This window comes from Mixophyes fleayi, chromosome 3, assembly GCF_038048845.1.
Source record: "Mixophyes fleayi isolate aMixFle1 chromosome 3, aMixFle1.hap1, whole genome shotgun sequence".
NCBI classification, from domain to species: domain Eukaryota; kingdom Metazoa; phylum Chordata; class Amphibia; order Anura; family Limnodynastidae; genus Mixophyes; species Mixophyes fleayi.
Window position 1 is genome coordinate 238,237,796 of NC_134404.1, and position 288,358 is coordinate 238,526,153.

General features: G+C 40.0%; 3 protein-coding genes and 1 long non-coding RNA gene across 7 annotated transcripts; 2 read left to right on the plus strand and 2 right to left on the minus strand.

Annotated features, from left to right (window-relative positions):
- Positions 1–18,456: 18,456 nt before the first annotated feature.
- GGPS1 (geranylgeranyl diphosphate synthase 1) lies at positions 18,457–34,545 on the minus strand. Of its 3 annotated transcripts, none has more exons than XM_075203323.1 (4): positions 34,264–34,545; positions 25,336–25,451; positions 23,127–23,197; positions 18,457–19,821 (listed from the first exon to the last, which is right to left on the minus strand). In XM_075203323.1, the coding sequence occupies exons 2-4, from the start codon at positions 25,403–25,405 to the stop codon at positions 19,063–19,065; spliced, it is 900 nt and encodes a 299-aa protein (XP_075059424.1). In that variant the 5' UTR covers positions 25,406–25,451; positions 34,264–34,545; the 3' UTR covers positions 18,457–19,062. The 3 variants fall into 3 exon arrangements, with proteins under 3 accessions (XP_075059424.1, XP_075059426.1, XP_075059427.1); XM_075203325.1 differs by lacking the exon at positions 34,264–34,545 and adding an exon at positions 34,161–34,239; XM_075203326.1 differs by lacking the exon at positions 34,264–34,545 and adding an exon at positions 30,963–31,019.
- A 107-nt stretch (positions 34,546–34,652) lies between these two features.
- On the plus strand, positions 34,653–219,143 carry ARID4B (AT-rich interaction domain 4B). 2 transcript variants are annotated; one of them, XM_075203321.1, is made up of 25 exons: positions 34,653–35,025; positions 76,916–76,976; positions 111,233–111,343; positions 112,219–112,284; positions 114,034–114,124; positions 114,240–114,319; positions 116,477–116,568; positions 134,389–134,527; positions 139,589–139,668; positions 139,749–139,822; positions 143,282–143,430; positions 151,301–151,373; positions 153,532–153,626; positions 154,677–154,774; positions 160,449–160,674; positions 166,548–166,693; positions 169,280–169,399; positions 174,743–174,805; positions 183,651–183,735; positions 184,325–184,526; positions 205,851–206,987; positions 207,533–207,637; positions 214,375–214,587; positions 216,128–216,274; positions 217,135–219,143. In XM_075203321.1, exons 1-25 carry the CDS (start codon positions 34,925–34,927, stop codon positions 217,260–217,262), a joined length of 3,882 nt encoding a protein of 1,293 aa, XP_075059422.1. In that variant the 5' UTR covers positions 34,653–34,924; the 3' UTR covers positions 217,263–219,143. The 2 variants fall into 2 exon arrangements, with proteins under 2 accessions (XP_075059422.1, XP_075059423.1); XM_075203322.1 differs by lacking the exon at positions 174,743–174,805.
- LOC142144449 (uncharacterized) lies at positions 156,890–181,775 on the minus strand. The gene is made up of 2 exons (XR_012689714.1): positions 181,504–181,775; positions 156,890–158,589 (listed from the first exon to the last, which is right to left on the minus strand). It is a non-coding gene; the product is annotated as an uncharacterized LOC142144449 (long non-coding RNA).
- Positions 219,144–275,213: 56,070 nt separating the features above from the next.
- On the plus strand, positions 275,214–280,710 carry TOMM20 (translocase of outer mitochondrial membrane 20). Its single transcript, XM_075203327.1, has 5 exons — positions 275,214–275,817; positions 277,285–277,331; positions 277,942–278,023; positions 278,908–279,050; positions 280,471–280,710. The coding sequence occupies exons 1-5, from the start codon at positions 275,691–275,693 to the stop codon at positions 280,513–280,515; spliced, it is 444 nt and encodes a 147-aa protein (XP_075059428.1). The 5' UTR covers positions 275,214–275,690; the 3' UTR covers positions 280,516–280,710.
- The last annotated feature ends 7,648 nt before the right edge of the window (positions 280,711–288,358 follow it).

A 288,358-nucleotide genomic window follows, 5' to 3' on the forward strand; every position in this document is an offset into this window, starting at 1 on the left:
GATTAGGTAATATCTGTAAAAACTGTGATGGCCACTATAATTTCTCTATTCCAAAGTTAGCAGAGTCCTTTATCAAGTTATTACAAAGTCTTTTAACAAGTTCTGTATATGAATTTTCAAGCAGAATGATGTTTGAAGGATAGTAAAGACTTTGAATGTTCTATTAGAGTCAAGTCCAGATGGATAAGAATCCAGGAAGAGGGAGAGAGAGAGACCCCAATGATCACCAACTCTCACTTGTCCCCTTCCTACCGACTATGGAGGAGATAAAAAAACCTCTATGCAATTAACGACATCCCAGGAAAAACCCCCTAAGAGATCCATAGTGGAAAAAGTATCCCCGCTCCCAAGGTATATTTTATAAAAATAGCTAATCTTGCACTGTTAATAGTGAAGTCTATGAAAAAAAATGAGAATCTTGTCATATCTGGTAGTGCATAACAAACATCTTTTATGTAGTTTGTTTAGTAACTAGTCCATAAATGAAATAGTCCATAACAGTCCATAACCCCCCTCCCTTAATAGTTCATTTGTTGTCTTCTAGTCCTTATACGTTCTTCTTCTTTGTATAGCTTTACAGTGTCTTTAAGTTCTTTAGTCATTGTTTTTATCTTTCTGTACACAACCAGTAGTGCAATAAATAGGATTACTACCAGCAAAATGAGAACTATTATGGGATGTATGAGGAGATTGAAAAATGATGTTGCTTTTGGACTGTAACCAAATAGGCTTTTCCCACCACGATACTTTGGCGTCTTCCTCTAAGGCGTGCAGGACCTTTGTGATTTTGATGGCATCATGTTCCAGCTTGATGGTCGCTTGCTTCTCCTTCTCCTTGAGTTTTTCCAAGATGTCGTCCTCCTTCTCGAAGTCGAGCAGCCAGTTCTTGAGCTCTGTCCCGAAACCAAGTGGAATTTTCTGAAGCCTCACAGGAGTATCTGGGCGGATATCTTTCTCTCTCTTTCTCTTAATCTTTCTTTATCTACCACTGAAACAAATATCTGTTTATTTTACCTGCAAATTCTAATCCCATCCCCCATCTTTCAAGAGCACATGGCATACACAATGCATCCTTAACACACATACATTCTCTGTCTCTATACACACTCACAACAATAAATACTCACTCATTTCATACATTTCTCTTACAGCATATACACTAGTAAACACACACACACCAGAATAGGATATTCTAATCCAACCCCCCATCTTTCAAGAGCACATGGCATACACAATGCATCCTTAACACACATTCATTCTCTGTCTCTATACACACTCACAACACGAATGAGCAATACTGATGAAATACTCACTCCTATACATTTCTCTTACCGCATATACACTAGTAAATATACACACAACAGAATAGGATATTATGTACTTACTTCTGAAGTTGTAGCATTGTCTGTTTAATCTATAATGTATTATCTGTAATTGTATGTATGCATTTATGTTGTAAAGTAAAAGACTTGTATCCTTATGCCTGTTTTGTATGTTTAGATAACTGGAATGAATAGGATGAATGGATGTTTATATAGATAATGCATTATAGTGAGGTAAATGATAGATTGGTATTTATTTAGCGATTAACACATAATTGTGGAATATTTGTGTAATATTTAGGCGAGATGTATATATATATATATATTTATATATAGCCTTGTCAAACACAGGAATCGCGTAAGTCTACGGATTTCTAGTTGTCATGCGCAAGCATAACAACTGGGACACCTTGTTTTTGGGTTGCCATGGTATTAGGCGAAACCTCAAAAGGTTGAGTGAAATAATGCCTCTAAAGTAGATCTAAGATGTCACGGGTGCGTATTATTCGACGTGACTAAAATAGCGAAAAAGACGCAAATTGCATTATATCCCAATAATTAATGAGATTGGTTATTAATAAGATCAAAGGCATTTTATCATTATTATGACGGGTCCCAGGATCCTATAACACACTCCATTCCTTCCCCCTCCCCTTATTCTTAAAAATCGAATGAGCAACAGCCGAAGGAGACACATTGCCTATTTGTTTAGTATTTTATACTGTAGATGTGCACATTTGTTTCCTTTTCAAATAAAGAATTTTGTAAAAAAGATAAAGAAACCAAACGTACAAAGTTAACAGCAGGACGGGAGAAGGATACACGACATGAGAAACTAATTGCCATTGCTCTATATATATATATATATATATATATATATATATAATCTGTCTATATATTGTTATGAGCGTCTAGTTGTTATCCAATAACGATGTGGTTCCAAAGCACAATTCGATTTATTAGCCAAAAGTAGCAGAGTAACAATTGAGAATAAAATAAGTACAGCCGTTACTTATCGCAGGCGCTCTGGATCCAGTGTAGAGTCATTCAGGTCTGAAGGCTGTGGTCAAGTAGACTAGCTACTGATTCCAGAGCTCCTGCTTATATACAGTCAGTGAATACAGTAAAACAATACAGATGATGTGGCTTGCTTCCATAGATCCAGGCTTCAAGAAGGTCCAGTGTAATGCAGGTCATTGGCTAGTTCAAACGATGCCATCTAGGGGTGGGCTTGGCTTCTCCAGAGGATGCATACTTAGTTTTCCCACCAAGAACCAGTTTAAACTAGTCTATTTACATTACACAGACAATATCATTCTAATCATTTATTCCCTACAATTTATAACTACCATACGCAAGGTGCAATCCGTTTGGCGATTGAACCGGACATCTGCGAATAAATTGGAGATTAGAATGATACCAAACATGATATGTTTTATGTGACCTGAACCTTGGAAATCACTAACGTGTATATAACTTATAATATTAACCATAAACATTGCTACATTTTGACATAAATAACTATTTGTTGCAATTACATTTAATATGAGCTAATTACAAGTGTATGCATGCATGTAAATGTGTGTAAAAATGTTGCCACATGTTGCGATTAATTACGCTTCTCTCCTCCACGCCGTAGCATGCTATATACATAATTTCGGACAAAGACAATCAAGTTGTTAGATATTGGGGGCGTGGCTTGTCAGCCATACTGGCAAGTCGGGAAATCTCCATGCTCTCCCTGTGCTGCCCGATTATCTACGAAAAACAGTGTCTTACCGGTAGATATCTGACCCCCACTTACAGCTTCGAAAGGGGGAACCTTCCCACTACCTGACGGGATGTTTGAGTTTTCTGGCAGAGGCGGCTTAGATCTGCCACCGGGCACATAGAGCTGCGGGCTGGCTGCGGAAAACTCCGGGAACTACACACACAGCTCTGTGCCATCTGGGAAAAAACCCTGAAGAACCCTAGTGTTGGGTTACCGGCGGACAACTGTGAGCCTGTAACAGAGTTGCGAGATCCAGCTGCTTATCAGCTTCACGGCCTCCTCCCTGAGACCTGCAGCTACTGACAGGCGGACTCAGCCAAACTCTCACCAAACTTTCACCTGCAGGGTAGCGCCGCCGGCCAGCCCGGGGAAACTTTGGCCAGTGTTGCTGACTCTGGGAGCCGTGTGGTGACTCCTGAGGCTGTCATAGAGTTGGAGTTGCGATCCCGCCATTGCCGCCGCACTTCCGGTGGACGAATCGGTTCTGCGTTGCCCTGCACAGTGGAAAAGTGGGCCAGTGGAGCCCTAAGAGGGTGAGTGTCTGACCTTGAGACATCTGCAAGCATAGTGTATACAGGAGGTCTGTGCCACACTGTCTGCCGACCTGCCCCTCCGGGGAGGGGATCGAAGAAGTGACATCACATTTGGGCTGCTACAGCGTCCCCATTGCCCCGGTGGTTCTGTTGCCACTTTTATTACGTGCCTTATTTGCACCTTTGTATTAAACCACTTAACCACAGCCTCCAATAATTTGTAGTGCATGTTTACTGCCTATATCCAACCTGACTGGTGAGCTACTGCCATATCTAGTGAGTGTTTTGGTCACGACATTGCCTGTGATACGAAATCTCTAATTTCTCTGTGCAGCGTCACTGACATCTAGTGGTGGTTAAACAATATTACATCTATCATTCCAAGTGCACAAATATCCAAGTTACTACTGTGTGTTTTTATTGTGGTTATAATTAGTAAATCTTCTTAGAGGAAATTACTTTAACTAAAAAATGTTTGGTTCATGTCTAGAGATCCTTATTGGGCTTAAGAGATTGTAGATGTTTATTCATAAACATTTATATTTATGTAGGATGAATTATCGAGTCAGACTATGTTGACTATTGGGTATATAAAAAAAACTCTCATTAATTGATTTGGATCTACGTATTATGATGTTACAGATTTTACCAATATTATAAGTTAAGTATTTTTATTAGTGTTTTTATAATGTTTTTATTATATTTTTTAATCCACGTTTGTTTAATAAAAGAGTCACTGTGGACTTGCGTTTGAAATAGTTATTATTAAACCTTTAAATGTACCCTTCTTTCGGTGAGGGAATAGTTAACATGGTAGGCTTATTAATTACCTGCACATTTGCCGGATGAGGCTGAACGCTGAGTCCATAAGGCAGACTATATTAAGTGTATCACTTACCTGGAATGGAAATGCATTACCTCTGATGAAATCACTTCAGTGATGAAACGCGTCAGAAACCTGCAGCACATCTTATCCCACTCTTGATGGTCAACTAAAGTTGTGGACCTATCTTTATCTCTAACAGTACACTATTACGGAGTCAAGTGCGGATGAAGTTTTGCATGTTTGTACCAGTCCACACCGACACGGAGCCCAGCGATCCACTCAAGGGTCTTGATCGGTGAGTCTATTTGTAAAGACCGAGATTGAACTACTGGGACTACCCTTTGAGGCTGTCGAGGAATCAGCTATTCACCTCAGGAAAGAAACGGACTATTTATTTCTTTATTGCATATACTGCTAATTATCGGAACTTTCCCAGCTTAGCCTCAATAACATCCGTTCTATGGAACTCCGGTGTCTAGGTAGTTATTCAACATTTGATCAGCTAATCTAATTGCAATGATCACACGGTCAAGAATGGTACTATTTGTATGTATCTATCACTTCTATCTATGGTGAAGCTTTCAATATGAATGTGGTTTTTGGTCCTTACCAATTGATAAGATCATAGGAGGAACTTTGATCTAAACATCATCAACCTTTTTCTAAGGAAGTGTTTAGATTCCTCTGCATTATTGAAGCTGTAGACTCATTTACCATCTTCTATTCATTGTGCATGCAGTTTCTAGCGGAGTGGGATTTGTTATCAGTGGACTGATATTTGTAATATACTTGCATTGTATTTTATTTGTTAAGTGTTTTTATCCAATTAAATGGTTTATTTATACAAACGTGGATTCATTACTAGGTTTAGTCCAAAACCTCAGTGCTGTTATCTATCTTTCTGATTGCTTTAATTTATCCAAGATAGTCTCTCTGAATCTGATCTTCTTCGTGGACAGGGGCATACTGGACACACTGTAATAGCTTTCCATGTAGACCCTGGTCTACATTCGCTGGTATGACTGCCTAGACCAAATGTGAGGGGACAAGAGCAGCGACAACTCCTCCTCTGCATTATGTACCACTAATGGTGATGACTACCACTTTTTCAGCAATTTGCTGAACACAATTTTTAATCGCCCTGATGAGCAGGGACCGGAAGAGCTCTGCTAAGAAAGACTCTAAAAGATCTCTGGAAACTCCCCAATGCTCTGATCTCCGTACGTATCTAAAACCTCAACTGGCCCCAGAAGAACCTAACATGGCATCATCCCCTGCCGCTTCCAACTCATCGTCCCCTGATCCACATCATGGGGGCGCCAGGGAGGATCTGTGGCAGGCGAACAGCCCGACCTATCACAAGTCTTGCAAATGCTCAAATCACTGCCGACCAAACAAGAGCTACCCTCCCAAAAAGATTTTGAGGCGCTAGAAGCTAAACTACAAGAAATTGTTCAACAAGAAGTGGCTTCGTTGCAAACAGATACTGCCCATCTTGGTCATCGCCTGGTAGCTCTTGAAGAACACAAGGAAAAAGGTGATGATCGCTTTATGGCCCTAGAACATACGGTGGCTGAACAGGCTAAGGCCCTGCAATGGTTCCAGCATAAGGTGGATGACTTGGACAACCTGGGTCGTCAGAATAATTTACGAATTCGAGGCCTACCAGAGGCTGTCTCTGCGCAGGGCCTGATAGACACTCTGACAAAAGTGTTCAATGAAGTCCTGGAACTACCACCAGATAACGTAATTGTATTTGATAGGGCTCATATGGCTCTACGTCCCAAGGGATCTCCATCGGCACGGCCAAGAGACGTCATCTGTCACCTTCATTATTTTACTCAGAAAGAGGAGACAAACTGAGGGGATTTCAGGGTCTAGAGTTTAATGATTAAGAAAATTTACATCCTCCAGGACCTCTCCTGGCACACGTTACAATTTCGGAGGCTGTTAAGGCCACTTACGGAGGAACTTCAAAAGAGATCCATTAAGTATCGCTGGGGTTTCCCGCTGCAGGTCACACATGATGGGAAATCAGCAGTTCTTAAGAACCCGTTGGACTTGCCAGACTTCTGCACTACTTTGAGCATTCCGTTAATCTCTCTTACTGAGTAAAGATTGCTATTAACGTTTATATCCGGCTGTGGAGGATCATCATGAAGAAAGGTTCCAACTGTCAGGGAGACCAAAAAGATCACCACAAAAACGTCTGAACCAACAGGCACAAGGGAACACTTGAACGTACATGCGGAGTGCGGGCTTCTATTTCTTGTTGGAAGACTTTTCCCAGGACCTACAGTAAGCGGTCCCCGGCAACTGCGAATGACTGCTTACCTTTCTACAGAAGACCTTCGGTCTCCTAGGTGTATTTGTCGGTGGACATTCTAAGGTTTTCCATTTCTCTTATGTTCTCACCTTTATTTTTAAAGGTCCTCAAGCTGGACTTAATCACATGCACATCGCTATTGAGAAGATATAATTAAGTTTTTGGTGAAGTTCTGTTCTCAACAAAATGTATTAGTTTATCTACCTGCTGACCTGCTTGTTGCGGCCTCTCCTAAGAGGGTTGTCTGCCCTGCGGGGCCATCGTAGTCAGTTATGTTTGATGTTTTTATGTATTAGAAATTTTCTTATTGATTGTGTTCATACAATGTCACATCACAAGAGTGGTTATGTTATTGTGTATGAATTTCTGAGTAGCTGCCCTGCCCTTCCATGTTTTGGTCCGGGGTTTGTACCATCCTGGGCTCCCCTGGAGGTGCAGTGCACACCTTTTTCGCTTGTTTGATTGTTGCTGCTGTTGCTCTCCTCAGTGCTCCTAGACAGATTGTTTTATTCTGGGCCATGTTTGGACTAAGGTCTTACTGGGCTTGCCGGAACGGTCTTATACATTTGCTAAAGATTCTATGTTTTATAATTGTACTGTTATTTCAGTTTAAGCATCTATATTTCCCTAATCCTCTATCCCTCCCCTCTTTCTTCAGCCTCCCCTATTCTCCTATACTCATAATGGGGTGCTTTCACCTCACTTTTCCACGGATGTCCACATGTTGCCACCTAGAGTTGCTTGGTGATGGCGGGTAAGCTCAGATATGTTACCCTTAATGTTAAGGGTTTAAATATACCATAAAAACGATCCCGATTGCTCCGAGACGTCTTAGCTAAAAAAACTGATGTGGCTTTCCTCCAGGAAACGCACTTTAAACAAGGGTCAGTTCCTCGGTTGCATAGCCACTATTATCCGCATTTATTCACAAGTAATAATTCTGAGAATAAGTCTTTGGGAGTGGCAATTCTCCTGTCCAAACGTTTGCCTGTTCAAAATATAGTTACACACACACTGCAAGAAGGAAGACGCCTGGTAGTGACCTGTACAATTTCCACCCAAATGTATACTTTTGTGAACGTATATGGTCCGAATTCTAACCAACCTGTTTTTTTAGAAACCCTCCTGAATAAGGTGGACACGATCAAAAATGGCATCCTCATAATAGGTGGCGATTTTAACTGGGTCCTCCATCCCATTATAGACACTTCCTCAGGATCCGCCAGATTTGCCGGTAAGCTGTATCGAAGGATGAGACGCACTGTACACGAACAAGTTACGGCTCTGCCCCTGTCCCCGTTTTTATACTGTGCATGGAGGCTTTGGCCCGCTCCATTCGAGCTAACCCTGACATTTCATGGTCTACAGATGGAGGACAAAAGCTTCAAATGCTGACGATCTTCTGGCTATTCTCCCTAAACCCATGATTTCAATTCCTAATATATTAGCAGAATTCTACTCCTTTGGCGAACTCTCCAGTTTTAAAATTAACTACTCAAAATCTGTGGCACTTAACATTTCTACGCCCGAGGCAGTAGTTGAAGGCCTGAAGCCATCATTCCCATTCACCTGGTATCCCTCACGACTCAAATACTTGGGGGTGATTATTAATAAAGACAACTCGAAGATCTTTGAAGAAAATTTTATACCCATCACCAACACATTCTGTAAGGATCTGAAGAATTGCCTCCCAAAAGGCTTTACCCTGATAGGTAGAGTCAATGTGATAAAAATGAACCTACTGCCTCAGATCCTCTATTTGCTTCACATGCTCCCCATATACCTTCCTGCCTCATGGTTTAAGACATTACATAAAGCTGTTTGGGACTTTGTCTGGAAGGGTAGACGTTCCAGCTTTAGGCACAACATACTATATATGCGCAAACATGCGGGGGGCCTACAACTCCCTCACTTCGCTTTGTACTACAACGCTGTAATGTTAAATAGAGTTTTGGACTGGTCGAGACAGGGCCCTGAAAAGCAATGGGTATGGATAGAGAGCTATGTCTCGGGCAAGGCACTTCAATTCACGCCCTGGTTGTCATCACTTCCTAAAATTGACCACCCGACTGTTGACCCAACTCTAGCTTGATGGTCCAAACTACGCTTCGTCCCGCACATCTCCTCACGACACTCGCCTCTGACCCCGACATTTGATAACCCAATCTTCCCCCCAGGCCTTACTAGACAGACCTTTAAACATTGGATTGGGGCGGGACCTCATTAGGTCGGCCAGCTGGTGGGCGCCTCAGGGGCTTTACCTTTTGCCGAACTTCAGTCCAAATGGGAACTCCCGGAAGCGGAGATATGGAGACAGGCTCCTCAGAGATTAGGGAGTCTGCGGGACGGCTACTTACTCAGTTCGAAACATTATATACCACCTCGTTATATCCCAGACATACACTCGTATTTACGGTATTCTTATTGAACATTTCTTTAGTAAGCAATCCACCTTTATATGAGAATTGGAGCGGGAGCTAGACTGTTCAATAACAGAACAAGAGTGGAATGACATTTTTCTACACACTCAGTCTAGCTCGGTTAGCATACGAGTAATTGAAAGACAGTACAAGGTGATGACGAGATGGTACTGGTGCCCCAGTCTGCTTGCTAAGATGTTCCCAGGGGTGTCAAATCTGCGTTGGCGTTGCTAGACGGTGCTAGGTACCCCATTACATATATGGTGTGAGTGTGCAATGCTTAGGCCCAGTGCTCAGGCCCTTCTGGGATGCAGTGCTCCTTTTTGCTAAAGCTCATGGATTCACCAATTTTTACGTAGTGGAATATTTGAAATTCGCTACCTTTCCCTTCCCCCTCTTACCCATCTTTCATCTTTCCCCCATCCTCTCAATTCTCATTGTTAAATATTAGATTACATGCTTGTTGTCTGTTGACATTCGGTAACACCATTAATCTATTGTTTACTGCAAGTCATGTATGTTTGTGCAAGCTGTTTTATTACTAATAAAAAGATTTAAAAAAAGTTGTTAGATATTAATTGAAATGACTATATCCAATTATCCAACTTCGAAAATAACCACACACATCGATCAGCCACAACATTAAAACCACTGGCAAGTGACGTGAATAATATTGATTCAATAACATTGATTCTTCAGTTCTTCAAGTTGATGTGTTGGAAGCAGGAGAAATGGGCAAGTGTAATGATCTGATGGACTTTGGAAAGGGCCAAGTTGTGATGGCTAGACGACTGGGTCAGAGCATCTCCAAAATCATCATCAGTTTATTTATATAGCGCCACTAATTCTGCAGCGCTGTACAGAGAACTTACATCAGTCCCTGCCCCAATAGAGCTTACAATGTAAATTCCCTAACACATACACAGACAGACCAGGGTCAATTTTTTTTGGGATTGTGGGAGGAAACCAGAGCGCCTGGAGGAAACCCACGCAAACACGGAGAGAGCATACAAACTCCAAACAAAATGGCATGCAGTGCTTAAAATCTACCAAAAGTAGTCCAAATAAGGGAACCAGCGACAGGGTCACCCAAGACTCATTGATGCATGTGGGTAGTTAAGACTAGCATGTATGGTCCAATCCCACAGAGGAGGGCCACTGTAGCACAAATTGCTGAAACAGTTAATGCTGGCTATGATAGAAAGGTATAGCATAAAAAATAGAGTTTATCCTTTTCCCCTCTCCTCCACCCTGACCGCCCACCCCCCCTAAACTTATAACTGTTATATGTACATGTTGTATTTACTTTACGCACTGTTCTACAGCTAGATTTTGAATATTTTGTATTTAATATACTCTATTTCTGGGTCTCCCGGGGTTTCGGCGGCTCCTAATGCCGTGTGAATCCATGGACCACCCCCCACGCACCCTTTGACATTGTTAATCTTACTGTGATTTAGTTTTGGATAATGTCTTTGAAGCCACATAGGATTCCTTTCACTCAGGGTTTTCGCCCAATTGGGCTTCTTCTCTCTCTATCTCCTTTCTCTTTCGTTTTTGTGACTTAGATCCACTATCTTACTGTCTCTTTAAGCTTTTGTCCTCTTTAAGCTTTTGTTTCCCATATAACTGTATAGTGCTACTTTTGGAAATTGGCTCCCCGCTGTTACCATGGCTTTGAAGATTTTCTCCATCAACGTGAATGGTCTTAACTCTCCTCGTAAGCGTACGATATTCTTGGGTGCCTGTAGGAGAGAAAAAGCAGATATTGTATTTCTTCAGGAGACTCACCTTACGGGAGCCCATACACAGTTTCAGGGTAAGCAATTTTCCCAGACCTTCTTTGCCTCAGCGGATTGCAAGAAATGGGGCGTTGCTGTTTTAATCCATAGTAAGGTCCCCTTTCTTCACTCCAAGACCCATGCAGATCCAGAAGGCCGCTTTCTGTTGGTGACCGGCACTCTGCTCCCGTTACACTGGTCTCGGTCTACACCCCGAATCAGAGGCAAAAGCCCTTTTTCACCAAAATTTTCATGCAAATTGAGCGGTTGGCGCAGGGCCATGTTATCATGGGAGGTGACTTTAATGTCACTCTCGATCCGGTTCTTGATAGGTCTCCCTCTTCCTCCTCCGGCGGGGTAACTCCTCCTCTCCTGAATCCTCCAGCTTGTCCAATCTCCTTATACACCATCGTTTATATGACTCGTGGAGACTATGTCATGCGGAAGAAAGGATTACACTCACTTCTCGGCCCGGCATCAAAAAAAATTTTCAACGAGGTGCTTGGGGGGGCTTCCTTTGATTCCGCCACTACTAGGGCCAACATAATTGTTATTCCTAAGCCGGTAAAAGATCATTCCCTCTGTGCTAGTTACAGGCCCATCTCGTTACTAAATATTTGCTAAGATTCTGGCTTCTAGGCTGAACTCATTGCTCCCAGCCCTCGTCCATCCTGACCAGGTGGGCTTTATCCCAGGGCGTCAAGCTCCTGATAACACCAGAAGGATTATCGACTTAATTCTTGCAATAAATAACGATAGTCTTCCTTCTCTCATCATGGCGCTCGACGCTGAAAAGGCGTTTGACCGCATCTCCTGGTCATTCATGGAGGGTGTGCTTCGAGAGATGGGATTCACAGATAGATTTTTGACAGCTATTTTAGCCCTCTACCGGTCCCCGTCAGCTACTGTGTCTGCTAATGGCCTGACCTCGATGCCCTTTTTGATCACGAATGGCACTTGCCAGGGATGTCCCCTCTCCCTCTTATATTTGCTCTGTTATTGAGCCACTGGCCGCTAGAATCCAAAACAATCGCGAAATATCGGGCATTCAGGTGGGCCCCTCTATTCACAAGATTGCTCTGTACGCGGACGACGTCCTACTGTCTCTTACTAACCCCAAAACATTGATACTCCCCCTCTTAGATGAGTTAGACCTTTATGGCTATTTCTCGGGCTACAGGATCAACCCGGACAAGACAGAGGTTCTGGAGTTTAACGTACTGGCTACAGACAAGCTGTCACTGGAGCGCTCCTTTCCTTTCCAATGGGATTGGCATAAAATCAAATATCTGGGTGTTTTTATCACGACATCTTTTTCAAGCTAATTTCCCTCACCTACTCGACCAAGTAAAATCAGACCTTACATTGTGGTCTCAGCTTTACATCTCCTGGATTGGCCGCATTAATGCCGCCAAAATGAATGTCCTTCCAAGGCTGCTTTACTTCTTTCAGACTCTTCCCATCCGCAGCCCGCCATATGTTTTTAAATTCCTGCAATTCCACGTATCTAGATTTGTCTGGTCGGGTAGACGGCCCCGAGTCCGACTTAAGGTTCTTCAGAGATCCCTGCGGGGAGGAGGCTTGGGGATTCCTGATTTCCGAAGATATTACCTATCCGCCCAGCTCGCTCAGTGTGTCTTGTGGTCCGGTCCGACGTAAGCCAGAGTATGGTCTAAAATTGAGGCCGAAGGTCTGGGGTTGCTCTCTTTATCTTCTCTCCTGTGGCTCCCAAGATCTCATCGCTCTAAACGATTGTTGCTTCATCCAGTAGTTGCACATTCTCTATCCATTTGGGACTCATCATCCCAGAAATTTGCCCTGTCTCCCCATCCCTCCCCGGTTATTCCGCTATTCAATTCTCCGGAATTTCCTCCAGGACTTCATCATAGAGCATTACTCGCGGGGAGTCATTTACATTAATCATCTATCCACCTCTGCAACTTTTCCTCAGTTTTCTGAAATTCAATCACATATCCATATTTCCTCAAAGCACTTCTATCAGTTTTTGCAACTTTCATAGTGTGGTTAAAGATCACCTTTTATCCCAACCTCTCTCCACATTTGAAGCCCTCTGTTTACGCCAATCTTCAACCAAAGGTCTAATTTGAACGCTTTACTACAAACTTGCTCCCTTCTCTTCAACTTTAAGAGCCCCTCATGAACTGGCATGGGAACGGGACCTTGGTGAGGAGCTATTGGAGGAGGAATGGTCTGAGATATACGAGAATGCCGCCTCTAGTTCCATCTGCATTAGAATCAAAGAGAACGTCTGCAAACTGCTATACCGATTGTACTATGTGCTTTCGCGTCTTTGCAGAATTCTTCAAGACTCATCTGATCGGTGTTGGCGAGGGTGCTCCCAAGAAGGCACATTCCTCCACATATAGTGGTCGTGCCCAAAACTATCAGGCTTCTGGGCTGAGATTAGAGGCCTGATTAATTCAATTCTTCTGGTGGACCACCCCCTGGAGCCCAAATTCTGTCTACTCCATTTGGTGGCTCCCTCGTTATCCCGACATCAGAACAAATTGATTAGGCACATTGTTTCGGCAGCTACTTGCCAAATAGCGTCAGACTAGCGTATGCAATCCCCTCCCTCCATGCAGTCCATAATTAATAGAATCTGGCAGACTCAACGGATGGAGTATATGACAAGTATAATTCGGAATTCCTTGAGAGCTTTCACCAAGATTTGGGACCCATGGTTAGCCTCCTTTCAGGCGTGCCCACCCTTTACATAACCCAGTTCTAATACCTTATTTCTTTATTGGACTTCTTCCCCCTTAAATTGGATCTAGTCACTTCTCACCCTCCTTCATTTTCCCTCTCTTCTCTCGCTCCTTTCTTCTTCTATACCCTCTATGGGTCACTCGCTACCACTAAATTTAAAAGTTCGGTTGACTTAGCGTTTCATATGTTCTACGCTGGTCATTGATTTGGTTACTTCTTGTCTATTTTTGATAACTGTATTCATTTTGTCAATCGTTCTTTGTTGTTATCTTGATCTTGTAAAATAAAACTTAAAAAATAAATAATAGAGTTTATACAATTCATAATAGAATGTTGTTAAGGCCCGGGACCACCAAAATTATCTTTTAGAATGGATAGTGTTGAGGTACTTGGATGCCCCCAGTTCTTAATCTCAGTGTAGTAAAAGCTCATCAATGATGGCCGCGGTGCAGATGGGACCGGAGGTGCTAGCCCAGACTGGAGTGGGTGGTCAGAGACAGGCCGAGGTCAGGGATCCGTAGCAGACAGGCAAATCAGTATCCAAGCAGAGATCAGGGTTACAAGCGAAACAGCAGAGTCCAGTATTCAAGCCAAAAGGTCAGAGCAACGCCCATGGTACTGGCAAGGGTCACAACAGGAGATCAGGTAAACTAGAGTCAAACAGCAGGTCAGTTACAGAACGGGACTGCAAACGCTATAACCGGCAGGGAGGCCTAGTCCCAGAGCAGCCAATGGGAGCAGAGCAGCCCAGCCTAACCTAATCAGCCCCAGGAGGTTGATAAATTATTTAATGCGCACGCACCCGGCTAATTTCCCTGCCGGGACGTGGTGTGCTGATAGGGCTAACAACGATCAGGCCAGAAGCGACGTCCTGGTTGTCAAGGAGACGGCTGGGACACTGGGGGCAGAGGAGAGCGAGGTTATGGGCAGCGCCACGGCTCATAACAACTGTATGTGCACTACAAAAATAAACAATTTCTTTACGCTATATCTATTGCAGTTTAATAGTAGCACATCGATGTGCTAAATGAATATCATATAAATGATTATATGATAGAGAATGACAGTCCTAACATATTTATTAGTACAACAATTTTGTGTATTCCTGACAGAAAGGTGTCAGAACACATTGCATTGCAGTTTGCTGCGTATAAGGCTGCTTAGCAACAAACTGTTCAGTGTCCATGCTAACCTCTGTTTCCCACCAAAAGTGCCTACAATGGGCACATTAGCATCAGACCTGGACCATGGACCAAAGAAAAAAGGTGGACTTGACAGATAAATCATGTTTTCTTTTACATCATGTAAACGGCCAGGAGTCTGTGTGTGCATCGTTTACCTGGGGAAGAGATGGTACCAGGATGCACTATGGGAAGAAGGCTAGGTGGTGGAGGCAATGTGATACTCTGTGCAATGTCCTACAGGAGCCTTGGGTACTGGCATTCATGTTACTTTGACATGTACCACCTACCTAAACATTGTAGCAGACCAAGTACACCCGTTCATGACAACGGTATTCTCCTATGACAATGGCCTCTTTCAGCAGGATAATGCGACCACAGTGCAGAAATTGTTCAGGAATGGTTTGAGGAACAGAACAAAGAGTTCAAGGTATTGACTTGGCCTCTAAATTCCCCAGATCTCAATTCGATCGAACATCTACAGGATGTGTTAGAAAAAAAGTCTGACCCATGGAGGCCCCACCTCACAACGTACAGGAGAATCTGCTGCGAACATCTTGATGCCAGATATCATAAGACACCTTCAGAGGTCGTGTAGAGTCCATGCCGTGAGGGATCAGAGCTGTTTTGGCGGCATGAGGGGGCACTACACAATATTCAGCAGGTGGTTTTAAAGTAGTGGCTGGTCAATAGAATTTTTCTTATATATATATTTGTCTTTGCTTGTCTTGTCTGCTGTTCTATGTAAACCAGTCTTGGAAAAAAGTCTGGATGTGAGACTGAAACATCAACTATAACAGACCTGGCCAACCTGTGGCTCTCCAGGTGTTGTGAAACTACAAGTCCCAGCATGTCCTGCCAGCAATCAGCTGACCATCTACTGGCAAAGCATGCTGGGGGCTTGTAGTTTTCACAATACCTGGAGAGCCACTGGTTGGGCCCACCTGAATTACAATGTAAAGAAACTGGATTGAAAATAAAGAATAATCTATTTATTTATTTTTTAAACGGTGAGTGCACTCACGCCACTCTTTGTAATATATATTTTTTCAAAACTGTGATACGTAAAGAAATAATGAAGGTAAAAGCCTGTTCTTTAAAGCTGGCGACACGCACTGGCTGATCCATTTGCTCAGTAGAAGAGTCAGGGAGCAGGATCAACATCCAATTACAATACACGTAGATCCCAAACTGAATGAGTTCTGGCCATTTAACTGATCGAGTTTGGCAAGTGTGGGGCTTGGTAGTGCGATTACAAGATGATCAAATATACATAATATTCACCATAATATTACAGAGAACTGCAGCTTTCAGGATATATCTAACAAAACAAGTTGGTATCACCTTAACTGGCCTGCCCTTCGTTTTTTTATAAAATGTGGAGCATAACAACATGTACTCTTTATAGTCCTGTCAATGTTTCCCAGCTTATCGGAGTACAAACGCAGTGTCTAATTACATGTGGATATTTCATTCTATGTTACCCATTGTAAAAGTGTTTTTTGTTATTGCCGTGATGCTGTTATGCATTGTTCTCAAATTGAAGCCAGGTGGGTTATAGGTAAGGATCAGATGAGGTCCAGTTCCAGGATACAGGTGAGGGAGCAGTAACTGCATTCACCCCCCTCCCCCACCCTTCTATAGGAAGCCCGGGTTAGATGTAAGCCAGTTCTTCCTGAAAAAGCATGCAATGGGTTAATACTGGGAATGTCATTTTATCATCTTGGCATTGTCCTTTAATTAACCTGAGTATGTCACCATTGTCTCAGGTTTTTTTTATTCCATGAGATTCCTTTGAGTCATCCCAGCAGGGAACCAAGGGAGGTATTGGGATGACAAGGAACTGCGCTGTAAAAGCCCCTTTTAAACAGACAGCACTCTCAGGAGGATCCCCCTACCTATGGCCACCCCTGACCCAGCCCCTGGAGAAAAACAAATCTTGAGGGTAGAGAGGAAAGAGTGAGAGCCAGGGAAGCTGGGTTGTCTTCCCTTTTGATTTGATCCTGCATTGAGATCTATGCTTCTGCTGGACTGTGCTTCTGGTACATCTGCAGCTCAGAAGAACGTCATGGGTCTTGGATTCTGTAAGTCAGGACATCCAGATAACTGAAGCTCCTTAAACTAGTGGGGTATGGGACAGATAATGTGATAAACCTGCCTGGCATTTATTTATTGTTTGCATATAATTTTCTAGTGATTGTTTTTATTACAATAAATGTATTGTTGTATTTTCCAACTATATTTGCCTGAGTGACTATAAGAACCGTAGAAGGTACTGAGTAGGCTTCTCTGGCATAGTAAGGCACCCCTGGGTGGCCAGCCAGCGTTAAGTGGATAGAATTGAGACAGATAAACCCAGTATCTTCACAATGAACAATTGCCTCATATCAGATGTGATATTACAGTGTGTTGGGAACAGAATGGGCAGTTTGTTTACTTATCCAAGGTCAGTAAGGCTGGGTACATACTATAAGGTTTTCAGACCATTATCAGGGCAATCACATGATAAACGACCGTTCGGGCCGATAATACATTAGTATGTACGCTCAAACGATGAATGATTATTGTTCCAAAACACATCTTATTTTATTTTTAAACCAAACTAAAAATCTCGTTTAACGATGGAACAATGTCATTCCAATTCTGCAGTGTGTATGCACTCTTGACTAACAGTGTCCATAGATCTCTATGGAGTGTGCAGAGTCACAATCTTTTCAGCCAATTGTTATGAACGATAAAGAGCACAGATCTGAAGGTAAATCTTGTAAAATGTGTTTTGCGTGTACATATGAATAGACCTGCAGATCAGGACTTTGTTTTTTGTGTTGTTGATAAAATCGTTAACTATATCGCATCAAGATACATTTTCTGTAGCGTGTACCCAGCCTAACTTATAATTAGATTTTAATTCAGAATCCCAAATTATTTGTCATGTGAAAATAAAGCAGTGCAAAAATGAAATTAAAAACTATGTATTTTTATGCAACAAATGATTACAAAACTGTTACATTTTTTATTAAGAGAACCACAAAAAAAAAAAAAATAGGAAAATATTGTTTAATGGACTATAACAATTATAGTTAGAGGTCAGGTTTTATTTAACCTGGTCTGAAATTAGTTGCTGATGTTAAGTATAAAAACCAGGAGCTCAGCAATGTAATCCGGGTGAAATTACCCTTTTGGAGTTCTATTACAGATTTCTGGACTAATACCCCATTCATACTGCACCAAAAACCCGGGTTTTTGCAGAGGCACGCTGAAAGACCCGGGTCTTGGTGCAGTACGAATAGTCCAACCACAAAATCCCGGGACTTAGACCCGGGATTTTGCGAGGGGTAATTCCCCGGTTGGACCCCGCTCGCCTGCAGTATGAATGGTGCAACCCGTGTAATTCCCGGGTCTCACCATTCATACAGTAAAAAAAAAAAAAAATGGCAAAGTAAAAAAAAAATGATTTTAATTAATAAAAGATACATAAGAAATGTTTACTTAACTTATTTTCAGCCAGCGATGTCTCCGGTGCGTTGCCGGCTGTCAGGGGGACCTCTGGGTACTAAAATGACGTCATTTCTAATGGACTAGAAATGACGTCATTTTAGTACCCAGAGGTCCCCCTGACAGCCGGCAACGCACCGGAGACACCGCTGGCTGAAAATAAGTTAAGTAAACATTTCTTATGTATCTTTTATTAATTAAAATCATTTTTAACACTTTTTTTTTTTTCTAAAACCCGGGTCGGGCAGGTGCAGTATGAACCCGCCCGACCCGGGAATCTTCTTATCTATACTGCCCTGTGCCCCGGCAATATCCCGGGTTAACAACCCGGGATATTGCCGGGGCGGCAGTATGAAAGTGGTATTAATAGATATGCCTTTATAAAGCACAACTGATGTTAATATGGTATAAACTCCTGTAGATAATATATTAGAAACATGCTTTATCACTGCATTGTTCATTAAGAAACTTTTGCATTATAAGGAATAATGCACTCACCCCTCCAATAATTACAGATATTAGAAGCCACCTTGGTTTTCTGTGACCTACATAAAAGCACATGTCCTATAGTCTTATGCCTTTATAAAGTCATAAGATTCAGTTTTACTATCCATATAACTTACAGTAGGATGTGCATTAACCCATATATTAACATTGGCAACAGTTTAAAGATGACATTAGGATGGGTTTTTATACATTTTGCCGAGATGCTCAATTATTGAAATCAACTCAGGATTTCCTCCAAGAGATTCAATGTGTTCATATGCTTCATTTTCCAATTCTCTTAAAGTTTGCCGTGTATATTCAAAAGAGCCTACCTTCTCGAGATAATGAACACAGTATTTCTTGATGTCTACATTCTCTGTCCTCTGTCGCAAAATATTTTGCACTTGAGTACTTTCAGGTCTTGACCAAATTGCATGTATTGTAGGAAATGAAAACTTTCCTTCTGTCAAATCTTCACAGAAGCTTTTATTTTCACTATACTCTTTCGAGTTTAAATTTGCGTAATCATCTCTGATTTGAAAAAACAGTCCAAGAGTATTTAGTAATGGCTTTAAATCTTTATCATATGATGAAAACAACTGCATGAGGCCTACGGCTAATCCAAAAAGACCTCCTGTTTTCTGCAAAACCATTGATTTATATTCTGCTTCTGTAGGACATGTATATGTATCTCTCCAGTATATGTCTAGGCCTTGGCCACGGTGGAGTTCCAGTAACTGCTGGGTAAAAACATTGACAGCATTTGGATGATTAAGAGTTAAAACTTTCTCCAACCCCAAGAAATATACATAATTTGCAGAATTAATAACCGATGGAATGCCGTAGATGCTATGAGCAACTGGGAATCCACGACGAAGCTTGGAGTTGTCTTCAATGTCATCAATAAGTAAACTGGCATTGTGCAGCATCTCTGTCACTTCAATTATTACCTGTCATGAAAGAAAATAATAGGTACAATTTCACAGATAGAACAAAATGTATAATTAAGTTTAAAAAATAAATAAATACACTTCAGAGAAAGATAAAAAAAAATAAGATGGTAACATTAGATAAAGAACGAATGGTCTGTGTACTTGTTATTTTATTAAGAGGATTGATCGATTTTCCAACCCAACATGCTTAAAATCCTTCTCAAACATGTTGAACCCACTTCATTATATTTCTATTTTGATATCATCATGTCAAAAACAGTTGCTTTGCCCAATTGCTCAGGTCTGGACAATCATTCTAGAAATATGCTAGGCAAGTTTGGACAGAACCAGTTATTCTGCATTCTGATAAGTCAACTCACGTGTTGTACAACAACAACACAGACAAGCAGGTGCATTCCAATGATATGGGGTTGAATTTTGATCATTCAAGACAGTCAATCCTGGAGGCCACACATGTACCAAGTTGATTGACAAAATAAACAGGTTTAATAAAAATAAAAAAATAAAATAAAAATGGAGGACTGTGTCATTCTTTTTGATCCCAGTACTTTCCTGAAAAATTCTCAAAGGTCATTAATAATTTGTATGCCCTCCTGCCTAACAGGATTTAATGAAAATTGTCAGAGATATTGGGCTTTTCCTAGTCGTTTTGTCTAGTACATGTATTTTGTATGGGCCTGTAATCAGGAAGGTTTCTTACTTTCTATAACTTCCACAAGGCATTTCTGGGAGGTATAAGTCAAGGAGATCTGAAGTAACCCAGGAAAGATGAACACCGTACACTGACTGCAGAATGGTGGATGGGTATCGCAGAGCTTCGGGAACTCTCATAGAAAATACTCAATGTGGGGAATCAAATTGATTCTAAACATAGGGGCAGTTGGTTAGGTAGGGACATCAGGAGAAAATGTTTAAATATTCTTGTGTACAGGACTCTGGGATTTGATTTTATGCACACAATACACTTTTGCGTGATCAGTAAAAATGTCTGGTATAATACCAGAGCAGTTAATGGCTAGGACAGTACACTTTATTTTATATTTATGTACCTTTTGTTTATTTATGTAATTTATTACTATACTTTGCTACTGATTAAAACAAATGAGAATTGATTTAAAAATCAAAATCTTTTGATACCTATTCTATATCAATAAATATCTCTAGCATATAGCAATTTGTCTTGTATGGGATCATTTAGTCTAATGTGTGAATCTTGGGGTTATTAAAAAGCGCTCTCTCCTTTCGTTTAATCCTAACAAGATAGACAAACTATAATTTCCTTAACAGATGTGTGTCAACCATTAACATTTAGGGATTTGACTATGTGTATGCTGTAGCCAATGACTGGATATACACGGATATACAAACAGGAATCAACAAGTAGCGCATTGCAAAAACAGGCATAGGTAGATAACAATGCAAAGGCAAACATTCAAACAAAAACAACAAAAACACATTGTCATAGGAGAAACAAATGAGGAACAATTGTTACACCAATTGCTCAAACTCTATAATATTTTCAAAGAATATGAGGTGGGGGAGTTGGACACTGGTCGTCGCCGAGGAATGTAAATAGAGTGCAGAGGAAAGTACTTCACAAAATCTCGGGGAGGGGGACAACTCTGAGGATCAGACAATATAAGAGCCACTCGCCAATGGAGACCAAAGGGGGTTCACTTAAAGGGAGGGAGCTAGTGAAGGAGTTACAAGTAAAGCCAGGGAGCCCAAATCTGGTGGAATTCATCATCCTTATCGTGTAAATGGTGTGTGATCTGTTCCATCCGGGCAATAAGCCAGATATAGGAGCGTAGGGCCACCATTGTGGGGGGCTCAACTTGTTTCCATGACTTGGCCACCAAGCATCGTGCTGCAGCAAGGATGTGGGAAACTAATTTTGCGGATTGACTGTAATCATCAGTCAGGGGATAGCAGAGGAGAAAGGAAGGAGGGAGGAGAGGAGAGCCCTAACTCGGTCCCAAAAAGGGGATATTTTAGGGCAGGTCCACCATATATGTAGAAAAGATTTAATTTGGCCACAACTCCGCCAGCATAATGGAGAGCTAGAGGGAAACATTTTAGCAAGCTTGTCGGGGGTGAAGTACCATCAATAGTATACTTCATATGCAATCTCCTTGATCAATTAATCTTTTTGACATCAACAATGCAATAATTCCTAGCAGTGACAACTAGACATTTATGCAAAATTGTTAATGGATCGTGTTACTTATAGGCCATTTTAACTTTTCTAGTACTTAAGTCATTATATTTACTATTAAAACCGCACAATTTAAGTTATAAAGTATCCTAATAAGAAGTCTAAATATATCCTACAATATCACCATCTTCTACTTCTCTCCATTTTCAAGGTTCTGTATTCTTCCCCTTCATAGATCTCTTTTGCACATGTCAACTGACATCAAAGTCTGCTCCCTCCCCCTCCTTTATAATGCACTGTGCTACAGTCAACAGTGACTCACATTATGCCTCACCACACACTACAACAACTACTAGTAAGCAAACAAACATGTCATGCGCACTCTGATATTCTGAGCTGCTATCCTCAATGTCAAACCCCACAATTCCTGCCACTAGCGGATACATTATGAAAGGACTGTTGCATTGTATCACTAGTGGATACATTATGAAAGGACTGTTGCAGATGATTTAAGGTGCCTATTAGCCAATTGACTGCCAATTAGTCCATCTGTTTGGAAACGTTTAGATAAAGTCAGGACAGCCGGAAAATGCTGTCAAATCAGCAGGACTTCGTTGTCTGACCGCAATGGCTGTTGCCAAGAAATACAGCAAATTGGTCTGAGTGCTTGAACTACTGGATCTGTCCGATTTGGCTACAGACCTACATGCCAAATTGGACATAGATCCAGTTGCTCAGATGTGACCTTGTGTAGGCACCATAGATGAAAGGTTTAGAAGCACCTTTATAAAATCTAGATCAAGTTATTAGAATGCATACTTTAATACATTCATCAACTAAAATCTACATCAGAAAAAAAACAAAACAGGAAAGAAACTCCCTCGTAAGTAGAATGTGGTTGCTCCTGATTATATTCACAAAGAGAAACTTATATTAATGTGAAAACCAATTATGGCATAGTTAAGATTATATTGACTTTCCAACATGCTACTCTTTCTGCTCAGCAGCTCCAGAAAAAAAAAAAAAAAAAATCATTGCTGAAACTGCTGTAAAGATATTTCAAACCTTTAAAGTGTTACGTGATCATTATCAAAGAGAATCTGATCAAGCAAATAAACTTTCTGGTACAAAGAAATGAAAAACATACCTGCGTTTTGTCTTCTGGCACATTTAACCAGTGGTTGAATGCCTGAGACAACTTTGTCCTAATTTGCTTACCTGTAAATTCCATAGAAAACAGAAGTCAAATATTTTAATAATCGGGTTAAATAATGGTTCCCTTTTTTAATGGCTAACAGAAATTAAAGTTTTCACTAATTCTTCACGTCGCACACAGTTTCTGAGCTTTGTCTCTTGGAACATCGCTTTTAAGATTAAATTAGATTTTTTAAATTAAAGGCAAAGGAAAAAAAAGGGGCCTGATTAGGGAATAGGCCACTGTGGAGAACAGGGATAGCACCACCTCCTGCGGTGTCATTATGCTATTCAGTGGCAACAAGTACATCAATGATCCAGATATTGTTTTGGTGAATGGGGTGTTTATCATCTGTTTTGTAGCATGGGATACTCATTCCCTGAAAAGGACAGTAATCAATTTATTCTAATCAGGCAAATGGAGATTTAGGTCATACTTAATACTGAATCCAGTTAATTACCCATCCCTTTGTTTTAGATGGTTAAGATCAAATAAAAAAAAAAAGCTCCAAAACATAAACAGCCACAATGTGATCAAGGGAAAAGGTAGGGGAGCATCAGGATCCTTATGCAAGTATGTTTCAAAGCCCTAGTGGAAAAAAATGTTACTGTGACTTTCAACACTGAACGCCTGAAACAGTATGGCGACACTGCATGAAGAGGGAACATCAAAGTGCTCCGCAGAAGCCTGCTAGCACTTCAGACTCTTATTTGTGGAGGATTGATTTCTCCAAAAGCGCAGAGGGACCCCACAATTACAGAGAAAGGGGGCCCAAGGGAAGAGGGGCTCCCATAGCTCAGATAAATAAATGTTAAAAAAAAAAAAAAAGATGGGCTTGATTTATAAGTTGCCATAGAACTGTTAAACATGGCATAGTGGTGCTTCAATCACCACAATAAGGGAAATAACCAAGCATATGTAGGCCTATTTAGCATATTGGAGCAGTAGAAGGGCCTGTAGTTACCAATTTTGCTACGCCACAGAAGGTAAATGTTTTTATTTAACTAAATATGGAGCTTACAGACTTGTTCTGTGCAGATTTATACACAGCACCAGGCCAGTGATGTCACAGCAACTCAATTCACTGCAGTCTCAGCTTTTTGAAAAGTATGTGTTCCCATCAAGACACTATTTTAAAGATGTGGGAGAGGCCTTCTGTAATAGAGTGTAGAAGTAATACTTTACAATTTAACTAAGCTGAACAATGTATTATACCTGCAAATTTAAATTTTAGGATTTAGCAGGCTTTTTAAAGTCATTTCCCAATACGAGAGTCCGTAAAATATGTTTTTCTGTGCTAAGCTGGCTGTCCAGTACAACACTGTTTAAAAGTAAAGTATTAATTTTGCATTTCACTAAAGACACAATGAGGCAACATTTCTAGGATAGTCTCCATATGGGATCTCATACAGGTCAAAACCTAACTATGCAGCCAACTAATACCACTTTCATACTGCCGCCCCGGCAATATCCCGGGTAGTTAACCTGGGATATTGCCGGGGCACAGGGCAGTATAGATAACAAGATTCCCGGGTCGGGCGGGTTCATACTGCACCTGCCCGACCAGGGTTTTAGAAAAAAAAGTGTTAAAAAAGATTTTAATTAATAAAAAATACATAAGAAATGTTTACTTAACTTATTTTCAGCTAGCGGTGTCTCCGGTGCGTTGCCGGCTGTCAGGGGGACCTCTGGGTACTAAAATGACGTCATTTCTAGTCCATTAGAAATTACGTCATTTTAGTACCCAGAGGTCCCCCTGACAGCCGGCAACGCACCGGAGACACCGCTAGCTGAAAATAAGTTAAGTAAACATTTCTTATGTATTTTTTATTAATTAAAATCTTTTTTTTTACCTCACAATTTTTTTTTTTTTTACAGTATGAATGGTGAGACCCGGGAATTACACGGGTTGCACCATTCATACTGCAGGCTAGCGGGGTCCAACACGGGAATTACCCCTCGCAAAATCCCGGGTCTAAGTCCCAGGATTTTAGACCTAGGATTTTGTGGGTGGACTATTCATACTGCACCAAGACCCGGGTTTTTCAGTGTGCCTCTGCAAAAACCCGGGTTTTTGGTGCAGTATGAATGGGGTATAAATGACATGGAAAACTAAATGTTCATGGTGAATAATGAATAGTTAAAATAAATAGTAAAGTACCTGGAAGCTGAAGTAAATACTTATAAGGTTCAAGTAAGATTCTTTGTGAGGTCTCCATGGAGTTTGCCATTTTTTTCTTTCAATCTTTGAGATGTCGAGTTAGTTGGAAAATAACCCTAGAATGGGAAAGAGTAACAGCAATTTATAACAAAGTTTTTGCATTGTATGGAGACATAACCAATGAAAATGTAATATGAAATGAGCATAAAACTATTGGTTGGTATCACAAGGGACAATTTGTTTACAGAAATCTACAACAAATATTAAGTGAAAGTGCAGTATGTTTATATTTCAGTAACAGACTGAGCTGAGTAGAGCTATTTTACATTTGAGCAGATGGGAGGTCAGAACAATACATAAATAGTAATAGAGACAGTCACAGTAGATTATTTCAGAATTCTTCAAATAGAAAAGAGACCCAATGATAGTCTCTCAGAGTTAAGAGTGTGTATTTAATGCTTTTAGAACTATGTTTTACAAAAAGAGAGGCTTTGTGTATCAAAAGTTAGGGCGTTCTGAAACAACCAAAAGATCTAAGAAGCAGTTATTAGCCTTTATTTATAGGGCACCACAAAATTTCCGCAGCACCGTACAGAAACAGACATTGGACCGTACGGATAGAACAGAACTGAACATTAAACAAAAAATACCAGGACTTCGAACACTTCAAACGTAGCATGCATTGTGAAGTTGGAGCAGAAGAAGAGATAGAGAGATGTGACGAAACAAGCTTGATATCCCCTCAACCAGCCTGTCCCTCGTTTCTCACAAATTTTTTAGCTTTACAACAACATGTACTTTTTATAGTCCGGTTTATGTTCCCTAGCTCACCAGAGTACAAATGCAGTGTCTTATTATATGTGGATAAGGGGACATTGTAGCTCATTGTAAATATGTATATTGTTGACATTGCAGTGAAGCTGTTATTTAATGTTCATAAAGTGAAGCCAGGTGGGTTATGGGTAAGGATCAAGTTCCAGGACACTGGTCAGAGGCTGACTGCTATCCTATATCTGAAGGTGGGGAAGTCCAATTAGTATCCATTGTCCTCCACAGGACTAGTCCAGACATTTTGTTTGCAACCCAACAGGGGAGCTTCTGTGGAAAAACACCTCATCTCCACTCCCCCTCCAACCACCTTATCCAACACCCACCAATGCTTAAGAGGGAGAGATCAAAGGGTTTGCCCAACAAGGGGAAAACACTGGAAAATTGAACCTACATATAAGGAGCCACTCCAGGGGGGAGGTGGTATTCATGCTGTGGATTGATTCCTGGAAGGTGCTAGGTCTGGTGTTGAGTTGTTGTTCTCTACCAGTGGACTACATCTGCAGATCCATAGGGCTTTAGGTCAGGAGAGCCAGGTGACTAACTCCTTAAGCTAGTGGGGTAATGGACAGATGATGTGCTAAAACTGCCTGGCATTTATTTACGGTTTGTAGATAATATTCTAGTGATTGGTTTTATTACAATAAATGTACTGTTGTACTTTTCTAACTGCATTTGCCCGAGTGACTACAGGAACTTTAGAACGTACTGGGTAGGCTTTCCTGGCATAGTAAGGCACCCTTGGGTGGCCAGCCAGCGTGAAGTGGATAGAATTGGGACAGATAAACCCAGTATCTTCACAATGAACAATTGCCTCATATCATATGTGATATTACAGTGTGTTGGGAACAGAATGGGCAGTTTGTTTACTTATCCAAGGTCAGTAAGGCTGGGTACATACTATAAGGTTTTCAGACCATTATCGGGGCAATCACATGATAAACGACCGTTCGGGCCGATAATACATTAGTATGTACGCTCAAACGATGAATGATTATTGTTCCAAAACACATCTTATTTTATTTTATTTTTAAACCAAACTAAAAATCTCGTTTAACGATGGAACAATGTCATTCCAATACTGCAGTGTGTATGCACTCTTGACTAACAGTGTCCATAGATCTCTGTGGAGTGTGCACGGTCACAATCTTTTCAGCCAATTGTTATGAACGATAAAGAGCACAGATCTGAAGGTAAATCTTGTAACAGAAAACCTTGTATCTTCACAAGAGACAAGAGGAAAGAGGTCCCTGCTCGTAAAAGCTTACATCCTCAAGGGAGGGCAAACAGACAGGAGGCAAAAAGGGAGTCAAAGGAGGGGATCAAGAGCAAAAGTAACAAGTAGGGGGGATGAAAGAGGGTGAGGTAGTCAAGCATGGGGAGAAGGTTAGATGGATGGCTAGCAGGTAGGCTTTAAGGAGCAGATGAGTTTTGAGTGTCTGTTTGAAGGAGCACAACTTAGGGGACATACGGATGGAGTGTGGGAGGTCGTTCCAATGGAAAGGGGCAGCCCAGAAGAAACCTTTTATTCTGGAGTGGGATTAAGGGATTAGGGTGGAGGAGAGGCGACGTTCATTGGTCGATCGCAGGGAACGTGGAGTATGAATGGAGAGTTGTGATCTATAAGCAGTACTATGATTCCTTTTAGTGAGCACAAGAGGAATAGGACATTTGTATGGAAGAGTATTGTACAGCAAGCCAAAAGGCTGATACAGTAAAAAGAACCATCCCATATTGTTAGCATATCAGATTGGAAAGGTACAACAAATGAGTAGGTGGTAATTGAGAGGGGAAGACTGCTTTGGAAAAAGCTTGCTGTATAAATATGAAATTTACAAGACTCAGCTCTCCTTCATGGAACACACACAGTTGAAGCAGACGCAAAATGCATACCAAACAGCGCCTGAAATATAGACTCAGCACCTCATCCATGACATCCATCTGGTAAGTAGGAGCAACACAATGTAATTACTTGCCTGTGCTGTGAGGTATAGTTCCTGCCTAGATGTGTTAGGGACACCTTGTCTCCGTTATATATATCTCAAGAAGGAGCCTCAATATAGAGGCTCAGCAAGCAACATCACCCTTACATCTCAGATAGAACAAGAGGAATTCGCCAAAAAAAGCTCCTCTTCAAAAAATATAAGTGTTAGGAGACCACGTTCTAGAGGGCATGTTAACAGTGCGAGAGCCATCAGGGAGGTCCAGTTGTTTGAACAGTTAGGGGGAGTGAAGGGGCTGTGGTGAACACACCCAGGCACAGATGAGACCAAATTAGAGTATTTTGGTTAAAAAACAAAACAAAACAAAAAACCAAAACATAAACAAACCAAAACAAAACCCCATCACTATGTTTTCAGAAAGCAAAATGAAAAGAACACCTTCCCTACAGTCAAACATGGAGGATGTTCAGGGATGTTTTGGGGTTGCTGTGCTGTATCTGGCACTGGTGTGCATGGCATTATGAAATCTGAAGATACTAGGCATTTTGGATGTGAATGTTGAGGGTCATGGGTCTTCAAGCAGGCAATGACTCCAAACACGCTTCTAAAAGGCACCCAGGAATGGTTCAAGGCCAGATGCTGGACTGTTCTGAAGCGTTCTAATATAAAGATTATACATTGGTTCCACAGTGCCATGAGGGTGATGTGCTTGTAATTTTTGCAATTTCATTCCATCCTATGTCAGAATCAGTGACCATGAGAAACACAAAATGGACACCTTAGATTCCAGACTATCAACTTAAATACTACTGTTCAATTACATTCTACCAAATGTTACATGATATTGTTTTTAATTGTTTTAAACTTCACTGCCAATATACAGTTTTAAATATTGTCAAGTTATATCTGCCACTCTTTCTTTGTAGAGACACTCACTTGCCCACAGGGGAAAAACACTAAAGAAAATGTCCCCACCAAAAACTGACCATGTATTTTTCAGACGCCGACCATAAGGACCCTCTCAATTACTGATCTGTATTACCAGGTACTGAAGTCGGTAAGAGTAACAACTCAAAAGCATAGGTTTAAATGATGTTGAGCAGAAAACTTCCCAGCGACCAGGTTTATTTAATAACTAGTAGCTGAATTTTGTTTTGCAGTAGGTTTTAGCATTTTTTTTTAGGCAGACAGGCTGTCTATAACATACAAAAATGCCTTTGCAACAGGAAATATAACCAATGGGACCCACATCATCAGCATTTCTTGCAGTCTTGTCTTTCACATGCCAAATGTATTGCTTCCACTGAAAACAATAAATATTGGTGCAAACTGTTCTGCTGCTTATTGGCCTAAATATCTTAGACAAACTTTGACTTAACCATAAATCATTTGTCACTGTTTAGAATCCAAGAAATATACCGTTAACTGCTGTTGTTTTATAAAAATAAAATAATAAATATGTGCCCTTGACTGCCTCCCTGCTACCTGTAGAGTTGAGCCGCACCACACAGTTCTGGCGGACAAAACGCAGTAGAGATAAGCAGTTTTTACAAGTGAACAGCAGAGAGAAGAACGGCAGTCTCAGAATGGCAGAGCGGCACAGATGATATTTCACAAGCAGGGACAGCAATGAGAAGGGAAACTAAATAAAGAAAGGAGGGAGAAATTGAGAGAAGTGATGGGGGAATCTCAATAGACATAGGAAAAGGAGTACAGTTACAGTGTAGTCCGTGACTGGAGCACCCTGAAAGGCTTAAAGAAAGAGGGAAAATGAGTAAAAAGGACACAGAAGTGTTTGCAAGAGATATAAAAGGAGACTGAAAACAAACAAGGAAAAAACAAATAGAGGTAGAAAGAGGAGACAGGTACCCAACAAAAAAGAGGAGAGTCAGTGGTACAGGACTAGATCAGAGAGAGGGATAAAAGACAGAAGAGAGTGTTAAGGAAAGCTTCAAGGATAATAAGAGACAGATGTAAATAAGTCTCTAGATATAAGTGACAGTGACAAAAGGGGATAAAAAGATTAAAGTAATAGAAGCATACACGGACTTCGCGCTGCACACATTACCAGCAATTACGGTACAAATCTCTGCCCATTTTCCCCTCACTCCTCTTTGTAGTGCGAGAAAAAATGAGCCGAGATTTCTGTCAAATCTCCACCATGAGGTGTCTGACAGACCTGGAGACACCTTGCGTCTAACTGAATCACCCCTTTACAGAGAGTAAATTAGATTGTGATTAGCAATGTAGGGAAGGTAGGTAAAGGAAGTGTAGTAAAGAGCATAGTCATAGGAACTAGCGATAGTTGGAAGGAAAGTATAGAGTAGGAAAAGTGAAGAAGAGGCAACTGGACAGCCACTAACAACCCTATCCAACCAAGGATTCTCATTTGGGACAAAGTCAACATCCAAGGAGGACTGTCCAGGACTCCAGAGTAATCAATTCAAAAACTGATACAAGGATCAGATGATATAGACTATCAGGGGCTCTCAACCTATGACAAAAAGTTAGCATACAACACATTTACTACTACATACCAACAAAATAAGTCCTGGGGGTAAATGAATCAAGCTGCAAGTTTCTGGCAGGTTTGAAAAGTGGAGATGTTACCTATAGCAACCAATCAGATTCTAGCTATCATTTTGGAGAATGCACTAAATCAATTAATTATAATCTGATTGGTTGCTATATGCAACATGTCCACTTTTCAAACCCACCGGAAACTCGCAGCTTGATACATTTACCCCCTGGTTACACACTATCATGAAAGATTATTTATATTTTTTTTATGAAAACAATGGAGTATAAATTGTTAGGATTGTTTTAGAGTGATTGGAAAGAACTTTGAAAACATACCTGAAGATACTCTTTGGATATATTTTCTTGAATTAATAGATTAGCCTTTCCTGTAATATATTAACACCACCTTGAAATTGTTGTTGAGTAGTTTAAATTGTATTCAATAAGCATTACATACATTGTCACTAAAATGTATTTAGCAAATTTAGGATTTTACTGTAAAATCCCCTACTATTTCCCATATTGATTTCTTCCTTCTTTATAATACGCTAAAAAAAATGTCAAAGTTATTGGGGTCTTGTTTTGGGGTGAGTGCATCCGTTTTGTAAAAGTATCCAATACCAACAAACTATAGTACCATAAGAAACTACATCCCATTTCACTTTGAGCCCTTTTTTTGTAGATTTCAGGTTTTTGCCACTTGCTTAAGGCCTGTGTTGTAGCACATATATGTCAGCATGATCCATCCCTTAAGTGTTTTCAACAAATATGTAGCTATATACAAGATTTTACTTGATTCCACAGCCTTACACTAATGTACCGCTTATAAAGTGTGCCCATTATAGGGACATGTGGCAGTTCTAAATCCCTTTTCAGGGAAACAATCAAAAAATTGAATAGAAATGTTAGCTAAAGCCTCTACAGTGTTATGTATGGCAACTAGCTTGTAAAAGATTCTGCTACTCATGTTACAGAATCTCCTGACAACCTCATTTGTGAATTCAATGTAAACAAACGAAAGGAATAATAAACAGTGTGTGGATGCTAGCAGAATCTATTAATGATGCTAATTACCTGATGACAGTCAAGCTTAAAAGAAAAACAGTAGGGATCATAGATATAACCTGAAAATAATTAACATTACTGTTAGCAGTGAATAAACTCCCCACAACAAATGATAAGCTTGTGGACATTCAGGGACACCAAAAATGAGCAACTAAAAGCTCTGTAAACTTAAAGACAATACTGCATTATATAAAAGGAGAAATAGTCACAATTTGTTTTTACAATTTCAGTAATTCATCAAACTAATCGCAGATTGATTTTTTCCAGAGCACTTCCAAGAAAGATGAAGCGAATGTGCAACTTTGAATGCACTAGTTGGACAAGTGTATTTGCACACATCAAAGAAGCACTGCTATTTGTAAATGATCCTTTGTTTGATACTGAGGCGACTAAGTATACCATATTTTCCGCACTATAAGGCGCACCGGATTATAAGGCGCATGCTAAAACATACAAAATTCTACACTCTACAAAAAAAAAAGGGAACGGAGGCAATAGAGTGAGTGAGTTGAACTTTATTAACAATACACTCATATTATTTTTAAATCAATCTTCTCCCACAAATCCATCAAACTCCTCATCTTCTGTGTCTGAATTGAACAGCTGGGCAATTTCGCCATCAAACATGCCGAGTTCCCTCTCATCATTGTCGGAGTCAGTCTCGTTGTCAGGTGGCTGTTCAGCAATGATGCCAGCTTTCGCGAAAGCTCGGACAACAATTAAGGCAGATACCTTAGCCCAAGCATCCACAATCCATTCACATATGGTGGTGTAACTCGCCCGGCGCTGCCTCCCAGTCTTAGTAAAGGTGTGTTCACCGTCTGTCATCCATCGCTCCCACGCCGCTCGCAACTTCACTTTGAATGCCCTGTTTACACCAATGTCCAGAGGTTGGAGTTCTTTTGTTAAACCTCCCGGAATGATGGCAAGCTCCGAATTAATTTGCCTTACTTGGTTTTTCACAGTAGCGGTGAGATGGGCGCGCATGGAGTCGCAGATCAACAGGGACGGTGATGTGTGGAAAAAAACATCCGGTCTCTTTACATACACCTCTCTCAGCCACTCTCTCATTTTCTCCTCGTCCATCCAGCCCTTTTGATTGGCCTTAACGATGACTCCGGCTGGAAACTTTTCTTTTGGCAGCGTCTTCCTCTTAAAAATGACCATAGGTGGTAGTTTCTGTCCATTACCGTGGCAACCAAGAACAACAGTGAAAGCCGACTTCTCATGCCCCGTGGTGCGTATCAATACCGTGCTGGTCCCCTTTTTCTCCACAGTATGGTTCACGGGGATGTCAAAAGTGAGGGGGACCTCGTCCATGTTGGTGATGTGGTTGAGCTGGATCTTTCTGTCTGTAATCTTGTTACTGCAGTAGGTGCGGAAGATGGCCAGCTTTTCTTTGTAATCCGCTGGCAGTTGCTGCGCCACGGTAGTCCTTGCGCCGATGGAGAGATGACGCCTTTTCATAAAACGAAAGCACCAAGACGGACCTCCTTGAAAGTGTTCGATCTTCATGTCTTGTGCTATCGTTGTTGCCTTCAGTCGAATGGTGACTGTAGAGACGCTTCTCCCGGCTGTTCTTTGTTCAATAATCCATTGCTCAAGTTGGTCTTCTAACTGTGGCCACCTCGCTTTGTTCCCGCGGAAACTCTGTTTCGTCTTCTTAACTTGGCCCAGTTCATTTTCTTGCTTCCTCCACTTCCGAACCATAGATTCATTTATGTTGAATTCTTTCGCAGCTGCTCTATTCCCATTTACAACGGCGTAACTGATGGCCTGTAGTTTGAATTGTGCCTCGTAGGCATGTCTCTTCACTGGTGCCATTTTCGGGGGCCCTTAGACAAACCAGCGTACATAGTGTACGTATTACGTCCCTGTGTCAGCCGGAAATGGTCCGACAGTCAATCAAGCGGAGCGCTTAGCAAAGTCGCACAACAACATTTTAAGAGATTTTGGAACTCAGTGCACACATAGGGCGCACCGGATTATTAGGCGCACGGCCATTTTTTGAGAAAATTTAAGGCTCTTAGGTGCGCCTTATAGTGCGGAAAATACGGTATCTTATTTCCTGTTAGCCTACTGATGGACATTTGGAGAGGCCTTGGAATGTCTAAAGTAGCTGATAAGATGGAACCAAGCTAAGTTATAAAGCATTTGCCCATCCAAAATACATATTTCGCTTTATGCCACAATGTAATCCCAGTAAACGTATATATGTGTTATAGTTACTATGTGTAAATGCTGCATATAATACGAAGTTCTTGTTCTCAAAGCTTTATTTTACACCGCCCTTTAGTCATAAGATGCAGTCTCCCAAATCATAACAACCCCATCAACACACGATTAATGTATGGAAAACATAGACAATTGTCCATACTGTTCAAATTATTTGAGTGTTAAACTTCATAATCACCCAGTTTGGTAATAAATTACTGCAATGTAACTGCTGGATTGCATTGCACTGGTTACCTCGATGAACAAGAGACTTCCAGCGGAGACGAATAGTACTGTAACACAGAGATCTGTTATACTACTCCGTACAAGCACTGCTGGAGTTGTGGCTGTCACTCACCCCTGTCCGGTAGGTTCCCGCCTCACTGCTCAAATGCCTGTGGTCACCGAGGGATCGCTAGCTATCAAATAAAGCACGAAACCTCCCAGACTCCTTTCACATCCGTAAAGCCAAGACACTCCACTGCCCGTGCGTAGTGACAGGGAGGGGAACTGAAAAAAAAAAAGTTTTACCGCACCGGCTATTTGTGCTGTTTGTGGGTCTTGTAGTTCGTACAACAAGACAACAGCTCCGAGAAACAGTATTCTGTAGTTTGCGCAAACTACATTTCCCGTCACAACCTTCGTGTTCGGCCTGGGAACTAATGAGAAACCAGGGGAGGGCCCAAACAGCAGGCGAGGGGGTTTGGCCAGGCGCTGACAGTTAGAGCAGTCGGTGGGCGGGGCTAAGCGGCTCTTGGATGACGGCACGGCTCGGTGTGTGTGTGTTGGGAGGGGGAGTAAGATTCAAGCTTCGGGAAGACGCGGACGAGGTTGATGATCGCGCATCTTTATGTTTCTATAACCTTGCGCTTCAGGCCGTGATCAGCCAGATCTGATGGATAAAAAGTAGGGACTTGTGGTAAAGCAGGTGGGGACTTGTTTGGAACAAAGCTGTAGAGCCCAGCAGCAGCAGTAGCGTTGGATGGTGGATGAGACGGAGGTTAATCCAGTGAGATGTGATGGTCACTGGCACTCCGCTCTGCACGAAGCTACTTACGGTGGATGAACAAAAGGGAGGAGGCAGCGATCGCCAGTGTCCCCGCTCCTCGCACCGACACATGTAAGTGTTCCCCCAGCGCGGCACAACCCAGGCAGCAGTGGCCAAGCTGTGTGCCCGGTCCCTGACCCCATGCCGATCCGTTACACGGCGGCTTCCTGCCCGTGCTGGGCTGCTGCAGGGCTGTTTGTGGATCATAGCGCTGTTTTCCTATCTCTTATTTGCGTCATCTTAGCACTACAGGTGAAGTCGGTGTGCTGCTGTAACGTGGTGTGTGTACGGCTTGTTGATTGTCTCTCTTGGTGCACCCCAGTCGCACAATCCCTATCATTTGCTTTCGTTTCTCTCCATCCTAGGCCTGCTGCTTTAGGGCATTCATTTCTGCTAGAGTCCTCGTAAAGCTGGTGCACTAGCTCATCTGTGTCTTCAGGCAGCTTTCTTCAGTTACCCGGAGCTTCTGCAGAACCTCTTGACAACTAATGCTTATTGCTGTTCTAAAGCTGCGGTGTCTAAGGCTTCCTTTTCTTTACTAGTAATTAAAGTGATTTTTCAAAGAGTCCGCAGCCTATTCGTAGCTGTTACATTCTGCCCTATAGCAACCCCAATCCGATAAGGGTGTTCTATGCAGCCCCCAGTAATATTGTGGGGATCGTGGATGATTGTTGATGCATGGAGGTTAGCATATGACAAGTCTCTGCCTATTGTTCAACCATCAGACAGGGCATTTCTTTTTATCGAAGGATGTAAACATATAAGTAAGTTTCAATGTATCCTTTTGTTTACTGTAGAATCACAGGCTGTGTAATAATATTATTTGCTACGTTTGAGTGCTGTTTGGCCCATCTTGCTCTATATTTATGTTTTCTCCACAAGTAAACAGAAAATGTTAACTGATATTTATTAAATGTTCCCTGTTGGATGGCTGCAAATAAGTTGGCAACAGAAAAAGAAAGTGTTTCACCTGTATTGTTGGCAGCATTTGTATGTAATAAGTAACACTCCGCTAGATCACTCTCAGCAAATGTATTTATGAGCTGATTGCAGCGAGGGGAGGGGGATGCTGTTGGTACTGTAGGACTGCAGCGCAAAATATAACCGTTATGAATAGATGCTCTGCAAACATTGTCTGCTCATAGCCAAGGGTAGAGTCTGCATGGACCCAGAGTGACACAGGACTGTGCTGCTGTTGAACAAGTGTCTTAATACACGCGGGTTTACATCACATTATGTGCATTTAGCAGTCCTTTCTGCAACATTAGCTACATCACTTATTAGCGGATTTCTAATTTTTAGCTCACTCTCTCTCCCTTCCCTGTAGGTAACAATAGATTACAGAAGTGGTATGATTTTCAGATGGCTTTGCCAATCGTCCATGAAAATTAAGCTTTTTGTTTAATACCCGATATTTATTTTTGTATATCTTTGGAATACTATATAGGATATCTCCTTTAACGATACCATAATACATTTTTAATATGTTGAGTGAATTGTATTGAGTTTTGCTGTCGTTTTTTTCAATGGAAACATGATTATGTTGTGTTTTCTGTGATGTTTAATGACATTGTAATTTATGGCAAGCTTTAGGACACAGGCTAAACCTCTTTATGGGCAGTAATCTACACAGAAGTACCAGGAAGCAATACAGATATTATAACTGGAATACTAAATGACGTTAGGAACACAACAATAACATACATAAATATTTAAACTATGTATTTGTTGTAATTAATTGTAATGTTCCACATCATTTTATAAACTATGTAAATACATTGCCTTTGTTTAATATATGTTAAACGAAAACAAAGTTAGATCATTTTTGCTTGTTTTTCTAGGCCAAAGCATATCAAGCAATACAAGTAACTGGAGTTAACTGCTATTGTTATCTCATACTTTATGATGACAAAGGCTTTATTGTTCAGGTTTTCGATGGAATTTAAGCACATAATCAGGGCTATTAAATAAGGCCTCAATTGCAAATCTGGTGCAAAAATTATACTAGACAAGTGCAAAGTGTTGTTCTTCCTGTCATTGAATTAATGTTGTGGTGTTGTTCATGTGTATATAAGTCTTGGTAATGCACGCAAGATTGGTTTACACTATATTTTTCTGTAGACAAATAATTATCCAAGAAAAGGACTAAATTTCAAATGTGTTAAATTATTACACATCTTCAATTAAATCTAGGGAAAAATAATTTTGCTTGTTTGCAGGTGTATATTAATATCCCTAAATGTATGTTGTTTTTGTAGAGCTATGCTTTTTTGAATGAAACCATGATGCTCCCATGTCTGAAAGATGCTTTGTTTGAAAAAAAATGTTTGAATAAAACCAAATGAAATATTGTATAATTTTTCATGTTAAGCTGGTCACTTAGGACACAAGTATGTTGAAGTATATGGGTGATACTTGTTTTTGCCAAGATAGGACACGCTGTCTGACGGCTCCTGTTTAAGCTAAAAAAAATCAATAATACATACAAATATTGTGTACCTTATGAGAATACCTTTTTAATCTGTTTATGGCCAGTTATTTATATATCTTTGTACTGTTGAGCTGATGCTTATAAAAATATGTAGCTGAACATTATGTAAAGATGGTGGCTTTCCTTGCCCTCTCTTCTACTGATGATTGGACAGGCTGTCGGTGATCTCTGTTTACAGTGGTTGACCAAGAAATAATTTGATTTGGTTCTGGGCACACAATCCCTAAAAGATGATGTTCAATGTGAGTTTTGAGTTCCTCAGTGTGGATGCAGGACTTTGGTGTTGTCACTTGCACAGATTGGTACAGAACTGATCTATATCTGACTTGTAGCTCACTGCTCTGGCTTAAGTGCTGTAAAAACTGCTAAGATGCAATGATAGTCCTTCTTGAGTAGACCCATTACCCATTGTCATCAACAATCATTCTTTTATTAATGTTTTGTTTTGTTAATAGTGAAAGCATGTAAACTGTTATGGGAATGGAACCTATTTGATACAATGACCCCATACCCACTTGTGCTTACATCCATAAGTAATGGCAGTGTTTCTTGGATGCTGCCTTTTTTTTGTTTATTTGTTTTTCCTGACCACAAATGCAAGTGAAATTATATATCAAGAATACATCAACTTTATGTATTAAAATACTGCATAGGAAAAGTAAAACTTGTTGGAAAAACTTTTTCAGAACTATTAATTGTCATGTGACAGCCTATTTTGCATGGTCTAAAGGGGAGAATCCAGGCACTTGTATAATTTCCCCTCCCACTCAAAGTTTTACATATATATTCAGGCATGCATGCAAAAAATGTATGAATTTCCTGTGCAAAAAATATGACTTCACATTTATTTTTTAATGAATCTTTTTATTTAAGTTTTACACTTTTGCACATAACATAAATGCAACAATTCTAAATCTAAAGAGAAAAAAAAATTCCTACATTAAAATGTTTTATTTAGTAATCGCTAATATAGTTATCATAGTTGTTACTGGTAAATGGTCTCTGGTAGCATATGTCATACCCTCTAAAATAGAGGACATAGTAATCACAGCATAAGACATTAAACAAAATAATGACAATTTATACTTATTAAACATGCATCACAGCACTGGATATTACAATGGAGTATATCAACTAGTGTATGCTGACATCAAGCTGTTCAGCAATATCAAAATTTTAATGTTCTATATAAGAAGAGAGGACTTAGCACCCAGGGTGTGAGTAATCAATTTTCATAGCTTTCCAATATCCCTAAAGTGTTTTGAGACTCTAACCACTTTGATCATATACGCTCATATTTGATTACAGAATTTATTTTTGCATAAACAAAGCGCTCATGCTAATTGACTAGGGCCAACCATTTATGGAAACTGGGGCCTTTCAATATCTTGCTATAATAACTGTGGCCAAGGAGAGCCAGTTAACCATGTATTGGCACACCTGTCAGATATACACTTCAGATATCTATTCAGGGACAGTCTGAACACATGTGTTTTTGGAGGAAGAGAGGAGCACGTGGACACCAGGCTTCTTTATAAATTCTGTTATGGCATTCCAGAAGCTTTGTACCCTTGAACACTCCTACAGTAAGAGTCAAAAGGACAACAAACGCACCGTCAAAAGTGTCAACAAGTGACAACAAACACCGTCTTGTAAACACATTTTGGGTAGACCTGAAATTAATTAATCTGAGGGGGTGAGATACGTTCTATGGAAATTGTAAAGTAGTACTTGTTATTATTTAACACACATTGTGGCCCTCTGAGCCTAATTATGTAATCTCGTTTCTCATCTGATAGCATACTGAGGTTGAGCCGTTGTTGTACCGTAAACTAGCTAGTTTAGTAAATGTGCATATAAAATTAATTTCTGTGGTCCAGAGTTTGGGAGAGTTGTCTTGATAGGGGCATTGACTATTATAAGTGCTCTGTTTCCAAACTGCGTGCCATCGTTTTAGACAAATATAGAACATTGTTCTAGGGATTCCAAATTCAGCGTAAAATTGTTAAAGGATTTTAAATACTCAGATAAGGGTGAATAATTGTTGTTATGCCATCTCTAGACCAGACAGTACCATCCTTCCCCCATTTTTATCTATCCAGAAGTTTCTGTAACAGGTATCAAAGGACACTGCTCAAACAGGAAATGCTGCAAGACTCCATGGGTTATTCCGCCATCCACTCCCTCATATGCGCCAATTGTGAACCAAAGTAATATTATGGCTCCACATTTAGACAAAAAAAACCTCTAGGCTTTATCCTAGCTTTTTTACTACTATGCTAACAGCTTACACATGTGAGCAATCACAGTATACCAGTATGAGAAAATATAATTGTAATTCTAACATATACACATTTATTCCTGGACCATTTAACTGCATCAGATCTTTGTGACTCCTCCATGAACACAAAATTTCTTTAAGGGCCTTATCCTGAATTTATTTTAACATCAAAAGATTTTATTAAAAATGTTCACGGTATATAAAAGGGGGTGGTGAAGGTACACAGTGGGGATCAGACAAAACAGAGAATATTTAAGATCATATTCATTAATTTCAGGAAATGGCACGTGTACACAAGTAACGCTACCAGCTACATAAATACTCACATTTAAAAGTGTTGGGGTGGTTCGTTTAAGCTAGGCAAAGAAGTATCTACGGGAGCTGTCGGGAGAAGCAAAGAGCCTTCTTATCCTGAATTTGTTAATGCAGGCATTAAGACAACATTTTGAGGCAGATAAAAATCCACCCACCTTTGATGTAAACAAAGTGATTAACCCATGTGTTACTTGAAAACGGATAGATACAAATAAAAAACAAGTTATACAAAACTGTGAAAGTCAACGGGAGAAAGACTAAAAGCAAATACGGCTTTACTAATTACACCATGCAAAACCAACTGCCAAAATACATAAAGTAAGCATGAAAACAATTGACATTATTAATATGATGAATCTCACACTCGTGTAATGAAGACAATGTTATAAAATATGTAATCCAGAGCGGTTTGAAGGAGGTAAAAGATTAATTTAGAAAGTTAGGAACTGCTCTCAGGCTAGGTACACACTGGATGTTTTTCAGCCAATCAACAGGCCAATCACCTGATGAAAAACCGCTCGGCCACATATCGCATTAGTGTATATAGTTACGCGGTGGACGTCAGTTGTTCCAAAGTACTGATTGTTGTTTCATTTGGTTGGTCGTACTATTTAAAAATCTTGTTTCAATCACCTTCCAATCATGCAGTGTGTATGCACTCACGATCACGATCTCCATAGAATTTACGGAGTCATTGTCTTTTCAGCCGATGCCGGCAATGAACATGTTCCAGTGACTAATGTAGAGAGTGCTGTAGATGGAATCATTTGTTAATTCGTTCTGAATATTTAGTTTTAGAGTCACAGAAGCTAATCAAGTTCGTCATTACATGTGGATAGCTATAACAAGGCTGCAAATCAGTGTGACAGGAATGCATATTGTGCAGTCATTTTCTAAATGACTATAGGACTGGATGAAAAGCACAGATCTTAAGGTAAATCGTATGTCGTCTATATGCATGAATCGCCCAACCAGTCGGACCTTCAGTTCTAGGTACAATCGTTGTAGATAACAGATTGGTCGGAAACTTCTCCAGTGATTGCCACCTGCTTTAGGCTAGATAATCATTGTGAGGCTGAGTACACTCTACAGTCATGGGCAAAAGTTTTGAGAATAACAAATATTATTTTTCACAAAGTCTGTTGTTGCAGTTTTTATGATGGCAATTTGCATATAATCCAGAATGTCATGTAGAGTGATCAGATAAATTACAATTCATTTCAAAGTCCCTCTCTGCCATGACAATGAACTTTATCCCCAAAACAACATTTCCACTGCATTTCAGTCCTGCCATAAAAGGACCAGCTGACATCAGGTCAATGATTCTCTCGTTAACACAGGTGAGAGTGTTGACAGGGACAAGGCTGGAGATAAATCTGTCATGCTGATTGAGTTAGAATAACAGATTGGAAGCTTTAGAAGGAGGGTGGTGCTTGAAATCATTGTTCTTCCTCTGCTAACCACGGTTACTTGCAAGGAAACACGTGCAGTCATCATTGTTACACAAAAAGAGCTTCACAGGCAAAGGATATTGCTGCTAGTAAGATTGCACCTAAATCAACCATTTATCGTATCATCAAGAACTTCAAGGATTTAGTTTCAGTAGTTGTGAAGAAGGCTTCAGGGCACCCAAGAACATCCAGCAAGCACTAGCAACGTCTCCTAAAGTTGATTCAGCTGCGGGACACCACCAGAGCAGAGCTTGCTCAGGAATGGCAGCAGACAGCTGTGAGTGTATTTGTTCGCACAGTGTGGCGAAGACTTTTGGAGGATGTCCTAGTGTCAAGAAGGGCAGCAAAGATGCGACAGACTGATATTTTGCAAATGGTACAGGAATTGGACTGCTTTCAGATTGTTTGAGATATCTGAAAAAACGCTTGTCTGGGGAAGGAAAGAGTGCTACCATCAGTCCTGTGTCATGCCAACAGTAAATCATCCTGAGACCATTCATATGTGGGGTTGCTTCTCCGCCAAGGGAGTGGGCTCACTCACAATTTTGTCTAAGAACACAGCCATGAATAAAGAATGGTACCAAAACATCCTCCAAGAGCAACTTTTCCCAACCATCTAAGAACAGTTTGGTGACGAACAATGCTTTTTCCAGCATGATAGTTATCCAAGTGGCTCGGGATTCAAAACATCGAAATTTTGGGTCCATGGCCAAGAAACTCCCCAGACCTTAATCCCGTTGAGAACTTGTGGTCAATCCTTAAGATTCAACGCAAGCGGTTGGACAAACAAAAACCCACAAATTCTGACAAACTCCAAGCATTGATTAGACAAGAATGGGAGGCCATCATTCAGTATGTGGCCCAGAAGTTGATTGACAGCATGCCAGGGCGAATTGCAGGGGTCTTCAAAAAGAAGTGTAATCACTGCAAATGTTGACTCTTTGCATAAACTTAATGTAATAAACAATAAAAGCCTTTGACACTTATGAAATGCTCGTAATTTTACTTCAGGATACCATAGCAATATATGAAGGTCTAAAAACATTGAAGCAGTAAACATTGTGAAAACCAATATTTGTGTCATTTTCAAAACTTTTTGCCATGACTGTACATTGGTCTGATAATCAGCTGAAAACAATCAAACGATAAACGACCATTCAGCCCAATATCGCATTAGAGTGTATGCTGCAATGACTAACGATTATCGTTCCAAAAAACAATGTATTGTTTCATTTGATTTTTAAACCGGAATAAAATTGTCGTTCAATGATGAAACAATGTTGTTCCAATTCTGCAGTGTGTATGCACTCACGACCGGCAATGTCTATACATCTCTATGTATTGTGCAGAGTCACAATATTTTCTGCCTATGGTTATCATCATCATCATCACCATTTATTTTTATAGCGCCACTGATTCCGCAGCGCTGTACAGAGAACTCATTCACATCAGTCCCTGCCTCATTGGAGCTTACAGTCTAAATTCCCTAATATAGACACACTTACACAGAGAGGGAGCCAGACAGACAGAGAGAGACTAGGGTCAATTTTGATAGCAGCCAATTAACCTACCAGTATGTTTTTGGAGTGTGGGAGGAAACCAGAGCACCCGGAGGAAACCCACGCAAACACAGGGAGAACATACAAACTCCACACGACAGATGAAGAGCACAGATCTGAAAGTAAATCATGTAAAACGTGTTTCGTGTGTACGCATGAATTGGCATGCTGATTCTTTTTTTTTTTTTTTTTTTTTTAAATCAGTAAAATCGTTAAGGATATCGCATCTGGAGTGTGTACTAAGCCTAACTTTTTCAGCAGTGTTGCCAGAACACAAAGGGCAAGACAGAACTTATAGTATCAGAAACTTCAATGTGTGACTAAGGAAGTGTGTAATGAGGAGAAATGTGGATTAATAGACCATAGTCATTCCATCCGGTAAAATAGGGGCTTATACAAAAGTGACGGCCTGCACCCGTTTTCGAGGGAAACCAGAATACTAAGTGAGTACTGAGTGAGCAGTTTGGAAGCTGCATGAGGAACTAATTAAACTAGCAGAGGGGGCAGTGAACTAAATAGGAATAAGGCAATTTGCACCGATATAGTTTCTGCAGGCTAATAGAACAGGAAACTTATCCACAGCAAAAGAAGATAATACAGATCAAAACAAAATAAACCTAGGCAGAGAGATGAACATGGCTAGGAATGATAGATGCACAAACAAAACTCTTAGAGCTATGTGTGCAAGTGCTAGAAGTTTAGGAAACAAAATCCCAGAATAAAGTGCTATAATGATAAGGGATGACTCGCGGAGTCATAGTGCAATGAAAATCATGACTGGAACATAGCTATACCAGGATATAATTTATTTAAGAAGGACAAAGTGCGAAGAATCAGATGAGGATTAGCAATGTCTTTGTATTAAAGTAGTTTTTATGCTTTTATTCATAGTATTGAAGAAAAAAAGAGGCACCCCAGTATGACAATGCTATTGTTCATACTGGGGTGATCTATAGACCACCAGGTCAGTAGAGGATCTGGACAGGAACCTGTTGCAGGATATCACTAAAATGGCATTAACAGGAGAGGTAAACTGGGAGGGGTCTTTTGCAAGTTCCACTAGAAGTAGGGACATTCTGAATTCCTTGCAAGGAGGCTCCCTCAAGCAAATAGTGAGGGAGCCCACTTGCAAATACGCAATATTAGACTTAATTCTTACAAATAGTGACAGAATATCTGATGTAAATGTGGGTGAGAACCTAGGATCCAGTGATCATCAAGCAGTATGGTTTAGTATAAAGATAGAGGCCGCACAAAAACAATGGTGTCTAGATTTTAGGAAGGCTGACTTGGTAGGGCTTGGAAAATGTGCAAGTGACTCTTTGGCAGAGTGGAGGAATTTGAAAGGAGTGCAGGGGAGGTGGGAAAAATTAAATAGCGCAGTACTAAAAGCAACAGACCTTTGTATCAAATGGGTTAGGAAAAGCACAAAGATAAGGAAGCCAGTGTGGTTTCCAAAAGAATTAGCAACTATTGTGAAAGCCAAAAAGATGGTCTCTAGGAATTATAAGCAGACTCAAAATAAGGAAGACAGAGGTGTATTTGCAAAGTCACAAGCTGTAGAGAAAATGGCCCAGTCAGTAGGTAAAGAAGGCAAAACTTTCTTGGGTTTTTAAGTGAAAGGAGAAAAGTAATAGGAGGAATAATGACACTAAAGACAGAGAGTGAGTCTTGTTGAGGAAGACAAGATAATAGTTGCAAGCATATTCATAAAAAAGAGATAGGTACAAGTTCGTTTACAGAGGAGAAGGTCCTTGGAGAACCCTCAAAACTGAAAGTGAATAAATCAATGGGGCCAAATGGGATATACCCAAGGATACTTAAAAAGCTTAAAGGGGTGCTGGTAACACCAGTAACAGAATAATTCAATCAGTCACTAGCTACAGGACTAATTCCACAGGACTGGAAAAGAGCAAATGTAGCACCATGGCACAAAAGTGAAAGCAAAGAAGAGGCGAGCAACTACTGATCAGTGAGCCTTAAATCAGTAGTAGGGAAATTGATGGAAACACTCTTAAAATAAAGAGTTCTAGAATATCTAAAATCCAGTAACTTACAAGATCCCATGGATTTACCGGGGGGAGATCATGTTAAACAAATCTTGTTGACTTTTTTGACTGGGTAACTAAAGTAATGGATCAAGGTGGCGCCATAGATGTAGCTTATCTAGATTTTACTAAGGTTTTTGACACTGTCCCACATTGCAGACTGTTAAGTAAACTCGAAAGCTTGGGATTGGATTCTAAGATAGTTGAATGTATAAAATCTTGCTTGCAAGATAGAAAACTGAGTTATAGTACATGGAGCGTGTGACTGGATCACTCGTAAATAACTTATGGTATCAATTTATTTAAGGGAAATAGCACAGGGCGCTGATTTATATAAATTGCCTACGCTTATTTTTAATATTGTATATATTCTGAGATAGAAAATCGTTATTTCTGAGACCAGGGTAGAAACAGTTTTTTCCTGTTTTCACCTTACTAAAGGATATGCCTTATTTCTGATGCATATATCTGATACAATAGGCCTTTGTGGATGCAGGTCTTGTGTGTATTGGGATGTAGTTAGTATGGAAGTGCCATTGTTTAGGATTTGTAAGGTTGCTAGTGGAAACCTCCAATTGGGCATATGTGTAAGGGAGTCTGATAGTAGGAAGTGCTAATAAAGTTTTGTGATAAAATGTCATGCCTGCTCTGGCCAATGGCCCAGCAGGGGGTCGTTAATGTGTGGCCTGTTATCCAGAGTAAATTTCATAGACGAGCGCAAATTTTGTTAGCTTTGCAATTCATGTAAATCCATGTTTGTGTAAATAGAGTATATCCTGATGCTAAAAAAAGCATGTGTCTGAAATGTATAAATGCACTGACTTGTACACTGAAATGTGTTCTTCTGATTTGAACAATTGACCTGATCACTGGTACCACTAACCAGTGTGAGCATATAAACATCTTGCTTCAAAGACCTGCTTGGAAACATCTTCAATATTGCTGTATTCCTGTGATCTACAGATATAGACCCTAAATCTAATCCGTTCTCGGGCTGTCTCTGAGGTTTGGACCCAAGCGTTTCCAGTACCACCGCTCTGCCTGCTACCCAGCAGCCCCTGGTCAATGTGATAGGCCAGGGGGGGATCCATTCACAGTAACCCGGATCCATAGTAAGAGGTCCGAAGTACCAGCCCAGGTACACCAGCAAGGGGGTACCCAAGCAGTGACAGTTACCCAGAAGGAACGTGGTTCTGGGAGCCATAAAAGAGCCCAGTGATGGCAGAATTGTAAGCCCCTCCTACTGCGGCAAGAGGGCACACTTGGGATAACGTAAGAGAATGGTGGCAAAGTAAGCACAGTCAGTTCCCGGCAGCAACAGACAGGGTAGCATAGGCGGTCCATCCTGTCACTGTATGTTAACTTTATGTACCATGACATTTATAGTGTTTGTTAATGGCTAGAAAACTGTCCTCTTCCCAGTTCTGTCTGGAATCAGACAAGGCTGCCCACTTTCACCTATTTTTGTTTGTTGTATAGAGGTCTTTGTGATGTACATCAGGCAGAATCCAGTGATAAAAGGATCACGGATCACCGCACTGGGCCCCAACCAATAAGTGTTTGTTCTATATGGATGACGTTACTGTCTTCTACGCTGACCAGCATTCGGTGACAGCACTTGTTCAGGTCTGCAAGAACTTTGGCCGAACTTCAGGGGCACAAATCATCTGGGGGAAGTCAGAGGTGATGCTCTTCGGGCAGTGGCTTCTGTCACCCCTTGCTGCATTCCCCTTTACAATCAAGGTAGACAGTAGTGGCAGAGAGTAGGTGGCCCTGAAGTTTTCCGAGGAAAGATTGGCGACTGAGACAGAGATTGGTGGAGCTTCAGAGACCTCACCATTGAAGGGAAAGGACTGGTGCTGTGCAACAAGTTCCTTCCTGTGCTGCAGTACATGGCCCAAGCTTGGCTACCTCTTGTTGCGATCCTCTAGATCATCACAAGGACTGCTTTTCACTTCATTTGGGGCTCCAAAATGGACAGAGTGAAGCGGTTAATTATGCACAAGGAGCCCCTCAAAGGGTGGAAAGGAATGCCCAATATCCCCACCATGATGGGAGCCTTCTTCGTCATCTGCAGGACTCTGCTTGATAAACACCTCGGCTCTACTAGGAACTCCATGTCTTGCTTTATCCTCTTGCCCCTTTGGAGGGGCTTTGGCTGTTACAAGTGGGACAGCTCCCTACAGCAACTGCTAAACATGTTTGGGAGAATGTGGCCTCTAAGAGGTTGACTAATAGAAACAAAGAATTGACATGGATGGCTATCCAGGGCCGTTTGCTTCTCAGGACTTACATGCCCTCTGTAACCTGTACAGATATGTTTACTGCCCCTGGTGCATTGTCATCACGGAAACATCTCCGCACATGTTTTGGGACTGCCCCTATGCACAGGCACTGTCGGACGGCCTGGATGTGGAGACAGATTTACAGTTGAGATAGGGCATGTCCTAGATCAACTTTAAATTTCAGTGTAAAAATAAAGCTATGAAGTATTTGTGTGCTACATGAAAAAACAGCCAGTATTTAACTTATGTGCAAAATAATAAACTAATTTGCACCCCTTGCATTCTAACATGGTTTTGGCCAGGAAAAAACTTACTCCATTTTTTTGCCTTATTTTCCTTAATACATCAGGCCAAGCATGTCCAGGACATTCCTTTCATACCATTTGGTATTTTATAAATTCTTTTCTGGGACCTTCACTTATGGGACAATCCAGGAGGCGTGGCGCCTTATGAACTGTTTTAAAGATGTTTTATGGCTTGCCAGGAATCGCCTAGGGAAACATTGTCCATCCAGGACTTTCGCAGACTGATCCACAGACTGCTAAGAGACGATAACATCATGGACAGTCCTGAGGAAGAAGATGATTGAGTTATTCTCCTTCTTCTCCTTCTCATATATGTGTTTATTATTTTTTTTATTTTTTTTAATAAAGCTTTGGGCCTGTGACTGCCCCTCCATCCCATTCCCCCATCAAACTTTGAAGTTTTGTTGAAATGTCTTGCCTTTAATTTATGCTCCCTCCTCTTATGTGTGGCTGTCCTTCAATAAAGCTTTGGACCTGTGATCCCTTCTCCCTTACCCAACACCCCACCTTCCTCTCCCTCACATACATAGCTTGATAAAACTGTTGTATTGTTGGAGGTATGCATGGTTAGTGCAGTATTTGATGTACAGTGTATGATGTTATATCTTGTACCATATGTTTTGTACTAGAAAGTATGTCTGATTATGTTTTGTGGTGTATTGTGCTTTGATCTGCACTGCAACACAGTACACTTGAAGGTAATGTATTATGTCTGTTTTTTGTATTTTCATACAAATAAAGCTATAAAATCAATCGAAAAATTAACTTGTATATACACACTTCACTTTCCAACAAGTGCTTGCGTTAGCTGGGTACACACTGCAGTTTTTATCAGTCAATTATCGGGCCAATCGCCCGATAAACGACTGCTCGGCCAGATATCGCAATAGTGTGTATACTTACACGATGAACGACAATCGTTCCAAAGTACCGATTGTCGTTTCATTTGGTTGGTCGTACTGTTTATTAATTTCGTTCCGATCATCTTCTGATCCTGCACAGTGACAGCCCCTGTGTTACCCAGAATCGGTGACAGTAATCTGCAAAGTATTAATACAAAAGGTTATAGGACACTTTTCTGTGTCTTCGGCTGATTTATTCCTCTGCACATGGTTTGGCACAACAATACAGCAAATTTTGGGTCTCTTTCAGTGCGTAAAGATTATTTCATTCATGTGCCTGTTACTTGCCCTGATCCTGGATTTTCATGAGTTTCAGGGAGACTCGTTCCTGTATAATGCTTTCACGGAAGAGGATGAGTATTCTGCCACCAAGGAGACTGTCATCAGCATGGCACAGGAGTGTACACTTTTACACTATTACTTTACTTTCTCCCGTTGTGACAGCAGAGATTGCTGTATGCCGGACAAGGTTTAGGAGATACTTCAGAGCTGTAAGAAATTCTTCTTCAATGCAAACTGCTGAAGGAAATTAAAAAAGTATCCTCGAGGTGATAAAATATTGACAGCTCTATAGTGCAGATTATTCCTTTTAACCCATTGTGACAGCTGCCCGACTGAGCATGAAGATTTTGCGCAGGCTGTGTGTGACAGGTGTGCTATACATATGTGTATATATTATAAGTGGGCATAGCCAGGCTTCACCTGAGGGTTTTACAAAGCTGTAAGGAAGCACATTACTTTTATGAATAGCAGAAACAATGCCACTTTCATCTATAACCCTAAGTTTCATCAGCATTCAAACATATGTAATGTGTTCCGCTATTCACGTGTTTCTCTGGTAGTAATGAAGATTTATTTCACTTTTGAAATATAAAGAGCTAAAAGTCCGAGGGGCCTTTCCTATATACCAATGGTTTTTGCCAGGCAAGATTTATTGCACCACGCACCGTAGCTGTAAACGGGGCATTAAAACATAGACACACTTGCTCCTTACGGCATATTGCAATGACAGCACATGAAAGGAGAGAGTCAGGCAGCGTAGGAGGGTAAGGGAGGCAGAAATTCACTACTATGCATTATTACAAAATAAACGCAACATTTTTGTTACATCAGGAAAGGAAATATCATTGTAGCAAGATGCGATTTACAATGTGGCAGGTTGGATACACTTATAAAACAATCTGAAACACTAGCAGAACAATACTATAATATGCTGCTCTGGGAATATAATTTTAGAAATGTGGAGTTCAAACAAAGGTAAAGTTGGGTCTCGGCATCAGCTCCCTGCAGTTTATTAGAACCCTTGGAAAGCTTACAGTCTTATTGCGATAAAAAAAACTCGCTGCTGCGTTTGATGCTGAGGATGTGTTTAGCTGGGTACCAGGAGAGGACACTATGGAGAGACACTATGCTGCTACTTTTCAGCTGATAGTTAATGACAGATGAATAGCACAGATCTGGAGGTAATCGAGTGTAGTGTGTAAGCATGTATCGGCATGCTGATCGGCACTTTTTTTTTTTTTTGTCATTTAATTGGTAAAATATTGTATCGTTAGAATTTTGTAGTGTGTACCTAGCTATAGTATAAATTTCAACATTGCCTGCAGCGTTTACATACATTAACGCTCGGTAAAATACAATGTAGTTCTATGGGAGTGGTCAATAAGTACAATAGGTCAAGGTCAATAAGTGCATAGTACACTATGCTGCAGTGGAGCCTTGACAACATGCTTCAAAAAACTCCGTTAAATGAACAGACTCGTTTTTTTTCTTTCTTTTAGTAGGTGTTGTTTTTCAGTGCCTGTGTGTACGTACCATACCAGATAAGCACTGTACGTAGATGCTGTCTTTTGTAATGTAGATATTTCTTTATTGTGACAGATTCATCTACAGTTACCACACATGTGCATTCAATATTAGTGTTATGTAAAATTGATTCAGTCTTGTTACAAAGATATTTGGACTCATTTTTGTGGTTTATTGCAAACTATAAGCTCTGCTATTATTTACATAGTGATCATTATGGATTTTTTTAGTATACCAGCTAGGTTGTACATTAGTGGAGTGTGTTGCTGGTTTTTTTTTTTTTTTTATTGTGGGGATTTCCTTGATTGATATATTTATCAAAATGTATATGTGTTTGTATTTTATATATTAGATTTTCCAAATAATTATGCTGCAGATTCAGGAGCTGGAAGTACACATGCCCTATGCAATGCAATACCCTTTAAAACGTAAAACGACAGTAAAAAGAAACATTTTTCTTTCTTGTCCCTAGATTCAAGTTAGCGTTCCTTCAGATTATGCAACAGCAGACATTCGGTTTCGCAACACAAAGTGAACAGGTTTTGAACACATTGCATTCTTTCCCGCATGTGGCGCGTCAATCCACCCTTTGTTGAGGAACCGAAAACCGTAAGCGTTGCATACCTTCCGATAGCGTAACCACCAACTCAGAGCCCCCAAATTCTTAAAGTAATTCTATCGTTTTCAAATAAGCATTGCCCAAGCGATTGTATTGTGTTTCCGAAGCACAAAGTAATTTATTTTAGCAGATGCAAAGTTTAACAATTCAACACATGATTATAATACAGTACAGCCAATACCAAAAGATGAATACATACCGCTGCATTCGGTTGCGCTAGCTGCTGCGCTCCCACGGGTACCAGTGAACAGTATTTCACTCCAGAATACTGTGGTCAGAGAATGACAGAAGCCAGTAGAAGCACAGCTATATTATATACACTCAGTGTTACAGTGAGAACAATGGAGATGGTGTGACTTGCTTCTATTGGTCCAGGTATCGGGAAGGCCCAGAGTGCTGCAAGTCATAGGCCAGTTCAAACCAAAATATCCAAAGGTGGGGGTCATCTCTCCAGGAGTTGTGCTCTGACTTTTCCCGACAAGACTCCAGTTTCAACTAGTCTATTAGCATTTTATAGTCAGCATTACTTTAAGTATTTATTCCCTAACATCACTAACTAGAGTATGCAATGTGCGATCTCTTCGGCGAATGAACCGGACAACTGCTGATGAATAGGGGATTAATATGATACCAGACATGACACCTTTCCTATAACCTGAACCTTAAATAACACTAAAGTGTGTATATATAATCATAATATGTAAACTAATAATAAACTAGATACTATCTGCTCATAAATCACTGTATAACAGAACCAATATGAATTATATAAATAACTAAATGTTGTATTGCGAGTGTGTGCGTACGTATTTTACCGTGCGATCGCAGTATGCCACATTTTAGATACTCTCCCTTGACATCTATTATAAAAATGGGTTTTAACTCCATGTTTTTGTTTTATTTGTGAATAGCTCATGGACTGTGAATGACAAAGGGTGCGTTTTGTTTGTTAGTTTGGGAGGATTAGTTGATATGAAATATGTCTTCTGCATGCATATAATATCTTCATAATGTTGCCAAAATTGTAAGAGAATGGTTCTTTCAGTTGGTGAGATTAGCCCTCTCACATTAAGAAAGCAATTTCATGGCCTTGTGATAAGTAGATGCTTACAATAATAGTAATATTTTGTGTTTTAAAGCATTGATGATGCATAGCAAATTTATTTAATTTTTCTTTGAATAGCAAGTTAAGTACCTTTTTTAAGCATACCTTCTTGTGTATCCTCTTACAAATCATTATCTCCTTTTCAAAAGCACTCTGATTGGCAAAGAAAAATGGCTGACAGACTCAGTCCGTCTGCTAAATAGACACAGGCTCTGATAATATCGTGATGGCAGAGGGATGAGAAGTAGAACGTCATTGTGCAGACAGAGTTCAGATGGGCAATCCAAACTCATTAATAGCAGCCTGAAGACAATAAAAAACAAAAAAAGGGAAATGGTAAACACCAGCATTCTTCTTATAGCGTGCCACAGTGATTTATGTTAAATACACATAGCAAATTCTTTTTCATGGGATTGCTGCTTTAATTTGAAGACATCAGGGCTAGATTTACTAAGCTATGGGTTTGAAAAAGTGGGGATGTTGCCTATAGCAACCAATCAGATTCTATCTTTCATTTATTTAGTATCCTTCTAAAAAATGATAGCTAGAATCTGATTGGTTGCTATAGGCAACATCCCCACTTTTTCAAACCCGCAGCTAAGTAAATCTAGCCCATCGGTCTCTAATGGCAGGACAGGGTACAGTGGAAGAGCTCTGATGTTCAAAAAAGATTTTGTTTTGTATGCTAACACATGTGGAACTAGAATATAGAGATTCGCCCTAGTAGAAAAAAGGTTAGAAAAGAAAATATTAGAAAAGGATAAAAAGAAATTTAGCTAATTATGCAATGCCTTTTTAAAAGCGAATGTGTAATTGTATTTGCCAGATGGCTGGAGGTGGCAAACAAAAGGAGCAGTAATTAAGGAGTAATGCTAATTTAATCCCATTTTTGGGCTATAAGAGATTATTACTGAAAACTACTAAATATTTTATCATACTGTATAACAAGCTAATTTTGAGCATTAACAGACTATAACAAGTGTTTGTTGCTTGGTATTTTGTAAAATCTAAATGTATACTTTTACTCATAACATGATTACATAAATCGTACAAAATAATTGAATGTCTTGGTGGCTTAAGTTGAAATTGTTATATCTTCAAAGGAGATGTTGCACTTATCAATCTGCCTATCACCTTCCTCCTTTTAAACATTTATTATATATTTTGGCTGGATCATTGTCAATTAAATTAAAATAGATCCTGACAGCAAAAAGTTCAAAACTTGGGTCATAATAGAATAGGGTCCCGTGTCCATGTATCAGGATATAGAAGATGATGAGGGCCTGCAATAGGCTTCAGATAGTCTTGTCACCAAAATTTATTTGAGCCACAATAGAACATTCCAGTATTTGCAAATATCCACTGTTGTAGCAATCACATTCCATCTTCAGAGCTAAATGCTGCTATAATTGCTCCATTGTGTTTTATTAGGAGCTTTCCTGGAAGACCCCACAGTAATGGGATATTGTGGCTTCTCAGAATGCAAGACAGAGTAAAACTAGATCTTTATATGCCTCAGGAAAATCTAAATATTGTTATTAATTTGTCCTTAACAATAAAAAGTAGAACGGCAATAAAACATCCCAAGGCATTAGTCTTATTTATTTAGTCTTATGTCTTGGTTTAGGAAGTATATGAGGTCTACCAAATAGCAGTTTTTAAGGTGCAGCAGAGGGTATCAAACACATAATAAATCATTATATTATCTGCAAAATAGCATACATTCAAAATGACCACAAGTAATATCACTAATACATCCATTAAAACATAACCTGTGCCAGGACTGATCCTTCAGGTACTCCACTGGCCACCAGCCCTTCATCTGAGCTTACACCATTAACTACAACCCTCCTGTCTGTTTGCCATTTTGCATTCACTTGGAATTAACTGTCAGCTGTGATTTTTTTTTTTTTATGTTTGGTTAATGAAGCTGCAAGATCTACTTTATTTATTTAATACATTTGGACGTGTAATCTACTTTTAATTACATTTCGAGTTAAAGTTACACCTTTTCTATAGCTACTTTTCTATAGCTACTAGTGTAGCTGAACCCTTTTGAGTTGTTATAACTAAATATAAAGAAAAGAAAAATAGTTATCTAGGCATTCTGCAAGTTCTTTGTCTCCTTCAAAGTACCATCCCCCATCAGTTTTTTGTCTTTCTATTCCATCCTTTGTTGTTTTCCCTTTAACATATATAAAGAAAGTTTTGTCACCATTGTTTACTGATTATTCTTTTTTTTTCCTCTTTTGTTTTGCATTTTTTATTGTGTTTTTAGTATATTTAACTAGGGGGTGTTCATATTGTATGCTGTTAATGTTATTGATTTATTGCGAGTTATTGTGTTAACTTGGTGTTCATAGTAAGAAGTGGTGCTCTACTTTCATCCACACTGTCTTATTACTAGGGGTTTTGGGTTCTGATTAGCTTGAGGTTTTGGGTTCTGATTTGTTTTGCCAAAACACCCCACGAAAGGTTTTGGTTCTGATTTTGGGTTTTGATTTTTTTTTAAAAAAGCATAAAAAGTGCTAAAAATCCATTTTTTTTTCACTCCTACACTATTAACCTCAATAACATTCTTTTCCACTAATTTCCAGTCTATTCTGAACACCTCACACCTCACAATATTGTTTTTAGTCCAAAAGGTTGCACCGAGGTAGCTAAGCGACACAAGTGGGCGGCACAAACACGTGGCCCATCTAGGAGTGGCACTGCAGTGGCAGACAGGATGGCAGTTTGCAAGAGTTTGCTAGAGGTGCAAGATGGAATTGTCCTTGGGCCCTCCCACCCACCCTTATGTTGTTGAAATAGGACATGCACACTTTAACAAACCAATCATTTCAGCGACAGGGCCTACCAAACAACTGTGGCTGAAATGATTGGTTTGTTTGGGCCCCCACACCAAAAAACCAATTCATCTCTCCCTGTACTAAACTGGCTCTACTGAGGCAAGATGTCGTCCTCATCCTCATCCTCTGATTCCTGGCCCCCTTCAGTGTGTACTTCCTCATCCTCACACATTATCAATTCGTCCCCGCTGGACTCCACAACCACAGGTCCCTCTGTAGTCTCTGGAGGGCAGTGCTGTTCTTGATTGAAGAATTGATAATTCATTTTTATGAACATCATTTTTTCTACGTTTTGCTGAAGCAATCTCCTTCGCCGCTCACTGACCAGGTTCCCCGCTGCACTAAAAACTCTTTCCGAGTACACACTGGAGGGGGGACAACTCAGGTAAAATATAGCCAGTTTGTACAGGGGCTTCCAAACTGCCTTTTTTTCCTGCCAGTAAAAATAAGGACTGTCTGACATGTCTACTTGGATGGTGTCAGCAAAGTAATCCTCCATCATTTTTTCAATAGTGACAGCATCCAATGCAGCGACAGTAGACATATCTGCAATGGTTGGCAGGTCCTTCAGTCCGGACCAGATGTTCTCAGCATCCCCGCCAGCGAGTCGTTTAGGAAAACTGAGCTTTTTCCTCGTAGCCACAGGTGTTGAAGAAAATGAAGGAGGAGCTGTTGGCATGTCACGGTCCTCTTCAGAGGACAATCTCCTGACCAGCAGGTCTTTGCACCGCTGTAGACTTGTGTCCGTCGGAAACAGAGACACAACATACGCTTTAAACCGAGGATCCAGCACGGTGGCCAGAATGTATTCCTCTGACTTTAAAAGAGTGACCACCCTCGGATCCTGGCAAAGCGTACGAAGGGCTTCATCCACAAGAGCTACATGCTTTGTTGAATCGCAATGCTTTACCAGCTCCTCCCTCACTTTCTCCAGCTGCTTCTGCAACAGCCTGATGTCACGGGCACTAGAAGTTCTGCCCAGGATTCACCAGTTGACTATGCTTACCAGAGGGGCGGAGTTTGCACAGCGGTCCTGTGGCAGCAGGGTGAATAGTGGAACGTATATAACAGCAGATGGAGAGAGGATGCCAATGGAATTGATGATAGTCAGCGACTTGCAGCTATAGTGGTAGATGAGTCAGCGACTTGCAGCTATAGTGGAAGGCAGGTTTCAACCACGGAGAGCAGGGTGGACGTGAACAGGTGAAGGAAGGTAATGGGAGAGTCAGTGGTCTGCGTTCAGCAAGTTGTACCACCGCTGTGCAGGGAAGACTTGTCCAGGTGCAGGTAGGTAGCGGGAAGTCAGTGGTCTGCGTTCAGCAAGCTGTACCACTGCTGTGATGAGAAGACTTGTCCAGGTGCAGGTAGGTAGAGGAGGCGTCAGTGGTCTGCGTTCAGCAAGTTGTACCACTGCGAGGAGGTAAGGACTTGTCCAAGTGAGGATAAGTAGAGGAATAAATAGAGTCAATAATTTTATGAATACAATGAGAGCACAGAGGAACTAGCTCCAAACAGATATGCAGCGTTATAGCTAATAGTCTATGGCTGCTGAGTAGAGAAGCTTGTCCACGAGGATATGCAGGCACAGCAGGAGCACTGAACGGCTGATTCGGGTATGGGAACCACAGATGAGTAGAGCAGGTAATCAGCAGGAAACTGAAGACACGAGCAGGACACAGGAGACACCTTCAGAGACTCACAGGGAATGAGACTCAAGATCAGGCCACGATGTAATGAGCACAGGTGCCTAAAATAGGGAGAGGTGCCTGATCCTCCAATTAGATTAAAAGCAAAGGTCATAAGAGTTCTTGGGTGCTGCGCATGCGCAGTCCATCAAGATGGCGGACGGCCACGGCTCAGGACAGACGCCGGCAGGAAGGCTAGAAAACCACGCACCAGTGCAGAGCCACTCACGGTCCGGTGAGTGACACCTGATCAGGGGAATCACCTGACTCAAGCTGGCAGTGTCGGAACTGACTTCTCATGTGGCAAGTTCAAATGGCTGGAGAACCTTGCTCAACACGGAAATCAGTCTCCACTGCGCTTGACTCGGGTGCATCCCCAATCCTTTGCCTATGTCATAGGTGGCTGTGTAGGCTTGAATGGCCTTTTGCTGCTCCTCCATCCTCTGCAGCATATAGAGGGTGGAGTTCCAGTGCATCACAACCTCTTGTTTGAGGTGATGGCAGGGCAGGTTCAGGCTTTTTTGATGTTGCTCGAGTCTGCGGTAGGCACTGGCAGAATGCCGAAAGTGTCCAGCAATTTTGCGTGCAACCGCAAGCATCTCCTGCACACCCCTGTCACTCTTCAGGTAATGCTGCACCACCAAATTTATGGTGTGGGCAAAACATGGGACGTGCTGGAAATTACCCATATGTAATGCCCGCACAATGTTACTGGCATTGTCTGACACCACAAATCCCCAGGAGAGTCTAAGTGGGGTAAGCCACTGCGAGATTATTTCCCTCAGTTTCTCTAAGAGGTTGTCAGGTTGTGCCTCTTATTAAAACCGGTGATACACAACGTTGCCTGCCTTGGAACGAGCAGTCGTTGTGGAGATGCTGCCGCTGTTGCTGCGGAAGGCGATGCATCTACCCAGTGGGCTGTCACAGTCATATAGTCCTTAGTTTGCCCTGAACCACTTGTCCACATGTCCGTGGTTAAGTGGACAGTGGGCACAACCGCATTTTTCAGAGCACTGAGGACACTTGTTCGTACTTCTCTGTACATCCCAGGTATCGCCTGCCTAGTGAAGTGGAATCTTGACGAGTTTTGGTACCGGGGACACAATACCTCCATCAACCGTCTAAATCCCACTCCACTGATGGCGGACACCGGACGCACATCTAACACCAACATAGCTGTTACAGCTGCAGTTATCCGCTTTGAAATAGGGTGACTACTGTTGTACTTCGTGCTCATGGCAAACGACTGCTGGACGGTCAACTGTTTGGTGAAAGACGTAGCGTTCTTACGACTTCCCCTCTGGGAAGATGACCGACTACCAGCAGCAGCAGCAGCGGCAGTAGTAGGCGTACCACTGCAGGATTCCCTGGAAGAATCCCGGATTGAAGAGGACTCGGTCATGCCGGTGACATGGTCTGCAGGACTATCTCTGATGGAGATCGTGGAGGAAGTTGACGAGGAGGGTGTTGCTGGTGTGTATACAACAGAACCAAGGGATTTAGGTGTCCCTGTACTGATGACGGTCCTAGCCACAGGTCCTTAACTAAACACTGAATTATGAAGGTTCTTCAGGTGACGTATAAGGGAGGATGTCCCTAGGTGGCCAAGATCCTTACCACTGCTTATTTGAGCTTTACATAAGGTACATATGGCCATACATTTGTTGTCCGGATTGGGATAAAAATAACTCCAGACCGAAAGAGGTGGATTTTTTGGTCTTCTGACCAGGCATGTCGATGGGCTTTTTCATTTCATGGATAACAACTGTTTCCCCCCCTGGTGCCTCATTTAAGATAACCACATCAGCATCCTCCTCGTCAAGTTCCTCCTCAGCGCCAGCTACATCAATTTCCTTCTCCCGGTGTACAACATTGACGCCTTCATTAGCCAAATCTGTAACTGGACTGTGGGTGATCCTTCCAGCATATGCAGAGGGCGTACTGAAAATGGTGGAAGGAGCCACCTCTTCCCGTACAGTGATGGGAAGGTCAGGCTTCGCAACCACCAACACCCTTGGACTCGCCTTGGGGATTTGTGATGACATCTCTTTAGAAGGCAGAGTTGTTTGCTGTGTTGTTGATGACAGCTTAAGTCTCTTAAATTATTTAGAGGGGGGGGAGGAGGAGGGCTTAGATCCTTGGGTGAAGCTGAACCACTAGTCATGAACACGGACCAGGGCCTAAGCCGTTCCTTGCCACTCCGTGTTGTAAATGGCATATTGGCAAGTTTACGTTTTTCCTCAGATGATTTCAATTTTCTTTTTTTGCTAATTTTAGTGAACTTTGGCTTTTTGGATTTTACATGCCCTCTACTAGGAGATTGGGCATCGCCCTTGGCAGACGACGTTGATGGCATTTCATCGTCTATGTCATGACTAGTGGCAGCAGCTTCAGCATTAGGAGGAAGTGGGTCTTGATCTTTCCCTACTTTATCCTCCAAATTTTTTTACTCCATTATAGTTAAATCTCTGGTATTAATATTTCTGGACTGCAAGAACAGTGAACGTAGGTAAATATTGCAGTACTAATATTTCTGGACTGCAATAGCAGTGAACGTAGGTAAATATTGCAGTACTAATATTTCTGGACTGCAAGAACAGTGAACGTATTTTAATTTAGCAGTACTAATATTTCTGGACTGCAAGAACAGTGAACGTAGGTAAATATTGCAGTACTAATATTTCTGGACTGCAAGAATATATTGCACTAGAATTTTTTTTTATACTTTTTTGTATAATTTTTTTTTTTTTTTAAACCTTTATGATTTTTTAATAATTATAAAATTACTATGGACTTAGCAGAACAAAGCACAGGACAAAAGCACCACTGGACTCAGCAGGACAGAGCACTGGCCAAAGCACCACTGAACTCAGCAGCATAAAGCACCACTGGACTGATCACAGGAGCACAGTCGGTCGTTGGTGGCGGAGCAGGCTAGTTTTAAAAAAAAAAAAAAACATACTCACCTGATCGCGGCGCCGGCGTCCCTCCTCTCTGCTGCTCTGTGCTCCATTGCTCCAGACTGACTGAATGCCGGGTGTGAGGGTGTGACGACATCATGTCACGCCCAGCATTCAGTCAGTCTGGAGCAATGGAGCACAGAGCAGCAGAGAGGACCAAAAGGTAAGTGAAGGGAGGAAAACGGGGGGGGGGGGAGGAGACAGGGGGGTTAAAAAGCATGGGTCAGCATGGCATAGAGGGGTTAAAAAGCATGGGTCAGCATGGCATAGAGGGGTTAAAAAGCAGGAGTCAGCATGGCACAGTGGGGTTCAAAAGGGGGGGAGGCATGGCACAGTGGGATTGAAAAAGGGGGGGAGCAGCATAGTATAGTGTGGTGAAGGGGGCAAAAGCAGCATGGAGGGCGCAGTGTGATCATAAGGCATGGCGATGATGAAGGGGCACATTATTGTAATATTGGAGCTAGAGGAAGGCCTAATTATTAATCGTGGGTGGTATTGATTTAACGCCAGGGTTGTTTGGAATTATCTAAATGTAGCCTTTTTTTCCAAATAGGGCCCCCAGCATTCCAGGATCCAGAAAAGTCGCAACTAAAGAAACATGCAGCCACTGGTGGTGTAAGTGAGAAGAACAGGTAGGAGAGAGCAGGACAGTATGTGAAATGTTGTGATTCTAGTAGGGACAATGTAAAATTTGTGAGTGTTGTACCCAATGTAAGGTGCAGGCCAAGACTGAACTCTTTGTGTACACACTGCATTCTTTGTATACTACACTGTGGTGCTAGATGTCCTGAAAGTCAGGAGTGCTTGTACAAATGTCACGCTCTGCGGAATTCAGGACCTAGTGATTTTATTGTGCTAGCCACGCCCCAATAGCGCATTTGCCACACCCCCAAATGCATGACCACACCCATGAACAAATTTGCGCCGTAAGGCGGCGCATTTTTTATTTAGCATACCCGACTATAAGGGGGGGGGGGCCCCATGAATTTGTTGTACCGGGGCCCTGAATTCCTCTTGGCAGCCCTGGATATGCAATGGTAGTACGTGGTATTTAGTCCGGTAAGAGAAGCATGAGCGGATGAAGCAATTAGTCATATAGGAGATCGGTAGCTAATAACAGTCTGGGAGGTAGGTAAATAGACTTGCCTCTGTTATTGAATCCCGATTCCAAACCTCAAGTCCTTCCCTGCTCTGTAGGCTCCACAACAGTATTCTTCTAGCATCTGGACGATGGCTCTATCCTGGCATCAGACGACTGGAGTTCCCGACCGAATGATGTGACTGATGTGTCTGTTGCGCACGTGATATCCGGAAATGAACCGTCAACAATGATGCCGGCTGGTATAAAAAGTATGAAGTATAAATAAAATAGAAAGATGAGTGTGGATAAAGTGTATGGTAATATTTTCAACGCGTTTCACCCTAGTTGGGCTTCTTCAGAGATGTAGTTATAACGGATACAAGGGTCAGGTTGCTCCGTATCTAAATATAGAGATGTCCAGTCAACCTTTCCTTTTCCGTGATTGGTAGCTTCTCTTTGATGGACAGGACAACGGCCCGCCTCCCAATGTCTGGTTAGTCATATAAACTGAATGATCATGGCACTTTGAAACATTGATACTTGAATTTTCAGCCCTTGCAATATCGGTCATCTTAAACAGCTGATTAAAACTTGGACATTTATTTGTTTAATTATATCTGTTTAATCTTTTAGTAGGTTGTAGAGGTGGTATGAATAGAAAAAGATCAATGTAGTTTGTTTTCCAAATAAAAATGCTATTACTTTCACTGCCTCTTATAGAGATGCAAATTAAAATATGCTTTTGCTGTTAAACTAATTTACCATAAAATTGAGATTTGTGCTTGTTTTTGCTTAGGTCCTTGGGAAAAAACGTTGTCTTTTATATTTGGTAACTGGATATTTGTTCAACCTAGAAAGCCAGATAGACCTTTTAAAGAGTTAGGGTTGTTTCTATGCACCACGATCAAATCTTTGTGCCATGACTACCTGGCCTCTAGGACTTGTCCTGCATAACATATAATACTGAAAGTGTGTTAGTTTACACCATTTTCAGTTGCTGGTGAAAGTTGGGCAGGTTGCATATTATAATATACAGGCGCGCACTTGGGAGGGGAGGGTGGTCGGGGCTTGGAAACTCCCTACCTCCTCCACTCCCGGCCAGCACCTTGAATCACTGCTAAAATAGTAGTAGTAGCAATCACCTTAGCCCAGTGGCAGCAACTCCTCCTGCCTAGTCTCATGCCAACTATTGATCAGTTAGTGCAGTTTGATGGAGAACATTCAATTTATAATGACATTGTATTAAAGTCAAAGTTTATTTTGTGTGTTGTAATCATACTTTCCAACTCTTCCAGAATGTCCGTGAGACTCCCGAAATTAGGGTCGGTCTCACGGACTCCCGGGAGAGCTGGCAAATATCCCGCAATTGTGGGGCTAAAATGACGTGATTCGCAGTGAACTGAAGGACAGTTGGGAGGTATGTCCCACTTCACACTGTACTGCTTGTGAAGGCAGAGCTGTGTGCAACTAACAGTATTGCACACAGTATTGCCTGTGTATTTCTCTAACATTTGTCTAAAACGATAGCCATGTTACATAATAGGGGCTCCCTGTCTTAAACACCCCAGACTAAGAGCTTCCCTGCTCACTCTACAGGAAGTTCCCATCCTGATGGATGTCAGCAGCACCAGAAGCATAGATAAGTACAGTGGGGGCTGGGGTGGTCATAATGTGCCTCGGGGGATGGCGTGATAAATGTAATGTTTTATTTTAATGTATGTATCATTGCCCCATGTGGCCACACCCACAACACAATGTGGTCACGCCTTTTTCGGTGCTGCCGCGCAGGCCCACCTCGGTTTCTTTCCTGCTGGAACTAAGGTGGGCCTGTGGACTATAAATGCCAGGGCTGATTTTTAGTCCCAGTCCTGCCCTGCGGTGACACTGTATAAATAATTAATTATAATCTTGAATCTAGTGTCTGGATTTAATCAGGGTAGGGTCTAAATCTACTCACCTGGTCAGGTTTGTGATGCAGTGAAGGATGGTGGCTGTAGATAGAGGGTGTACTATGGCCAGTGTCCTTGCAGATGGCAGGGAGCTTCAGGAGAGGTAAGTGCTATATATACTCTAGTAGAGAGTGGATATAGCTAATGGTCATTGATAAGATGGAATACTTTTTTTAATATAGATCCTCAGGGTCCATTTTTTCACATGTAATGTAAAAATAAAATCTGTGTAAGCATTTTATAGCGGCTGCTCTCCCTTTGCTTACTGTAGTTATAAGCTTGGGTAAATATGAACAATTTATTTCCATTTGTTATATATAAAAACAATGTTGCTTCTTCTTAGTTACACAGTTGCTTCATAGAATCAGTGACAAACTGCTTTTCTATTCCATTATGTATAAACCTTTACCAAGTACCCTTTATAGCTGCAGTTTGTTAACAGATTCTCCCTAATGTCAGAAGGGATATTAATAAAAGCTTATACAAATAAGGATTTACTTGTTATACATTTACACATAATTACTTGATGTTTTATTTATTAATGCAGTTGTAGTTCTGTTAAGAAGCTACATTATGTAATACAGGTTGAGACCCAGGTGCATCTATAGGGTAAAGTACCAAATTAAATTATACTGGATGTTTATTGTGTGTTTTAGAAGTGTGTGTTTTCAGAGCTCATTGATATCCAAATTATTATTTTTTTTTACTTTTTTAAAAAAAATATTGCTGTACAATGCTCATGGTTGTATTTTAATGTTGGGACTGGATGTAGGCCTGGACTGGATGTGGTTCAAACTGTTGTATCAGATGGTTATTAGGTGACAGTTAAGCCACATCTCCAGATCATTAAAGCTTGTTAGCAATCTAAGTTAGTTTGTATCTTGGTTTTTATTAGCATTGATATCATTTGGATGTTTCATGAGTATCTGTCACGGGCACTAGGAGTCTTTACCCAGGTATCACCAGATGATGGACTTACCAGAGCAGTATAGTTGGTAATATGGTACTCTGGTAGTGGGGTGACCACGGAACAGGAGACAGCAGATGGCAACAGAATGCTCGAGAAAAGTCTATGACTAGCAGCACTGGTAATAGGTAGATAACTGTACACGAGGAACTAGATGGACAAGAAAACGTGAGGGTAGTCAGTGGTCTGCGGATAGCAAGTTGTACCACTGCTATAGTGAGGAGGAATGTCCAGGAGTAACGAGGAGGTGGTGAGAGTCAGCGGTCTGCGTATAGCAAGTTGTACCGCTGTCTAGGTGAAGGAATGGAATCCAGGTGAAGGTATCAGGGAAGTTAGTGGTCTGCGTTAGCAAGTTATACCACTGCTAAGTGAGGATACTTGAAACTGGTGTCACAGGGAACAGGAGACCGTGGTCTGCATCTAGCAAGTTGTACCACTGCAATATATATGTGAGGAGGAGCACGAGGAGATGAATGCAATGCAAAGTATACACGGGCACACAGAACTTGATCCCACGATGATATGCACAATATAATAATAACTGAGCAGCACTGCACAAATATACAGAGTCAAAATAACTATCCAGGCAAATAGGAAACACAGTCAAATGATAGCAATAGTCTCAGTGGATAGGAACTCCGGAGGAGAACAAACTCAGTCCAGCTAGATATGCAATACACAAGCACAGTCAATGAGAAGTATGCATACCGCGGTTCAGGAGAGCAGGCTGTCAGAGAGACGTGCAGGGATACCTGAGCGGCTGAAGGCCGGCAGGAGGAGAGACCACTGGAAGATGGAAGCGGTAACCAAGTTGGTGCAGCGCACGGTAGGTAGACCAGCAAGAACAAGGCAATACTCAGGAAGCAGTAGTATATGGAACTGGACATCTGGAGAACACGGGAGAGTTGAGGCGGTCTGATAACCAGTAGCTGAGATGAAAGCAGTGGAGCGCTGACCCGATGAAGACAGGCGAGTTGAAATGAGCAGGAACACTGTAGAAGCACGGAGACAGCGGATAGGAATCAGCTGGTGCAGTCACAATGAACACAGGAGAGTTAAAGTGAACAGGATACTGTAGAAGCACGGAGGCAGCGGATAGGAATCAGCTGGTACAGTCACGATGAACACAGGAGAGTTAAAGTGAACAGGATACTGTAGAAGCACGGAGGCAGCGGATAGGAATCAGCTGGTGCAGTCACGATGAACACAGGAGAGTTGAAGTGAGCAGGATACTGTAGAAGCACGGAGGCAGCGGATAGGAATCAGCTGGTGCAGTCACGATGAACACAGAAGAGTTGAAGTGAGCAAGATACTGTAGAAGCACGGAGGCAGCGGATAGGAATCAGCTGGTGCAGTCACGATGAACACAGGAAGGTTGAAGTGGTCTGGAAACCACAAACGAACAACAGGAATCGGCAGGAGCTGAATACACGAGGAAACACAGGAACACCTTCAGAGGCTCATGGGGAATGAGACTCCAAGATCAGGCAACGAGGTATTGACCACAGGTGCTTTAAATAGGGAGTGTTGCCTGATCAGCCAATTAACTAAAAGCAACAGGTACTGAAGGTTTGAAAGGGCTGCACATGCGCAGACCCTCAGGATGGTGGACGGCCACGGTTCCTAAACACACGAGAAGCGGCACTCACAGTCCGGTGAGTGACAGTATCATTGTAGCAATTTAATCTGTGATTAGAAAAACTTCCCTTTCAATTATCACATTTTATAATCACGTGGTTTAAATCCGCACTGGAGAAAAATTATCACATTTACACATTTTCAAATCTGCACAGCCTTCTTGCAGTTCAAATTAGGTGAAGTTTTGCTCTTGTGTATATATTACTGCATCTGCTACATATATGTGTGTTATGTGTAGCTTTGAAAAAATGTTTCCCCTGTTTGTAATATTAATGACTAGAAACCTGAATTGTATTTTGAGTGAAAAGGTAGGAAAAAGTACATTATCTCAGCAATTAGGGACACTTAATTCAAAATACATTGTCAGCTCCTTGTGAACTTTTACCAGTCACTATCTCTGTATCCCAGGCACCAAAAACTAGATTATATATACAGCTAAACTGACACATTCTATGTATACAGTTATACCAAATTGTACGCACTATGTAACTAAGAAATTGATCCAGGAGTTGTTAGACAAGTATTTATTAACCATATTAGATTTCCTGGATTGGGGTGAAATGGGAAAAATTACTGAACTTAATTTTGATTATTAGGAGCGGGCCTTAATGCTTTGAGTTGCTGCTTATGTGTAACTAGTGTTGCCATGGTGTTGGTTTCAAGACCAATTGATGTTATTTAATTTGTTTGAACATGGCAATGAAGTAGCCACCAATATAGTTAAGGCTTTACTGAGCCTTTTATAATCCACCCTATTTTTTTACTTCAAATAACCTTTGAATATCATAACGGTTGCATGAAAATTGTCTTGTTGAGATATTTTGGCAAGGTAGATTTTATTTTTTCTGTGGAAATTTTCAGTGGAATACATTCAGCCAAGTTTGAGATGGAACTTAAGATGGAGCTCAAAGACTTTTTAAAGACTGAAAGAAAAGTTATCCATGCAAATTGAAATAGACTGTGTATTTTTGTTTACATGATGTTCCAATGGTTTGTGAAGTTTGAGATACCTTAGTGTAAACATGTAATAGCTATGTCGGTGGGAAGCAGTGAGTGCAATGTAGACTGTCAGTGATGAAACAGCAGCATTAGAACGTTCCCAATTTGCCAATCCTCGAAAATATACTCTACTAACATAAAGGTAAATAGGAAATTATGGATTAAACTGGGACTTAGATGGATAAAAAGTAATAATTGGATAGGTAATTTGGAAGGAAATAGCATGTTTTGCAAAAGCATGAAATGGTAAGGGAGTTCTTCTATATGTAAAAACTGATACGAGGTAGGAGGATATTGTTAAGTGCGTATTGTCGCTAACCAATAACGATTGTCGAACCTCGATTTGTGTTTCCAAAGCACAAAGATTTATTCTCAAAAAGTAGCAGAATAATTCAAGCGAAATAATAAGTACAGCCGTTACTTATCGCAGGCGCTCTGGATCCAGTGTGCAGTCATTCAATCCTGAAGTCTGGGGACAAGATGTCCGAACACTAGATGTGAAGCTGCTGCTTATATGCACACAGAAATACAGTAATACAATGTAGATGGTATAGCTTGCTTCTATTGGTACAGGTTTCAGGAAGGTCCAAGGGGTTGTCAATCATTGGCTAGTTCATCCTAAAGAATCCAAAGGAGGGGGTCATCGCTCCAGGGGGTATGCTCTGCTCTTCCCGCCAAGATTCCTTAGTCTTAAGTAGTTAATAATTCCCTATCATTCATAACTGGTGTATGCACTCTGCGATTCCTTCGCAGAGTGAAGCAAACAGTAGCAAATGTTAAGAGGTTTATTATGATATCACACATGATATGATTCCTTCAACCTGTTCCATATATTTCACTAATGTGCATATAAATTATATTATAACACATAAATACTACTATATTTTGACATAACTGACTATGTGTTGCAACTACCATTAATGTGTACTATTTTACAAGTATGCGTGTTTGTGCGAATGTATGGTAAAAGACCAAATACTGTTGCTGCCACGTGTTGCAGCTGCGTACGCCCTTTTACGCTGTAGCGTGCCCTTTTATGCCGTAGCGTACCGTACGCATCTTTTCAGACAAAGACAACAAAGTTTGCTCGATTTTAATTGAAATGACTTTATCCAATTTGCTGACTTCGACAGCTCCACCCTTTGATAGTGAAATACACTATCACCCAATCACTGTTTCAAGTTCAGGATTATACAATACTTCTTCACAGACCATGATCTTGGTATCTGGTACCACCCTTTCAGTCTCTTTCTCAGTGTTACTCCTAGGAGACCATTTTCCACATTCCAACACAGTAGGAACACATTTGACACATAAACCAATTGCTAAGATGACACCCAGTATAGGGAGAAGGAGCTTACCTACACTAGCAACCATTTCCTGTACCCACTCCCCCAGACCGGAGAACCATTTCACAGGGTTCAACCACGAGAACCAACCTGCCACCTTTTCCCTGACCTCATATAACGAAGAATTATGGTTCTTTCAAAATTCCCATTTTAGTTGCAAAATTTCATCCATCTTCCGGTCTATAACCTCTTTAGGGTCATCTGTATTATTGGTGATGTACGTGCAACATTTGACACCGAACTGGGGGACTCACGATCAAATGAGGTTGTTGTCCGAACAGTATCTCAAAGGGGGACATATTAAGAGGAGGTATAGGAGTGGTCCGAATGCTATGGAGGACCAATGGCAAAGCCTCAGGCCATGCCAACCCAGTTTCAGCCATTACCTTACCAAGCTTGTTCTTTATAGTACCGTTTACTCTCTCCACCTTACCACTGGCTTGTGGTCGGTAAGGGGTGTGAAGTCTGCTACCGATTCCCATGAGTTTACACATATTTTGGAAGATATCACCAGTAAAGTGGGTACCCCTATCACTTTCAATTATTCGAGGGATACCGAACCTACATACAAAATCTTGTACAATTTTCTTTGCAGTGAACACAGCAGTATTAGTGGCTGCCGGATATGCTTCTACCCAACCGGAAAACACATCAATACACACTAACACATACTTTAGATTCCTGCACGGTGGTAATTGGATATAGTCAATTTGTATTACCTGAAAAGGTCCGTCTGTAGGAGGGATGTGGGATGGCTCAGTTGGAATAGTTTTTCCCGATATTTTTCCTCAAACAAGTAAGACATGACATTGCCTTCTTACCAGCCTAAGAGGAAAATCCAGGAGCACACCAGTATGCTCTCACCAGTTTGCACATACCTTCTTTACCCAGGTGAGTCAGGCCGTGTGCTGCTTCAGCTAGGCTTGGATAGTACGTTCGGGGAGCTACAGGCTTACCTTGTCCATCCCTCCAGAGTCCTGAGGACTCTTGACCACATCCCTTCGTCTTCCAGACCGCCTTTTCCTGCAGGGAACACAAATCTTCCATTTCAATTAATTTCTGCATGTCTAATGTCTGAAAAACCATCATAGTCTCGGTCGATACAGTCATAGGTTGCCCTGCTGCCCATTTAGCAGCTTCGTCCGCCCTGTTATTGCCCAGTGACACTGGGTCTTCTACAAAGGTATGAGCTTTGCACTTTATGACGGCTACTGTTCTGGGTAACTGTATCGCTGTCAGAAGTCCTTTTATGTGTTGTGAGTGTGCCACTGGCGTACCTGCTGCTGTCGTAAAGTTTCTAAGACACCAAAGGGCCCCAAAATCGTGCACTACCCCGAAGGCGTACCTAGAGTCAGTATATATATATTGGCTGATTTACCCTCTGCCAACTCACGCTCTCCTTAGTGCTACTAGTTCCGCCACCTGGGCTGAGTGAGGTGGGCCAAGGGGTTCAGCTTCTACCACATCCTGATCGCCTACCACAGCGTAACCAGTACATAGCTCTCCCGTCTCTGTCTGTCTATGACAACTCCCGTCTGTATAAAACATAAAATCTACATTTTCTAAGGGGGTGTCACGTATGTCGGGCCTTGCAGTAAAGGTCTGATTCAGGTGTTCCATACAGTCATGTGTGTCAGTATTCTTGCCTAACTCATCATCAACCAGGGTCTCCTCACCTCCCACCCTTTGTGTCTCTAGAGACACATATGGAAGGTATGTAGCTGGATTTAAGGTGCTACATCGTTTGATGGTGATGTTTGAGGGTGCCATCAGGGCTAGTTCCCACTTTGTGAATCTAGCTGAAGAAACATGTCTGGTTTGGGCTGAATTTAACTGAGCTGATACAGCATGGGGTGTATAGATAGTTGAATTATGTCCTAATACTACGTCCTCGCTCTTACTTACCAGAAGAGCAGTTGCTGCTACACTTCTGAGACATGTTGGGAGTGATCTTGCCACATTGTCCAATTGTGCACTGTAGTATGCTACCGGTCTGCTAGCGTCACCATGTTTCTGTGTGAGGACACCTGCTGCACAACCATCAGCTTCCGTACAGTATAGCTCAAAAGGCTTTTCATAATCAGGTATTCCCAATGCAGGTGCTCTAGTCAGACTATCTTTAAGATTAAAGAACGCTTGCTCTGAGTCTTCTGTGTGTACAACACGTTCTGGTTTTGAGGAAGAGACTAGCTCCTGCAATGGTAATGCCAGAATAGAAAAACCTGGGATCCAGGATCTACAGTATCCACACATCCCCAGGAAAGTACGAATCTGCTTCTGGCTCTGCAGCAGAGTCATGTGTTGTATGGCCTCAATCCTGTCGGTTGTCAGGTGTCTTAGCCCCTTAGTGAGGCAGTGTCCTAAGTATTTGACCTTAGTCTGACATGGCTGTAATTTATCCTTTGCCACCTTGTGCCCTGTTTGTGAAAGATGAAGCAACAACAATTTAGTATCATGTAAACATGACATAAAAGAATCAGAGCACAACAACAAATCGTCCACATATTGAATTAGAACAGACCCATTGTGGGGTTGAAAGGATCGCAAACATTCATGTAAGGCTTGGGAGAAAATACTGGTCTGTCAATGAACCCCTGGGGTAGTCTGGTCCATGTGTATTGCACTCCCCGGTAGGAGAATGCAAAAAGGTATTGGCAGTCAGGGTGAAGAGGGACTGAGAAGAAAGCAGAACATAGATCAATGACAGTAAAGTGACTAGCAGACGGTGGAATCTGCATGAGGATGACAGTTTGATTCGGCACTACGGGGAATTGGCTCTCAACAACTTTATTAATTCCCCTTAAGTCCTGGACTAATCTATAGTCCCTCCCTCCACTCTTCTTCACAGGGAAAATGGGACTATTTGCTGTACTAGCTGTACGGATTAAAATCCCTTGTTGTAACAGCCTCTCAATAACAGGATATACCCCTAGTTCCACCTCCGGTTTTAATGGATACTGTGGGATTTTTGGAGATATCCTACCACTTTTTAGATTGACCATGACAGGGGCTACGTTTGCCATCAGCCCAGTGTCCTGTCCATCTCTGGTCCATAGTGAACCTGGCATTTCCAGCAACATCCCCTTTACTTGAGATGGACTGTGTTCTATAACAGTAGAGTGTGACATTAACCTTTGAGGGGTTTCCAATATGTCCTGTACATCATGAGCGACCTTCTCGGGTATATCTAGGAACACACCATCTGGAGTACAGTATATGACACATCCCATTTTACATAACAAGTCTCTCCCTAGCAAGTTAGTAGGAGCTGCCGCAGCCAAGAGAAACGAATGCTTAGTATGCAGAGGCCCGATAATAACTTCAGCGGGTTTAGTTAGAGGATAATGTAACACTTTTCCCGTTACCCCCATAGCTGGAATAGTTTTACTTGTCACCTGTACATTAAAAGGATAAGGTTATCACAGATCTGGCCGCCCCTGTATCTACAAGAAAGTTTGTTTCCTACCAGCTATGTCAACTATCATTGTTGGTTCTTCACTCTGACTCTCAGTTAACCTCACTGGCTGTAGACTACAGGTATGACCTGACCCCTAGCGCTGACTATTGCTTTCCCGCGCAGCATTTGCTGCTGTAACATGCGCGGGCAGGTGTGAGTCTTCTAGTCTATGTGAATCCCTCCTTGGAGGATATCTATGTGACCCTTCATTAGGATTATACCTTCCCTTTGTACAATCTTTTCTCATATGTCCTTCTTCTTTGCAATTATAACATCTCAACATTCTGCGTTTCCTGTTATGTGGGTTATATGCTGATGGTCGTGTATGCAATCCCCACTAATGGCTGTATACTCACCGTTATCAACTTGTCACTCTTTTCTTCCCTTTTCCTAAAAATATTTTTGTCATGTTCCACAGCAATTTCTCTAAGAGAATCTACCGTGTTGCCCCTCCAACCAGGGGTTGAGGTTTGTACTCTTGTTTTTAGATTTTCCTTTAAACCATCCATCAGTACTGTTACCGCTACTTCCCTATGATGTGGGTTCTCCCTTATATCTGATACCCCAGTAAACTGTGTCATTGATGCAAGAGCTCTACCAAAATAGTCCGCTGCAGTTTCACTATCTTTTTGTTTTATGGTGAAAATCTTACTCCAATTTACTACTACTGGAAAATAGATGGCTAAGTGTTTGACAATTTGTTCTATATTTGCTTGGTTAATCTCATCAGTCAAGGTGTCATCTCCGTCCAACAAACAATCTCTAATAAATTTTTGTATGTCAGTATGGGGAGGAAGACACGCCCTCAACACTACACGCCAATCCTTATTGGTTGGTTCATGTGCATTTCCTAAGTCTTTAACAAATTTCTGACACTTTGCCAACTCCTTTCTAGGATCTGGGAATTCAGTCATAATGGAACGTAACTCTGATCTAGTCCAAGGACAATGCATTGTAACATTTCTTAAAGGAACTACACCATCCTTATTCGGTTTCCCATTGGGAACTGATATTGTGCAGACTGGGTACACACCCACTGATTCACTGGTTTCAGAAGTCACTACCGGATCTGCTGTTTCAAGATTTAGAACGCTATCACTCCTAGTGATCACACTACTCTCACCTATCTCAGCCATTGCTCCTTTCCCATACTTACGCTGAACCTCTAGCATATTAACAGCATGAGCAATGGCTGAAATCACAGTGGGTTCATCTTCATCTTCTGATACATTTGTTTTGAACTGACTGAAAACAGGATATAACTTAGCAATTTTTCTTTTTTCAGTTTTAATAACGGCTGTACTTACCCCTCCCGCCACATAAGGTGGTGGTGGGGGGGGCGCTTGCGCTGAGTTCGCCACGCTTCTCAACAGCTACTTCCGCCGTGCGCGCGCTTTTCGCCACACCTACTTCCGCGGTGCATTCGCTGCTCTGCCACGTGTTACCTTCCATTTGCCACAATTTTAAACAATCATTATGTCTATTTCTCACTTTCGTTGACTTAATCAACCATACTTTATCTTTTACAGTATTTAGTACCTCTGCATTAAAACTCCCTATTGTTGGGAAAGGCCTATCTCAATCTTTGGTCATCTTGACCCACGTGTCGCAATACGCAGTTGCGTATGCACCATATTTCTTACACATGAGAAATCTCGCTGAACCAATAGGCCCTTCCTTAGGCAGTACTTTGGCCTTCTCTAGCGTTTGCTTAGTACCCATATTGAACAATAGGGTCCCAGAAATATCACAATATCCTGCCACAAAATAGGGTTCCACAATATTCTGCCACTAATTTTCAACACTACCACTAGAGACATTTTACCGGCCTGTGGACGTATTTGCTACAAGCCGCGTCCACTCGCTTCCTCTCGTATAAACAAGGACCCCTAATACAGAAATATCAATGCGGACTAAAGGGTTATCAGCTCCCTGATCACCCCTGACTCTCCAACAAAATCTGTTGAGTTTATTACGCTTGGCAGCATCCGGTAAAGTCAATTACCAGCCTTACCAACGGAATTCCTCCCCATTACTCCCAAGTCACACTCGCGGCTTTCCTTGCCGTGCGGTGCAATCGCAACGCTTAAAGCTAATCTGTAAGCGATACGATTACCCTTGGGTGCACGTCGCGAAAACTTATTCAGTTTCCGCCCCCGGTATACCTGCCTTGTATACCGTACACCAGTTGGGCACCTGCCTCGTCAAACAGCAACTGACACTCTATTTTACAATAGATAAAAAATTAGTGTATTTAAAGTCAACAAATCACACGACATACACTTTTTCTGAGCAGAAAATAAAAGAATTCCCAACAATAGTAATAATGTCCCAGAGGTTTTCACAAGTGAATTATACTATGCATGTATAACAACTATCAAAACGATTGTTTAACCACGTGGAAAATCTACCGGAAGTTCGCGTACGCACAGCCGGAAATACACATACGCTAAGCAATGCAATAAAGTTAAAACGCACAATGACAGTCAAAAGAAAACGTTTTCTCTTTTGTCCCTAGGTTCTAGTTAGCGTGCCCTAGACAATGCAAAAACGGACATTCGGTTTCACAACACAGAGTAAAATTCAGGTTTTGAACACATTGCGTTCTTGCCCGTTTATGACGCGTCTCCACCCTTTGTTGAGGAACCGAAATCCGTTGGTCTTGCGTATCGTCGGCAACGAAACCTCCAAAGCTCACGAGCCCCCAAATTGTTACGTGCGTATTGTCGCTAACCAATAACGATTGTCGAAACTCGAGTTGTGTTTCCAAAGCACAAAGATTTATTCGCAAATAGTAGAATAAATATGCTCAAGCGAAGTAATGGTAAATACAGCCGTTACTTATCGCAGGCGCTCTGGATCCAGTGCAGTCATTCAATCCTGAAGTCTGGGGACAAGATGTCTGCATGCTGGATCACAAGCTGCTGCTTATATGCACACAGAAATACAGTAATACAATGGAGATGGTATAGCGTGCTTCTATTGGTACAGGTTTCAGGAAGGTCCAAGGGGTTGTCAATCATTGGCTAGTTCATCCTAAAGAATCCAAAGGAGGGGGTCATCGCTCCAGGGGGTATGCTCTGCTCTTCCCACCAAGATTCCTTAGTCTTAAGTAGTTAATAATTCCCCACCATTCATAACTTGTGTATGCACTCTGCGATTCCTTCGCAGAGTGAAGCAAACAGTAGCAAATGTTAAGAGGTTTATTATGATACCACACATGATATGATTCCTTCAACCTGTTCCATATATTTCACTAATGTGCATATAAATTATATTATAACACATAAATACTACTATATTTTGACATAACTGACTATGTGTTGCAACTACCATTAATGTGTACTATTTTACAAGTGTGCGTGTTTGTGCGAATGTATGGTAAAAGACCAAATACTGTTGCTGCCACGTGTTGCAGCTGCGTACGCCCTTTTACGCTGTAGCGTGCCCTTTTACGCCGTACCGTACGCATCTTTTCAGACAAAGACAACCAAGTTTGCTCGATTTTCATTGAAATGACTTTATCCAATTTGCTGACTTCGACAATATCTGTGAATATTTCGACGTATAGTCTTTATTGGGTATGTAGATACACAGAAAAATAAGATACTAGAAAGGTACTGATGGTGGTTGTTATATTATTTATGAGTTTGATAAATATTTGAAGGAACTTTGAAGGATGCTGTTGTGAATTATATGCAGAAAATAATTTGACAAATATCAGCTTGTTTTATGAAGTACCGGTGATGCCTAACACTTTAAAATAAAAGCATGGAATGTATAAAAATGCGGAATAAATGCACGAGATCCATATATAGGATTACTATTGCAGAATTCTCTAGTTAGAACACATCTTGGACATGGGGTAATGTTTTGGGAAGCTCATTGTAAGGAGGTAATAGGAGAACTTTAGTTTAGAAGCAGATAACTTTATTAATAAAGGCAATTGAGGTGTTAAGTTATAAAGAGAAGTTAGAAAAACATGGTTGCTTTTCTTTACAGACCTAATACTGCTGACCCTTCATGAAACTTGCTGGGTCAGTGTCAAGGTTCTTGTTGTGTAAAGCTTGTACAATTAAGGAAATATACCTTTTACATGTTTATGCATAGACTGTGGAGTCATGCAATTGAAAACCAAAGGGTTTTTTTTTTTTTTTGTTTCATTTCTTTGGTGAAAGGTAGTTGGCATCTATGACATAGTGTGAAGAACTCTATATGTACTATTGTTTCTGCATGCTAATTACCCTTCACTGCTTTTACCTGGAGGTGAACACAGCTTGAATGATTTTCAAATCTGTGTTTGATTTTTTTTGTTAGGACTCGTACTGTTACAATAAGTTCCTAAAAGCTTAGCAAATTGTGGACTTAAAAAAAACCACACTAATAACTGCATATTTCTGATCAATTTATCATGTGGTCAGATATTTCAAAAGAAATCAACATATCTTTTTAGCCATTAACATACAGAAATAATAAAGAAGTGTTTTTGCTTTGCTTGTACCTGAGATATATATATATATATATATAATACATACTTACCAACTTTCTGTTGGTGAAATCCGGGAGCCTGCAGAGGAGGTGGGCGTAACAGGGGGGCGGGGCTCCAAGTGGCGTCATTTTGGACCTGCCCCCATGGCGTGATGACGCAAAATGCGTCATTTGACAGCGGGGGGCGGGGCCAAACGCTGCGATTCACCGGGAATCGCGGCGTTTGGGACTTAATTCTGCCCACTTCACTAGGAAGTGGGCAGAATTATCCAGATGCGGGGGATTGCCACACAGACAAGCTTATAATATTCCTCAACCACCATCTTAACCTCACTACCTTTAGCCTGTTACACAATTTCACACAAGACAACTACCCCCGGACCAACATTGTTGTGTGACGGGATCATTTAGCTTATGAGTCACTTTTACCTTTGCAGTCTGGCTGGGCCAAGATGCAAAATGTATACTTAACCTCATGTGTCAATCTCCCATTGTCCCATAGATTGTAAGCTTGCGAGCAGGGCCTTCTCACCTCTTTGTCTGTTTTACCCAGTTTGTTTATTAGTTTATTACGTTTGTCCCCAATTGTAAAGCGCTACGGAATATGTTGGCGCTATATAAATAAATGATGATGATGATGATGATGAGCCCGGGAGACTCTCGCAAAATGCGGGAGTCTCCCGGATATTTCGGGAGAGTTGGCAAGTCTGATATAATATTATATGTGTGTGTGTGTCGGTGACATTTTTTTTTCTGTTTTAAATTTTGATGTAGGCCTATATTGATAAGCTTAATTATCATTTTAGCAGATCATTGCCTATCTTAATGTTTATTCGGTAGATTCTCAAGCAGAATGTACCTAATACCTGTGTGGTGAAGATCTTGTGTCTTCTCAAGATAGTCTTGAATGTGCTTCTCATACCTGTCCAAAGAACAGCGTCACCTGCCCACTGTCAGTGCTTTTATGTTCCCCACTGTAGAATTCAAACCTATTTATGTTGGAGAATATGTTTTGGCAGATATCTATTTGGTTTGCATGCATACTTTAGTTAGAAAATTTCTGCTAGAGAGTCTGTCTAACAAACAAATAAGATAAGCAGTTAGCTTGATTTGCAAAGCAACCAACTGAATCAATTATTTATATCTGATATAAAATAAAATCCACATAACTGCTATCCGTTAAAGGTTTGTGAAATTTTGCAAGACCGAGTCTTGACAATTGTTTACGTTATCAGGTACCACAGGGTAGTTGAAATTTTAAATTTAAACTCTTCTCTCCACAATTAATTTTTACATCTTTGTAGTGTCTCATCTATCTTTTAAAAAAACAAAAACAAACAACTTTCTTTTTCTTTTTGTTTTCTGTCTGATAGGTCTAAGGCTGGAAACCTGAACACCCCACAAACATTTTCTCAGTTTGCAGTAATTATGAAGGTATGTATTCTATGTTTTGTTTTGTTTTTTGATTATACTGTTGTTGGAAAGCTATTTTCAATTCATAATTGTACATACAAGCCTGTTTAGTAGCAGAAACAACATTTAAATGTTCTTTTGGCTTCTTTTGCTCTTGTCTAATAATATAAAGTCGGTGGTATAGAGTGATGGTGCTTTTTAACTCTAACAACGAAGTACGAAGAATAGGACTGTACTTTAAGAGGGGGTATTCAATTGACGGCGGAATCGCCGAAAATCCCGCGCTCGAAAAATATTACTTTTAATACGGTAATTCTGCGTGTAAATACTGTTAATACAGTAATTTACTCGCTGGATTTCAGCTCGTAGCTCAGGGAGCCGTGAGCTGCAATCCAGCGAGATATTACCGTATTAACTGTAATATTTTTCGAGCGCGGGATTTTCTGCGATTTCGCCGTCAATTGAATATGCCCCTAAGTCTACTGAAAGTGACTGGTTAGTTTTGAAAACATTAATGTTTGTTTGTGTTCTAAAATACAGGAGATGGCTAGACAAATCTCTCACTATCTGTATGCAGTTAACATTGTAAGCTATGAGCAAATTTTAAAGATTTGTCATTTGCAAGCCTCCTGTTTGACTGCACTGTCATTTTCAAAGCTCTTTAGATCTGTCCACAGCACCAGGTTTGGGTTGATCACATCTACAATATTTAGAGAAGCACACAGTGGTGTAATAATATAGATCAGAGAGGAAAATATTGTACTTAACTATCAGTACAGAGTATCATGTAAAACATCATGCTATAGTCCCTGCTATCTTGATCAGTAGAGGGTAGTTGTTATCAGTAAATGGATATATGATAGGAACAGTGAGTGATGAGATACAAACGAACCATGAAGCGTCAATGAGCACACCCTTATTATCCTAATGCTGTAATTATCCTTCCTTGAGAATTGTAGTGCATTGTGACATGGAGACAGTTATAGCATACTGCTCATTGCTACTGTATATTTATATAAAACATTAAATGCAATATTTTTCTTTTATACCTGACGTCATGAAATGTTGCACTGACCTGGTGCGGCTGTAAGGGAAACAACCCAGGCAGAATATATACCGTATATATAATATATAATTATATATTGAGAAAGGAGTCTGGATGAACCTCCAAAAAGTTGCTGCACATCATGCAACATAACTTCTAGTTGCTACTGAGACTAAGCATTTTCTTTAAGAAGACCCGCGAGTGCCAACCTCAGCGAGTTTGATTATATTTTTTGCTACAGTGGTCAGCATTAGTAATGTCACCAGGCTGTAGTTTGTGATGTCCCCTTATGTCTCCCCCTCTCCCTATATTTGTGTGTGTATGTGTATATATACAGCATCAGCATACACACTACAGCATAAATTCCTGTAGGAATGAAAGATATTTTAAGAACCCTAGTGCATGTGGCAGCAGTGCAGGAGGAAAATACCCGACTTCTCCGTGAGGAGATCGCTTAGTGGAGAGGGTATAGAGAGGCTCCAGCTACCGCCACGCTACTGAAATTAACTTCTGATGATGACGTGGAGGCATATCTAATAGCCATTGAGCGTACCGCCACCCGAGTCAAGTGGCCACTTGGGTCTTGGTCCGAAGACCTGGCTCCCTATCTTTCAGGAGAAGCACAGCGAACCTATATAGACCTAGATGAGGACCAGGCTGGTGATTTTCAGTGGCTAAAAACCGCCATCTTAGCGAGGGTAGGAGTCACCTGAGCAGGGGAGGCCCAACGAAATCATGACTGGAGGGTCTCCAAAGATTTACCGGTTCGGGCTCAGCTTGCTGAACTTGGTAGAACACTAAAGAAGTGGTTATAGCCAGAAAAGAACACTGCGGGCAGAATGATCGAAATTCTGGCCATTGACCATTGTATCCGGGGTATGGACCGAGGGCTCCAAAGGTGGGTTGACAGGCGGATCCTCAGTTATATGGGGAATTGGCTGCTGTAGTGGAGAGATACAGCGCCTCGCAGCATATGCCCAAACCTCCATTGCCCGCTCCAAAGTTTATGCCTCGATCGAAGACTGGCATATGGAACAGTGGACCGGATGTTAGTGAGGAGAGATTGCTTGATAAACCTGCATTAAGTCTAGTCTGCCTCAGTGCCCAACGTCAGTAGAGCTTATGGGTTGTTAACTAGCGCACACACAACCAAGCTATCCGAAGTGCTGTACAATGAGTACAGTCACCAGGAAGTCCTGTTTATTCCTCGTGACTGTGTTTGTGAATCACCATCTGGTGCTGGCTCTGGTAGATTCGGGTAGTGAATTGTCCTTGGTTTATAGCTCCATATTACCAGAGAAACGGACGCATAATCTGTCCAAAGTGAAGGTACTCTGTGTCCATGGGACTGCCGATGAATATGACAGGACTCTTTGGCCTGTTACTGTGAATGGCCAGACAGCAACAATGGTAGTGTCCGTTGCCCCAAAACTGCCATACCCTTTAATCCTGGGCAGAGACTTTCCGCTGTTCAAGCAGATCCTCCAGGAGCAAATCCAGCCGGACACGTCTGCAATTATATTAGAACGTTGGCAATTGAAGAACCGGCCGAAAGTCCAGCCTTGATGGATCAGCTTGAGGGAACAGAAAATGGAAAACGCCAGGATCTACTACGAAACCTGAACCAGACAATTCAGGAAAATACAGCTCCTAAGAGGTGGGAGCCTAGACAAAGGAGAGCTGCACAAGTACCAACACGGAACCAGACCCTGGCATCGTTCATTGGCGAGACCTTGGGTGAAGGGGCTACGCCTCCCAATGAGGACTCGGACTGGGCGGGACTGTCTAACTTGTTTCCACTAAGAAACTTTGGCCAAGACCAACTTAGAGATGTTGCCTTAGCTAATGTCTATAAGAATGTGGTTGAGAATAATGGGTAGAGAAGGCTAACAAGCCTACAGAGGGTATTGCCTATTGTATGGTAAAGAATTATCTGTTGTATAGAGTTGCTAATGTACAGGGTAGAACTGTGGAGCAATTGTTAGTACCACAAATTCATACATCACTTATTCTCAAAGCTGCACATACACATTTGTGTGGGGGACACTTGGGGGAAGATAAAACAAGGGAGCGGATATTGCTCAGGTTTTATTGGCCAGGAGTGTACAGGGCAATAAAAAGGTTTTGCTGGACATGTACAGTATGTCAGAGAACATGTCCGAAGCCAGACTATCGGGCCCCGCTAGGTCCCATCCCTGTGGTGCAGACCCCGTTCAAGCGTATTGGTAAGGATTTGGGTAGGCCCATTAGAGAAGTCTGCCCACGGCCATCAGTATGTATTGGTCATAGTGGACTATGCCACCAGGTTTCCTGAGGCTATACCTTGGCGCAATGTAAAGTCTAGCACAATAGAAAAATAAACTACTATAAGTCAGCTGTAGTTAGAACTTTCCAAGCAGGTGACAAAGTTCCCATGAGGGACGAGCTGTCCCCAGGGCGGGGATGTGCTCTCCGCAGTGTCAACATCACCAAGGTTGGTGACGCTAAGGGGAGGGATATGTGGCAAAGAGGGATATTTGCGAGCAGACAGGGAAGTAATGTCTAGCTAGATGTAGGTGGTGGGAATTTTCGTGTACGGTTACTGGATAGGACTGCTGTACCAGCATTGGAGATGTTTTACCATCCTGACAACTGCTAATAAACAGCTAAATGGTTCAGCATACCTGTGTCCGATTCCTGTGAATGGTGTACTTTGTCACAAAAATATAAATATACATATTCTGAAAAGCTGGTGTAAGGGTCCCTTTAATTATGAATGGAGAGAAAAGGATGGGCTCCATTCATCCATGCCCATTCCAGGTCTTCCAACATACCAGAAACTCTGCTGGTAATCAGGAGCTGCACCTGATGAGGTGCTGTTAAAAAGTTGCTGAGCAGTTCTCGCAGTCTTTACCTGGGGAGCAGGTCAGATGCCTATAGAAAACTGCAATTTGTTACCAGTAAGTGCTGCTATTTTGTGTGTGTGTGACACACCAGGTACTTCACTTTAGAGAGGGTATTCCTTGTGTATTAGGTAGAAGCTAGACAGACTAGTACTTTGTGTTTTGTTCATGTATATACAGGTAAGTTAGCAATTTTCCCTTTTAGAAGTATGTGATCCAATGTGACATGGGTATTAAAATAACTGGGTCCCTACATCAGGTAGTCCATTCTAATGGAAGACCCTGCCTCCTGCTTTCGTCCTCCCACTAGTTTATTCCATTGATGGAAATTGAGGTCTTCTTGCAGATAGCAAGGGGATGATTGGCAACTTTTCAAAATATCTACTATAAAGTTGGAAGTAGCCTTTGTCTGGGCAAAATAAAATGTATTAGGCTCCTCTTGGTTATGAATGCTGTGGAATTACCCTGTTAAGGAATACAGTCTCTAGAGTGTTTATCTGTTCCATTGAAGACTGTAAGCCCAATCACTCACCAATCACAGGTTTTGGCTTAATACAACACTGTACCACAAAATATTTGCCTCATTGTATACATTTCACCAGTGGGATTTGTGTTCCCTTTCCTATTCAACCACACACCGCAGATCAGAATGAATTGACCAACGTCATACCAGCACTATTAATAGACTATACATTTTATAAAGCACAGAGTTACATATTGTGTCTAATAGCATTCCACAGAATGATTAAGCCACAGTTGAATTTAAAGGTTGTATTACCAACACACTTCCCTACTAAAATTTAGAAAGAAGCAAGATAAATAGCATTTAAAATAAAAAAAAGTTTTTTTAAATGCTTACCCAATCTAAACTGTTTTAATAAAATATTAGTTTTTTTGCTAAGTAATGGAGCATATAGCATGATGTATATACTTAGCATACTAACATAGATGATGAGGTTTAAAAAAGACACCAGTCCATCAAGTTCAACCTATTTTGGATCTCCTCCGATCCTGCACTTATATTTGAAATTGATCCAGAGTACGCAACCGCCAATCTGTTTTCAATTGTGAAAATCCCCCCAGACTCAATATTGCAGTCCTATTTTTACCCTATATTCACTACTATCCTTCATTTTAATTAACGGTCATATCCCTGGATACACTAGGTGCGACTGGCAACCATGATACCAAGAAACAGTTGTGGATACCTTTTACAGGAGTGACTGTTCAAAAATAGCATAGCAAGACAACACTAAACATCCCAGAACCTCATATTTAGGCCCAAGGTAATGTGTTGGATGAAATTTGGAGAAGTGACCATGGAAAGCACATTATCAATTGTCTCTTTTCTTTTTAATTTCTATGTAAATCGAATAGCTGTCTATTTTCAACATTACCAGTCTCTATTAGATAATATTAGATTATTTATTTATCAAGAAAGCTTTGTAGCTCATGCAATGTGCTGTGACATTAAATGCTTGAGCTGAATGCAGTGTGAATTTGAATTACAACATTGCACCGTTTAATATGCAGAATCTGCTTTTTGGATCATAGCGACTTATTGCAAAACATTGTAATTATTTTATGTTAATACTATGCCAACATTCATATTCACACTCTTTATCCATTTATTGTGTAAAGGCATGTCAAGACAGATGTTTTTAAATATAAGTTTGTCCCCATCTTTACCCAGCTGTACCTGACATTCAGCCTTCCCCTGTTTAAGATGAATTTCAATGCTAATCGACCCATCAGATTAGCCTCCCCCTATTGGTGCCTGGATCTAAAGTATTTTCATTGCTGAAGTTGTGCCTGCTCTACTCTCATTTTAGATGTGTCACTGCCTCTTTTGTGACTGACAGCCCCGACAGCCAGTAGTGGTCCATTCTAAGGAAAGCCTTTCTTTGGTTGTTTTCGGTTAATGGTTATGGGTGGCACCAGAGGCGGAACTAGTGAGCTGTGAGCCCCGCTGCAGGGAAGCAGAGAGGAGGGAACCGGGGCCCATAGCTCACTAGTTCCCCCGCAGTGGGGATTATATCTATGGGCCCCAGTGCACCACACCTGCTGCACCAATGATAGTTGGATTCCGCGATCCAGCTGTGGCTTCTTTTTCCTGAACCAACATCTGTAATTGCTGCAACATTTCCACTTATCAGGGAGGCGGTTAAATATAATCGGATCAAATTACTGGAATAGCTGGAAATTAAGGCAGTGCAGCGCAGAAAATTATCTAAGCATCAAAGGGAGCATTGAGTTCACAACCATCACTTGGGCTAACACTGAACAGTTTCAGGGTTCAGCCGGAGAGAAGTGTACAGAGTGCAAGATTGGAATGCAAATCTGGAAGTGATAGAAGGCATTTAGACGCACCCTTAAAGAGAAGACTCAGGAGATATCGAAGAGAGGCATGGGGAATAAAAGGGAGAGAGAAGTTGAGGGAAGGAGAGGGAGGATGAATGGTGAAGAGACTGAAGGTGTGAGAGGAGTGAGGTAGAGCGCAGCATTGCAGAAGGTATGAGCTGGAGCTGGAAGGATATTACTAGGAGGCGACTTTAATGCCATTTTAAATACACGATTAGATCATTCACACTCAACACCATGAAGCAGTCAAACAGCCTGTGAAAGTTTCAAGCTACAATCTTTGCTCACTTAAGCTAACCTATATGATACATGGCGAGTATTATATTCTAATGATAGATCGTGTATACACTACTCAGCGCAACATGGCACTTACTCCAGACTAGATATGCTCTTTGTAGAAGCTCATACGACCCAGTCCTTGAAATCGGCCACCATTGTTCCTTGGTCTGACCACTCAACTATGATGTTGCTGCTTGACGTTTTGCCACCTACTACGCCATGCTACCGATGGAGACTGAATGTCTTTCTGAAAAAAGTTAATATCAATACGATATGACAGGCTATAATCGACTTTCAAACAGATAATGCTCAGGACGATACTACTCCCACTATTAGATGGGAAGCCCATAAAGATACCATTAGAGACAGCCTGATTATCTTAGCCTCTCATGAGAAAAAACTACACCAACAGACGGTAAATGAACTAAAAACCAAAATAGAAACCCTAACTAAACGACATCAAACGTAAAACTTATCTTAAACTTCTGGGTTTGCGAGGGCAACTTGGCAAGCTACTAGTCTCAAAGGCAGGCAAGACTCTTCAATGGTTGCAACAACGATATTATGAAAAAGGGGACAAAGCGGACACACTACTCGCTCGTAGGCTTCAAAGCAAATGGACTCGCAATCGCATTGTGCCTATTAAAGATCAAACACAACAATCATTATGACCCCAAGCTATAGCCGATAGATTCTGCGCCTACTACAATCTACTATACAATCTCCCTCCACCGACAGACACCCCGGATACTTTTCACACCTGAATACATGACTACCCTTCCCCACCTTACTGAAACACAGTTATCAATCTTGAATTCTGAAATCACAATGAAGGAGATCAAGATGACCATTAAGACCCTTAGAAACTCAGCAGCTCCAGGCCCAAACGGTCTTATGGCTTTGTACTACAAGAAATTTGCCTCTGACCTTGCACCTATGCTTCTCTCTTTATGTGATACAATTCTAAGTGGTAAAAAGTTTGAGTGAGACACCACCAGAGTGGACATTATTGTTATTGCCAAAGAGGAACGGGGACCTAGTCACCGTGAGAGTTACCGGCCAATTTTAAAATATTAATATTAAATATTAAACATGGACTTAAAGCTATTTGCCAAACTGCTCGCACACAGACTAGCCAAAGTACTCCCTGCCCTGGTCCACCCGGACCAAGTAGGTATCATTCCCGACCGGCAGGGAGCTGACAATAATAGACGAGCAATAGATTAAATTGTGAGAGCAGAACAAGCTCCAGCTCTGGTCTCGTGGTCTTTTATGAGGACTACTCTGGCGACAATGGGATTTGAAGGTCGTTTTTTATGTGGACTGGCGTTCCTCTATCACAACCCTTCAGTTACGGTCTTGGCCAATGGCGCCGCGTCGTCCTCATTTCATATTACAAATGGTACCCGAAAAGGTTGCCCACTCTCCCCTTTGTTGTTTGCTCTCATGATGGAACCATTGGCATCGCGAGTTTGCAACAATTCGACTATCTCTGGCGTTCAAGCGGGAGTAACTGACTACATATTCATGTATGCAGATAATATTCTTTACTCTTACCAACCCCCACACCTATCTTACATCTCTCCAAAGAGAACTCAGCGAATATGGTGCTATATCTAATTTCAAGATAAATGTTGATAAATCAGAAACTCTCCCTCTCAACCTACCTCCCCACCAATTGGATACCATGAAGCGACAATCAAACTTCTGATGGCAACTGGGCAAACTCAAATATTTGGGGATTTACCCCACACCTCAATATAACCAACTATATGCACCCAACTTTCCCCGACTCTTGGACTCACTTAAATGTGACATTGAGAAATAGGATAAACTATACATCCTTGGCTCGGTTGTATAACAGCAGTAAAAGTGAATCTCTTACCACAAATCCTCTACCTGTTTCAGACACTACCCATCTGAGTACTTTCCCAGGTGCTTCAAACCCTTCAGAAGCAAATTGCTAGATTTGTTTGGGCAGGCAAGGGATCCCGAGTGCGAGCTGATACACTGTTCCGGAGAAGCGCAGAAGGAGGACTGGGCCTTCCAAGCATCTCCAAATACTATGTTGCTACACATCTGACTCAATTAGTCCTATTTCATTCCCAAACTTCCACAAGACTTTAGGTAGACATTGAAGCCAACCATCTACACTTACTCCCACCTTACACACAACTGTGGATATCAATCAAACATAGACCGCCACTCGTTTCTCTCTGCAGATATGGGATTACAGTACCCATACATTTCAATTACTAGGAAATACAAAAGTTATGTTCCCATTATGGGACAATCCAGCTTTTCCACCAGGGGCAACAACACTCCTCTTTTCAGCACTGGTCCCAATGAGGTCTAAGGTTTATTACCGACATAGCACCAATGCGAGTATTCCCTGAATTTGCAGACTTACAACAACGATACAACATCCTCCACGACCATTTTTACTAATATCTTCAATTAAAACATATATACCAATCACTCTCATCACTCAAGTTAATATACCAGCTTACACCACTAGAAACTTTTTGTAGAAATAAATCAGTTCCCAATTGCTTAATTTACACTTTTTGCAGTATCCTGGTGGCGTTTCGTCAACCTGTTAAAGATCGCTATGAACTAAAATGGGAAGAAGACCTAAACTTGGAACTAGAGGTGGAAGAGTGGGCTAATATCAGGACACGGATCGCCAAGAGCTCTATCTGTGTATGAACCAAAGAGAACTCGTATAAGCTTCTATATAGATGGAATTTGGTTCCCACGCACCTGAAAGCCATATACCCTGACTCCTCTGGTCTATGTTGGAGATCATGTGGACAAGATTGCTCATTTCAACATATATGGTGGTCCTGCCCTAAGATCGTGGAATTCTAGCGAAGAGTTCACAATCTAATCTATAGAGTTACCACAATATAACTCCCCCTGCCCCTCTTACTCTTTACTACACAAACCCATACCAGATACAAATAAACATACAATGGCACTTGTGTGATACTAATACCACAATGCTTCCAAATGTGCAATAGCGGCAAACTGGAAACAACCTGAACCCCCCCGCGCTGCCTGAAGTGATTAATAGAGTATGGCAGGCTTACTGCTGTGAACACATCACAAGCATCATCTATGACCGCCCCAACAAATTTCAAACAATCTGGAATTCTTGGCGCGCCTTTTATGGAGTAGACCAACCAAGACTTGATTAGCGCTGAAATTGACGCTTCTAATATTAACAACGCACCATATGCAAAGCACCTATGGTTCACCTAGATGCCAGGCCAGACGCCCTTCTTCCTCCCCCCTCTTACCATACTAGCATATTCCCCTTCCTTTTTAATCTCTCCCTCTTCTTCTATTTACACCCCTCTCTCAGAAATTTTCTTCTTCTTCTTTCTCTTTCCTGTTCCTTGCTTTTCCGCTCCCTTTTCTATATTTCTTCTTTATTTTTATTTTATTTTTTTTCTTCTTTCCTTACTTTTATTGTTTTTATTCATTTTCTTAATAGCAATATATCTACTGTTTGATAAATGTAATTTATTCTTCATACTGTTTAAAATTGGAAAATTCCCTAATAAAATATGTTTAAAAAAATAAAATGAACATTTGTCAAGCGATTTATGCCCAGAGATTACTGGGGGCCCCCAATATTGGATTGGGTATAAATTGCTTGACAAATGGGGGGCCTCACAGTACCCCTAGCCCAGGGGCCTACAATGTCTTAATCCGGCCCTGAGTTTATGACATCCCTTCCATTACACATTTTCATATTCACAAGCGATTTTTACTAGGTGCCTTCAAAGAAGTTCTTCACTCTTTTACTATTTAACCAAACTGCTGTCATATCTGAAAATGTACATTTTGGGGTTTGGTGATCCTTTTAAAGGATTTTATAGTATGCTTATATTTTCATTTTGTATACTCCCCAAAGAAGACATAGTATGGAAGACAATTGTTGATCGAAGGTATATTTTTGTTCTTCTTATCGAATGTGCATATAAGATTAAAGTTTTTGTTTTATTATGACTTGCCATTCAAAATAAAAATTGCAGTCCTGTAGGGATTTACCATATATGTAATTTGTCTCTTACATGAAAATGCAGTAAAGAAAATCTTAGAATCTTCTTTTAGAATTTGCATTATTTGAACTACAAAATTTGTTATATTAAAATGATTATTTAATGACACCAACACCAAATTTTTTAGCTATAATGCTGAACTGAAAACAAAAAACTGAAAACAAAAAATGGCTTTTTCTCTCTATATATTGATACAGAATTGTCTATAACTATATGCTTTTTCATTTTATACATATAATAAAAAGTTCCTAGGTGTCGACTTAAAAAATAAAGTTCTATGCTGTCATATTTTATTTTACAGTGCTATGTAATTTGACATTTAGAAAGTATGCCACCATAAAAAGACCGGCCAGCTGCATGCGGTAAATTAGGTTAAATATATATATATATATATATATATATATATATATATATATATATTATATAATATATATATATAATATATATATGGGATTGATTTCCATAAGATGGAGCTATTGCACAAAAAGTGATTAGTCTGCATCGAGCATGGAGCATTACAGTTACGTTATTGCACTCCTTGCAGTGTAGACTTGTGATTATAATTGCATCTGACAGAGATAATTAACAAATATATAGATACATATATATAGTGGTTGAAGTGAAAAATTAGAAGTGACAGTATGGAAATTTGGAAGTGACTGGAAAATGTAAGGGAATGGAATTTGATAGTTTTACAATTAAGCCAGTAAGAGGAGTGATGCATACCTATAATATTTTGTTTTGAAGTGTATAAATAGATAAAAGAAAACCTATCTAAGAACAACACCTGGCCAAATTGTGAGTGGTCACTTAAATTTGTATCGCAAACAAATTTAGATTCAGCCCACAGGGCTTTAAATTTCTTATGATGTGGCCTAAATGATAAGACTCTGAAGATTGATTGCATTGCTATATAAAGAAGAGACAGGACACCTCTGCACAGATAACGCATACCTCTCAAATGTCCAGATTTAGTCAGGACAGTCCTAATTTTGAGGGATACGTCTCGTTGCGCCAACCGCAGACACATTTGTCCCATGGAATGGAAATTTGGGATTGGTATGAGCTATTCACTGTTGCTCTGCATACCAGAGCAGTGGTGAACGGGTACCATGCGCACCCACCACTGCAATTAATGTGTTTTAGGAGAGGGAAAGAGTGTAATAGCAGGGGCACTTATTGACGGGCATAGCACTTGAGAAGGTTGAGTGAGTACATCCATTTTGTGGGCTAAACCAGTATGCAGGCTAGCAATTTTCTATGAACCAGTGAGATCACAGTGCCTAACTAATATTCACAGGGCCTGATATTTTGGTATGAGATATTGATTCCTGACAAATTGTTAGGCTATTTTATCATGAATATTACTTTAGCACAGACCATTCCTGCCTCCATTGTGTCTAGGTGACCATTTTAACATTACTTCAACATTTACATCAATAAATAAGTGTGAAATATGAAAAATACATGGGGTATCTTTAACTGAAGCAATATATTCCCCAAACCGATTTCTCTTTAACCCTTTAAGGATCACATGCTTCTGCAATCATGATCAGACTAATTTTCTACATAAGTCACTTTCACCAGGAATAAAAAATGTTCATAGTCTATCCAAATTAGTTTAAGATTATTTTTTCTGGAGCAAACCTACATCCTTTTGATGGCATATTCAAATAAATATATTTATTTTTTTATTGTTTTTTTTCAATTTACAAAATGAGGAAACCATATATTTAACCATTACCTTGCCCTTTTTACTTTCTGCATATTGTGCTGACTAAAGGATCTCATAATAATAGTTATATTTCAATGGTGTCTGTTTCGGGATTCCTGTCTCTTTTATAGGGAACTGCAGCAGTTAGTAGTTACCACTACTACCATTGAACTGGACATGAAATAACTCTTGGGGTGCCAGAGGGCTATAGCATCCTTGGCTAAAAAAATAAATAAAAATCTAGATGTTGCGATGTTACTATAGTCCAATATAGTGATAGTGCATGAAAATATGAAAGACAATACATCTGAAATCATATATTGCCTTTAATTTTAAATATTTCTCATTAACATAAGGTATGGGATACAACACGACTGCTGCCCGGACATTTTTCAGACCTAATACTGGATTGAGAACAGGTTGCTACCACTGAATTGTTTCTATTGGATTAGTAAAGAGATACTGAATTGAAGATTAGCAATCAATGATACAATATGGTCTATGTGTCAAATTTATTGTTTACTGTATGAAATTACTTTATATTAACCCCTTCACTGCTGAACCTTTTTGGGTTGGTCACATTCCAACATCAATATCAGTAATTTATATGTGAGATACCCACACAAGCTATACCTTTTTATTCACAGAAGACTTTACATTTTCAGGAAATGCCATTAGTTTGGTTCTAATTCCTGTCGCTGCAAAAAAATCTATCCAAAGTGGCCAAACATTTGAATTTGCAAGCAAGTGAACTAAAAGCAAATGTGTGTACTTTTATAAACACCACCAAGAAATACTTTGGTTTTGCTTTGATATCAATTTACCTTTCCAAAACAGCAATAAACAGGATTCTACACTAAATTTTTCATAATAAAATCTGCACTTGAAAATGATAAAGCTTTTTTTTATGTTATTTTTTGCTAGTCTGCACCATCTTGGATGAAAAACATATATCTAGCCCAACAGGCATAGCATTTTGAAAACCTCACCAGATCAAATGAGGATACACCTGAGTTCACTGAAGTCAGGATAGGGGGGGATGTGGGTATCATAATACTCCCCTTCTTCCTGCCACCCTGGACTTCTTAACGCTTTCTGTAGTATATAGTATTATTGTCGGGTTGTTGCCATTACATATAGAGTGGGAACCTTGAGTTTCTAGATGCCATTATTCCCATTATTTTTCTATATGCAGTGGTTGAGGAGATGGGGTTTAATGGTATCATTGTGATGATGTCATTAAGCCACACCCCATCCCTATTGATCAATAACAGGAAATTGCTGTGGAGGACAGGTAAGTATAGTTTTAACTTCTTTGAAGCCTCTGTGTGCTAAGGCTGAACCCACTCATCCTTAACACTGAAGGGGTTAATAACATTGGGCTTGATTCAATAAGGATCTTAACTTGAGAAACTTCTTATTTCAGTCTCCTTGACAAAACCATGTTACAATGCAAGGGGTGCAAATTAGTATTCTGTTTTGCACATAAGTTAAATACTGCCTGTTTTTTCATGTAGCACACAAATATCAACTTTATGTGCAAAACAGAATACTAACCCTTGCATTGTAACATGGTTTTGTCCAGGAGACTGAAATAAGAAGTTTCTCAAGTTAAGATCCTTAATGAATCAGGTCCATTATCTTTAAAATAATATCCAGGTAGATTTTGGTTCACATGTATTTTGAAGGCATTCAACTATTTCTATGTACCATGCATGTGAACTGCTTTGAATACAACTTATTGTTTATGGTTTTCAGTCTGATCTGGCAGCCTTAACAGCAGGTATGGCACTTCACTAGCTTACATTTTGCCATGTATAATTTTTTTAACTACAAATGGCAAATATGCACATCTTTTTGATTCTCATTTCTTCCTTTTGTGGCCGATACAATCAAATAATCTGTTGTATGAAATTGCAGAGGTTTGATTGGTGCAAAGTTTGCCTTTACAAGCCAGCGCCACTTTCCATTTCCCTTACAAAGTCGCCAAATTCCAGCAACATGCAGAAATCAGAGATCCATACATTTACCCCCTGGAGTCCGACATGCATGCCACTTGTGAAATTCCTGCCGCACTGGGTCCCAAGCAATGGTCAATTTTACTACCAGAGGTGGCAGGAGACGGCTTAATTTCAAGTGTTGTCAACACTGAGCACTTTCTTTCATCAAAAGCACTGAATAGATGTCTGTACTCACAACACAATTGCTTAGGCAAGAGAAATGATCATTAATCAGGTGCTGGGTGCAGAGTATCTCATGAACGGTGCCAGAAACTGGGAACCTGCACATTTGCTAGAACAGATGTTACATTATAATGGGTGAAATATTTGCTTACACCAAAAATATGCTTAAGACCAATTTTTAAAAAAAATAAGAAAAATACTACCTTATGGTAGTTAAAGGACCCTTCCTCAAAACATGAACTGGTCCTCCCCAACCTCTTAAAAACAACCACTGTACACATCATGCATATTTGATACTTTGATCTACCTGTCTTTTGTAGAATTATTTCTTAAATCTGCCCCCCTTCTGCATACCATATAGGGGTTGCCACATGTTCTATAAGACCCTGGAGACGGGAAGCGGGTGCTACTTTACTGCTTTACCGGACATTTGTGTCTGAATTTTGCTCTCTTGTCAGAGAACATCATCATCATCAGATATTTTAGTGCCACTAATTCCACATCGCTGTACAGAGAACGCACTCACATCAGACCTTGCCCCATTGGAGCTTACAGTCTAAATACACCCCCCCTCCCCCAATTAACCCACTAATGAAAAAAAGGTCGGCGTAACACACTAGGGATCAAAAAGCCAGTGCGGCCTGCACAAATTAGGAGTAACCACACTCCTCACAAGCAATGATAACAGATACAATTTGGCGCTCATTCACTGGTCATGATTCATGGACAAATATATACAATAGATGCAAACTGCAACAAATTCTGTGTCTTCTATTGCAACCATTTATATGGCAGGGCTGATTGAAACATTAAAACTGCAGTCATCCAATGCAAATATAACGGCACATATGGCTGGTAGTCTAATAGCAGCCTGGTGTAGAATGGTGCTATAATAGCACATCTCGTGTCTTCAAAAATAAAAGTCAGCCATCCATTCTTTACATAACCATGGATATGTGTTCGCTCGTTGGCATGCGGGCTGTCTACCTAATTACCTGATTACCGCAGTTAATCAGGTAATTAGTTGTCCATGAATTAACCTACTAGTATGTTTCTGGAGTGTGGGAGGAAACCCACGCAAACATGGGGAGAACATACAAACTCCACACCTTGGTGCTGTGAGGCAGAAGTGCTAACCACGAAGCCACCGTGCTGCCCCAACATATAGTTTATCACAGGTGTTTTATACATAAAAGCTATTTTGTTGAATAATTGTTATACGGTATGCTTAACTTAATGTGGACACACTCTGCGATATTGGCAGCTCGTCTGAGATTGCTCTGTGGCCACAAAATGTCAGTGACTGATAATCCAGTTGAATTTGAAATGACTGCTGCTGACCTGGGTGTGCAGTCTTCTTACAGCTGTATTAACAGGCGCAGGCCCCCAAACTTTGCTGCATCGTCTCATCCTGGAATAGAAATGATGGTGCTTGATTGTGTCGTAGCCAAGCACCTCACTTCCAGTGTAACACTGACATGGATTAGCATCAGCCAGCAACTTCACGTGTAAGAAACTGCTAGCTGTTTCTCCTCCATAGAAAGAAAAGAAAAAAGAGTTTAATTGCCTGTAGTGCACATACGGTTCTTTTATCACTACTCGCTATGCACAATGACATTTCCTCCGATAGCATGTGGGAGAGGAGCAGCTCCTTATGTCTTGATCGGATGAGTCCCCATAAAGGATATGATAAGGATTCTGATAAGATCAGACAGAACTAAACACCCAAACATATTATACATCCCTCACAAAAGTGAATGTAATGCAACAAATAAATGACTATTAGAATTCTGTCAGAACATCATAACCTTAGAGCGAAATCTCTAACCAAATGGACATATGCATGTAAGACAATAAAACACAAGAATTTCATCATATAAAGATTTTATATTTTATTTAATTTTATTTTAAGTAAATAAAGCGTGAGATGACATAATTATTTTTATCATGATTGGGGCAGTATTAGGTCAGAGATATCTGCAGGACACACAGAAATTAACAGTTAGATAATAATTTAAAGAAAACACCAACTCCATTGTATCCTGTACATGAAGAGTTAATCAAAGGAGAGCTTGCTTCAATTAGCATGGGAATGTTGGAGTCAAATCTTGAAAATCTGTGGTTGGACAGATACAATTTAAATATCCCGCATCGGGTTTGCTTGAAAAAGCAGTTTTTGCAGCGAAATACGCATTGGCATTGGGTTGTTTGCACAAAGTTCAATTTATATTAAATAATAGAGGTATGGTTATGATACTTTATTGGGCATATGGTAGTGGGAAGCGATTGATATTAGTTTAACTAACAGTTGTGGATATAGATCGCCAAATGTGAGTTTACAGCTCCATACAGCCAGGGCTGCCAAGAGGAATTCAGGGCCCCGTTACAACAACTTCAGGGGGCCCCCTTTATAGTTGAGCATGTAAAAAAAAATTGCGCCGCCGCTTGATGTGGTCCTACTATTTGGGGCGTGGCTATGCATCATTGGGGCGTGGCTAGCAGGTGGAAAGTGCTAGGCCACCCTCCCACACAAAAAAACCCTGCATTGTTGTGTACACCATTGACACAAGGGTGCAGTGGCCGCTTGCCGGAGCGTGACATATGTCCCAGCACTCCTGACTTTCAGGACATCTAGCACCATAGTGTAGTATAAACCAATGCAGTGTGTACATAAAGAGTTCATAGTCTTGGCCTGCCCCTTAGATTGGGCAGAACACTCACCAAAAATCCGGATTGTCCCACTAGAACCACAACATTTCACAAACTGTTGTACCTGTTCTTCTCACTTTCAACACCTGTGGCTGCTTCTTTCTTTAGTTGTGGCTTGTCTGGATCCTGGAATGTTGGGGGCCCTATTTTGAAAAAAAAAATGGGTACATTTAGAAAATTGCAACCAGCCCCGTTGTTAAATCAATACCACCCACGAGTAATAATTAGGCCTTCCTCCAGCCCCATTAAAATAATAGTATTCCCATTTAATAAATAAACCTATTTCCCTCCCTGTAAACAGCCCCAGCAATAAATTAATAGTATTTACATTTCAGAAATATACCTATTTCCTGCAACCATCACTGCCATTAAATAATTCAGACTCACATTTAATAAAGAGACCTCATTCTCCCCAAACTCACCCCCACATTCAATAGCCCCCAAACTTCCCCATCTTAAATTAATAGTCCCCACTATTAAATTGCCCCACCATCACCCCACAAACAAAATAGCACCCATTAATTAGTCACCACCTACCTCACACACACTACATTGCCACAAGCACCCTGTGCCATCACATACACATTGCTGTGCCCCTTCATCACAACCATGCTGTGATGCCCTTATGATCACACTGCGCCCATGTTGCTTCTCCCCCCTTCTTCATCACACTGTGCCTTCCCCCCTTCTTTATCACTGTGTGCCTTTCTCCCACCCCTTCTTTATCCCTCTGTGCCTCTCTCCCCCCTTTATCACTCTGCCTCTCTCCCCCCTTACTCTGTGCCTCTCTCCCTCCTCTTCTTTATCACTCTGTCCCTTTCTGCTTTCCTCCCCTTGCCTCTCCGCTCCTTCTATTAGCTTTTTTCATCTCTTCTCTTCTGTCTTCTTTCTTCTTGCTTGGTCCTCTCTACGGCGCTCCTCATCACTGAATGTCGGGCGTGACTTGATGACGTCACGTCCGACATCCAGTGTGAACGCAGCAGAGAGGAGGGATGCCAGCACCGCGATCACATGTGTATGTTTTGTTTGTTTTTTCTTAAACTATCCAGCTCCCCCCATCATTGGCGGGAAAAAAAAAGCACACAAATATCAACTTTAAATTTCAGTGTACAAATAAGCTATCAAGTATTTGTGTGCTACATGAAAAAACAGGCAGTATTTAACTTATGTGCAAAACAGAATACTAATTTGCACCCCTTGCATTGTAACATGGTTTTGTCCAGGATACTGAAATAAGAAGTTTCTCAAGTTAAGATCCTTAATGAATCAGGCCCCTGGTCCTCAAGGGATTAAGGCTCATTTACGAAGCACAAAAATGCAGAGCTGGTCTACTTCTTCTTGTTTATTTTATTTTTTTGCAAGACTGTGTCTAGTTGTTTATCGAGTGCATTTTAAGATGCAAATTCAGTTATCTATCTTTGTCACAAAAAAGTCCAACAACTTACTACCACTTTAGTGTACTACTCTGATAAAGCGATAATTGAGTTTCTACAGCAAACGAACTTTAAGAAAAAAGTATAATGGTTTATTAACAAAATAAGAGTTTGCGCTGTGATATTATCATCCAAAATTTCAAATCTGAAAAGGCCAACTTTTCAGATTTGATGGCTTGTAAAGGCAAACTTGCCTTTACAAGCCATCGCCACTTTAAATTTTCACTGCAAAGTCGCCTATTTCCAGCTACTTGCAGAAATCTGAGGATGATGCATTTACCCCAGGAGTTAAATGGCAACAGCTATTCTTAGAATTAACTCTTCCACTTCTGTTCCCATCTCTCTTCTCAGCTCACATGAACAGATACAAATGGCAACAAAAATACCACATCAAATAAAATTATAAAACTAAAATAAGATAAAACAATGTAAATATTTTTCTTGCTAATATATTGGCTTAATCAAAAATACCTTTGACAGTTCCCCCATTTGATAGATATCTAAACTATTACTATATATTATTTTGAATCTTTATTTGTTTATACATTTCTATTATTTCTTCCCCTGTATTACTATTTTTTTTTAGTTTCTCTACTCAATATTTTCTTGCAAAATTTCAACAATACTGGTATACATTTTAATATAAAATAGATAATCATTAGTATTCCTAACATAAAGAGAAGAAATTTTCCTGATTAATACAACAATGATTGAAACCATGTACCAAAACCTGAAAACCATTTATTTTTTATTTAACTATGAAAGCCATGTATCTACTGCAGATAATGTCATGTGTATTTACAAAATGTTTCTTCATTTTCACTACTTTATACATATAATTATCAGTTATCTCCTCTAGATTATCGGTGTCATTTATCAGATAGCTTTATGTTCCATACTTCATCTGTAATATTACACAATAACCTCCTATTTGTACCAATCCATGTTTTATTAGCTCTGTTTTGAAAACTTGAAGCTCTTTTGCAACATAATTGAAAGTTTCATCATACATATTAGTTACCTATCAGTGTAGCTAAACCTTGGATATTAATTTATATTTCTACATGTAATACTGTAAAAATTCTAGCGCAATCAATACTTGTATACCAGTTGATTCATTAATAAATAGTAATACTGGTTGTTTACCACTCTTTTCATCACTTTTTGACTTTCTTGTTACTGAATTCTTTATTAAATATTTTTACTGTACAATTTTTCTTAAATCTTTATATGCTATATAACAAATGGAATCACCTTATCTAAATAACAACTTTCCCCTGAATTCAGTGGTAAACGCTTATATGCCTTACTTCCGCATATGTAATATATTATCTGATAACATACATGGTATTGCTACATGTAATATATCTGTGCAGAGAATATCTATAAATTTCCATACTTTATTATTTTATAATTGCTCTTTATATTCACTATATTGTAATTTTATATTACAATATTTTTATGCTACTGAAGCCCAAAAACTCTTTGGTACAACATATCTAAATTTTGGATTTTTAAATGCAGAATTTTTCCCAAATCTACCTAAAAGTTCACTTCTCTCCTCAATAAGTCTATAAAAAGTGGTTACCACCAATTCGCCCCACTTCAGTTCCCAGATTTTTTTGTAACCTCTTGTGTACTTGTAAAATTTAAACATAGAACACTTTCACTCAATACATGTGACAACAATTTTAAGTAAGGAGGCCGTGTTTCATTATATTTTCCAGCAACTGGTTTTCCCTCTGGCAAACTTAGCAAATCTGAAAAATTTTAAGATTTTGGCAACAATGCAACATTTTGGTGTCCATGTGGTGTATGTATATATGTATCAAACAATTAGGGGTAAAAGTATCATAGTCCGGGTTGTACAAGACCCTGGAAATCGGCGAGATGACAGCTTAAATTTAAAGCGGCGCTGCCTTGTAAAGGGAAGTTTCCCTTTACAAGGCAGCGCCGCTTTAAATTTAAGCTGTCATCTCGCCGATTTCCGGCAACTTGTACAATCCGGACTATGATACATTTACCCCTTAGTTTGTTTAATTGCTCGTCCTACCATACCATGATACAAGTCTGTAGGATGTTGGTTTTAAAAATAATGTTCTGGGTCCTCACACCATTTTGCCTTTCTCCAGGAGGGTTATCACAATATCGACATATACAGATTTCAGTTGGCAGTTTCTCACCACAATCTTCAGGTTCATCTCCAATTATTTGTATTTTAACTCTACCATTATATGTGTCATTAGTTGTGACTAAAATGAATGATAAATGCAATTCTGATTCTCTATTTTTATGACTATATGCCTCCATTTCTTCAAAATCCCTACTAGATCTTACCATCGGGTCCTCACTAAAGAAATGTCCAAGAAAAATAATGTAAGGTATAAAAATCAAAGAACAGATCATGGCTATAGCGATGGCAACTTTAATAAGGATATTATTCTTTGACTTCTGGGTCAGATTCTTCTTCCCGAAAAACACATAATTATCAGAGTCCTGAAACAAATTTGTTATCACTGGTTCCAAAATTTTATTAGTCTCTGCGTATTTCCAGGTCACTGTTGGATCAACTACCTTCTTGCAGTGGGATAAGTGAATCCAAATATCTCTTTCAGCAACTTTCAATGCTATGGTCACTCCGACTGATCTGTCAAACAAATAGTACACTAAAAATTTCTAACCATAACATATTATCTTGGCTGTATATCATGACAGTTCTCAATATGCATTTGTAATACAATCAGTTTCAAAGTTTATTTTGGCTTTGTTAGCTGCTTACTCATATCTCAATCAGGAACTTAATAGTTACATCTTGAATGTATTTTAAAGTCTCTTTTGTGCTGATAATATTTGGTTATTTTCCAAATAAATCTCATCTGATGAAAGATTGAATAGAAGTCTGGGAGTGGTTCTGATACTATGCAATATTCGAGATAAAGCCTTTAACCAAACCATCCCTGTATAATTCATCCCTTTACTCAGCTTTTTTTTTTATTATACCATTAAATACCATTAAATTGTTCCAGTAACTTACTTTTTATTCCTAGTAAAATACATATTCTCTGAGAAAAAACTTGCCAAGTGAAATGTGTACCTCTGTCACTCTCAATCTTTTGTGGTATACCATATCTACACACATATTTGTATACCAATTTATTTGCTTTAAATACTGCAGTGTAACTTGCAGCTGGATATACTTCTATCCAAATGGAAAACACGTCTATAAACATTAGTACATACTGTAGATTATGACATTGTGGCATTTGGATGAAATCAAATTATATTACCTGGAATAGGTCTGCAGGAAGGATATGTGATGGTTCTTCAGATACGGCTTTACTTGGATTCTTCCTCAGGCAAATTAAGCATGAACCAGGCTTTTTACCTGCACGAGAAGAGAAGCCAAGTGTGCACCAGTAGGCCTCAAGTCCACACATACCATCCTTGCTTAAATGAGTTAGACCATAGGCTGCTTCTGCCGGTGCTGGTAGGTAAGCCTTTGGGGCCACCAATCTATCTTTACCATCTTTTTACATACCATTGCTAACTTGTACACATCTCTTCAACTTCCAGAGGGCCATTTCCTGGGGATAACAAAACTTTTACATTCTTATTAATTTCTGATTGATAATTAACTAAAACAACAACAACAAATTCATGTCCTGTAAATAAATGTTAGTTAGTAATGGTCTTTTAACTACACCTATTGCAAATTCTTCTGCCCTTTTATTACCCAATGCAATTGGATCAGTATTAATTGTGTGATCTTAACACAATCACTGCTGCTTGCAATGACATCTGAATAGCATCTAACAACTTCTTTACATGCTGAACGTGTACTATTTGAGTACCTACTGCAGTTAGAACATCTCTAAGCCACCACAATGCACTGAACACATTCCTACTATCTGTTGTGCCAACAGGGTAAAGTAGTAGGAGTTTTTATACAACATTTAAAGGTTTGATCAGTGTATCTCTAAGGATGTGTCTGCCCCTCTGCACACCAAGGAGCACTGCTAGGTTGTGGAGTCATTTCCTGAGAGCGTGCTAAAAGTGCTTTTGGTGAACCATACACGTGCACCAGTGCAAAAGCAAAATTAACATTTGGCTCAGATTCATCATCATCATCATCATCATCATCACCATTTATTTATATAGCGCCACGGATTCCGCAGCGCTGTACAGAGAACTCATTCACATCAGTTCCTGCCCCATTGGAGCTTACAGTCTAAATTCCCTAACACACACACACACACACACACACACACACACACACACACACACACATACAGAGAGAGAGACTAGGGTCAATTTTTGATAGCAGCCAATTAACCTACCAGTATGTTTTTTGGAGTGAAAGCAAATGTCTAGTTGCTAAGGGTTATTGCACCTTTTCTTAACAAATACCTTTTCAATGGTTGTAATAAATGACCCCAATGTATTCAGTGACAGCTGTTTTCCACCACAAAACAATTTTTAATATTTTCTTTTTATGTAATAATCACTGTTGTTGTTTTTTGCTTGTTTTATGTCAGTGCTATTGAGCATAGTTTTTGTTAATCTTTTTAAATATAGCAATGACGTTAAAAACAATACAATTTGAAGGTTTGAAGGGCAAAGTGGCAGGTCTTATGAGGAGGGGGGGGGGGCAGGGTTCCAGGTATGCAGTGGTTAGTACCTACCAAAAGTGGTTTAAGGACGGATAGCTTGTGAAACAGCGACAAGGTCATGGGAGCCCAATGGTCAGTGATGCAAGTGAGGAGTAAAGGCTTGCCCATTTGGTCCAATCCCAGAGAGGAGCTACTGTAGCACAAATTGCTGAAAAAGATTGTGGCTATTACAGAAAGTTAGAATTGAAAGACGGGATTTGTTATTGTAGTGCACTCACAATCTAACATTAATTGCTGATATTTTGATGATTGTTTATCCCTTTCTTTAATTTAAGCATAAAACCAACTTTATTACATAACAATTAAAATGAAACTATTTAAAACCATCGAAATAAACAAAAAAATTAGTGTGAAATTTAAAGTGATTGTTACAAACTGTATGCACCTTCAGCTTCTATTTGTTATGCTCTTTTTGTCTTGATAAGTCAAGAATATAATAGATATCTCCTTCTAGTGCATGTATTGCTCTGTTTGGAAATTCTAGTATCTGCACTTTATTTCATATTCAGTAAAAAAATGTATCTTTGTTTTAAATTAATAAAAGCAGTTATTAATTTCTAGATGCATTGTACTCAATAGTAATAAAACTTTTCTCCCTTTAACAGTAGTCACATGAAACACATTATTTTTAACAATATATGATGGCCCACAGTCTGTCGAATTGACAGGCTTTGATATATTCCCAACATTACTAGCCAAATTAAAGATACACTTTAAAGCTACATCATTTTTCTGTTGACGTGCAAGGTTTGGCACAGATAACAATTCGGGATATTCAGACCAGTCTATATCGTCACCAACAGGTAAGGTGGGCACATTTGAGATGTTACCCGCCAATGCTGATTCCATTTGTCCAGTTGCCTGTGAAAGTTCTGCCATGACCCCTACAAAAGTACTCTGGCTTGGCGGCTCCCAGTGATTGAGGTTCAGACGTTGTGGTGTTTTAAGCTGATCCTTTAGGACCGGGCTTCCGACCAGTGAATCAATTGCCGGAATGTCCGGCCGGCTTTGCTCACCGAGGACCTTTTTATTGAGTGGGAAGTCTCGCCCCAGAACTATTGGATACGGCAGCTTGGGTCGTTATAGCAGCCACTACCTTCACAGTTTGGCCTTTCAGACTAATGGCCAAAAGAGTTCCTTTTAATCTTCTGACTACACCATGTGTGCAGCACACATTCATTTTGGGCAACCACGAGATCTTGGCCCCAGCTAGGACAGAATTGGAAACCAGCGTAATGTCACTCCCAGAGTCCACGACTGCATGTACAATCTTGTTGTTCAAACTCATTTTCACTTTAAATAAAGGTGAACCACCACTTGTGAAACTCTGGCAACAGCAACGGGAAAAGACAGGCCCAGATTGGCCAACCGAACAGTCCACTAGGTTTTTGCGACTAGTGCACCTGGCTTTATAGTGACCAAGTTCTCCACACCTGAAGCACCTCCTGTCAGGCACACTTACAGCTTGACCTAAATTAGCAGCAGGGTTCCCCTTTAGGCCCTTGATTTTGGGTTTACCCACTTGGACGCTCTCATCCTTGGTGTTCACCAAACTCCTCTGAGTGGATGTCAAGGCCACTGCTTGGTCACGTTCCTCAGCATACCTAGAAGACAGAGTTTTTTCTTCTTGGAGCAACTGTTCCAGCTTTTCATGCTGTTCAACAAGTACAAGCTTCTCCAACTTGCACTCCTCAAGCTCTCTTGCAGACTCTCTTGCTAAGAATACCTCTTGCTGAGCCAAGACAAGCTTCTGTTCTAAAGCAGCAATTTCTCTGTCTTTCTCTGCTACTATTTCATTAAGAGCTTTCTCTGATTTTTGTCTGTCTTCACACACTTTTTGCAATGCATGCAACTCATTTTCCACAGATTCAAAAATCACGTTTCCTTGCTCTCTCTGCTGCTTTAAATTCCACACTTCTTTTACAAGACAGCAGTTTTCCTCAATAAAAATTTTCTCTAAAGAATCATACTCTTCCCTGGTCACATGTTCTGACACAGGTAACACTTGGGTTGTGCAGAGAGCATGAGATTCTCCTCTCTGATTTTCCATGTTTTCCTGTTGAGAATGTACCTCAGACACACCTGTTTGCACACTTTCCTTTTGAGACATTTTGTTCTTTTTCGTGCCCATCTTAAAGAGTAAAGACCATTGTGTACTAGCAGCTTTCAAATTTTAAGCTTCACATATGTCCAACACTTCCACAGGCAATTAGTGAAACAGGTGCTTTAGTCTCCCACACAGGTAAAACAGCAACTTCAATGCATAGGCAAGACAGTAGACTTGTGGACCACACCCAACTCACAGCTCAGTGAATAACCAAGGTATGGCACTACAATACCCTGCCATTTCATAAAAAAAAAGCTTTTGCTTTTCTTTTGCAAAACAAATGCTGAAGAATTCACAGTAATATTGCTTCTGTCTCTCCACAGACAAAAAAAAAAATTGCTTCCTCAGCAATAGCAATCTCTTCACTGCAACTGACAGCATATACAGTTTGGTGGTAGTCAATATTTTCCACTCACCACCTTTTGCATCTGGAGGTTGGGTGGACAGCTGTGTATTGGCTGTCCTTGGCCATCCCACTTCTGACACCACTTGTAACAAAACTGCACCCTTCTCTTGGCACTTTTGTCACCTTCTGTTGCAAGATTACCCAGTAGACATCAGCAACATGAAAACTTATTTTATAAATCAAATATATATAGTGTTTTCATCACAATAAATTCCACAACTTCCGTCAGGATGACACCAGCAAGCAACTACCATTTACTTGCACCTCCTGGTGATCCTAAACACTAACTAGACACAGTACAGCTCCCTACTGACTGGCCAACTGGTTCAGCGTCAGTCACCTCTGACAAGAGCACAACTCCAGGTTTAAATACACATGTCTCCTCCCACAGGCCTGGATGACTGACAGGCGACACTCCCACCTTGTCTTTAAAGGATGGCTCCTCAGGTGTTCTGTAACGCCTAATCAGCACAGCCACCCCTATCAGCTCTGTGGATACAAACACGTTAAAGCATGCAAGTAAATAACTTTTTTACATCTACTTTACCACGTCTTCTAACCTGTACATTACTGAACTTAAGCACAATGCTACACCTGTATATAACTTGGTCTGCAGCCTTTTACCTGCAGACAGTTAGCTCCATAGCTAATTCCACTCGGAGAGGCCTGTGGAAAACCACTCCCGTTGCCACAAAATATATATAATATAAATAAGGCTGTTGAAGTCCAAGAATGACTTATCTTCAATTAAAGTCCTTTTCAAATTGATCTGTGGCTTACCCTTAAAACACTAATTTCTTTCTCAGGTTAATAATCTAAAAAAAAAGGAGACAGAAAAGGGAGGCTCCATACTGCAATCAATTTTAGTAAAGTGTACAGCCTTAATTAGAGAATCCCTACCAGATTACAATGAGCAGTGTTTTTTCAATAAGAAAAAAGCCACAGGCAGACTGGTTACCACTTCGGCTTCTAAGAGTGGCGAAATTCACATGCTGTTCAACTGCCAGACTCTTAGAGAATAATTGAGAAGTGCCAAACCAGGTCTCAACATATTTAGGTAAACTGGACTTCCTCTAGGGTACAGTTTAGCATAAGCATTACACGTGGTGTAATTTGGGCAGCAGTAACAACCAGTTTTAGTAAAACTCATCCATGTTTTGTACTATTTTGTCTTGTCACCACAATGGCACCAGCCAGGGCCCTATTTGTGCGGAGATTGTTTTTGTAGATTTTCCCTGTTTTCTCTGGTTTCTTCCCAAAGTCCAAAAACATACTGGTAGGTTAATTTGCTTCTAACAGAAATGGACCCTAGTGTGTTTGTGGTAGGGAATTTAGACAGTAAGCTCCAATGTGGGCAGACTGATGTGAATGATTACATAAGACAACAACTGTGTACGCAAAAAGAGTGCTGCCTCACCTTCTGCAAAAAAAAAAGAAATTAAAGTGCTTGGAGTCGTATTTGGAGAGAAGTGCAATATAAATAAAGAGTTATTATTATTAGAATTGTAGTGATCAACATGCATAAGGTGATTACACAAATTTGAGCCCTGGTTCATAGTCTAGAATAGAGGCACAGGTGTTGGTTATGTGGGTGTTTTCCAACCTATAAGTTTGAATCAGGAGTCTCAATTAGCTGTCCATGTTCTGTTAACCAATATGTACCTGCAGACAGTAAGGTCTCTCAACAAGGGGTAAGGACAGCGGTCATCTGAGAGTCAGCCAGAGAAGATAAATTGTGTTTTGTGGGCTACACTTGTAGATAGGGAATACTAACAAATGTTTAAGAAGTGCTATACAAGCATAGGATGTATTTTTATCATTTCATTTCCTGCACCTGCTAAATGAAACCAAAGTTGCGGGCTGTTGCACAAAATTTGTTTAATTTCCACAAGAAACGACGATCCTGCCCTCCTAAACTCATCAATTCTTTTCTATCAACTACTAGAGGACAGAACAACTTTTACAGCACCCCTCTAAATTGGCACGTACTAAATGTACCCTTTCTGGTCATCCTATTAACACATATTAAATAGTGATCTGTACTTTCACATATAAAACTTTACCTGCAGCCAACTTACTCTGAGTTTTGTGTATCTGTTCCTCTGCTCAGTAATGAGTTCAGCACTACTCAATCCATATTTGTCTCCAATCAGCCATACACAGAAAACTGGGAATTATGAGGTGTAGTCATCAGCTTCTCTAAAAAGAGTTTGATAATCTTGTCGTTCCTGAAGTTCTTTCACCCAAATGGATCCCATATATATTATTTAATATGTAAATGGTAAAATACTTATACATTTTGAAATAACTTTCAGACATGGCAGTGTGCATGTTATTAATCAAGAGGAACTCTACATTGTATATATGTTTTCAGGTTAATTCTTCAATATACGTTTAAGGTAGAGATGCTCAGGCTCGGTTCCCCGAGAACCGAACACACCAGAACTTAGCATATCCGAGTACCGAGCCGAGCAATCTCTGTACTTTTGCGCTTTTTCCGAATTGAAAACAAGGCAAAACGGCATTGTTACGTCGTTGGATCTTGCAAGTTTTAAAATCTATAAGTACCACCCTCCACGGCGATCTAGCGCCATTTCACAGAGGGACACAGAAGGGGTAGCACAGTCTGTAGAGCAGTTGGGCAGGAACATAGAATAGAAAGAGGAAGGGGTAGCAGTGTTCTTCAAAGTCTACAGTAACATTCAGGAGAGCTCCATTGCTAATTGTCATTGCTGAAATACAAATCCTAGTGCTGGCAGTCTTGGTGTAATTTTGCAGTCACATTCTACTGTGTTATATAGGTAACACACAAAGAGGAGAGCTCCATTGCTAATTATCATTGCTGAAATACAAATCCTAGTGCTGGCAGGCTTGGTGTAATTCTACAGTCACATTCTACTGTGTTATATAGGTAACACACAGAGGAGAGCTCCATTGCTAATTCTCATTGCTGAAAAATACAAATATTAGGGCTGGCAGGCTTGATGTAATTCTGCAGTCACATTCTACTGTGTTAAATAGGTAAAACACAAAGAGGACAGCTCCATTGCTAATTCTCATTGCTGAATACAAATACTAGGGCTAGCATACTTTTCTTGTGAATTTGCAGTCAAACTGTACGGTGTTATATAGGTTACACACAAAGAAGAGTGCTCCATTGCTAAGTGTCATTGCTGAAATACAAATACTCGGCCTGTCAGACTTTTCTTCTGAATTAGTAGTCAAATTGTACAGTATTATATAGGTTACACACAAAGAGGAGTGCTCCATAGCGAATTGTCGTTGCTGAAATACAAATACTCGGACTGGCAGGCTTTTCTTCTGAATTTGCAGTCAAATTGTACGGTGTTATCAAAATGGATTCACAGCAGTGCACAGAAGAGCAGGAGCACCTAGCAGCTGCTGGCACCAGTCATGATGATAGTAATCCCTCTACGTCATCTGGTAAAGCCTATGTAAAAGTGCATAGTGTTTTTAAGTCCGGAAAACAAAAATGTAAAAAGACACCTTTTACCTTGGTCAAGAAATAAAGAGCTGTAATCCAGGCAAAGTTATCTGCAGAAAAAATAAAATTGCCAACATGCCATTCTACACACGCAGTGGCAAAGAAAGAATTAGGCCTTTGCCTTTTTCTATGAATGCGAGTTCGGCAACTGTAACTGAGACATCTTCTTGTAATGTCAGTCGTGACCAAGCAAGATCTTGTCATTCAGACTCCAAAAGTGGTGCCCAAATACTGTTGTGTGTAAAAGCCGAGCTGGAAAAAAAACGTAAGGCATTAGAGGAAAATGTATGTTGAGATTCAGAAATGACACAAATCCCTGAGGAGAGTCTATCCACGAGTGCTATGTGTAATCGTGACCATTCTGATAGTGTACCCATAAAGAAGGCCCCTTTCAGCATTTCTGCAGATGTCTGCCTGAACAGCCCAAGTGTAGCCGGTGATACACTAATTGAGGATGCCACTTTGGAATTGCAACAGGATGAGGGGGATATTTGTGTAGCCTATGAGGCGCTAATGAGGATGTTGATGAGTATGATGTTGTTTGTGTAAGTCCTGCACCGGTGGAAGCAGTTCTGGCACGTCATAAGAAGAAATCCATTGTCATGCCTGGACATAAGACCAAAAAATCCACTTCTTATGTGTGGAATTATTTTTACCCAAATCCTGAAAACAGTTGTCTAGCCATTTGTAGCGTATGTAAAGCCACAGTCAGTCAAAGTAGGGACCTTAACCATTTAGGAACCTCATCCATGTTACGCCATTTGAAGCGAATTCATGGCAAGCTGTTGGGAAAATAAGAAACTTATGCTAATCAAATAACAAGTAGTCCATCATCACCTAGGACCCTTCTCTCACCTACATCCCGACGCCTGCAATCTACACCCACAACATTGTCCTCCTCAATATCTTCAGTAGCGATCGGAGTTAGTCCTGCATCCAAGTTGCTATGGCTAGATGACTCCTCCACTATCCTGGAATCCTCAGAAGAATTCTTAAGCATTAGTACCACTGCTGCTGCTGCTGCGGGTGAATCTTCATACCAGAAGCAGACCAAGAAGAAGACTACTAGTAGTTTACAACAATTGACTTTTAAACAATCCTTTGCAAGAGGAAGCAAGTATGAAAGCTGTCACACAGTCGCAAAGCGGATTACAGATGGTATGACGACTATGCTAGTATTAGATCTGCATCCAATATCCACTTTTAATGCAACTGGTTTTAGACAGTTACTTGAGGTTTAGTGCCGCCGTTTCCATCATGACACCATTTCAGTAGAAAAGCTATTCCTCACCTCTACCAGAAGGTTCGTAAAAATGTAATTATTGGACTACAAAATGCCGTTCTACCCACTGTACACTTAACCACAGATATGTGGACAAGCAAAACTGGGCAAACTAAAGATTATATGACTGTGACAGCCCACTGGATTGGTGATTCGCCTTCACCAGCAGCAACAGCAGCAGCATTACCCAAGTACGTCACTGTCATGGTCTCAAGCGATAGCAGGTCTTTACAATGTGGATCCTAGGGTCTGCACAGTTTAGCACTACACCAACAGGGCGCGGAGTCTAACGAGCAGACGGTGTTCGCCAGGAACTGCCGCAAGGCAGTATGGTCTTAGCGGCGTCTTGCTCGCAGGTCGCGGCCCCTGCTAGAGTACTGCGCGAGGCCCTCTTGGGAAGTTTGGAACCCAGCAGGTAGAATAGCAGGTATTAGAATAGAATGTCAGCCTTGCAGACGAGTAGTAGCAGTTACGAGAGTAGAGTGTCAGCTTTGCAGACTAGTGGAATAGATGGTTGGTACCTGAACGGAGTGTCAGCTTTGCAGACGAGTATAGTAGTAGGTACGTGAGTAGAGTGTCAGCTTTGCAGACTAGTAGAATAGATGGTTGGTACCTGAACGGAGTGTCAGCTTTGCAGACGAGTATAGTAGCAGGTACGTGAGTAGAGTGTCAGCTTTGCAGACTAGTAGAATAGATGGTTGGTACCTGAACGGAGTGTCAGCTCTGCAGACGAGTATAGTAGCAGGTACGTGAGTAGAGTGTCAGCTTTGCAGACTAGTAGAATAGATGGTTGGTACCTGAACGGAGTGTCAGCTCTGCAGACGAGTATAGTAGCAGGTACGTGAGTAGAGTGTCAGCTTTGCAGACTAGTAGAATAGATGGTGGGTACCTGAACGGAGTGTCAGCTTGCAGACGAGTATAGTAGCAGGTACGTGAGTAGAGTGTCAGCTTTGCAGACTAGTAGAATAGATGGTTGGTACCTGAACGGAGTGTCAGCTTGCAGACGAGTATAGTAGCAGGTACGTGAGTAGAGTGTCAGCTTTGCATACTAGTAGAATAGATGGTTGGTACCTGAATGGAGTGTCAGCTCTGCAGACGAGTATAGTAGCAGGTACGTGAGTAGAGTGTCAGCTTTGCAGACTAGTAGAATAGATGGTTGGTACCTGAACGGAGTGTCAGCTTTGCAGACGAGTATAGAAGCAGGTTAGCCAAGTCTAAGGTACCCAAAAGGCAACTGAGGAACAGGCACTGAGGGTTTGGAGGAAGTGCCTTTTGTATTTGGCGCCAGGATTGCCTGGCCAATAGGAGGACAGGCATAGATTTCATAATTTGCGGGTCTGCGCATGCGCAGACCCGAATCCAAGATGGCGGCGTCCGGGACGGAGCGGACCGCTGGAGGCAGGTAAGTTTGCCGGGGGTCGGGTGAGCTGCCCGATACCCCGGCGGGTGACAGTCACATTTGTCAGAGGCAGGCTACTTTGTGTATCACCGGCTTCACTAAGAGGCATACAGCTGACAATCTGTTACAAAATCTAAGGGATGTCATTGCAACATGGCTTATCCCGCTTGGACTCTCCTCAGGATATGTCATTTCTGATAACGCCAACAATATTGTGAGAGCATTACAGCTGGGTGAATTCCATCACATTCCCTGTTTTGCTCACACAATAAACTTGGTGGTGCAGAGCTTTTTAAAAAATTACAGGGGCGTGTAGGAGATGCTGTCTGTGGCCCGTAAAATATCTGGACATTTCCGGCATCCAGCAACAGCGTATAGGAGATTGCAGCAGCTGCCAGAGCAATTTAATTTGCTTTGCCACCAACTGAAGCAAGAGGTGGTGACAAGGTGAAATTCCACCCTGTATATGCTTCTGCGGATGGAGGAATAGCGAAAAGCCATCCATGCTTACACCACAGCCATGACATTGGGAAAGGAGGGGGGATGTATTTTAGTCAAGCGCAGTGGAGAATACTTTCCTTGTTGTGCAAGGTGCTGAAACCATTCAAAGTAGTCACCTGTGATGAAAAGAGCTCCTGGTGAGCAAGATGACAGCTCAAGTGTTATGCGCCAGGACGGCGTCTGCTCCTTCAGTTTCTCACTGAACTGCTGCTAGGAAAAAGCTTAGCTTTCCCAAGAGACCCAGGGATGATGCAGATGACTCAGCACCAATTTTGACATCTGGTCTGGTCTAAAAGAATTGACCAAAAAACGTGACACATCTGCCGTAACTCCATCTGATCCTACTATCAGCATCCAAATGGATGGTGGAGGGTTATTTTCACGACAGCATAGATATAGACACATCAGACAGTCCCTTTACATACTGGGAGAAAAAAAGGGAATTTGGAGACCCATGTACTAACTCGCTTTGCACTGCCTAAGCTGCCCACCCTCCAATGTGTACTCAGAAAGAGTTTCCAGCACAGCCGGGGACTTTGCCAGCCATCGGCGTAGGAGGCTATTTCCTCAAAATGTGGAAAAGATGATGTTCATAAAAATGAACTTCAAGTTCCACGAGGAAGGTCTTTCCCACCAATTACATCAAAATACTGAGATTTCTGTAATGATGGATTCCAGCGGTGATGAATTAATAATGTGTGAGGATGCTGTACACACTGATGAGGGTGAGGATGAAGCTGACGATGATGACAACAACATCTTGCCACAGTAGAGTTCATTAACAGCACTGTTACCTTAGGTGCCTTAAGGCCATTGTTACCTTGTTTTTCAGAGGCTCAAACAAACCAAGCACTTCAGCCACAAGAAGTGGCACTTTTGTGGCTTAAGTGCTTGGTTTGTTAAAGTGTGCATGTCCTTTTTATGATCCAACATAAGGGTGGGTGGGAGGGCCCAAAGACAGTTCCATCTTGCACTTTTCTTTTCTGCCACTGCTGTGTGCCAATGTGTCCTAGATGTGCTAGGAACTGCCGTGTGTTTGAGTCATTGCTCTGTTGCTTAGCAGGTTGCTGCAGCATTTGTCCAAAAGTGTATGATAATAATATTGTGACCTTTGAGGTGGTCAAAATTGACTGCAAATGACTTTAAATTAGTGTTATTGAGGTTAATAATAATGTTGGATCAAAAAAGAGCAAAATTATGTGATTTTAGCATATTTTAGCAATTTTTCTAAAAAATAGGGATCCAAAACCAAAACACACGAGGGCGGTTTTGCCAAAACCAAAACACAAAGCTAATCCAGATCCAAATCCAAACTCAGTTCATGGGGGTCAGTGAGCATCTCTAGTTTAAGGTAATTCTAATATATAATGAAACACTAATATAAGCACTCACTATTTTGTGTCTGTGAAGTATAACATACACTCTAGCTGCCTAAATAAGGGGGTAGAGGTAATAAACAAGATAAAAATAGTTTTTCAGCTCTGTGATGGTTGTGTACCTTGTTCCACATGTGCCCTTACCAGCATACATAATGTGCCATTACTACAATATACAACATGTCACCAACCTCTTTCTTAGATCTAATTCAACCAAGTTGTATCTGTTACAAGTGCAGCATGTAGTAGAATTGTTATCAATGTAAAGGCTTGTATTGCACTTTATACCTGTTATCTATATCATAAACAAAATTGTTTAAGCTATGAAGTGTTCAATATTTATCTCTTCTGTCAGTCTCTAGATGAGCCTCCTTTCCTATCGGTTGGTACAGATGTAAGTGCTAAATACAGAGGTGCATTCTGCGAAGCCAAAATAAAAGCAACTAAAAGACTTGTCAAAGTTAAGGTATGCTGAGCAATAAAGTATGCTTTCACTGTTCACACTGCTACAGAAATATACTTCTGCTTTACTTTGTTTCTTCTCGGTTAATTGGTACTTTACTAAAACACTAAACTACAGTAAGCATAAAAATACTTCCCAGCTTCTAAAAGGCTGATTGCAGTGGCCTTCAGTGAGACAATAGGAAGAATGTTCCAGCCATGTAATGGTTGCTTATTAAAAATTGTATTTATCTCCCTAAGCACTGTGTTGCAATGCAGTTCCTGCCTAGAAGTACCAGTGCATTGGTGCAGCAGCCTCTGTTCAGTGTACTAAAGTGATGCATGTCCACAAGCTTGTTCAGAACTGTTTAGAATTGGGCATTTATTAGACCTCTTTCCTGTGAAAGGGCTGACAGGGCAGGACATCATATTGTGGACTGCTTGGTTATTTAATAGACTAGCCTCTTACTTGAAATTGTACTGTCAAACACCTGCCATAGGGATATAAGAGAATGTCCAGCAGAGATGTAAACTTGCAAAGAAGGTGACAAGGAAAACAAAAAGAGAGGTTATTTAGGAGAGAAGGCAACTTTTGTAAAATGCTTTTTTTTTTAAGGTGGCAAATTGCCATAGATAAATTACAGTTGTGGCCACCAAAATAGACAGATGTAATTGTAAACTACTATTCCTTTTCCAATTTCTGTCCCAGCAATATTTTGAATGCTACTGGAGCTATATTTCTTGGCTAAATGTCTCTAGGATAGTAGCTCCTTACTTGTCAATAATCGCAGAGCCCTGGGATCAGTTGGTACTGTTTATAAAGAGACTATGAATACTACCCTTATTGCTCTTGATTTCTGCTCTAGTAAAATTGCTCAATACTAAGTTCTTATTTCTCAGGTAACATTTCGACGAGATGCAACAACTGTGGAGGTACAGGATGATCATGTTAAAGGTCCACTGAAGGTAATTATTTACCTTGAAAAGTTATTCTTTGTTTTTCTTTGATCTATGCTTGCTTATCACATGCTGTATATAACCGTTGAGGTATTCCACTGCACTGCAATTAAAATGTTTTGTATTTTTCTGGATTAATTCCTAAAACCTCTATATTTCAAATCTCAAAGGCTCATTTGTGAAAACACTAAATGAGGACCCACAAGTGCTCCTAGTTGTCCATCTAGAACATTTCTTGTCTTTGTCTCCCCCCTCCCAACTCCCTGCCATAAAAGCATACTCTGTAACTGCGGCTTTCTGTAATTTTCCCAATGTTATGACTGCTTATTTCTTATATCTACGATACTAAAAGCTGCTAGGCATGCATGCAGTTAGGTATATGTTTAACTACGAAACATAGTTGTATATACATTATTTTTAATTTTACTACATCCAAGAGGGACATTTATAGAGACTGAGTTTTTATCTAAACATGTTCCACCTTATTGACTCCCATGCAGAGCCCAGTTTACAGTACCATCTTTTCCCAGATGCACTCTTGTGCTCCATTCTCTTCCACCATCCACATCCCATACCACTTTCTTTCCCCATGTATTCAATTTTCTGTACTTCTTGTGATACAGTGAAGCTCCAATTCTGATTGGCAGCAACGCTGCCAATTAGCGGCGATGCTTTTTTCAGAAGGTCATCACTTCCGCTAGTGAACAATGATTATCTGAAGGTGTGCAAGCCATCATGTGGCTCTCTTGCCTCAAAATCTCACCCACTCCCGTTTGAGAACAACTACTCTAGAAATTGTGTATGGTAGAAATATAAAAAAAAACACTATTTTATCTTTTTTATATTTGTTTTATTGTTGAGTATGGATTTTATGGTTTGCTTGAATGAGGCCTGAGCAACTTTTTGTTATCATTATTCATCTTCTCTTCACCTGTGTGTCCCTTTGTTTGGGCAGGGACTGATTTGTAGTCATTCAGTGATTGGTGTGTTTTTCAGTGGCACAGATTACTTCAGGAGAATCGTGTGGTTATCTTGTAGAAACAGAACCAGGGACTGGGTCCTCTGGTGGAGTGACTTAAACTCCAGTATGCTATGCAGGACGAGAGCGGTTTATTTTTTCCCTCTCTTTGCAACTGCAGAAGCACACGGTCTCTTTAGCAGTTGTAGGAGGCTTTCTAAATCAAAAGCACTGTGCCATGATATCATTGCACATTACTCCTGTACGAATCAAAGTAAGAAATATACTGTATATTAAACAGATCACACTGGTGTTTCTACATGTCCCCGGGACCCCGACTCAGATATTGCAGTGGAGCTCAGTGACCTTTAGCTACACCACAGCTGTGACTTATCCACTCTGTGATTGTGTAAATGAGGACAGGGTGAGAGTTAAATAGTGGGAGGAGCAGGGTCTTCCTACAGCGCACAACCAGTGATGCAATGTGTCTGTCAAACTGATGCTAGTAGATTGTGGTGTAAAGTACATCTCTGTTAGAAACACTGTTCATATATCCAAATTCTCAATTTTGTGTGGACATCCCTTTTAATTTCTTTACTAATTGTTCCCAGGGATGATATTTAGGGGATTCATACAGGATTGACAGCCTGCCTCCAGGTTAAAAAATTGTTAAAAAGAAAAGTGAAAGTCAGCTAATTTTTTAGATGATTATTTATGTCGAGACCAGATTCCATTTCATATCAGAAATTCACAACCGACTCTGCCTCAGCTATTTATTTACATTTCTTTTTTTGGAACAGATCGGAGCTGTGGTTGAAATAAAAAGTCCTGATGGAACTTATCAAGAAGCCATTATCAATAAATTAACTGATGCGAGCTGGTACACAGTCGGTAAGTTTAATAGATGTTTTGATACTTTAGTTTGTTTTTGTTAACTTTTTAATTTTATTGAAAAATTTAATTGCTATATCATCGGTGAACGTTAACATTATATTTTGTACCATAGTGTTTGATGATGGTGATGAAAAGACTTTAAGAAGATCATCACTCTGCTTAAAGGGAGAGAGACATTTTGCAGAAAGTGAAGTAAGTACAGCATGATGTCTTTCAGGCACTGCTTTAATTGTATGTATTAGGTACAGCTCCTCTATTGAGGACAGCAACTCTGCTGTGATTTTCCCTCATGACGAAGCAATAAGATTGGGTAACAGAATGTTAAAGAAACGATTACACAACTTGAAAACTCAATGCCATGAGTCTGGGAAAATCCAGAGATGTTGCCAAGAAACCGACAGTGAATGTGTGTTATGAGGTTGAATGAGCAGTTCAGAGAAGTGATACACCACCAGATAATTTGCAATACTTAACTGGCATATTGTAGTCAACAAGGGTCAATGTCCCTGTGCTGTACGTTCACATTTTGTTGAGCCATGAATGGTCAACAGTGACAGCACCAGGTTGGCCACAATAGCCTGGCTAGTACTTGTCTTCACCTGTAGCAGCACTTTTTCCCATAGAGCTTGTTCAACAATGGTGTCTCCCATGTCTTGTACACATTGCTGTTGTCACTGACCAATTATGATACAAATAGAAATCAATAAAGGGAGAGAGAGCTAAGTTAGGTGGATACACAGAATTAACAGACACAGAATTAGCAAGCAAAACATTGAGGTAAAAAAAGGCTCTAAGGTCCGGGCATGCAACAAAGATTTATGGTTGGAAAATCAGGTCAGCAGCAGCACTAATCCAAGACAATAAAAATGATGGAATCCCTGTGACCCAGGTGCAAACAAAGGCATAATAATCACCAGAGGGGCATTAATCCTATTTATATAGAGATGTATTGAGATGGCAATTTTACTAGCCAGGGGACAACCATAAAAGGGATTTAGATTATCCGATGTCAGAGTGGTAATTAACCACAGTTATTAAACAGCAAATTATAACACCGGATATATGATATCAGAGGAATCCAGTTTCCCCTAGGCTACAACGCCCCAGAGATTAAAGTATTAATTAATGCAATTATTTATTTTAGCAATGATTTATACTGGATAAATGATAGTAGATTAACATTATCACTAGAGGAGAATAAGTACTTATAAATCATTGCTTCAAACAATTTGACATAAGCTCTACTGATTTATTTCTTGCAACAGACATATGGTCATGTGATCAATGTCACTATCTATGATAACAGACTCTGGGTATATTTTAAGACATATTGCAACTTATAGTAAAGGTTATGAATACAAACCTTGCCATTGAGCAATTGGACTTTATACATCGATACATCTGGTTAAATATAAATTCATACAGCGTGAGAATTACTTATAATATATTTAGATATATAAGGAATTAAAAACATAGCGAGGCTTGGCATTTTTTGCCATTTTATTAACATCTTTATTTTAATCTTTATTTTCATTACTTTTTCTTCTTTTTATTATTTCGCTGCTAACGATATTTAGGTGGGAACATGATATTTTAATTAAATTAATAAAAGGTATATTTTAAGTTACGCAACCATTACAGAGTGCCCTTGTTAAGCATGTTTCCCTCTATCACATGTGTCATTAATCTGAATGTCTTTCATGCAGAGGTGCACCAATCCAGCTATATGATATAATCATTGGATGTGATCAAAATATCAGTCTGAATATGTAAATTACTTAGTGCGGTGATAAATAATCTGCTCTAAATGTGTTACTGACACTTATACTAAGTATTCAATAAAATACAATATGATGACTCCGTTTAATATCAGATACCTATAGGTTGGTTTTCACAACCTTTTTAAATTCACTTTTCTAAATCTTTAATATTTCTAATACTTTACTTGTTAATCAAATTTCGCGAAGCATAAGTAATTTGGGCAATTTTAAAGATTATAGTAAATTGTGTAATTTTTAATCCATTAATGTAGATCTGATAGAGTGCTTCCACAACAGAGACTTTTATCTGTTGTAGCTTTTGTAATACGTTTTATGTCCAGTTCTAGGAGAGCACCCCTTCATTCGAATAATTTAGTCAAGCTACATGTAATACAGATAGATATACATCTGGAATGAAGGATGTTCCATTACTGTTTATATATTTTTCCTGTGCAGATAATCAGTAGTACTTTCTTGAAGAGTATACAGGTCAGATAAAAATGTAAATCTTCTGATTCTCACACCATACACACCAACTGTAATAATAATAATAATAATAATAATAATAATATTTTCTTTTACTCAACAGACACTAGACCAGCTTCCACTAACCAATCCAGAACATTTTGGAACACCTGTAATAGGAAAAAAAACAATTCGAGGAAGAAGATCAAATCACATGTGAGTTTGAATAATTATTGTAGAAATCATGAAATCAATTCTGCGTTTTTATAAAATAAAATGGAGAACTATATAAAAGAATCCCGTTGATCTGGGCATGAAACCACTATACTACAGATATGTAGCTAATAATAGACCACATTTTTTAATCAACCCACCCATCACACACAATTACAATAAAATCATATAGTCTGTATGTACTATAATGACAAAGCCATGAAAAATACAGCCATCCTGTAACATAAGCCTTACCTCCCATGCAGAGCTACTTGGTTTGTAAAATACCCGGTTTATCCAAGATCACAGCCATGGGAAGTTCTGATAGAAATCAAATTAACTTAGCCTACAGAAGTAATTCTGTCATGTTATTAAATAAGCCTAGACTTAGGGAGAGAAAATCTTCCTATCCTTCTATCCACATCTGCTGCCCTACTCTGTAAAAACTTCACTGGCTCACCATTGCTTCCAGAATTGAGTTTGATATGCACTCTAGCTGAACCACTCCACTCTGCCTCTGACATTTAACTTTCTTCCCATTTTATAACTTCCTTCCACTCCCATCTTCAGGACTTGTCCCAAGCTGCTCCATACTTATGGAACTCTTTGCCTTGCTGTTACGAGCCGCGGCGGTGCCCAGCCGCCGCGACTCACTCACCTGCGTCCCGGCCGTCGCTATGGCGACCGGGACGTCACTTCCGGCCCGGGGCAACGAGAAGACGCTTCGGCGCTGCGTCCCGGCAATTAGAGGAAGCCGGGCGCAGCGCTCACCATATGTTCTAGCCTGTGGGCTAATTAATGCAGCCTATTAATTATGCTGGGGGCTGTGTCTAATTCAGAGCTAGGCTCTGATTGGTGGCCACTGGTATTTAAGGCAATGAGGCTGCTGCCTCATTGCCGGTTATAGCTTATGTGTTCCAGTCTGCTGACCTGCTAGTTCCTGTCCTGTATCCTGATATCTCTATTTGACTCCCCGTGTATGACCCTTGGCTTTGATTTGGACCTTGCTCGTGTTTCCTGTGACCCTGATCTTTGGCCTGTTTACCCGTTCTGCTATTTGCCTGTGACCCCTGACCTCAGCTTGTTCATCGATACCGTTGTCTGCTGCCGGCCCTTGACCTCTGCGTGGACCTGACTCCTCTTGCCTGGGTTCTCCCCAGCTGGTACGCACTTCACGACCCTCTGTCAGTCTGCGGCCCAGGTCTGTCCCCACCATCAGGGGCTCCAGTGAACACCTGACTGGCAGAGTAGATTCCGGGTTGTGTTGTGCCGGCTGGAGGGGTTCCTAACATTATAACCGGCCCACTCACGGAGACGAGGTTGGAATGGATGCAAGTGGATCCTCACCGTCTCCGGCACAAGCCCTAGCAGCTCATGTTGAGTCATGATCCAGGGATTGGCTGAGCGTCTGTCTGTTCAAGAAGAAGCCGCAAAAGTGTCACAACCCACTCCAAGTTCCGTCTGTGAACCTAAGATGAACTTGCCGGATCGCTTCTCTGGAAATAGGTCCCTGTTTCGGAATTTCAGGGAGAGCTGCAAGCTCTATTTCCGATTGAGACCCCGCTCCTCCGGGTCAGAGCATCAAAGAGTCGGGATTATCATTTCCCTTCTACAGGGTGACCCCCAGTCCTGGGCGTTTTCCTTGCCGCAGACCAGTCCTGCCATGCAGTCAGTAGATGCTTTCTTCGAGGCGTTAGGTCTACTATATGACGACCCGGACCGTACTGCCTCCGCTGAAACTCATCTACGGGCCTTGAAACAAGGCCGGTGCTCGGCAGAGGAATACTGCGCTGAATTCCGTAGATGGTCACCTGATAGTGGATGGAATGATCCTGCCTTGCGGAGTCAGTTCCGTCTTGGCCTGTCGGAACAGGTCAAAGACTCTTTGGTGCAGTACCCATCTCCTACCTCTCTGGAGGATCTGATGCACCTCTCCATTAAAATCGACAGGAGATTTAAAGAGCGGAAAATCGAAAAGGAGACATCATCACCTCTATCCGGCTTCATTCCTGTTCCCACGGATGGTGAGGAACCCATGCAATTGGGGGCGTATCGTCTCTCCCCTGAGGAAAGAGACAAGAGAAGATCACAGGGCCTATGTCTCTATTGCGGCACAAAAGGCCACTTCTCCCGTTCCTGCCCGAATAAGCCAGGAAAAGAGCATGCCTAGGGAACGAGGGGAAAGTTCACCTAGGTCTGCAGATTGTCTCCCCGAAAAACGCCGTATTGATCCCTGCACAGCTCATGTTTAGTGCTCGTTCAATGGACCTGTCTGCCTTCGTTGATAGTGGAGCTGCAGGCAACTTCCTGGACATCGGGTTCGCCCGCGCTGCTAAAATTCCGATGGTAAAACTCAAGTCCGCTATTACTGTCTGTGGCTTAGATGGAGGTCCGTTGCCTGGTGGCAAGATTTCCTGGGAGACCTCGCCACTACAATTAAAAATCGGAGCTCTCCATTCAGAGTCAATAACCTTCCTTCTTATCGATTGTTCATCAGTTCCCTTGATCTTGGGTCACCCATGGCTTTCCCGTCATAACCCTGTCATGGACTGGGTAAAAGGAGAAATTGTCCAGTGGAGCTCTTACTGTACACAGTCCTGCTTGTCACTGCCCCTGCGGGTGATTCAGTCTATTCCGGAGCAGCTTCCCTCACAATATCATGAGTTCTGGGATGTGTTCTCCAAGAAAGCTGCTGACACCTTACCACCACACCGTGACTTTGACTGTGCCATCGAGCTTATTCCTGGTTCCAAGTTGCCTAAGGGTCGCCTGTACTCTCTCTCTGGTCCGGAGACCAAGTCCATGCAGGAATACATTGAAGAAAATCTGGAGAAGGGCTTCATCAGGCCATCTAAATCTCCCGTAGGAGCAGGATGCTTCTTTGTATCCAAAAAGGACGGAGGACTAAGACCCTGTATTGATTACCGGGGATTGAATCTTATTACAATCAAGAATACCTATCCCCTTCCGCTCATCTCCGTATTATTTGATCAGCTGAGAGGTGCTACTGTCTTCTCAAAAATCGATCTTCGTGGAGCGTATAACCTCATCCGTATCAAGGAGGGAGACGAGTGGAAGACGGCATTCAATACGCACTCTGGCCATTATGAATACTTGGTTATGCCGTTCGGTCTTAGCAATGCACCTGCAGTATTCCAGGACTTAATCAATGAGGTTCTTCGGGACTTTCTTGGTAGTTTCGTGGTCGTCTATTTAGATGATATCCTCATCTATTCCAGATCGCTGTCTGTACACCAGAATCACGTTAAACAAGTTCTACGAAGACTGCGAGAGAACCACCTTTACGCCAAACTAGAAAAGTGTGAGTTCGAGGTGCAGAAAGTATCCTTTTTAGGTTACATAATCTCTTCTGAGGGATTCTCCATGGATCCAACTAAGGTTCAGGCTATTCTAGATTGGGTGCAACCAAACAACCTTAAGGCGGTGCAGAGGTTTCTGGGCTTCTCCAATTATTATAGAAGGTTCATTCCAGGTTTTGCGGACATCGTGGCTCCCATTGTCGCCCTAACCCGTAAAGGGATGGATCCAACTAATTGGTCGCCTCAAGCAGTAGCCTCATTCGAAAGCCTGAAAAAAGCCTTTGTCTCCGCTCAGGTCCTTAGACACCCGGATCCAGCTAAACCATTTGTTCTTGAGGTCGACGCCTCTGACGTCGGTGCTGGGGCTATACTATCACAGAAGGACCCTCATACTAATCGTCTACACCCGTGTGCCTAGTTCTCCCGTCAGTTCTCTTCAGCAGAAGCCAACTATGATGTCGGGAATAGGGAACTGTTGGCAATCAAATGGGCCTTCGAGGAGTGGCGACATTGGCTGGAGGGTGCTCCACATCAGATCTCTGTCATTACCGACCACAAGAACTTGCAATATATACAATCGGCCAAACGTCTAAATCCCAGACAGGCCCGTTGGTCGTTGTTCTTTACCCGGTGCAATTTCCTGATCACCTATCGACCGGGTTCCAAAAATGTCCGGGCAGATGCTCTGTCCAGAAGTTTCTTGGCACACCACGTTCCAGTTTCGAACCCAGAGCCTATTATTCCTCCTTCCATAATCCATGTTGGATTAACCCAAGATCTGAGTATCACACTTCAGAGATTCCAGAAATTAGCCCCTGATACTACTCCGGAACAACGTCTTTTTGTTCCAGTCCATCTAAGGAAGGCGGTTCTTGCAGAGGCGCATAATAGTAGGTCTGCTGGACACCCTGGAGTTTATAAGACGCTGGAGATCCTTTCCCGTACGGTCTGGTGGCCATCCTTGTCCGCTGACGTCAAAAGTCATGTCCTCTCGTGTGAAATTTGTGCCAGGAACAAAGTCCCCAGGACTCGCCCGGTGGGTCAATTGCTTCCATTGCCCATTCCTGCAAAACCTTGGACACATTTGTCCATGGATTTTATTGTTGATTTGCCACCTTCTGCAGGACATAATACTATTTGGGTTGTGGTGGACTGTTTCAGTAAAATGGCACATTTCATCCCATTAACCAGGCTTCCTACAGCTCGAGATCTGGCCATTCTCTTCATACAACATGTTTTCCGGCTCCATGGCCTTCCTTCCGATATTGTTTCTGATCGTGGTTCACAATTCATAGCACAATTCTGGAAATCCTTCTGCACCCTCCTCGGAATCTGGATCAGTCTGTCATCTGCATACCACCCTCAGTCTAACGGGCAAACTGAAAGGGTTAACCAAGCACTTGAACAGTTCCTCCGATGTTATTCCTCAGAATTCCATGACAACTGGTCATCTTTGCTGCCTTGGGCAGAGTTTGCCTACAATAACTCATCTCACTCATCTACTCAAACTTCCCCGTTCTACTGTAACTTCGGTTTCCATCCCAGGTCTAATTCTCTGTACTCTCTCAAATCTGCTGGTATTCCGGAGATTCATTCCACAGCTGCTGATCTGAAAGTAATTTGGGGGAAAGTTCAGTCCTCCTTGAAAAAATCCTCATTGTCGGCCAAAAATTTTTCGGATCGCCACCGTACCACCTGCCCATTCAAAGTGGGCCAGAAAGTATGGCTATCAATTAGAAATCTCAGGCTCAGACAGCCTTGTAAAAAACTAGGGCCTAAATTTATTGGGCCGTTCATGATTACCAAACAGATCAATCCGGTAGCTTTTAGATTGAAGATTCCTAGCTCACTAAAAATTCCGAACACATTTCATTGTTCATTGTTGAAGCCGGTATTGTATCCTCGCCAATCCTCAACTGTGCCTGGGGGAAGTTTGAGGAAGCCACTAAGATATGTGGTTCAAAGGATTTTAGATTCCAAAAAAGTGCAAGGACAGGTGCACTTCCTGGTGCAGTGGAGGAATCGCGGGTTAGAAGAGCGATCTTGGGTTCCGCGAAGACAACTCCATGCCCCTAAACAATTGAAGGAATTCTTCAGGAGGTTCCCAAGAAAACCTGGATGTCGGGGTCCCTCGACCCCTCCTCAAGGGGGGGGTACTGTTACGAGCCGCGGCGGTGCCCAGCCGCCGCGACTCACTCACCTGCGTCCCGGCCGTCGCTATGGCGACCGGGACGTCACTTCCGGCCATGACCCGGCCGTTGCCGGGGCAACGAGAAGACGCTTCGGCGCTGCGTCCCGGCAATGAGAGGAAGCCGGGCGCAGCGCTCACCATATGTTCTAGCCTGTGGGCTAATTAATGCAGCCTATTAATTATGCTGGGGGCTGTGTCTAATTCAGAGCTAGGCTCTGATTGGTGGCCACTGGTATTTAAGGCAATGAGGTCTGCTGCCTCATTGCCGGTTATAGCTTCTGTGTTCCAGTCTGCTGACCTGCTAGTTCCTGTCCTGTATCCTGATATCTCTATTTGACTCCCTGTGTATGACCCTTGGCTTTGATTTGGACCTTGCTCGTGTTTCCTGTGACCCTGATCTTTGGCCTGTTTACCCGTTCTGCTATTTGCCTGTGACCCCTGACCTCAGCTTGTTCATCGATACCGTTGTCTGCTGCCGGCCCTTGACCTCTGCGTGGACCTGACTCCTCTTGCCTGGGTTCTCCCCAGCTGGTACGCACTTCACGACCCTCTGTCAGTCTGCGGCCCAGTCTGTCCCCACCATCAGGGGCTCCAGTGAACACCTGACTGGCAGAGTAGATTCCGGGTTGTGTTGTGCCGGCTGGAGGGGTTCCTAACACTTGCCCTACTAGACTTTCCCATCAACCTACAAGCCTTCAAATGCTCCTTCAAAATTCACCTCTTCATGCTTGCGTACCATACCCCTTCCTAGCGCCTCATGTATACATACTTCCTCTACTTCCTCTGTCCACATCCACTTGTGTACTTTGGTACCTACTGTCTCTCATCACCCCTTCATCTCAAATACAAGCTCTCACAGACAGAGTCTTCTCTACTTTTTGTTTCATACCTCATACTATGATGTCAAGTCGCTGAATCTTCTGCTGTTTGTTCAATTACACACATGACATATGTACTTGTGTCCATGCTAGCTGTAATTGCTAGCTCATGAATATCCATGTATGTGTTGTTATGTTTATTGTATTCATGCATGTCATATCTGTAAGATTATCCATTAGTACTGAATTTTCTGGTGCCCTAAAAATAAACGCTGATGTTGATGAGATATTTATAAGTCTGAGATGTGCAAGTTCATATTTCTACAGTATTTTTCATGTTTACAAATTGTGTTTGCCACATTTTAAATAGAAATATTAACTACATTTAATTTATTTTAAAAAACAATGGCTTGGAGAGCATACTTTGTGGAATATTTCATTAAAGTGGAGTAAACCCAAACTGGAGTTTCTTGTCCTTAAAATTGTGTTAAATGTGCTCCATATTCTCTAAAAATCAAAAACAAAAATAAACACCTTTTAACCCCAGTATAAGACTATAATCTCTAAAAGGGTGAATGTATTAAAGATCAATTTCTGGTGGTTTGGAACCCCCTTCAGTAGAGGAACAGGCCCGAGTAGTACAGCCTGTTACAGAAGCGGAGGGAGTTTTTTTTTCTTCCTGTTTTATTTTTTTATTTTGTAACTAAGATTTCTTAAATTGCATACTCCTTTTTTTCTGGCCTGGTGTACAAAGTGTACCTTCAGAAATTTAGTCCTTTGCATTCGTTCATTAAAAAAAATGTGTGATTTTCAATGAAGTGTTTTGTAAAATAATGCTTTCCAGTAGTTTTGCAGCAGTTTTGGCTTTAGTAAATCTGGCGAATTGAAAACTGCCAAAAAAACTCACTCTAGTAAATATTCCCCCAAATTGCTTGCCAATTAGTAAATGTAGACATGGTTTCAAGTTACTTCAAAATAAAACTTGGCTTTTAAATTACTTTAAAACAATTAAAAACAAAACGGCACTTCAAGATGTAAGTAAAGTGCCCTATTTATAGTCTTTCACCTTAAACAATTACATTTAAACTAGTTTTTAGGTACAACTTTTTAAATTACTTTTTTTAACTTCAAGAACTACTTTTTTTTATCAACAATTTAATTAAATACATTTTGAACTCACTTTTATAGAATGAGATCTAATTCAATAAAAGAAAAGTAGTCTTCAAAAACAATTTTTAGCCTACCAGTCATTTTTATAACATTTGGTGCTACTTCTTACTGCTCTAATCTCAGCCATATTTTATTTTACTTTCAGGCTCTTCCACATTTATAAATCAATCCTATATCAGATGTCGGAAAATTACAATAGAATATAGGTTATATTTTGTATGAACTTCTGTGATAATCTTGATCATCTTTTTAAATATTTGGTTGACTACTTATTATATACTTGCAGACTGATTTCTATTTTTATGGAATAGTGTACCAAGTAGTTCTGTGACCATGTAACGTCCACATATCTTGTGTTTTTATACAGTGCACAGAACCATGTTATTATGCCTGACAGTTTTCTGAGCATGCCACACTACCTTCAGGTCTTTTTACTGACATGCCCATTGACAGACAGTGAGAAAAACATCTGTTTTTCACATTCTTGGCACAGAACTAACAATTGTTTAAAGAACTATAGAAGACACATTTGGTACATTCACATTCCAGAACACTCTAAAGTTAATTATATGTTTTACCTTTTTAATGCAAATATTTCCATCACTAAATACTAATGCAAAGTCATAATTTGGACCATCACTAGCTGTCAATTTGACAAACGCATCATGACTATTGTAAGACCTAAAATTATTTGCTTTGAAGGCAGAAGTGAAAATCTTTCTTGCATAACTACTATCTCTAAGATACTAAAATTGTGACAGTGCGAAGAGGCATCTAAGAGGTAATAATATACAAGGAATATCCAATGGGAGGACTTGATTGGATAATATATCCACAACGATTGCAAAAAAAAGGAAAAATTATTTAAATAAAATCAATATTTAATGTACCAATAAATAAAACATATAATAAAATACACATAGTATAAATATATAAATTGTGAGTATAATGTATCTAATAGCAATGAAAATACTATTAACACTAAAAGACCGCCTATAATAGAATCACATATTAAATAATGTTGCTTTCTAGATAATTGTCACCTAGAATATGGAATTTGCAAAAATCCAATACAATATTGATAATGTCAGCTGGACGGGAGAAACACCCAATAGATCTCACAGGAATGAATATTATCCAATATTGCAATGCAATTCTCTGAAAGTGGGTATTCGCAATATACTTGCAGTTTTGAAAATCCACGTGGAGAAAGTTCCTGGCTCAGTCTCGGCGTCTTTGCAGCTGAAAACTCTGTCAGAGTGAGGTGCACACCTCTCAGATGTCCGGATAATAACGATGTAGCTGAAACTGTGTTCCGCTTTGATGTTTGAAGGAGAGTCTTGTTTAGTAATGATATTAATCAACAAACTAATTGTGTCTAAGTGCCAATGCACTTAGAGACAATTTCAATCTGTGTGGTCTAATAGTATATTAGCGACGCGTTTTGTCCTCTCCGTGAGGACTTTTTCATAGCTATCTATCTACTACTATCTCTACCTAATGCCAGAATACAAAATAAGGAAAATAACTATACCATCACCAGCGTTTTAAATATATATAGTAAATCGTTAAAAGACTGCTTGCATGATGTCACAACACCCAGTCCTGATGACCTGACTCTCATTAGACGCCTGAGAAAAAATATGTTACAATTACTTAAACCTATATAGAACTAAAAATATATACCAATAAAGTCCACTAAAAATATATATATATATATATATATATATATATATATATTTAAATAATAATAAAAAAAAAACTAAATCGCTGTCTGGTTAAAAATGGATCATCGTTGCTCCTCTATACGTAAAGGCGGATGTTACAAAGTTTAAGTGCATTCATCCTGCATTTAATATGTGAGTTGTGACAAATATTGAATACAAGTTAAGGCATTTGTGTAATAAAAATAAAAGTTTTACTGATATTACCGAATCGTGGTATAGAGCAAAATAAAAATAAATGACTGTATATGGGATATGAATTAGGGCATGTGATAAAATAAAATGTTGTAATTGGTTTATGTATTTGAGGTACATGTCAAATTAAAAAAATTATTTTGTTTTTGCGGAACAAAACTGGATTACTATATATATATCTACAATATATAGTTCGGTCTGCGCAATAACTTGTCTGCTGCCTCCTATTTTCCTACATACAATCCACCTACGTATGAAGCAATAACATATATACACAAAAATGGAACATAGGCACGGCGCTGACAATATACAGAGTGGAATAATATCCAAAATCCCATAGGGTTAAATATCACCCTTATATAGTTCTGATGAACAAAAGTCAAGTCCCCAAAAGTTTGAATTGTCCTCCTTAGAAGTAACACTCGCACAATCCTGAATATGAAGATTTCCAAGATAGAGGGAGTGATCTTAAATCGTTCCAACAGTTCACTCTCAGAAAAATATTCCAGCTCGATTAGTTGCAAAGTACATACATGGAAAGAAAAAATGGGTATAAGTGTCATCAATAAAAACACATCTATTGGGGACTCTCAAGTAAAAAATTGGTATGTACCAATGAGCCCAAGTGTGAATGGCCCTATAAACTGATACAACACCACGTGGAAGATAGTAACAATAACCCCTCTGGGTACTGACTTACGAGAGAATCAATCCTGAAGGTTAGTGGAATATGCCCAAAGACATATTCAGAACACTCCTCCTTTTAGGTATTATTCATCATCTCGATATGTAGAATTGTAGTGTGTACCCGAGAAGAAAAAATTGGATTCCAACAATGGTGTATTACCCCAATATAAAAAATTCTTTTAATACACATGTAGCACAATAAAAACATAGAACTTCGTTCATATAACCCCAACAGCAGTGCACATCCCTAGTGAGGTTGGATTCTTACCCCGTTCAGGATGGTAATAGACACGTAGAAAAAGTCTATTCCTTTTCATACGATCGGAAGCCGGCTGAGCATCTCCACATGTCGCTGATAACGGAGGCCGTGTCCAAACACTTCCAGGAACGTGCACCTTCGTTTGTAACCGCCCCTTTCCAACGCGTTTCAATTACATCAATCTTTATCAAGGCATAGCGGTTACACTGAATCCGGTTCTTATTTAACAGGCTTCCTGCCAATAGCGGTGTCCTAAATTAGCATATCATTGTCATGGTGACCTTTCCGGATTTCAGATATTCACTAAGTCCTGTTCAATGGCAAAATTAAAAACAAACCTTAATGACAAACTCTTCTCACACATAGAATAACATATAAGCAACTGTATATTTGAGCTAGAACTTTATAAAACAAATGATTGGCTTATTGATCGTAATAATCCAAGTAGTCTCTCCATGTTCCAAATACAAAAGGTGTGCAGTATGTTAAAAACGCACATAAACTTTACAGGGGGAACCTGGATGATAAGTAAAACATTTATCTCATACATCGTAAAGGATATCATCTATCTCGTGGGATTATATTGACTCCGGACGTTACAGCTACTATTTAGCTGGCTTTCAACCAATGGCAATATCTCAAATTAGCATATAGTTGTCACGGTAACCTCTCCGGATCGTAAAAGTATAGTATTCCCAGTTTTTGATCAAAACATGGATTATATTGACTCCGGATATTGCAGCTACTATTTCACTGGCTTCCAACCAATGGCAATATCTCAAATATAGTTGTCACAGTAACCTCTCCGGATCGTAGAAATACAGTCTTCCCAATTCTTTATCAAAACATGTACCAACCATACAAAACAGATATCAGTAATAGGTTACATCCTTTTCCCACACATGAATTCCATAACATATAAGCAACCTAATGGTTACCCTGATACTTTTCAAGACAGGTAACTGACTTAGTAATCATATGATTGACTGAGATACTTCTCCATATTCCAAATATGTGTGTAATTCCCTAATAAGAGCCACAAATGAACAATAAAAAAACAAGTAAATCATAAATTACACATATACCTTACATATTATGAAGGAAATTGTGTATCTTCTAAAAACACCTTCTTTTTTTTAAACCACCATCTGTTAGAATAAAAGTCTTGCTGATTTGTTGGAAAAACCACTCCAGATATAAAAATACCAACGCACAAATCAACTATAGAAAAGGGTACAAATAATAAATAGTACATTTTCCTCCCACATATTGTGAGACCACCTGAGTGGAAACGGATATTGTTACTCATAGGAAATTTCATCATAAGACCAACACATTAAAAGCCATTAAATTGCTTGTTTTTCCTAATATAGAAAAACCTTTTATGGTGCGATATAACGATACTCCAAAACAGGTAATACAAAGAAAAATTTCTTGGAAAGTAAAAATCCTCCCTACATTGGATGGACTCCATCTACATATTCTCATACATATAACACATAGTGAAAAACAGAAAACTATGGTAGGTAAGTTATAAAAAACCATTTGATTTCAAAATCTGTGTTCAAACCCTGGGGGATTAGGGTTCCCATTTGATAGATTCATTTCATCTCCGTTTTAGCAAGTTCAGCTTTGGAATCTCTCTTTCTCCAATCACCCCAAACTTTTTTTATTCCACAGAAAAATTTGATGGTGGAGACATCACACTGATGTTCTTTTTTACAATGTAGTGATAATGAATGTAATTCGTATCCTTTCTTAATATTCCGAATATGTTCCCCCCAACGATCTTTCAATTTACGTCCTGTCCTGCCGATGTATTGTTTTCCACATCCACATTCCACTATATATATACAATTCTTAGTATTGCATGTAATAAAGCCTTCTATTTTATAAATTAGACCCCTGGTATTGGATTTAATTTCCACTTGTTTGATATAACCTGACTGGACATTTTTACATGCTGAGCATGATCCACACCTAAAAAAACCCTTTAGATTTATTAAGTGTTTGAGATGGTTTTGAATTCACGCTTTTAACTAAAATGTCTTTCAGTGTGGCGGGTCTCCTATATATGAAACGTGGATCCTTCGTTATAATATCTCCTAGATCTGGATCCTTACATAGGAGGGACCAATACTTCCTTATGATCTTTTCTACATCTTTATAGTGGGTGTTGAACCTGGTTATAAATGGAATCCCCCATATCTTTATTATCCCATATTTTTCGATTTGTTTTTGGTACAAGGAGGTTATCTCTTTCTACACTCTGTACTTTATCTATCAAATGTTCCAGACAATCTGGCTTTTGTAGCCTTTTTCTATAAATTGTTCTTTTAATGTTTGGTCTTGTTCTCTATAAGTCTCTACCTGGGTACAGTTACGTCTGATTCTCTGAAACTGTCCTACGGGAATATTTTCAAGCCATTTCTCATAATGATTGCTGTCCATGGAAATATATGCATTAGAGTCCGTGGGTTTGCTGTAGTTTTTCGTACACAGTTTCCCTTGCTCTATATAAATATCTAGGTCCAAAAAATGCACTTGCTGATCACTGACATCAAAAGTAAGTTGAATATTGTACTTATTGATGTTAAGTTCATTGCAGAACTCCATCAAAGAGGTACGATCTCCTCGCCATATAAAAAAAATATCATCGATATAGCGATACCAGGAAACCAGATTCGCTCTGTGCATGGGGTTTGCATGAATGATGTTCTCCTCCCACCGCCCCATAAACATATTAGCATAGCACGGAGCGAATCTGGTTCCCATGGCTGTACCCTTAAGTTGTAAGTAAAAATTGTCAGAATACCAGAAAAAATTATTTTCCAAGATCAGCCTGATTCCTTCTTGGTACATGTTTTGATAAAGAATATGAAGACTGTATTTCTACGATCCAGAGAGGTTACTGTGACAACTATATGCCTATTTGAGATATTGCCATTGGTTGGAAGCCAGCGAAATAGTAGCTGCAATATCCGGAGTCAATATAATCCATGTTTTGATCAAAAACTGGGAATACTTTACTTTTACGATCCGGAGAGGTTACCGTGACAACTTTATGCTAATTTGAGATATTGCAATTGGTTGGAAGCCAGCTAAATAGTAGCTGTAACGTCCGGAGTCAATATAATCCCACGAGATAGATGATATCCTTTACGATGTGTGAGATAAATGTTTTACTTATCATCCAGGTTCCCCCTGTAAAGTTTATGTGCGTTTTTAACATACTGCACACCTTTTGTATTTGGAACATGGAGAGACTACTTGGATTATTATACAATCAATAAGCCAATCATTTGTTTTATAAAGTTCTAGCTCAAATATACAGTTGCTTTTATGTTATTCTATGCGTGAGAAGAGTTTGTCATTAAGGTTTGTTTTTAATTTTGCCATTGAACGGGACTTAGTGAATATCTGGAATCCGGAAAGGTCACCATGACAATGATATGCTAATTTAGGACACCGCTATTGGCAGGAAGCCTGTTAAATAGGAACCGGATTTAGTGTAACCACTATGCCTTGATAAAGATTGATGTAATTGAAACGCGTTGGAAAGGGGCGGTTACAAACGAAGGTGCACGTTCCTGGAAGTGTTTGGACACGTCCTCCGTTATCAGCGACATGTGGAGATGCTCGGCCGGCTTCCGATCGTATGAAAAGGAATAAAGACTTTTTCTACGTGTCTATTACCATCCTGAACGGGGTAAGAGTCCAACCTCACTAGGGATGTGCACTGCTGTTGGGGTTATATGAACGAAGTTCTATGTTTTTATTGCGCTACATGTGTATTAAAAGAATTTTTTATATTGGGGTAATACACCATTGTTGGGATCCAATTTTTTTCTTCTCGGGTACAAACAATTCTACATATCGAGATGATGAATAATACCTAAAAGGAGGAGTGTTCTGAATATGTCTTTGGGCTTATTCCACTAACCTTCAGGATTGATTCTCTCGTAAGTCAGTACCCAGAGGGGTTATTGTTACTATCTTCCACGTGGTGTTGTATCAGTTTATAGGGTCATTCACACTTGGGCTCATTGGTACATACCAATTTTTTACTTGAGAATCCCCAATAGATGTGTTTTTATTGATGACACTTATACCCGTTTTTTCTTTCCATGTATGTACTTTGCAACTAATCGAGCTGGAATATTTTTCTGAGAGTGAACTGTTGGAACGATTTAAGATCACTCCCTCTATCTTGGAAATCTTCATATTCAGGATTGTGCGAGTGTTACTTCTAAGGAGGACAATTCAAACTTTTGGGGACTTGACTTTTGTTCATCAGAACTATATAAGGGTGATATTTAACCCTATGGGATTTTGGATATTATTCCACTCTGTATATTGTCAGCGCCGTGCCTATGTTCCATTTTTGTGTATATACTATATATATATCTATATATATCTATATATATATATATATATATGAGAGAGAGAGATGTATAGAGTTATATAATATATGTGTGTGTGTGTGTGTAAATGTGACAATTAGTGTGAGACAATTATGTGCTAAGGGTATGAGGACATCCGTAATGATTTGTTACAATATTTTACAAGAATCTCATGCTGGTGGTGGGGGTTGAACCGTCTTTCTTACATTTGCATAATTAAATATTTAGAGCAATTTCACTGTTGGTTTTCAATACTTCCCTTTTGTCCTTAAGCGTAAGTTAGAGGGGAAAAAAACCTTCCTCTGAGCATATACAAAACAATAGAGCCCGGTACACTTAAACTTAGTCTGCCTTTCAGCCCTTGACTAAATTTTCCAATATTGCTGGTGGTATTGGCATCTGTTTGGCTAGCATAAATTTGTGACCTCTGTGCGCGTAATTCATTTGGTGATTTAAGAATTTCAGAGAGTAATTTTGGACTCCCAAAGTAGGCCATATTCCCGGAACTTCTCTTTCTTGTGAGGTGGTGGGGACTTTGATGATGCGACTCGTCATCAGGCCCTGCCTGCGCTGTGCGAGGATGCACTGTGCATCTTCGCACGTATGTGGGTGGACCTGATGATGCAAATAAGTGATCAAGCTCCCCCCACGCCCACAAACACTTCAATGCTCAAGCAGAAGTGAGGCGGTGATACTTCAATCATGTCCTCACGCCACCTGCAATTGCCCCTTAGACCTTCCCTCTGGAATCTCAGAGGGGAGAGCCAAAAAGTAGCCAAGTGTGATTGTTGAATCTATAAAAGTGGACACAAAGTGTTAGACAAAACACATTGCTGCAAATTGTTGGGTTAATTACACTCATTTTCAGCAGATCCTTAAGCAGTCTTGATGTTTTTTGCAATTTAAATATATTTACTAAACCAACTAATGCTATCACTTTAACTCTGCTTTTTTCCTGCTTCTCCAAATGGCTTACAGGGTTCATCACTTCGATTGAAATATATAACCTTATTAAAGATGGCTTGTTCGATTTGTTTGTGATGGTTAAAGCATGTTATAAATATAATAACTAAAATATAACATACAGAGGCATGACAAATACTGAAAAGGAGAGTGTGGTGCATCAGGAAACAGATAAAGATCATAACTGACAAAATTGGAGCTGTGTTGTTATGATCTGTGGTTAGTTGTTTTTATTCGAACATACAGGTCCAAAATTCGCTTTTTTATAATTCTAAACTATTTTATCATACAATTTAGAGTCATACATTTTCTGAATCATCCCATGTAGGGTTGTCAAGTCAGCCATTTAAAACCAGACACATATTAAATAAACAGTTTGCCAGAGGGGAGTTTTTTTTTTTAGTATGCAAGTATGTAATAAACTTGGGAGCATAGCGCTATCATATGTGCCTGATATTAGATAGCTGATTTGGCATGGCAACGCAAAATATTAAAATTATGTATTTGGTCCACTCTCTGCCTACATTCAGGCCCTGAATTAAAAGAGCAGCTTAAGATTTCATAATACAAATGTCTTCAATAGACCTTTCCCCTCGTGTTTCACTTCTTAGCAATATCAAATTTAATATGTTGTGGGGCATTATGATATAATTTGCTATGAAATAATTGCACATTTAAGGTAAAATGATGTACAGTACAACAGGGGTCAATAACGGCTGACAATTAAACACAACAAAATAGGCTATAACCTCTGAAGCCTAATACTCACAATAGTATATAATAAAAATACATCACTTTGTTTTAAACTGGAAAACGAAACTTATTATTGTAGTGGATCCTATGTGGCACAATAACCTTTAATACAGAAAGAAAAAATACAATCCATCTGAACAAATGTGAACGGAAACTAATTCCTTATGATGTGATAGAACTTTGAGTTGAGAAGTAAAACATTTCTATATAGTCTGCTCTGTTGCCATAGGAACCAATTAATTCCAAACAGAATGTATTACTAGCCATAAAATCTAAAACATGCTCAATCACTCATAAGATGATAAAAGAATAAACTATCCAAAACACGGCGCATGACTCTTGAGTTTTGTGAAAGCCAGTTGTCATGGGAGCTAGATGCTACACCAAAAAAGAACTGCAGCCTTCCAAAATTCGTGAATCAGTAAATGTCTGAATTCTAACAATATCCATAAAAAAAGGATCAATTATGCACCCAAAAAGGATAAAGCTAGTTTTGTGAAAGTTGATTGTTACGAGAACTGGGTGCTACTAGGGCTGCCAAGAGGAATTCAGGGCCCCAGTACAACAACTTCATGGGGCCCCCTTATAGTTGAGAATGTAAAAAAAATTTGCGCTGCCACACAAAATTGCTGGTAGGTGGCAAGGTTTTTAGGTCAGTGTGAACATGGTACAACAGGAGGACACAAAAAAAAAAAGCATGTTGTTTTTATTTCTGTTAGATTCTCGGCTTCTTTAGTGCTGTTATAAAAACTACAAGGAAATAATCTGCACTGTGATTGGTTGCTTCCTATTGGCTACCATGACAGCAGCCATAGCTCATTAAAAGGAGTTTGAGGAGTTTTGAGAATATCTATTTCCAGTTAGCAAAAAAGTATTTTTAAGTTTTCAGAAATACATGTTTTACATCTTTTTTTTTACATAATTATATTTTATTTTGTAAAAATATGCAATAAAAACAAATATTTCCATCAGTTAGTTACTGCTTTTAAGCCTTTCATATAATTTTCAGTATGGCAGTGCTCACATAATGTTTAATCCTGCATTTTTTAAATACTTTGACATTAATACAATGCAGAATCCCAATGGTGCATTAGCTACAGAAATGTCTAGGGTAATGACCAAATGGACAATGTTGTTCTATACATGTTCAGGTCTCTTACTTCCTACTAATATAGATAAAAATTCTCCTTACTTTGTGGAGCCAATTCCTGTATTAAATTATGCATGAGATGGATTTAAATAATATATCAGTTTGTCGCAGTTGTAAGATTTGTTTTCATTATATGTCTTGCAGAAATCTTTTTTCACATTTATACAACAATATTTTTGTTATATTATAGTCCAGAAGAAGAGTCATCCACATCCTCAAGTGATGAAGATGAAGACGAGGACAAAGCTGGGGATGAATTACTAGGGAAGGTTGTTTGTGTTTCCTTGAACATTGGAGACAAAAAGAAAATTGCTTGGGTTCCAGCATTGGTAAGTTTAGGGATATAAAATCAATACTTCTGTTTAAGAGACCAATTCTTATTTTTAAGTATTCACATGAGGTACATCCTGTATTCAGTAACAAAAACAATGTAAACATATTTTAACACAGTTTTGTATTTTAGGAGGGAAAAAGAGTTAGTCATAAAAAAAAGTGTGATGAGGGTAAGGTTTGTGGATGGAGAAGTATCTGTAGGAGAGGAATAAATGTTCTTAGTTCATTCTTTTTGATTATGTATGACACCACTGTTATAGTAGAAAATTGAATACATTATTACCTAAGAATTCTGCCCATTAACCCAGTGATATAAGGTCTTTATATTCTCTCAACCCCAGTTTATCCAGCATATGACACAGCAATATAGGGGTATGAGTGCCAACCATATCAAGAAGAAACTTTTTCATTGTGACTTCCCAGACATTAGCACAATATATAAATGGATTTAGTTACCTATATAAGATCAGATATAATACTGTAGTTCAGTGTTATATAATGTATAACAGCTTTCATCTGAGAGAGATGAACCAGTAACAACAAAAGTATATTGGGTCTAATATGACTAGGATATTGTAGGGATTGTTGATATAGAAAACCCACAGCAATGTAATCAAACATAACTTTGGTGCACAGAAAACCTTTGGACAAAAAAATATCAAAATTCCCTATTTAGCTGTCTGTTATTACAATCATCTTAAGTAAGTATCATCTTCAGTGTGGAGCAAATTAACAGTATGTAGGACTGAAAGCCAGGAACAATCCAAAGTCCTTTTGTAGGACCAAAGTCAAAAGAAGCCATATTCCTCTACAGGGAAGCACAGAGAAACGAATAAAGGCGTAATGGATCCCAGATGTAGAACTCATGATTTCAGCTTGCATCTCTGCTTCACTTGATGCATTAGGATCATCATCACCTTCTCGTTCTGTGCATGCAAGGGAAGTGTACTTACCTCTATCCCATAGAGCGAAATATAGAACATTCAGTTTAAAGGTCAAGCAGAATGTATATCTCCATCAGTAACCCATATTGCAGTGTCGATAGATTTTGGTAGGGTAGTTTCCTTCACAGTAAACTCATACAGGCAACAAACCACTTCTTTTTGCTTCGCAGCATCATTGCACTTAGGTTTAAGAGCTCTGTAAGATCTGTCACTTTTAATAGGTTTAGTTATAGGTTCAAGGAAACCCTTCAGTCTGAGGTTACATATTCAACCAATGATCTCAGTGTCATGTAAATGATAATGCAATCATTGCATTATATTATCTTTATTTGCAAAGGACTAAAGGACCCCAATATGAAGAGCACACCACTATACAATGAGTGAATTGAGAGCCTGACTAGAACTAGGAAATATTTCCATTGAGGCTAACAGTGGACAAAAGGGGTTAAAATGTATTTTAAAATCACACAAATTGTCCATGGCAAATAAAACGCACAAAGCTGGACGCTGTAAAGATATGGTAGATACAGTTAGTGGGGATTAGAAATGATACAATAGGGCTTTTATCATATAAAAACCAGTAAGCTAGGCTACAAAGTACAAAACTCCTCCACTTTGTATATTCCAGAGCTTAAAGGGGTGCCCATTTATGTACAAACACCCCTATTTATCTGTCCTGTTCCCTCCCAAGACCCCCTCCATCAGCTGCAGACTGAGCCAGGTGACACTGTTTATGCTAGTGCAGTCATTGCACCTCACAGCCATAGAAGACTCAATTTGATAAGTCCAATTCGGTATAACAGAATAGAAGACTTCTACTCTGCTGTATTTTTTCTGGCTGGACGGGGTGATTTACATACCTAAAAACCGAAATACTGTGCAAACACAAAATAATTGAAAATAAATGGCCAATAATGATTTATACATTTTCAAAATTGCACTCTCTGTACTTATAAATGTCCCCCCAATAGCAACTTGCATTTGTCCTTCGCTATGTCTGACCTGGCATAGGACAAGTACTTTAATACTGTTAAGCCCTGCCATTTTTTGTACCTGAGTAAAAATTACATGTGCACACTGCTTTATTAATATGTTATACATAATTGTCATAGTCTCACTCTCTCGAGATGTTCTCAGTAAGGAGATTACTGAGCGCCGCGGAAGGACTACAGTGACAGGCTCAGTTGCATTGATCGGGCCGGGGGTGCCCGTGCCCCCGCACCAATCAATAATGCTGCTGAGCACTTTCAAGGGCCCCCTGGATGCCCGAGGCCCCTGGGCTGTAGCCCAGTTTGACCTCTGGTTAATCCGGCCTTGCATACATGCATCCCCATTGTGTCTCTGTGTGCACTGTGAACTACAGTGGTTACCTTAATAATGCAGTCATGTTACATGAAGTTTGCTCAATTTGTAACTCCTTGCTTCATTTTGGGTGATAAATGTAATGGGAAAAAGATTTACAGTGGTAGAAAACAAGACTGTCCTGTCTTGTTCCTCATACCTCAATTATGTCACCAGTTATTTGAGAATTGTGTTAAGCTGCATTCTCATGAATAGTACTTTAAGCCACAAAATGTGTGATTTCTCTGTGAATAGACTCACTTTAAAGTAATAACAAGGACTGTGAGAATGTAGATGTGTCCTTGGGAAACATGATGGCCACAGAAAAGACATGGGGGTATATTTACTAAACTGCAGGTTTGAAAAAGTGGAGATGAGATGTTGCCTATAGCAATCAATCAGATTCTAGTTATCATTTATTTAGTACATTCTACATACAGAATGACAGCTAGAATCTGGTTGCTATAGGCAACATCTCCAGGGTCGCCGAGGGGGGGGGGGTACTAATTACCCGGGCATGTCAGGGGGCCCGGCCTGGGCCCTTGCGTCGACTATTTTCTTTTTTCTTTTAAAACTACATTTTTTTATTTTTTTTTTTCATTTTTATTTGGGGGGGGCTCGGTCGTTGGTGGGGGGAGCAGGGTAGTTAAAAAAAAAACCATACTCACGTGATCGCGGCGCCGGTGTCCCTCCTCTCTGCTGCTCTGTGCTCCATTCAGATTGTCTCAATGCCGGGTGTGACGTCGTCATGTCATTCAGTCCCAGCATTCAGTCAGTCTGGAGCAATGGAGCACAGAGGAGCAGAGAAGACCAAGAAAGAAGGAAGAAGAAAAGGTAAGTGAAGGGAGGAAAAGAGGGGGGCACAGAGGGGTTAAAAAACGAGGGGGGGTACAGAGGGGTTAAAAAATGGGGGGGCACATAGGGGTTAAAAAACGAAGGGGGGCACAGAGGGGTTAAAAAATGGGGGGGCACAGGGGGGTTAAAAAATGGGGGAGCAGCATGACACAGAGGGGTTAAAAAATGAGGGGGCACAGAGGGGTTAAAAAACGTGGGGGAGTCAGCATGACACAGAGGGGTTAAAAAATGGGGGCAGCATGGCACAGAGGGGTTAAAAAATGGGGGGGCATGGCACAGAGGGGTTAAAAAACAAGGGGGCAGCATGGCACAGAAGGGTTAAAAAACGAGGATGGCAGCATGGCACAGAGGGCTTAAAAATGGTGGGAAGCATGGCACAGAGGGGTTAAAAAATGGGGGGGGCATGGCACAGAGGGGTTAAAAAACGAGGATGGCAGCATGGCACAGAGGGGTTAAAAAATGGGGGGCATGGCACAGAGGGGTTAAAAAACAAGGGGGGCAGCATAGCACAGAGGGGTTAAAAAACGAGGATGGCAGCATGGCACAGAGGGTTTAAAAAATGGTGGGGCAGCATGGTACAGAAGGGTTAATAAACGGGGGCACAGAGGGGTTAAAAAATGAGGGGGGCATGGCACAGAGGGGTTAAAAAATGAGGGGGGCAGCATGGCACAGTGGGGTTAAAAAACAGGTGTCAGCATGGTACAGTGGGGTTAAAAAACAGGGGGCAGCCTGGCACAGTGGGGTTAAAAATGGGAGGCATGGCACAGTGGGGTTAAAAAAAATGGGGCGCTGCATGGCACAGTGGGGTTAAAAACGGGGGCGGCATGACACAGTGGGGTTAAAAAATGGGGGCAGCATGGCACAGTGGGGTTAAAAAACAGGGGCAGCATGGCACAGTGGGGTTAAAAAGGGGGAGGCATGGCACAGTGGGATTGAAAAAGGGGGGGAGCAGCATAGTATAGTGTGATGACGGGGAGCCAGGTGAAGGGGCAAAAGCGATGATGAAGGGGCACATTATTGTAATATTGGAGCTGGAGGAAGGCCTAATTATTAATCGTGGGTGGTATTGATTTAATGCCAGGGTTGTTTGGAATTATCTAAATGTAGCCATTTTTTCCCAAATAGGGCCTCCAGCATTCCAGGATCCAGACAAGCCGCAACTAAAGAAACATGCAGCCACAGGTGGTGAAAGTGAGAACAGGTAGGAGAGAGCAGGACAGTATGTGAAATGTTGTGATTCTAGTAGGGACAATGTCAATTTTTGGTGAGTGTTCTGCCCAATGTAAGGTGCAGGCCAAGACTGAACTCTTTGTGTACACACTGCATTGTTTCTATACTACACTGTGGTGCTAGATGTCCTGAAAGTCAGGAGTGCTTGGACATATGTGAAGCTCCGGCGAATTGAGAGCCTAGTGATTTTGATGTGTTAGCCACGCCCCAATGGCGCATTTGCCATGCCCCCAAATGAATGATCACACCTCTGAAAAATGTAGCAACATTTTTTAGCATACTCGACTATAAGGGGGGCCCCATGAATTTGTTGTACCGGGGCCCTGAATTCCTCTTGGCAGCCCTGAACATCTCCACTTTTTCAAACCCGCAGTATAATAAATATACCCCATGGACAGCATGTATCCAGCAGACTAGCTGTCAGTTGGGCAGACATACTCTAAACCAGGCCTGTCCAACCTGCGGCCCTCCAGGTGTTGTGACTTGTAGTTTCACAACATCTGGAGGGCCGCAGGTTGGACAGGCCTGCTCTAAACGTTATATAGCCAAAACTTCATGTTTATACCCACTTCAGTCAGTATTCTCAATCATCTAGCAAAAGATTCCATTTCTATACAATTTGATTATTTCTCATTGTAATCTTTGAGCGGAAACAAAATTATATATAAATGTATTTTCATTTAACAGGTAGTATCACCAGACTGCCGAGATGATATAGCTGTTAAAAAAGATTTCATTCTCATACGCTCATTTAAGGATGGCAAATTGTAAGTAAATTCAAATTTGTTGTATAGTTGGTATATTGGCTTTGGAATGTAGATTACAACAATCTTTCTACATTTTACAGTTTTTCTGTTGCAAAAACCGATATCCAAGACATTGGTGACATCTCCTTTAAAAGTGACTGTATCTTAAAGCCAGGTAAGAGAAGTTTGTTCTGGGATTTCTTTTCTTTGAAATGATATTAGAAAAGGAAAATTTATTGATGCAATAGTGTAGCTCAAATAAAAAAAAAACAGTGCCATTTTCTTACCATCTTTATCCAATTGGAATTCTCAATTCACATCCTGTATCCAGAACATTCTACTTATTCATCATCATCATCTATTTATTTATTTATTTATATAGCCCAACCAATTATGCAGTGCTGTATAGAGAATATAACTCACTGCCCCATTGGAGCTTACAGTCTAAATATACACACACACACACGTAAATGTAATAACTTGCGATACTAGCAAATCAACAATATTCTGTGACTTTGCCGGCCAAATTTGAAACGCCAATGTGTTTAAAGGCAAGTATTGCCTTTAAACACATTGCTGTTTTAAATTATGCCAGCAAAGTCGCAGAATTTCGTTGATTTGATAGAACCGCAAATTATTACAATTACCCCGGGGCTAATTTTGTCAGCAGCCAGCTCACCGACTGGTAGCTATATGCATCAGTCCCTCCCCTTTTGGAGCTTACAGTCTACATTCCCTAACACACATAGACTAGGGTCACTTTTTTCTCCGAAGTCTATGAACCTACCAATATGATTTTGGGAGGAAAATCGGAGCACCCGAAGGAAACCCACGCAAACACTGGCAGAACAAACAAACTACACACAGATAGGGCCCTGGTCAGAATAAATCTCATAACCCAATTATTGGGAGGCAGCAAGGCTTACCACTCTGCCACTGTGATGGAAATTCTAATATTCACAGTAATTGAAACTATAAATGTATTTGTGTTTGTGGAACATTCTTCTGGTTAAAACAAAGTTTATACTACATGTTAGAAAAAGGTACAATTAGAGGGAAAAAGGTATATTTGCACATTCAAAAAGACATCACACCTACAAACACAATATAGTTGAATTGTATGTGGCTTGTATTAGGACCCATTTTTAATTGTCCAGCAGTATTAAAGGCATAACTTCCTAAAGGCATTATGAAGAAACATACATATTATAATCTTAGGGGTATATTTATTAAAGTACGGGTTTGAAAAAGGTGGAGATGTTGCCTATAGCAACCAATCAATCTAGCTATCATTTTGTAGAATGTATTAAATCAATAATAACTAGAATCTGATTGGCTGCTAAAGGCAACAACTCCACTTTTTCAAACCCGCAGTTTAGTAAATATACCCCTTAGTTTTCTCCCCCCTTCTATTCAACTTCCTGAATTGTGAGAGAGAAATCAACCTTACTAGTGCTAGGGCCACTGTGCAGTCGCTGCCTGTTATCCTACATTACAGCATACCAGTTAAAGAGCAATAATCCTGTATTTTATTATTTTTTTTCAAAGAGCATTTTTCTCAATTACAGAAACATTGCGGGCATAAATTATGTATTTTTGGGATTGTGCTATATGGATAAAAATGTTTATTGTATGTATACCATTGTGTCTCTTTCTTTAAAATAAAACGAAAAAAAAAACATGTATTTTTGATGTATCTATTTCCCCTGTAACATTCTGGAAGACGCTTAGGCTTGCTATGGAAAAAAGAAGAAATGGCGTACCCCATGCTTGTTCATCATAAAAACACTTAGGTTGCAGTGAATTGATATATGTTTTTTTCAAAGCGTAACTCCTCATTTCTTACTGGTAACAACCCTATTTTAAATATACTGCGTATTTAGAATCTGCCTGCCATTATGAAAATGCAGTGCTATAGTTGTGCAGTTAAATTAACTGGATAAAATAAACACCACACAAATTCCAATATAAAAGGTTCCAGGTCATTCAACAATTAATTATTATTAAATTTGGTCTTTATTGCTTTTTTTTATTGCCTTTTTAACTTGAAAGGTTGTCTGAATGAAAATGAAACCTAACTTTCATTTATAAATATAAGAAGGCAAATTCCCTTGTAAGTTCTCACTTTCTGTACATCAGATGCTGAGGGTGTAAAAGTCATTATTATGAAGGCTCATGATGGGAATACAAAGATGTTGATTAAGGAAATATAATATTTGTCTTTATACCGCTTTACAGCGGTATAAAGACCTTCATGGCGTGTTCCACTTTTAATATAATTTCCACTACATCCCCTCCTTTCCCAATACTGTTGGTGGGGTTTCCTCTACTGGAACCGCTACCATTCATTGTATCCAGCAGGGTACCAACATCCAATATCATCAGACCCTCTGCGAATCCTCTTTAGCACTGCTTGGCTCTCACTGTAGCAGGAGAGATGTAACACAGAAACTGAGTGATCCAGTGCCAATTCCCTGCTAAATACAGCAAAGTACTTTAGAGAGGTTATATGTAAAGTAGAAAACCCATTTAAAGCCTTTTGTCAAATTTTGATGATATAATATGTTTTCAGAGTTTGCTGTGTTTCTATTTTCCTTTTATTATGCATTATACACAATGTAAACAAAACAAACAACAGTTACGAACGTACACACATTTCCATGCACATACGATAAAGGTCAAAGGTGACTCCAAATAGGATAGCAAGTATATACCACATATATTCAAAATATCAATTAGCCCTATTCTTATAGAATACTGGTTCTTTCATACTTGATAGGAAATCTATTGAAGCAGAATGAACCTCGCTTACAGGTGAACAAAAATTTTAAAGGGTTCTCCATTAAAACATTTTTTAATTAAAATCCCCCTCATGCCACCACCCTCTGTGTCCCACTGACCACCACTCTCCAGCTCTGATTAAGTGGTGTGCAGTCGCTTTATGCTGCTAAAGTCTCTGCTCCAGCCTGCATGATAACTAATTTGACAAGTTTGTAGATCTAAATATTCATGCAAATCTCTTGTCATTATAACGTGCTATCAGATATAGCATATCACAGTGGTATAGAAAGGAAGGAGACCTTCATGGAAAAATAGGTCTGTGGACCTATCAAATCCACTACCATGGGCTGAGGAGGAAACAGCAGCATACTATAATTGTACTGCTTGACCTGCCCATAACTGTCAGATAGATATGTGAGCAAAAGAAAAAAAAAGGACTTAAATTGGTAGCAAGTAGGAACACATGTAAGCCCTTTTAAATTCTGGTTACCCTATAATTTGTATATGCCTTAATCTAATTTTGTATTATTATTTTTTCTCTAAATGTATGAACAGTAAATATAACAAAATATTTTCATATGTACAGTTTGCTTCTCCCTAGCGGTGGGGTTGTTTACTATAGATGTAGCAAACTTACTAAATGTATATTTTAAGCATCACATGACAGCATTTCAATGGCATATTGAAAATTACATGTCAATGTAAAGACTGTTAAATATGTAGAATACTAGTATAAAACATTGTAAGCATTTATTTCTTCTTCGTCTTCTTCTGTTATATTACATGTGTTCTGCTATACACTTAATTATCTTGTATATTGATTAATATTTTAATTACTATTTGCATTGTTAAGCGTTCGACCATGCCATGGAATTTATTAGAACCAAAACTATACCTGCTGCCTGGAAAGTAGAATTAAAAGAAGAAAGCTCAAGCTGTGAAACTGAAGATGAAGAGGAGGAGACTAAGGATGATCAAGAAGACAACAGTAGTGAAGATGAGGCAAGTGGTTATATCGTTTTTCTACACTTTCCATTTTTACTTTTGCATCAGTTGGTGAGATGAAAAATTGTGTTTTTCAAGAGCAACTAATCTATTCCTTTATATTCAAGTCTCCCTTTCTCAATTTTGATCTGGCATGGAAACATGGAAAAATAACCTCATCTAATTAGAAAGCAGTGAGGAGAAAAAAAAAATTCTCACCAGCTCTCATGGATTTGATTGGTTGGACACTATAACTCCTCTATCCCACTACTCCAACAAAGTCCATTACACCAGCAGATTCAAGTCAGGCAGTAGCACTAAGCTGGCAGCTACTTATGTATGACACCTCTCCATTAAGGAGGGTGGCATCACTCTTGGTCTTCAACACACCCAAATTATAATTCCCAACACCATATTTGGAGCTATTTTGTTGTTTTGTGCCACACCATCCCTGTGGGGGAACAAATATTATCGTGTGCCCACAAATCAGCTAGTAAGGCGTGAAGAACTCTCTGCTGCATTACAACACACATGTGGTGTCATAACTCAACTCCACAACACACTAGGAGGTAAAAGTATCAATCTCCGGATTTGTCAACTCGTGGGAGTACAGCTTAAATTTAAAGCGGTGCTGCCTTGTAAAGGGAAAATTTTAGCTGTCATCTCGCCGAACTCCCCGAGTTGACAAAACCGGAGATTGATACATTTACCCCTAGGTGTGGCTGGTTTAGAATCTTAAAACCAATGTAGTAATGAACCACATAATATCAGCAGACCAATTTAGACATGGGGGTTTGTATAGTACTTTTAGTAAGAAAAAAATCTGATATGCTTGTAACACATAAGACTACTAATTAATATAGATGTCACCCCAAATCAATGATTAACATTCCGGGGTAGATTTACCAAACCTTCTAAAGTGGAAAAGTTTAGGTGTTGCCCATAGCAGCAATTCAGATTCCAGCTATCATTTATCTAGTACATTCCTGAAAATGATAGCTAGAATCTGATTGGTTGTTATGGACAACTCCTCTACTTTTACTTTTTGACGGTCTGATAAACCTAGTTCCAATTTAATAGAAAACCCATATACTAAAACTAAGTAGTCAAAAGAAAACTTTGGAAATAAAAAATAAGATTGCAGTAGTAGTCACAGCATCGGATATTCATTTTAATACCTCAGTATTAAACCATTAGTTAAAGGGGTTTTCCATTGCAAATTATAATGAATTTAACAAAATTCTATCCATTTACAATAACCTTACAGGGACCCCCATTTTCAGCTGTATTAAAAAGGGTCACAGCACTTGTTGCTGGGACCTCGGCTGATAATATTCGCTTTCTACATAGCAGGCTAGGTTCACACTACAGAAATTTTCGACCAGTGTGTTAGCTATTACAATTTTACCAACGATTGAAAAAAAAAAAAGTCCCAATCAGCATGCTGATTCATGTGTATAAACTATACACAGTTTACAAGATTTACCTTCCGATCTGTGCTCTTCATCTGTTATAACCATCGGCTGAAAAAATCATGACATTGTTCCATTGTTGAGTGAAATTTTCAGTTCATTTTGAAAATCTCAATCAATGATGTCATGTGCTTTGGAACAATAATTGTTTATTGTTCCAGGGTACACACTACTGTGATATTGGGTCAATTATTCGTTCATCGTCTAATTGGCCCGATAATCGACTGAGAACACTGTAGTGTGTACCTAGCCTAAGGCTTTCAATAACAGCCGCTGTGTCGGTTCTCTTCTGCTGTGGGAGTAGTTAATTATTGATAAATAACAATTCATTAACACCTCACCAAATGAATTAGCACTTACCTTCTGTCACAAGCCTGTGCTCCAGCGCCAGTGGTGTCTCGGGCGTCACCATGACAATGTAATTTCCTCTTCTGGCCCAACCCTTGCTAGGACAACGTTCAGGACACCTCACAGCCGGGCGTGCACGCAAGCAAATTAATTAATTTATATGTTGGCCTCTCAGGAGAAATAGGAGAGTGCATTTAAATCCAGTTGGAGTTTTGTTATTTATAAAATCGGCCATTCATTATGTTGCATACTTGTTCATGGATGACAGCATGAACCCCTCTCCAGCTCAGGTTTTGGCAGGCCAGATCCAGACCTTGTCTCAGATTGTCCAAGGCCTATCACACTGGTTGTCTGCTCAGGAAGAAGATTCAAGAAAATCACAAGCTCAGCAGGCCTCTCCGTCACCTGCTGCGGAACCCAAATTGAATCTGCCGGGTCAATTTTCTGGGTATAAAGCTTTATTTTGCAATATTAAAGAGAGTTGTAAGCTTTATTTTCATTTAAGACCTCGTTTTTAAGGCTCGGAGCAACAAAGAGTCGACATCATAATCTCACTTCTCCAGGGGGACCCTGGGCATTTAGTCTTGCCCCATGAGTCCTTCCTTGCAGTCTGTTGATGGTTTTTTTTATGCCCTGGGTCTACTTTATGATGACCCTGACTGTGTGGCCTCGACCGAGTCTCATCTCAGGGCCTTAAAGCAAAGCCAATGCACTGCTGAAGAGTATTGTGCAGAGTTCAGGCGATGGTCAACGGATAGCAAGTGGAATGACCCAGCGCTCCAGAGTCAATTCCGTCTCGGGCTCTCTGAACAAATCAAAGACTCCTTAGTCAATATCCGATACCAACTACCTTGGTGAATATGATGCAGTAGGATCAAGAAAAGAAGAGCTGAAAGGGATACATTTGTCTCTTCCAGCTTCCTGACAACCTCTTATGCTGCATCATTAGACATTCCTGAGCCTATGCAGTTAGGTGCCTATCGCCTCTCTTTGGAAGTACGTTCCAGGCGACGCTCCTTAAGTCTTTGCATGTATTGTGGCAACAAGGGCCACCTACTCCGTACTTTCCCTTATAACCGGGGAAAAGATCAGGCCTAGGTGCTGGAGAAGAGGTGCGCCTAGGTCTTGAAATGATCTCTTCAGAAAATTCTGTTCTGATTCCTGCACACCTTGTCTATGGTGTCCAGTCCACTGATATTTCTGACTTTCTTGATAGTGGTGCAGCCGGTAATTTCCTTGACCTCAAGTTGACCCAGACTCTCAGTATTCCGTCAATTAATTTGGACTCAAGCATCACCATCTGCGGATTGAATGGTAACCCTTTAATCGGGGGCAGGATTCTTACTAAGACTCCACCTGTACGTTTGTCTGTGGGTATTTTTCACTCTGAGGACCTCTCTTTTTATTTGATCTTGTGTCCTTCTGCTCCTTTGATTCTGGGGCATCCTTGGCTTCAAAGCCATAATCCCAATATCGATTGGAAGAAAGGGGAGATCATTCGTTGGAGTCAGGAGTGTTCATCCTCCTGCTTGACTTTGGCCCTTCGAGTCCTTCGTCCTAGTCTGGAACCTGTTCCTGCTCCTTACCAAGAATTTTGTGATGTATTTTCTAAATGTAAGGTGGACACTCTTCCTTCTTATCGAGAATATGATTGCGCAAATGTTCTTCTCCCCGGGTCTAAATTGCCTAAAGAACGTTTATATGCCCTATCTATTCCTGAGACCCAAGCAATGAAACAGTACGTAGAGGAGAATCCTCAGAAAGGGTTCATTCGTACTTCTAAGTCTCCGGTAGGAGCTCAGTGTTTCTTTGTAGCTAAAAAAGATGGCATCTTGAGGCCTTACATTGATTTTCAGGGCCTGAACAAAATCACAATCAAAAACACCTACCCACTTCCTCTCGTTTCTGCACTCTTTGACCAACTGAAATCAGCTACTATCTTCTCTAAGATTGAACTTCGGGGTACCTACAACTTGATCAGGATAAGAGAAGGAGATGAGTGGAAAAGAGCGTTTAACGTCCACTCAGGGCATTACAAATATTTGGTTATGTCATTCGGTCTCTGCAACGCTTCGGCAGTGTTCCAGGATTTAATTAATGATGTCCTGCGAGAATTCTTAGGTAAATGTGTTGTGCTCTACCTGGATGATAGTCTAATCTATTCACAGTCCTTTATTCAGCATCGTCAGCACATCTGTGAGGTACTCCTAAAACTTCGCCAGCACCATCTATATGCTAAGCTCAAAAAATGTGAATTCGAAGTTACTTGTGTATCTTTCTTGGGTTATGACATCTCCAGTGGGTTCTCAATGGATCCTGACAAGGTTCGTGTAGTTCAGGACTGAGTGCTTCCCATGAATTTGAAAGCCATTCAGATTCCTTGGCTTCGCAAATTATTATCGGAAATTCATCTGCTCATTTTCAGTACTGATGGTCCTTATTACTGCTCTTAATTGTAAAGGCGCTGATACAACTAGTTGGTCGCCGGCAGCCTTGGCATCCTTTTCAGCCCTCAAGGATGCCTTTACATCTGCTCCAGTCCTCAGACATCCAAACCCGGAACTCCCATTTATTGTTGAAGTAGACGCTTCCAACTTGGGGGCTGGTGCCATTCTTTCTCAGAAGGACCCCGGGAATTAAAGACTGCATCCCTGCGCATATTTCCCCCGAAAGTTTTCGGCCTCCGAGATCAATTATGATGTAAGCAACTGCAAATTATTAGCCATCAAATGGGCTTTAGAGGAGTAGCAACACGGTTGGAAGGAGCTATCCATCAAATTATCATCTTCACGGACCATAAAAATCTTCAGTACATTCAGGCAGCCAAGACCTTGAATTCTAGACAATCCCGATGGGCTCTCTTTTTTACCCATTTCAAATTCTTTATCACCTTTCGACCATGCTCTGTCAGAGCTTCATGTCCTGTCATGCTCCTTTTTTCTGATCCTCAGCTCATCATTCTGTCCTCCTCAATTCATGCTGGTTTAACCCAAGACCTTGGGTTTACGCTTCATCAATTCCAAAGAATTGCCCCATCAGCAACTCCTACAGACTGGTTGTTTGTTCCTGTTCATCTTAGGAAACCGATCCTCGCCAAATACCATGAAAACAGGCTTGCCGGACATCCAGGGATCTTCAAGACTATCGAGATTCTTTCACGCTGGGTTTGGTGGCCCACTCTGTCCTCTCTTGTGAAGAATGTGCTAGAGGTAAGTTTTACAGGAGTCGTCCTTCGGGTTAATTAGTGCCTGTGTCTATTTCAGTTAAACCCTGGATACATCTCTAGATGGACTTCATTGTAGATCTACCTTGGTCATCGTGCCACAATACTATCTGGGTGGTCATGGATCGCTTCAGCAAAATGGCCCACTTCGTACCTTTGCTTAAACTACCTAATGCCCAAACTCTGGCTTCATTGTTCGTCCAACATGTGTTTCATCTCCATAGCCTTTGTGAAGATATCATCTCTGACTGTGGTTCTCAATTAATAACCCAGTTTTGGAGATCTTTTCGTAACTTGTTGGAGATTAATGTTAGCTTGTCATTTGCTTACAATCCTCAATCCACATGGATAAATGGAAAGGGTAAACCAGTCACAATAACCATTCCTTCAGTTGTTTATATCCAAATTCCACGATAATTGGTCATCCTTACTTCCGTGGGCTGAATTTGCATATAATGATTTTTGTCATTCTTCAACTCGCCTGTCTCCGTTTTTCTGAAACTTCAATTTCCATCCCAGTGCGAACTATCTCCAGCAAGCAATTATGTTATTAGGTACTTGCAGGGCATTTTATCCACTAAGCACCGTCAAGTAATTATATTATTGTTGAATAGCATAAAATCGTGATTGGGACACCGATATGTGTACAAAATGTTGGTATTTGCACTACATTGATGTCCACATTGTTGCATCTGGAGTATCCAATGTACCTCATGTGCCATTTAATGTTTTCTATGTACCTGTTACTATCTCTGATGCGTCAGGTGCTCAGTTTATTGTCCGTTATGCACAATTATGTCCAGTGAATTTGAACAATATTCCAGAGTACAGCCAAATGCACATAAGTATAAAACACATTAGAATTGGTATGAACCACACCCACATTTTTCCGCGGCAGGCTTTCCTCTAACATGTCCCCTACATTTTCTAAAGCCTGTTCAGTGTTCGAAGTGGGGGTGTATATGGTGGTATGCCATAGCACCACTTCTCCTCCTGCATTCCTTGTAAATCTATCAAACTCCATTAATTTACATTTTTCATAGTGCCACTTCAAAATTTTCACTTCGACCACTGGCCTTATCTAAATGCACAGTGCTTGCATGGGAACGATTTGGAAGTTTACTGCTGTCTGGCTCATCTCAGTTCAGAACTGTGGCCACCATATACAAAAACTTTGTCCATCCCTGCCGCAAAATGTGCAGATTTTGTATATATGTATACAAAGTAAATACTTTTATCTTTAAATATTTCAAAACAACCCCTTCTAATCTGTTCAGTATATCTTTTAGTCTGGATTAGTTTGACTTTAACAGAGCTCTCATAAGTTTGAATTAAAGAAGTTAAAAGCTAAAATTTGTTTAGGCCTTAAACCCCTCTCCTGCAAACCAGTTGGAGGAACATATTCCCAACCACCTGTGTTAATTTATGTGTTTCATGGTTCTAAATTGGTAGCACGGGGGTTAAAGTCATACTTGCCAACTCTCCCTGAATGTCAGGGAGACTCCCTGAAATAGGGGAGATCTCCCTCACTCCCTGAAGAGTCTGGCATTCTCCCTGATGCTGAACCAGTACAAGACGTTGTTGGCTTCGCCATCTGTGGCATGATGACACAGTTCAGAAATTGTGTCCTATATCCACGAATTGATGCCTATGGAGGTGGCCATTTTCATGGAGACCAAGATTTAATCAAAGACTGACAGGTAAGACAACATGACTTCAGTAATGGGGATAGAAATGTAAAAGACACTTCAGTCTCTAGAGATTCACTAGCTGCTTTTCTTTAACGCATAGTTGACTACTCTACCGGAATGTCTGGAATACCTCCCAGGCTCCCGGAGGTAGGTAAGTGGCGGGGGCAGGGCTTAATGTTGCAAATATTGTGTGATCTTAGCCCCGCACCCTGCTGTAATTGGCCAAAATTGTGACAATCGTTTAGGGGGCGGACCAAAATGATGTGATTCATCAATCCCCGGCCCTGCACGCCCCCCTCCCCCGGAATCTCCCTGAAGCCAACGAGGAAAAGTTGGCAAGTATGGTTAAAGTTTTTGAATGATGGTAAAATATGTAAGTGAGCAAAACTGTGACACATGGGAGCTATAGCTGTGAGTCTGAGGTATCCTCATGGGTAAACATACTGAATATGTTTACAGGATAAGATGACTATACTTTTATTATTAGTTGTTTTTGGTATTTACGTATTTGTTTTTTATTACATGCATGTTGAAATTAGGTACTGATGATGCACTAGTAAATCACAGAAAGTCTTTTGTGTGTTTAGACATATGTCACCAAAATGAACAACTCTTAAATCACTCATTGGGTGACCAATATGCCATAAGTATGCTGTGAATATAGGAGAGTGATGAGGTAGTTTTCACAAGTGTTCTAGTGGAATCTAATATCACCGTCAAGAAATACAAACAGAAATGGCATAGTTTATTTACTAATGAATGCTAATCTCAGACCGAGTGAAAGACTGTTTAACATGAATCTGGTTATATACCCAGCAATTGTCCATCACGATTTATTGTGCCCAGTAATAATCTATCAATGCTTCTTAAGACTTTATATGCCCAGTAAATGCCTATTTAGATTTTATATGTCCAGCAATTTCTTGTCTGTTTTTAAAAAGTGTAGTAATTGCCAATCAGCATTTAATATGTCCATTAATTGTCTGTCAAATTGGGATATAAGTTAGAAGCAGACAGCCTCGCTTACATTTTATATGAACTCTGTTATTAACTGAACTATTGCTTTATACATTATCTTGTCCTCAATTGTTTTTTTTAGCAGTTGCAAGTTTATCTACTTTCTTTATAAAAGTTTTCATGTTTTTCTAATGTAGGATGAAATGGAACCATTTCCCGGTGAAAGTGAAAACTTTTTGCAGCAGTTATACAAATTTATGGAAGACAGAGGTGATTATTATTATTTTTGTTGTTGTGTCTAGAATCCGATTTTATATCCTCCTTCAGCTCCTAGGAATCATTTTTTAAGTGTTGAGGTCTGTGTTTTGTGTTAATTTAATTATCTTGGAGGTTTCTACCATATATTTTAACATATGTTTTAAGATTTATTTTGAGATGTTTTATTCTGTATTTTAATGATAACATTATGCTTTATCCATATAACCAAGCCTATTCTGTATTTTTATACCATATAATATTTTTTATTTGAACACTTTTCATGGTTATGACATGCTCAGGGGTTAAAATATAAAAGATAAATTGCTGTATCTCACTATGGGTAAGTTTCAAAGGGGTTAATTTAGGCTGACAGTAGTCTCACCTGGCCACCAGCCCTATACTAGCGTCCTGTTATTGCCAGTGACTTGTCTTGGCTAGACTGGATGGCTCTATCAAGACCTGCGAAAAAATGTCTAATGCACATTAGCATACACACAGCCCACCTCAAGGACAGGAGGTCTGTAGCTGGAGGAGCATGTTTAAAAAGTCACTGATTGTGCCAACATGCCCTGATACCCATGGCTTTCTGTTGCCATGGGTATGCTGGTGCATGTAGTTATAAAAGCACCAGCATGCCCATACTGTTATTGGCAGCCTGGGACTTGTAGTTCCACAACAAAAAATTGTGTTTTCTTGTTTTTTTTAGTTTTTTGTTGCTGTTAATACCCTACACCCACCGCCCCAGCGGTGTAGGATGAGTACCAGTGCATTCAGCATTGGGCTGGTTGTTCTAGAGAGGTGGTCCGCATGTGTTTTTTTGCGGACCCCACTCCCTAGGGAATCTTGCCCAGTGCTGAACAGCCTGGGGTTGGATGTCATTATGGCAGGGGGACTCCCAGCCGAGTGTCCCCCTGCTATAGTGTCACCCATCCCGGCTGGTTGTCCTAGTGCTGGTTGTATGCAAATCGGGGGGACCCCACGAAAATTCTTTCCTGATTTTCACGCAAGCAGCAGTAGGCAGGCAGCACTAGCGTTAATAGTCTTTAGATGGGGGAACCCACACATTTTTATTTTTAAATAATATAATGTTATGGAGCCTAAAATCGCTAGAGTTTTGCATGTAAAACTTGCAACCAATCAGAAATGAGTATTGGTTTGCAAATGCCGATTTTGAGCTAAACATGGGCGAGTTTGAAATTGTCGCAAATCACAAGAGATTTTGATAAATCAGACTAAAAATCGCTACTTAATTCATATGGCGACTTGAGGACTCAAATCGCTGCTTATCTCCCGAGATATGCGGTGATTTTAAATTGCTTAAAAAATAAGACCTTGATCAATTTACCCATAGGACTGTTTGATTAGCACTTTTTTGCAATTGCATGTGTCCTATGGTGTTTTATGGTGTTATTTTTCAACACAGCTGTGGAGGTAAGTCAGGAGAAGATTAAACAGTGTATTTTCCATGTTTCATAAATGTTCAACTTTTGGCAGTACTTGTGTACTTGTAATTAGTATATTTAGGGATTTGCATTTGTACAGCACCCTGCACTACATTTCATCAAGAAATCAAATTCATTGCAGGGACCGTTTCTCATAGAATAAGACATCTTTAGTAACAAAACTTGAATCCTTGGGGGGGTATTCAATTGTTAGCGAGATCCCCGGAAAAACGAGCGCTCGAAAAATATTAGCTTTAATACGGTAATATGCGCGTAAATACCGTTAATACGGTAGTTTACTCGCTGAATTTCATCTCGCAGCTCAGGAACTGCGAGATGAAATTCAGCGAGTAATTACCGTATTAACGCTAATATTTTTCGAGCGCTCGTTTTCCGGTGATCTCGCTAACAATTGAATACCCCCCCCTAGAGTTACCAGAAATAAATGTTGGTTTATATGCCCAGTAAATGCCTATTTAGATTTTATATGTCCAGCAATTTCTTGTCTGTTTTTAAAAAGTGTAGTAATTGCCAAAAAGTGTAGGTGTACAGCTTCTTAAAAATGTTTTTTTTAAATTCTAGTACCTACTTTTCAAGTCCATGTTGTTTTATCTGCTTTAAAACCTGTCCTCAAGATCCAAATTATGTTTTTGTAGTCTTCGTGCAAAACAATGATATTTAAATAGATTTATGCAAATTAATATTAATTTTCCACCAATCTTTTTCAGGAACTCCCATTAATAAGAGACCTGTGTTAGGATACAGAAATTTGAATCTTTTTAAATTGTTCCGTCTTGTACATAAACTTGGAGGCTTTAATAATGTAAGTAACTGAATTTTTATTTCTACTTTACAAAGTTTCTTGGGCAAGCATTGGCAAGTCAGACAATAATAATCTGGGAAGTACTAACAAGTAATGTATATAATACAGACTTCATACATAACATCTAAGTAAATTTTAAATATTCCAATCAAACTGTTTTTTTCCTCTTTACCTATTTATATATGTAACTGCTTTATGTGTTGGTTGGGGTTTGGATTTCTTGAACTTGATGGAGATGGAAGACCAAGTTAAAAAATTCCAATCACTTAGACCCCAAACACAGAGCCCACACATACTGGAACTGTTCACCGAAAATACATTATTACTTTTGTTTACCACTGTTTTCCACCCTTGATATACTTGCAATTCATCTGCAATAATTAATGAGTTGAAAACCCTTACATCTCTTCCATTTACTCCTTTCTCAATTAATTTCCCCCAGATCATGTTCTCATCCTCTTTCCCTCAGATATGTTAATCATGATATTGAAAAGCATGCAAGAGAAAAATCAGTTGGGTTCCTGTATTTTAAGTTTATATATACATATTATATAATTACATTTTGTTGTAAATTAAAATATTTTACAAATTCTAGTATAAAGTCATATAATAATAATATATATTACTAATCTGTTATTCTATTATGAATTCATTTGGTCAATTCATATTCGCTGGGCTTTGTAATATTTATTAAAGTTGAATATATAAAATGTAAAAGTTTCATGAAGATAAGTTTAGTAAACATGATTGGAGTGCTTGATGATGAATTAAAAGTGATGAAAAGTGAGTGATGTTCCTCTTTATACAGTACCATAATGAGCTTAGATGCACCTCTTTAGCAAAGAAGTGCCTAAAATGTGTTTCAAATGTTGGCAACTCTCCAGATTTTAATTTACTGTGGGCATGAAAGTACAGGTTTATACAGACCCTGAGGTTCTGCACCCTTGCTGACATATATGTACTATATACCATTTAAAAATAAAATGTGTCTTCTTGCTCTTTAATACATTGTTTACATTTATGTCTTTTATGAATGCCTTGTGCTTAAAGATTGAAAGTGGATCTGTTTGGAAACAAGTTTATCAAGACCTTGGTATTCCCGTATTAAATTCAGCTGCTGGGTATAATGTCAAATGTGCTTACAAAAAGTAAGTGTAATTCTTCTTTCTTTCTGTTTAGTACCTTACTGTTACTAAATAATACGAAAATGTGTTTTATCTGGAGTTGGTTATTTATCACAGACTGTATCACAGACTGCTAGAAGCAAAAAGGATTGGTAGAGAGGATAATTTTAGGATTTTAAACATCTTATTTTGTTTTGACAGGTTGCTGATAGTACAGTTAAGGAATTAAGACAGGAAAGAAGTTAATATGGATATAGGGGTGTGATACATAAGGGGTGAAATATGTTGTAATTCTAAGGATAAGGCCATGGAGGTATAGTAAGAAAGTCAGTTGTTGCATAATTGTGGGATTTAATAGGGATTTGAGAATGCCTAGCAAGGGACCCAGGCAAATAAACAGAAAGAGCCAAGGTAAATAAAATCAGCATATTACATTGTTCTGGATGTAGCAGATGAACGCTTGTTCACCTGTTTTGTTTAACTGTGAATTCCCATTACTTTATAAATTGATCATTTAGAAAAAGAATCACAAGTGAAGCTGCCTATATTGACTAGAAAGATCTAGTGTGGCTTATTTACAGTAACTTGCACGTGTGAGCAAATTGGTCTGCTAATCAAAGGCATATTAGAGTAGAGGGTTAATTTGATAATAATCAAGCTAGCTTAGAGTCATAACATTTTAATCACTGAAGGTAGCAAAGCAAATAATTGACAGGACAAATAATTGGACATTAGACAGATGCTGAATGCAAAAGATCTTGAATGGAAGAAATTAACATAGGAAATTATGGCTTTGACATATATGGAGATGAAGCAGAGGGAAAGTAGTTTGTGACAAAACGGATTGTACTCATCTGAATGTGGGTTTGACATTTAGAAACAAACGCCTATTCCTTTTTACAGGAATCTGAAGGATTTTATTGCTTTTATTTTGGTCCCACTGTCGGAGTTTGTGTGTGCCCAGTTACATCATTACCATTAGGATGGTTTCACATATCTGCATTGACCCTTAAAGGAAAACCATAGTTTTTTAAATAAATTAAGTATAATATGTAAAATAATTAGTTGTAGACAATCTGTGACTCACAATTATTATGAAACAGTAGATCCCAATATACTGGGACTTGTAATTCCACAACAGTGGAGATCGACAGGTTGTCTAAGTATGTTACACTTGTACATAAATGTTGAGGTACTATTAATTCCAGAATGCTAAAACTTGTAGTTCCACATTACAAGAGAGCCACATGATGCCTAAACCACGGTTTACTATCCCTCCCTTGGAAGTGTACAATCCCAGCAAAGTTGATCTTAAACTGGGTTTTGATTGATTACTTCTAAGTAGGGATTTATTGTTGAATTCCTTATAATTATGGTAAACTATAATGGCTTCTGAGGTATGGTTTGTTTTATTTTACCATTTGTAATTATCTACTTTATTATTATAATTCTTTTAATATTTTTTGTAATAAATGGAGATTTTATATATTTGTTGTGTACTTGGATCTGCTGTCATTTTATTAAAGAGGAACTGTTCACTAAAAAGTGTAGTTTTGAGTGGAGTTAATTAAGATGCAGCAGGTTAAACTAAAGCTGGGTACACACTACAGGGTTTTTATCCAATAATCGGCTCAACCAGCCGACATACGACCGCTCGTTTGAAAGTTAAGTCAGTGTGTGTAGTGACACGATGGTCGAAAGTCTGCCCAAATGGACAATTGTGGCCTCATTTGGGCGACAATCGTTTCGTTTGGTTGGTCGTACCGTTGAATATTTTCGATCCAATTTCCTTTCCCTTGTGTAGTGTGTATAAGTTTACGACCGATCCACGACAGTGAGTACGAAATTACAATCATTACTCACGACAACATGGGTCTAAAAAAGTTACTAACAGGACAGCCGCTCTTCCCTTTATCGTCTAAAACAAGGCTAATGTGTATGCAGTCCATGGACCGAGCGATCAGACCACCATAATAACACAAAAGAACAATAACCCTGACATTGGTCTGAACAATGCTTGGCCATGAACAAAGACGAATGTATATTTATAGTATGATATTAAGGACGAGTAATTGAAGAATCAGTAGCATACTCAATATATATAGATAAGTACAAGAACCTAGTAATAAGGACAACTCATAAGTACAAATATGCTTTAATGATACATATTGGAATTATACATATGTAAGAGATGAGATGACAAAAATATATGAACATCTCATTACCGTCTCCACTGAAGGGGTCCATTAAAATAAAACGGATTTTTAGAGACACAATTCTCTTTCTTTTTCACTTTTCTACACTATTTTTTTTTCACTTTTACCAAACTTGGTTGATAAAAGAATAATTTTTAGATTATAACCAATAAAAGTGTATCTTTTGTGTTATAAGACAAGTATAGGGATTTACAGCGCTAGGAGTATTCTACTATGTATTTATTATCATCGATCCTCTTTAATTAAAGTCTTGATTGTTACAGATATATCCCATCAACTTGTCAATAACAATGTCAGTTTAGGAGTATTCTACTATTTATTTATTATCATAGACCCTCATTTGTTCTTGATTGTTGGAGATATTCCACCAATTTGTCACTGACAAGTTTGTGTTGTTGTGACAAGTCCTCCTGCAGAGAAATTCCCTTATGTTATATAACATTTGGTCACAAAGGACAGTAGGTAATGCCCAGTATTTCCTCAGTTGCCCTTTGTTCTATGACACTGAGTATTCCTATTATAGATGGTCCTATATTGGGAGACTATTTAGCCTATATATGTTTACATACAGTGTTATTATGAATGTGCCTCACCCAAAGAATTGTTGCCTGAATTGGCATTCCTCTTGCAATTCCTTATTCTCTTGTTAACATGTGTCATTATCCCCTAGGAGCTATACCAGTGTATGCGGGCATGTCACCTCTATTATACAAGTCAACTCTAACACCTGGCTTCTCTCTCTTAAGCCCCCGAAAGCATGAAGCGGTCTCTCTCATTAATCAGAACCTAGGTATATAATGTTCATAGAACTATAGCTTTTATTCTGTGCTACGTAAATTAGTAAGACTCAGCCCCTTGCCACTGCCGGCTCCTTAAAATTCTGTGTCCGTGATGTCACTAACAATGCATGGCCCATCGTACATTTCACTAATCAGGCTTACTCATGGGAATTTTTTTGTTGTAAACTTTAGTACATTGATAAAGCATCCCTTCACACTAATACGAATAGAGTGAATACAGTGAGGATGGTCTGATCCTTGTGCAGAAAAATCTCTTTCTGTATGTTGACACAATCCATATGCTAAAGTTGCAAAGCTAAAGCAAAGCAATGCCCAGCTGTAATTTAGGGGCCACCACCTTTATTAAAACAACTTTCCAATTTACAGCACTACACATCACAATTCATATGGGGCAATAAACGTCCCGGAGTTCGTCCTCGTCCTACAGAGGTCGGCACGGTGTGGCGGTTTAGGGGCTCCCAATTTTAAACACTATTTTCTAGCTGCACATCTTGCCCAAAGTGTTCTGTGGAACTCTCCTGGCTCCTCCAGAGTTTGGGTCTCGATGGAAGCTGAAAGCTTGGCTATCTCCTCCATCTCCTCTCTCCTGTGCCGTCCACAGTCTGCTACTTACCACCCAGTTGTAGCGCACTCGTTATCCCTCTGGGGATTTTGAACACAAAATTCAAGCTGGCTCCGGCTCCTAGTCTAATCATTCCGCTCTTCGACAATCCTAAGTTCCCACCAGGATGTATATTGTTATCTTTTGAACCTTGGAAACAGAAAGGTGTCCGTTATCTTAATGATATCACCAAAGACCTTTCCATTCCCTTCATTGGACGACCTAAAAACAAATTTTGATATTTAAAACACATGCTTCTTTTGGTACTTACAACTAAGGAATTTTTTATGCTACTAATATACAAAGATTGGGAATCAGGCCATTGACCATTTTTGAGTGGCTTTCCCTCTACCAAATGCCTCATATCCCTTTTGTATTGGGAGCTTAGGGTTCCTGACATAGGCGATCGAGATTCACATGAGCAGGCTTGGGAGGAAGATCTGGGGGAGTCCCTGGATAACGAGGACTGAGAAGAAATAAGAACAAACACTGCCACTAGTTCAATCTGTGTAAAATTAAAAGAAAATGCATATAAACTCCAACCAACCAAAGCTCCTAAGATCTTCCCTGACTCATCCAGTGCCTGCTGGAGAGAATGTGTGATTGATGGCTCCTTCCTCCATATATGGTGGCAGTGCCCCAAGCTTGCCCTGTTCTGGATGGAACTTCAGAACTTTTCACCACAATTATTGCAAATTGACATTCCCTTCTTCCCCAGGTTCTTCCTCCCCCCCACTTGGGATTCCATCTGCCACTACCCATCAAATGAAGATGTTTAGATACATAGTCTCTGCTGCTGTATGTCAAATTGCCACTGACTGGAAACATCCACTTGCTCCCACATTGCAAATGATCATTATCAGGACACATATAAAATGGAATATATGAAAAGTATCATTCGTAATACATCTAAATTGTTCAACAAAGTTTAGGCACCATTGGGCCTCCTACTATCAAATTCAAACACCCTTTTTAACATGATTTTTAAAGTTCTCAGCTCTGTTCCACCTGGAGAGACCCTCCTTCAACCTCTACCCTGCCCTTCCTCTCTCTTTCTTTTTTAGTCAGTTTTCTACTTTGTTATTTCTCTCTCCTCTCTTTTTGGTGGCTCACCATACTGCCTCACTCTTCTCTAACCCCATTTCTTTCAATATCTTTCTTTTTTTATTTTGAAAAAAAGGTTCAGTTCCCAAAACTTTTCAGTTTTCTAGAAGGACGTTTATTGCGTTATGGTACACTCTCATATCTACCTACGCAGACTGTTTTTTGTTCTTCTTAACCACTGTGCCCTAGTATTATTTATATGTTCATATGCTGTTTGTTACGTCACTGGCTGTTGCTTTCGGTTGACCTCTGCAAAAATAAAGTCTATAGAAAAAATGAAAAAAAGCATCTTTCCAAATTCTTTAATTGAAATTCTCACTTCACATTTATATTATGGTTAACACCTTTGAAAAGTAAGGAAAAAGGGTCAATATCTCATGCATGTATATGGTCTGTCATTTTTAATATTTAATCACAGTACAGTATCTCAAAGCCACAATCTTTACACATATAAGTGCCATTGTGAAGTACAAAAATAACCTCTGTGACATCACAAGAACTAAGGGGCAGATTAAAATGGCTGGCTATTACAGTAAGAAATTTCCGTTCATTTTTCTAGTCCAGCTCAATGGGACACGAGGAAAGATGAGCGGACATTGTTGTAAATACTCTGACGCGATGTGTCTCCATGCACTGTTCCGGCAAATTGAATCTACCCCTAAAAATCTGTTCTGCTCTACACTGTATTTGTAACTCTGTGTGCTGAAGATATTTCAGATCTAGTTGCAGCAACAACCTTATCACTATTAGTCCATATTGTCCTTGGACCATAAATAGGAATGGCAATTTGCTCTCTGCCAATTTCAGTTTTTATCATTGACGCACAACATGAGTTATATATAAGTTGAGTCATTGGTTTGTAACTTTTTTATGTATTGATACATTACTTACACTTTAATTATATTGTGATTTGTTTTGTTACTTTGATATTTGCTGTATTTACTTTTTGACAAAAAAATTTGAATTTTATTTTCCAGATATTTGTACGGTTTTGAAGAATACTGCACTTCCACCAATATATTGTTTCACATGGACTTGCCAATGAAAGTTGCAAAATCAAATAAACAGACTGACCTAAAAAACAAAGATTTTCTAAAACAGGAAACAGGAAATTCTGGATATGTTAAAGAAGAGTTTGATGTAAAGAATGATGTTAGCAGTAATAACGATACATCTCTAATAAGTGAAAAGGAACATAGTTTAGTAAGTAATTTCAAAGTAATCTAATTGAAATTGTGAGTATTGCAAGTCTGCAATAAAATAAAGTGTGATACTTACACATTAATGTGAATGCTTTATGGTTTTAATATTTACGGGCAGATTCAATTTCCTGGGTCTTTAGAACGTGGGCCGTGCACTATTACAGTTACTACTGTAATAGCCACACACTTTTACAGTTACTACGGTAAATGCTGTGTATTACTACCGTTACTACAGTAATTTCAATGCTGATTATTGCTCGCAGATCTGTGAGCCGTGAGCAAAAGTCTGCGTTAAAATTTCTGTAGTAACAGTAATAATGTGCGGCCCGCGTTGTTCTAAAGAACAACGCATGGAATTGAGTCTACCCTTAATTAGGTATCTATATAATAGGTTTATTATATATATATTTTGGTACTGGTGTGGTATTATTTTTTTTTCATTACCTGAACAATAAAACCTGTTGTTCCCTAATATACTATTCCTGCTCTCAAACCACATTCCACATTTTTTAGTGCAAGTCCATTCTATTAAAGAGGTTATACACTAATTAAATCTCTCCCCTACATATAGTAAGAGGAGGGGTCTCACCTTGCCAATCTAAAATCCGTCTATACATAATGCTCAATAGAGCTGTATGGAAGCTGTTTCATAGGGCTTTATTGTAGAAATAGGGGTGAAGTTAAGTGCACAGCAAAAATGCATTTAGCAAACTGCGTAATGATCATAAAGTTATCTTTAGTTATTGTATATGCTAATTTTATTGGTATATATTCCCTTTTATAGAGTAAATGAATAAGTTATGTAACATCTCCAGTTGAAACAGTAATTTATAGCACTAGCCAAATTTTATTGTAATATTCTTCAACTCTAAATGTAAATATGTACCTGGCATGGACAGGGATGTAACTTTGGAGAATCACACAGTTGTGTAGATTGTTCTCTTTAAATGTATCTTAATTTTCTGGAAATTTATTTGAGTATAAATATATACTGAAATCTGAGCAACATTGTCCTTTTCCAACTACTTTTGACAGATACATATTCATCTATTTGGTACAGTATCTCATACTCGGTGTCACACCTGAGGATCTGTCCAGACTGGGTTGTGTCTCTGGAGGTAGGCTGGTGATAAACTAACAGGAACTGGATTGCTGGAACCGGAACGGAACTGGTAATGCTGGAACCAGAATGGAGAAACCAGGGCTTCAAAGAAAATTTTTCATGGAAGATATAAACCAAGTGTGGAGCGTATACATCAGTGGGTTTAATCCAGGCTCATTCTTCTAGGCCGTATCCTCTCCAATCGATACGATACTGAAGATGACCATGACAAATCCGTAAATCGAGTATCCTTTCTACTTCTTACTCAACTCCTCATTGAGTTTGGACTTTAGGAGTTTTAGGTAGTGCAGAATAAAACATATTCAAGACCAAAGGCTTCAACAAGAATATATGGAAAGAGTTTGGGATTCATAGATATGGAGGAAGTTTGAGTTTTTAAGCTACTGGATTGATGACTTGCTCCATGGGAAATGGACCAATATAGTGAGGGGGCAAACTTCATGGAATGTACTTTAATTCTCAGGTTGCGAGGGGAAAGTCAGACTCTATTCCCTGGCTTGAGATTGGGTATTGCTTGACGTTTGCGATCAGCAATTTTTTTGTAATTGGAGGAATCCTTTAACAGGGAAGAGCGGACTTCGTTCAATATTTTAGTGAACTGACGTAAAGTATTATTAGCAGCAGGTACAATGGCAGAAGGAAGAGGCTAGAACTCAGGTATTCTAGGATGAAGACCATAGACAGTAAAAAGGGTATAGACCCAGAGGAGTGGTACCGATTATTGTTTGAGAATACTGCCCAGGGTAAATGTTCTTTCCAGTTACCTTGTGAAGATGAGACAAATATGCGAAAAAAAGTTTCTAAATCCTGATTCACCATTTCAGTTTCGCCATTTGTTTGGGGGTGATAGGCAGATGAAAACTTGAGCTTTACTTGAAGAGCTGAACAAAAGACCGTCAGAACTTGGTCACGAACTAGCCTCCATGATCGGAGATTATTTCTGAATGCAAGCCATGGAGTCTGAACATCTCCTTAATAAACAATTGAGCCAGTTTTGGAGCAGAGGGCAGTCCAGTGAGAGGGATAAAATGAGCCATTTTGGAGAACCTGGTAAATCAGTAATGAAGTCCATAGAAAGATGAGTCCAGGTTTGTCGAGGAATGGACAATGGTTGAAGTTAGCCGGCAGGTGTTTGACAAGATATTTTATGTTGGGCACACCTGGAACAGGAAGCTATGAATTCTTGGATGTCCTGCTTGAGGGTAGGCTACTAATAGGATGTTTGGACAAATTTGAGAGTCTTTTGAACTCCAGAATGTCCAGAGAATCGGGAGGCATGAGCTCATTGAAGCAATTTCTTGCAAAGTGCTGGAGCTACGAATATTTTTTCCAGAGCTGGATAGGAACAATATTGGTAGTAGAATAGGACATAGGAGCGATGATGGGAGGACTTTGGTGAGGCAAAGATACTCATCTTGAACCATTGAACGAGAAAGGGCATCGACCTTACATCTAGCTTGTCTTGGTTTGAGACACTGGGCGGACTTTAGATACAGAAGATTTTTATGATCTGTGATGACAGAGATGGGATACTTGGCACCTTCCAACAAATGTCTCAATTCCTCCAAAGCCAACTTAATGGCTAATAATTCATGATCTCCTATAGAGTAGTTCTTCTCTGCCGGCAGAAATTTGCAAGAAAAATAGCCAGAGATGAAGCTGTCCATCTTCAAAACCCTGGGATAAAACAGCAGCTACACCTACTGCAGAGGCATCCACTTCCAGGATAAAAGAAAGGGATAAATCAGGCTGGCGAAGAACTAGGTCAGAAATGAAAATCTGCTTGATGCAATTGAATGCTGCTTTATCCTCTTCAGACCAATTGGATCGAACCCCTTTTTGGTAAGGGCTGTGATGGGAGCAGCATGAGTGGAGAAATTTCTAATGAATTTCCTGTAATAGTTTGCAAAAACCAGAACGCGTTGGACCGCCTTAAGGCCAGTTGAGAATCGCCTTGAGCTTCTCTGGGTCCATCTGAAAGACGGTACCAAAACTAATATAACCTAAAAAGGAGATGGATGGTACTTCAAAGGTGCATTTCTCCAATGTACAAAAGAGCCTGTTGGTTCGGAGTCGTGAAATAACCTCTTTCACATGGGCACGATGTGATTCCAGATTATTGGAGAAGATAAGAACGTCGTTCATGGGTTCATCATTTGGCGGTGAGGAGTGCCAGGGTCGAAGGTGGTGATTGTAACGAATTTATTGGATTCTCTACTAACCTTGATTAACGCTGGCTTACCTGAGGTGCGGAGTCTAACGATCTCCCCGGTATTCACCAAGAACCGCCGCAAGGCGGGATGGGCTTTGCTGCCAGGAGTCGCAGGTCGCGGTCCTCAGGTTTTCCCCAAGGTGTAGTACAGCAGAGCAGGAGCGAGATGAGAGTAGTCGGACAGGCCGGGTCGGTACACAGGCAGGCAATGCATACAGAATCAGGAAGCGGTCTCCGAGTCAATCAAACCGGGTCGGTACACGGGTCACAAGAACAGAAGCGAGGTCAGCTAGCCGGGTCGGTACACAGAGGACAACGGAATCCGGAAGAGTGAACAAGCCGGGTCGGTACACTGGGAGTCAATACACACGAAGCAGGAACAAGGAAGGACACAGGAATCAGGAGCCAGGAACTGGTAAGTTGCTCTGACACTCTCCAAGTGTCAGAGCTAGGTTTTTATGCAGAGTCTCATTTGAATTCCCCGCCCTGGTGGTGATCATGTGACCGCCCTAGGTAGCGGTCACGTGATCGCTGAACCCGGAAGTGCGGCTTCCGGGCCCGACGGAGCGGCGGGGGAGCGTGGAATGGTAAGTATCGTAACAGTGATGCGGCAGTCTCCAGGGCACGTTCCCGAAAGAGTAAATTAACTTAATAAACAGGTTAATTAGTTAATCTAGTGTAGAAGGCAGATCACGAGTGGAAAGCTCATCCTTAATTTTATCGGACAAAGCACTCCAGAAGGCTGAGTTCAAGGCCTCATCCTTCAACTTCAACTCAGAAGATAATATTTGGAACTGAATCAGGTATTAGCCCACAGGACGAGCGCCTTGTCAAAGGGGTAGAATATCTAAGGATGATTAAGTGGTTCTGCAAGGCTCGTCAAAGATCCGATGGAAGGCTGCTGTGAATCCAGAACATGAGGAAAGCAGAGGATATGCTCTATCCCACAATGGAGATGCCCAGGCTAATGCTTGTCCCATTACAAGGGAGATAATGAATGCAATTCTTGCTTTCTTCATAGAGAAATTGCTGGTCTGTAGCTCAAAATGGATCTCACATTGGTTCAGAAACCCTCTGCACAGTTTTGTATTGCTATTGAACTTGGCAGGAGTTGGTAGATGAGGACGAGAAGTTGTGTCAGAAACTTGAACTGGTGGAGCTTGTGCAGGAATAGAAGAGTCACCTGAACTCAGAGTAGTTGCAATGCTATCCAGACGAAAGGACAATTCTCGAATGAACTGCACGATTTGTCCCTGTGCGGTCTCTTGACTCCAAGCTGATTCACCAGGCTTTGCATTGAGCCCACTCCTTGGGGCATATCACCAGCGGAATTCATTAGGCCAGTGCAAACCGTCACGCCTGAGGATCTATCCGCACCCAGACTGGGTTGTGTCCTCTGGAGGTAGGATGGTGATAAACTAGCTGGGGAACCCAGGCAGGAACTGGATTGTTGGATCTGGAATGCTGAAAGCGTAACGGGAAAACCAGAACCGGACTGCAGACTGCACTCTTTGAACTGGAACAACAGAAAGGATTGCAAACTGCTAGGAACCAGGTTGGTGTTTGAAATAATAACAATGTTGCACTGGCAACAGGTAAAGGCTCCAGGAAGTCCTTTTATAGTAGTTGATGTTCCTTACTGGAGACTGCGGTCAGCTGGGCAGAAGCAGCACTGAGTTGCTGAGATGGATCAGGTGACCATATCCAAGATGGCAGCTCCCCAGGGGCGTACGCAGATTTTTAAAAAAAACCCGTGAGAGCCATTTCAGCAGCACTGTACTATACAGCAGCCACGGCGCTGTCAAAGAAGCGGCGGCGGCGGTGCAGTACAGCACCGTCGCGGACGCTTCTTTGATAGCGCTGCGGATGCTATATAGTACAGTGCTGCTATGTAAGGGCACTTCTTTAGCAGAGGGGACGGGTTTCTGGAGACCCAGAAACCCCCCTGCGTGCGCCCCTGCTCCCATGGACTGGTTTTGGAGGGAATCTAAAATGGAGGCTGTTATCACCTGATTGGCTGAGAGGAATCATGTGACCGAATCCAAGATAGCCGCGCCCATACTCTGATTCTGGAGGGATCTCTGGAGTGGAGACAGATTGGGCAGCATCTTGCAAAGAGATCTGAAACCAGCAGAGCCTGAGGACTGCAGTTACAACTTGGAAAGACAGTGGAGAGGTAAGTGACAGGATCTGGGAGCCTGGTGTGACACTCGGCAACTTGAATAAGTCCCCTTTACATTAAATCTTTACCTGAGCAAATGCTATTCTTAAAGGAACTCATATCCAGCACAATTCTTAATTCCTGTCTGTTTCCCCTCACAGTTATCACAAACCTTGCCTTGAAATTACTCTTATCGGTGACCTAAAGTAGGTTTTCTTTAAAACTCCTAAGAAACTATTACAATGTAGTTTGGACAAAGAACACATTCCCATATGCTAATCTCATACTGACATGATTGTATACAAATTATGTATAGGTACAATACTATTTTATGTCTGCTCTATGTTTTGTTTTTAATGTATGTTTTGTATGCACTAGGTTAAAGAGATAGATGCACCATATCACAATGAGAGAGACCTAAAAGGAAAAGATGAAAACTTTGCAGATAAACACAACAATGCATTGAAAGGAGGTGAAATCCATCAAAAGCCAAAAATGGACTATGTTGATGACAAAAACGAAGAGTAAGATTTCTTTCTTTTGAATAGTAGGCTCAACATCTCACAATTACTGGGCATTGGGCTTGGAACTATAACATGAAACCCCACACAGAAATAGACAGTGTTTTGTAGAGTAGGCATGGACATATTAGAAGGTATAGGAATTTGGGGGGAAGTTTGTTTCGGGGGTGTTGTAAAAGGTAACTTTAAGATTAATGGGACAGTTTTTGAGTTTATTATAAAAGGATATATAAAACCAGTGCTGGGAGTTAGAAACAGGACTAGCGGCTGAGGAACAACTAAGATACAGTAGATCACATTAAAATTTTGAACAGACTGGATCAGGAGAGTTTAGGGGAGTCCAGTTTGGAAACCTAATATTAATCTAGATGAAAGAATAGTGAACAACTGCTTTTTTAGTGATATATTTGAGGCAGGACATATTGCAGTTCAGTTTCTAACCACTGGCAGCTGTAAGTTAGCTGACATCATACAGGACTAATCATTGATTTGTTATCAAATATTATTGACATTTCTTTTTCAAAATATAAAATATACATATCTATGTATTTCGTATAATTATTGTGTTTTAATCTTTCTTTGTTACCTCTTATTTTTGTAATCTTCTTTCTACTACTAGTTTGTAAGTTCTATTTAGCAAGGTCCTGTATATTTTTGTACTGGGCTTTACACATAGCGAGTTGACTTTTTAACTCAATGAAATAAAATCAATGTGGTCAATCCTCAAAAGAGGCGGGTGGACAAACAAAAACCCACAAATTCTGATAAACTTCAAGTTTTTGTTTGTCCACCCGCCTCTTTTGATTAAGGTCAGGGGAGTTTTTTGGCCATGGACCATGTTGTTTGGATCCCCGAGCCATTTAGTTATCACTTTTGCCTTATGACAAGGTGCTCCATCATGCTGGAAAGGCATTATCCGTCACCAAACTGTTCTTGGATGGTTGGGATAAGTTGCTCTTGGAGGGTAATTTGGTACCATTCTTTATTCATGGCTGTGTTCTTAGGCAGAATTCTGGATGAGCCCACTCCCTTGGCTGAGAAGTAACCCCACACATGAATGGTCTCAGAATGCTTTACTGTTAGCATGACACAGGACTGATGGTAGCGCTCACCTTTCCTTCTCCGGACTAGCATTTTTGCAGATGCCTCAAACAATCTGAAAGGGGATTCATCAGAGAAAATTACTTTACCCCAGTCCTCAGCAGTCCAATCTCTGTACCTTTTGCAGAATATCAGTCTGTCCCTGATGTTTTTCCTGGAGAGAAGTGGCTTATTTGTTGGCCTTCTTGACACCAGGCCATCCTCCAAAAGTCTTCACCTCACTGTGCGTGCAGAAGCACTCACACCTACCTGCTGCCATTCCTGAGCAAGCTCTGCACTGGTGGTGCCTTAATCTCGCAGCTGAATCAACTTTAGGAGATAATCCTGGCACTTGCTGGATGTTCTTGAGCACCCTGAAGCCTTCTTCACAACTATTGAACCTCTCTCCTTGAAGTTCTTGATGATCCCATAAATGGTTGATTTAGGTTCAATCTTACTAGCAGAAATATCCTTGCCTGTGAAGCCCTTTTTGTGCAAAGCAATGATGACTGCATGTGTTTTCTTGCAGATAATTATGGTTAACAGAGGAAGAACAATGATTTCAAGCACCCTCTTTTTAAAGCTTCCAGTCTGTTATTCTAACTATTCTAACTCAATCAGCATGACAGAGTGATCTCCAGCCTTGTCCTCGTCAGCTGATCCTTTTGTGGCAGGGCTAAAATGCAGTGGAAATGTTGTTTTTTTTGTTTATAGGATAAAGTTCATCGTCATGGCAAAGAGGGACTTTGAAATTAATTACAATTCATTTGATCACTCTTTATTCTTGAGTATACGCCATCATAAAAACTGTGGTAGCAGACTATGTGAAAAATAATATTTGTGTAATTCTCAAAACTTTTGGCCATGACTGCATTTCACACAACTAGTGCAACGTGTGTCTGCTAAAATGTAAAAATTCATCTTTTTGATTATTTAAATTGGACACGGTCGTGAAAAAATGCTTTATACCTTTAAATATAGGGCAGTGACCTGTTATCAATATTACAAAATGAAATGCAAGTCATTTTCTTTCTGTTTTGTTCATTTGAAATCACACATTTTGCAAGATACATGCACAGAAGCTAGGTCTCACTTTACGTATCAATTATGCTCCAATTACTCATGTATCCAGACTCAGTCTACATAGGTTATTGAAAACACAAAGCAACTGTTTGTGGCATACCAAAAAGTGACATTATATTGAGATAGTTGGAGAGAAGCATTGCTAAAGATTAAACAAATGCAGCTTGAACCAAAAAATAGTAATAATGGAAGTTTATTGACAAATTGCATCTACACAAAATAACTAGCAGCAATTTACTAGTAAATATTATGTTTAAACATACTAAAACTATACACAATTTCAAAGATAATGTCCCTTGAATCTGTGCACAAACTTACAAGGTTCGATGGCTTTGTGTATTAAATTGTATTTATTATTTTCTTGGTTCTACTGTTAGAATCTGACAGCTTTAATTTTTTTTAAAAAAACCTCTTTTCAAATATTAGAGTTTGTTTTCTGAAGAGGAATAATGAAGTTGAGGAAAAAACTACTGGGATCAAGGTGGAAGATAATGCAGAGGAGGAAGAATATGAAAGCTATCCATTAGGCTTGATTGGTCATGTACGGTACGTATGGGGGAAAGATATCAAAATTTGTGAAGTTAGTTATAAAATTCCTGTGTTAATTGTGGATAGGTTACACTTTGTATAGTCGGAATTACCACTACCCAGGGCCGGATTAAGGGAATGGAGGCCCCTGGGCTAAGGGCGCCTCCATTCCCCCGTGAGGCCCCCATTGTGAGCCCCCCCCCCCCAAAGCGCTTACCTGTCAGTCCAGTCCTCCGTCCCCGGCGCGCTGCATGCTCCTTACTGAGGAGATCTCGCGAGAGTTCACTCGCGAGATCTCCTCAGTAAGCAGAGTACTGAGCGCCGGGGACGGAGGACTGGACTGACAGTGCTCAGCAGCATTGATCGGGCTGGGGGCGCACCCGCCCCCGGACCGATCAATAATGCTGCTGCGGACTTTGAAGGGCCCCCTGGATGCCCGAGGCCCCTGGGCTATAGCCCAGTTAGACCTCAGGTTAATCCGGCCCTGCCACTACCCAATATTACAGAATTTCAAACAATGGAATCACATGTTCTTTAAAGACAGGTAAAATATATAAGGACAAGATGACTGAAAAGACGTTACTTCACCAGAACCGTATATGGTATTCCTACTTCAATACAGAAAATATCTCTGAAAAAAGGCATGTGTTCTGCGCCATATATCACCTTCATTTCTGATGCGTCTGTGCGTCAAATGACTGTGTTTTTACTCATTAATTTACGTAACTAACGCTATAAATGTTACAGGTTTTTATTTTAACGGCAAATCACTGGTTAAGGTCTTCTTTGAGAAAACTATAGTTATAGTGATTTTGTAATTAGAGCTGCAAAGCTGATGTTTTAGCTGGTGTGTTTTATTTGACAACAATGCAGAGTTTTATCAATCAGTTTCTATGTTAATGTCATTTTCAAGGCAAGTTCCAGTAAATTACTAGATAAACTAGTTTGGAGAGACTTGATAGTTGCATTTTTGTGGGCAATATAGTATTTTTTTGTCCCACACTATCTATATGCAAAACTGCAGACATTTTGCTATGTTTTAATGGATATGTGTGCAATTTAAGTTATATGTATACAAATTCTATTGCATACATAATCATAAATCTGTCTTTTAACATTTGCTGTTGCATCCATGAAATATATGCCATTCACATAAATATGCACATAACAGTAAGCTGGCAGACTGTAGGATGCTATTTTTACCCCATCATTAATATAATGTTACAATGTGCTTCAAATGGCTTGTTTTTTTAAGATTTGGGTTGATTTCGCAGGACGCAAGTTTAAGGAGCAGCTACCATGAAATTTGGAAATTAGTTTGAGTTTCACAGTTTGAGGCAAGTAGTTTAAAAAGGGAGCACAGAAAGCTAATATTTGACATTAATACATATGAAAAGCTATATTTTGGAGCTGAATTTTATACATGAACTAATTCTAATTTCATCCCTCTGCAGAAGGTTGCCATGATAGGCGGAAGGTGCTTCTCCAATGAAGCAGATACAGTGACTGGTAGCTTTTGTAGCAGATACAGTGACTGGTAGCATTCTCAGCTTTACACTTAACACTTTACTTTTTAACAGAAGTGCAGTGGAATATGAGGTTAGCACAATGCATTTTACCTTCATGGTTCATGCCAACGCATGCTCATTGAGCAGGATGGAATACCTGCACCTCTTCTGTTATTTTATACCATGGGGGACCACAGGGAGCATGATGAATATGCTCCAGGGCTTTTTCAAAGGATTTTGCAGTGTGTATTGGCAGCCACATGCTGCTCTCCTACTGGTATTAAACTTAAACGGAAGAGGGTTGAACATGAGGCGGAATGGGTGGGTATATTATGACAGAGAGACAGGAAAAGCTTACTGTTTATGGGTCCTTTAAAAAGTCCTAATTGTATAATTAGTAAAAATAGTATTTGTTTGCAAATTGTGTGATAGTTTTCCTTTAAAGCAAATGAGAAAACCATGTGAGCATTTCCATACCAGTTAATCTAATGTTATTACACATTTTCACTTTTTCATCATGTTACTAAACAATCTTGTGCAATACGCTTTGGATAGGAATAGAATAGCACAATAAATAATGTATACCAACAACTATATGTATCAGTACAAGTTTCTGCAAGAATCTAATAAATAATCACTGTCTAATGGTTTGGCTGTGTCCTGGTTGAATATTGACTTTATTGCATTAGCTACATATTTTTCACTCAAATCTCTAATTTCACAACCAGTATTTTTTATATAAGGCAAACTCCAGAAACCTGCAATCCTCTCTACTATCACTATAAATGTTTAGCTTGTGATCATAATATGTGTCCCATCTAATAGGAATTGGACTTTAAGCAGTAAACCTGGATTGTTGTTACCTGTTGCAATGGCGCATAGTCTAACTAGGTGAAGGTCTTCGCCAGGAACCTCCGCAAGGAAGTATGGTCTTTGCTGCCAACACCACACAGGTCACAGCCCTCTAAACGGGTTTCAGGCATGACCTGATCTATCAAGGTGAGGAAACTACCACAAGAGACAGGGACTAGAGTGGATGGGTATGCTGGTAGGAGTTATTACCAGAAATACGTTGGAGATGGCAGATACCAAGAATACGCTGAGGATGGCAGATAACAGGTAGGCACTGGAGATGGCGGGTACCAGGAATACACAGGAGAGGGCGGGTACCAGGAATACACTGGAGAGGACGGGTACCAGGAATACACTGGAGAGGGCGGGTACCAGGAATACACTGGAGAGGGCGGGTACCAGGAATACACTGGAGAGGACGGGTACCAGGAATACACTGGAGAGGACGGTTACCAGGAATACACTGGAGAGGACGGGTACCAGGAATACACTGGAGAGGACGGGTACCAGGAATACACTGGAGAGGACGGGTACCAGGATTACACTGGAGAGGACGGGTACCAGGATTACACTGGAGAGGACGGGTACCAGGATTACACTGGAGAGGACGGGTACCAGGATTACACTGGAGAGGACGGGTACCAGGATTACACTGGAGAGGACGGGTACCAGGAATACACTGGAGAGGACGGGTACCAGGAATAAACAGAATTACCGGGAATGAACTGGAGTTTGAAATATGCAAAGGGACAGAAATGAGCCGAGAAGCAGAAGCTAAACTGACACAAATATCTGGCACCTATCTGTGGATACAGATGCCTTAAAAATAATGCAGGGAGAATAGGAGCAGAATGCCTGCATCAAATGAATGAAAGCCCAAGTTTTTAAATAGCGGACATGTGTAAGAATGTTTGTGGGTCCAGCATGTGACAATATGCTTACATTTAAGCTGCATATTTCATTGCTGTCTGTGTGGACAGCATAAGCTGTGCAGCACAAAGATCTATTGATCCATAACGTGTAATATTTAAATTGTAGTTTATTTGTATTAATGTAGCTCAAGTAATTCATAAAAAAATATTATTTTGTTTATTTAACCTCTTTCTATTGTTTAGCTATGTCTAGTAACACAAATTATGATGAAAGTACCCATTTAAGGAAAACACTTTTTCGTGTTTGTGTGTTTTTAAACCTTAGAGTCACAATGAGTACAGACAGGATGCTTACTGATGAAATTGGAAACTAAACCCAAAAATCTAAATACACTATGTTAATTGTCAGAGCGAACTAAATTAACTTACCTTTTACCATATGTTAAGAAATGTATTTATAGATGTCCAATTCTTAATATTATGTCACTGTCAGTTTTCCTCTGGCACACTAGGACAGTCAGTGACTATATTAAAGTAACAATATGTTAAAATTGTGGGCACTTGTATGCTCACATAAACCTTTCTAAACTAGTCCTGATTTGTGGCAGCTGCAATATGTATTTGTTTCTACTCAGTTATCATAAGTTTAAAATTACAGTAAGAAAATACAGGTCCTAACTTTATTAAATATTTTAGAGCTACACACCTAACACAATGTGTTCTTCTACTTGCTTCCTAACATAAGACAGGGCCGTAACTATGACGGTGCGATAGGGCGCAACGCTGAAGGGGGGCGCAGTTTAGGAATATTTTGGGCTCATTTGGTTACAATTGAGGGCTAGGGGGGCGGCATTTGACTTTCTCGCCCCAGGCGCTAGAATTTTGAGTTACAGCTCTGACACAAGAGTATGGGTAGATATAGAGGCCAGTACTGCTAACCTACACTCACTATCAACTTTACTCTAGCTTAAATCCCAATGTAGACCTAATCAACCGAGTCTACCTCCAACCATCATGTTCTTAATAGCAATCTGGATGCATACACTAATGACCTAGCACCTAACTCATGGCATATGACTTCATTGTGAAACAAATCCCAGTTTTCCCCATGACTACAATTGCAGTAATTTGATTTTAACAGTCCACCCGCTGATAGTTCACAAAACTATCAAACATTAATTTAAAGTTTAATTTAATTTTCTGATTGAACTTGATACAACTTTAGATTCCATACTGACCAAGCCTAGATACAACACTTTCTGTCATATGAGGACATGGCAATATTTCACATTCCCACTTCTTGTTTTTATCAATATCCGCAGCTTGGGCACTTTTACAGTTCTGTTCCCTGACTTACACCAATCTTCCCCCGAGTGTCTTTTTCTCGCAAAGTTACTCCTCCAGGGGCCTCATATCTACTTTTTAGCGCCCGATGCTAAAACATAACGGACCACATAAAGAGCTTAGGTGTGAGGAGAATATAGGAAAAGCCACTGACCCTGAGGACTGAAAAAATAAATCAGAATTAATCTCTCTAAAGTCTCCATTTGCATTAAAATTAATGTGAATGCTTAGAGGATCTACTTATAAGTGATTTCCCCCTCCCACTTTCTTCTTTCTGTAACCCCTTGTTTATCTGTTATTAACCTATTGAAAACCAATAAAAAGAATTTAACGAAAATAGAAGAAACAGATAAACATTGAATTCACTTATTAGCAGGCAGGGTTTTAAAATGTGATAGGGCAAAGCAGCAGAGTAAATCCAAATGTAATCCATTAGAAAAAAAATAATCCCATTGTCCATGTAGTAGCATCAAGAAAAACCTGTCTGTTAAAGTACATTAAAAATTAGCAAATATTACTGCCTGATAACAGGTACTATGCTTGGTGGTAAACTGGAGGTAAAGCTAGTTATATCTTTTGCTGAATATCAGTGTAAAATTTCCACCATTTGAGGAACATTTTCCAGTAGTTTCTGCTTTGTACTCACATTTTCTTTTTCTTGGAACTCATCCTGCCCCCAATATATTCTTTTATGAAATTATTAATATATCATTTAGATTTAAGACCCATGATTCCATTCTCAATTGTTTGGCTTCTGAAACTAGTATTTTGGGTCTGCTTTCCAGGTGTGAAATGGAGTCTACTCTTTCTACCAAAAAGTCCAGCCCTCTAAGCCAAAGTACTCCTCGGTAAGTACATAATTGTTTATACTATTGAGTGTATTGGTTGGCGTAAGGCCCAAATCTGACTGCAGGAATTTAATGCATGACCAAAAATGAAACTCTTATAAGCCTATTATATCACTAACTGATAGAAGTGCTGTGTCCTGACTGGTATTCCTCTTATGCTTCTGGGACCATACTCACCTCACCCCCCACAAAGCATCCTTGCACACACTGCTTCTCCAGCAAGTCCCCTCAAGAAAAAGGTTGTTGCTGTTCCTACAATTGCAGTTAAGGCTTCTAAATTTCATACATATAATTGAATATATTCTAAACAGTGACCTTAACATTTCCAAGACCTATAATCTAATGTGATTTGATCAAATAAAGATGTTTAAACTCCTCTAATGAAACTTATGTTAAAAAGCCATTTACAATATTGTTCTAAGACCAAGTGGTAAATGTATCAATATGCGGGTTCTACAACACCCGCGTGTTCAGCCTCTTCCGCGATTAAATTTCAAGCGGCGCTGCATTGTAAAGGGAAGTTAACCCTTTACAATGCAGCGCCGCTTGAAATTTAATCGCGGAAGAGGCTGAACACGCGGGTGTTGAAGAACCCGCATATTGATACATTTACCCCCAAATGTTCTTAGATAAAGAACAGTTGAAACATTATTTTTATGTTAAAAGGTAATTTATAATAAGTTGTAACCTTAGTTTTACTAAGAATTGACACAACTGGTATGTGGGATCTATTTATTAAATCTGGCCCTGCAGAATATGTAGTACTAATATATAAGCTTCACAGCGCTGATTCAAAAGGTGGAAAGTCCACGATTTGACACACTGGTTTTTTGGGGGGAAAGGGGGGGGGGGCTTTATGCCACATAGTCAAAATGAATATACCATACTGTGTGTGGTACAGTGTGGGAGAATATTATATTGCTTACTAGTATGGTGCCACAATACTCCGCAACGTAGGACAGAGGGAAATAAAGCAGAGTATTTTGCATAAAGGACCAACAAGCAAAGTACACAAAAAAGCAAATGCAAAGTACAGGGGAGGCAGTAGGCATAAATGCAATATTAGTAATAAATTACGCATAAGAAACATTTCCACATAGTTAGCTATAAGGCATAGCAACCAGTGGTCAGTTACTGCAACTTGTGTACAGTGTGAAAATGCACTATCCAGGTCATTGAACTGTGGCTGCAAGATTACTATACATACACTGGAATTTGCAAAACAGATATTAAAGCCACATGCCTGCATCCAAGACACCCCACACCTATGGTAAACATAACTCCTTATCCTAATGGCTATGATCAGGCAACTTGGATTTACAGTGCGTTTTTTAATTTTAGATATGAAAAATGTCTTGTTAAATGTAAGTGTCTTCTCAGCCTCACTTGATCAACTCCTCTCTCATTGCTAATCTGTCCTGCCATGATGCTGCAGTTTCTTTCTAGAACACTATACATACCTCAGCCCTAGACGAAGCATTTCCAGTCACCGCTCGCCTCTGGAAAGCCCAACCCTGGCACTCTAAACTGACCTGCCACCCACAAAAGTGTTCACATACCGCTGGGCGCCAGTGTAGAAAAACTCACTGCAATGCTGATTTCCTCCACTACAATCTTATCCTGTCTTTTTACTACACCACTCCCTTCTCGCCAAATAAACCTGCTTTAAGTTCCTAATATCCACCCTGTCAACTCTCTTCTCTGCCTCCCCACCTTTCCTTACATATAAAAACATCAAGAAATTGTCTCTCTTCAGATGCATTTTTCCCCTTTGCTTCTATACTACTTTAGCGACTTGTGTACTACCACCTGACCCACTGTTCCTCTTGCACCCTCTGCAAATGGAATGCCCTCATTATAGTGACTAACAATCTACTCACAGCTAAATGAAAGGGTTGCTTCTCCCTACTCATCCTCCTTGATCTCTCTGCCTCTTTCGACACAATCAACTATTGTCTACTTGTGTGTTCAATTGCCTCTTCGTCATGTCTACTTCGATGTCCCAACACTACGTAAAGCTCAACATGTCCAAAACGGAGCTCGTCTTCGGTCCTCCAGTCCATTGCGCCACTTCCATTTAGTCACCACTTCCTTAGGAACATTGCCAGAATACGCCCCTTTCCTATGCTGTTACCAAAACCTATATCTATTCTGTCATATCACGCCTTGACTACTGCAGCCTTCTGTTATATAGTCTTTTCTTTCTACAATCTGTCCTAAATGCTGCAAATCCTTACACTGACCTGCCATTATTTACAGAATTCAATTCAAACTACTCACTAATCTTATCACACCCTCTTAGATCTGTCTCTTACCAGCATCTCACCTCCTCTTTGATAACTACCACTCACTCCTGCTTCTTCACTATAACCTATCTTACACCTTCCTGATGCTACTCTCTCTTTATGATCTATTAGCTTCAGTCCCATCTCCACTCAGGGTCCTATAGCTTCTACTGTCTAAGCATTCTGTCTAGATTGTAATCAGTCACGGCTACCCTCTGTCTCACATCTGCATCTCCATTGTCAAACTTGTATTTATTTGTTCTATTGTTGCATATGATTTATAGTTCTTAATATTTGTCATTCTGACTGTCCGACACTTCTGCTTTTTGTGGTGCATTTCAAATAAATAATAATGATTATCATGATCAGAAAGCTCAAGGGAAATAATCCAAAAGGTGCAGTAAGAGAGTAGGACGCTGCCTTATTTACATCCAGGGCTTGGAGTGTGAGAAAAGAAGAGACCCATGTAGGAGAGAACTGCAGGGCTGGCAGGAGTGTCAAAAGAATAGAGCTACCTCTGATGAAACACGTGAGGTGACTGTACTTTGTGCAGATCAATCCAACGATCTATGCTGAATTCTGAACTCTCAGCAGTTACTGTTTATCCAGAATCAGTGCTAATAGAGAGGTCCCGGCTTTCCTTTCACTTGGAGATGCTCCATTAAGAATCAAAGGTACAGCGTTTATTTTATATTTTTACTATCAACAAGTGTATGGACTTTCCAAATGGCTACAATTTTTGCATAAAACAGATTGGATTCTGTTTTATGTGTATGGACATATGACTGTTGAGGCTATATAATTGAATTGTTGTTACCTTTATACACAATTGTGTGTATTATCGAATTCTTTGTTCTCTCAAAGAGGCATCAATCAGGAACCCAAAAGTGGCACATTTGTTATACTAGAGTGCATAATATCTTCTTAGGACGGTTATAATTAAAAGGACTGAGAATTCTTATATACACAAGTGATTTATAAGGATCTATGTATGAGCATTGGACATTACATCTGGGATTTATTATTATTTTTATAAAAGCTAGTCGCACCTAGCATTTTTATATTTTTTTTATATGCAAGATGATATGTTTTTAATTGAAGATTTATAATAAATACTACATAATTATCACTTTAACCTGTGCTCTTTTGCAAGTTGATGTTTGTTTCTATTGTATAACAGATGCAGTATCTGTAACTATAGAGCGGCGGTTTAAGTGAAGCACATTAAATATACAGCTGGTAGACAGCAATTAAGTGCAGCACCTAATTATACTTCCCAGCGCCTAATTGTTTTATGTGTTTTTCATCCTGAAAAAGCATAAGGAGCCTGGGTGTTTGAAAAGAAGCCTCCTCTCACACCAGACAATACAAAGCCTCCACACTAATTCTTGGCTTGAGCATGGTCTGGATAACCCTATCTGACAATCCCTTAGTTCTCAGAATCAAGGCTTCAGCAGCCATGTCATCAATGCCAGCTGCTGTAAACCGAGGTGCTAAAACGGGCCTTGATTTAACAAGTCTGGTCTGAGATGGAGACGCTATGACTTACCTGTTGAAGACGTCTGTGTACCACGACCTGGGTGGCCAATCTGGAGCCATGAGAATGACCTGATCCCTCTTTTTCTTCACCCTTTTCAGGATCCTCGGAAGCATAGCCACCGGCGGAAATATGTATATTATGTGGAAATGCCAAGGAGCTGACATGGTGTCTAACAAGGCTGCCCTTGAACAGAAACGGTTCACTTTTTGGTTGAATCATGACACCATCATGTTGATGTCTGGTCGCCTGCTCACAATCTGGTGAAAGACTGTCTGCTTAGGAAGTCTGCTTCCTAGTTGTATACACCTGGGATGAAGACAGCCATGATGGCCTGAATGTTCCGCTCTGCCCACCAAAAAATCCTGCTGGTCGCATGCATGGCAGGAAAACTTCTTGTCCCTCCTTGGTGGTTGACGTATGCTACAGTTGTGGCATTGTCTGACTGTATCTTTGCAAAATCTCCATGCAGCAAATGTTCCGCGTAGACTAGAGTGCGAAACACAGCTCGCAATTCTAACATGTTTATTGGAAGCTCTGGAGTCCAAAGACCCTAAAACCCGACCTGAAGGTTGGCGTCCCCTGCTGAGGTTCTCCCTCCTCAGTCACCAAAGGAGCGAATGACACACCCTCTGGAAAAGGCATATGACCTGGGTGAACAGACAGGTGTGGGACTTGTTCCACTTGGCGAGAAGTTCCAGTTAAAACTCACTTGCATGAAACTGGGCAAATGGGTTCACCTCGAAAGTCGAAACCATCTTGCCGAGTACTCTCATGCAGAAATGAATGGAAGTCTATCTGTGAGGTAGCAGAGACTTTACAATGTTCTGCAAAGATAGGATCTTGTCAAACGTTAAAAAAAACCTCTGTTTCTGTGTGTCAAAACAAAGGCCCAAAAAGACCATCCACTGAGACGGAGTCAGTCTGGACATTTTCAGATTTACAATCCACCTGTGGGCGTCTAATGTTGAGGAATCTCCTGCACGTGAGCATGAAGAATGGCTGTCAATTCTGCCTTTATCAGTAGATCATCCAAATAGGGAAAAATCTTTATTCCCTTGTAATGCAGCAGAGGTGCCATGACTGCCATGAATTTTGTAAAAACTCTTGGGGCAGTGGCCAGACCAAAAGGTAGCACCCGAAATTTGTACTGGAGGGACTAAATAGCAAACCTGAGAAGACAATGATGTCCTTCCCAAATAGGAACATGAAGATAAGTGTCCTTGATATCCAAAGCCACCATAAACTCGTCATTTCCATGACGTTCACTACCGATTTCAGGGACTCCTTTTTTAATCTGTCTCCCTGGAGCTGGGTGTTTAGGGTTTCCAGATTCAAGATGGGCCTGAAAGAACGGTCTGGCTTTTGAACCAGAAATAGGTTTGAGTAAAACCCCAAAGTCTTTTGGTGATCTGGAACTGGAAATACAGCACCTGAAGAAATCAGGGCATGAATAACTTTGTGCATAGTGACACGTTTTGTCCTGTCTGCAGGAAGCCTTCTGGTAAAAAAAATCTTCTGGGTGAGGCCCTGAGGAGGGTCTATAATGTAACCTTGTGCCACAATCCCTCTCACCCAGGCATCTGTAGTGGACTCCACTGGTCCCAGAAAAGAAGCAGGCCTTCTGAAAGCTGTTCTAACCACCTCTCTACCGCCTTGTTAACCCATGCAGAGGCTAAAATAGGTCGCAGAGAGGCCCCTACAGCCATTAAAATAGATCTAAGCAGGCTCCCAACCATACAGTCAGCGCCATTTTGAATGGTCACCGCATTGGAAATGGGAATTGTTGGGCAAACTTGTTACAGAGGCATGAACCTTGGGAGAAACTTCCCACTTAATTGTATCCTCCGCCGGAAGAGAGTAACAGTTCTGCAGCTTATGGGACACTTGGAAATTATGGTCAGGTGTGGTCAAAGCTTCCCTCAGTAAATCCTCTAGCTGAGAAGAAAGACAAAAGCCACTCTTCCTTTTATGTCCAATACCAGCCGCACAACCTGAATCAGATCATCCACTCCTTGTCGGATATAAGGATCCTAAGTATTAAGTATCCTCATCTGAACCGCCAAGTACCTCGTCCACGGCTTGGGAGAACTCGTCAAAATCTGAACTAAACTCACACTGGAGATGGTTATAGCACTGGCACTGTATAATGATTTAGCCCAGGCTGGTTACACTACATCGGTACCTGAGCGTTCAGGCACATATGGCATCAGAACCTCAGGCTGGTAGGCTGTGCATAAGACTTCCACGCCCGGCTGTCCCAGAGGCAATTTAACATGGCATTTCCAACAAGTAAAATTCTTTACAGAAGTAATTTTTACAGCATTAGCTCTGGAAGAACTCCCCATCAGACATAGCAGAAAAAAAATTATATATATATATATATATATATATATATATATATATATATATATATATTATAATTTTATTTTAACAGAACACAATCAAACAAAAGAAAGTGAACCTATGTAACTGTCTTAAGCCCATAAAACAGAGTTAGCCTTCACTCGTAAACCACCCCCTACCACCAGCTAGTATGGAATGGGGAACTAAGGCTAGAAAATAGGTTCTGCTGCTTCTGGCATGTTTCAATCGCAGTGATAGAGAAGGCAGAGGACGAACAACCCCTTCCCCCAGGGTCAGCACGATGGATGCCGTCACAAAGGGACCGCCAATCCCACCAAACTAGTGCCTAGCAAGGGCTTACTGTCATAGTAACCACTACCTGACCCGACTAGTGAACTCTCAAATCATTCACCGTTTTTTCTCTTTTTTTTTTTATTAAACTCATGAAAAACACCCTTTAAAAAAATACATAGCATTTCCTAGCCTGGAGCCTCACCGCAGCTTTAGCCTAAAATCTGCCTCCCACCTACCTGAGGGTGCTCTCCTATGTGCGGTGGTGCAGCAAACTAGCTCCTGCAGTCTCTGCATGGGACCCCCAGTCACTACCCACGTCAGCAGTGACTGGTTCCCTCAGTGGTATCCCTCGATGGCGGGATGGCATCGGAAGCACACAACTCTTAACCTCTGCCGCCCCCATGTGTAGTACTTAGTTAGAATGAGGCATAAGCTGCCTAAAAATCATATAATTTCAGCCTTTAGAAACATGGCCGCAGTACTGGTATACTTGACCTTTGTCAGATAAGATTTGAGAATAATCTTTCCCTCTTGTAACAGAAATAGTGAGACTAAAGCGAACAGCCTCTTTGCTATTGGTGAGATTCTTTTCACTCTGACAGTTGGCTGTGAGAGATCTAAGATGGGTGTCTCCTGAAGTAGCAAAAAGAGTATAATAGTGTTATTTACTTATATTCTAGTTGTGCACTGCATTTACTATCTGTATACCTTACACAAAGCCCAGCACAGCACTGTGTTAGTTGGAAATTATGTTATAGATCCAGAGTTTTTTATGTATCAAAGCAACCTGTCCTATGTATTCTCTCTGTGATATATGTAAAAGAGCCTACTACATACATGTGTTAACAAACTAATTTGAAATGACTAATCAATAGAGTTGCAGAATTTTTTTTTTTTAAATGTAACATATACTGTTAATCTCAATTGTGTTATCAGATAACATTTTACATTATATGAATAAGCAACACTGTGATGCAATCGAATTTGTTATTTAAGATAAATTACTTTGACAGCAAAAAAGTGTCTGTTGCAGGCTTTGTGCAGCAATTTTGTTTTATTGTAAATACAAGCATTTTTAACCCCCCCCCCCTCTAGAAATCCTGTGTTTGACCCTCGCTTTAAAGTCACCTCTTTCAAATTAGCGTTCCAGTATTTTTTTTGTTTGTTTTTATCTTGTTTCTCCACTTTGCCTAAGAAAAGGGGGCTCCCTTGTCTTGTCTTGTCTTGTCTGGGATGTCCCTCCTTATTTCTTGGTCACCAGGCAAATATGCACATTTATATGAATAAAAGTATTAGGTGCATATTGTACTCTAAATCAACCAATGTAAATGAGATACCATGCATGTCGTAGAGCAGCAGCTTTTCAGTATGGCACTCCCTCTTTTCATAGGTTTGCTCAACTTTAATTTAGTAAATAAAAAATGTGAAAAAATGTCCTCTATTGTGTTACCTTATGGAGTGTGCATACCACGCTGGAATTAGAAAGGCAATTTATCCCTCATATAATGCAGTAGGTTGTCTAGTTTCCTAAATGGTAAGTCTCTCCCATTTTTTTGTGACCTTGGTATTCATGGCAAACTAGGACAAAAAGATTACAGAAAAAGTAGTAGTAGTAGTAGTAGTAGCAGTAGTGTGTGTGTGTGTGTGTGTGTGAGATCAGGGTTTCAAATGTGTAAAGTACATTCTTATTGGAATACCTGCTACTATTCAGAAAGATATGACAACTCTTTATTTTCAACTGCTGACTCAATGTTTGTTTTAGTATATAAATGGAAAATACTTTATTTTTTGCACAACTTTACAGAAACTACTGTGCATTCTAGTCTAGAGCTATACATGTATTTTCTTAAAATGCTAAATCTTCTGAAAAAAAAAAACAAGGTATGATTTATGTGGATGCTGCCCAGAAATATTATTGATATTAAAGTCAGAATTTGTTAAGCCCAACAATGCCTAAATAGGCTCAGCTCAGGGGTGAAAAAAATGCCATAGCAGCAAAGGGGTTAAATCTTGAAAAAAAAAGAATTATATAGCCTATTTTGGTACAGACTTATGCATATGTTGGCAAATTAGACAAAATTTGTTTGTTAGGTACTTGGGTCAAAGTGCCAGAGTCAGTGGGGCCCAATTAGTCCAGCCATATCTTCCCCCATCCACAGACATCATCAGAATGTTTCAGATCAGCTGTCAATTGGTATTATAAAAGAGTCATTTTGTTACCACATATGCTACAATTTGCAGCCAGTTATGTCTACAGCTGCTTAACTGACCATTAAAATCGCAGCATGTGTGGGTAAGAAAGTAAGTAACACTTTTGGAAAATATTCTGATTATATTTTGGTTTCAAAATAAATTTATTATTTTTTTTCTCTTTATCCTTTAGATTTGATGAGTTTAAAAAAGCTGATAAGATCATCAGACCAGCAGATAAAAGTGTACCAAAAATAAAACACAGAAGAAAAATTAAGGTATTGCTTTAAGTATTTATTAAATAATAATTTATTAGGCTTAGACACAATTTTAGAGTTCTGTCAACAGTGTGGATCACAAATCCATCTTTTTTTGACATCTATGAAAAAATAATTTTTATATGATGATTAAAGAAGCATTATGTGCTAAAGACATCAGCGCTCTTTTATATTGAAATATTTGCCCTCCCCACAGACCAATGCTTGACTACAGTTGATACATCTGAGAAATTTCAACTCCTTTGCAAACCAGGCAAAGCCAAAGCATATGTTTTATTGGCAAGTTGTTCTGGTATCAAAACATGAGTAGATTGTTTTTATGTTGTAGATTTGAACACATGCTAATCTGGAGGACTATATAGGCCAAGACATATTAGCATTTTGATGTTCTGTGTGTACTGTATATACTTTGCACATTTTTACTCTATATAAAATGAATATTTATTGTTTTCCTATAGAACTGTATATTACATACTACTACAGTCTTATATGTACTATATCTATTTCCTGGATAGCACTTCCAGCAAAGTATTGTATGGCCTAAAACTGTTATTTTTGTTTGCTTTTCTCCCATTTTCTCATTTTACAGAATAAAATGGATTCAGATCACAACAGATCCAAGACAGAAAAAGATGAGAACTGCCCCAAGCAATGCAGACTCTTCTCAAGACCTCTATTCCAGCCTTGTGATGTGGACAATGAATCTTCCTTTGATTCTCCAGAAAGTAAAGTCTCTGGACAAGGTCCCCTAAAACCATTAGAAATTACTTCAATTTTGAATGGTCTTCAAGGTACTTGTATAGAAATGCTAAATGCAACATTATCTATGTCATTTTGTATACTTTAGTGTTGTTATTCAATTCATATTTTTATGTTATGTGTTATAATTATGGTGTATATGAACAATATAGAGGGAAGACAGATAGATAGCATATTCTACATTTCTTTGGCCATACGTAAAGGAAAATAATACAAGGTCCAAGCTGTAGGCATTTATTTTTTAGTCTTGGGGCAAGCAAATTATGTTTAAGGCACATAGCATTAAACGTTCATGTTATTGGTCCTTATAGTTAACTAAAATTATGTCATTTTAATAAGACTAAAATGATTTACTGATATTTGCAATTATTCAACACATGCCTTAACATAGCTGAAGTCTTGGTACTCTAACAATTGGACACTGAGATTCTTTACAATCAAATGCAAGAGAAATCATTATTTTTTTGAACCTTTTTCCTTGAAATCAAAATTTATAGAGAGGTAGAATTAAATAAAATTCATATTTTGTTTAATATATTTAAAATAATAGTATTGAAACCACCGCCATAATTGTTTTAATATATGCCAGTAATTATTATTAATAGTATGTATTTATATTGTAACAGCATATTATGTTGTGCTTTAAAATTGGGAACAATTTTATAACAGGACAAAATGCACTGTTTATTTTTACGCTGGCTCACCCTCCCCAACATTCCCTTAGCAGCTTGAAAAAAAAATCTTTCAATTAGATCATGTGATGCTAATTTTGTGTGCAGGAACTAGAGATGAGCGGGCTCAGTTCCCCGAGATCCGAATTTAGCCTATCCGAGTACCGAGCCGAGCACGCTCGGTACTCTCCCGCCCATTCGGAATCAAAATCGAGGCAAAACGTCATCGTGACGTATTCGTATTTCTGAGCTCGGTTCTCGCGAGATTTGAAAAGCATAAATACCAGCCTCCACAGCAATCCATCGCTATTTGACAGAGGGAGAGAGCAGGGTTAGGTCACCGGCTATATCAGCGCAGGGACAGAGCAGTAATTGGACACATTATTGTTTCTATTCAATACAATTCTAATCTTAATACCAATTGTTACAGCAGTAAGAGGAGGATAGAGGAGGGTTTTTTTTGTCAATTTCTGGCACTACAAGTGCTTTTGGGGTGTCCCATATTCCCCAGTGTTTTACTGTAATTTTTCTGGCTGTCAAGTCATATTTGTCAGCAGTAGCTAAAACAATTTGTAGCACTACAAGTGCTTTGGCCTCATTAAAATGGATTCAAAGCAGTTCACATATGAGCAGAATCAGCAACTAGGTTCTGTCACCAGTCCTGATGGTAGTGTTCCCAGTATGTCATCTGGGAAAGGTGATGTCAAACTGCATAGTCTTTTGAAATCAGGCAAAAAAACACACACCCCCAAAAAAATTACCGTGTTGAAGTGAAAAAGAAGTGTAATTGAGGAAAAGTTAACTGCCAATAAAATAAAAAAATTGCCAACATGCCATTCTACACACGCAGTGGCAAAGAAAGAATGAGGCCTTCACCTTTCTCTATTAGTGGCAGATCCAAAAATGTTACCGAGCCTTCTTCTTGTACGGTCACTCGTGACCAAGCAACACCAAGTAATTTGGAGTCTACAAGTGGTGCACAACTACTGTTACGCGTCAAAGCCGAGCTGAAAGACATTAGAGGATAATGTATGCTCTGAATGAGAAATGACACCAATCCCTGTGGAGAGTCCATCCAGCAGTGGGATATCTAATCGTGAGCATTCTGTTAGTGTACCCATAAAGAAGGGGCCTTTCAGCAGTTCTGGTGATGTGTGCCTGAACAGCCCGAGTGTAGCCGGTGATACACAAATTGAGGATGCCACTTTAGAATTAGAGGAGGATGAGGAAGAGATTTGTGTAGGCGACGAGGGCACTAATGAGCATGTTGATGAGGATGAGGTTGTTTGTGTAAGTCCTGCAGCAGTTCTGGCACGTGACAAGAAAAAGGCCATTGTCATGCCTGGCCATAAAACAAAAAAATTCACTTATGTGTGGAATTATTTCTACCCCAATCCAGACAATTGTATAGCCATTTGTAGTGTATGTCAAGCCACAGTCAGTCGAGGGAGGGACCTTAACCATCTTGGAACCTCGTCTATGTTACGCCATTTGACGAGAGTTCATGGCAAAGTGTTGGGAAAAGCTGAAAATTCTTCCAAAAAAATTACAAGCACTCCATCTTTAGCTAGGACCCTCCGGTCACCGACATCCAGACGGCTACAAAATACACCCACCACACCATCCTCATCAATATCCTCAGTAGCGCTCGGAGTTAGCCCTGCATCCCACTTATTAGGACTGGATTACTCCTGCACTATTATTGATTCCTCTGAAGAAAGCGTTAGTCCCACTGCTGCTGCTGCTGCTGCTGGGGGTGAATCATCAGCCCAGAGGAAGGCCAAGAAAAAGAGCAGTGCTACATTTCAACAATTAACTGTGAAACAATCATTTGCTAGGGGAAGCAAATATGACAGCAGTCACCCAGTCGCCAAGCGAATCACAGACGCCATGGCTGCCATGTTAGTGTTAGATCTGCATCCAATATACACCATAAACGCAGCTGGTTTTTCACAGTTAATTGAGGTTTTGTGTCTGCGTTACAGAATTCCATTGCGATACCATTTTTCCCGTAAAGCTATTCCACAACTGTACCAAAAAGTGTGAACAAATGTAGAGATTGCGCTGAAAAATTCCATTCTGCCCACCGTCCACTTAACCACAGATATTTGGATAAGTGGAAGTGGTCAAATCAAAGACTATATGACTGTGACAGCCCACTGGGTTGGTCATTCACCTTCACCAGCAGGAACAGCAGCAGCATGTACACCACTACGTAACATTTGTCACAGGCAGGCCACTCTTTGTATCACCGGCTTCACTAACAGGCATACAGCTGACAATTTGTTACGCAAACTGAGAGATGTGATTGATACATGGCTTATACCACTTGGACTCTCCCCAGGATATGTGATGTCTGATATTGCCAACAATATAGTGCGAGCATTACAGCTGGGTGATTTCCATCACATTCCCTGTTTTGTTCACACCATCAACTTGGTGGTGCAGATCTTCCTACGAAATAACCGTGAGGTGCAGGAGATGCTTTTGGTGGCCCGTAAGATTTCAGGCCATTTCAGGCATTCGGCCACAGCATGTAGGAGATTGCAGCAGTTCCAAGAGCAGTTTAACTTGCCCTGCCACCAACTTAAGCAAGAGGTGGTAACTAGGTGGAATTCCACCCTGTAAATGCTTCAGAGGATGGAGGAACAGCGCAAAGCCATCCAAGCGTATTGCACAAGCCATGACATTGGGAAAGGAGGGGGATGTATTTCACTCTTGCACAGTGGGGAATCCTTTCAGTGCTATGCAAGGTGCTGAAACCATTTGAAGTTGTGACGTGTGAAGTGAGTGCAGATTCTGCTAGCTTGAGCCAAGTCATTCCTTTAATTAGACTATTGGAAAAGCAGCTTCAGAAACTGAAGGAGGAGATGAAAGCAAGCAATTCCGCAAAAGTATGTTGGCCTTGTCGATCAAGTACTTAATTCGCTTCACAATGATCCTCGAGTTATTAAGATCTTGAACTCGGATCACTACGTTTTGGCCACTGTGCTTGATCCAAGGTTTAAGACCTACATTGAGTCTTTGCTTCAAAATGAACGAGATGTGAACTTTTGCAAGGAGCTATTGCTCAGCAAGTTGTCCGCTAAACTGGGCCTTGGCTTGACGACGTGTCCTCCTTCAGTTTCTCAAGCAGTTACTGCTCGTAAAAAATTTAATTTTCAAAAAAGAAGCAGGGAAGACACAGGGGGCAGACCAGAACAGTTTAACATCTGGGCTGGTTTGAAGGATTTTTCAAAAAAATGTGTGACCTTGCCCATGACTCCATCCAATATGAGTATTAACATGCAAAGGATGGTGGAGGATTATTTTCAAGAGGTAATTGATATGGAAATGTCAGACAGTCCCTTTCCTTACTGGGAAGAAAATCAGGCAATTTGGAAACCCATGTACAAACTTGCTTTGCAATACTTAAGCTGCCCACCCTCCAGTGTGTACTCTGAACAAGTGTTCAGCACAGCAAGGAACTTAGTCAGTGATCGCCTTAGAAGGTTACTTCCCAAAAATGTGGAAAAAATGATGTTTATAAAAAATGAATTACATCTTCCACGAGGAAGGCCTTCACCATCCAAGACATCCAAGCACTGACTTTTCTCTAATGGCGGATTCAAGCGGCGATGAATTGATAGTCTGTGATGATGACGACGTACACACTGATGAGGGTGAGGATGAAGCTGAAGATGATGACAATAACATCTTTTTAAAACTTTCTATTTAAGTGTAGGGTGCAATCTACCCCCAAAGAGGAAAGGGACTTTGGGCATTTCCATATCACGTACCGTCTTGAAAGGCTGCTGTTTGGGCAATTTCTCCTTAAGGGTAGGGTGTCATACACAGAGTGACCCCAAACTGGCTTTGTCCATTTCTCTTAATATTGTACAGTCTATAACGGCTGAATTTTTTTGTATTTTATACAAGTGGAGGGGGGCCTAGAAAGACAGAAACCAAACTGGCTTTCTCCATTTCAATTAATATTGTACAGTCTATAACGGCTGAATCTTTTGGGATTTTCGACAAGTAGAGGGGGGCCTAGAGAGACAGAAACGAAACTGGCTTTCTCCATTTCAATCAATATTGTACAGTCTATAACGGCTGAATTTTTTTGGATTTTCGACAAGTGGAGGGGGGCCTATAGAGACAGAAACCAAACTGCCTTTGTCCATTTCTTTACATATTTAACTATAAGTGTAGGGTGTAATATACATCCAAAGATGATGGCTGCATTGCCAATATGCATAGATGGAGAGGAAGACAATCTGGTTTGTGTGTAGAATTAATGAAGGCCTACCAGGAATTAAACTGTTTTTTTGATAATTTATTAGCTTTACAACTACATTACTTATCCAAGAAACAGGTGGAGCACTAAATTTGGTTCTTTTCTGCCCAAAAACATTGATTTTTGAACAAAATAGCAGAATGAAACCAAACAAAACAATGGCGGTTTGGCAAAACCAAAACACGACGGTAATCCAGATCCAAAACACGGGGGTCAGTGAGCATCTCTAGCAGGAACACACTAAGTGCCAAAGTCTGAACCTTCAATGTACTAAGGGCAAAGCTCTTCTGTAAACCTTCTTGAAATGAAATCCAACACCTGAGGGATACTAGCCGCAACTGGATTGAACACTGGATTTCCACCAAAGTATGAATATTTTCCAAGCTCTGTAATACACTATGGAAGATTTGTTCTTTTTTGCTTGCAATAATAATTCAGTCACCTTGTCAGAGATCCCTTTACTCTTGAGCATGAAGTGAAACAGGATGGAACACATACCCCAGTGCCTCCATGTCTGTTTATTTAAGTCTCCTGGACAAAACCATGTTACAATGCAAGGGGTGCAAATTAGTATTCTGTTTTGCACATAAGTTAAATACTGACTGTTTTTTCATGTAGCACACAAATACTTGATAGCTTATTTGTACACTGACATTTAAAGTTGATATTTGGTGCTACATGAAAAAACAGTCAGTATTTAACTTATGTGCAAAACAGAATACTAATTTGCACCCCTTGCATTGTAACATGGTTTTGTCAAGGAGACTTAAATAAGAAGTTTCTTAAGTTAAGATCCTTAATGAATAAGGCCCTCCATGAGGAAATGTCTTGCATGTGCAAATTCATTAACCTCTGCTGTTGAAACTTCCTCCTTGAGTGTCTGGTAAACTGCTGTATAATGCTATCCTTTGCACAGAGGATGACAGAGTTCATGATTTCACAAAAACACTTTTCTTGGGTATCACTCAAAACTCCACCTTGTACCCCTTATATCCCAATCCCAGCGATCTTGTTTAGTGAGTGACCAGGCCTCCACATACCTTGTAAATCTGCAACCGAAAAGGCCTGCTTGAAGGTTGTTTTAGCCAGGAGTCATTGTGAATTTCTTAGTCTACTTCATTTCCTCTAAAGGCAAAAAAGAGCTGCCTGGATGCATCTGCCACAAACTGTCTAGCATGCAGGTTGCCAGGACGATATGTTTGGGACTCTATAAAATGAGGTCTTATAGAAGAAGCAGAAATGGTCTTTTGCGATTCAGTGGCAAATGTTGTAATTTACCTTCTGTGACTTACTGAACCATGGCATCCAGTTTGTCACAAAAAGGAAAATCACCTTGAATAGGAAGTGTTGTTAAGCAATATCTAGATTGTTGATCTACTGCCCAGAGATGCAGCCGAAGGGCTCTCCTAGTCATCACTGTTGAAGCTACACTTCTGGCAGGTTACATGATTGTATCGAGTGATCCTTTACAGAGGAAATCCATTCCTAATGTCATGGTTTCCATATTTTTCAACAAGTGTTAAGTACTTACTTTTTCTTGGATGTCCTTATACATATTATCCATCCAGATTCAGAGTGCACGGGAGACCGATGCCATGGCTACTTCAGGTTTAGTTATTGTTCCTGAGGATAAATAAAGCTTTTTAAAACCTTATCCTTTTTTTCTATCCATTGGGTCTCTTAGTGGACCTCTATCTTCTAATAGGATAGCGTAATTTGCAAATAGGTCACGTTACCTGATGACGCGCCAGCTACAAGCATCTTTTGGATTTCCTCTGTTTAGACAGAGTACCAGCTTTATTCACATTTTCTACCTAATGGTAACAAAGAACGACCCAGGGAGCCACTCCTGTCCCGGTGGACATGCCCACAATATGAGACAGAAAGAAAGATATTTCCCAGGAATCATCGGTAAACCCACATAAAATAAATAAATAAAAAAATGAATACACTCACAACTGCTTTACTCAGCTTTGAAGAGACAGGAAAAAGTCAATGAAGGGTGGTGGAATTACACTATATACCTGTGGGGGTGTCAGCTTTTGTTCCTGTCTCTACACTGCTGATTATGGATTAACTCATATGTTAGGTCTGCCATGGAGTCTTAGAAGGAAAAGTGCTTAATGGTGCAGCAAAAGTGACCCAGAGGCCAACTGTCACTAATTTTATGAGCAAGTTTAAAAAATGTGTCCTTGTATTTTTTTCTCCTTGCAGACTATTGTTTTATTCTGACCAGCTGCACAGTACTGCTTCTCTTTCTATACATATTTAAAGGCTAAATAATCCAACTGAATGTGTAGTTTTTCTAACACAACCTTCTTTCTAAAGCTTTCTCCTTTACTTTCCATGTTACAGGTGGTGATTGTTACCCGTAACAATCTATGATGATTTAATTTAATTTTCAGTGCATGTCAGGGTAGCTCAACTGCGAGCATTAACATCAATGTGTATTAGCAGTTAGAATTCCATTATATACAGTGGATCATATGGAAAGGGGGAAGGGGGGGGGGGGTTCATATTGAAAACGTGAATCAGATTTTCATCACCATATATTGACATACCCTGGGGTTTAGCACCACTTGAAATACCTTCTTGTTGTTTGTCTATGACAAAGACAGTTTACTGTTATAAGTACATAGACTGTAGGTATGTCTAACTTAAAGAGTAATGTAGCTATAGGAAGAGGTTCTATTATAAAATATTTTAGTTAGTTTGGGAAAATACTACAGCAGACATGAGTGGATAGTGGAGTTAATTCTTAAAGTTTAGTTCCACTTTTTTTGAAAAAAAGTTCCTAGCAACATCTGTTCCAGTAATCATTCTGAAACTTTCACATGTCATAATAATGTCACTCGGAACCAGTGCATTGATGCAGCTGGGGATTGATGGACATGACTGAACACAACCTAGGGTGGAGCACATTGTGTTTTCTTTGGTGGAGGCCTGGTTTATTCCGTGTACACGGCAGAGTAGAGTAAGAAGGGACCCACACCAAACTGAAATAAGGATCATTAGGTTTGTTTTGAGAAAAGCTATTTAAAAGCTTAAAACAAACATTGTTTTTTTAACTGTTTGTTCTTATCCTTCATTGTAATATGTTAATATTTCATAAAGTATCAACTGTGCACAGTGTAAGCTACCATTTAGTGATATGTACGAATATGAGGACATAGTTTATCAATGCACTAGAAACCAATACGTCATGAATATAGGATGGGCCTCGTATATATTAGTCAGGCGGTGTTTCATTGATGTTACTGGTTTTTAGCAAATTAATAGACTGCATACTACTTGATTTTCTTTTTTATGTTTCAGGTCCACTTTAAATAGGAGTATTTAAAATAGAAATATTAACTTTCTGGCTGGTCATTTGTTTATTTTATGCCTCAGCTACTTTGCATGTAGCTTAGAACTCCCATGTGCGTTTTCCTAGGACAGTCACATTTTTTTCCGCTGGAAATTTTAATCTCACAATGCTTTTTCCCCCCCTAATTACTTTATTTGACACCTTAAAGGAGGCAGTGGTGAATTTTATGATTTGAGCAGGCTTCAGGTCACACATGTTTTTAATTTCATAATTATTTGAACACAAGTAGCTCACAGTAGCAACTTGGCCCTGTAAATTATTTTCAAATGTTTGACATGTGCTCAGTAATCATACCAAAATGGCTGACAAGTATTAGCAAATGTTCCAGTTAATGTAGCATGCGTAATAACTAGAGTGGTGTGTATTATCAGCAGATTAGAGAAAGATTGTGAATTGTATAACCCAATCACCTAATAGAAAGTGGAATTGTTTTGCTTAGTCAAAGTAGAATCGCATTATTATGCGTTCATAAAAGATGTGTTTTTGTAGAGAAAGCTTTGAGTATAGCCTAAGAACAAGGTAACACATTCTAAAGTATTATGTGAGTCCAGTAGTAACTGTTGATTCCTCTAGCCATCTTCATAACATAGTTGACCTTATGACTCTTTATACCAACTGGTCTCAATATGCATGTAGTCTTCTTTGAATTCTTAGCAACTGATTTCTGTTGAGATGTGTATATTTGACAACAGCAAGCTCCACCTCTGCTTTAGCATCTTGAGTTTTCTAAGTTGCCAATGTGTCAAGTGATTTCCTCCTGCCTCTTAAATCTTTTCACATTTTAAAATGATTGTCTTCTTGGCACCCTAGAATAAAATCTTGATATTCTCATTTCTGTAGTAGATCCAGCAATCCTTTTAATATATCTCACATCTGCTGTAAGTGTAGACACATGTATGGGAAGAAACAAACACAATAGTGCAATATTGCTATGGGACAAGAAAACTGAAACTAAACACCAAGGAGTTAATCCAAAAGAAAAGCAAAGGAAATGTGTGTTTCTCTCCCAGAGCATAGCCACTCAAATACATCCATTAGAATTGCACTCACATAAACACTGCAGAAACAATATTTCAGTAAAGGTTTTTTAGCAAAAAAAACACCCTATTACAGTGGTTCCCAAACTTTGTCAGTTCGCGGCTCCTTTAGGGGGAATTCAATTGACCGCAGGTGTTTTTTCAACACTGCGTGAATTCATTTTAATGCAGTTTTCACTCATTTCTGAGTGGGTTAACTTTACCCGCGATTCAATAAAATTTTTAACGCATTGTTATTTTTGCTCAAACTGTCCTATCGCGCTCAAGTAGAAGATCTATTGAAAGTAAAGGGTGGGTAGCCATGTTAAAAGCTATTGAATTGTTTTTTAACGCTGCGTGTTAAATAGGCCACTATGCTGTTTTATCTCGTACCTCTTTGGGATGTGCTAAAAATAAAAAGTGTTTTAAACCAAAAAAACAGGTAATAAAGGTATACAATTGAACAAAGTTGTTTCTTATTATATTTAAAAATTAAAAGGATGAAATATAGTTTAAAAAAGCATGATTTATTTTAAATAGAACAGACACACTTTTTTTTCTAATCACTTGAGTTGACAGTGGTGAAGGAGAGCATTTTTGAGAAAGAACTGTTGGCCGAGTGATTTTTTTTGGGAAAACCAACTTATCCTGCAGTTATCTGAAGTGATTTCTGCTGTATTATCGAGTATTTCCAAGGACACGTATCGTATTGTGTTGTTTGTCATTTAATTAGCTAAATATACATAGAAATTTATCACTTCAACCAAAGTAATATCCTAGTAAACTAGTGCGTCTCAGAGGCCCATTCTTCCCCTTCACAAACAGGCCTGACTCCCTACATTTTTGGGTGTAAAGAAATAGTTAATTGTTTAGTTTAGTTTAGTTTAATTATCCTTTCTTTTAGTTTAGTATGGAGGAGGGAGAGCCTGTGGGAGAGAATGGTGGACAGGCAATGGCAGCATTGTCAACTGAGGCAAGTAGGACTACAATCCCCAGGCCACGTCTGTACCACAACAGGCGCTTCCTTGATGGATTGCCCGAGGAGGAGGTGAGAGTACTTTTTCGCCTATCCTTCTCAAGCAATTTACAATCTATATGAGATTGTAAAAGAGGACCTGGAACCTCGTACCACTACTAACCGAGCAGTCCCTGAACTTACCAAACTGCTTGATACTTTACATTTTTTGGCTTCAAGAACATTTCAGCCCACCTTGGCACTTATTGCCGGGTTTTCCCAACCCACCTTTTCTAGGATCCTGTTCCAGGTCCTAAAAGCCCTCAAAAAGCACACTGCAACGTTTTATTAATTCCCGCAGTCTGCCAATGAGTGGTGTGAGCTCAAAGCAGATTTTTATGCTTTGGCTCAAATTTCCAATGTGCTGGGTGCAATTGATTTTTTTAATGATGAAAAGAAAAATGCATCTTAAATGAATGTATTACTGACATCTAATTTTTATTTTCTAAGATCTCCCATCCGATGAAACGTATCAGCATTGAGCCAATGTTTTCCGTAGATTAGTAACCAGAGATCTGCTGTCAGGTGTTAAAAAAAAATAATACTACATTTTCCATAACTTTGTCAAAATTAAAAAAAGGCAATTTTAATAATATTTCCTTCAACTAAGTAAACAGTACCTATCTGAATTCGTCACGTAAACTGACCTCGCAGATGGAAAGGAGTCATCATGAAATGGTTTTGTGACAAAACAATTATTTTTTTCATTAATAAAGTAAAAAAAAATATAATTGTGTTATTAATGTTAATATACATGGTTCCCCAGCGCAATACAGAGTGAAAAAGATGTATTGATACACGATGCAGATGTTGAAATATAACTGTATTAAATGGCAAACAGGCAAAAAAAACAATACATAAACAAGAAATTTAAGAGGCAATGTTTTTGTAGACAATAATCATGAGAAGTTTATGATAAAACAAATGGGGGCTAAGGTGTAGGAATAAAGTCCATAAGTCTTAGGCATCCGGTATAAACACACTGACCACTGGATTCCAATTCAGGGACAACAAATAAAAACAATTGGTTGGCGTCGGCTGAGGAAGTCTCAAAATATACTGGCTCCAATCTTCATTTGACTCGCATTTTGTAACAGGAAGTTCCAGCCAGTCACGTGTACGGAAACCGTTTCCGTACACGTGACTAGCTGGAACTTCCTGTTACAAAATGCGAGTCAAATGAAGATTGGAGCCGGAATAAACTTTCTGGTGTGAAATTGCCGTTTTAGAACAGAAGACCTCACGTAGCAAAGATGATGCTCCCCATGAACTAGAAAGTCAGTATATTTTGAGACTTCCTCAGAAGACTGTTTCTTCAAAAGAATCATAAGATCGCCGACGCCAACCAGGCGCATGCGTGCAACTCACTGCACTTATTGAACTATCCCAGCGAGTACATAGGAGAAGTCCACGGCCCTGGGGGATCTCTACAATTGGTCATCAGTTCTACTCGACAGCAGCGGGACGTGGCTACCTGGGAAGGAAGGTAAGTGCACTACCCACCCTTCCCAGATAAGAGATATCAAAATTGTTTTTATTTGTTGTCCCTGAATTGGAATCCAGTGGTCAGTGTGTTTATACCGGATGCCTAAGACTTATGGACTTTAGTCTTACACCTTAGCCCCCATTTGTTTTATCATAAACTTCTCATGATTATTGTCTACAAAAACATTGCCTCTTAAATTTCTTGTTTATGTATTGTTTTTTTTTGCCTGTTTGCCATTTAATACAGTTATATTTCAACATCTGCATCGTTTATCAATACATCTTTTTCACTCTGTATTGCGCTGGGGAACCATGTATATTATGATTTGCTCTACCTAGGAGCCTTAGACCAACTCCTATCCCTCTGTTCCCCTGGCTGCCCCACCTCACACTCACGTGGGAAGCGCTGATCCCCCAATTGTTTTTATATATACAGTGTTATTAATGTTATTTTATTTTTATTTTTTTGTTTATCAGGTAAACAATATTAAAAGTGTAATTGTTTATTATTATATATTAAACCGGAATGTAATTGGGTTACAAAACTGCAAGTACATTTTTGGGAAAAAAAGTGTTGACCAAACTAAATTAATCCAACTTTCATTAGATGATTTCAGCCCAAAAGAAGAGTTAGCTACAAAACAAGGCTAATGTTCTAAACTCTCCTATCTTTTGAAAAGTGTGTTAAATACAATTTTTGGAATAAAAAGAAAACATTCCTGAGTTACTACAACTATTAACAGATTCAATATGAAAACATAAATCAACTCAATGCAGCTTGAATTTATGTAAAATCTTATATGTTCTGTAAAAGTCAGTTGTGAGTTGTTGTTTGATAATTTTAATATTAACCCAAAAAATATAATACATTATTACAGTAACTACAACTCTTAACAGATTGTAGCAGAAAATATACAAATAGTCCCCTCTCGTTGCAAAAAAATTTCAGAGTTAGTAGAACTGCTATCATATTATTGATGAAAATAGAAGGGGTTATCAAAGGCTGTGAATTGTGAAGAAGTAATATAAATTGGTGTCGGAGTCATGGTAATAACATGGCAAAGTAGTTTGATCATTATTTTTTATTTGGTACTCTTGTAGAAATAAGAAAAACTTGATTTTGATTGAAAAATCTTACATTACAGTGTACTGTTTTTCATTTTTACAACAGAGAAATTAGTGTTTCCAAACATATTTGGTAACATAACAAGCTGCACAGCAACTAGTGGGTATGGTAGTTATTGTAGGTTAAGAACACACATGACGTTTAGTGTGCTCTGGATAGGGTATGTTATTTTTATATTTAAAAAAAAAACCATGTAAAATATGAATGTCCCGTGCACTGCAGTAAACATTTATTTTGTAATCCGCTCCCAGAGTGCTTTGTGTAAGTTAATCATTTTAATCTAAATAGTGAATTGTTTAAAAAATTAAGATAAAGTTTTGGACATACAAGTTATTAAGTGTGTAGCCGTGCTCCTCTTTGCAGAATTACATTCAATATGATAAAAATGGTTGAAAGAGGCTGCACTTATTTTTAGAAATAGAAATATCACCTTCTGTCTCCAACCGTTGTCCTTAGGGTTACATTTATTTTCTGAAACTATTAATCAATCAGTTTCTAAATAAATGTGATAATGTGATTGACATAATAAAACTGGAACATTTTTGTCAATAAGGTGTTATTGACATTGTCTATCGTGAATACTCTTTTCACCTGTACATTTTTTTACCATTGAAATCCAGAACTACATTGTTGAACAGGCTACTTTACTGTTATGTTTATGGATATATAAATCATTTAGTTATTTTAATTGTGCAAGTACTGAAAGGTTGCTTTTGTTACAGCAGATTACAGATAAATAAGCATCAACCTTTTTTTAGATTTAACCAAACCGCTATAGTACTAAGGATTAATGATAGAGATTACACCCAAACTGATTTTGGAGCTATGACCAAACATTTACCTACTGAACATTGACCTCTATTATGTGAATAGGGGCAGTGGCCATCAACCGTTTGTTTAAAATACTGGAACTGAAAACTACACGTCTATAGTGAAAACGTCTACCCCCACTACTGTAATCAGACTTTTCACCCAATTTTTTTTTTTACTTTATACTCGTTTGTGTTGAGGTGTATATATCTATTAAAAAAAAAATCTATTTTTTAAAAAAAAAAAATTATTTACTATAACATTTACAATCTTCTATGTCGGTGTCTTTACTTTGCTTTCAGTCAATTGTCAGTGACATCTACGTATTCTTTGATGATATCTCTAACAAATCAAACAGAAAATATGTTAAATCTGCACTGAGTTCACAATTTTACAGTAACTATTACAATATAGAGGAGTTAGATGTGTATTTATAATAAATCATTGGCGGTTATTAAGCTTTTGTGGTTGATATAATTCCACAATTTTTTGGGGCATTTTTTTTTAGGAAAGCTATATTAGCTATGTAAACCAACTAATATGTTACCCAAACATTGATATTTTTTTTAAACAAAAACAACGTGTACATTGCTGTTTCACAAAACTTTTATATTTTAACTTAATTTAGAAGTAGTGAGGTATCCTATGCATTCGCATCTGGTAGTGGCATTACATATGCATGGATATCTCTATTTGTAATACGTAAAAATTTACATAATTATAACCTTCAATCATTACATGCCTTCAATGCTGTCTTCAAGGATTTTTGCCACAAAGGATAAAGTTTATAGTCTGCCTCATCTATCTATCTATCTATCTATCTATCTATCTATCTATCTATCGCTATACATATAGATAGATAAAGACAGATAGATACTTTAACCTAAAATACCTTTGCATTAACAATGTATGATTTCAAGGGGTTGATGGTATCTTATATCTTTCTGTCCATCATGGGTCTGGTCAGTAATATATCTTTTTTTACTAAAATAAATGGAATTATTTTTTTTTTCAAGTGGATACATTAACACAAACATTGAAAACATAAGAAAGGTTTAAACATCTGTTAAGATGTCAAATATATGTTTAAATTTATAAATAATATAATTTTACTTAAGAAAGGACAAATTAAAAAAAAAAAAAAAATATATATATATATATATATATATATATATATATAAACTTGCAAGATCCAGTTTCTTTAGTGTTCTTTTATTCACGAACGGCCTTCTTCCTCTTCTGACACCAGGTTGATGGTTTCCTGTTCTGCCTCTTCTTCCAGCAATCTTCTTCTTGCTCCCTCAGGTCATGTTAATTGCACCACGGGGGTGTTCAGTTCCATTGACATCCTCTGCTCTGGTGTTGGGGGAACCAGTCCAGAAAGGTTCCAATTGGGGATAGAGAGTGAAACGTTCCCCTGGCCTCGCCAGCCGCTCAGCTCTTACAAAATTGATTGAAGATGCATTGACATGACCTGCAAATTCACTGTCTGTTGCTGTTGTTGAACATTCATCTGTGCCATGGATTGCTTCATCTGATAATGGAGTGCTGTATTATACTCCAGTGACAGTGCCATTCGCGCTTGAATGGTGTTATTCAAGCACAGAGATGCTGCAATATCGTATTGGATTGTGACCATTCGCTCCAATAAGGAATTTGTGGCATTATGACCGCTTCGTACCTCTTCCACAACAGACGTCAAATGGTCTACCGAATCGCCAATTCTCTGGACTCTGCCTTCCATGTTTCGCCGAGATGTTTTTCTGCCTTCCTTCCATCTGTCTAGCAAAGTTTGTAATGGAATCAAACCAAGTGCTTTCTTCTGGAAGACCATGCACCACTGTGTTGGAAGACTGGTGCCTGTGGAGTATACCTTTGCTTGAGATGGACCTTCACCGTCAGTGGCTGGAACGGAACTTGAAGGTTGGTGAAGGTTTCTTGTAGCAACTCAAATCTTGTTGCAGCCTTCGTGGACTGAACTTGCAGCTGGCGAAAATGACAATGACTCCGTATCATAGTCAATTTCTTCTGTAAAGACAAACATTAATAAAAAAAATAAACTTTTAAACAATGAAATACTGTTTAAAATGATATAATTTACAGTCACATGTATTTATTAGACCATTTCAATAATTCATCCTATATTCACCCGTTTCTGAGACACCAGATGCTACTTCTACCATGGCATCAGGCAACTGATACGTGGTGAGCGGTGTTACAACACGTTCTGGAGGAATGGATTCTAAAACCATCAAAAAAAAAAAAAAATCATATATATATATATATATATATATATATATATATATATATATATATATATATATGTATATAATATGTGTGTGTGTATGTATAGATATAGATATACATGTATAAATAGATATACGTGGGTATATATATATATATATAGATAGATAGATATAGATGTATGTATGTATAGATATATATATCCCCTACTTTTTACAAACAATACCTTCTGGACTTTCACCATACGTGGTTGATGTTCCCTGTTCTGCTGGCATTTTTAAGAGTGTCGGTCTTCTGTAAATAATAATAAATTAGAAGAAGATTATTTACATATCATATATATTATTTCCTGGAAAAATCTCTTATCCTTAACAACATGTATTTTAAATTTTTACCAGTATTTGAAGACGTTCCAACTACTTTCACTGCGGATTGATTTTACAATTGTAATGTCACATCTAATCCATTTTTATTAAAAAAATAATAATAATAAGACTTATTACAATGTTAGTACACTTTAGATATAGCAAAACATCCAAACATAAAAATAAAATTTTTAAACCTAAACAAAATTTTTACTTTCATATCTACCTTTACAGCGATATTATTTTCTGTTAATTTGTATAACTTCAAAAAAACAGTATAGATAAATTAAATGTTATACATTAAAACTACCAAGATTCAAAATATTCAAAGAACCTTCAATGGCACAAATGTGATGAACTTATTTAGCCAATATTGATTAAACTACAAGTAAGAGGTCTATATAAACATACTGCTTGCATAGTTATATCAATAGAAACCATAATCCTACAGATTCTATATTTTTTTATACATATATATACAATGTGTGTGTGTGTCCAGCTCTGTGATCTTTCTACCTGTCGGTTTATTATTGTATTTCTATAGTATTGTAAACCACAACCTAATATATTGGCGCTATAGGAATACATTTTGATGCTGATGATTTATGTATCTTTATTGACACTTGTAGGGCATCCAATACATAAATATTATCTATATATTGAGATTTATATTCGTATTTTGGGAGCGAATATATTTTTCACTATTTTACATATTATTAACAGTTCACATTTTACAGAAATTGGTTTAAAAGATAAAGACGGTTATTATTGTGACCAGGAATCTGTGGCGGTATTGTTGTGTTGAATAACAAATTAGCACGTTTAATAACTGTTGTTTCATACAAACTAAAATGTGCTAATACATTTTAGATGAACTATGTGAAAGGTGGCTGTACCTATTGTTGTGTTGATTATCAGTTTTCTTATGAAAAGCAGTTGTTTTACACGAAACAAAAGTGCGCAAATACATGTTAGGCTATGTATGTCCAGAAGTGTCAGGAACATTGCTTACTTTCATTGCATATAGGCTTTTTTAAAACATTTTACTTGGAAAAACACTAAAGAAAAATATATATGGGAATACTAGGGAATTTGTTAAAAAATTGAATCGTTGGCTGAGTTACATTTGGACCATAAACTATGTTATCTAAGTTGGCAAATCCATAAATGACTATTGTGTATAATGTCATATAATATTGTTGAAAAGTTTTAGGATCATACCTTCTCCTTCTCCACTCCTCTGGCCCTCTGGTCCTCGAGAAGAACCCAAATCTAAAATAAATATAAAACACACATTAGACAAAGACATCAATACCTACTAACTATTATGGAAATGAAAGTCACCCAAAAATTAAAACCTAATTCCACTTGGATTTTCTTTACTGCTAATAACAGTTAAATGTATTTTTTGCATTTTAGTTTTTTAAATTACCTCCAGATTTGGCTTTTCTCTTTCCAGGTACTGCTTCCCTTGCATCTCTTCTGGGGCGAGCTGGTTCTTCTTCTGTTTTGAATGTAAAAACATATTTTTTTAACATAACTAAATAATAGCAACATTTTTTAATGACTTGCTAAATAAAATATACCTTGTTCCAGGAAAGTGGAGGGTTCCAGGGTGTTCACTGTCCCTTCTACTCCTTCCACAAGATCAGCCCTCAGAAACTGACGCATTTTCTCCTCCCAAGCTTTGAATTTGATCCACAGTCACTTGCCACCACCAGTGCCCCTGGCATGTCTTGATACTGTTGCCACCTTTGCTTTGGTGTTGCGCTTACAGTCCCGAAAGCGCTTCTGACACACTTCAACAGTTCTGGTGCGAAATCCGACAGATGACACTTCTGATGTTATCTGGCTCCAAATCTTGGATTTCAGTTTGTGTTAGGATTTCAGTTTGTGGGAGGATTTCAGTTTGTGGGACCCTTGAGTGTTTCATAGTGCTGCAGTACCCGATCGACAAGGACATCATTCTCCTCCTTCGTGAACCGCTTGGACCTTGATGCTGCTGTCTTTTTTCGTCCTCCTTCTCACTGTCATCTTCCTGATGTGCCTGCTGTCTGCTTGTAGATGGTTGAATGCTGCTCACAAATTTGCTGTCTTCTTTGCTCTTCTCGACGATGTTCACGGTTCTCTGACCATTCCTCTCCACTACTAACACTTGATGCCTCTTGGGTGTCCTGTTAAAAGAGAGAATCCCTTTGCTCCCTAGACATGGCTGCTCTTTTCAATTTTACTAATATTAAAAAAATGAGTTAGCTTAAAAATATAATAACCTAAATACACTGATTAATTTATTAATTAATGTGTTATTTTAATATAAAAACCTATCCTATACTACCATGCTAAAATTATTTTGCAGTAGGTCAAGAAATATATTATATTACCTAATCTGAAATATAAAAACAGATACTATACTACAATGGTACAAAATCCTAGCCTAGACTACAATGGTACAATTATTTTGCAGTAGGTTAAGAAATATATTACTTTGACCTATCTGCAATAGAAAATCCTATACTACATTGGTAAAATTAATTGGCACTAGGTTAAAAAATATATTACCTTGGCCTATCTAAAATATAAAAACCTATACTATACTACAATTATTTTGCACTAGGTTATAAGAAATACTTGGCCTATCTGAAATTGAAAATCCTATCCTAATGCTAAAAAATTATTTTGCACAGTTCATAAAAAATACAATAAAAACAACAAATACAGATTTGGTGGGTATGAATGGGGTTGTGTGGCTCCAGCAACAAAACACCAATTTTAGAGGTATACAAATGTATGTATGTATCTATGTGGGGTGTTATGTGTTAGTACAAGTGGGTATGTATGTATGTACTAATGTGTATGAAGTGTATTTTATTAAAATTTAAAGAAAAATGTATGTATTTATTTAAATAGTAGTAAGTAATGTGTAGTGTAATGCTAATCTATGCCAAATCCAATTGCAATGAGGAAAACTCACAAGCCAAATGCTATGCAGTCACAAAACCAGCCCACAGCTATCAGCAAATGACAGTTTGCTGGTGCCAGCGTTAATTTTTATATTCAAGATGGCCGCGTTAAACCCTACCCTCCACTCCGATTAAAAACTCGCTTTCACCAATGGTCAGCGCGCGGGGGCGGGTTTTCAAGATTTCAAATTGAATTGTATGAGTTTTAACATGGCGTTAACTAAAACCGGTCGCTCTAACGGGTAAAATCCCGCGCTGGATTTTTTTTTTTTCAACGCTGCGGGAAAAACAAAAACCCGCGGTCAATTGAATTCCCCCTTAGGGGGGTATTCAATTGTCGCCGGGAACGCTGGAAATCCCGTGGTCTGCGCACTATTACTGTTATTACGGTAATAGTGCGCGGAAAAACCATTACTACAGTAATTTTCTCGCTGGATTTCAGTTCGCAGCTCCCTGAGCCGCGAGCTGAAATCCAGCTAACTACTACCGTAATAACGGTAGTACTTTTTATGCGCTGCGGAAACGGCACAATTGAATATGCCCCTTAGAGTCTCCATAATATTTTCATGGCAGCCCTCCAAAATAATTATGAGCAGTCCCATTTTATAAGTAGTTGGGTCAAAATAACGTTCTAAGTATTTAGGTCAGGACAGAAATACTTAGTAAGTTGTTTGCAAAAATAATACACATAAATCCAAGGGAAAGAATATTTTTTTTATATTTTTTCAATTACATTTCTGTCAAAGAATAATTTACAGCTGATATTAAGAGGAATAAGATCAAACAAAATAAACCAACATGTACAAAAATCATCACACCGTACCCCTTCACGATCACACTGTGCCTTCCTTCATCCTCACACTGTGCCCTCCTTCATCCACTCACTCTGTGCCCTCCTTCATCCTCACACTGTGCCCTCCTTCATCCACTCTCTCTGTGCCCTCCTTCATCCTCACACTCTGTGCCCTCCTTCATCCACACACTCTGTGCCCTCCTTCATCCTCACACTCTGTGCCCTCCTTCATCCACACACTCTGTGCCCTCCTTCATCCTCACACTCTGTGCCCTCCTTCATCCACTCTCTCTGTGCCCTCCTTCATTCTTTTGCCCCTCCATTGCTGTTTCCTATCACCATTTCACCTCCGTTTCTATACTTGGCCTTCTTTCTGTCGTCTTACCAATCCGGTGGCGCCCAGGACTCGGCAACCTCCTCTTTACTGCCGCTTCTCACTGAATATATCGGACATGATGACAACACACCTGACATTCAGTGAGAAGCGAGGAGGATGCTGGGTCCCGGGCGCCACCGGATTGGTAAGTTTTAGGGGCGTTTTTTGTTTGTTTTCTGGCCACGGCACCCCTGTGACAACGTGCCCCTGGTAGCCGCGGCGCACACCTTGGGAACCTCTGCCCTATTAGAAATGCACTCACAATCTCACACATAGCACAGATCCTCTGTTTTGGAAGAATCCACTTTTTTTAATATCTAGTCACAAAGTTCCACTTGTAATACAATTCAAATGTAACTTTATTGCCTCCGTAGGTGATTATCTCATCAACATAGATATTGAAGAGATATAAAAAACAGTGGTATAATAACATCTATATAGAGTTTAATAAATCAAAAAATAAATAACATCAAACTTACATTTAAATTATATATAATAAAATGACATAGCAATAAATAAAAACAGGGTTTAATCTAGCTGAATCTTGAGCATCAGTGGCATGTAATACAGGTTTGCAGGGTCTGTTCTTACCTGTTAGTCACTCCCCTTTAATCATGATATTGCTAGATGGGTTGTAAAACTTCTAGCATGTTTCAACCTGTCATAAGTCTTTTTTAAGGTATCAGGATAAACGTAACTGATTCCGGTAATAGAGAAGTCAAATTTAGTTCACTTCTCTATTGTTTGTAAAGATAATGCCAGGTTTTAAACGTATTGTTTTTTCCATTGTTATTTTTGTTTGCAATTTATACATTATATATTGTGTTATATGTATCATTCCTCTGTTTACAGCTACTGAAAATTCAGCAGATGACAGCGAAACAGATCAAAGTTCCCAGAATATGAATATAGGCAAAAAAGAATTGATTATGAGTCATATTACGAGCGACTTGACTTCAAGAGCCGAAGAGAAGATTATTCCAGAAATTGAGGAAAATTATTTTAGTATAAACAATAAAACAAATGATGCAAAACACTCCGCTATGAAACAAGAGGAGTCTTCAGACGATACAGATTCTGAATTGGAGTCTCCAAGCAGAAAGAAGTTTGTCAAGGATCTTGTAGATAAGGTAGCCAAATCACAAATTAAATGTGGTAAAAGAAAACTCATAGAATGTGGGAAACCTGTAACTTCCAGTGTAAATGATGAAACTACTAAGTGCAAAGAGACAATTGATCAATTTGATGTTGATACCATAACATCCTCTGATGACGAGGAACAGCCCAAGCCAAAAGGTTCTCTAATTAAAAAATGTAATAGTTTGGATGACAAAAAGAAAGCTTTGCGAGCTCCCAGTTTCTATTCAAGTTTACCAGATGTGCCCGATAAAAGAGCGAAGATACTGAATTATTCTGAAGAAAGGCCGAGGGCCAAAGACCACAAAGATGTTTGGTCAAGTATTCAAGGACAGTGGCCTAAAAAGACCTTGAAAGAACTTTTCTCTGATTCTGATACAGAGGGAGCTGCGTCCCCATCTCACATAAATCTAGATGATTGTTCTCCTGATTCAACTGCTCAGCCAATCAATGATGAAACTAGAGATTTGTCAGAATTTCTCAAACCGATAACTGATGCCATTGAAATGAAACCAGTTGATGAAAAAACAGTTGAATTTGGTGATAAAAAAGACTTCCCCAGCAGTGGCAGTAATTCTTTGCTGAATACACCTCCCACAACACCAGAGTCCACTTCATCTTCGAATGAGTATAGAAGAATGCAATCAACACTTGAAAGTTTGGAAAATGTGGAACCAAATCGGGAAGAAGTTGAAAGTATGAAAAGTGAGACAAATAGCACAATTGAAGTGGATAGTGTTACTTGTGAACTACAAGATCTCCAGTTTGAAGGAAATCTTTCACCTACAGGATTTGATGCTAGTATAAGTTCAAGTAGTAGTAATCACCTTGAAACTGAGAGTAAAGAGAAAGGTAAGTTCTTACTAAAGTCAAATTTGTAGTCTATTAATTACCATTATTGTGGGACTGTATACCAAACAATATATAAGTAATTAGCAATGATCACATATTAATATGGAATACAATGGAATTCAGTTCCGCTGATGTCAAACAGATTATGCATTGGTGGGAGTGGGGGTGTATTTGGAGCACATACATGTCTGTCTTCAGAAGAAGAACATTGCATGTCAATCATGTTTCAGGTCAATTGGGTTTTTTTCAACCTTGTAATCAGCACAGTTTGAACTCTATGAACCTGCAATTTTTAACCTAATTAGGTAACTATTTATGAAATTGTTCTTTAACAAAATCACTACTAACTGCCAGAACAACTTACAGCAAATGTAATAATTTCCTCTCCACCCTTTTTTTATTTTTTTACTTTAGGTATAAAAGCAATCTGGCAAGTTTAATGTACAACTTGCTGTGATCTTGCTTGCTAATTTTCCACAGTTTTGTTTGCTTCTTTTAAATGTTGTTAAATTGTTACATTTATTCAACTTCTCTTATTATCATAGGTCAAAAAAGACTTGCCATTGATAAGGGTGACCATTTTGAAAATTGCACAGTGAAAAAAGTAAAGAGAAGCCACAAATCATCTGTGAATCATAAGAGGAAAACTAGTAAGTGTTATATTTTGTTAACTGTACTTTAAATGGAATTGTACATTTTATGATATACAATATGGAAGCAAAAATGATAGGACACTGTATTAGCAGATGGTCCTGTCTATCCCAATACATCATTGGTTGTTTGTATGTACAGTGGGCCTTACAATCAGCATACATGTATGAACAGTATGGATTTATTTCTGCAGAAAGATTGTGGCACAAAGGAATTTTCAAATGGAGTAATATTCCCAATTCATACAAGACAAATTTTAATGAACTATAAGGGTATCCACTGCTAAAGTATTATAGTTTATTGAAAATAATAGCATTTTTGGTCAGCCATGACCAAAATCTTAAGGTGGGAGCCTATTGGGGTTGTTGGTCAATAATTAAATATATATAAATCTTCTGATAACTTGAGGAGATTGCAACCCTAGAAAACCATAAGCGTAATAAACAAAGTATGTTTTGTTCATAAGTTAATGTAAATTATTTTGTTTTTGTAGTTTAATTTTGAATTATGTTAGTTTGTTTCATGTGTTTTAAGGAAATAGTGCAACATGAAAAATGTTTGGATATTGCATAATATCAACAATTGTCAAATAAATATACAAATATATTATATATATATATATATATATATATATATACATATATAAATCATAGTCTAATAACTCTTAGAAACAATATATTTGTTGCAACATATTTTTGCAGCATATACATATGCACATCATTTGCTTATTTCACATTACTTGAAATACCCAATTGCTCCTTGAGTTGCTGAAAGACCAAGCCCAAGACCAAGTTTGCAACTACCTAATGTACATGTGCTTATTTCTCAATATATATGTATATATAGATATTTCTGCTTCATCCACTCTGGGGGACACTGCTACCATGGGGTTGTATGAGGGCGCATGGAGTTGGCACTTGAATAGTTCACAAGTTTGCTGCTGACTCCTCCCCTCTTCAATCCCACAGACCTCAGTTTTGTTTAAGTGCCCAAGGAGTTGGGCTGCGTTTAGTACTGCTTAGCAGTACTTGCTGCTTAGGTTTAGATTTTATTATTTTTATTAGATTATTGGTATGAGTGTAGGTGAGGATGGATGTATTTAACATTTTTTTTTCTCACAGGTTTCAAAATGGAGCAATGCTCCATTTTCCTTTAAAAAAATAGAAGAAGAAGAAGAATATTTATAAAAGAAAGACCGCATAGCTCAGCGTGGTGTTTATTGATCAAGAGCAGTGACAGCGCTAAGCGACTTTCACTGCACTGTCCCGACGGTCCGGCGCTGCCACAGGCAGAGAGTGCCGCACTCCGTCCAAGGACCGGACATTCTGAGAGATACCAAGTCCCCCGCTGAGGCGGAGGGGGAACTTGGATCTCATAGAGCCCTAGGAAGGATTCCGAATGGGCATTGATACAGGAATACAACGCAATGTGGCAGCCTGAGATGATAGAGGCTTCCTATGCGCGTTTGAATCATCAGACAGCGGGGGAGTGAGTGAGAGATTCTCCGGCTGTCAGTGGTATGCTCTGGAGCGGGAGATATTCGCACCTTCTCCTGTCATCGCAGTCGGACTTCTACTGCTGCTGGCTTCTCCTCACAATTCCTCCTTGTTTCGGCTAAGTACCCCATAGGGGATATATATTAAAAAAGAAAACACCAGTGCTGGGAGTGTAAAGGAGGCCTCCCTCCTGCTGATTGGTGCACTCCAAAGGCGGGAAAATTCAGCTAGAGTTTACCTCAGATGGACTCCTGACTGAAATAATGGAGAATCTATCTGCTGCTGGCTTCACTTCATTGACAATTGCACTAAGTACCGCAGTTGTTTATGATATAAGTCAGCAGAGTTTTATATATATATATATATATATATATATATATATATATGTGTGTGTGTTTGTTTATATGTGTATATATACGTGTTTACAAAAGGCATATAGGGTTATAACTAGACTCTATCTGCACTTAGGTGATTTTATACAATATCTTCCACTTTTACATTATTATTACCACAGATATTTATATTACTGTTTTGAGGCTATAAGCCAGAGTCAGAACTAGTAATTATTTTATTGTATTTTTCTCTGTGAAAGTTGCCTAATCTGTACTTCTTTAAAAAAAAAATAAAAAAAAAATAGAAATATAATGTCTGATAAGAACAAGAATTATTGTGCAGAATTTTATAGCTGTTCACAATACCTGTCAAATTATCTGTGGGGTAAAGAGACCAGGGGGCCGTTTGTGCACAGTGTGAAACTGTCCTCAGCAGCTAAGTACCCCACTGGGGAATAACTAGTTAATGAGGCTCCTTGTGGTAATAGAGAAAACACTGTCTATATATATATCTACCTACAGTTTAGAGTTTTATTATAGAAGGATCTAAAGTTAATGCAGACAGTATTTTACATGCGCGTTCAGTCAATGATTATGAGACATAATTTTACTATTAAGAGTTTAATTTCCATACTGTTTTGAGGCATTAGCCGGGGTCAAAACAAACGTGGTTATACTATTATCTCTATGCTGTGATTGTTTATGGCCTGTCTGTTTCTTCTTAAATAATAACATATAAAAACTGAGGAGGAGCATGTTATTTTCCTATAGGACTGCTCCCCCTTCACAAATTGGTCTGTTCCTTGAAGCCAATTCACGGAACTGGACAGTAGACAGTTGAAGAAACTCCTGAGCAGTTTTACTTCACAAGCACTGATCAGCAGTATATACTGTGTGTGACTGACAGGCTGCTCTCTATCTGTGGGTACTACAGGTATCACTGCTACTGATCAGCAGTATATACTATGTGTGACTGACAGGCTGCTCTCTATCAGCAGTATATACTGTGTGTGACTGACAGGCTACTCTCTGTCAGCAGTATATACTGTGTGTGACTCACAGGCTGCTCTCTGTCTGTGGGTACTACAGGTATCACTGCCACTGATCAGCAGTATTCTGTGTGTAACTGACAAGGCTGCTCTCTATCAGCAGCAGACTGTGTCTGTCTGACAGGGTGCTTTCTATCTGCGGGTACTCTGCCCTAGACATGGTTCTGGAGGGATGAGTACCCTACATCAGTTTTGCCATACACACATCTGTAAAAATATATTTCTGTAGAATATTTACTAATTCCTTCACATAGTTATCAACTTATTGTTGAGATTCTTCTATTGTGAGGATTATTCTGTTATATATATTGACACAGGATTGTGTTGGGTAGTATGATTAGCCAAGCAACTGGAGGTAAAGGTAATTTACTGCCGGTAAATGCCCCTAAATCACAAACTAAGTTCAGCCCGCCGATAGAGGTAGACTCCTTGCAATTCGTGGACCGTTGCAAACAAGTAGAGATGCTTACTCTAGAAGATGTCCGAATCCCAAGATCTTAAAATAAAATGAAAAAAAATAAAATAAAATATTAATCCGCATGATGGGACCTTACTCTCCTCGCGACTGTGGAGGTAGGGGGTCACCTACAATTATTCAAATATCAGTGGGGGCGTACACCTAAGATATTTGGAACTTGGGGATCATGTCCAGACTGTCAGAAACAACGGGGGCTTTATTCAAACCCGTTCTTGGTGCCCAAACAGGATGGTTCATTTCGATCATTTCTAAACCTAAAGGGGCTAAACCAACATCTATGAGTAGACAAGTTTTGGATGGGATCAGTCTTTTGTTTTTACAGTAGGAAGCTCCCATTATCAATTCAGGGCTTTCCCCTTTGGCTTTCCACAGCCCAGAGAGTTTGCACAAAGATTATGGCGGTAATGGCAGAACGTTTACGTGCCTTGCGAGAAAACATTATTCCGCATTTGGACTATTTTCTCCTCAAAGACTTATCCGGTCCTTTTTCTCTATTAGTATCTGACCCTGTCTATTCGAATTCTGGAGCAACACGGTTGGATAATCAATTATTCCAGATCCCTGTTGATGCCCTCACAGAAGATAAAGTTTCTAAGATTAATAATGGACACCACTTTTCAGAAGTTCTTTTTCCAGAACCTTCTCTACAGATCCCTACAACTCTCTGTACGGTTAATCCTGAGTCACCCTGGTCTTTCCATGCGCTTGGGCATGGGGATTCTAAGGTTGATGGTATCTATGTTCGAAACCCTCCCATACGGTTGTTTCCACTCTCGCACGTTCCAGTGGAATCTACTAAGACATTGGTCGTTTCCCCCTTTTTCATCTGGTGACCCAATGAATCAGACTCTCCAGGGAGACTTGTCAACCTCTGAAATGGTGGCTAGTTCAAGAGCTTCTGATGATGGGCCGATCTTTTGTCTATGGTCTTGGATTCTGAAGACCACAGATGCTAGTCTGAAGGGCTGGGGAACTGTTGTTCTCCAGCTTCATCTCCAGGGTCTTTGGAAACACAGGGAGGAGTTTCGGCCCTCAGTCACTCCTTCAAGGAAAACCAGTCCACCTCCAATCCTTCAATGTCACTGCAGTGGTATATGTAAATTGCCAAGGAGGAACAAGAAGTGTAGAAGCAATGCAGGTAGCGGAACAGGTCTTCTTGTGGGTGGAGAAATTCGTTCCAGTGATTTCGGCAGTGTTTATTCCCAGAGTGAACAATTAGAAGCGGATTATCTCAGCAGGCAATCCTTCTAATCCTTCCGGCAGAATGGGAACTGCATCCTCAGGTGTTTTCAGAAGTTAGTTGGGAAATGGGCCTGGCAGATCTGGATCTTATGGCATCCAGACACAATCACTAGGTTCCAACATTCTGCGCAAGAACCAGAGTTTTTCTGGCTGTGGAGGTAATGTCCATGAGGTTGGACTCCTGTTTAGGATATCACTTTCCACCAAATTCCGATGATTCCTCGGGTCCTAAGAGGAGTATTATTGGAAAGTTTTCCGATCATTCTGGTGGCACGGAATTGGCTCGGTTGACTCTGAGTTGCCTACATTTTGCTTCTAGTGGAAGGGTCAGACTGGGCTTTTCCTCTCAGGCTGGGCTTTTCCTCTCGGCCCAATCTTTTCAGTCAAGAACCATTTACACCATCTGCACTTGCCTCGGCTGGCTTTAATTGCGTGGCTGTTGAAGCCAACCTTGAACGGTCGAGGAAGTTCTCTTCCAGGGTAGTGGAGACCCTCATAAAGGCTCAGAAGCTGGTATCAGATCTATCACAAGGTGTGGAGGATCTATGTACTGTAGGGAAGAAGTGTCATAACCCTACCTTTTTCAGATTACCTGTTTTCTGGTCTTTCTTCAGGATGGGTTAGAGATGGGACTAAGACTGAGTTCTTTGAAGGTTCAGGTCTCTGCGCTTTCTATTTTCTTTCGGCACTACTTGGCTTTCCACTCTGATATTTGTACTTTCCTTCAAGGGGTTATTCATGTTCAGCCTCCCAACGTTCCTCCGTTGGCCCTGTGGGATTTGAACTTCGTTGAGGTTCTTCAGCGGCCTCCATTCGAACCCCTGGAGTCGACTGATCTGCGTTTCTTGATGTGGAAGGTGCTGTTTCTGCTGGCCATTGCATCTACTCAACGTGTGTCGGAGCTTGGAGCCCTGTCCCGTAGGGGTCTTTATCTGGTGTTCCATGAGAATAGGATGGTTCATAGGACTGTACCTACTGTCTTGCCTAGGGTGGTTCCTGGTTTTTATTTAAATCATGAGATAGTCCTTTAGAGAAAGGATTGCTTCTGGGCCTTCTTCCTTTGTTAGTCTGGACGTGGTCCGGGCTTTACAGGTTTATGTGGACAGGACTTCTGCTGGTTGCAGGACTGACTCTTTTTGTTCTTTACGAATTTCATAGGAGAGGTTAGCCGTCCACCAAGCAGACCATTGCTCGTCGGATCAGATCTATGATTAAGCTTGCTTATGTGTGTAGAAATCTACCTGTGCCTCAGGTTCTTACAGTGTACTCTACCTGTGCGGTGGGGTCTTCCTGGGCTGCTTGCCATGGAGCATCTGCAGAGCAGCTGGGTAGGGTGGCAACCTGGTCCTCAATTCATATCTTTATGCGATTTTGCCAATTCAACATTTTTACGTCTGCTAAGTGCGGGCAAGTAGACCAGAGAATTCCCTCCCTTGGGGGCTGTTTTAGAAGGTCCCCATGGTAGCAGTGTCCCCCAGAGTGGATGAAGGAGAAAAGAAGATTTTTGTACTTACGTTAAATCTCTCCGATTCCATCTGGGGGACACTGCGTTCCCTCCCTTTTGCTGTACTACACTTAGTTGTATTGTTGAGCCCTTTTCTTGGGACTTTAGTGTTACTGAGGTCTGTGGGATTGCAGAGGGGAGGAGTCAGCAGCAAACTTAGTTGTTAACTATTTAAGTGCCAACTCCTCATACAACCCCATGGTATCAGTGTCCCCTAGATGGAATCGGAGAAAGAGATTTAACGAAATGACAAAAAAACTAATTATATTAGATATATATATAGATATATATACATGTGTATGTATATATGTATGTATATATATATATATATATATATATATAAAAATATATATATATATATATGTGTGTATGTATGTATGTGTGTATATATATATATATATATATATATATATATATATATATATATAAAAAATATTGAGTGGTTTGTGAAACACGCATAGAATTTATTTTAAGAAACCTTTTATAACCTGGCTTTGTAATGTGTCTGCATGAATAAAATATTTTAGCTTTACTTAATGGAGTTCTTCATATTTAATGTTACTGTAATATGCATATGAATACTAAATTTTGGTATTGAGCATAACTGCATTTGTTTCCTTCCTCTCTACCTTTAGCTAACACCAGTGATAGCGAGGAGCTTTCTGGTGGTGAAAGCCTTTCAAAGCTTCACTCTTCAAAGTCATTTTCTGGAGTAACGTCAAAACATGCCAAAATGTCGTCAGGAATGTCTTCTCCAGGAAAATATGTGAAAAGCAAAGAGAGAGAATCATTTCAGAAGGAATATAATGATTGCTTACCTAAAGTGTACAAGTGGAGTTTTCAAATATGTAGGTTTTTCCTCCCAAGTTTCATTAAATTATTTATGTTAATTTTATCTTAATTTGGTTAGTTTAGTGTATTAAAATGTTATTGAGGTACTATATAGGTCCTCAGCCATTTTATTCATTTTTATTCATATTTATTTAGCCAAATTATCCTAAAGGAACATTTCAGTCTGCTTACTATTTTCCCATTTCCCCAGTCCCCTCAGAATAAATAGTTACCTATACCTGTAGTATACAGTGTCTGGAGAATATTGAAGCAGAGCTTGTGGAGCGTTTCGGGATACTGCTGATAGAACAAGGAGCTACCAAAAGGAGAAGGGTTTTGCTGAAAAATAGTAAGGAGACTGAAATTCTCCTTTTGTCATTGTGTACCTCATAAATGTCTGCACCTACAGGGGAGAGCTGGCAAATTTAAGCCTGGGGGGCAAGACTTGACTCAGCAACCTATTAGGAATATTTTAAAGAGGAAAAAAATGCAGGTGACCCAGCCCAAGGTAGCCCACTATGGGACCGGCCCGGGGAGCATTTGCCGCCCAGCCTGCCCTTGTGCACCTAATTGCTTCCGTCCCTTCCCTTCTATAGTACTACTATAAAGTTCTTCACAGATACGCTTATTTAATGGATTGTCTGTGTCAGATTTGTTACATAATTGTATGCAGCTTGTGCTGTAACTTTTCGTGCTTGGTTCTATATGTTGATTTTTTTGTTTTTAAATGATAACTGGGAAACACATTAGTTTTTGCCCTGGGTCACATGTAGTTCAGTCAGCCCTGCACAACATTATTACAGTAGTATATTAATAATGCATACATCTCAATAAGCTCAATTTATGGAATACTGTAAATGCCAGGCTTGTTATCTAATGGCATTTAATAGGATATATTACATTACTACTACTTATTTTTTTAATCATTTGAGAGGATTAAGTGTTTTACAGATCCATAACCATTTGAATAATTCTCCATTGCGAAGATTCTGTACAGTGGCAATTGTTTCATTCCTAAATATTTTATTTTAAAATTTGTAGAAACATGTATATTTTGCACAGACAAAGTAAAAGAACAGAAATACAGTATCAGGCTTTCAAGTTAATTCAAGGATCATGTAGGTTGTAGTAGTTCTGCTATCTGGGGACTAATAGTTCCAAATAGGTCCCTCTTTAATGAAAGCAGCAATGAACAATTAAGTTATTATTATGTTAACCCATTGAACTGATAAGGAAAACATTGATCGTCAGTAAAACTGCCTACTTGTTTGTGGTTTATGCTGTAGTATTTATTTTAACCTAGAATACCTGTTTTGTTCTGTATATGAACTTGTTTTACCGTTTCTACTTAGGGGCAGATTCAGTTCCCCGCAATTTTCTTACCGTTAGTAAGGTAATTTTAATGCAGATTTTTGTTCACGGCTCACAGCTGCAAAAATCAGTGTTGAAATTACCGTAGTAATGGTAATAATGTGCGCAGAAACTGAATCTGCCCCTTAAAGTCTTATTCAGACTGTATGTGTTAAGGTTTATAAATCTTTCTGACTACATTTGCAGCGGACCTTGAAAATATGACAAGTGTAGAACGCATTGCATTTCTTCAGGACAAACTTCAAGAACTTCGGAAACACTACCTTTCATTAAAATCCGAGGTAGCTTCCATTGATAGAAGAAAAAAACATTTTAAGAAGAAGGAAAGGGAAGGTATGCTTACCTTTTTATTATCTATACCATGTTCATTTTATACTACCTTTTTTTACTTACTAGTTATTCCTAAATATTCCAAACCACTTCAGCTTCTTTTTAATCCAATATACCCTAGAAACAGTTTAAGACCTTAGATAATGAGATAACTATCGGTTGAGAAATCAGTTGGGATAACTAGAGCTAAATCAATATGCTGATTTCTTCAGATAACTAATACCATACCAGTACGGTTATTGTTTTCTAACTGCAGATAACAATACTACTGACATTTGCAAGCTCAGATTTATTTCAAAATGAGTAAAGTGCTGCTGTTGCTGGTGACAGCATTTATAAAGTATGGTAAAATTAGAATGAAAACAAATTCTAATTTATCTGTAGGGATTATTCTTATTTTACTGAAAAAGAACAGCAATGGAAACATATATTTTGTCACAATAAATTAATTTGGTGTAATATCTTCTTAACTAAAATTTTGTTAGCGCTCAGACAAATTCATATAAATGCATATGCTACATAGTGCATACTTTGCGTCATTAGATAATTAACTAAAAAATACTAGTGTTAGTGCTGCCCTCTATTCTAGTACCTTTCCCAACTGGAAGCTGTTATGACAGGTCTCAAATTAAAACATTCTGCTGTCATGAAGAGAGGTGAAAGTGTGTTACTGGCATACTCTGAAAATTCAGTATCTTGAGTTCAACAGTATTTTCCTGCTTTATGCACACAGTTGAAATCAATGAACTGTTTTCTGAATTAAGTTAGGGGAACATCTCCAGGTTTTATTATATATTTTTTTTTACTGTTTTTTTGTTTCTTTTTCCTTGACTGCCTTTACTCAAATTTGGTATCATTCACAGATGCAGTTCTCTCCACTCTGTCTTCATCTCCATCCTCAAGTTCCATCACTGCAGCTGTTATGTTGACATTAGCAGAGCCATCACTATCAACCTCAACACAAAATGCAATGGTCGTTGAGTGCAGGTGACAGAGGGACAATGCACGTTGCACTAACTGTTGCGGCCATGGACTTATTTTTTATACTGCACAGCAACGAAAGAAAAGACAGGCACTATTTTCTATTGCATTGTTGATGTGTTGTCCATGCACTTAAGTGCACTTTTTATGAAGTAGAAGTAAACTGCTTTTCTTCAAGCAATAATTGTTTCCAACTAGTCTGGGGGTTTTGTTTTTGTTCCTGATGCCTTCCACTTTGGGAGCAGGAGGCTATTACTGTATGTCATATGAAGGTTATGCAGTAAATATATTAAGGGTCTTTTACAATGTCAGTTGCAAGCAAACTGTTAAACAATTGCCGTGATATTGCACAGATGATGCCATTGCGTTTGTTGCATGCAAAATGGCATCTGTTGCACTGAACACAACAGCCGCTGTACTCGCATATGGAACTAGAATGTCTGATGGGTGCTACTATTTATTACAAGGGTAATGTTTGTGCTCCAAGTGTAAAAGGTTGTTACAAAGTATGTTCCTTTCCATTGAGCATAGCACAAACTGGGTCATTTGTACAGCCTAATCTTAGGTGCAGTTAGTTATAAGCATTTTCCTATTGGATGCAAAGTGTAATTCACACTGCACTGCACTACAGAAATACAACAATAGTGTAATTTCATGCATTCATACATCTTTATTCTACTCCTTATTCTTTAATTATAGAATTATGTAAAACTGACCAGTTTAATAGTCACACTAAATGATGGGTGTGTGGCAGCTGTGAACTATAGAGGGTAGTGCTCCAGTTTGCTGAATGAGTAGAAGGCTGTGGTTATACACAGAAGCCAGCTGTATGACCATACAAATATTTAATGTGCATCATAGGCAAACACTTTTCTGCAAACATACATTTATAAGAGTGCTGCACTTAGTAAATGACCCTTATTGTGTTGTGTTTTCTTGGGTTTTCATATTTGCAGATGTCATGTGCTTGACTTTGCATACATTTGCATAAAGCACAGATTGATTGGTTTTAAAAGTAGTAATACAATTTGTGCCCTACTCTGGACACCTTTGACAAAATTTAACTCATGTTTACATATTGTATGAGCTGAAGCAGTTTCTTAGTTTGGGTTTTAAATTTATGTTCCTATATTTGGCTTTCATACCGTGTCGAACAAGAATTCATATTCAGTATATAAACATGATAGCTTTTGTGAGAAAAATGTGTTGGATTACAGAACTGTACAGAGGTTTATACCATAGTAGTAGAGTACCATGCTGTACACATTACAATATTTTTTTTAATGTCTTTGATTTTGAAACAAAACAAAAAAAACCTCTTAATTAACTTTTTATAGTTTCTGTTTTTACACAAACAAAAATCAGTAAAAATTATTTGTGGAGGAAAATGCCTGCGTAAAAATGCTGAATCTTTTCGAATAAATATTTGATATATGTTAAGATTGCTACCCCCAATGTAATTTGTGACTTTGACAGGCATTTGTGTAGTACATTGCTTGGAATTATAATTAAAGCTATTAAATTAATTGCAGTGTTAATACAGAATAAGCAGTAGATTGTTTTATGATTTTATTTCTGACTATAACAATGCCTCTGCAAATTAAGTCGGGATGTTATTTTTTTTTTCACATGTTAACAAAATGTGTTTGTTTTTGTAGATATGTTAGTGTTTGACGTTACATTTATTTTAATTTTTTGTTAAATAAGACATATTTCATTTTCAAAAACCATTTTGTTTGGACCATATGTGTTTTTGGAGACTTGGAATATTGCCATTTAGCTTATAACACGGCATACAATATTTATTGAGTCCTATAGGTGGTGAACAATGTATTATATTGTAAAAAATTGTAAGAATAAGCCTACGAAATAAAATGCCATAGTTTGTGAATCTTTTTTAGTTTACTTTCTTAAATATTTCTAAAATACCTGTTTATTAAAATATGAGATGAGAAGAAAATGATGTTCTATATGGGGCACTCAGTGATTTGAAATATGATACTAAATAAAACCTAATCCTTTATACTTTTAAAAACATTCTCTTTTGTCCAGTTTGTAAGCTTGAAGCGAAATATTAAAAACATACAGGGACATATTCAATTGTTGATGTTTTCCGCTGCTCCCTGAGCCGCAAGCTGAAATCCACCGTGAAATGTACCGTAATGACGGTAATAGTGCGCGCGCCGTGTTACTTTAGGCAGTAACGCCAACAATTGAATATGCCACACAGAGTGAAAAGAATGAAAATTGGTGATTAAAATGGTAGACCTTCTACCAGACCTCGCTATGTGATCCTGGACCATATATGATCATTTAATAATTGACATAATAAAGAATATAAAACCACCTGTGTGTCTCACAATAATTTGGTTAATGTTGCTTATAAGTTGATACAATAATGATTGCGGGCAGGGACCAATATTCTGGCTATTTTTAAAAGTATAAATGATTAGGTTTTATTTGTTATCATATTTAAAATCACTGAGTGCCCCATATAGAACATTCTTTTTTTCCCTTTTTTTCCCTTTGTAATCTCCGTATAAGCATTCTAAATGTTCTGGGTGCACCATCTGATTGACTTTGTTACCTAGAGAATAATGAGATTGTACTGACAATCGGGGTTGTGATAGCCTGGTGTAGTGATATTTCATTGTTGTGTGAGATGAAAAAGATGGTAAAGAAAATCTTGAACTAGAGATACCAACCAATTTCTCTGCAATATGTCCCATATACTGTAATGTAGAATTCTGATGACAACAATAAAGTATAGAAAAAAAAATTAAGTAAAGTTATTTAACAAGCTATGGAAATGGTTGGTACTAATGCATGTACATTGGTTCAGTGCCCTTAGCATTGCATCTTTAAATGACAGCTGCTATAGGAATCTACCTGAAAAATATGAGCAGTATTGTGGCTAGGTAATACAATATGGGCAGAGTAAATCTTTTTTTATACAAATGTAACACTTCTATGCAAACTTATTCTATTCACCGAAACTGATGGGCAGACAATATAAACTCAAAAGTATTAACTAAATCTATGATCTGGTTGCTGAAGCTCAGATTTCATATACAATTCTTTATTATCAAGGTTAAGGCCTCTTTTGTTAAATATAAAATCAATTTCTGTGATCAAGGAAAGATAAGGCATTATAATTTACTAAATTTTAACACACCAAAATATGTTGGGATTTAGTTTTCCGTCATGTAAGGATTCTAATATTGTCCAAAAAAGTATTTTGTTTAAATTTTTGTTAAGCAATATAGAAAAAAAATGTATACTGGAACTAGAATGAAAGTTTTACATAAATATGTTGCAGGCAGTATTGCATAGATCATTTTCCAAAGTATCCTTTATTCAGATATTGTAATCGATTAAGCGTTAAAGCATCCCTTCTAGCCTACCCCTGTAGTCTTATTGCTTGAAACAGACTGATTAATGCCGTTCAAACATGTGTGTCAAATTTTGCTAAGTCACTTTAGTTTCCAGGTGTTTGATAGTTAGGATGATTGTTAAACCACAAATAATTTGATGCGAGAGGTTGATTAGCGAGATGAGATTGCCCCCAAGTAATAGAACACTAGAGTGACTATTTACTGTTGTTTATACAGTTCCGCAAACTTAATATCTGCACATAGTGTCATCTAATATTATTATTATCGTAGATTTGTAAGGCGCCACAGTGCTCCACAGAGCCGTACAGTATGGAAAACAGTACATACATAAAACAGGGGGATACAAGTTAGACAAAATAAATACAGACATGAAAACAAAAGGTATGAAGAACCCTACTCATAAAAGAGCTTACATTCCAAATGGAAGAGGGCACAGCTGAAACAAGAAAAGCAAATGTGGCTCAGAGTGGAGATTGGGACAGTTGTGAGGGTGCATTAGTGTGAATAGTGGTATCAAGGATAAGGTCACCTATAAAAACAGATGGGTTTTCAAAGAGCATCTAAATATTTGAAGGCTGTGGGAAAGTCTGATTGAGAGTGGTAGGAAATTCCATAAGTGGGGAGCAGCACGGGAGAAGTCTAGGTGGGAGTGAGAGGTGGTTACCAGAGACGAGACAAGGCGAAGGTCAGAGGTAGATCTAAGTGGGCAGGAGGGAGAGTATTTTGAGTTTTATACTTTTATATCGGTGGGGGAAAGAGAAGGGAAGGGAGGGTGGGGGGTAGAAAGGCACAAATATTGTCAACAATATAACTAATAAACCAATAGGCATGCAAACTTGGAACATTGCTAGGAAAAGCTAGGGCACACAGTTACAATGACTGCACGAGAGAGGGGTAGCATACAGACATTACTCACCATCCGCGCACCAATTCCAGCCTGGGGGGTCCAGAGGCGGCCCAAGAGCTATGTTCCATCTGCAGGAGGAGGAGCCGTACTGGAAAGGCAGCTACGGCTTTCTAGAAAGTACCACGGGGCCCACACCTTATCAAAGTTATATGATTTATCATGAAGGTAGCACGTTATACTTTCCATGCTTGCGACATGTCCTATGTACGACCGTAACTCCTGCATAGAGGGAGCCCTAGGGTCTTTGGAGGGAGAGTATTTTGAGATGTATGCAGGGGTAGTGTTGTTGAGGGCTTTGTAGGTAAGGGTGAGCAATTTGAATTTGATTCTGGAGGACACAGGGAGCCAGTGTAGGGATTTGCAAAGTGGTGCAGCAGATGTGGAGTGATGAGAGCGGAAGATCAGTCTTGCAGCAGCATTTAGGATGGATTGAAGAGTGAATATATGGGTGTCAGGAATGCCAGATAGCAGGAGGCTGCAGTAGTTAAGACGGGAGATGATGAGAGAATGCACAAGAGTTGTAACATGTTGAGTAAGAAAAGGGCGTATTCTGGCAATGTTTTTAATGTGGAGTCAACAGGACTGGGCGAGAGTCTGGATGTGAGGAATAAAGCAGATGGCGGGGTCAGGTGTCACTCCGAGGCAGTGGTCTTGGGAGACTGAGGAAATTGTCGTATTATTGACAGTGAGGGAGATTTGAGGGCAGGTGGTCACAGGAGGGAAGATAATGAACTATGTTTTTGACATGTTGAGCTTTAGGTAGCGTTAGGACATCCATGTGGAGATAGCAGAAAGAAAGTTGGTTTCACGAGAACAGAAGGAGAGAGGTCAGGGGAAGAAATAGATTTGGGTGTCATCAGTAAAGAAGTGGTATTGGAGACTGAATGAGCGAATTAGTGCCCCAAGAGAGGAAGTGTACAATGAAAAAAGAAGGGGCCAAGAACAGAGCCTTGAGGGACCCCAAAAGATAATGGGAGTAGAGGGGTGGATGTGCCAGAGGTAGAAACACTAAAGGAGCGGTTCGATAGGTAGGAAGTGAACCAGGAAAGAACTGTGTCACAAAGGCCAATGGAGTGAACGGTGTTTAGGAGAAGAGGGTGATCAACAGTATCAAAAGCAGCAGAGAGGTCCAGGAGAATGAGTATGGAGAAATTACCCTTAGATTTTGCAGTAAGTAAATCTTTGGTCACTTTTGTGAGAGCAGTTTCAGTGGAATGTTGGGGGCTGAAGCCTGATTGCAGAGAGTCGAGAATGGAATGAGAGGAGAGAAAGTGAGACAAGCGTTTGAACACTAATCGCTCAAGTAATTTGGAGGCAAAGGGGAGGAGAGTAATAGGGCGGTAGTTGGAGAGAGAGACTGGACTGAGAGAGAGTTTCTTTAGAATAGGTGAGATGAGTGCATGTTTAAAGGAGGATGGAAATGTGCCACTGGAGAGTGACAAGTTGAAGAGTTGAGTTAGATGTGGGCATGCAGTGGAAGAGAGTGAGCGGAAAAGTTGGGAGGGAATAGGGTCAAGTGGATAGGTTGTAGGGTGAGATGATAAAATGAGTGCAGAGACTTCATCTTGAGTTACTAGAGAGAATGAATTAAGGGTGGTGTCAGGCGCCGTCCGCATGGCCGCCTGACTGCCTGACCGCGCGTCTGGTTGCTATGCAACCAGACGCATCACTTCCAGATTCCCCCTGCCTGACCCCTTGCTGTATGACGCGCCCCGTTGCTAGGCAACGGGACGCTATGTAGGATTCCCGGCGGCAGGTATGACAGCGCTGCAGCGCTGATGCTGATTGGACCTCCACACTATTTAAACCTCTTCCTGCCCTCTAATCAGTGCCAGAGTATCAGGTCTTCCTGCCTCCAGCATTTGTTTGTTCCAGTTGCTGTATTTGTCCCTGACATTCCTCGTGCTGCTTGTGACCCTTTTGACCCGGACCGTTTGACCACCCCTATCTGGATTCTGCCTTTGTACTGCACTCCTTGAACGTTACCGACCCGGCTTGCCTCACCATTCTTCTGGATCTCCCTTTGTACCTCATCTACCTGAACGTTGCTGAACCGGCCTGTCTGACAACCCCTTGTATCTCGCTGTGGACTCTAGGAAGGACCGCGACCTGCGTGTCCCTGCAGCGGAGTCCATACTTCCTTGCGGGGGTTCCTGGTGAATACCAGGGGCACGTTAAACTCCGCGCCTTTCTCTGAGTTGCGCCAACAACAGCAGGTACCTTCTACCAGTCATACACCCACTACCAGTCGTGACAGGTGGATTGGAGAGTGTAGGTAAAGGTGGGTAGAGTGAAAATCTGGTGGGAATACAGCGATTCTTTGTTTAAATTTTTTTACCTTATTTCCTGCACTCTCCGACTGAAAAGGGCTGATATAAGACTTTATATTCAACTGCTCCAAAATCTGTCTTTATCTGCAAATCATTGCTGTAAGAGCAGGATGTGACTGTGATATGAACGGCACTTGAAACATACCAGTTGGTCTATGGTAGAGGGTGTTGTTAAACCTCTGTCTGTGGCACATATCTTACCACAATGGGTAAATCGGGCATACAATGGCCGTTGCTGCTAGACTGGAAAGATATACCTGCCATTTTTCTCCTAGTAATGCCAATTACACGCCTTAGGTACCTCAGCCTCTTCACTCATCATCTGATTAAGAAGGTCAGAGTCAGGGTGATATCTCTTCCCTTCAACCAGTACTTCAATCTATAACAGCCTCCATTGAAGTTTAAAAATCACGCCATTTTAGTGTTCCCCAACTTCACCCTGAATGTCCAGAAGAGCTGTTCTCAGGTCATCAAAGTAAAGAGAAAGTTGCACGAGCTTCAGCTACCGTACACAATGTTATTTCCAACCGGGCTTTGAGTGGTGGGTAATGTAAAATCACAGGTCTTTTCGACCCCACAAAAGGCAATCGATAAAATCAAAAGGAGACAACTGGCTGAGATTCAGGGGGCCTAGTTATTCCTGTTCTTAATTACCTGAGCTTCTTAGCACTTTCACTACTGCTGAGTTATTTTTTTTTTATTAAATAAGATGAGGAAATAGTATTTTGGTTATACATTAGTAGCAGTAATGGGGATTAATAGATATGGAAGAAACTCTACTAGAAAATTTAGGATATAATATCCCCCTTATTTTCAGTTGATTGTAATTACACTTTTTGGGTTAGTTTTACTAGTTAGATAAGTAGAGTGGAATAAGGTTTAAAGTGTGGATTGTTTTGTTATTTTGGGTAACAAGTATACCTTCGTTAGAAAGGGTAATTGGACAGGGTTGGGAAAGGGGCATAGGTATTATGTAAATTTTAAAATATTGTCTGGATGTTTATAAGTGTGTTAACCTGCAGCTTTGTGTATATTCTGGAATTGTAAAGTGTTATTATACTGTGATACTGGCTGGGCAGGGCTGTTTGTTAGATGTTGATTCTAGATTCCAGACTGTGGTACATTTATTATCCTACTCATGTACTCAATCGCTGATTTCCGATGACCAGCTCGACTGTAAGTAATTCTATTTTGGGGGAATCCGCTTGCTCACCTGGAACGTCAGGGATATGAATGACGGAACTAAAAGATCACTCGTCTTAACTCAGGTTAGGAAATACAGACCCGATATGAGTGTAAATTTATCAAACTGCGGGTTTGAAAAAGTGGAGATGTTGCCAATAGCAACCAATCAGATTCTAGCTGTCATTTTGTATAATGTACTAAATAAATGATAGCTGGAATCTGATTGGTCGCTATAGGCAACAATTCCACTTTTTCTTTTTTTTTCATCACTGAAGTTTTTATTGAAAACATTTTGCATAGATATGGGATACAGAACATAAAAAAGGGAGTTAAACAATGAAGAGTGGAGGGGGGGGGGGGAGGGACACACATAGTACCCCCACCAGGAGGGAGGGGAAATAGTTGCTCCTTGAGTATTGTAACATAACATAATATGCTAATGAAAATAAACAGTCTCAAAGAAGAAACATTATTTGACCTGAGTAAAAAGAATAGACATAACATAGCCAAATGAAGAAGTATGGACCTGCGGAGGAGAGAAAATGGAACTATTAACCTACTAATCGACCTGTGGGACTTCGGTAGAGCTCGTGGTGAATGGGTAGGAGAGGGGTAGGAGGTCTACCAGGTACTCCGGCTCCTTCTGTAACATATAGGTGCCACTTCATGATTGGGGCCGAAGCGGAGGTAGAATAAGGCATATCGATCGTCTCCATCTCGAAACTATTCTGAATTTTAGAGATGATTCTAGATAGCGTAGGGGGAGTAGCAACCTTCCAGTTTTGGGCTATCGCTGCTCTAAGGTTGCTATCAGGATATGGCCCAGAAGATATCTGTCATGTTTAGGAACGGAGGAGGGATATAAATGAAGTAGTGCCAGACCAGGATCCATGTCGATAGGACCACCCATAACAGAAGAACAAAAATCAAAGACCTCTCGCCAGAGGGGATGTATGATAGGGCATGCCCAAAAGGCATGAAATATATCGGCTGTTTGGTCGCATTGACGCCAGCATAATTTTATCTGGGAGGGCCATATAACATGGAGCGTGGCCGGGGTGAGGTATAATCTGTTAACCAATTTAACGTGCATCTCTGTGTGATTGATGCACTTAGATATGTGATGTGAAGTAAATAGTTACCCACTGTTGGGGGGAAAGATTAAGGTGAAGGTCCAATTCCCATTTGATTTGGGATGGGGACTTTGTGGGGACTGTGAGAGACTGAAGGTATTGATACCAAAAGGTTATACCTCCCCTGTTAGGGCTTTTCGTCAGTCTGTCAACCATGGGGGAGGGAGGTAGATGTAGAGAGTGAGGTGTCTTGGAGGCCGAGCTTGTCCAGTGGTGAATTAGAGCGTATTTAAAAAAATCTCTGGCAGGGATAATAAAATGCTCCTGAATAAAAGAGAAGGAAGGAAAAAAGTCCTGAGCATATAGATCTTTAAGAGAGGTCACACCCCTAGAGCACCAGGTGGCAAGATTAATATCTGGGATGCGTTTAGAGAGGGCCTGGAGGGAGATATTACAAGTTGGTAATGATAGTTCAGGATGATGGTTCATTAATCTGTCCCAAATCAGCAGAGCATCCGAGATGAAGTGGAGACGACAGAGGGAAGAGAGGCGAGCGTTTTTAGAGGTCCACAGCAGGTCTACTAAGGGAAAGGTTGAGTAGGAGCCCCGTTCTAGATCTACCCACGGCTTTGCATTAAGAGGGAGAGACCAATCTCTAAGGAAAGTTAAAATGCAAGCCTCTTGGTATAGGACTAGGTTGGGAAGTGCCAATCCCCCCTGTTGCTTGAGGAGAGTCATACATTGGTAAGCCAGGAAGGGGCGTTTTTGTTTCCATACATACGATGACATCAGTTTGTAATTTATTATTAAAATAAATTGTCCTCCATAAGAAAATTTATAATCATTTTTGTCCCTCTAACAAAAAAGATAGTTTATATAAACTTCCATTATGTCTCCTGTTATATTAACATTGCCCTGCAGTGAAAGAAAAAAATGCGTGCTTCTTTAAATTAATGAAATGTGTGCAAGTGTATAAAATGCCCTGCAGTATAACAGTGATATGTTTGCCAAACTTGCCTGTAGAAAGCAGCATGTTGTATCTGGCGATTTTGCAGTTAAACTCGGGCGCGTTTGTTTTTAATCTTCCGCGAGTTTGTCTTTAACAGGCGAGAGATAGGGGTTTTAAAATTGACACAAATCACCAGAACTTAGATTTAGGAAAGTCAAAATCGCTGGTTAATACATATGGCGATTTTGCAATTCAAATCGCTGTTTTTTTAAATTGATTTGCAGGAATTTTAAATCGCCGAAAAAAATCGCAACTTGATACATTTACCCCATAAACTTAATTTTTCACTTCACGTAATGTATAATGTGCATTACCTCCCTAGAGGAATCCCAGATCACTCTCCCATTATGACATTAACCTCATGAGAATACAATTCTGTAAACTCAACCCTACATGTCTGTTTTCTTTTCCTTCTTTCTTTTTGGGGAGTTTTGCACAGGTTTGTGCAGCTCATCTGTGTTTTATTTATTATTTTTATTATTGCAACATATATCTGTTATGCTGTTGTTGACTTATTTATTTAGGAAGCTACACTGCTAAGTCAATTTAACAATATTTTTCCATATTATGCCTGAAGCTTATGTATGTTGGGGATATAATAGGTGCAGCTTAATTTGTGGGATATGTTTGTTTTGTGTTGTAATTGAAAATGTTCAATAACAATACTTGATTAAAAAAAATTATGGTAGATTAATTGGCTGCTGATGTAAATGGACCCTGGTGCAGTGGTCAAAGTGTGACAGTATACAACGGTGTACCATACCCCCACTTCTGCCATTGCTTTCAATTTAGCACCCGCTGTGTTGCCTGTCACATGTGTGGCTGCACATTACATAGATGTGACAGGCAGCACATTCACCGTATGTAGGTTTTGACATTTTAACATTTTTATACCTCTGCTGCTCCCGTACTCAGCAGCAGAGGAAACTTTAAGTTTCTGCTCCACATGCTTTCCATTCACTCTCTCCAGTGGAGCAAGGACTGATCTGAATGATTATGTAGATTAAGAACTCAGCCCTTCCAAATGACTGCCTTACCTTCTGCAAATATATAAAGTTTTTTGTGTCCTATTGGGAGAAAGACGCTATATAAGTGAAGAATTATTATGGTGGTTGAAATGGTGAAAATGCACTAAAGACACAGTATATACCCATTATCAATGGCCAATAGTAGGCTCCAACTCAAGAACAACTGATGGCTGTCGGGTGTACAATAAAAACCTTGTAAAAGAAAATATAAATAAATTTCAATTAAAGTCACATCCATGAAATGCGAAATCCATAGATCATTGCTGTCCAATTTCTCAAGTATGGAGGGCATACATGACATATAGCATACCAGAAGAATAAATACTTAGTATGCGCAATATGGCAAAAAACATCTAGTGCATATCCAGCCCATTCCCACTGCATACAGCCCTATGCGTACCACAGTGCCATACTCAATATACACAGCCCTATGTCCAGGCTAACAGCCTCATGCCCATAATATGGAACCTGATACCTTGCACTTTCATGTTCATCCCATTCTAATGTCCACCATATCCAGCTCTGTGCCCATCATAACACCAAAATGGCCACAATAGTCTTATGCCTACTTTGTACTGTTGATGACAACACTATATAACTCTGGCTTCCTGCCCCCATTACCCTCATAAATACTTATACCTCACAAGGGAATTCTGTCATTGGTCAATTTACTTGATAGAAATATGGTTTTAAAGTGTAGTAGTAGATGATAGTTGTGTAGTCTATAAGCACACTGTACTTAGCAGCTTTGCTGGAACCATATGATGTCATAAATACTTATTCCTCACAAAGTACATCTTTCATTGGTCAATTTATATGACAGAAATTTGAGTTTAAAGTATAGTAGTAGAAGATAGCTGTTCAGTATATAAGAATACTGTATTTGGAAGTTTTGCTGCAATCAAGTGAACAGGTCACTGTCTCTCACAAAATCAGCACACTCATCACCTAAATTAGACTGTACTGCTTTGAGCAATCTGTTTATGTAATTGGTTGCAGGTTGTTATATTCTGGCATTCACAGACAGGTGCACAAGTCGAGGGTGGGCCAAGCTGTGTGAGTGCGCAACTCAGTGGCGGGCAAGGATGAATGTGAGTACAAGTCAATGTAGGCAACAGGTGTGTGGGTGCATAAGTCAGTGGAAACCACAGATGTATTGGTGCACAAGTCCAGGGAGGGCATAGGTATGTGTGTGCACAATTCAGGGGTGGGTACTGTTGTGCATATACAAATCCAATCCAGGGAGCAGGTGATGGTGTTTGTGATAAGTATAAACATCAAAATAAAATTCTAAATAAATCCAATAAAAGTGGATTGAGGTTTCTAATCTTTCTTGATGATCTGCTACATTCCCTTGAAACATATATGAATGTGATTACTACCATACTTTGTAGCCGAAAATGAAGCTGGTGTTACCACTTTCCATCGTAATCTTTCTTTACAAGACCAAACAGTCAGAGTACTGTCACTCATTAAAAATCTCAATTATCTTCTCCTATATCGACAATGTGTAGTCTCAAATGTCATGAAAACAAAAGAGATTAAATGCGGTGTAGTATATGAATGGAGTTTATTCACACCACCTTGTGACACATTATAATGGAAAGTGTGCCAAGTACCAGTGGTGAATTATGGGTAGGGTGCTCTCATTAGTTACACATCCAAGCACTGAGTAGGACAAACACTGCCCATCTGTGTATACACTTACTGAAAATTACTGTATGAAAGTATTTTTGAAAGATATCTTCGTCCACATCTCAAAAGAATATATGCTGAACACTTCATAACTTCTAATACTCTCCCAGACCATACAGGGTGCTTCCCAGCTCAATATTTCATACTTTATAAGTTCACCATTAAGTAAAGAGGAAATACTAATAGTGCATTATCATTTACTATGAACACAGAAAAATATTGCAAACTTAAAATGAGTTGTTCTGACATATACAGAAAGTAACAAAATGCATTTAAAAGTGGCAGCATAGCAGGTTGAAGATGGTAGGAACATAAAAGAAAAACTCTCAGATGGAATAACTGGGATGTTGTTAGTCATACAATGGACAACCCAAACTCTTCTGCAGATGTACTCTCTCCCAAAGCATTTCGATAAAGACAAATGGGGACACCATTTAAAGAATATACTTGTAGTGCTACAAGTGTCAGCATGCACTTGTGACCATGTGTGCAAAAGTATATTCTTTAAATGGTGTCCCCATCTAGAAAAATTAAGAATTGCTACATCAGTACATCAGAAAAAAAATTATTGTCCCATTGGTAATGAAATAGTATGCCACTATAATATAATATAAAAATAAAATAATTGCCATTACATATAATTATTAATGAAATTTGGACCACTAATTTTTTTATAAAATAATTTAGCCCCCAGTAAGATAATTAATAATAATTTGTGCCCCTCTAAATTAGAAATCATGATTCCCTTATGGTAAAAACTTGTATTGTGCCTCATGTTATGTTAACATTTGCCAGCAGTGCCAAGCTGATGTCACCCCTCCAAAGCAGCATGTTGAGTCTGGTGATTTTCACAGCAATCTCGGGTAAGTTTGCAAAATCGCAGCTTCATACATATAGCGAGCGACTTGTATTTCTGGAGTAAAAAAAACGTTGTAGTGATTTTTTTAATGGCGATTTTTGAAAAACTCACTTTACTGGCGATTTACTGTCAACTTGCATTTTTATTCATTGGCGAGTTTAAGATTGCCCAAGAAAATCACTGAAAATGCCAAATCACAGCATGATACATTTACCCCCAGGACTGGATTAGGGGGCAATTGAGAGTTGTAACCTGGAAGGGCAACAGCAAACAAGTCCCTGCTTTTGTCACTGAGAAATGAGATTGTGCTCAGTGCAGAGATCTGGGTCATGAAAACTAGGAGGATCAAGTCTCATGAGGTCGCTTATGTAACCCAGCAAACGGGGAAATGACAATCAGACTCCTAGTGAACGAGAAAGGGAAGTACAGTCCTCCACCCATGCATTGCCTGGGCTTCCCAGTGAGTCGCAATGATGAATGTTGTCAAGCAAGGATGGCAGATCTCAGCATGAAGAATGCAGAGTTGTTGTCTGAGGAGGAATTTAGAGTGAAGTGGCTGCCCAGTTCAGGGTAAGTTCGGGGACGGGCTTGTGTGCAGGTGTGCTTATTGTAGCAAACATTGATTCATCTTCAGACACAGGTCCCTTTGTCGTATCTTGCATGAAATAGCTCTGCGCCTGCTTAGAAATGGACTTTATGCCAATTATTATTATTATTATTATTATTATTATTAAAGGAATCGCAGGGGCAGCAATGGCGCCGAAGAGGGATAAGGGAGGATGGTCGCTAGGCGGCCCGATGCAAGTGGCATGAAGAAAGGGGCAGACAACAAAGTCCATCCTATTTTGTTACACCTGAGCAGTGCAGGTAGCCACTCAGGGAAAGGAGGGGGCGAGACAGGAGGCAGGACAATGTGAGGGTAGTTAAAGGAGAGGGGGAAGGAAGTTTATTATAAATAGTTTTTCAGTCTTGCAAGGACTCTGAGCAACCCTCTGGACCTCCAAGGAGTTTAAATTAACAGAGGAAGACTAGGACGCTCTAGGGCATCAGCCCTGGGGCTGGTAAATATGAATTCATAAATTCAAAGGAAAGATAAAGAAATTTTAAATAATGAACTCTTATAAAAAAAAAATCTAGAATCATTCATTTTATTTTAATTAATTGAATATTGTGTGTCTTTTTAATGCTACAAAGTAATTACATTAAAATAAGTAAATAAGAAAACTATGAAGTATGAATTAAAGTATAAATGTTAGTGAAATTGTACTGCATTCCGATATGTCTAGGTAGCAATTGTTAAGCAGAGATGTCTGGGTCCGGATACTTGAAAGTTAATGTATGTAGCAAAATAATACTATAATAAGGTGGGACAAGGCAGAGGCACAATTGCTTAGTTCAAGGATGTAATTTTGACTTTGTTTTTTTTTTGTTTGTTTGTTTTTTCGTTTTTGTTTTTTATGAGACAATGAGACATTGATCTAATTCATGCATAAACAAGCATGCTAATGGTACAAACATTTAGTCACCCCCTTTCTCAGACATTTTTTGTTTGACATGATTAGTTTAGGTCCGGAGACAGGGAGTGAAGTTGTATGTTGATCAGGCTGATTACCAGGAGGGAACAAGGTTATATCCAGGCTGTGGTTACAATTAAAATAACAAATCATCATGTATGTTATTATAAACATTTATTGCTTAGTAGTAAGATTTGTAGTCATATATACATGCTGTGGTTCCTTTTCCTTTATCTATTCCTTCAACTTCCTGGTCACATCCTGTGCTGATGTAGTCTTATAGATACACTACCTTAAATTACTACTTGGCAGTGGGTGATATATATAGGTATAGGATACTACCTTACCAATAATATTTACATTACAGACATTATGTACAGGTCTGCATTAAGTCATATATTATTTATTATTATACTATAAGGCTATTATATGTATTCAGCGTTCCTCAACCAAATACATTTTCATTACAAGGTGAATGCAAAATATATTTATGCTGCACAGGTTAATATATTATGTGGTTAGACCACACTTGCCAGCTTTTCCTAGTTGTCTTCATGGAGATCCCGTGGTAGGTGGGCGTGGGTCTTGACGAATCACATAATTCGTCCTCGCCTCCTAAACGATTGTCACAATTTTGTCCCAGAAATGTAGGAGTCTCCGGACGTTCTGGGAGAGTAGGCAACTATGCGTTAAAGAAAAGCAGCTAATGAATCTCTAGAGACTGAAGTGTCTTTTACATATCTGTCTCCATTACTGAAGTTGTGTTGTCTTACCTGTCAGTCTTTGATTAAATCTTGGTCTCCATGAAAATGGCCACCTCCATAGGCATTATTAAAGTAATTCTATCGTTTTCAAATAAGCATTGCCCAAGCGATTGTATTGTGTTTCTAACGCACAAAGTTATTTATTTTAGCAGATGTAAATAGTCAACAATTCAATACATTATTATATTGTGATAAAGTACAGTACAGCACAGCCAATACCAAAAGATAAATACATACCAATGCAATCAATGCGCTCGCTGCACACCCACGGGACCCGGTGGACAGTATATCTGTTAGAATACTGTGTCAGAGTTGACTGAGGTCTGGATGCACAGCTATGAATATATATACAGTCAGTGTTTCATTGTGAACAATAGAGATGACGTAGCTTGCTTCTATAGGTCCAGACACAGGGTGGCTCCAGGGTAAACAGTTCATAGGCTGATTCAATCTAAGGAATCCAAAGGAGGGGGTCGTCTCTCCAGGGGGTCTGCTCCTTTCATAGCCAGCATCATACAAAAGGTTTATTCCCTAATATCAATAACTAAAGTATGCAATGTGCGATCACTTCGCCGACTGCACCGGACAGCTACTGATGAATAGGGCTTCAATATGATATCAGGCATGACACCTTTCCTATAACCTAAACCTTTAATAACACTGAAGTGTACATATAATCAATGTCTATATATATATATATATATATATATATATAAACTAATAATAAATCAAATGCTATCTGCTCATAAATTACAGTGTAACGGAACCAATATGAATATGAATTGTATAAATAACTAAATGTTGTAATGCGAGTGTGTGCGTGCGTATTTTACCGTGCGATCGCACCACGCGCTGTGTTAGTTGACGTACGGATCTGTGTTACGTGGCGTACGCATTGCGATCGCACGGCAAAACAATATTAACCAATATACTTTCGTTCATCCAATTATACGACTTCGACAGCATCAATACATGGACATAGAACACAATTTCTGAACTGTGTCATCATGCCACAGATGGCGAAGCCAACCACGTCTTGTATTGGTTCAGCATCAGGGAGAATGCCAGACTCTTCAGGAAGTGAGGGAGATCAACCCTATTTCAGAGAGTCTCCCTGACATTCAGGGAGAGTTGGCAAGTATGGGTTAGACTCCTTCAAAATACATCATTAGCAGCATTAATGTCATCATTGATAAACTGGACTCATTATCAGCATTAATAATAATGCATATGCATATATGTTATGGTGGTGGGCTAAGTATAGCAGGCATATATATGTGTAATTTGTAAAATACTGATGTAGGACAGTAACTAAATAATAGGTATGTCAGTGAAGACTGTAGATTATTTAATGTGGTGAAATACTGTAGTAGTGTAATAACGCCGTTACCATGACTTATTGATATGATTTTTACTATTGATTCAACCAAATTAATCCTATGTGGTCAAGAGTGTGTAAGATATCATAAATATTGAATAACATGGGTTTAAAAATGTTGGCTAGCACAGACTTAATAGGGGGTTGTCACATCACACCTATAAGCACGATATGCAAACTAAACACCTACTTGCTATATGTTTGTTTATTTACCTGGGAGGTTTATGGCGATACAAGCAAATGGGGACAAGGAAATAGTACTGGGAGGTGTCATATTACATCTAATTTCAAGTGCTATTATTTCTGAATATACACATTCACTGCTAAAAGATTGCCTAGCTCTAATAAGTTAATATTACACAAGGACCCTGTGGTCAGTAAATTTGCCTAAGTACCATTAAAGTTGTCTGATAACTGAATAAATATTACAGTATCTTTTTTAGAAGTCCTGCTGATTGGAGAGTTTTGCACAACTTGTGGCAAAAAGTACAGAAGTCTGCACCATACAGCTAAAATCTCATCTCTGAACCACCTGACACACTGATACCAAGATCTTACCTTCAAGGTGCTAAGCAATGGCAATGGCAGCAGAAGCTGTTGATGGACATTACAGAGTTCATGCCCGTTGCAGCGGCACTCAACACCAGCACACTGGACAGCTGATGCCATGCCCAGCGCAGCGGCCTGTGCATCATCTCACAGGGGTAGGTCCACCGAAAAACTGATGCCATGTCCAGAGCAGAGGGCGGGGCATCATCTGCGGCTGACGCCATTTCCAGCGCGGCCAAAAGGACATTCATTGCATCGCAAGGGAATGGTGAGATTAATAATAACATTGTGCAAAATTTTAATGTACAATTGATGTTAATGATGTAAGTAATGCAAAGGTTAAGTTTATGGATGTTTATATAGATTGAGAGGGCGTGAGTGACAGTTCAGGTGACGATAGTTCATCCAAGTCGGAGAGCAATCAAATGTTTAAGTCGTTGAAGGGAGCAGCGACGCGTAGATAATAGGAGGAAGAAGAAGCTAGCGGGCCCTGGGGTGGATGCGGTAAGGAAGAGGCTTGTGTGGGTAGAGTTGCAGAAAGAAAGTTTGTTCGTACAGGGAAGAGTAGCTGGCAATTGTGAGTTGGGTGCAGTGGTGGGACATTTGCCAAAACACACCAGGAGGGAAATTGAGAAGGGTAATTTTGTTGATCTATTTACATTAAGGTGGGACTCAAGGAAAAAAAGATGGGTGCAAAACTATAGATAATTGGCTAAGCAGGATGTTTGTGTACTCTGGTTGGAGCAGGGAGGCCTGGCACTGTCAGGCAGGAAAAATCCAAGTGTTGAGTTTTTAATTAATGTCATTGCACAAGGGCGCACTGTAGATTCAAACATGCGTGTGCATTCTGCAGCGCAAATCATGCTGCCAAAGATACCGCAAGAAGAAAAGGCATTCAAGCACAAAAGCTTCCCAGAGTGATTGTGCCTGGAGAGCAGTGGCGGATCCAGGGGGATCGCCCCCCCTAGCAGGGCCTTGCTGCCGACGGCTGCACACTATGTGCAGGTCCGTTTGCAGTGACAGGCAAGGACAGTGTGCTGCCCGGCTGCTCTGATTGTGTTTTAAATACAATCAGAGCATCCGGGGAGCACACTGTCCCTGCCTGTCACTGCTGAACGGACCTGCACATAGTGTGCAGCCGCCGGCAGCCTAAGATGTGAAAAAGGGGGCGGGGCCTAAATCGCCCCCCTACATCGCCCCGGGTACAAATATTCTCTAGATCCGCCCCTGCTGGAGAGGGCAAATAGTCCAGTAAAGGTGAGCAGTATGCTACAGTGGCAGGCTAGGTATGCAAAAAAGGGAAGAAGCAGAGTTGTAGCAGGCAGGTTTCTATCGGAGGTTTTAGGATTACTGTCACAAGAAGCACACCCCTAGAGAGGGGGGGGGGGTTCATAAGAATTTGAAGTCAATTAACATGCAATCTGTAATATTCAGGGATATGAATGTCAAAGAGCTGATGTTGGACCGAATGGCTGGCCCATTCCAGGAGCCTCACATTTAGAATTTAGTCATTTTGCCTCTGGGACTGGTTCCTAAGAAGGCAGCAGAAAATTTTAGGCTGATCCAGCACTTATTTTACCTAGCAGGGGCATCAGTTAGCGATGCTCTGGACAGGGAGAAGTTTTCGGTCCAAGATCAATCCTTCAGCGCTGTAAAAATGGTCAAAGAGCATGGAAAAGGGGCCCTTATGGCAAAATTAGACATAGAGTTGTTATGAGCGTTTTGTCGCTATCCAATAACGATTGTCGAATCTCGATATGTGTTTCCAACGCACAAAGATTTATTCTCCAAAAGTAGCAGTATATATATATATTAGCAAAATAATAGCAAGTACAGCCGTTACTTATCGCAGGCGCTCTGGATCCAGTGAACAGTCATTCAGTCCTGAAGTCTGTGGTCTAGGTGACTGAACTCTGGATGAGGAGCTGCTGCTTATATGCAAACAGAGATACAGTAAAACAATGCAAAGGTGTGGCTTGCTTCTGTTGGTCCAGGCATTAGGAGGGTCCAGGGGGTTGCAGATCATAGGCTAGTTTAAGCTCAGGAATCCAAAGGAGGGGGTCATCTCTCCAGGGGATGAGCTCTGATCTTCCCATCAAGATTACTCATCATAATAGTCCATAATTCCTTAACATTAATAACTTGTGTATGTACTCTGCGATTCCTTCACAGAGTGAACCGGACAGTTGCAAATGCGAAGAGGATTAGTATGATACCACACATGACTAGATTCTTTCAACGTGTACCATATGTTTTACTGATATGCCTATAACTTATAATATTACATATAAATACTACTATATTTCGACATAAATGACTATGTGTTGCAACTACCATTAATGTGTACTATTTTACAAGTGTGCGTGTTTGTGCGAATGTATGTAAAAGACTAAATACTGTTGTTGTCACGTGTTGCAGTTGCGTACGCCCTTCCACGCTGTAGCGTGCCCTTTCATGTCGTAGCGTACCGTACGCATCTTTTCAAACAAAGACAACCAAGTTTGCTCGATTTTAATTGAAATGACTTTATCCAATATGCTGACTTCGACAGAGTCTGCCTTTCGAATGTTGCCGCTGTACTCTGAAACCTTTAGGTTGATGGGTTTTTCAGTCTGATGGGTATTATTTCATAGACAAGTGTTTGCCAATGGGCCGTTCAGTATCATGTTAATTTTTTTTCGCAGCCTTTATTTTCTTTTTGCAGTGGTGTTTTGAATCCAGCACAGGATGCAAATCAGTGGTGCATTTCCTGGATGATTTTTTGGTGGCAGGGTCAACGGAGTCAGATCAGTGTAAAAATTGGCTTTGAGAGTTGGAGAATGTGCTTAAGGTTTTTGAGTATTGGATTTGTAGGGTCAGACATGTCAGGGGCAGGCATTGATAGGGTGCAAAATAAAGTGAAACCTGCTATTGCCAAGTTTATTACCTCCCGTGGCAGCAGCAGAAGCAAAAATCGACATTCAATTGTGTAGGTTTTTAGAGGCGTGATGGGGTGCACCTTTAAGTGGTTGCACTTGATATGTTTAACAATGTGCAGGAGGCGCTTAGGAGGTTGTTGTTACAGGAGGTCATAGCGGTGGGGGGTTCGGTCCCCATGGACAGGGTCATGAGGACCTTGCTTGGCGGGAAATCGGTGAGCAAGGCATAGAAATGGGGGAGCCCGCAGGGCCAGGCGGTATCACCCTGGGAAGATGGCCGTACTTCTGGTTCCATCTTCAATGGTTGGGCCAATACGGGCGGCGTGCCAGGTTTCAACAATTGGCGGGTGATTTATGCCATGGGGCTGGTCTCCGGAGGATGTTGTTGCAGTGCCTACAAGGTGGGAAGAACACGCCCTATTTTTCTAGAGAGAACTGGAAAAATGTGGTAAATTTTATTAGCCTTGCACGCCGCTTGCCTGCCAAATACAAGTTAGGAAGTGTTTAATAAAACTGTGACCAAAATAATTTTGCCAAATACTCTCAGAGTCTTTCTTTATTAGCTCACTGCATGGGATGCTGGTTGGTCGGCCTATATCCCCTGTAGTAGATTTGTAAGGCGCAACAGTGCTCCACAGCGCCATACAGTATGGAAAACATGATATACATAAAACCGGGACATACAATGTAGACAACATAAATGCAGACATGAAAACAAAGAGTATGGAGGACCCTGCTCATTAGAGAGCTTACATTCTAAGTTGAAGAGGGCACAGCTGAAACTAGAGGAGAGGCTCAGAGTGGATATTGGGACAACTGTGATGGTGTTTTCGTGTGAATAGTATCATCAGGGATAAGGTAAACTCTAAAAAAAAGATGGGCTTTTAGAGCACGCCTAAAGATTTGAAGGTTGTGGGAAAGTCTGATTGGGCTTTGTAGGGAAATCCATAAGTGGTGAGCGGCATAAAGAAGTCTTGTAGGCGGGAGTGAGAGGTGGTTAGAGTGAGAGGGTAACCTGTGGTTTCACTACCTGTGCCAAGTAATATCAATGAGAAGGTGCTTAATCCATGTTTTCTACATGAAATCATGTTGGGTTAATCACTAGTAAGTTAATTAAGGAAAAAACTATGTTTTCATGCATTTGTATAGAAGAGAGCACAGTATGAACTGCTTTTTTATAATGTTTGAAAACTTATGTCACCACAATAGGATATAACCAATAATAAACAGGGTTTAGGAGATTTCTAGAAATGTATTTGTTTTGTACATCCTGTGCCATGTTCTTGAATAGTGTGTCAAAACAGGTCCCTGGTGGCAGTGAACACATCTTATATGGACAAAAGCAAAAACAAAATCTAAATTATTGGTTCCTACACATTAGTCTTAAGAATTATTATTCTGGCTTTCATATGTAAAAGCTAAAGTGCGTCATACTCTACTATGAATAGAATACCATGAGAAAGTCAGCTTAATGGATGTGAGAAAGTCAGCTTAATGGGCTAGTGGATAAGAACCCAACAAGAAAACAACCCAGACACAAGGGTATTAGGCTTATTAGACAATGAACGCAATTGCATGTGTCAAAGATGTTTTATTTTGGATGAAGACAATTTATTAATATGAAAATATTTACATTGTATCTTATTTTAGTATATCATTTATATTTGATGTGGTTTTATGATGTCATATGTTATATAAGCCTTTCGTGTGAGTTGATAAATAGGATATGAACAGGAATGAAGGAGTTATTCAAAGAACAGATGTTTCCAATCAAGAGATGTTGGAACAAAGAGTTGCAAGAATTTCTTCAGAGATTCCCTTGCATCCAGGAAGCCGGGGGGATCAGGATACGCCTATATACTTTCTCAGCCAATTGTAATATGATATTTGTAAATTGTAGTACAACCTACTTTTATTGGTACTAAAAGTAACTGTCTGGAATGTGAACAGACAGAGTTTTCAGAGACTGAAAATAAGAGTGATAATGTTATCACAGCGCTAGCTTTTTCTTTTGTAAATAAACAATGATATAATTCTATTCTTAAAGTTTATTTTGCTGAAGGAATTATTTTATTACTTTATTAATTGGAGGCATTGCTGCTGAGATTACTCAACATGATTCGATTTGGACAAAGGACATTTGGATTTCACATTTTGAAATGCATGGTCGACAATTTTCTCTTTTATAAAGGAAGGTAAGTTATCCTTTTGAAATAGAGAGAGATGTATACATGGATTGCAAACTGGTTATCTTGTGGTTTTTTCCAATGAGATTTGTGTTGCAGAAATGAGAACTTTTAGCTTATTATTTTTTTTGTTTATAGTAACTGTTTTAGAATTTGAAATTAGGAGTTTAAAGTGTTACATTTTTATATGTATTTCTGTTATTGGAATGTAGGCAATATACAAATATTTGCCTGAAGTTCAGGGGAGCCTGCTTTGTGAACTGCTTATCTGAGTATGAGTGCGTTAATGAGTGTTGAGAAGTTAAGAGATAACATAAAGAGTTAATAAATCTATGTAGTCACTGAATACAGTGTTGAGACTATCTCTCTCAGACGTGAAGCCTAATAGACTTTCTGGATAGTGGGACTGCGGGACCACTATCGATTGAATGCGCACTGCGGGACGCATTTCAACTTGAGAAATTTGGACTTGCGTACTGCAGAGTCCAGTTCTTAAAATAAAATAAAAATAAAATAAAGATGAATATAAAATATAATGAACGATTTATGTACTGCAGGGGATAAATCCTCAGTAAAATATGGGAAAGATTGTCCATAGGTTTAGATAGAAAAATAAGTTTAATTTTGTAAAACTGCGGGGTTACAAACGTGTGTCTTTTGAGTGATTTGTGTTAGGCTGTATGAATATGACTATGCAGGGTCCTTTGATAAAAATATTTTGGACAATGTGCAAACAGAAATTGAGAAATTGAAAAATCAGAAAACAAAGTTATTGACAAATTAAAGTATTGTTTAACAGAGGAAAAAGAGCTAAGATCTGATTAAAAAAAAAGTGTTTTACAGTCACCTGAATCTGAACTAGGTGTGTCACACGGCGCTTATTCGGCTTCCATAAACAAAGACTAAGGCCTAGATTTACTAAGCTACGGTTTTGAAAAAGTGGGGATGTTGCCTATAGCAACCAATCAGATTCTAGCTGTCATTTTGTAGAAAGTACTAACTAAATGAAAGCTAGAATCTGATTGGTTGCTATAGGCAACAACCCCACTTTTTCAAACCCGCAGCTTAGTAAATCTAGCCCTAAGACACTCACCTGTGCCTCATTAGCAGCCCTCAAACCCTTAGTCTTGATCTGCACATGTGCAGACTGAGTACCTGTCTGTTGCTGGCAAGATTACTATTGGTTCCTGGTTCTGGCTCTAAACTGGAAAAGGCACCTTCTCCCATTCCTCTGGGCCTGTTGATCAAGTTACCTGTCTGATTAGGTTCCTACCTATTCTTTGTGCTCTCACCTGGATCGTCAGTGCCTCTGCTGTGCTGCTGTTCAAAGGCTATACTGCTCAAGCTGCACCTGTCTCTGCTGTGTTGCTATTTTAAAGGCTATATTGCCCAAGCTGCACCTGTCTGTCCTGTGTTGCTGTTCCATGGGTTACACTACTCAAGCTGCACCTGCTTTCGTTGTATTGCTGTTCCACGGGCTGGATCGCTTAAGCTACACTTATCTTCATTGTGCTGCTACTAAACGGGTCGTGCTGCTCAAGTTACATCTAACTCTTCGGTGTTACCCCTCCATGGACTGCACCATTCAAGATCATCTACTCCACATTTGTCTCTGTGGCTCAGTGGTTATTACAGGTCGTATCATCTAAGCTGCTTGTTCTTACCCACTCCTTGCTGGCTGGACTGTTACTTGTACCTCCTGTATCGTGCTGCCTCATTGTGGTCTCATATACCTGCTGCATTACCATCTCCACTTTGTTGCTGGACTGTTCCTGCTATTGCTATATTTGAATACACTGATTATACCGCTATATTGTATTAATTCATACTACATTGCCGGTGGCACTGCTCACCCTGTTTCTATGTTCCTTGTGCCAATATACCAAGACTGTTCTGTGATCATCCAATCATTATTAATTCGCTGATTGTACATTTATCCTGCATCTGTTGTCTATTCGCTGTCTGGGTATAGAACTCACATTACCAGTGTGTCTACTTTACACCAGTTACTATCACTCCCCCAGGACTCTGCCCAACACCCCTGGTAGGGACCGCGACCTGCGGGCGAATGCCACTAAACCCAAGTCACCTTGCGGTGACCGCTGGTGAAAACCAGTCGCCCGTTAGACTCCGTGCCCTGCTAGGGGTAACATCTCTTGGGTAGATCCAAGAGTCCAGAATACCAAACCGTGACAAGGTGATTCTGAAACAGTTATGTCTGAAAAGACACAAGATAACAATAAAATTGTGGAGAAGTATCCCAATAAAAAGTAATTTAATAGGGAGTGTCTGCACTACCAGAAGCAACCAATAAATGGCACAGGAGCTGCTTTAGTACAAAAGAAATAGTTAACTGTAACTTTAGAAAAAAATACAAAAACGCCATATTTATTAGGTCGGCAGAAATTTATTATGGGTTTTCGAAATTTCATTGCCTGTGATAATTCTAAATGCTGTGCATGAATGAAATTTTTGATCATACTAAATTTACTAATATTTAATATCATTGTGTTGCTAATTGTGTATTTTCTCCTGTAGGTTGATTAATATAAACTTTTCATGATTAAGCTAAAGAATAGTAAATCTTTTAAGGATTATTATGTATAAGATGTAGCTAAAATGTCACATTAGATGGGTATATATATATATATATATATATATATATATATATATGTATGTATATGTGGACATAGCAGAGCATAGATAACTGGCTGTTAAAATTTGGAGCTGAAGTTTTAGCATAAACTTTGAGAAGCATTCTTCAAATTGCAACCCTAGAGTATAGGAGTAAGAGTTGATCATTAATTGTGATATATTATTAGTAAGAAACAGGAAGATTTGAAATATACATTATTGACTGTTCAATTAAAATCTTTTAGACAAAGAATTAATAGCCCAAATAATTTAAAAATATTCAATCTGATTGTGAACCACACCTAAAAATGTCTGGGGCGCCGATTTTGAAAATGTGCCTAGGGCGCCATGGACCCTAGCACCGGCCCTGCTCGCGCCCGGCCATTTAAAAGATTGGCGCTGACATGAGCCAATCAGCACTCGCGTCGGCTAATGACATCACGCCAGCGACTATATAAGTCGCCGGGTGGCGCCATTTTGACAGAAGAGAGTCGGCGGCGGAGAGAGAAGGACGTCGTGGGACGTCCAGAGCGGCAAGTCAAGAACAGAAGCCGGCGGAGCGGAGATCGTCGGCGGGGAGCCCTTGTAAGGGCTGAGAGCGCCCCCGCCCCAGCAGCAGACCCAGCGCCGAAGAGGAGAAGAGGCGCCGCCGGCTGGAGGGTCTGGAAGACCCGGAGAAGGAAGAAGACGGCGTGGCAAGTTGAGTATCCTGCGCAGAGCAGGTAAGTACACTCAACGTTCAGTCAGGCACTAGGCCCGTGGCCACGGTCGGGCACAAGGCCCGTGGGACATTGAATTAGGGGCACAAGGCCCAGGGAACGCGGCAGTAAGCCTTTGTAAAGTAGTGGGCCAGTAGGCCATAAAGTGTTAAAAGGGCGCAAGGCCCTGTTACAGGAGTTGGGCACTAGGCCCCTATTAGGTATTAGGGCACATAGCCCAATTGTTGATAAAGGGGATAAGCCCCTGTTAGTTAGATAGGGGGCACAGAACCCTAGGTAGCAGGGCACAAGGCCCTAGTTAGTGGGCTCAGAGCCCTGAGTTAGACAGGGGGCTGAGGCCCATTAATCAGAGCACAAGGCTCTGTGTGCAACTGGGCAAGAGGCCCATGGTGTGAAGGGCAGACGGCCCCGGTGGTGTGGTAGAGGCGTGAGAGCCTCGTGAGTGTAGGCGCGGTCCTGTGTGAGGTGAGCACACGGAGTTAGGAGGTACAGTAGAGCGTAGGCTCCTGTGGTGCTGTAGCAACCGGCTGGTTGGCTAGCAGCGGTGTGCTCGGGTGAGTAGCATGTAAAGTACTGTATACTGCATTTATTTTGTCTGTGCAGCGAGTATTGTTTGTATCACAGTATTTTGGGGTGTGCTACATAACTGTGTCCAGGGGCAAGACGTCAGGCCCCCATTAAAGGTAGGCTCTTGTTCCTGTGTTTTTTCTGTGCTAACCCGTGCTGTGGGGGACAAGTGTAGTTACCAGCGTACACATAGTCAGGGAAGAACACACGTAGTTTTCCCGTCCCTTAGGTCCCTGGGGTCGCACTGGTTTTCAGAGGGGGTGACTGAGTGAGTCAGTGGCAGTACAGCACAGCTCAACGCAGTTCCAGGGGGCGTCCCGTGGTTCAGGTTAAGAGTCCTAGTCCTCAGTTCCGTGCAGGTTACCTGGCGGTTCCGGAGTGGGACACGTGTTCGATACCTGGGTGCAGGCAGTCGGGTGGTTCAGTTTCGATCGGCTGTTCCTGGCGGCAGTCTGTACGCGGGTTAGCGTGCTGTTCCAGTGAGCCTCAGTCGGGCCTCGTGCAGCCGGTCCTTAGGATCCGTGGGTGATCCCATAGGAAGAAGGCAGCTTCTTGGTACGACCTGGGTGAGGGGGTTAGGAACTGCCCTCCGGTTTAGTCCGTGAACACCGGCTGGTGTTCCCCGTAGTGGTAAGTGAGCAGTTCCGTTAGTGCACCACACCTAGGTAGACATAGTTGTTTGACGTAGTTGCTTTCCCGACCATTAGAACGTTGTTAGGGTCGGGTCGGGTTGCTGTTGTAGTCAGTTTTAGTTTGTGGGTGCCATCTTAGTCTCACTGAGAGCGTAGAGGGAGGCTGTGTGTTCCTTGTCGTTTGCAAGTGTCGGAAAGGTGCAGGAGAACAGGATCGGAAGGGGGAGTGTCCCGGTGAGTATCACGCTCGATTCCCCTTTCGGTTCGGCCCTCACCGGCAGGTGTGCCAGGTACTTGAGGCGGGACCAGTCCTGGTCTCAAGTGCCTGTAGTCCCCCGTGCCTTGGCAAGAGCAAAGTGAGGAGGCGGCAAGTGAGCTTGGACTGACCGTGTCCTCATTCTTTGCCGTATTCTCGGACAGCCCTTACCTGGTAGGCACGGCCATAATCTCTGTCTCTTTCTTAGAGGGACGTGGTTGGAGGTGACAAGGGTTGCGGCTGCGGATCTGCTGGGAACGGATCGCAGCTGGGATATCGGAGGCGGACTGGAGGTGACCATCGTTTATAAGGTAAGTTCTTTTGTGTTGCGCCTGTCCTGTTTCCCCGCAGGGGGCGCTACACGTGCTGACAAGAATTATTTCTATTGTTGTTTTTTGTTCGGATGGAGAACCAGACCCATCCCCCACACCTTTTACTCCTAGTGGAAAAATGTCTTTGTGCTCAGCACAACAGGGGAAAGGGCCATGGGCTTTGAAAAAAATACATGTGTAGATTTCTGGAAAAAAAAGGAAAGCAGAGAACTTTAAATGTTGAACTATTATCATTATTTATTTATATAGCACCAACATATTCCGTAGCGCTTTACAATTGAGGACAAACATAGTAATCTATAAACAAACTGGGTAAAACAGACAAAGAGGTGAGAAGGCCCTGCTTGCAAGTTTACAATCTATGTGAACTATTAATTTTATTGTTTGATTTTCCTGAGACTTTTATATATCACACTGATTTTGTATTTATCTCATATGTTAATGACTTACTTTTGTTTTGTTTTTTTTTACAGTCTTTGTAGACACTATTGTTAGCTGTTAATATTCCTATATCAACATGGCTACATGGTTTCCAGAAATAAACTGCAATTTTGCCAGTTCATGTTAAGTATTTGGGTTATTGCTTGACCCAAGAACTGACACATCTTTCCTCAGATGCGAGTTATTCTGCATATGCACTAGTCGCTAAATAAAATCATAAGTGAGCATCTTTCTAGGGATGTGTAGCTGGAGCATGGAAGCTATCAAATACTTATTGTTTATTATAGTGACAAATTTAAATATAGATGCTCATTCATTGTCAATCTGTTTAAAAGTAGTTGCAACATTAGCATTATTCATTAAAAATAACTAGTACTTAGTCAGAAATTATTTTTTTTTCATTCCGTATCCTGTTTTGCTCTTGATGAATTTTGCACAAACATGACAAGTCTTCGCTGCCAGATTCGTAAATTGTAAATTAGATCTTATGGCTTTTCTTTATCTAACTATTTGTTGGTGTAATATCTTTAATACTGTTATGTTCTTAATTAGTGTGCATGGGAATGCACAGAGTGTGGATGAAAGTACTGATAAGTATATGAAATTTTTGATGAATTAATGCCTATTTATGACTGCATGGAACTTTTGGACTAGAACCTTTACTGCTAGATCTGACATTGAGGATACATACTTACTGGGAGTAGGTATAATTTTTTATACAGATGGTAGTTATCATAGATAAAATGAGATTGGAAAGTTATGTATAAGATATAATATAAGTAGCACTCACAACAGTGTGTGAGTTGGTGCAAGTCAAAAGTATTAAACATCTACACAGATAGTAGATATGTATTCTGTGCATTGTGGTGGTTTAGAGCAGGGCCGTAACTAGGGCTGTGCGATGGGCGACCGCCCATGGCGCAACGCTGAAGGGGGGCGCAATTTAGGAATATTTTAGGTTAATTTGGTTAAAATTGAGGGCTAGGGGGGCGGCATTTGTCTTTCTCGCCCAGGGAGCTAGAATTCTAAGTTACGGCTCTGGTTTAGAGATTGTCTAACTGTAGTAGATACTTCCATATATTTTCAGCATGTGAAGAAGATGCTAGATGCTATTCAGATGTCATTGCAGGTAGTGATTAAGTGTTAAGATCACACAAGTAATACTGATCAATTGCATTAGGTAATAAAAAGGACAGATGAAGTTACAATAGGTGTAGCAAGAAGTCCATTACTAATTAACATTTCTTCACAGGACTTGAATTTGTTGTCGTTTCAGTTAATTACTGATCAGAAATTAATCAGAATGTAAAAGTTTTGTTATTCACAGGAATTGGCCCTCTGGAAGTTGAAGGGATGTGTACGAGATACCAATTGTACATGGAAAGATGGTAAAGATAGATCAGTGGCCCCAAAGGCTTACCTACCAGCACTGGCAAAAGCAGCCTATGGTCTGACTCATTTACATAAGTATGGTATGTGTGGACTTGAGGCCTACTGGTATGCACCTGGCTTCTCTTCTCATGCAGGTAAATAGGCTGGTTCATGCTTTATTTGCCTGAGGGAAGAATCCAGGTAAAGCCATATCTGTAGAACCATCACATATCCCTCCTTCAGAGATTTATTACAGGTAATATAAATTGACTTCATCCAAATAAAAAAAATGTCGTAATCTACTGTATGTACTAATGTTTATAGATATGTTTTCTAAGTGGGATAGAAGTGTAATTTCACTACAAGTTGCACTGCGGTATTTACAGCAAAGAAATTGGTATATGAATTTGTGTATAGATATGGTATATCATCAATGATTGAGAATGACAGAGGTACACATTTCAATGTGTACGTTTGTTTTTGTTTTTTAATGTATTTTACTAAAGAATAAAAAATAAGTTACGGAAACGATTTAATGGTATATAAAATACACTGAGTAAAGTGATGAAGAATACAGGGATGATTTGATTAGAGGTTTTATCGCTAATATTTTATAGTATCAGAACCACTCCCAGACTTCCATTCAATTTTTTTTTTCATCATATGAGATTTTGTTCAGAAGACAACCCGATATTATTATCAGCCCGCAAGAGACTTTTCAAATGCATACAAGATGTAACTGTTAAGTAACTGAATAAGATGAGTAAGCAGTTACAAAAGAAACAAGAGACTTTGAAACTGATTGTACTACAAATGCCTATTGAGAACTGTCAGTATATACAACCAGGAAAATGTTATGGTCAGAAATTTTTAATGTTCTAGTTATTTGACAGATCGATGGGAATAACCACAGCATTGAAAGTTGCTGAAACAAGATACTTGGATTCACATATCCCACTGCAAGAAGGTAGTCGATCTGACAGTGACCTGAAGAGATGCAGAGACTAATAAAGTTTTGGAACCATATATAACAATTTTGTTTCAGGACTTGGACAAAGATGTGGTTTGGGAAGCAGAATCTGACCCAGAAGTCAAAGGAAAATATCCTTATTATTGTTGTCACCGCTATAGGCATGATTTATTTTTATTACTATACCTTATATTATTTATTTTTTTTATGGACATTTGGTTATGAGGACCTGATGGTAAGATCCGGTAGTGGTTTTGAGGAAATAGGGGCATATAGTCGTAAAAAAATAGAGAATCAGAACTGTCTTCATCATTCATTCTACTCATAACTAATAACACATACAATAATGACACATATAAGATAGAATTAAAAGATAAGTAATTGGAGATAAACCTGAAGATTGTAATGAGAGACTGTCAACTGAAATATGTATATGTCAATATTGCAATAACCTTCTGAAAATGTGTACAATGGTATGATAGGACGAGCAATTAAACTAATTGTTGGATATGTACACATACCCTACATGGACACCAATATGTTGAATTGTTGCCAATACCTTTAAATCTTACAGAGTTGCTTAATTTGCCAGAGGAAAGACCAGTTGCTTGGAAATATAATGAAACAGGACCTCTTTATTTAAAATTGTTGCCACATGTATTGACTGAAAGTGTTATATGTATAAATTTTACTAATAGACCTATAGATGAGATAAATGAACATCTAGGTCAAATTGAGAAAAGTTCTGCATTTAAAAATAAATCTAAAATTTAGATATGTTGGATCAAAGAGATCTTTGGGAACAGTAGCATGGAAATAAAATATTATAATGTTACAAGATGGTGTTTGTAAAGAGCAGTTAGAGAAAAACAAGCACGGAAAGTTTATAGATATTGTATACATAGATATATTACATGTAGCAATACCATGTATTTTATTAGATGATATATTACAAATGTGGAAGTAAGGTATATAAGTGTATACCATTGAATTAAGGTAGAATATGTTATCTAGGTTAGGTGATTCCAGTTGTTAATGTATTTACACAAAATGATTTAAAGGAAATTGTATCGAAAAAGTATTAAATAGGTATTTGACTATAAAAAGAAAGGAAAGAAGTGATGAAAAGAGTGAATAACAACCAGTATCACAACTTATTAGTGAATCAACTGGTACAAGTATGGATTATATTAAAAGTTATAGGCACTGCACACAGAAATATGAATTTGTTTTGTATCCAAGGTTTAGCTACATTGATTGATAAAATATTAAATGTGTATGATGAAACCTTTTGTTATGTTGCAAAAGAACTTCAAGTTTTTAAAATATAGTTAATAGAACATAGATTGATCTTGAATTATTTTAGTGCACAAACAAGAGGTTATTGTGTAACATTACAGACGAAGTATGAAACATAAAGTTGTACCTTTTTGACAAATAAAACATAATCTGGAGAAGATAATTATATGGATGAAGTAATAAAAGTAAAGAGAGATTTTGCAAATATATATATATAACATGACATTATCTGCATTAGATACAAGGTTTTCGTTATTAGATTAAAAACAATACGGGTATTCCTCACTTAACGACCTAGTTCCGTTCCAACGACTAGGTCGTTAAGCGAATTGGTCGCTAAGTGAGTACAGTACTGTATACATATGCATGGCAATAAAAAATCAGCATGTGCATATGCAGTTTTATATTCCTCCCTTTAGTAAAAAGATATTATGTTTAGTTAATGTCCTTGCAGTATTACTTCAGAACCAAGTGCTTTCAAGTACTGTAGAGCTAACTTACTGCACGATGGAGACTGCAAGGGTATCAGGTGCGTCTTGTCTTGTCTTCTTCAGCTCAGAAAGAAACTATGCGGGTACTACGGGCGTGGTTATGTCCCGTCGCAAGGGCACAGGTCATTAATTTCCCCTATTGCTGAGCAGCGGAGCCGGACGTAACAACGGGTCGTAAGTCCGAATGGTCGCTAAATAGGTCGGTCGTTAAGTGAGGAATACCTGTATATAATAATAATTTTTCAGGTGTTAGTACATGGTTTCAATTGTTGATGCATTCATTAGGAAGATTTTTTTTATATTAGGAATATTGTTAGTTATCTATTTTGTATTAAAATGTATACTAGTACTGTTGAAATTTTGTAAGACAACATTGAGTAAAGAAATTAAGAGAGTGAATAATATATGGGAAGAAATTATAGAACTGTATGAACAAATTAAACCTCGTAATTATAATATTGTGTGATAGTTTAGAGAGCTATCAAATGAGGGGCTGTCAAAGGTGTTTTATTTTGGATGAAGACAATTTATTAATATGAAAATATTTACATTTTATCTTATTTTAGTATATCATTTATATTTGATGTGGTTTTATTATGTCATATGTTATATAAGCCTTTCGTGTGAGTTGATAAATAGGATATGAACAGGAATGAAGGAGTTATTCAAAGAACAAATGTTTCCAATCAAGAGATGTTGGAACAAAGAGTTGCAAGAAATTCTTCAGAGTTTCCATTGCATCCAGGGAAGCCGGGGGGATCATGATACGCCTATATACTTTCTCAGCCAATTGTAATATGATATTTGTAAATTGTAGTACAACCTACTTTTATTGGTACTAAAAGTAACTGTCTGGAATGTGAACAGACAGAGTTTTCAGAGACTGAAAATGAGAGTGATAATGTTATCACAGCGCTAGCTTTTTGTTTTGTAAATAAACAATGATATAATTTTATTCTTAAAGTTTATTTTGCTGAAGGAATTATTTTATTACTTTATTACATGCAATTCATGTCTGAATGTAAATGACTACTACTTACTAATTTGTTCAACCTGATGTTACGATCTGCCTTGTTTCTTTGTGTGCATTTTACCCAGTGTTATGATTTGCCTTGTTACTCTGTGTGCATATTACCCTGCAGTACCTGTGATTCCCCAGAGGAGCTGCTGTTCAGCCGTTCCTACTATCAGGGGTTAATTAGCACTGCTAGTTAATTATCCACACCTGTCTGTGGCCTATATATGCCTGCCATTACCAGAATCCTCTGCTGGTCATTGATGTTCCTAGCCTGCTCATGTGTGTCTCTGTTCCTGATTTACCTGCATGTTTCTGACTACTGCTGCAAACTGGTTTCAGTTAAGTCATCTGCTGCATTTCTTTATTATTTACTGCTTGTTTGCCAAGATCTGGAAACCCATTGTTCCATTCAGCCTGAACTGTTACTGTTTATTTTTGCCTTACCTGGACTATACTTTTCTGCAATAAACAGTTTAAAACGTTTATATCACGTGTCTGGCTCCATGGCTGTAATTAAGGAAGTGGTTGTGAACAGAACCCTAACACCTGAAACATGGAACGGGGGTGTGAAGGGGCTGATGAACGTAGGCGATGTACACTAAGGAGGTGCCGAGGGTGTGCCATGCAGATGTGGACGATTCAAGTTTTGGGTTTTTCTTAAGTACGTGTTTTTTTGTCATATCATTTGTAAAAAAGAGTTTTGTTTTTTTAAATGTCTATTTATAAATGATTAGAGTATTAAATAGTTGTTAATTTATTTCATAATTTATTCCCGTGCGTTCTGATAGGACTATATGGCACATATGCATGCGTATCCAGCATATATTTTATACATATATATATATATATATATATATATATTTTTTTATTTTTTTTCCCCCAATTTTAAATGTGTAAAAATGCCAAGAACTTATTTTTGTTGCATTGCATAGGTTGATGGTCCTTTATCTAGAAGTAGGCTGCAATCAGCAGGAAGTACAGGATTATTGACATTTCACATTATTAAGCTGGGTACACACTACAGGAAAAGTTGAAGATATGATTGTTTTAGCAATTTTACCAACTACAACAATAACAACAACAAAAAAGTCCTGATCAACATGCCTATTCATGTGTTCACACTATACACGATTTACCTTCAGATCTGTGCTCTTGTAGGAAAACTGTGTAGGAAACTGATATAGAACCCACAGCCTGGATCAGATGCTCGTGATGTGCTTGAGAGTGCCCCTAAACTCTGACCACTCTCATTTCCACTCACTCTTTACCTATGTATGTCTCTCATTCTCTGTCCCTCTTTTCTATGACTCTTTTATCTTTCATGTCTCTCTCTACCAAAATTGCTACCTTTGTTTTCACTAGATCAAAGTTACTTTCACAACTTTTTTTATAATTTGCATACAAGTTACACTATATTAAAGTTTTAAATTTGCCCGTGTTTTTATTCCCACTGAGTTCCTAGGACTTTCTCTCTATGCCATGACCAGTAAATGAGTCTCTTTACTGTATTTACACTATGTTCTCACTCATCCAAGCCAAACTCATTTCATAAACAGCAGTCTCATTTTAAAACAATTATACCACAAACAAATCTTCATTTAGTCATAAAACATAGATTAACATCAGTGTACAAGTTACACTATATTATGGATCTCTGTTATAGAAACAAATGTCAGGAAAAGTTCTGAATCAGCCTATTGTGGGCAGTTCTACCTTTACACACGTGTTTCGCAAAATCTGTTATTGCATACTTGCCTACTCCTGGAAACCTTTTTCCGGAGAGGGGGCGTGACTGGAGGGCGGGAGGGGGCGAGGCTAATTGCGTCATTTTGGCCCCGCCCATGCGAAACCGTAATTCACGTTGCAGGTGGCGGGGCCAAAATGACGCGATTGACCTCGCCCCGCCCCCTTCTGCCCTCCAAAATGGCGTTATTCACAGAGAATCGCGTCAAATGACGCGATTCTCTGTGAATTCCGGGATGCGGGAGAAATGCCAGCTCTCGCAGGAGGCGGGGAGACTGACCCGAGTTTCGGGAGTCTCCCGGACTTTCCAGGAGAGTTGGCAAGTATGTGTTATTGTAGCTTTACTTTCCATTTGTACTATTGCTTGGGAGCAAAACAGAGGGAGCAGAAAGGCAGGACAGAGATTCTGTGAGAGTACCAGAATTCTGAGAAGAGGAGGGAGCAGTATCTATTAGACCCCTTTATACAGAGGAGTGATACTGGTAAATAGGAGCTGTTGGTGAGGGGAGTACACCCCTGTCAATTGTTTAAAATAAAAGTCTGGAATAAAGAAAATACCCTTGAGAGATATAGAGAAAGCACAGTGAGAAGAAGGAAAATATCTTTTTAAAAGAGAGAAACAACTTGAGTCCTCACTGGAAAAAGCCATCTTGGACTAAAAGGCTGATCGTTATATGGATAAGTAACATCTTATTATCTGTTTACTGATTTATCGGAAATCTGTATTATACCAGTAGTCAGATAGGGACTAGGTGGGAAGGCCTGAAGAGTGTAATGTAAATGAACCCTTTTGCTGGACTGAGATAATATTAACAAGGTATTAGTGCAGGGACAGTTAGTTAGGGAGCATAGACTGAATTACATGTATGAGAAACTGTGCAGACTACCTCACTATTTTTTCAGTCACATACAAGAGAAATTCACAAACCTATGGTGTGAGGAGCCTACGATATTGAAGTGACTACATGGTCTTGTCTAAGGGATAGATGGTGAAATCCATAAAATGCACACCGGGGAAGATCTCTTCGTTTCACACCATAACATAGCATAACATATCTTAATAACCAATAAAGACACGGACACCAGATTAACGTTGGAATAAAATAGGCTTTATTAAAATGAACTATAAATTTAAAGTTGGAATGAAGCTAAACTAAAGAGGACTGTAAGGTGGATGACAGGAGGTAAGTCAGCAACAGCAAAATCATTAACGGTGGAAAGGTCAGACCATAGTACCACCACACCAGGATCATACCTTATCTATTGGCCGGTGCTAAAAATATGTCCAATGGCAAGACTACACCCCCCTATAACCGCCAGTATAACCTTGAACATACCAGCTGAGGGTCCTCCTCGCAGGCAGACAACCATATGATGACACCACGAACAAAGGGGGGTAGTGACCTATGACAAGATAACGGAGCACCATATGCAAACTTACCGACTGCACTGCTCTCCTACCTAAATACAAATAACCCTAAACCAAACTTCAACCTCTACCAAAATAATATTGATGGGTGGGCGGGAGGAATTCAGAAGCAGGAACCCAGAGGAACTGAAAGTGCTGTCCTATATACCATCCTAAACTACACCCCCTACCATCTCCTTTTGGCTATAACCTTATGAAAGACACTAGAACTGGTAGATACTCCAATTACTCACCCATGTGATTTTAACTACATTTTGTCTAAGTGACACACTTCCCTAAAATGCACAGCGGGGAAGATCTCTTTGTTTCACACCATAACATAGCACAACATATCTTAATAACAAATAAAGACACTGACACCAGATTAACGTTGGAATAAAATAGGATTTATTAAAATTAACTATAAATTTAACGTTGGAATGAGGCTAAACTACAGAGGACTGTAAGGCAGACGAGAGCAGGGCAGTCAGCAACAGCAAAACCAATAACGGTGGAGAGGTCAGACCATAGTACCCCCAACCCAGAATCATACCTTATCTATTGGCCAGTGCTACAAATCTGTCCAACGGCAAGACAACACCCCCCTATGACCGCCAGTATAACCTTGAACATACCGGCTGAGGGTCCTCCTCACAGGCGGACCAACCATATGATGACACCACGAACAAAGGGGGGTAGTGACCTATGACAAGATAACTGAGCACCATATGCAAACTTACCGACTGCACTGCTTTCCTACCCATTCCGCCATGTATAACTATATATGCGACCCGCCAACAACAGACCTAATAACAGCTCTCAGCCTCCAACACAACTGGTCTATGAAAAATCGCATACCTTCATCTGACAAATAAACTCCATCAGGTCTAAACAAAGAAGCATACTCTGCTTTTAGTAATGGATGAGGAATGACTGAGCCCTCCAGAGCCCGAAAATTTCTACTGGCTACTTGATTAATTTTCCTAACAACAGCTGCTATTGTAACCGCAGGGATATACTGGAATTATGTAAGACCAACACAATCTTATTTTAGGCCATCTATTGGCAACCACTGACATGTCATCACGAATCCTGATGATAAGATCCAACGATTTCAGTTGGCCAACATTGTACTACCTAAATCGCGGCGAGCAGCATAGCCCTGGGTCCACTACTTAAGAAGAGAAAGAAAAAGTAGAAAAGAGCTGCGTAAAAGAGGGGAGAAAACAAATGATTAAATATCAGGGACCTGATTCATTAAGGATCTTAAATGAAGAGGATTCTTATTTCAATCTCTTGGACAAAACCAAGGGGTGCAAATGAGTGTTCTGTTTTGCACAAAAGTTAAATACTGCCTCTTTTTTCATGTAGCACACAAAAACTTGATAGCTTATTTGTACACTGAAATTTAAAGTTGATATGTGTGTGCTACATGTGCTACATCAGGTCCATATACCTCTAGTGTTAAAAGCAGCACACACACATGTCTGTGGGGGACACCTAGGGGAGGATAAAACACGGGAACAAGTTCTGCTTAGGTTTTACTGGCCCGGTGTACACATGGCAGTGAAAAAGTATTGCTGGCCCTGTCCCATTTGTCAGAGAACCTGTCCCAAACCCATGTATAGGACACATCTCATTCCAATTCCAATAGTACAAGTTCCCTTTGAACGGATAGCCATGGACCTTGTGGGGCCACTGGAAAAATCTGCTCGTGGGCACCAATAAATACTAGTGGTGCTTGACTATGTAACCAGGTATCCAGAAGCAATTTCCCTATGAAACATAAAGTCCAGCACCATAGCTAGAGAACTTGTATTGATGTTTACACGCTTGGGAATACCCAAAGAAATTCTCACAGACCAGGGTACTCCATTCATGTCCAAACTGATGAAGGACATGTGCCAGTTGCTAGGGGTTACGGCACTTCACACCTCCGTGTACCATCCACAAACAAACGGCTTGGTGGAACGCTTTAACCGCACATTAAAGCACATGCTCAGGAAAGCCGTGGCTCTAGAGAAAAAAGATTGGGACATTCTTATTCTCTATTTGATGTTTGCCATCCGTGAGGTACTTCAAGCTTCAACAGGGTTTAGTCCCTTTGAGTTATTGTTTGGGAGACAGCCCAGGGGTATCTTGGATATGTTAAAAGAAGTGTGGGAGCAGCAAGGTCCCAGGGAGCCAAATCTAGTACAATTTGTGTCACAAATGTATGAGAGGCTAGGAAAGATAGGGCCCATTGTGCAGCAACATGTAAAAGAGGCTCAGGAACGACAGAAGAAAAGTTATGATAAAAGTGCTGTTGTTCGATCTTTCAAGCCTGGGGACAAGGTCCTAGTCCTGGTTCCTACCTAGGAAAGCAAACTTTTTGCCCATTGCAGGGGCCATATGAAGTTCTAGAGGTTGTCGGTTCTGTCAGCTACAGGGTCCGCCAGTTAGGCAGGAGAAGGGAGGAGCAAATATATCATGTTAACCTCCTTAAACCTTGGCATGATGAGGAAACCTCTCCTCGGGTAGTGAGTACTGCCATTGAAAAGTCTGAAGTGCCCATAGAGCCAGCTTTGTCTATCAAGCAGAGACAACAGACTGAAGAAATGATTTGCCGGAACAGGGATGTCTTCTCTTCCATTCCTGGGCACACTACCTTAATCGAACATGACATTGTCACTCCGCCAGGGGTCATTGTAAAACAGAAGCCGTATCCCATTTCAGAGGCCTGGCGGGTGGACGTGAGAAAGGAGATCGAGAAAATGCTCCAGTTAGACCTGATTGAAGAGTCCACTAGTGAGTGGAATAGTCCCATTGTGCTTGTCCCAAATCCTAATGGTACAATTAGGTTCTGCAATGACTTTAGGTGCCTAAACAGTATGTCGCAGTTTGATGCCTATCCGATGCCAGTGTGAATGAACTGGTAGACAATCTTGCTGGTAGTAACTATTTGACAACTCTTGATCTAACAAAGGGATATTGGCAAGTTCCCCTGACTTCCACGGCCAAGCCAAAGACTGCATTTTCCACCCCTGATGGTCTCTATCAATATAAAGTCCTACCCTTTGGGTTACATGGGGCCGCTGCCACCTTCCAAAGGGCCATGAATAAATTGCTGCGACCTCACACAGCTTATGCAGCCGCTTATTTGGACGATATAGTGATTTATACCCCAGACTGGGGATCACATTTAGCGAAAGTTGAGTCGGTCTTAACTTCATTAAGGTCAGCAGGATTAACAGCTAACCCAGAGAAATGTGCCATAGCCATGAGAGAAGCCAAATATTTGGGGTACGTTGTTGGTCGAGGGCGTGTAAAACCCCAGCTAGACAAAGTGGAGGCAGTCAAAAATTGGGCAAGACCAGAAAAAAAAAATCGCAGTTAACAACCTTTCTAGGCTTAGTAGGTTACTACAGGCGGTTTGTAAGCCACTTCGCCACTAGAGCTGCTCCACTTAAAGACATGTTAAAAAAAAGTTGTCCAGATAGATTAACCTGGTCTGACTCTGCAGAAACCACCTGGTCTGATCTTCGGTTAGCTCTTTGTTCCTCTCCAGTTCTACAAGCACCGGATTTTACCCGGAGGTTCTTCCTCCAAACTGATGCTTCTGGTGTTGGCTTAGGTGCAGTCTTGTCACAGGAGAAGAATGGAGTAGAAAATCCTGTCCTGTACCTAAGTCGTAAGTTGCTTGCAAGGGAACAAAAATATGCCACTGTGGAGAAAGAATGTCTCACCATAAAATGGGCTACAGAAGCTCTGCGCTATTATCTTTTAGGCAGAGAGTTCACCCTAATAACAGATCATGCACCATTGCGATGGATACAGAACAACCGGGAGGTAAATGTCAAGGTAACCCGCTGGTTCTTGGCACTACAACCTTTCAAGTTCTCAGTAGAACATAGACCTGGAATTCTGCACAAGAATGCAGATGCATTGTCACGAAAATATGTGCTCCTCGCGAAGTCTGCGTCCCCCTACTTGGAGACGCTAGGGGGAGGGATATGTAACAAAGGGAGGCATTTAGCTGACAAAATGCAGAGAAAGCGTGCAAGCAGAGTAAAACATTGGTGCAGTTATGCACCTAGATTGATGATAAACCAGGCAAAGACTCCTGTAGCCACTCTCAATTCAATTCAGTAAGAAATGGAGCTTGATAACCCTGTGAAAGTATAGGCTGACAGACACTCAAGGACCAGGCAGGCTAGTCTGCACTATATCTGAGGGAACTTTGGCAACAGTCCAGTCGAAATGACACCCCACTGTCGGCAGGCACACACCAGCAGACAAGTACTGCTTTTGCCTTCCCAGGATCAGTAACTCTGTGAACTCCTTTACTGTATTATTATTATTATCTTTGACTTACAAGGCTCCACAAAGGGGTCCGCAGCGCCGTACATTACATATACAGAAAACAGAGAACCAAGACACAACATGATGCAAAAATATATACAAACACAGGCGACAGGGTAAAGCAAATCAGATTATTTCTGGGATAGATAGTGAAAGGAAGGTAGAAATCAGCGAGAAGAAAGTCGAAGCTTAATAAAACAGGGAAAACAGGGCTAGTGAAGCAGGCCAAGAGGTACAGAGGGTGATGGAAAAGTAGAAGGAGCACACAAGGAAAGAGGGCCCTGCTCATGAGAGCTTACATCCTAAAGGGAAGGGGGAGACACAAATAGGGTGCTACTAACTGGGGGAGAGAGCCAGGACAAGGAAGTTATGAGGAGGATGTAACAGACTTACCTCCCCGCAGTCCGGAAGCCGCACTTCCGCATCCTGCACCATGTGACCGCACCCGGAGGCGGTCACATGACTGCAACCTAGAGGCGGGGATTTGAATCCCTATCAGTACTTAAAGATCACTCTGACACTCGTTGAGTGTCAGAGCAACACTTACCTGTTCCTGGCTCCTGTGCTTCGTGAATTTCTGTGTCTTCCAGTCTCCTGTGTCTTCCTGTGTGCTGATCTCTGCCTGTTAGACTATCCTGGCTCTCCAACCCCTGTGTACCGACCCGGCTTGCTGACCATCCCTCTGTTCTTGTGACCCGTGTACCGACCCCGGCTTGTTGACTCTGAGTTGCCTCCTGATTCTGCCTGACTCCATTCCTGTGTACCAAACCGGCTTGTCTGACTCCACATATTTCGCTCCACTCTGCTGCACTACATCTTTGGGGCGAACCTGAGGACCGCGACATGCGACTCCTGCCAGCGAAGCCCAGCCCGCCTTGTGGCGGTTCTTGGTGAACACCGGGGAGACCGTTAGACTCCGCGCCTCAGGTAAGCCAGCATTAATCAAGATAGTAGTAGTAGAATCCAGTATCTGTTACAGAGGACTGATAGACTTGAATAAAGAAATGAGTCTTAAGGGCACGCTTAAAGCCTTTGAGCGTAGATTCTAACCTGATGGAACGTGGAAGATCGTTCCACAGCAGGTGAGCAGCCCGGGCAAAGTCCTGAAGACGAGAGTGAGAGGAGGTGATCAGTGAAGTAGTGAGGCGGCAGTCACAGGCGGAGCGGAGGGGCGGGTAGGAGTGTAGGAAGAGATGAGATTGGAGATGTAGGGAGGGGAAGATTGACTAAGGGCTTTAAAGGTTAGGGTGAGGAGTTTAAATTTAATTACTGTAGTCCAAGTCAGCAGGAACCATAATTCCAAGACAGTCCTATCTCCATCTAAAAGAAATACAACTCAGAACTCCTCTGTCTCCACTGGAATTTGACTTTTAAATACTCCCATTTTCCCATGCTCTGGCCCCCAGGGAGAGGGTATGAGAAATCCCTTATTATTGATGCTAGGGGACTGGTTCTGCATGTTTCCCCCTTGACCCATACTGGAACTGGCTCTTGCAAGTCTGGTAGTGGACTCTCTAAGACTGGGTACACACTGGAGCATTTTCGTCCAATAATCGGGCAAATCAGACGACATACAACCGTTCGGTCAGAAGTCAGGTTAGTGTGTATAGTGACACAATGGTTGAAAGTTGTTCCAAAGTGTTGATTGTCGGCTCATTTAGTTGGTCGTACTGTTTAATACTTTCTGACCAATCCACCTAATGATCATGCAGTGTGTATAATTTCCGGTCGATCCACGAGCAACTGAAGATAGTTCCACGAGCGGCGACTCCTTTAGTGGCGTGTGTATGTTGATTTCTGCTGCCTTTACCAGTCCCACATTCGTGTGGTCCGCACGTCACTCATTTGGTAATTAGGTGTCACTCACCGGACCGTGAGTGCCTCTTCCCGGACATTTAGGAACCGTGGCCGTCCACCATCCTGAGGGTCTGCGCATGCGCAGCCCTTTTCTATACTTCAGTGTATACCCCTTTAACTTAATTGGCAGATCAGGCAACCTCCCTATATTAAGCACCTGTGGTCACCACCACGTTGCCTGATCTTGGAGTCTCATTCCTCATGAGTCTCTGAAGGTGTTCCTGTATTACTTGTGTTTCAGTGCTGCTGATTCCTGTGGTTTCCAAACCACTTCTACTACTGTGGTTCCATACCACTTCTACCATCAACTGTACCATCATGACTGTTTGCTGATTCCTATCCGCTGCCTCCGTGCACTACAGTCTTCTACACCACTTCAACGTTATTTTATATCAATGTGACTGTTTGCTCATTGCTATCCGCTGCCTCCGTGCACTCCAGCTTTTACCTCACTCACCTGCTTCTCATCAAGTCTGTTTGCTGATTTCTATCCGCTGCTTCCGTGCACTACAGTCTCCTGCTTGCAACTCGCCTGTGTTCAACATCGTGACTGCCAGCTGGCTACTATCCGCTGCCTCTGTGCACTACAGTCTCCTGCTTGCAACTCGCCTGTGTTCAACATCGTGACTGCCAGCTGGCTACTATCCGCTGCCTCTGTGCACTACAGTCTCCTGCTTGCAACTCGCCTGTGTTCAACATCGTGACTGCCAGCTGACTACTATCCGCTGCCTCTGTGCACTACAGTCTCCTGCTAGCAACTCGCCTGTGTTCAACATCGTGACTGCCAGCTGATTACTATCCGCTGCCTCCGTGCACTACACTCTCATCTCATCTTTGCTGTGACTTCCTCGAGACTGCCGCTTTTCATTACCATCTGCTACACTTCGTGATCTACAGCTCCTGCCCTGCGCTGCACTCCTGTTTCTCATCGCTGTTGGTTCCTGTGGTTGCTACTGGTTACCTCCGTGTGCCGCTGAGTCCTGCCGCTGTGGTCAGCGCTATCGTCCATCTCCTGCTGATCCACTCTCCACGCCTTCACGTGTTCCACTGGCCTCTACCCTCCTGTCAGCATTGGATTTGTATCTCTTCTACTACCCTCTGCTGGATCATCTCCATTCTCCTGGGTTTCCTATGAGTCCGGTTCCACGTGTTGCTGACTCCTGTGGATTCGTGTCCCTGTCGGTCTACTCACCTGTGCGCTGCACCTGCTAGACCGCTGCTTCTCCTATCCAGGGACTTCCTATCCAGTCGGCCTCCAGCCGCTCAGGTACCGCTGCAATCCCATCTGACTGCGACTGCTGAACCACGGTATGCATACTTTTCATTGACTGTGCTGTGTATTGCATATCTTGCTGGACTGTGTTTGGTTCTCTCTGGAGTCTGCTACCCGCTGAGTCTCTTGCCATCATTGACTGTGTTATCATTGTGCTGGACTACTTCAAGAGACTTTCTAGATTGCAGACCTGATCAGTCATTTACATATATATATACCTATATTGTGCATATTACTGTGGATCGTGTATAAGGTGCCTGTGTATATCCTGTGTTGCAGTCTTCCCCCGTGCACCTCCTCACATATATATGCAGTGGTACAACTTGCTGATGTCAGACCACTGATCCCTGTTTCCGGTATCACCTGATCCATTATCCTCTCACATAGCAGTGGTACAACTTGCTACCGCAGACCACTGACTACCTGGATACCTCTACTTGGATTCCATTCCTTCACTCAGACAGCGGTACAACTTGCTACCCGCAGACCGCTGACTCTCATCACCTCCTTGTTCCTGTTGGACATTCCTCCTCACTATAGCAGTGGTACAACTTGCTATCGCAGACCACTGACTACCTGCACGTGTCCTTGTCCATACAGTTCCTTGTGTATCATTACCTCATTATTACCAGTGTTGCTAGTCATAGACTTTCCTGAGCATCTCATCGGCCATCATTTCATGTTCCGTGATCACCCAGCTACCAGAGTACCCTATTACCATCTACATTGCTCTGGTAAGCCTACCATCTGGTGATCCCTGGGTAAAGACTCCTAGTGCCCGTGACAGTAAGATCAGGCCATGACAGACCCAGATGTGGAACCTACCGCCAAAGAGATGCTGCAACATCTGGTTAGCCGTGTGGAGCAACAGGATGCCCGCCAACAGCTGTTACTTCAGTGTTATCAGTCATTAACCTTCCAAGGAACATCTGGACAGACTGTGACAGCTACTACTGAAGCTCCTGTGCTTTCCTCCGTTTCCCCATTGCCATCCCAGGTGTCTATAGCTTCCACGCTTCACCTGCCTACTCCGTCAAAGTACGATGGAGACCCCAAAACTTGTAGGGGTTTCCTTAACCAATGTTCAGTCCATTTTGAGCTCCAACCTCAAAATTTTTCTACCCATCGTTCCAGAGTGGCCTATCTTATCTCTTTGTTTTCAGGACAAGCCCTGGCTTGGGCCTCCCCTCTGTGGGAGAGGAACGATCCAATATTACAAGATAGTGCCAAATTCATTTCTACATTCCGAAGTGTGTTCGATGAACCAGGTCGTGTGACCTCCGCTGCTTCCAGCATCCTCCGTCTGCGACAAGGATCTCATACTGTAGGTCAGTACGTCATTCAATTTAGGATCTTAGCCTCTGAACTTCAGTGGAACACTGAAGCCCTAGTTGCCGCCTTCTGGCAGGGGCTTTCCGATAAAATTAAAGATGCACTGACTACCCAAGAGCTTCCTTCATCACTTGAAGATTTGATCTCTCTATGCCATCGTGTTGATATGAGATTTCGTGAAAGAGAGGCTGAGAAAACGACTTCTGCTAAAGCACCTTTTCGCTCTAACCCTCAATTTCGTCCAGTGTCACCCGCTGTGATTCCCATGGAGATTGGACGTTCCAAGTTATCTTCTGAGGAGAGGAAACGAAGAGTCAAGAATAGACTCTGTATCTATTGTGCTGATTCCACTCATGTCCTCAGCTCCTGCCCTAAGAGATCGGGAAATGCCAGGCCCTAACTAGTTCTGGAGAGGTGAAGTTAGGGTCCCTGGAGTCCTCTCCATCGTCTATGAAATCTAAAGTCTGCGCTTTTGATGTGACTATTTCCTTTGCTACCAAGACCTTTGAGTCACAGGCATTGATTGATTCCGGAGCAGCAGGAAATTTTATTTCCAAATCGTTAGTTAATCAATGGTCTCTACCAATGATTACCTTAAAAACTCCCATTACTGTGACGGCTATCGATGGATCACGTCTCATCAACGGTCTCATCACCCAGAGTACGTCTCCAGTAACCCTTCAGATTGGTGCTCTGCATCATGAAGAGATATCGTTTTTAATTCTTCCTGTTACGACAAGTCCGATTGTCCTAGGCCTTCCATGGCTTCAGTGTCACTCTCCCCAGATTGACTGGCGCACCCCTCAAGTCACGTCTTGGGGGCCTGAATGTCACCATCGTTGCCTTTCCCAAGTCATTCCTCTCAAGGTACAGCAAGCTTCCATTTCAGCTATTTCACCGGGACTCCCTCCTCAATATGCTTCATTTACCGATGTTTTTGATAAAGCTCAGTCTGAACGTCTTCCTCCTCATCGTTCTTGGGATTGTCCGATTGATCTTCTTCCTGGCAAGACTCCTCCCAGAGGCCGGGTCTATCCACTCTCGTTACCTGAAACTCAAGCTACATCTGAATATATACGGGAGAACCTCCAGCGTGGGTTCATTCGACCTTCCACCTCGCCCGCTGGAGCTGGGTTCTTCTTTGTCAAAAAGAAGGATGGATCATTACGCCCTTGTATAGATTTTCGTGGACTCAATGCCATTACTATCAAGAACCGGTATCCCATTCCGTTGATCACTGAGCTATTTGACCGCATTAAGGGAGCCCGTATTTTTACTAAGTTGGATCTTTGTGGTGCTTACAATTTAATCAGAATCCGTTCCGGTGACGAATGGAAGACGGCGTTTAACACCAGAGACGGGCATTACGAATATCTGGTAATGCCTTTCGGGCTATGTAATGCCCCCGCTGTTTTTCAGGGCTTCATCAATGAGATTTTTCGGGACTTATTATATGTATGTGTCGTCGTCTACCTGGACGACATATTGATTTTTTCACAGGACCTGCCTTCTCACCACCAACATGTGGCAGAAGTCCTCTCCAGGCTACGGAAAAATTCATTGTTCTGTAAATTAGAAAAATGTTCATTCGAATTACCCCAGATTCCATTCTTGGGGTATATTGTTTCCGGAGTTGGTCTGAAGATGGATCCTGACAAAGTAAATGCTGTACTACATTGGCCCCAGCCAACTACTCTTCGTGCCATCCAGCGTTTTTTAGGTTTTGCCAATTACTATAGACGCTTCATTCAAGACTTTTCTTCCATTGCATCTCCTATGGTGGCCCTGACTCGTAAAGGGGCTAATCCTAAGCAATGGTCTACTGAGGCTATTCAAGCCTTTCAAACATTAAAAGAGTCCTTCTCTTCGGCTCCAATCCTTCGTCAGCCTGATGTGACACTCCCTTTTTTCCTAGAAGTAGATGCCTCTAATGTGGGCTTAGGAGCTATTCTCTCCCAACGCTCGGAACAGCAAAAATTCCACCCTTGTGCCTTCTATTCTCGGGGTCTCCTACCCGCAGAGAAGAATTATACCATCGGAGACAAGGAATTACTGGCTATCAAAGCCGCATTAGAGGAATGGAGATACTTGTTGGAGGGAGCTCGCCATCCGGTGACGATCTTCACGGATCATAAGAACTTGTCATATCTCCAGTCTGCCCAATGCTTGAACCCTCGTCAAGCAAGATGGTCTCTTTTCTTTTCCCGTTTTGAATTAATAATTACCTTTAAACCAGCTGCCAAGAACAAAAAAGCTGATGCCTTATCTAGAGCCTTTGCTACGTCCTCTGATATAGAAGAGGTTTCCAACCATACCATTCTAGACCCCAAATGTATCTCACTGGCTGCTTCATCCACCAAAACGCTACCATTTGGGAAGACCCTCGTGCCTCCTACTCTAAGGAGGAAAATCCTTTCGTGGTTCCATGCCTCTCGTTTTTCTGGACACGCCGGTGAACACAAGACTTTTGAGATCCTCTCTCGAAGTTACTGGTGGCCTTCAATGAGGAGAGACGTCAAAGAGTTCATTGCTTCCTGTGAATTATGTTCGCAATTCAAATCCTCCCGCAGAACCCCAGCAGGGTTGCTGCGACCACTACCCATTCCGTCCAAACCATGGACCCATATTAGTATGGATTTCGTTACTGACTTACCACCTAGTAAGAACCATAACACTATTTGGGTGGTAGTGGACAGATTTTCGAAGATGGCTCATTTCATCCCTCTGTCTGGTTTGCCTTCCTCGTCTATCCTGGCTGAACATTTCATTAAAGAGATCTTCCGTATCCATGGATGTCCATCTGAGATTGTGTCTGATAGAGGAGTACAATTCGTGTCCAGATTCTGGCGAGCCCTTTGTAAAACCTTGGGCATACGATTAGCACTCTCATCTTCTTACCATCCACAATCCAATGGACAAACCGAACGCGTCAATCAAGATCTTGAGACTTTTATAAGGATATTTTCATCAGCCAATCAAGACAACTGGGTAGAGTTACTCCCTTGGGCTGAGTTCGCCCATAACAACATGTACCATGAGTCATCATCCAAAACTCCATTCTTTGTGGTCTACGGTCACCATCCGTCTTTTCCGGAATTTCCTGCCCTCCCGCCCACCCAAGTTCCTGCGGTGGAGACTGTTTGTCAGACCTTTAAAAATATCTGGTCTCAGGTTAGAACCTGTTTGAAGAAGACATCTGTCAAATATAAATCTTTCGCTGATAAGAAGAGGCGGGCTATTCCACCACTAAAAATTGGAGATCGTGTCTGGCTATCCACAAAAAATATTCGTTTGAAGGTTCCATCCATGAAATTCGCCCCTCGTTTTATTGGTCCATATAGGATCATTCAAGTTATCAATCCAGTATGTGTGAAACTCCTTCTTCCTAAGAGTCTTCGGATTTCTAATGCCTTCCATGTATCTTTGCTCAAACCTCTTATTATCAACCGTTTTTCAACTCCTCCCTCAGCTCCGCAGCCAGTTCAAGTCCATCAGGAGGAGGATTTTGAGATTACCGAGGTACTAGATGCAAAAATTTCGCGAGGAGTCCTCCACTTCCTCGTTCATTGGAAGGGCTTTGGTCCTGAGGAGCGCTCTTGGATCAAAGCTGAAGATCTTAATGCTCCTGCCCTTTTGAAGAAGTTTTACTCCAAAAATCCGGACAAGCCCGGTTCCAGGCGTTCTGTGCCCACCTTTAAAAGGGGGGGTACTGTCACTCACCGGACCGTGAGTGCCTCTTCCCGGACATTTAGGAACCGTGGCCGTCCACCATCCTGAGGGTCTGCGCATGCGCAGCCCTTTTCTATACTTCAGTGTATACCCCTTTAACTTAATTGGCAGATCAGGCAACCTCCCTATATTAAGCACCTGTGGTCACCACCACGTTGCCTGATCTTGGAGTCTCATTCCTCATGAGTCTCTGAAGGTGTTCCTGTATTACTTGTGTTTCAGTGCTGCTGATTCCTGTGGTTTCCAAACCACTTCTACTACTGTGGTTCCATACCACTTCTACCATCAACTGTACCATCATGACTGTTTGCTGATTCCTATCCGCTGCCTCCGTGCACTACAGTCTTCTACACCACTTCAACGTTATTTTATATCAATGTGACTGTTTGCTCATTGCTATCCGCTGCCTCCGTGCACTCCAGCTTTTACCTCACTCACCTGCTTCTCATCAAGTCTGTTTGCTGATTTCTATCCGCTGCTTCCGTGCACTACAGTCTCCTGCTTGCAACTCGCCTGTGTTCAACATCGTGACTGCCAGCTGGCTACTATCCGCTGCCTCTGTGCACTACAGTCTCCTGCTTGCAACTCGCCTGTGTTCAACATCGTGACTGCCAGCTGGCTACTATCCGCTGCCTCTGTGCACTACAGTCTCCTGCTTGCAACTCGCCTGTGTTCAACATCGTGACTGCCAGCTGACTACTATCCGCTGCCTCTGTGCACTACAGTCTCCTGCTAGCAACTCGCCTGTGTTCAACATCGTGACTGCCAGCTGATTACTATCCGCTGCCTCCGTGCACTACACTCTCATCTCATCTTTGCTGTGACTTCCTCGAGACTGCCGCTTTTCATTACCATCTGCTACACTTCGTGATCTACAGCTCCTGCCCTGCGCTGCACTCCTGTTTCTCATCGCTGTTGGTTCCTGTGGTTGCTACTGGTTACCTCCGTGTGCCGCTGAGTCCTGCCGCTGTGGTCAGCGCTATCGTCCATCTCCTGCTGATCCACTCTCCACGCCTTCACGTGTTCCACTGGCCTCTACCCTCCTGTCAGCATTGGATTTGTATCTCTTCTACTACCCTCTGCTGGATCATCTCCATTCTCCTGGGTTTCCTATGAGTCCGGTTCCACGTGTTGCTGACTCCTGTGGATTCGTGTCCCTGTCGGTCTACTCACCTGTGCGCTGCACCTGCTAGACCGCTGCTTCTCCTATCCAGGGACTTCCTATCCAGTCGGCCTCCAGCCGCTCAGGTACCGCTGCAATCCCATCTGACTGCGACTGCTGAACCACGGTATGCATACTTTTCATTGACTGTGCTGTGTATTGCATATCTTGCTGGACTGTGTTTGGTTCTCTCTGGAGTCTGCTACCCGCTGAGTCTCTTGCCATCATTGACTGTGTTATCATTGTGCTGGACTACTTCAAGAGACTTTCTAGATTGCAGACCTGATCAGTCATTTACATATATATATACCTATATTGTGCATATTACTGTGGATCGTGTATAAGGTGCCTGTGTATATCCTGTGTTGCAGTCTTCCCCCGTGCACCTCCTCACATATATATGCAGTGGTACAACTTGCTGATGTCAGACCACTGATCCCTGTTTCCGGTATCACCTGTTCCATTATCCTCTCACATAGCAGTGGTACAACTTGCTACCGCAGACCACTGACTACCTGGATACCTCCACTTGGATTCCATTCCTTCACTCAGACAGCGGTACAACTTGCTACCCGCAGACCGCTGACTCTCATCACCTCCTTGTTCCTGTTGGACATTCCTCCTCACTATAGCAGTGGTACAACTTGCTATCGCAGACCACTGACTACCTGCACGTGTCCTTGTCCATACAGTTCCTTGTGTATCATTACCTCATTATTACCAGTGTTGCTAGTCATAGACTTTCCTGAGCATCTCATCGGCCATCATTTCATGTTCCGTGATCACCCAGCTACCAGAGTACCCTATTACCATCTACATTGCTCTGGTAAGCCTACCATCTGGTGATCCCTGGGTAAAGACTCCTAGTGCCCGTGACATTAGGTGCTTCTATCGGTAAAGCAATAGCAGGTGTCTATTGCATAATGCGTACAGCATATGTTTGCCATTTTAATTAGAAACCTTTGTCAGTGTAGTGTTGTAAAAAAGCAATGTTTCATTTACAGTATATGTGTATGTCTGCTTCCTTAATTATAGCTGTGTGACTTTATTGTACACTCAGTACGCTTTAATAATATATTTCTTGTTGTTCTTCAAAAGTATGCATATTAGTAAAAAAAATGTGTTTATGTGCGGTTGCGAACGAACGAACACTGTACACGTGCTAAAGAATGTATGAAGAAAACGTGTTACCTTCACTTTTTTATGAGGTTTTGGGTGGGTACTATTGAACATGCTCTTGTAGATAAAGCTTGGTACAGCAGGCCTGGAATAATGGCATACTTGGTTGTGATGAATATCTTTATATATTACAGGAATTTTCTATTATTCCTATTTTTTATCATCTTCCAAAGGTCCATAAATCTTTGAAAAAACCTCCAGGGTGCCCTATAATATAAGGCATTAATTCCCTAACCTCTAATGCTTCGAATTATGTGGATTTTTTTCTTAAAAAATATGTTTCAGATCTCCCAGCATATTTAAAAGATACTAAATCTTTATTACAACTTTTGGAGATTATACAATGTAAATGTGGCTATAAATGGGTAACGATAGATGTGGAAGCCCTTTATACTTCTATCAATCACTATAAGGGCATTGAAGCCATTAGATATTATCTGGAACTTGATGATGGACTGAGTGGTGGTCACAGGGATTTTATCTGTGACATCATGAGGTTTATCTTGACACGTAATTATTTTACATTTTTGGAAAAAAAATTCCTTCAAATATGTGGAACGGCGATGGGTATGGCTTTCATACCCAGTTTTTCCAATTTGTATATGGGAAAATGGGAAATAGAATTCATATATAATACTAATAATTATTTTTCGGAGAAATTTTGTTTTTTACCAGAGATATATAGATGACATCTTAATGGGGATGGTCCAATGGATAATTTGTGGTTATTCCTGGATTTTTTTTGAATGATAATAATTTCAATCTCAGATTCACTTCTAAAGTTAGTGATGCTAGTATAGAATCTCTGGATCTGACACTTGAAATTAAGGGGGAGAAAATTGAGACTAAAACTTACATTAAAGAAATTGACACAAATAGTCACTTGCATTATAATAGCTGTCATCTTAAAAAATGGAAAGATAATATTCCTAAGTCTCAATTTAACCGTGTAAAAAGAAATTGTTCAGATAGAGAGATATGTATTGAACAGTTGACGATTTATACAGATAGATTTTGAGAAAGGTGTTATCCCGAAATAATAACTTTGGAAGAGACTAATAATATTAAGAGGGAAGAATTGTTCACCTATAAAGTTAAAAAGGTTAGGAATGAAATGGTTTCTTTTATTACTGAATTTAGCAAAGATGAAAAGAAGATCTGATATATTTTGAATAAATATTGGAAGATCATTTTTATGGAACCAATATTGGGTCCTATAATGGTGGAAAAACTTGACATTATATTTAAAAGGACTAAAAATCTGAATTCTCTCCTTGAACCAAGCCTACTGAAGAATGAAAACATTTGTGAGACGTTTATGGAGAGAAATATTAAAGTTTTTTTTTAAATGTTCTAATTGCAATATGTGTAAATTGGTGACAACTTAAAATAAGACATTTTCAAACAAGTCCTTTTCTGACTCTTCCAACATAAAATAATTTAAAATACAGAAATTAATAAATTGTTTAATCACATCAGTTATTTGTTAGAGTGTCCTTGTAATCTTAAATATGTGGGAAGAACTAAGAGGTGTCTCAAACTACGAATCCAGGAGCATGTAAGGGCCATCAGGAATAAATCCGAATTACACTCCATATCCAGACATTTTATTAAACATCACAATGCTGATTCTAGTTGACTTAGATTCAAGGGCATTGAGCATGTCACATTAGGTTCACGTGGTGGTGGTGATTTGGCTAGTAGACGAACATGTAGAGAACTGTTTTGGATATTTAGACTTAACAATCTCGCACATAATGGATTAAATGAGGGATATGAATTAGCTTCTTTCATTCATTGATTATTCTTTTCTTTCCATAGGTCTGTATGCATTATACTGGCATTTTTTTGTATGTTTATGTATTATCATATTATAATTATACATTTTTTTATATACTTTTCTTATACCTTTATATATATGTATCTATGATAGTGTATTGGTCTTCTAGAAAATGATGCCTGATATTGGTTGTAATGTTAATTTATAATCCTGTGTTATGTAGTTTATGTTGCATGATTTTACTACATTGTATTGATATGGTGATATTTATACTCATATTTATATTGTACTAACAATATTGTAATACATTTTATTCTTATTTGGATAGCCTACTGGTCTTCTAGAAAATGGCGCCCGATTCTGGGCTTTTTTAATATATGTTTATATGCTCAAGCAAATTTGTTTGTTTGTATTTTAAATGTTATTAGTTTGATATGATATTAATTGTCTTATGTGGGTCGGCATGTTAAGCTGTTTATGACAAACCGGATGTGATGTATCAGAATACCGGAAGTATGCGGTTGTGTTCCAGATGCGCTCCAACACTCGTTCTGCGAGCCTTGGCGGCGGGAAGTTGTTCCGGACCTGATTCGTCAGACAAGTATTGTTTTTATTATTTAAACCCACTGAACTACTATGTTGTATTTGACCCCTTGAGAAAGTCTTTTATTGAAACACGTTGGGTACTTTTTGATGTACTTATCGCTTGAGAGGACAGATAAGCCTATGTTTTTAATATTTCATGTATGGCATTATTTTGCTCTTGGTTCTATTAAATATTTGTATATATTATTTGCTTGAGCTTTAATTGAATTCTAAGTTACAAGAACGTACTATACTATTGTGTTTGTTAGATCTAAAATTCTGATCCAAGTTTGCCTGTGGTGTCAAGTATATCTGGAAGCGCTTCAATTAGCTGGAGAGAATGGACACAGACCAAGTTCTGTATACAAGGAATATTCTCTGTTTATTGATTCAAAGATACAAGTTTTTATAGTCTACTGAATATATGAATCCTACGTCATAAGCATAGAATAGTCTATTGGATGCGCAGCTGATTACATTTCTCACGTATTCTTGAGGTGTTTAACTTTCTCTCCATTGAGGACAGATGAGTCTTGTTCTTATCTAAAGGGGGCTGGAGGTTCATCTCCTGTATGCCATGTCCAATGTCATGGGCACAGCTCCCACACTACGAGCTGAAAATGTAACTACCTATTCACATATCTTGATACATAACTTCAGGAGTTCTCTATGTCAGCTTAACCTCAAGGCCGTGGGCTTACATCTTGTAAAACTGCATATCAGCAGAAAAATGAAAAATCTCTTTTAGCAAATCAAATTTCTATGCGAGTTACAAAAAATGGCTGAACAAAGGCTTTATGAGGCCTTAACAAAAAAAATCATGTTTAACATGTCTATCCTTTTGAGTTCTAGTTCATACTTGGATCCATTTCCTGAGGATAAGAAGGCTCTACATATTTCAGATGAGGTGTTTATGTATTACCTTTTGGTACGGGTCCTAATTGGCACTTTGCACTTTTGTAATCGTGACTTTAGAAAGAATTACGCTATGTGTAGCGCTTCTTTTTCTTTTTAACTACTCACTTATATTTAAATCATACTTGCCAACCTTTTAAATCTAACTCCGGGAGATCGGAGTATAGATCATGTGACAGAAGGTAGGAGGGGGCATGACGACGTCATTACATCACTATAGCCCCACCCCAACCATAAAATAAACAAATTCACGGTATTGAATAGCGGGTAGGGCTTAATGACTCGATTAAGCCCCCCTCCCGCTATTCAACTACATGAATTTCAGTATTTTACAGGGTCCGGGAGGTTTGCCTACTCTTCCGGGAACATCCTGTAAAGTCTGGGGGAGTAGGCGAGTATGATTTAAATATATATATATATATATATATATATATATATATATATATATATATATATATATATATATATATAAAATGCACTCTCTACTGCAAATTATATAGATATTATAGGTCACTTTGGGAGTCCTAGTTACAGATTTTTTTTTAGTTTAATCTTATCTATATTTAAAATCTGTTGTTTGCTGTAGTTTGTGAAATCTAAAATGAAAATAAAATAAAATACTGCCATCCAGTGTTTTGGAGGTGAACTGCGTGAAATCATCCCGATCACCTCTTTTTGTGATCACCCCTTTTAGTACATCTCATATCCAGGGGCGGATCCAGGGGGGGGGGGGGGCGATCGCCCCCCCTAAGACACTCTAAGACACTGCAGCTGCATTTAATTTGTAGTGTAATCTCACTGCCAACAGGAAGCATTGTCCGGGCAGCCCGGCCCCCATCCCGCCCCCTCCTTTCACTCACCTGGGTGCTGGCTGGGATGGCTGACGTAGCAGACTGGGAGGAGGGAATCACCAGCATTTTCATTCATTCACGCTGGGCTGGGTGGCGGCAGCAGCAGGCAGGCATGGCATTCCTTACTACACTATTACAACTCTGATTGGAGGCACTCTAGGAAGTAAGAGGCTAAGGCTTCACCAATGAGAAGGGAGGAAGGGAAACAAACAGGGTCATTCATTTTAGTGAGCCAATGACAGTTTAGTCTGTCTGGTGGGGGGCGGGACTTAAATTGGATAACAGGTTAGTCGACTAATGATTATATAGTGCAGCATTGTCTGGGTGGGGAATGGGTACTGTGTATGTACACAGGAAGTAAGAAGGAACTGTGCGTTCCAGCCCCACATGTTTTATACTCGTCCTCCCTGCATGCAGAGCACATTGCACTTTTGCATCCAGAGAGCAGTCAGCCTTCCTTCCTTGCAGCCTGCTTACCAGCCAGCCTTCCTTCCAGCCTGCTTACCAGCCAGAGAGACCAGCCTGACCTAGTAAGTGGAGTCTGTAGCCCCTCATAGCTTTGTCCATTTAGTGTGGTATCTCTGGGGGGTCGGGGGCAGGTTATCACAGAGAGAGAGAACTGTAAATTATGGTGTGTTACTGATTTCTTTAGAAAGGGGGACGAGCAGGAGAGTAGATTGTGAAGTTTGAGCTTTAGGTGATTTTCTGTGTATCTGTCCTCCATGGCAGCTGCAGCCCCAGTGTGTTTGTTTAAGTGTACCATTTAAAAATGAAAAATTAAATCTTTATTATTTATTTGTCAAAATATAAATCTTGATTTGTAAATTATAGCAACATATAAAATAGTGACCTAAAGTAGTGATGGTGCTTACAGTGTCTATAAAATGCAACTGCTTTGTTGTCTTTATATTAGAATGAACATTTTAATTTGTGTGACAATGATAACTCCGTGTGATTTAAAATGGCTGACTGATATATAGGTCCCACTACCACGAGTTTGCGTAATATATATATATATATATATATATATATATATATATATATATATATAAAATGTGTGTGTGTGTGTCAGGATGAGAGCATAAATCTGGTAGGCTGAAATAGAATATTGAATGTCCGGGCCCAAATAAAACTTTGCATGAATACATAAATTAACCTGATCTTCAACTCATATAAATGTGTGACCAAATGACTAGGAGGTAATTGAGTTAGGCAAACCCTTTGTGAGGAGACCAGCTTAAGATATGCAGATCAGACATCCCTTGTATTTGCCAGTGTGTAATTTGTTGATACATTTGATTAACAAGCTGTGTGTGCTTGTATGTACATTTGTGTAACAGTCTGGAGGTGTGAAGAGGTAACCCTTTGTGTGCTGGTGTGGGCCTTGCTAGTCTGTGAATAGCTAGAAGCCTGCGTGCCAGTGTGGGACAGTATATTGGGGTCCTATTGCCCGTACCCAATAGGTGGAGGCAGAACCTGAAGTGTCTGGGGGTGTGAGAGTGCTGTGTTGGGGTGATTCCATAGGTCTATACCCTGTGTGATAGGTAGAGACAGACTGCGGGCTGAAATCGTGTGTGACCTCATACAGCAAACACCCCAAAGTCACGGCAGCTGGGAGCGTGTTCATGACTGTATGTGTATAATGTGTGTATGTGTATATTATGTGTGTGTATGTGTGTAATATATAAATATATATTATACACACACTCATATACAATACCCCTTTCATAAGGCAAAACGTCTCTGGTCTGGATAGCCGTCTGTCTTCTCGGACGCATTGGTCCTTCTCTCCGTTCGTGCAGACAAGTCTGTCTTCTCAGTGTTGCATCAGCTGAAAGGAGCTTCTCTTCTTTACGTCGTTTAAAAACGTGGTTGAGAAGCCAAATGGGGCAGGAGAGGTTAACTGGTCTAGCTCTTGTACATATTCATCGGGAAATTAAAGTAGACCTGGACAAAGTGATTGATCGCTTTGCAAACAGCGGAAATCGAAGATTGGATTTTGTGTTGTAAAAAGTTACCTATTTGTATTTATTCTTGTTATTGTTGATCATTCTGTCTTTTTCATTATTTGTTGCTCTCATTGTTGTGATTTTATAGCTATTTATTGTTTTACTTAAAATAAAGAACAAACTTGGTCTTAAAATACATTTATTTGTGAGACACATTGTAGTAGAGTACAGGAGTCAGGACTGGAGAGGGGGAGGAGTCAGGACTGGAGAGGGGGAGGAGTCAGGCCTGGAAAGGGGGAGGGTTCAGGACTAGAGAGGGGGAGGAGTCGGGACTAATCGGTAAAGCGCCCCCCCCCTAACAGAAAAATCTAGATCCGCCACTGCTCATATCAAAGTCCTTTGTACTACAGAACGTACACTAGAGTACAGATAGAAATGCAAGCACTACAAACTACTCAAATGGAAAGCGACTTGCATTTGTGAGGGCCTTTGGAGTTTACTTATACAGATAGACCTAAACTGAGATGAGCGCTTCGGTCCAAAAGAGAGCGATTCCGTGTTTACTATAAGTATTTGCTCGAGAACATGTACCTGTGTCATTTGTTATTTGGGATAATAAAGCTTAAAAAAAAAAGTCATACTGTAACTAGAAAAAAACTTACAGCGTGTCGTCGCTGATTAAAACGTCATCATCGCGGGACGACCATCTTTTTTACTCCAAGGGTGGAGAAGGAGAGTGTGGACTGCGGGTGGTTATAATATCAATCACTGTAATATCTGAGGAAAAGGGCAGCGGAGGAGCGAGAGGAGGAGAATGGTGGTGGTGGGGAAGACCAGTGCCATAGCGGCCGGGGTGTGCGGGGCCCTATTTTTAGGTTACTGTTTTTACTACGACAAGAAAAGGAGGAGTGACCCCAACTTCAAGAACCGTCTGCGAGAGAGTAAGACCCCTGGGTTGCTGGAAGGGAGCGGGTAGCCAGGGATTAGATGGCTGTAGGTTGTTGACATGACTGCAGCCGGTAGTGGTGGTAACACAACGTGCTGTACACGTGAGGCAGCGACTATGGATGTAATGATGTGGGATAATATATTTATGTTGCAACGTGTTGACTTAATGTAGCGTGCAACTGCTGAATGTAATGTTGAATGAGGGACATTTATTCTACAACACTAATGTTGAGTTGTGGAAAATTGTATCCGTTATCATATCATATTATGTTAAGTTTGGTAATCTGGTGTAGTGCAATCGGTTACTTTTACAAAAAAATCTACTGAATGTTATATATACTCTGAAAAGGTATTTCAAGGCTTTGATCTTTCCAATCGTGTGTGCTTCTTATTTGTCATAAATGCAGCAGCCCCAGGCCCTTTCTTGCCCTTACCTTTTCGGTATAATGCTCTACTGCAGTGCCATTTTTGTTAGATTGACAGTGTAGGGGGATGTTTTGTTAGGATAAATGGACATTGGGGAATTCAGTTGAAAATAATGTCTCCCAAGGGTGGGGGGATGATAATGTGCACTTTATAATTGAAATGACTAATTACTTCGGTAATTAAATAAGATGTTTGAACTATTGATCTAGAAGTAGAATTGTTCACTGTTCTGTGTCCCACATGTGTGTGTTTATAGGTATGTGCTTTTATACTTCCACTGACCCAGAATATTTTTATGCTAGAGGAATAGATACGTAGTTTATCGATACAGCTTAATGGATTCCATTGTAGGGGCACTGACAGATCTGTCACTGCAAAGTTGAGCCAGAATACCTGCAATAATATGCCTTGATATTTAAAAGTCACATATCTGTATTAGTTAAGCCCTTGGCACTGTGTCAGAGAGTAGGAAATATTCCACAAACACTTTTTAAAACCATAATGCAGCAGAATGCATATTCTAACCTGCCTCATTTCAATCTTCAAATTGTGGGTAAATGTAGAGCATACGTGCCTACTTTCAGTAGGCGAAGTCTGGGAGAGGGGCGTGACTAATGGGCGGGAGGAGGTGGGGTGCCTCGAATTGCGTCATTTTGGCCCCGCACCACGAGTAAAATGTTTTGTCGTGGGGGCGGGGCCAAAATGATGCGATTCTCTGTGAATCATGTCATTTTAACAAGGGAGTTCCGGGATACAGGGGAAATGCCAGCTCTCGCAGGAGCCTGGGAGACTGACCCGAATTTCGGGAGTCTCCTGGACTTGCCGGGAGAGTTGGCAAGTATGATGTAGAGTCTGGTGCTACTGTATATTTTGTTTGTAGGAAGAGTGCAGTGAAAAATGGGGCTCCTGGGAAAGGAGTGCTATGTAGGGAGATCTATATTTTATTTTCACCTTTCACAATATCGCGACTTTAACTCTTAATTTGTTGCTTGCTGTTTTTATTTTACCTTCAGTATATATTTATTTTTCCCTAGAGAGGAGAAAACAGAAACTTGCTAAAGAGAGATCTGGTCAGTCAAGGGTAAGTGAGCTATCAGAGTGGATTTGGAGTATGCACTTAATTGTAGCTTGTGAAATAAAGCATAATACTTTGTGGGCATTACTGCTTTAAATACTATTGTTAAAAAAATAGTACATTCCCCTCTCTGTATAGTGGTGATTCCTCTTCCGGCACTCCAGTTCTTCCGCAACAGAGGAGACCTCATAAGTTCAGCACAGTGCAGTTTCCAATCAGCAACTGTAGCGTTAGGTGTCTTATCCAGTATTACTCTTCCTTTGGCAAGCATAATGGAGGCCTAATTTCATCACTACTTTCTCCAGTGCAGATGTAGAAGGTCTCTACTATTCCGTGATGGGCTGCATCTTCCTTATGTCCTCCACTAGCCCTCTCACTCCCATTAAGGCTTTTACTTGAAATGAAATTGTACTATGCTATTATCTAAAATGGAGCCTTCGTTTTATTGCCTAATGAGACACAGCTTTATGGGTTCTGTAAAAAGTTATTGAGTCCTTATTTTCCTGTTTGTTCACTGTTTTTGTTGCACAAAGTAATAGTAATATTCCAGACATTTCTATGTATGGATATAAAATGTTTTCTTTTTGACTAATTTTGAATTTTAATTTTCCTATAGCTACCTGATCTTAAAGATGCTGAGGCTGTTCAAAAGTTTTTCCTTGAAGAAATTCAGCTTGGAGAGGAGTTGCTAGCACAAGGTTGTCATTTACCATGTTCTCAAGTTTTTATATATAAGCCAAGAAAATGTAATGTGATATTGTACAATTGGAAGATAAGTCCATGCAAAAAGCAGCATTATTATCTTGGAAGGATAATGTGCCTTCTTCATAACAATTATTTGCATTCTATTTAAATGTTCAATCAAACCTGGGCCTATGCTATATAGTAAAAAGTACATTATTAGTTAAGTTTAAAAACAAACATAACTTTTTGAATTCGTATTATTGCTGTATATTACATATGGAGACTAGGGATTGCCAAGAGTAGTTTAAAGAAATTGTTTCTCAAATTTATATGGTATTTAGGGATCAGGCAGTAGTTTTCATGAGACTCTGACACAAATTTGAATCTGACTACATAATTTCTTTAAAATAGAAGTTTTGTGTCTAAATTAATTTGCAGTTATAGTAAATGTATTTTATTAAATCTTTTTGAATACCTTAAATGTATTTGTTTTTGTTTGAGATTAGTACCACTCCACTAACTTTCAGCTTAAATGGAGAGGTGTGGGTCTGTTCTTTTACTGACTGCCCTCCTCCCATAACATCTTATCACTTTTCCTCCTGTCAGTAAGCTGATTTACCAGGCAGCAGCTGTATTCTATAATACAGAAAGAGAGCCTGACATATAACTGCCTAATGAGAAGATTTGTAGCTGTGCAGGCATGTTTACATAATCGGGTCCAGAAGTCATAAATGCTTATATCTGAAATGCAAAACTTTCTTTTTAAGGAAGTTGATTGCAATGTGCTTTGGCATAGGGAAATGTAACATTTTGTGGTACACCCTCTTATCTAGAAGAATTCAGTTTGAAATGCAAGTAAAGATTTTGACTTAATAAAATGCTTTTTTTCTGTCTGCAGGTGATTTTGAAAAAGGTGTTGATCACTTAACAAATGCCATTGCTGTTTGCGGACAACCTCAACAGCTGCTTCAAGTGTTACAGCAAACTCTTCCACCTCAAGTTTTTCAGATGCTCTTGACTAAACTACCAACCATTAGCCAGGTAATTGCATATTGTTATGTACATTTTAGTGTGGTAATGATCTGCAGCAAGTATCCGTATCTTATAAACTATTTTCACATAATCCACAAAATCATGATTGTGATAAACTGACAAGTTTGGTGTCAGGCTGAGCCGTCAAAAGCAGTTATGTAGCGTGGGCTGCTACCAGGCATTTAGGTTTTGTTTAAGCAAAGGCCCTGAAAAGTTAGAAAGAGCAGTGAACCACCTTGCAATTGCCTTGTTTTAAAATATTATGGTATAGGTTACAATTTTGAACTCCCATGTAAACACTGGTGACTGTTATGCATCGTTGACAATTTGTGGTAGAAGCATCACTTATACAAACTGAAATTTGTGGTCATTCAATGAGTACACGGATTCCTGCCTTGTTAACAAAACAAGCATTAAAAACTAAATGACTCCATTGCCTTCCATGTCAAATGGAGTTAGGCTAGCTACGATGAAAGCTTGAGACCCAACCACATTCTGTATGCCATCAACCAGCTTTAGTTTTGTAAATCAAGACGTTGAACTTTTTTTTTTTTTTTGCTTTGTCTTCTATATCCTGTGAGTCCCTCTTGAATCTAACGGTAGCCACAACAAGTTAAATTTTAGGAATAAGTTTGTAGTTTAAGCCTTTATTAATTTTCTTACAAATTTTTTCTTATTTTGAGCCATTCAGTTTCAATCTTTCACTGTGCTCTATCCACTGACCATTGACCTCCTTTGTAGAGATAAAAGCACATTTTACCCTCTTGACCTAAGTCCTATTTTAAGGTAAAGGACTGTGTGCCTGTTCTTGTGAGCTTTACATGAGTACGTCAGTCCTGGCTTTTGGTAAAGTTCATGTTAAAAAGCGCAGGACTATGCAGGTTTGGGTGTTGATGGATGAAATATAGGTCAAAACTACAGGTGTTTCCTTAACCTGTATTTTAACTGCCCATCTTAAAGTGACTTTAATGCTAATCTATATGATCCGTGCACATGTACTGTAGACAAAGCTAGTTATTTCACTGTGTGAAACTAAATTCATGTCTTGTGAATGACTGCTGTGGAGTTGGGAGTTTTTAAGTAAAATGATACTGTTTTTTGCTTCAATAACAAATAAACTGAAAAAAATAAACATAAAAAAGGTTAGCCCATAACATTTTTTTCACTCAATTCTTATGATCATGCTGCTTGCCTAAAAAAATAACTCAACCTGATTATCCTATATGTTTAGCTTAAAAAAAACAAAACCACTTGTTGAGCAACATGCATTACCAAGAGAATGTAAAGTTACTCGGACATGGTAGCTTTTACTTTTTTTTTTTTTTTTTCCCATTTTGAAATATTTAACATAATTTTACAAGCTTATGTGCTTACAGTCTTATGTTTATCCCGACTATGTTCGTAAAACATTTCTTTTCTTTTGTTTCAGAGGATTGGAAGTGCTCACAGTTTGACTGAAGATGATGTGGAATAATATTGCAGTACATAGTACTTCAGTACAGTATTTGGCAGGATTGACTAATGGAAACCTTATTATTGAACATGGCATTACTAATAAATGCATGTGGATTTATTTTGTTTTTTGTACACTATTCTGTTACTACACTTAGTTAACTGTACATTTTTTGATGTAAAAGAAATACGTACAATACAGAAATTGTTAAAGCTGCTTGGTTTGTTTTGTTCTCTTTGGGGTGGTAAAAATGATCAAATAACTAGGTTGGTCTAATAAGTCACAAATTTTGCCCCGATTCTTTAGCAAATTCTGCAGTTAAAGTATGATACATTTTACATTCAAAGTCGAGTGCTTATTTCTAACTAGCTGAAGTACCCGGCCTAGTGTACACCAACAGGAGATCTGACCTGAACCCTAATAAATAAACTTGGAAACCATGCACCTAAATGCTAGGAAGTGTTTAGCTCACACTGTAGAAGTTATAAACTCAACAAAAGCAAAACTGTAGCAGAGGTATTGCCACTGTTTGTAACAGTGGGAAATCACCCTATAGTCAGTGAAATGCGTCAAGTCTGTGAGTGTGGAGCACTACGATTACAAAGCAATTTTGTCAGTGGACTGTTTAAATCTTTCTCTCAGGACCAATGCCAGCTGATTAAACCAGAAATAACCGAAACACAGATCTGTGTGTTGGATAATCAACAAAGGATTCCCTGCAAGCTGGGGAGGTGGAGCCAAAGCACCTCCGGACCTTTCTACACTGTGGGCGGTCAGGAGTATAGTAATGCACACGTAGCTGTGCGGAATAATGATTTTTTTCATTTCCAAGTTTTTTATTACAATATCAGCTGAAGTGGATTTGACTTTTGTAAGAACCACCTATACCTGATATTGATACGCAGCAAAGTTTTGATAATCTACTGATGACTAGTTTGGTTCCTGGATGTGTTACCAAAATATACTAGCAACCTTTAGTCCATAAATTGGCTACAGACAGAACAGTATGCCTGTAGATATAAGTGAATATGCCTAGCTTCAAATAAAATACATGGATATTAGCTCCACTTAATTGACATCTCATCATCATTTATTTATATAGCGCCACTAATTCCACAGCGCTGTACAGAGGACTCACATCAGACTCTGCCCCATTGGGGCTTACAGTCTAAATTTCCTAGCACACAGACTCAATGGAGATTGGTAGTTTTCTAATCTTGGTATACCTTTTTGGGATTTTAGATGTATTTAATATTTGCTAAAAGCTCATTAGAAATATTTAAGGTCTAATTGTATAGCATGGTGGCTAAGTGGTTAGCACTTTTGCCTCACGGCACTGGGGTCATGACTTCAATTCCCAACCATGGTCTTATCTGTGAGGAGTTTGTATGTTCTCCCCCTGTTTGCGTGGGTTTCCCCCGGGTGCTCCGGTTTCCTCCCACACTCCCAAAAACATACTGGTAAGTTAATTGGCTGCTAAAAAAATTGACCCGTGTGTGTTAGGGAATTTAGTCTCAATGGGGCAGGGACTGATGTGAGTGAATTCTCCGTACAGCGCTGTGGAATTAGTGGCGCTATATAAAATAAATGAAGATATGTTTGAGTGGTTTTTCTATATTGTAATATTTTGTGGATTTATATATAAATGCTAAAAACTACCGCAGTCCATTTACCTGTTTATTGATTGGTACGATACACACTGTTGCAAATTCTTTGCTCGATTAAAGTGTGCCTGTCATGAAGACTAAAAAAAAAAAAGAGAGAAAGATTGACACAGCCTAAAAATAAATCGATTAGCATGTGCAGAACTATGCCCATCTATATATTACTTGTGCTTCCTTCTACTTTTCCTTTGGCAAAGCTCAAATTGGCTGGTGATGAAGCCATCTGTTGTGTAATCTTACGATTATTCAGGTGCTTGTGCCTTAAAGAGGTGGAGTATGCTTAAACACTGCCAGTAGCCATTAACACTTGCGGATATTTGATACCTGTCTAGGAAGAGGTTCTGATATTTTTTTGATCTGAAATCTGCTACCTAAATAGCAGGAGCCAAGTTTTCCCCCGGTAGGCCCCGACACTGATGGCTCCCCTCTTCGTTGGGGGGAGCGGGTACTTTTTAAAAAAAAAAAAAATCCGTGATTGCGGCGCCGCTGCTCCTCCTCCCTCCTCTGTACCATTCGCACTGACTGTCGGGTGGGACGTGCACGTCACGCCCGACATTCAGTGAGGAACAGGGCAGAGAAAGAAGACAAGAAAAGAAAGAAGCCGATAGAAAAGGCAAGTGAAGTAACCGAAGCAAGGGTGAGCAAAGTCAGCAATGCAGAGCGTGAAGGGGTAGCAAAGGCAGCATGGCAGAGTGTGAAGAGGAGCAAAAGCAGCATGGTACAGGGTGATAAGGGTGGGCCAGAAGAAGGGGGGGGGGAGCAAAAGCAGCGTGGAGAGCTTGTGGCAATGTAATGTGTGTATGTGATGGGTGGTGGCTGACGGGTGCTATTTTGTTTGTGGGGTGATGGGGCAATTTAAGATGGGGTGGTTTGGGAGCTATTGAATGTGGGGCTGAGTTTGAGGAGCGTGAGGTCTATTTATCAAATGTGAATATGAATTATTTAATGGCAGTGACGGTTGCAAGAAATAGGTATATTTATCATATGTAAATGCTATAAATTTATTGCTGGGGCTGTTTGGAGGGAGGGAAATTGGTTTATTTATTAAATGGGAATACTATTACTTTAATGTTGGGGCTGGAGGAAGGCCTAAGTATTAATCGTGGGTCCTATTGATTTAACTCTGGGGGTGGTTGAAATTTTCTAAATGTCCCCTTTTTTTTTTTTTCAAATAGGGCTCCCAACATTCCAGCATCCAGACAAGCCACAACTAAAGAAACCAGCAGCCACAGGTGGTGAAAGTGACAAGAACAGGTAGGAGAGAGCAGGACAGTCTGTCAAATGTTCTGATTCTAGTGGGCCAATCCTGATTTTTGGTGACTCCTGCCCAATCTAAGGGGTAGGTCAAGACTGTGTACTCTATATACACACTGCATTCTTTATATATGACACTATGGTGCTAGCTGTCCTTCGTGGGCTTACCACATCCCCTCTAGTGGTTTGGTTACGCCTCTAGTAGCTGGTCACATCCCCTCTGGTGGGCCCCTACCATTGTATTCCCCCTGTGGACCCTTCATGCCCCATTCCGACACTGTCGTTATTCCCCCCATATGAAGGAAAAATGCCATGCATAGACATGGTATGGGACCACACAAATATTGGTAGTGCTCAAGCATCAGCAGGGCTGGCTCCTATCCTTTAAACTGATAAATAAATAAAAAATAGAATATATGTAAGCTTGGATCCGTTATTTTTGTTACATTTTACATCCTATTGATTCCATCACAGTAAGATTAAATGCAATTGGTGAACTGCTGACCCTATCTATGGTATCACTGGTATGTTTTTACTATGCTTGTTTACTCGCAATGTCCTCTAAACTGCAAGTTCAGTTATCAAGTCAAAGATGGGCTCCTTCTTAAAATGGGGTTACAGTGTTAACCGGGCAGGTATTCTCATTGATTTAGAGATTTATTTACCTCTCCGATTACTACTGCCTACAAGACTTCTCGCATGCCACTAGCCGCTTATTTAGTTCTTTACCAAGCCCGATCACTGTCCCACAGTCTTCAAATCTTTACTCTCTCTGAAACCCATCTCTTTATAGGTCCTACTGCCACCTATACTACCCTCACAACTGTTCAATATACATTTTTTACTTGTACACTCTCGCCCCTCTTGTTTCATTTTTGCCCTTTTCCAATTGAAATGTAAGCCTTCTCATGAACACCCTCCCAACCCTTTGTTTTCATGTCTGCGTTTATTTTGTTTTCCCTGTATTGCCCACAGTACAACACTGCATAATCCGAGTGTTTTTATTTATTTTTTTCAGACGCACTAATGTGCATTATGTATTCAAAGTTCTTGGTGGTGTGGGATGTAGAGAAACACAATACTTTATGTATTGTGGGAATTAGGATTCACCAACACTGGATGAGGTTTCAGAACATTATGGCTCAAGTAACTAAGATGCAAATCCTTTCTGATCCAGCCTCCTCTCTGCCTCACTTCAAACTTTTTGTTCTTATGTTGTATTTTAATTGTAAAATCCAATAAATAAAGAAGTTATGGGCGAGAGCACTAGTGGTTATGAATGAAAGGTGGTGAGGAAACCAGAGGAAATTAAGTGAAGGAGGCTGTGGGGAAATTGGGTATTAATATCGCCTCAACCTGTCTGCACCTCGTTTTACAAACTGCGGACTATAAAAACATATACTTTTTCTAGCTCTCTGGTTCCCCATATTTCTAAGTCATATTCAGACTTGTGTATATTCTATTTTGAAAGTAGTAAAATGTCTGCCAGCATGTATTTTTGCATCTTGCAGACTAGTCCATTGTTTCAGTCTAGACAAAAGGGTTATTGTCCACGAGTCCTGTATGAATGTACAGCACACCAGGGGGTCTCTCGTCTTTGTTTAGATGTGAGCTCTATGTTTAATTACAGAGGACTGCATTGTGTATTTAAATGTGTCTGGATTGTGATCTCTCCAAACTCTGCTGTATAGCCACAGAACAATGCCTGTCCCTAATTAAATCAGGAGTGACTCATCTGCTATCCCTTTTGTCTGTATGTTTACCTGTGAAAACGTAGAAACAGAAAAGGACCAATCAGACAGGTCCTGAAATTGCTGATGAGGTCATTTTTGGGCTTAAAAGAGAGCTCTAGAGGACAGCAAATTGTCATTAACTTCCAAGTGATAGCTGAAATCAGGCTGGCGTTGAGAAATAGATCTCTGCCCCTGACAGGAAAGGGACAGTTGGTCCCTGGAGTACTGCCAGAGGCTCAGTGGCGCAATGGATAGCGCATTGGACTTCTAGTATGTTGTAGTTATTCAAAAGTTGTGGGTTCGAGTCCCATCAGAGTCATTGCATCAGTTCACTGCTGTTGCCCTGATCTACCTCTCCAGGTCTTGGGGAGCTGTGTGTCCACGGAAAGCGGAATAACAGTGACTTAGGGCCGCTATGTTTGCTGGTAGTCTCAAAGGAGAGAGGAAAGAAGCTTGGATTGATAGACAGCAGTCCCTGAAAGTGACAAGGATACTGGTGAGGTGTTTTCATTATACCCTGTATGTTGTCTGTGCCAGACTATAGTGTTATTTGTTGCAAGTTATTATTTAGATGTGTTTATTGCTGTTTTGTGCTACCATTTTGTTAAATAAACTTATTTGTTTTATTTCGGATATTTGCCTGGGTGATTTTGAACCTTTGGTAGGTACCGGGTAGGCCAGTTGTGCGGCCCAAAAGGTTATGTTAAACCCGGTATCCTCACAGAGGCCTATACCTAAGTGTCAACCTGTTAATTGAAATGATGAGGGTGAAGTAAAAGAAGAGAGTGGGGAACAGTAAATATTTAATGGGTAGGAAAAATTAAAAGCTAACAACATTTTTTTTATCAATATTATTCCCCTGAGCATTCATTCCTTACAAGGCAGTTTGTCAAATAGAATCTCACTACCTTGTTATATTTTTCACAAAAAGCTATAACAGGCCAGGGTCTGTAAAATGTTTCTGCTCTTTTATTTTTAGGGCAATCTGCAACTCCCCATTGTGTGTATATATATATATATATATTACATCCAGCCATCATAACTTCACATCTTTGTGGACCTAACCAGCTTTCCAGAAGGAGATCATTGGATTGGAGTAGAGGCAGGCAGCTGTAAGTAGTTGTTATATATATATATATATATATATATATATATATATATATATATATATATATATATATATAAAGCACCTCTGTATAAAACACATGTAAAATAACGCCATATATAAGGCTATAAGCATTGACACATCCTGCATTCCATCACCTACAACCCACAGTATGACACTTACAGCTCCCCCAGAGGGCTCGCTTAGGTTGTCTGCATTAGACAAATCATTGCTTCCACAAAGTAAAATACTGTACATTAAAACAATCATCAAAAGCCCACATTAAAATGGGTATTGACACCACACATTAAAACCAGCATTGATACCACACATTAACATAAAAAATAAACATTGATAACATAACACAAATTTTGACTACATATGTCTATATATATATATATATATATATATATATATATATATATCTATCTATATCTATATCTACTATATAAATGCCTAGTGGCGTGTGTGGGAAAAAAAAACCAAGCTGCAGCGCCACCTGCTGGGCAGAGTTATACACTGACCTATATATTTCTTGAAGGAGAAGTGACAGTTGGGAGTGGTTGGTGGTTGCCGGGGGTGACAGTGGGGAGTTTTTAACACCTTAAGTAGCTTGATGAAGGATGTGGCGATGAAGGATGAGGTGATGGAGAAAAATGATGAGGTGGTGACATGTGGACAAAACCACGTTAAAAAAGGGCGCTTGCGTCGGGAAGTAACGCTCTTCCCCTGAGGGATGCATGACAAGAACCTTTTTAACACCTTAAGTAGCTTGATTTGACTAGAATGCATGAGTATCATGCACGGGTTAACTTGTGTATATATATATATATATGTCTCTATATATATATATATATGTCTCTATATATATATATATATATATATATATATATATATATATATATATATATATATATATATATATATATATATATATATTTCGGTTCAGCGTTCTGTCGCTGAACCGAATTATCTACTAATAGAAAAAATCTCTTTGCTTATAAGCACATAACAATATTAATCACGGCGTCTTATCGCTGCAAGAAACAACCTACTGTTAGAGAAAATATCTCTCTCTTCATAAGTGTATATCAAACCTAAGTGCGGCGTTTTGTCACTGTATTATACAATCTATTACTGGGGAGAATCCCTTTGTCTATAAGTATAATATAATAATATTAATTACGGCGCTTTGCCGCTGCACTATACAGCCCATTGTCAAGGTGAATCTTTTTACAAGTATGTACTAGTGCTGTAAGAGTAATACCCATTTCACGACTGGCAAAGCATCAACATGGGCTGTATGATTGAGTGGTCTCCCTGAAATTATTATCATAGGGAATACATATATCCGATTGAATATAGGAGCTATAACACAGCTTCCAAATAAGTAAGGCCATTTCACACATGACTTGTCTATCTGGGAATACCTAGTAACTGAGGCACCGAATATGGTCATGATTTAGATACATTTATAACAGAGAGATACTCTCCAGTGGAGTAACATTGTAGGGAAGAATTTCACGTTCTACTGCCACCTAGAGTCAACATAGATATAACAGGAATAGTGCTTTGGTGAAAGCAATATTGTTACCATACTATAGGATTTTATAATCTGGTTTATATTCCTTGGCTACTTTACATCTCACCTATCCTGTACATACATGTGAAAGGGACCTTTATTTGGCAGATCTTCCCTTACTATTAGTATTCCAAAGATTGGCTCTACCACAGGGTTATACTAATTTTAATTCTATTCTTTTCAACACTATTATTTTTAAAATATTTTGCTTTTTTAAAACAGGTTGTATACCTATATATACTCTTTTTAATGCATACCAATAAAATATTAGTATTAATTGATTATTTACCTTACACCTAGAGTGCTACATAGGTCAAGATTCTGTTCTCTCTTTAAACCCATATTTAATTAATAGCCCCAAACAAACTCCGCATTAAATTAGCCATATGCCCCCCTTGCCATCACACACACACACACTACATAGCCACATTCCCCCCTGCCAGCGCGCGCACACACACACACACATATTACATAGCCACATTCCCCCCTGCCCACACACACACACACATATTACATAGCCACATGT

Coding starts and splice junctions, on each gene's coding strand:
- GGPS1 (XM_075203323.1), bottom strand. CDS start 25,405: ATGGCAAACTCCATGGAGACCTCACAAAGAATCTTACTTGAACCTTAT. Junction 23,198..25,335: donor GTATTTACTTCAGCTTCCAG/GTACTTTACTAT, acceptor TGGAATTTACAG/GTAAGCAAATTAGGACAAAG. Junction 19,822..23,126: donor TGCCAGAAGACAAAACGCAG/GTATGTTTTTCA, acceptor CTTTCATGACAG/GTAATAATTGAAGTGACAGA.
- ARID4B (XM_075203321.1), top strand. CDS start 34,925: ATGGTCACTGGCACTCCGCTCTGCACGAAGCTACTTACGGTGGATGAA. Junction 111,344..112,218: donor AAAGACTTGTCAAAGTTAAG/GTATGCTGAGCA, acceptor CTTATTTCTCAG/GTAACATTTCGACGAGATGC. Junction 206,988..207,532: donor AACTGAGAGTAAAGAGAAAG/GTAAGTTCTTAC, acceptor TTATTATCATAG/GTCAAAAAAGACTTGCCATT.
- TOMM20 (XM_075203327.1), top strand. CDS start 275,691: ATGGTGGTGGTGGGGAAGACCAGTGCCATAGCGGCCGGGGTGTGCGGG. Junction 275,818..277,284: donor CAAGAACCGTCTGCGAGAGA/GTAAGACCCCTG, acceptor ATTTTTCCCTAG/AGAGGAGAAAACAGAAACTT. Junction 277,332..277,941: donor AGAGATCTGGTCAGTCAAGG/GTAAGTGAGCTA, acceptor ATTTTCCTATAG/CTACCTGATCTTAAAGATGC.